The sequence below is a fragment of the Molothrus ater genome, chromosome 2 (assembly GCF_012460135.2).
Source record: "Molothrus ater isolate BHLD 08-10-18 breed brown headed cowbird chromosome 2, BPBGC_Mater_1.1, whole genome shotgun sequence".
Taxonomy (NCBI): Eukaryota; Metazoa; Chordata; class Aves; order Passeriformes; family Icteridae; genus Molothrus; species Molothrus ater.
Window position 1 is genome coordinate 75,710,030 of NC_050479.2, and position 288,358 is coordinate 75,998,387.

The 288,358-nt window shown below is 37.0% G+C and overlaps 4 protein-coding genes across 4 annotated transcripts; 3 read left to right on the forward strand and 1 right to left on the reverse strand.

Moving 5' to 3' along the window:
- Positions 1-50,742: 50,742 nt before the first annotated feature.
- DYNC2H1 (dynein cytoplasmic 2 heavy chain 1) lies at positions 50,743-194,251 on the reverse strand. Its single transcript, XM_036382349.2, is given in 90 exon segments — positions 50,743-51,321; positions 54,802-54,918; positions 61,243-61,324; positions 61,654-61,699; positions 61,702-61,762; positions 76,551-76,640; positions 79,467-79,676; positions 84,930-85,046; positions 101,753-101,857; positions 103,573-103,784; positions 105,252-105,327; positions 107,275-107,430; positions 108,978-109,088; positions 112,100-112,225; positions 114,105-114,265; positions 116,882-116,954; positions 118,312-118,443; positions 119,595-119,672; positions 121,112-121,162; positions 123,215-123,280; positions 125,277-125,366; positions 127,010-127,153; positions 127,909-128,043; positions 130,702-130,821; positions 131,586-131,749; positions 134,615-134,738; positions 135,869-135,967; positions 138,379-138,488; positions 139,024-139,165; positions 140,869-140,995; positions 142,370-142,456; positions 143,315-143,436; positions 144,056-144,179; positions 144,342-144,502; positions 145,657-145,770; positions 148,085-148,222; positions 149,110-149,264; positions 150,512-150,593; positions 151,308-151,450; positions 152,359-152,472; positions 153,461-153,569; positions 154,380-154,628; positions 155,763-155,887; positions 156,007-156,174; positions 157,409-157,511; positions 158,743-158,887; positions 159,395-159,546; positions 160,247-160,493; positions 161,129-161,388; positions 162,012-162,167; positions 163,060-163,189; positions 163,561-163,768; positions 164,093-164,357; positions 165,006-165,205; positions 166,022-166,137; positions 166,767-166,990; positions 167,124-167,306; positions 167,619-167,801; positions 168,271-168,473; positions 170,011-170,161; positions 170,609-170,728; positions 170,817-170,929; positions 171,116-171,233; positions 171,324-171,456; positions 172,183-172,565; positions 172,744-172,914; positions 173,460-173,574; positions 173,666-173,821; positions 174,644-174,849; positions 175,617-175,766; positions 177,255-177,382; positions 178,612-178,727; positions 179,960-180,087; positions 180,535-180,763; positions 180,853-180,992; positions 183,093-183,191; positions 183,302-183,454; positions 183,938-184,033; positions 184,610-184,805; positions 186,171-186,346; positions 187,432-187,556; positions 187,709-187,820; positions 188,002-188,115; positions 188,209-188,343; positions 188,577-188,809; positions 189,595-189,739; positions 190,289-190,407; positions 190,722-190,857; positions 191,385-191,555; positions 193,878-194,251. Coding segments are annotated over 90 exon segments (12,918 nt in total). The 5' UTR covers positions 194,079-194,251; the 3' UTR covers positions 50,743-51,162.
- An 823-nt stretch (positions 194,252-195,074) lies between these two features.
- On the forward strand, positions 195,075-210,336 carry DCUN1D5 (defective in cullin neddylation 1 domain containing 5). Its single transcript, XM_036381666.2, has 8 exons — positions 195,075-195,456; positions 198,047-198,129; positions 200,627-200,697; positions 201,100-201,191; positions 206,012-206,120; positions 206,215-206,319; positions 207,026-207,128; positions 207,898-210,336. The coding sequence occupies exons 1-8, from the start codon at positions 195,377-195,379 to the stop codon at positions 207,951-207,953; spliced, it is 699 nt and encodes a 232-aa protein (XP_036237559.1). The 5' UTR covers positions 195,075-195,376; the 3' UTR covers positions 207,954-210,336.
- A 39,319-nt stretch (positions 210,337-249,655) lies between these two features.
- LOC118686836 (collagenase 3-like) lies at positions 249,656-256,136 on the forward strand. The gene is made up of 10 exons (XM_036383258.2): positions 249,656-249,790; positions 249,891-250,132; positions 251,231-251,379; positions 251,479-251,604; positions 252,480-252,641; positions 253,243-253,360; positions 253,959-254,092; positions 254,441-254,600; positions 255,314-255,417; positions 255,961-256,136. The coding sequence occupies exons 1-10, from the start codon at positions 249,668-249,670 to the stop codon at positions 256,059-256,061; spliced, it is 1,419 nt and encodes a 472-aa protein (XP_036239151.1). The 5' UTR covers positions 249,656-249,667; the 3' UTR covers positions 256,062-256,136.
- A 24,980-nt stretch (positions 256,137-281,116) lies between these two features.
- On the forward strand, positions 281,117-287,344 carry LOC118686821 (stromelysin-1-like). The gene is given in 12 exon segments (XM_036383223.1): positions 281,117-281,221; positions 281,370-281,424; positions 281,427-281,613; positions 282,072-282,220; positions 282,315-282,446; positions 283,310-283,471; positions 283,870-284,089; positions 285,227-285,360; positions 285,921-286,080; positions 286,952-287,055; positions 287,245-287,292; positions 287,295-287,344. Coding segments are annotated over 12 exon segments (1,506 nt in total).
- The last annotated feature ends 1,014 nt before the right edge of the window (positions 287,345-288,358 follow it).

Genomic DNA, 288,358 nt, shown 5'->3' on the forward strand with positions numbered 1-288,358 from the left:
AATCGTTGAGGTAAATAATTCCTGACAATTGATCTTATGAATTATGAAAAGATCTGAAAATTGCCTAGTTTGGAGTTGGACAAAATATTCTTCCTTGTCTCGCCTGAGAAATTTAGCAGGAATGTAAGAGTCTGTTTTCCTACTCAGACTGACCTGCCTGCAACGATGCTTTTAGTCAAAGTGTTGTCCTGGAAAACAAATGTCTTTAGAAATATATATGGAATATTTTACCATGACAACTATTAATCACCCACAGGATGAACCACTATTACAGAGAAAATCCAGTCCTGTCCCAATTAAAGGTCATTTCAGAGTTAATAATTTATTCCAAATCTTCCACATAGTAGCAAGGCCAGAGAGAAATAGATTATGGACCCTTTGTGCATGCAGGAAACTCCTGTGAGAGACTCTGTTTATGTTTTATGCATATTTTTTATATCATTAGCTCTCTAATCAGTTTACAAACAAACACTCCTAACACAATTCATTCTCACAAAACAGATGTATTTACTAATACAGGATATTTCTATTTTGTTCCTACATCTGTAGTAATAGCTTTTAATTATGTAATTTCCTATATTTAAATCTTTTAAGCAGTGCCACTGTGCATACACTCAACTTGAATTGCAGACTCCTCTCAGAGTTTGAGCAGGAACATGAATATTGTGCCAGCTGTACACTGTGATAATTATAATGTGTATGACGTAGGAGTACTGCATAATATACTCTAAAGGTGTGTGTATCTGCGTGTGAGTGTGTGTGTTTGGAATCCCAACAGAACATAAAAGGATATGGAAAAGATTGGCCTAGTTATAGCTGACATTACTTCTACTTGCAAGAAGTGCTATAAAAAGGTGCTGCTTCTTAAATCAGAGCCAGGGCCATACAGAGAGGGCTACCCAGCCTGGCACCACCCCTGTGAAAGGCCAGTAAGTAGCCACAGCAGGCACATAAAAGCAGGACCAATACCAAGTTATCCTTCCTCTGGTGTGTCCTCCCACTTCAGTTTGGAGACTTTCAGAGTCTTCAAAGGAGGTTTCCTCTGTTCCTTTGTGCTTCAAGGCACTGAAGAGGGGAGCCTTCTTTCATTCCTGAGCATGTTTTCACTCAAAACCCAATCACTTGTTATTCTTTTTATTCCTTTTATGTTTTTATATATCTACAATAGTCATCTCTATTCCAAACTAAAAGCTACTTGTCAATTCTATCTCTTTTTATAGCCATGCTATTTTAAAGCCCTGATTATATTTGCCATCCTTCTCTGATTAGCTTACACTGGCATATGCAGAAGCAAATGATGCTTTTGATAGCCTTGTAGTTAACACACTGATAAGGTTGTCCATAACTGAGAAATCAACCCCACACACATATCACAGTTCCCATGTGGTTTGTAGGGCAGAGATTTACAGAGATTTGCATAAGAATGATAGGAAAAATGGTCCCTAACTTCTCCCTTGCTCAGTCAGTCCGTTCCAAGAGATCTATCCAAGACCCTTGGTCAGGTCCTTGACCCCTCCCCACCCAAAATGGCCAGCTATAGAAATTTTGTTTCTATTGGTCAGAATTGCCAAAAGTGTAAGACTTGAGAAAGAAATTTGTTAAACCAACATCAAGAGCAAAAGACAGTGGCAGGTTTGGCAACCCGTGTGCCATCCTGCCAGCCAGGGGCACTCTCAGTACGAAAGCAGAGGTCATTCCACTAATTCATTCCATTTCAAAGGCTTGGTGCTGTTTTCCTCCCTGTCAAAGTGTACATGATTTTGCTTGACCAGTCTATTCATGGTTTACATGATGTAAACAGTGAGCAAATCTTGAAATCCTCTCTTTGTGCTATTGCCTCCATCCATTGTCCCTTCCACGTGTTACATCTTTAGAAAAAGAGACATGCCGGGAAGGCACAGCAGCATCCAATTCCTGAGGGCACATAAAATGGCAACAGTGATTACTGGTTTAAATAAATACAGCAACAGTGGTGGCAATGCAATCTATTCCTACAGTGAATAAAATTTAACATCCATGTTCAGACACTTCCTGTTATCCATCAATTACTGGATCAGCGGGAAATAGCATACTCAGGAGGAGCCACCTGGGTAATTGCACGGCAGGTAGTTAAAGGAATAGGCAAGTCAGATGGTTAAAACTTAAAGGAGATAAAACAACTTCTGTTTGAAAATCACAGATTTTAGAGAGGATTATGTTATTAAAAATTTAAAAAAAAATTATTTCTGCTTCTCAGTCAGAATTTAGCATCATATAGCTGCATGAAAACAGGAAGCAGAAAGATGAGCTGGATCTTTTCTTTCACTTCCAGCATCAGACCCTTATCTACAGACCTTTTCTAGAAGCACAACTGTGAGTCACTGAGATCGAAGTGATGGCATTTGCCATTATTTCCCTTCTGCAGCTATCTCTGGCAATCCCTGGTATTAAGTCGGGGGCACACCCACTGCATGTCCCCAAACCTGTGAATCACACTGCAACATTAAGTGTTATCTTGGCACTTTTTGACATTTTTAAATCACTTTTACCATCTTAAATATTTGTTTAGATTCCTATTGTATGAAAAGAATAAATATATATTTCAACCACAGCCTGAGATTTATTCTTTGCTGGCCTTAGTACAATTCTATAGTGGATTTAGTGGCATCCTCTTTGCTGATGTGCTTAGATGCATAGAGTTCCCAGTGGGCATCAAACTAGGAAGCCTTTTATTGAACAAAATACAACATTTATTTATATGTTCTTCACATCCAATATAAAGACAAAACAAGGAGGAAAACTCTAAAACAAAGAAAGTACCAATATAAATGTGAGAAATTAAAACTTAGAAGTATAAATTTCCTTTTCAATACAATGATTGTTCTTGCAACTAGGAAAGGAAGATGTGATGGATTCTGGCTACTCAGGTTGCACAACCTAATACCTAGAGAAACTGTTATCATCTCTGGACATAAAATGTCCTGCTGTCTCCTAGGAAAATTTTAAGAGTGCCAAGAATGCGGTTATTTTCAAAGAAGTCAAAGAATGGCTACAAGATTCAATTTTCCAGAATGTGTTCTCTTCTGCCAAACCCCACATAACTGCACCTCCAACTTGATGAATTTAATTTTTACTTAATTTTTAGCAAGCTACAATTTCAAAGGGAATTCTGTACTTATTGTGTTTTGAACAATGCAAGAGGAGTCCTTCTAACCCTGGGGCAAAAAAATAATGAAGAGAAAAAGAAAGAGAATGGATTTGTACAACCAGAATTCAAACAGTAAACAACAAAAAGCCCTTCCTTGGTCCCCATCACATTCTCTGTCTTATGCCTGCTGTTCATTTAAAGAAAAGTTAGCTACAAAAGCTTATTACGAAATTTCTTATGGATATTTTTTAAATAGAAATTGTTAGGTACATAAATCTCTGTCAGACCTCCTTACATTATAGCAACAGAAATATTTATATTACTTATAATTTACATATATATTTTACCCACAATAGTAATTCCTAATGATTATTTGAATTTCAGGCTATTTTCCCTAGTACGATAATTTCTCACAAATTACTCATTTTGCTATTTCCTTTCCTGGTGGTTCCTTCTCTGTTTTCACTTAAGTTTTAAAAGTTGTGCAGTCCATCAGCTTCTGGCTGTGCACATCAGCAAAAACTTTAGTTCATTTTCCACAGTTACAGCCAGGTAATTGGCTTTTTCTATGCTTTTAGATCATATTTTCATATTAGCAATGTTAATATTTGCTCTAGCTGCGTTCTTCTTTCACGGTTACAAAATGAATGCTCAGAATTTCCTATTGTGTTGAAGGTTTGAGGAATCCATTAATCCCACTTAAAAGCCATGATACAAAGAGAAGGCACAGGGCACACTGTGGAGAAAGGGCCTTAAGGTTCTAGCAGGAACACTCTGTTAGGTACCTAACAGGTAGAGTATGGCTTCTCTTACCCCAATTCCTGTAGCCACATCAGGGTGCAAGGCACTGCCCTGAATTTTTTAAGCACAGAAAAATTTGCACTATTTTATGCTTTTAATTAACAAAAAGTTTAAAAAAAAAAAAGTGATCAGGCCTTGCTTGACCTTCTTGAACCTGATCACTTTGAAGCATACAGGGTTCACACAGGGTTGCTTGCCCTGGCCAGGAGCTCTCTTTCAATGCTCAGCAGACTCTCTCCATCTCATGTACCTGTTCCTTCAGGCACAGCCCATTCTGGACCACCATGGAGCCACCATGTCAAGGACAAGAAAACCATTTGCAGGACTCCTTTTCTTCTATTTTGATGTATTTCTCCCATGTAAATAAACTACAAAGTGAAGACAATTGTGTTACTCATTTTGACTACTTCCTTACTTCACTCAGATAGATTAGGACGAAAAATATCCCAGTAGGTAAAAATGCATCCCGGAGCAAAATTCTGGAAATTGAGCAAAGCCAATGTCAAAATCTCATCACATTCAATCTGACACATGGTTCTATGCTGGACTTTATATACGTGAAAAATGGAAATTTAATTATACCTTTTTACACTGCTGCAATCCACTATTTATCTCCTCTGAACTACTGACCTTCTTCTGTCATGCTGAAACATCAGCAAAGGTGCTGTTTGTTCGATTTAATTGCTCACGGGCAAGTAAGTCTGATGTGCTCTTCTTCATCTTGATGACGTGAGTGCTGTTAATTGAGAGTGATTTCTGCACAAGCCGTGCTACTGGGGGAGCTGGAAAAGTCAGGCCAGTATGTGTAGTTCTGGGGAGTGGTGAGAATCTTTAAGTGTTTAAGGAATCAATGCAAGTTGAAAAGCTGAAAGGTTCAGGATGTGAGCATACAGTGATCACGCTCCTGGAGGGAGGAAGGGAGATGTCCTTCCTGTCCAGCTAGAGATGTCCTTCCTGCCCTTCTCTAAAGACATGCCTTTTCTTCACAATACCCTTATTAAGGAGTGACAAGGTACTGTTGTTTTTCACAGATGAATGTTTGCATTCAGCAGCATGCTCCTGAATTTCTCCATTTTATCAGGTTGCAAGTAATTACCATGCGCCACATCACCTGGAGTGCCATTATGCAAATTTGCATATGTCTTGAATACGCTGCTTGGATAAATATTTATCATCCTTTAAAGCTTCTCTTGGAAAAGAATGTCATATCTTCTGTTCTCTCTTATCACTTCACATGTACCATGATTCAAAAAGAATTTATAGCTGAAGGGAAGGTCTGTGGAGGAAAGGTTTGGTGCCTGCAGAGAACTTTCTTTCAGAATTCTGGAAGAATAAGACAAAAGGAAAAATTGTAAGTAACTAGCATATAAAAAGAAACATATAGCTTGGTGGTCCACCTTGTTCAGAAGTAATTTTATTCTCTTCTGCCAGGTTCTATTCTGTACACTCTTCTCCTGAGCCTGAACCCCAAAGGATTCAGTAATCATTGATGGAATATTACAGAGAAAGGCTTTCTCTTGTCAAGGTTGCTGGCATGTTTGCTACCATCTCTCATTTGCTCTCTCATTGAATGTTCATAGAATAAAATATATAATAAAAATTATATAGGATTAATGAGCAAGAAAAATATGGTCTTAATCAGGTTTCCTTTGGAGGTATTAGGGAGTATCTGCCTAAGATATGAATGAGGACTAGCAATGACCCTTTTGCCCAAAAACTAAGCTGGTGCAATATTGCCTCATTAAAATTTTTGGAGCACCACTCTAATTCAGAGATTCAAGCAAGGCACACAGACAAGTGCAAATATGCACTTGGTTTTGATGGAAAGAAAATGAGCAAGGTGAGAAGGTTCTCTTTCATAAAACTTTGGGTTTAGGAAAGTGCCAAACCTCACCTAAGATCCAGGCATGGCTTGAAAGTACAGGCCTTTATAAACTCCTAGTCTTGACTTTTTCAGAATGAACAGGCTGAAGACGAGGTCACTCAGGAAGACAGAACTGACAGGAGACACAGATTAGGCCTGCTTGCTGTTCCCTCTCCATGCATGGTGCTTGTGGTGTCTGGGAAGGGTCAGAAAAGCTCTCCATACCACAGGGAGGAGCTGATACTTCTGGAACTGGAGTCCTGTAAATGTTTCTGTAGATTGGGCAGAGAAAGACCAGATGTTGTGGTGAATGCTTGTTGCATTCACCCCTCAGTCATCCAGCTAGATGTCATTTCACCCACCCAGAACAAACAAATTGTCTACTGTTCTTCTTGTGGGTGTTGGTGCTTCTCAAGAGGTCTCAGAAGGCAGAAGTACAGCACCATTGCATCAGCTGAGCACCCTAAATCCCCTCATCACTGGGGGACCCCACTCACCTGCTGGAGCTGAAATCCCTGTTCTATTTACCTGCATGAGCTGAGTATATGCCAGACATTTTTCCCCCCAGTTCTAGCTTGCTCTTTCTTAGAGAGCACTACAAAAGATACATGATGCCTTCCCAAAGACACAGCATAATAGCTCGTGATTAATGAAGGACCAGTAATCAAGAAACAGGCAAAGAAAATGGAGCTTTTTATTTTAAATTATAACAAGAAACAAGCTTGATTTTATGTAAGTCAGGCTGATCTGAAAAAAATGGATAGATAGATCAGGGAAGGGTATTTTGTATCATAAGAAGGAAACTTAAAATCTCTTGAGTGGGTAGCAATCCTGATTCTACCAACTGAAGAAAGAGATATGCAGATGTACACATTCAGATTACAATTTGAGATGCCTTGCAAGAAAAGGTGGTGATGGTAAAATCTTTGCTAAGTAGAAATTAGTAAAATAACGATTTGTTCATTTTCTTACCTGTTTTTCCTTAATTGTCTTCTTTGTCATGTGAAATTTACAACCCAAGTTCAACCAGAACATAGCAGTGCCTTGTTAATGGCTCACATAAATCAGGTAAATTAGCTATTTTTACCATTTGTCTTCCTGAAAGCTTTAAGACCAATTTGTGTTGCCTGTCCAATTGAAAGAAAAATATCTGTGCCTTTGTGTGTTGATAATGTGGGAGCTGCAGGAATTGCTGTATTAAACCAGCTGTTTCTTAACATATGATTTTCCTAAAACTGCCATGTTCACCTCCTTTAGAACTACCCCATCCTGCTTCTTCTTAGTACTGGGATATGTTCAGGGCTATACCCTCAGTACAAAAAGAACTTTAAAACAGTATCATTTTCTTAAGTCTCCATCTGCAATCTCTAGGGAAAATGCTACAAAAAACTCTCAAGCATTGTAAAGAATTGTTGTTTCCTATAATTTGGAGATACATAGTTCCAGAAACCTTAAGAAGACCCTGGTTTTCAGAGAGAAGATGTTGATCTTGATATAACATAGGACACTATCTTCCTTTGGTTTTAGTTCCTGAGTGATTTAACCATGGTCATGCAATATAAATCAACATTATCTTTCAGACTACTAACAGTTCATGATCAAAATAGGAATAGAACCTTGACTAGAGAGTGGCAAATAACTATTTTAATCACTGAGCAGCCTTTCATTCTACACTGGAATTAAACCACTCCACCTTAGTTAAATCAAAACCTGTTTTTTATTTTGTACTCCATGCCCTTCATGTACTTCAGCCAGCTAGAAAGCCTAGTTGATAAACCATACTCTGAGGGACAGAAGTTGCCTTGTTCAGCCCAGAAGTACCATATGTTGTATGGATCATCAGGGCATTGCACTTGCAGGGACAGCTTGAGTATTCCTGCATCCAACAAACCCCATCACGTAGATTTTCCCACTTACTGCTTCAAAGCAGGTAACATTTTTTTTTTTTCATTTAACACTTCTGATGTTATCCAAATAACATTGAAAAGACTCGAGCATCAAGGAGGAAGCTTTAACAATGCCATAAATACAGCCAGAAGAAACTTGCATTTTCCCCATAAAGACGATAGGTGTGTTTTGTGATAGGCTGAAGACCAAATGCTGTCCATAGGGCTGGTAGCCACTGTGAGAGAGTAAGACTTTGACCAGCTCAATAGCATTCCCTGCAGCCAAAGAGAAAGGACCCATGCTTTGGAGTTCCCCCGCAGCCTGCTCACCCTTTAGCAGAGACTCCTCACTACAAACTGCACGAATCACAGATGAACAGTGAGAATGGATAGCTAGGGTGGGTAACCTGTGAACTTCTGCAGAAGGTTTAAATACATCATATGGAGGAAAAAAGGCCTAGTCTCTGCAGGTCACCAAGGCTGATATTCATAGGACACTCTTTCTTTAGGAGCATGGAGGCAAGCTTCCCCCAAAGATGAGAGTTGAAATGCAAAGTCACTGTACTATCACACAGTGTGCCCCCAGCACAGACAAATTTGCTGTACATTTCTTGTTTTGGTATGCATTTATCATTTTAGCACTCTTGGAAGGTTGGCTGCTGTATCAGGTGCTATTTCTCTTGACAGACAGAAACACAGTTATGAAACACCACCCATCTCCATCTTAATGGATTAAGAGAATCCAACTCTCCAACTCTGGATTAAGAGAACTGGATCTGGGGGTAATACAAAGTCTGGAATTCTTTCACAAGTTGATTTTACTTCAAACAAATATTTTGTTCTGCTATTCCTTTGTTCTTCATGGTAGTCTGGATTTTCATTTCCAAATGACAGAATAAAGAAGATAATTAGCTTCATAGTATAAAACTTAGTTGCTAACATGTTGCACTTTTACATTTTGCAGCATGCCAGTGATCGTTTCAGTTGGAAACTGGATTACATAGCATGTACTTAATAACTAAATTTCCATGAATGTAAATTCCTTGTTTCATTCTACCTTCTACGTAATTTCTCAGAATAAATTAACTCTTGTTCACTCAGAAAAGGTGTTTGTAAAGTCCATAGAATGTTTATGTGAACATCTTGAACATATTCAAAGCTCCTCCTTCCCTCTCTCCTCCCCTCAACACACATGATTCAGGAGGAGAAAACAATGTTCCACCACAAAAGTTGTTGAAAGGCCATAAACTTTAAAGGGAAAGTGAGTATGGGCATGCAGTTTTGGGATAAAATGTTTCAGATTCAGCATCAAGTTGCAGTTTAGGACTGTCCAACTTTTTGCTAGATAAACCACAATTTTCAACTACTTCTCTCTGTACTCTGCAAAACACTTAATCTTCAAGCTCTCCCTAATATTCAGTGAAGAGTCATCACCTAAACATTGAAGACTAACACCCATGATTATTTCTATCCACTGACTGTCAGTGGCATCTAAGCATCTGCCAAGCCTTTGATCTGATGAAATGTCAGAACAAGGTAACTTTCTCAGCAATGAAGAGTAGCCATTTATCAACAATAAACATATTAAATATAAATACATGTAAAAATAATACAATTAATGTTTTCAGAAGACAAGATTCCTGTCAATCTCTGATTATCAAAATGTTCTCCAGCCTTACCCATGGGCAAAGCACTGGAGTAGGACCATGCGGTCAACATCTGCATCTTTGCATGAAACACGCTCTGAGGGGCTGCACACAGGCCCATGACCAGTCCTTGAGGCTCTCAGATGCAGAGGCATTTGGGGAGCACAAGCCTGCTGCATGGGATGCTGTGGAGCTGTTTTGAAAACAATGGAGGCAGTGCAGGCATTGGTTGCCAAGGGTTTCTGTTTGGTTTGCCAGCTATTCATGTGCTGATTGGAAGGTGCACGCCACTGCACACCGCCTCGTATCCTCTATATTCCCCCCTGGTGTTCCTCTATTCCGAGTTGCCCAAATCTGGTCATTGATTTTTCTAAGCTAGGCCACTCTTCCTCTACTTTTTTTGACCTGGGAAATCCTCCAAGCTGGCACAGGGTAGCAGGCTGACATTTCTCCTCAGTCTGAAAACTGAAAATGGACCATAGGAGACAGGTTAAAGCAAACAACAGGGCAGAGATTATGGGATTTTATCTCTGTTTGAGTGCTGTAAGTAAGTCAGGTTCCAGTTATCTTCAGTAAGGCAACAGAAATTTCCACAGAAGAGCAGTGGTAACTGGTTCTGGGGGCTCTTCTTAGTAAGGGCACTTAAGCCTTGAACCAGACAAGGCATGTCTGGTGTGCCACTACAGCAAAATATTTCTCATCCTACAGAACTGAGGAAGAATATTTAGTGCTGGGGTAGCTTAGAAAAATATGATTTCCATTGTGTAAGAAATGGCAGCCTTTTGAAATTAATTTCTGCACTGAATTAGATTGTTCATGAAGAATGCTAAAATCTATGAAAAGAAGAATGCTTCTGCTAAAAATGGGAAATGCCAACTAAAACTGTCAGCATTTTCAATACAAATGAAAGTATTCCATTTGCTGAAAGAAAATTAATTTTAACCTGACAAATGGATGCTATGTTCTTGTGACTTACTCAGTTATGAAATGTAGACTCCAATTTTCACCTTTCTGTTTTCATCATCAGATTTGTCAGCTAAATAATAAAAAGTAATATTTGGTCCAAGAAGTTATTTACTTCTGTTAAAAAAATCATATTTTCTGAAGGGAATTGTCCAGCATCAGTAGCTTTGAGAAGCATTGACTACAGCGTGTGGCAGATGTGGTGTGTACATGCACATCTCCACACAGATGCACCCTAATTTTTCCTGGAGATCCAAGTAAAATCTCAAATTCTTAGAAAAAAAGGCTTTAGCTTCCATTGTGTCAGGCTCCCAGCAGGGTCTTTCCACCTCACTGCAGCAGATTTACTGCTTGTGTTAAGCTTTGCTGCTCTGCAGTATGTATGCACTTGCAAAGTTAATTCTGACTACTGAGAGACTACTGGAGCCCCAATTTAAACATGGAAAATATATCTGGAATTGGAAATGCTTCTGAAAGCACAGTGAACTCCTGAAGTGTGCCTACTGTTTCTGTAAATTACATCTGCCTGGGAGATGCAATGCTATATGCTTTGGGATTTGTTTTATTTGGCTTCTTGTTTGTGTAAGGCTAAGAACATAAGCAAAATCAAATCTAAGTAACTGAAAAGTTCAACTGTGAAATAATAAGACAAGGACAAACATTTCTTTCTCTTTGTCTCCTGGTGGAGGGTTATTGCAATCCAAGTAAAAATTTTCCTAATTTCTTCACTGTTCTTTGCACAAAGCTAGCGAGCATAGCCTCCACAAGATCCAACCTCTCTCCTGCTCCTGAAAAAGAAAAGAAAAAAAAAAAAACAACAAAAAACCCAAAGGAAAAAAAAAAAGGAAAAAAAATAGAAAGAAAAATAGAAAGAATCCCTCTTTCCTCTACACCCAAAAGCTACAGGAAACACTTTGTGTTCAGATTTTCCCTTGGCTTTTTAAAAGATTTTGTCAATTTGCATTCCCTTCATGCCCCTCCATAGTTAACTTTCTCCTGTTTGCTCAAGCTACCCACTCACCATTAGAATGATGTGAATATTTTTGAAATGTCAGCCTTTACCCTGAGTCACTGTGCTGCTAAAGCATCTTGACTGTGGCATTGGATGGAGAACACAGACTGCTTTGATTAGGTTCCATTTTCAAAAATCTGATAGGGGCAACAGTTTTTTACACTATCTCATAATGCAAAAACAAAATGAAAGACTGAAATTAATAGTCTATGGAGAATTGCATCAGCTGCATGAGAGACAGGCTGGCACTGCAGAGAGCTATATTTAACCTTCGGGCCCTGGAAGCCTGAGAGCATGCTGACCACAGACATCAGGGCTAATGGTTATTTTCAGGCTGGTGTTTATCATCACTGCTCACAGTGTTTAGGTACAATAGTTTATAATACATCAAAGGCTTAAACTGAGTGAATGGATTAGTGAACTAGGAAGCAGGTGATAATAGCCTGCAGTTCTACGGCAAAACAGTAAAAATGTTGGGTGCATAGCTGCCTCTGTCCTGCAGCCAGACCAGCTGGGGTCTCAGGTTGTGACAGCTCCAAGATAGAGCTTGTTTCAAATGCACATCCCAGGGGTGACACAGGAACACACTGCTTTTTAAAATTGTGGTACTTGAGCAGAAAGTGATGGAGATTTGTCAGAGTCATGAGAAGGCAGAACACTGTAGAGGAGATCATATGGATTACTGTCAATACTGTCACAAGCACATAACATGCTGCTCCCCAGTGAACAGGCACCGTTTTGTCAGGCTGGAAGAAAGAAAAAAATAACAGCAACATCCCTGAAAAAAATAACAGCAACATCCTGCAGTTGGAGGAAAAAAAATTAAAGTATTATTAACAAAACTAACATAAGCTGTACTAAAAAAATAATTTCTTAGGTCACATCAGCAGGACAGAACATGCCAAAGGTTACAGATGAGGCTATCTCCCTGTACAAGATAGCTGTGGAAGCTCATAGATCCAAGAAGTATGTCCTTTGTCAATGCTGGGGACCTAAGAATGACTAGTAAAGACAATTCATTTCTGCTTTATACTGCTTAAATTTTCAGACCAAAGCCACTTTTTTAAGAAATATACTGATAGACATATGGATTAATTCAAGGTTCCTCACTCAAACTCCTCACATGATAAACAAGTTTTGTTGGTTTGAAAAATCTTTTCATGAGAAGAAAAACACAGTTTATAAATTCCTCCATAGTTGAAACCACACATTTGACAACTCATCTTGCAGGACCTTAAAATCACAGAATCACATAGGCTGGATAGTAAGCCTGGGAGTGATCTGCTCCAACCGTCCCGGGCAAACCGGTGCTAACTCTTATGCAGATCGGGTTGTCTGGGGTCTTGGGCAGCTGAGTTGTGGGTACCTCCAAGGATGGGGATTCACAACATCTCTGGGGAGTCTATGACAGTGCTTTATCACTATGAGTGTAAAGATTTTCTCTTCCCCTAATGCAACTCATATCCGTTTCCTGTGGTGTCTCGTAGAACCCCTCCAAGGACAGCCTGGTTTCTATGCAGAGAAAGCATAAGTGTCTCTGGTTGGTATTTAGACACTGAATAAGATTCCCCTGCATCTTCTCCAGGCTACAAAGATCCAGCCCTTTCACCTCACATGTTAGAAGCAACGGTCCCTTCACAGTTTTCATGGTCCCTCTCTGGACCTGCTCCAGAATGCCCATGTGTCTCTTGTACTGTGCAGCCTAGCACAGGACCTGGAATTCCAGATGTGTTTCACCAATATTAGGCAGAGGGGAAGAACCACCTGACTCAACCTCCTGCCCCATCTCTTGATGATACAGCACAGTACAAGGAATCTGCCAGGGCAGATTTCCACCCCCTGCTCTGTTTGTGGTTCTTCAGGTCTCTCTCTGCAGAGCTGTTTCCCAGCTGGTCATCCCCAGCTGGTCTTGTGCCTGGGGTTGTTCCTCCCTGGGGTCAGGACTTTGACATTTGCCCTTGCTGAGCTCATAACGTTCCTGTCAGTCCACTTCTCCAGCCTCTCCAGTTCCCTCTGAATGGCAGACCTGCCCTACAGCTCATCAACTGCTCCAGCCAGTCAGGCAAACCCTGTAAATGTGCTCAGTCTCAAAAAAATTCTCAGTCTGAAACTGGATCCTGAGAAAAATACTAAACTCAGGAAACAAACCAAACCAACCAACCAACTAACCAACTAATAAAACTCACCACACACCTCCCAGTATTGTGTATTACCGGTAAACAGATACCTGGAAGGAAAGTCTCTGAATGAAATCACTTACATCCAAAAATTACCCCAGGTGCATGATACTTCAAATCTGACACCTTCACCTGAAGATCTCTGAAACTTTCCATTGTTAACACTAGTAATGAGTGGGGATATGTGCTGAACCAGCACTAAAGTGCTGAGCATTGGCTTTGCCCATGTCATTTCCTGGTCTCCTAAGAATCAGTTCAGCGGGACAGGGAGCAGCACCTCTGTGTGGTGCAGGCTGCTGACACACCCCTGTGTCCCCACCTTTTCTGCCTCAGGAGGTCTGTGCTAAGATCCCATTGCAGACTGCAGACAGCTACTGAGCACTGTTTCTGTAAACCCAGGAAAGCTGTGCTCTGGGAGTACTAATTTATCTCTTGCATTCCTCCTTTCTTTTCCTAAGGTATAACTGATCAAATTCACTTTCCTTACAAATTACTATCAGCCACTCAGCAGAAAAAGTGGTAGCTCTTAGGTGACAATCAGTATATTTTTTCAAATGAATTGAACAATCATAGCAGAGAAATAAAGTAATTTTTACTAACAGTACATTTGCAGACAAAGTGGGGGGGTAGCCATTAGAAATACTGAAGAGCAAAAAGGTTAAAAATACCTGATTGTGCACTGCCAGAATATTTGTATAAAGGGGAAAAAATTAAAATTTTCCAGCATAACCATACTGCAATTGTGTTTCAATAAAACCAGGAAAGCCATGGATCATGGAGACAATGCCAGTTTAATCTATGACTATTAGAGACTGATTTCCATTGAGAGTAAATGCAGGAAAAAATGCTAATGTAATTACTTTCCTTTGGAAAAATGCAGTCAAAGTGAAATAGCGTAGCTTTATTTTCCACAGTATTCTTATGTACAACAGTTAATAATATTGGAAAGTGAAATACTTGGATGGTAGGAAAATGCCAATCTTATGATACAGGAGAGAAGCCCTGTGTAATGTAGTGACCTCGTTTCTACATACTGTACTCTGAAGGTAAGGTCTGACCACCTGCAAGACAAGATTTGCTTATTCCTTGCAATTTAAACATGTCCTGTGTAAGGTCTGTTATAGTCTGGAGCTCTTTATGTGTGCTCATTTCCTACAAAAGACACAGATTTATGGAAGAACAAATACTGTAAGAACCAACAGCCTTAAATCCATTATTTTAACAAACTATAAATGAATTGTCATCACTTTTGCATAGTTTAGAGGTCAGAAGAGAGATCTTATGAGTTAGTAAGATTTGCTGCATAGCACAGGAAACATTGAAACCATCAGGCCCATTTCAAACCTTCAGATATGTAGAAAATTCAAGCTCCCATGGAGCCCTCCACATGAACCAGGGATCCTAGTCATGGCTTCAGCAATAACTGAATAAAATGGTAACAAAGTGAAATCAATTTGATTTTGAAGTCCATAATTTTCTATGTTTATAGTTTTGAGTGAAAAAGATGAATGTACACGGGAATTGAATTAGTCTGTGAACAGACTAATACAAATCATTTACATTGAAAACATCTTTTCAGCAGAAAAATGTCAAAGCACAAGTACTTTATCCTGGCAAGATCGTCATGAAAACAAATAACATAACTCACCTGCAAGACTGCTGGGCTTGCAAGAAAATATGAACTGACTTTTCCAGCAGTTCATACAATCTGTTGTCATAGAAGGATGCTTCACTTTAAAAACTTAAGCATCTGCAGTCACATGCTCTTTTTTAAGACACGGAGAGAGCAATGTTACAGTGCACATCAAAGGCTCATTTGCATGCAGTGTCTCATTTTTTTACATCTGTTGAGGCCTCCAAAGTTTTGCTGACTGTATGCAAGAAAGATCCAGTCCTTGGAAAGTTTCTTACCAGGTCTGTGAAAAGAAATATTCTCAGGTACACACCCTTTGGAAATTAATGGAGAAGTGCACCATATGATCCACCTTAAAAGACAGATGAAGGTCTTAGTCAAATTTTCTAAGGGTTGATAGCAAGGAATTTTTGAGAAGAAAATCTTTTATTTAAAGTATTACACGACTGATTAAATGATGAAATACATGTTCTGTCTTCCTCATTAGTAAATGATTCTAAATCTCAATTTTTTTTTTAAAAAAACCCTGTTAATATAAAATTTCACTGGCAATTAACCTTCAACTGATGTCTCTGCATCAGTCAATCCCGTAAGACAGGGTGAATCAGAAAAGGTAAAACATTTTTTCTCTAACAGACTGTCACTTTAGTATTTCCTCCCAAATCATACTTCTAATGGGTTCTGTCTGGTGAAGTCTCCTTCGGGGTCAACGCTCACAGATAAATAATGCAACTCTCTGATTTGCATGTGCACAGCTCAGACCGTGATGAAGCAGATGCTCTGAAGGCTGGGCAAGTAGACGACTGCACCTGACAATGTGGGAAGCATCCAACCAAATAAAATTTGGGACCCTGCAAGTGGCGCCTGACTTTGACTAGGGAGTGTGTGAACTTTGGCTTGGGACAGCATAGGACAATACGTACAAAGATGGACTATTTCCCAAAAAAGGAGGTGGGTGGCACCAAGGGCTGGACGTGGAAAATTCACACAGAGAAGTCAAAGGCTGTGGCTCATATGGGTCAGCAGCTGGGCTAGAGGCAGAGCTGCCAGATTTTCCAGGGAGGAAAAAGCCAGTAAAGAGTACTGGAGTACCTGACCTAGGAAACACACACACAGCAGATATCCTCACTTGGACAATACCATATTTCTAGGAACAATATCCTCAGGAATGTAATCCTTGGAGAAAAGTAACTGAGCTCTGTTCCGTATTCATTTCCTTATTTAACTTGTATTTAACTTGTATTCTATACATTTCCTCTGACTGGTCTCCTCCCTGGAGAAAAAAGTTCACTTTCCTCACAAAGGCTTTTAAAACACACATGGTACCTTTATACAAAATAGAGGCTACAGACATGACTCTCCAAGGTGTTCTAAACCCTTGGTGGAACAGAGAGCTTTGACATTATGCATATTTTTTTGCATGATGTAATTCCTTCATTGTCCTATTTTTTTCCAAAATATAGGCCAATTCTGAAGGAAAAATGTCAACATCAGTCTTGAATTCTGGTTGCCTCTAAGATAATTAAGCATTTGAATATGACAAAGGCACTTTAAGAAAAAATGACAAACAAACCCCAAAAAAACAATAAGCCCAAACCAAAACAAATCAACAAAAAAAAGCAGAAAACCCAAATAACTCCCAAACCCCAACACGGATATACTCCACAAGTAGCAGAAACCAAATCAGAAAAGATCGTCCACGGATTCTAAGTTTCACAGGAAGCAGGAGGTACAGGAGTGTTGTCAGAGGGTAATCTACAGACTAAGATGATGGATACATTGGCCAAGATGCCCTGTGGTGGTCCATAGAGGATATGACCTTTCCACAGATGTGGGGAGGGTCTGGGAGCTGACCATTGGCACACCTGACTGCTCCACTGCTTTTCTTAAGAGTTCATTTTGGCTTAGCCGTATTCTGACACATCTCTGCTATATCTGATGACCAAAAGCCTGAGATGAGTGACCACTGGGAACACCCATGAAATGCATATTCATACCAGCATCTCTCTCTCAGACACTGCACATGTGCTCGGCTAATCCAGCACACAAAACAAATCCAACCACTAATCAGAAGTCTCTGGTTGTGGCTGTGCAAAATGAATTCTTGTCCTGATGGCTCCTGAGCAGCTTCTTTTTCCCATGTCATGGCAAAGATCACTAGGCAATCCTTGGGCTGAATAGTGGCTTTACACCTGCTGAGTCCATACATGCACTGTCCATTTGCTCAGTTTTGCATCATGCAGTTAAGGCTTTGAGCTCAAACACCTGGTGTTCACAGGATCACAGAATCATAAAATATGCTGAATTGGAAGGGACCCACAAGGACTATCATTTAGAAAAAGCTAAGGAAGGCTTCTCTGTTGCTTGATTGGTGCATAACTGATGTCCTTATGCACTGGGCTGTGTTAATGCTTGAGCTCCTCCAGGAAAAAGCCATGGAGCTCTCCTAACCCTGCCCTGGGGCACAGGAAAGCAGTGCAGATAGTCAAGGTTTATGAAGAGGTTCACAGCCACATTTAAATGTTGTGTCGCATCCCTCTGGCACTGTGAAAAGCATGTTGACATCTCTTCTACATGGACAGGGTGGTTTTCCACATGGAAAGTAGCAAAGCCTGGGACTATGCCTGAAACTCCCAGTATGAGGACACCTGCATGGGTTCTGAGGGGCCCACGAGATTCCCAGCCACCATGTGCCCCTCTAAAGCAATAACTAAGGGCATGTTGCATCCCTTCTAAGGCCCTTTGAGTCACAGAGAGTTTACCATTTAAAATGCCTTTGGATTTCATATTGAATTGTGAAACAATGAGAGGACTGACTCTGTGGGAACCTGCCATCTCTGTTACCCCTACAGTGTAACACATGGGTGAACCAACAGAGCAGGAAGGCAAGTGGAGAGCAGAGGCTTTTCGGAAGAGTCTTCAAACACCACTCTGAGCCAAGGCATCAGCACATTGTGCAGTCTCATCCATACTGCCAGGGGGAGCAATCTCTGGACCATCCAACTACCAAACCACCCACAGTTTTTACATACCTATTTCTTCCACTCCCAATTTTTTTTTTGTTAATACAACTGGCTGTGGTTAATCAGTAGAACAGGGTCATGAAGGAAAATAAGAAGCAGTCCAAACCAACAGCACAAAAGGAGACAATGGTTGCAACACTTAATTTTGCACTGAATGGGAAAATTGACTTTGAAATTCTGGAATAACTTTTTGAATATAAAAGTTTACAGGATTGCTGATGATCCATGTATGAGTGTTCCATGCATGGGCTGAAGACTTTCTGGTTTCTGTCTTGCTGCTCAGATCAGTTTTCGCATGAAATATTCTGACTCAAGCCCCAGCTCATAGCTAGCTAGATATAGATCTTCTAATATAAAACAGTAATTCCACTAGAATCCTAGTAGAGCATGGACATTAATAGATCCTCTACTTCTCCCTTTTCCTCAAATGAAGCTTTAACCTTAGGCTAAACAAATCTGAAAAATTACTTCTGGTGGAATTTAATTTCCCTGTTCACTAGCTTTACTTGTGTTAATTAAAAGAAAATTCTCAGTCATATCTTATTTGACTGGAAGAAAATATTTTACCATCAAACCTTTCTGAATAAAATATCATTTCTGCTTTGAATAATTTCCTCCTCCAAAATATCCAGGTAAATTATCTTGCTATGCACATTTAATGAGTCCATCTCATTAGTATGTAGGTATCAATCAGAAACCTAAAATCCATGATAAATTCAGTTTATTTCACCTCATCCTGAGTGCAACAATATTCATGTATCTTCCAAGGATGTATGGGAATATTGGGGGTTTTAAGTGTATTCTTTATTCTTTGGCTAATAAAGACAACTTTTGATTTCTAATTGTTGACCATAACAATCATGCCGTTGAACATCTTGGATCTTCCTCACGGTCAGGCAGAGAGTATCTTACAGGGAATTCAAACCTAGATTTATCACTTGGAAAAATCCCAACTTCATACGTTTTTTCCTGGCTGTCCTTTTAGTGAGACATTCTGTTTCACAGGAAATAACTGGCCATTTTGATACATTCTTCTTCTGTTATTTTCCAGAGAGGGCCAGTTAGACTAATCTTTTGTGCTAATAAATAGTTTTTACTAAAATCAGCAGTACATCAGAGAGTACATTTGCGTAATCACAATCTGCATCTCTCCTCAAACAGAACACAGTACCACAGTAGGAAAAACCAAAAATATCTGAACAGTTCATTCCAATTTTGCTAAATGACCATTCGATTTCCAGGTGTTACACAAGAATGTAGTATCAGACCCTGAAGCTATTTTCCACTGCAGGACTTGCTCAACACAATCGTAAGCACAACCAAACTTTCAGAGGCAGACTGGTTGCCTATTCAAAGGTAAGAGAGACTCTCCAGAGAGGTGGACTGAGCTTCAGCTGTAAGGTCAAAATTATCAGTGTTTTTTAGCTCATATTTCTACCATTACACTATTTCCACACAACTGGGCCCGTGGCATAAAAAAATTCATGGTGAGATCTCTACTGATATATGTCTCCTAAAGCTGGCAAAAATCAGCATGTTTCATAATCTATGTTCTTGTATGAACATGGTGTTTATAACACCTAGGTCATGGGTTTGACACCCACCCATACGGGTCATTCACTGAAGAGTTGGATTTGATGATCCTTGTGGGTCTCTTCCAACTCAGAATTCTGTGATTCTGTGATTCTCTATTTATGTCTTGCATCTTGCTGTAATAGCTGAGTTTCTACAATTGGTAACATGTCTTAACTACACTCATTGGAAACTGGTCATGTAACTTCTGGTGGGAAGTATCATGGTTTTATCCCTCTTTGCTTCCTGCAGAGGTACTACCTGGACATTCAGGGATACTCTAAATTCAGTCCTAAGATCTGTGTTTGAGATGTCAGTGCCCTGGGCAGAGGGGATGCCATCCCACATCATGCAATTTGCTGATGGTTGCTGTCAGATTCTGAGGATTTACGTATCCTGCCAAACAGCCATTCCTATAAACATACCATAGATGGTGAACTTTTAATATGTCAACATGATCTACTTGCAGAAAGGCTGCCTTTCTAGTTAAATGGCTGGTGTGCTTGTTAGAGTCATCTCTCTTACTGTGAATGCCTTTCTTCCCTCCAGGACAACACTGACAGAGAATTTGAACATTTATTACCCAATAAGTGAGTTATTATCATAAAATATCATGAAAAGTATTGATTGAAGAAAACAAAATCTTTCTTAACATATAATCAGGAGTTCAGGATAGAAAAAATAATTTAATACCTATTAACTGACAGAAGAGATAATGTACATTATATCAATTCTCCAGTAGATACTGATCACAAAGGTTATCTGATTGAGATTCTCTGGTGTGTATAATACAGCAGGACTGTAGTAGCCTCTGAGACAAGTACAACTGAATAATTCAAGTTGACATCTGTCTGGGTGCACTATCACAACTCGTTCCTTAAATTCCTAGATGCTGGTCTAAGATGTTTGTTCACATCCATGAGCAGTGAATGAACAATTCCCTCCCAAGACAGGTGTCCATTAGCAAAATGGCATGCCTCATTTGGCCTTAAGCATGGGTGACAGCTAATAAAAGCATATGAACATGTGTTATGTGTATATATGCCATAAAGCATAATCCTCTTTGCTCTATGCAGAAGTATTTCCCATCGCCCCAATTATTGTGAGTGCTAGGAAGTATTTCAGCATGGAAAATCATGTCCTTAACATCTGTGTCCAAGCTGGAAACAAGCAAATATTGTAGAGTACTTTTCACAAGCATCCATTTAGGGGTTATTCCGTTCCCGCTGTCTATCAGCAATAGGATCCCTAGAAAGACACTTCACTGGCACACACTCCCTTCCTGCCAGCTGTCACAGTGGCTGCTGCTGGGCCCTGACACTGAGTTAGGGCTGACAAGTGGCACAAAAGGCTGATGCCACTTCCTGGTGCAAAGTTGTAGTCCAGGAAGGGCAAATTGTTACTCCGGGCTACTTTCTGAAGCAAATCATGAATGGAGCATCTATCCTATAAACCAACAGGTAAGTTTCAGCATTTGTGTCCAACTTCTTCCCAATGCCTTAAAAAGAGATGCGAAAACACCTTCTACTATGCTCACTGATAGGAAAGATACATTTCATTTTAAATCTTTTACGTGACAGTATGTTTCACCAAGTAGATCATAAAAAATTAAATTACTGAAGAGGGGGAGAGGAGACATGCAAATGCTTCAAAGCTTACTGAGAACTTGTACAAATCTGATTGTGCATCAGACTTTTCACTTAGGTAAATGCATTCCATCTCCCAAAGAAGAGTTATTCTGACTAAGAAAGGCTTCAGCAGTGGACATTGATTTCAATTGCACCCCTGCAATACAATTAGCTGCAACCAAAGTGTCAAAGCTGATCTCCTCATCGTATTTGAAAGAAAGCTGTCTCAAAGCAGCAACTGAGAGCTCCTGCTAGATGAGTTTTCTACGACAAAACAAGAACTCTTGGTTGTCTAAAGAAATAGAGTGTTTTCTTCTAAGCTAGCCAAAATAACAAGCCTATGGGAGTGTCTGTCTTAGATACTTTGACAGCAAAGAATTACTATTACTGCAGGACATGAGCTCAGAAAGAAAAGGAAAACATAAGAAAATGTCATTCATATAATGAAGTTTGTTTCTGCATCTGAAAGCCCCAGGTAACAACCTCTGTCTCTCAACTTTTAGACCTTCTAACACTTACCTTCAAGCATTCTCCAAATATGTCCTCAAAATAACAAAAAATTCCCTTAAACCAGTCTCAAGTGCTCACAGCATTAACTTCCCAAAATCTCCCCAGAGATAAATGACTACAGAAAACGAACCCATTGGACATACCTATGCAGTATTCATTACAAGCAATATTCTTTCACAACTTCATTAGGCTCCTTATGTGCATGCAACACTCTCACACCTTACACTTTGTACACGTGGATCCTCATCACCTTCTGGACTTGTGCACAGCACGAAGCTAAATGGTAAATTCACTTACAAAGTCTGGCCAGATGAGGATTCAGATTCAGCAGCAGCTTCTGTGGCTGTTGGAGACACAAAGAGGCAGCTGATGACCAGCTCCTCCACTACTGCTTGACTGACATATAAAGGTCAGTGTTTCATGACATTGTGATCTTAAACATATTGTGGACCCTCTTCCTTGTGCTGGCTTAGCATCTTGGTGTGCTTCCTTTTTCTCTCACTCTCTATTGCCATTTTGGTTTCCTGATCCTTTGCTTACCTTCCAGTCATCTTTCCCCACTGCTGGGCAGATCACTGATTATCCTGATGTCCAGCTGACAGACTTGGATAATACAGGAAAAGGGGGATCTGAGAAATTATTTGCATTCACTTAGCAGGAAGTGGTAGAAGAAGAAGTGAGAAAAGACACTCAAATGAGTACTCACAGGTAGACCAGGATTAGCCATTAGCTTGGGAGCAGAGGCCACTCTGGGCATGGTTATAACAGGGAGGTCACTGAAGAAGGGGAAACACTGAGATCTCAGGAAGATCTCCTGTCTTGCAGCCAAAGCATGCACAGGAGGATGAGTGGTGGTGCTTGGAGCAGACCATGTGTGGCACGAGGAGCTATGACTCTGGTCCTCCAGCTCCTCACTGGCATGGAGGGCAGAGCCAAGCAGGGAGAGCCAGACAGGTGGAGAGTCTAGTACATAAAACCTACAGAGCAGACTCTCTCTTTACAAGACATCACACAGATATATGGATATATTTCCCTGAAACTGGACACCAACCAGGCCAGAAGTGTGTTTGGAACACAGAAAATGTAACTACTGGTTTTGTGATTTGGAAGGTTTCCAAAACAGTTCTCCTAGCTGGAGGCAGATGCTGCAGGCCACAGAGTTCAATAAAACAGTCCCAACCAAAGGTTTACAGCACTAAACTGCACACTTGAGGCCAGATTAGTAATAACAGATGGGCAAAATATAAAGCTGCTCAGGCTAATTGGATGTCCTGCTAATGGACACTTCCCATAATCTAGGGGATTTTTGAATGACATATGTTTATCTTCTCCCCCTTCTTTGGATACTATATCATTATACACAGTAATGAGACACCTGTCTTGGTGATTACTGGGCTGAAAACCCTTATGAGGATGTTCACCTGCTGTGTGCCAGCTTTTTCATTGGTAAAACGTAGACACTTCTCTCTGATCGCTTCTCTGGGCTCAACTTGAGACTGGCTGTCTGAAAATAACCATGACTGGAGCTATCAGCATTTGGGAGGCACTTCTGCCTTGGCTAAGAAAGTCACCTCGAGGTCACTTTTTAGCCACAGAGGAAAGGTAGAGTGGGAAAAGGATGAAAAGAAGTGGAAATAATTTCAGAAATGTCACAGACAGTCTGGATAGAAGCACAGCAGCAATGAGTGAGTTCACGAGACCTCAGTTACCGCCCTTTTTTGGAGGTGAGAAGCCAGCCTGGTGTTCTGCAGCCATTTGAGTGGCCCACCTCTGCTTGGGGCAGCAACAGCACTTGAGCCACATTCTCTCAAATCCACATGCAAACAGTAGAATTGTTCCTCCAAGAAGACTGGGGTCACTGAATCATTGTGGTGGAGATTTTTCTATTTCTTAGTGATGCACAACTCTTTGTGTTTTCAAGCGAGAGACCTCATGATGGACCTTTGCAAAAGTGATTGGCATTTCCAACACCTTAAAGGGAATTTCTTGCTGTCTGTGACACAAACACCATCCCACCAAACATCTAATTGTTTTTTATGGTTGTAAGTACAAGACAAATCCATTTGTGTCCCTGTCCCTTCCCTTCCACTTTTACATATATATTCATAGCCCCTGGTGGACACAAGATCCTGCCACCTGCCCTGAGATGTCTGTCAAAGCTGGAGCAGGGCAGGTCTGTATGAGTTCTCACCTCTGAACATCTGTGGAATTGCTGGTATGGAGCTCTAGAGAGGAGATGGGTCTGGCCACAAAGACTACACAAAGCTTAGCATTGGCTGAGTTATTGGAGACAGGCACTGAGTAATCGTGTTCCTACCTGTATAAACTGGAATCAAAAGTGAGTTATTCAGTCAGTGGAAATAAATGGATTTTTCCAGCTGGTGTGGCTGACGTGTACTGTGTATATCACATTTATATATCTTCCTTCCACCAACCAGCTCCCCTTTCAATAATCAAGCTCTATAGCTATAACAATTCTACTGACTGGAAAGAAATGTGTGTTCACAACATGCGCCAAGAGATAAATCTTGTTACAGCACCGGCAACACATTCCATGCATTACATGTGCCAAAGGAGTAGAATTTATTCAGGTCATTTATGCTCCACTGGAGTGGAAAAAGGGAAAAAAAATAGGCTTTGCTATAATGAATTGGACTCTTTGAGTCCTGCAAAGAATAATGCCCATGCATGGGCTGACAGGGATTGCCATCCATCAAGGCAGCAAGGGGGGGCCTTGCAGGACGTGTCTGTCCAGGACTCACAGCTCTGTGTGCACCTTTCCCTCCTCAGCTGTGTGTACTGAGAGCCCTCCTCCATGTGCTGCCCCTCACACAGCCACCACCATGCTGTCCCCACACTTCACAGGAGCACCTCCTGCTGCCCAACACACCCTATCCCATGGGAAAGCCCTTCCTGCAGCTCTCTGCTCCTTTTGGAGAGGCCACTCTGATGGAGTTTCATTTTGCACAAGTTATTGTTCTTCCTGCAAAAATGCCCAGAGGAAAGTGATGTGTCCCACTTGGCTGTGCAGCTGCAGAGCCACAAATTCCTCTGATCTAAATAGGGCAATGAGGAGAAAAAGGGCAGAGGAAGGAGAGCTCAGCAGGCCAGAGCTATGGCAGAGACCAGAGCAGGCTTCAAAGCCATCACAATTCTCTCAGACAAAGGAGGAGAAATTATTTATAAACTTCTGGGAGTTGCTGCCTCCTCCTTCTCTTCCTTTGTCTGTCCATAGAGCTGTGAGCTCTCAAAGCAGAAAACACCCCTTTCCCAGGATTAAGAAAAAAACCAGCACATTGTAGCTAGTGCTACAACTACAGGGTAACCCAATGTACATTTGCAGGCACCTGGTTGGTATCTCACAGTTACTGTGGGTAAACAGCCTATCTATCTGTCTATCTATCTATCTATCTATCTATCTATCTATCTATCTATCTATCTATCTATCTATCTATCTATCTATCTACTTGTCTATCTATCTGTCTGTCTATCTATCTATCTATCTATCTATCTATCTATCTATCTATCTATCTATCTATCTATCCATCCCTTTATGCCTTTATGCACCAGCATGTGTCCTTTCTTCATCACGCTTAAAATTCACTGGCACAGAGCAAGGGAAGTTAAAGGAGAAGAATAGAGCAGAGAGAAAAGGGCCAAAGTTCTGTATTTGAGTTTTAGCATGAAACAGATTAAATCCATCAGGATGTCACAGGCCATCTGTCCCTACAAAGAGAAAAGGGGCAACAAGTTCACCTTTACTGTAGTGGAAATAACATCAATGGTGCTTTAAAGCCTTACTAGCTTGCACTTTATCCAGAAAACACTGTGTGAAGTCAAAGCAGTCAAAGAATTATCTTGGAATGTAGAAATGCAGGTATGGACTTGTGTTCATGAAGAATTCAAATGGCTCTGTACTTTTTGAAAGCAAAAATTAAATTTATTTTTCTTGAGTAATATCAGTGCAGTAATACTGTGTGGATCTGAAAGGACATGATCTTTACTCTTTCACTGTGAAGGCATGTTTGACAGTGTACATATCTCCAGCTTTTGAGTAAAAAGCAGCAGACTACCAAGATGATGTATTTCAAAAGACTTCAAGCTACACAGGACGCCATCAATTATGTATTTGCTGTTCAATCTATTGACTCTGCATCTCCATTGTCACAGGGAGGAAGAAACAAGAACGATTACACTGGGATTAAAATGGTAATGAAAAGATCTAGGAAGGCAAAGTGCCTTTGAAAGAGTGAAGGAAATGTTTGCACAGCTCCTGAGTGTCTGGTAGCATCAAGCTTCTTGGTCTTTCTAGTTTGAGGCAGGTTTCCCATATTGTCATAACACAAGATGTCCTGGGGAGGATGGTTGAATACATCATGTTCCACTGGGCACAGAGAATTTTGAAATTCTTCAGCTGATGAAACAGACCAGATCTCAGCTGACCTGTTTTCCCATCATCCCACCACACCTTATTGGTCTGGCCAAGAGAAATGAACAGGAGATACAAGGTATACAGAAGTGAATGGGATGGGGGACTGCAGAAAATTTCCTTTTCTCTATCATTCTCTTGGAATGAGACACGTATCTAAAAACAACATACTTTGAGATGACATAGCACAATATCTGAGGCACAGGATGCCGAAGGATAGTAGGTGTCAGAGGATCAGAAAAGGAAGGGTGAATCATCACAGTAGCACAGGACCTGGAGTGGACTGTGGGGTCACTGACTCTAACTGGCAGCACTCTTTGCAGGCTACCTAACATAAACTCAATACTTGCACAAGCACAGTCCATCATGAAGTGCTGAAGGATGCTCCTGTTGGAAAGAAAATATATCCTAGTGTCCTCTTGCTCTTGCAGTCAGGAACACACTCATTATTCTGTCTGATCTTACTCACAGCCATGTAGGTATCTGTTTGTTCATACAAATCTTCTCTGCTCTTGTTTATCCTTCCCTACTACTGTCTCTAAGAAATATCAGTCCTATGGTTGTTTTGTGAAAAAAAACTTACTGTGACGTCATCTGTTACTACAAGTTCTATTTTATGGTATCTCATCCTTAACTCCATGTGTTCAGTCTCTCTCTCATTCAGAACTGGATTGTTTTTCTTTTTTTAATTTTATATGTTATTCATGTGTAATTGAGGGGGGCTATGTATGTTTAGGTTATGCTTTCCCTTTTTCTTAAATGGAAATGCTGTGTGTTTTTGCTTTCAGGGAAAATATTTGAAAGGAAAATGGTGTAAGAGGAAGAGGGATTAACACAATTGGATACACAGTTTCAGGGTGGGAAATGCAGTTATGTATTGCATATGGAGGTATACATTAAACTGCACCTTAGGTTCAAATATTAATAAAGTATATATATATATGCTTACATGTATATGCACTGCATAATCAACAGTTTTAGGGAGAAAATTAGGTAAACTGTTTAGAAACACAAAAGATTTGAAGTTATATAATTTCTTTCTAATGAGAGTTGGAATTCAGCCTCAACATGGCACCTGCAAAAGCACACAAAAGGCAAGCTGATTCACATTTTGTAGTTGCATGCTTATCCCTAAGACAGTAAATAATTCCCAAAACAATAAACGGTAAAAATAATTTGAGCAGATATTATGCATATTTTTGTATGTCCTGATATTTCTGCCTCGTTAAAATCAGAAGGAAAGGCAGAGCATGAGCCTGAAGCCAGGGTACAACAGTGGCTCCAGTATAGTTGGCAGAATCCAGCTGCACTGCTGGAGCAGATGGCCCAATATAAACAAAAAGAGTTCTCAGTGTCTTCACATAGATAGATCTGACTAAGCAGTCACTGATGTTTGGTTTTTTCACAACCTCCCTCCAAACCACGTTAAAATTATAAATATACTACTGGTGAAGTAACTGCTCTGTTCTCTATTCAGTCTCAGGCACAATGACTTTTATAGCAATCCTGATCTCCTTCCCACAGCACCTTGTTGAATACAAAGAGCCAAGCACATGCACAGGAAGAGATGCCTGAAGTTTTCCATGGATAACTTGTGTCCAGGCCTTTATCCCACCCAGTGGTTCAAGGTCCACCCTTAGCATGGGTGTCTCCACAGGCTGGGGTAACTAAGGAACATCAATGTCATAAAGCAGAGCCCTAAAAGGAGTGATATTCATGCTTTGAAATCCCTCTGTGGAAAAGTAGGTCTTCTTCAGGGAAATCTGATAATAGGATCAGCAGTGAAACACCACGGTTTCTCCTCTGTCGTATTCTCTGTGCATACATTACCTAGACAAATCATCCCAGAAACAGGAGACTAACACTGTTAATCAGTGTAGCATATTAAATATTCTTGATGCTTCAGGGGGAGTGGGGGAAGTCAAATGTAATTGTCCTGAGCAGAATATATTTCCATAACAATGAAATCTCAAAATCAGTCCCCTGTTCTTTTTAGCAAAGGAAAATTAGCATACCCCCAGATATTTTTGGTCAGTGGGGATACCATTACAACCTTCTGAATCTGTGAGAGCCATTTTGAGCTGTATTGTTTTATGATGACTCTGTCACTGCAATGTTACAAAATGGCACAGGTTTTAGTTCGACCAGTAGATGGGGATTAATCAAGCTGTTATTCTTGTTGTTGTATACCACCAGTGGAGGCTTTTAACTAACCAGCTGAGAGACTTATGAGTGTGGAAATTGGTTTTTTGCATATTCATTAAGAAGGAGAATTGTTCTGCCTTAGCAGAGCAATCTGTATGAGAGCAGAGGACCAAAACTTCCAGCAGAGTCAGGCAAACTGTCTGGTTACAACTGAGCCACATCTCTGCCAGTGGGAATGAGAATTTGAATGCCCTGAGAATCTGGACTAGTCTGTAAATAAGAGGGGATTTTCCCTGCAGACAAAATCCTTGCAGAGTTTAAAGGGACAGCAGGAAGCACTACATTTTCTCTTGAAGCCATATAAAAATTGGGTAAAAATAGAAAAATCTGCTGTATGCTCCCCTTAATGCGACGCGAGACTGTAACCTCTGCACCTGGAGAGAACAGATTTGGAAGAGGTACAAAACCTCCTATTGTGTTTATCGATCTCCAGGTGAAAACACTGGCACTGAGGGAAGAAACTTTGAGCTGCTGCTGGGAGTTTGTGACTAGCTTGAGGGGTAGAAGAAGCAGCACCTGGATCTCTAATGAGAGAGCCTGGTAGACACAAAGTCTGAGCACCTGAAACAATCACCTGAGATACTTACCTTCATAACTGGCCAAGGAACAGTCATCATCAAAGCACAGTTCAAACTACCATGAAGTACATCTGACAGGCCAGACTGATGTTGGGAACTGTGCCCCAAATCAGTTTGTGTCACTTCACTGCCCAGAGGTCCCAAACACTGCCTCCTAGCACTGGAATGGTTGCCTGTTTTGTAGGTATAAAATTGGTTAGGAAAATTGCCTCTTTATCCTTAAATCCAAAAATGACCCTTGAGATCCTCAGACAAGTGAAATTTTTGTGGTGTTTTTGCAGCCTCCTGCAATGCCATGTGCTACACATGCCTGTAAGACACCATGATCCTGGGTAAGATGTGCATAGAAACAGATATCCCAGACTCTGCTCAGTGTGTAGAAAACTGCTGAACTCAGAGATTATTGATGATGAAGACAAGTTTAGTGCATTTGGTGGGTTTATATTTTTCTAAGTCATGGCTCAGACTGGGCCTAGACAGTCTATTCTTCAATGTCAAATCCCTGAGGAGTATTATTTCCAGAAATGCTTAATGACTATTTAATAACAGCTGCATAAAATATCTCTGATCATATTTTAATATTCCCAGTGACAGAATTGTTCAGTGATGAATTATTTTATGATTATAAAAATATATCTCTCCTTTTTCAGGGAGCTGTCCTTAAAGCAAACCCTGGCCATGCAGCATGACTCTCTCATCCCAGCTGAAAGGGCAGTCCAGGTATGAACTACATGAATCAGAGGAAGAAAACGAGCAAGGGAAATGCTTTGCCTCTTCATAGGAAGTCACAGTAGTAAAACTTGTGACTGGCTTTTTAGAAAGGCTGAAAATCTTATCACTTAAGCATTTGCAAGTGGGCAGGTAAAGACAAGATAAGAGTAAGGAAATTCCTTGCTTGAAGGCACCAGCTGGTCAGCAGCAGGATGCAAGGCAAGAATTTATCTTCAGACGGCTGCCTGAAGAGCCCGGAGCAGATGCTAACACGTTACTGGAGCGCTTGGTCTTTCCCTGAAACAAAAGCTGCTGCCCAGAGGTTGGATGCAGCTGTGCAGGGGGTTTCCACACCCCAGCAGCATCCAGCCTCTGCCTTGTGAGTAGCTAAGGCAAAGCAGGCACAGCGAGTGCTACCAGAACCTGCCTGAGCTTGCAAAAGGCACTTGGGGCTCCCCTTGGTGTCTGCAGTGTTGCTGCTCTCCTCAGCTCAGTCTGTCTGCCTTTCCCTTGGCTTTTGGTTTTGGAGCCAAAGCACATTAGCATCTCGTGGCAGTGTCCTCCACCAGCCCCTGGGGTTAAGCCATAACCCTCAGTAAGGCATCCAGTTCACTCTGGGATCTGGGGGGCAGGATAGCTGAGGGTGGTCTGGAATGGTGACCCTAACATCTTGCTGGTATGCAACTGTAAGTCAATCATCCTTCTCCATAGGTACAGGATAAGCCAGGGCCCTACAATCCTACATGGCAGCAGGCTGCATAGCAGCCTTGAGTAGGGATGTCAAGGTTATTTCCCAGTGTTTAGAGAGTTCTTATAGCATCAGACACTAAACTTTGAAATCTTTAGAAACGTTAGCATGTTAAACTTTGAAGTCGTAGTTGGATAAGAGATTGTGCATATATAATTCTTCAGACATAAACTGTTGAGCAAACTGGGACGAGGATTGAAGCTAGGTTCCTCTCTGAAAAGGAGATTAGAACAGTTTAGTTAGGTAGGGGTTCCTTTCTGAGCCCGAAAACTCAACAGGAGGGTCTTCCTGATAGTTCTGACCCTGCATTCAGTTAATAACCAAGTTTATCTTGCCATCGAATCTTGTTAAACCACTACTGCATTAACCATTGAACATTTTTAACTCACTGGTTCAGATCAATACTAAGATATCAGAGCTTCCCTCTCACAAGTGAGGTGCTTGACTCATCTGTGACACAGCCATACCCAGGAGTTAACTTGCCTTGGGTGAGATATGCACTAGTTCCTCAGCAACCGAGCCTCTTGTTAATGTGGATGTGATGTGGTGTTGGTCAGGAACTTCCTACTGCAGAAGGTCTTGCTTTTCTTTACCCAGACATCACCTGGAGCCAGCTGGTGGCACCTCCCTGCTCCTCATCTCAGACAGGCCTGGGTATCACTGCCTGCTGTATACCCCATTTTGTACAGTGATTTTGAGGTTCACACTATTCACAGAGACATCTGTAATAACCCTCAGTAGTCTCTGATCCCAAACAGGACTGCAGGTCAAGCCTGCTAAGAGGTTTACAGCCTTCAGGTGGATGAAAAAAATACTTTTAAACAAGTGAAATATGTGTGTCTGTATGTGCATGAAATAAAATATGAAGAGAAAATTTACATGAGTTTACAGTGTTTACACTTTTACATAACCATTAAATGCCAGTTTCTGGTAAATGGATTATTGGCCCAGTTGACTTAAATTCTTGACTTCCATAATATATTGCTAGTTTAAACAGTTGCCACTCTTCTTAAGATGAGGTGGCTCTGAGCTGGGGAAGCAAAATATGTTCTTAAAGCACTTTGCATTCCTAAAGGGGATTGAAATAATCCTAGACCCTGTTACATTTCCATTTTTAACTGAATTAGTGACCCTGTTTAAATGTGCAGCCATTAGAATTTTCTTTGCAAATAGACATGGTTCCAGAAGGAATCTTTTTTTAATGTATTATCTTCATCAATATCTGAAAACCATTTTCTCTACATTACTTACATGTAATGCATTTAAATTCCATTTTGAATGGGCTTCACCAGTCTGAGACCTTTGAAGTACAGCTACCTCTGAGGAAAAACACCTTAATCTATTCAGTCCATTGCAGACTATCAATATGGAAGAAAATTCTGCTAAGTGCCCTGAAGATTTATGCCCACGCTTTCAAGAATTTTTACAGGCTATGTCTTTTTGTAATTGACATTTCCTAAAGCTGTCTGTAAAAGAGCATTCCATGGCAACCTAAAGGCATCAGTTTACCTGCTGCTATCTAAAGCAGCAGTGTCTCTTTAAAATTCCAGCATTTACAGCAAATCCAAGCTTGTGTACAAAAGCATTACTAAGTTAATTGTTTATGTATTGATGATTTCACTTTTACAAAAGGAAACTGGAGAACTCCCTGTAACTAAAGCATTCCTTTGAGTTGTGTGACTCTAGTCCAAGTTGTAGATCAGTTCCAGAGAATTTACTTTCTGTTGAGCAAGTTAGTGGCATGACTGATGCAATTCATGTAATTCAGACTTCTTGGTGTGTTGGAGGAAGTAACAGAGCATAGAATTCTCCCCCTTTCTGTATGTGGAGATGCTTGATCAGTCACCTGCACAGGAAAGTTATTGTTCTATAGATTTTCTTGTAATACCTTGGTCTATCATCCTGTTCTAATACCTGGCTGGCAGCTTACCCTTAACAAGCCTTACAAGGCAATACCAAAATGAGTCTGGCTGCTGCCTCATCCTTCCAACACTACTATGGACCACTGGGGCTCAACCTGGTCAGGCAGCTAAGCCCCAAGCAGACACTTTCTCAGTCTTTCTCTGTGGGATGCAGGAGATAATTGGATGGGCAACAGGGAGTGTGCTGGTTTGGGCTGGGGTAGAGGTTATTTTATATATAGTAGCTGGTACTGGGCTATGCTTTGGATTTGTGCTGGAAACAGTATTGATAACTGAGGGATGTTTTCATAGTGGCCAAACTGTCGAAACCCAGGAAATTACTCTGGCTGCTCTTGAGGACTTGAGCCCCTGCCCAGGGGGCTCAGAGACCTTGGCACAGAGTCCAAGACCCTTGTGCCTTTGAGTCAGCCCTTGGAAAAAACAATTACCAACTGTTTATGAAGAATTACAAGACACAAAGTTTTAAGTAGAATGATGGTGAATTTATCACAGGGTGAAAAGATAGATTTTTGGGGTTTTAAAATGGGAGTTCAGGGGGCAAGATGGAGGAATCTGGGTGTGTCCAGCCTTTCTCCTTCTTCTTGGCCTCCATCTTCTGCTGTGATGTTGGCACTTTTAGATTGGTTTAGAGTAGAAGCTCACTGTCTAACATAGGTGATAGGTATTGAAAGTAATTGTAAACATTGTACACCTAGTTCTTATTATAAAAAATAACACCGCCCTGGGGGCAGGTAGAATGCCTCTGACTGTCTTGCTGAGTGGACCTTGGCAGGACAGGAGAAAGAATTTTATAGATAAGATACAATAAACAACCTTGAGACCGAGAAATGAAGAGCCCTGACTCAAACACCTTCAAATGCCGGGCTGGGAAAAGAGACTTTCTAACACATCTCGGGGTCACTCTGACCAGCAAGAGATCCCGAGACCAAACAGGGCTTACACAGAGCCAAGGCCTTTTCTGCACGTGAGGAGGCTAGGGGTTTGGATTTGGGAGGGGACAGAGCTGGGACAGCTGACCCCAACTGACCCAAGGGACATTGCAGACCATATGGCATGATGCTCAGCATGGAAATCTGGGGGGAGGAGAAGCAAAGGGAGGCACATCTAGAGTGATGGAGTTTCTCTTCCCAAGTCACTGCTATGTGTACTGGAACCCTGGTTTCCTAGGGATGGCTGAACACCTGCCTGCTCATGGGAACTGGGGAACAAATTCCTTCTTTTGCCTTGCTTTTGTGCATGGCTTTTGTTTTAGCTATTAACTTGCCATTACCAGGACCTATGAGGTTTTTTAGTAAATTTACTGCCTTGGATCCATTTGCAAATTCTCAGTGGAATGATCATAAAATCATAGAATGGTTTGGGGCAGAAAGGACCATTCATCTAATCCAATCCCCTGGCATGGACAGGAACAATTTCCACTAGATTAGGTTGCTCTGGAGCCCATTCAATCTGGCCTTGGGCAATCTCAGTGATGTTGCACCTCTCTGGGCAACCTGTTTCAGTGCCTCACCACAAAAATTTTCACATTTCCAATCTAAATCTACCTTCTTGCAGGTAGGTGTTAAAGCTGTGGCCCCTTTTCCTGTTAGGCCCTGGTAAAAGACCTCCTTCCATATTTCTTATATTGAATGGCCACAATAAGGTCTATCCAGGGCCTTCTCTTCTCCAGGCTGAACAAACCGAGGTGCTGGCTTTGCACCCATGCCACAGAAAAATGGGGTGCAATGGTATCTTTGCAAAGAGAGACATTAACAGTGTCACACAGAGAAGCAAAATGAATGGGCTGGGAGTTTTCTCTTACAGAGGAAGGCAGGCACACTTGCTCCTGCCCAGAGCCTAGTCCCAAGATCCCTATATAGGGGTAGTCTTTTCTTCTGCCTCAGCCCTAGTTCTATGCTATAAAAGACTGCCCTACCTCCTATGTAGGCATACCATGGGATTTTTTCCCAGGCAGCAATGCCCCTTAATGCTTGGCTTCAAACCCAGATCAAAACATCTGCATGCAGCCAGTACATGCCCAGCATCAGCTACAGGAGGCACACAAACACATGGGGAGGTAATCACTCTACTGTTGCTTCCTTGAGGCACTGAGGAGTACATTGTGATTTCCTCTGGGATACCTCGTGAGGACAGAAAGAGCATTTTTGAGCAGTTATTGTGATCCAGCCCTCCTTTGGTCTGTTTGCATGGGAGACACATGGCTGGTTTGAAAGGAGTCTGAACAGAATTTATTTATTTATTCATGTGGTCTCTGAAAGGTTATCTCCTGCATCGAGCTGCTGAGGACTTGTCCTGTCATGTTGTCTGAATAAAAACACAGCTCCTAAACCTGCCTGACTTCAATAACCTTAGTGAAACCTTGTTGGCTTTGATGGAACAAGTGGACGTGACTTCAGATGCCAAGGATTCGCTTGTCATCTCCATGGTAGCTCCACTTTGGGATGCTTGCTGGGCCACAGAAATCTGTCACAGACTAATCTGCTTGGGATGTCAAGGAAGCCAGAGCTGAAGCCTTGATGTATGAATCTTCTCTGCTGATAACTCTCTGCAGAGCTTTGATGAATGCATAAAGAGTTGGCAGATGAGTGGGGTTTTTGATTAACTGTGCTAGTCTATGCACACTCAAGCTTCAGTGAGATTGTATATTGTCAGTCTGCTGTCTCCTGTGTGCTGAATTCTCATTTAAGCTTTTGTATTTAACAGAAAATTTTGATTTCTCTTTCACTATGGAGTTTAAAATGAAGTTCAAATCAGACACTATTTACAGCATTATAAAGACTGGGTAATAATTTCTGTCTCTGTAAGTAGCTTTGAGATGGGATTACCTTTAATGTTTATAACTTCTCGTATTCACATTTGCATTAATGCATTTTCCTTAACAAGATAAGAGTATTTCTCTACCAAGCAAATCCATCTGGAGTTGTGCTCATGAATATTTTTTCCCAGGTATCAATTCCTCAATTTCTGCAAAAAAAAAGAAGTTAACTTATGCTTTTTAAAGATGACATGGATCTAACTGAATCATTCAGACACCAATAAAGCCTTAAAAATTACTAGGAAGACCTAAATTTGTATTGCAACATGCATACTGAGCAAGGCAAACAAACATACAGAAAATTATGTATTTCAAACCTGTAAGAGAGGAGAAATAGTTCATCCTGCTTTTTTTGTAATAATGCTGCTTCCTGAAGCAGTGCCTAGACAGCCACCAAGATGGGGAACCACAATCATCATCATCATGGTAATGCAATTTCCATCCTGTTTCGCTTGTGGACTAAAAGCAAAGTGAGGCTGTAGGAACAGGAACAGACACACAATGTAAGGAGGATAGAAAGCTATTAGAAAACATCTAAAGAAGGGCTATGAAGATGGTGAAGGGTCTGGAGGGGAAGCCATACAAGGAGCAGCTGAAGTTACTTGATCTGCTCAGCCTGGAGGAGACTGAGGGGAAACCTCATTGCAGTCTACAGCTTCTTCATGAGGGGAAGAGGAGGGGCAGGCACTGATCTCATCTCTGTGGTGAGCAGTGGCAGTACCTGAGGGAATGGCCTGAAGCTGTGTCACGGGAGGTTTGGGTTACATAGCAGGAAAAGGTTCTCCACCCAGAGGGGAGACTGGGCAGAGGAACAGGCTCCCCAAGGAAGTGGTCATGGCACCAAGCCTGCCTGAGGCCAGGAAGCAGTGGGACAATGTTCTTAGGCACATGGTGTTATTCTTGTGGTTGTTTTGAGCAGGGCCAGGAGTTGGACTTTGATAACCCTTGTGAGTTCTTTCCAGCTCAGGGTATTCTAAGACTCTATAACTCTATGATAATACAAAAATAGTCAACAAGGTGCATATAGAGTAAACAAGGTGCAAAGACCCCAGGTGCTTTGATGTGTTTTTTGATTTCATGTTTTGGCTTGTAATTTTCTTATCCTAAATAATGAACATGTTCTTACAGCCCTTGCTTTTAATCAAGTTTCCATTCAGTCAATATGTCAGACTGTCTGCTGCAAATCATCCTGTCTGTTTTCCTGCACCTCAATACATTGGGATGAAACTTCTCATAGCCAATGTTAGATGTCATTTTTGCAGCACATCTATGTTGACTATAGGAGTTAATCCAGTTTTCAACAATGCAGGTGAGGCCATACCCTGCCTCTGACCCATGAATTTGTACCTCTTCATACTTGATCTCACCTTGTCACTACGATGTCAGTAAAGCATCATCAAATTCTTCATCTTCTGATGAAGAATTATATGGCTTCATCTGCTGTATTCTTTTGTACTGTCCCTTGCTACTATCCATTTTTTCCAAGAAAATCACTATGGGAATTAACCCAGACTATGCACTATTTAATAATTATTGTGTATTACAATTATTCAATAATTTTAATACAGTGCCTCACTGCTCTATCTCAAAACTTTTCTGTCAGGGTCAGCTATATATGTAGGAATATATCTCTTAATTATCCTCTAATTTATTACTTTAGTTCTTAGACAGAATACAAAATCTATTTTCTATTGTGAACATAAAAGTTCACAATAGAAAACTTTATTAAGGTTAGTTATCTCCATTGTATGAAACTCCTGAAAAGAAGAGAAAAGGGAGGAATAGCAGGCACTGGGTTTTCCTGCCATGTTTTGCATTCCTTAGTGCACAAGTTTCAGAGAAATCTCTCAGCCTCTTCTAACTCATTTTCATTATTATTGGCAATGGTAGAACTTACTGGCTCCACCCTTTCCTGCACCCTTTACTGTTTCTAAGCCATGCAGGACTCCAGTCAAAATTCACAGTCTGGATGTGCTATCAGAGCTTTGCTGCTTGCATGGCTCTGTAGCCTGATGTATTGACAATGTTTTAATGTTTTTATTGCCTCTGTATATCCTGTCAGCTGGTCTTCCAGCAGAGAAGCCCAAGAGGTCTTTAGGAAGAATTGGTCACAACTGATGAGTTTTGAAAACACAATTTTCACTGTCCTTTATAGGAATGGTGCCATTTACAACTATTTCTGGCAGAATGCCCCTCTGTGCCCAACAGAACCAGAAGAAACCAATGAAGTGTGGCTGAAGTGTTTCTTTTATTGCTTTGGGGACCTCACAAGATTTGAGTTACACACGAGGAATTAAAGGAAAAAAATTCCAAAGCCAGTTCATTTCATCTGTGTTTGGATAACATTACGAGGTCTGTCTCCTACTGCCAAAGCTTGGTATGCATGACCTGTTTGCTCTTAACAAGTCAACCCATCTCTACTGAAAGGTCTGTGAACCATTGAATAGTACAGAAAAGCCAGTGAAAAAAGGAAAAGGAGGAAAAATCCTGCATATTTTGAGTTACAAAGGCTCTACTTGTTCCCTTCTTTTGAACACAATGCAACATTTCCATACACCCATCTTCAGTGACTTTTAAGTTGTCTTTCAAAGTGATCGAGAGCACTTCAAACCCTCCTGTTTGTCACCCAGCAAGGAGTGCCCCTGTCCAAGCCACGAGCACCCAGCTTCTCCAGGAGAATGCTGTGGGAAATGGTGCCAAAGGCTTTACTAAAATCTGCCTAGATGAAATCCACGGCCTTTCTGTCATCCATTGAGGGTCACCTGGTCACATAAAGAGATCAGGTTGGTCAGGCAGGACCTGCCTTTCACAAACCTATGCTGGCTGGGCCTGATCCCCAGGTTGTCCTGCATGAGCTGAGTGGTGGCACTCAAGGTGATCTGTTCCATGGCCTTCCCAGCACTGAGGTTAGGCTTTCACGAGTTCTAGTTTCTTGGGCCATCTGATGGTACAGCCCATCTGCCTTGAGATGGTTCCTTCCACCTATTTTACAAACTAATTTCAACATAGGAAGAAAGGACTGCTATACTTTCATTAAAAAAAAAAAATGGGGCTGCAAAATAACGGTGAGTGAAGCCCAGTGTACCATGACAGCTGGTGCCAAAGCCAGATGCCCTGCCACCCCTCCTGCATGGTGTGGGGAGCTGGGGCATGGCTCTTGGGACCTACATCTACACCAGGATTTTAGGTCACACCTTGACAGATGAGGATGACTTGCCAGGCCAAGAGAAAGCCATATCTGGTCCCACTTTGGACCAGATAACTCGGTTGGAAACGCTGAAATGCTAATGAGAGAAATTTTGTGTAGAGAAAAATACCCTGGTATTATTCCCCAGTAAAAGCCTGTGTCAACACTTCAGCAAAAACCTGAGAGACCTGAGGTTTGCTGACTACCAAATCCTCATGAAATCCTTAAAACCACAAGACAGGATTTTTCATAAGGTTCATAACTCCAGAGGATTAATGAGCCTGAGGCACTTCCAAAGTCCTGTTCATAATTATCAAAATATCACATTCTGTATTCTGAATTCTGAAGGGAAATATTGGTGTCTGTGGTTTCAGATTGTTTTCTGTACTTTGTACTGTGGGCAATAGCTATTTTAGTAATCGAATTTGGAATTTCTTGGTAGTCTTCTTGCTTGTCTGAAAATACATATCTTTTATACTTCTGCTCCATCATCAGAACAAACCCCAAATATTGCAGCAATCCATAGGAACCAAATAGCATGAAAATCCAGGGCACATGCTCTAAGACAGTGACTGCAACTTATCCCCTATCATAGGTCTGAACTGCTCATGCTATTACAGTCTGGGAGAAGAATTTCCAGTGCCACATGTTTTGGAGTCATAAGCTGGCAGACAATATATACAGAAGGAATCTAAAATTGTAATCACATATTTTGGAGTAAAGGCTACAGTATGTACCTTGAAAGTGGCCAGACTCTGAAAACTAAATTTTATAATGGCAGGAATGGGTCCTTGTAGTTGACAAGAAATGCACTCATGTATCTTTGATTAAATCAAATCATTTCTTACAAAGCAAATTAATTGTCTTGACATATAATTTTAGTATCAACTGTTTGAAGACATTTTATTTTGTGATTGGATAATTAATCTCAGATGTATAATTTATTTGTTTTGGTATCCTTTGGTGGTTTTGGTATTTCATTTATACTCGTATTCTTTTAGATATGGAGGAATATGTTCAGGTTTCAAAACAGAAAATTCCTATGAATTGAGGGATAAAAACTTCTGTATTGCAGCAACCCTAGAGGGACAGTCTAAAGTTTTAAAATCCTTTTTACATTTCTTATTTAGGGCTGATTTCAACGTACTTTCCTTCTCAGAAGTCATGTTCTAGTGAATCATAATTTTCCAAAGGAAAAAGAAATCAGCACAAATTTCTTAACAGGCCCACAAAAAAACCCCAACCAATAAGTTCTGCTGTTCACCACAGCCATGGCCCCCACTGCACAGAATTGTTTAAGGTCAAATTAGCTCAGTGAGACATTTCATCAGCTGATGTGAACCAGCACAATTTCCCTGAAGAAAACAGAGATGTGTTGACTTGTGGCTGCTCAGAGTGTGCATGTAAATTTTCCAAGTTTTCCACAGCACTATTCATTTTGATGATTTGCGTTAATCACACTGCCCCAGATAGGTCTTCAAGGTGGTCATGATGGAATACAGTCAAAAAATAACTTTTCATACCACAGAACACTCATGTCTGACTCTAGACTGAATGTGGGGGTCAAACCCATGACTTTGGCATTATCAGCACCATGCTCCAAGCAATTGAGCTGATCATACGAGATCTACTATAAAACCTTGCTTGGATTAAATAACCCACAGAGTGGGTCCAACTCCTCACCCTCCCCTGTCTCCAGTAACATTCAGTAGCAGATGCTTTGAGCTGAGAGCAAAGATGATCCTTCAACAGATGCATCACTCCCTTCTTGGCTTTCCAAGAAAATCCCCACAAGGCTCTTCCTATACTTTGCAAATGTCCTCCATAACGTAAAACCAATTAATAATAGGCTAAGATAAAAGTGGTTTTGCAATTTTGAAAGAATAGTTCCTGCCTGTTCTTATTATCTCTTACTCCATTTCTGTTCTGTTAAAAGTTTGGAGCCTGGTAGCAGTGGGAAGGGATGTGTGCCTGCTCTGGGCAGATGAAACCTTTTGGGAACAGAGAGACCTTCCACCTGGGAAACAAGTAGACTTTTGCAGTTCGAGGGACCTTCTGGAAAGTAGGACAGAGGTAAAACAACCCAAGAAAACAGAGCATAGGAAGCCTGCTACATCAGAAACTGGTACTGTTGCAAAATAATCAAGAATTAATTTTTTTTTGAGTACTTTTTCAGAAAAATTAAAATTTCTCTGCGAAACACCTACGTCTGAAGTAGTTCCATCTGTAGGTGGGAAAGAAACATGATCTATTTATCAACAACTTTAAAAGGAAAAGAGAAATACAAATTTGTAAAGATTTATTCAAATTTAATGTTCCTTTAAATTAAAATGGCAAGAATAAGTAAGTATTTGCTTAATGGATCTTGGCTCAACTCCGTATTTTAATGAAAGGAGATGGGCAACCCTTCACATTATAATATTTGTCCAGTTCATGAAGAAGCACTGGGAGAGTGCTGTTCAACAGGATATGAAACCTGTGGGGAGCAATTTACTATAGTATATGGATATCAAATAAAATCAAAAATTTTATATGGTGTTACCTGAAACTTTGTGACCACCTGATCATTAAAAAAGAAGGAAAAAGATAGTTCAGAATTCAGAAAAACTTAGCAAAAGCAGTTGAATATGGCTAGATGGAAAACAACTTTTTTTTTCCTATCAGCAGTCTCTGAAAGGCTGTGATTGTTTTGTCCTGGAGGATGTTATTAAAAGCAGATATAATAAACATGTATAAAGTAAAGAATCTCAAAAGAAAAAGTAAGTCTCGGGCTCAAAATTTCAGACAACTTGAAGAAGGTCTACACATACATATATATGCATCACAGGAATATTCAGGGATATTCTGAGTAACGCATGTTTTCCTGGAAAGGGAATGAAATCTGTGCTTTGGAAAATGAAGAAAACCTTTAGTTTGTAGGAAAGAGAAGGAAATATACACAGCTTTACTTTACTGCTTTTGCGTATTGCTGGGTGCATTACCATTTTTTTTTCTTTTTCCCCAACTATTTGTAGTGGCAGCATACTGGATCAGTTGACATGTAGTCCTGATCTAAACCAGCAATTTTCACCTTCCATTCATGATGGCAGCACCCAGTTGGATGCTAAATTTGACTCATCTTTGCATTTTTCCACTGCACAAGTATTTTCTGGATTACAAGGCATACAATTCTTCATCAAGTTCATAGATTTTCAGTGTGGAGTACTCTTCAGGGTAACTGGCATGATGCCAGTCTGGCTCTTCTGACTGCAGTTGCTTCACATTCCTGTAGGGAAGCATTCCACTGATCCTTAAAGAGGCTGACCTGGAGCAGAGGCTAGACAGAGTTAAAGGAATAAAGCAGGTATTTATTAAAAGGCCTTCAAAAGATACACCTTGGGCAGTATAAGAGCCCAGCCATAGCTCTGCCCAAGATGGACTCAGGGATGCAAGATGGATGACCAGTCACGAGTTTTCACACTTTTATAAGTTTTGGTCCATTTCCATATTTGGGTTAATTGTCCAATTTCAGCTTCAGGTTAAGAAATCACATCCTCCCAGACTGCTCACCTCAATTCGCTGTTGTTTACACTTTTGGGGCCTGAAGGTGCAACTGGTGTCCTTGGTTCTTGGGCTGCAAAAGGATTGTTTTGTCTGACTAAACTGTGAAGAGAAGTCGCTAGCACTCTATATGAAGTTCAGAGTCACACACTAAGGCAGTGCAGAGTTTGAAAATATGAAAGCTAAAACTTAAGGCATCACCACAATTCCTCAACAAGCATGTGTGATCCATTATTTTGGATTCTTAAATAATTTTTAGGGGTTTTGCCCCTTAATTTTTAGCTTTCACTTTATTTAATTTTGTTCTGTTCAACTTTCTATTGCTTGGGAAATTGCCATGTTTCACTTGCTTTTTTGAAATCTGCATCAGCTTTCTGCTACCTCAGTTTAGGCTGGTTTCCAATTTCACCAGTCTGGACTTTTTCATTTCCATCCAGTGAAATACAATTAATTCAATAAGAGTAGAATGAAAAATATTTCAAACATCTAGCTTAAGTTGTTTAAAAATCAGATATTCAGGGACTAGTTAAATTGGCATCACAGACACAGGACAGGGTAATTTTGACTTGCTTGTGGCAACACAAATTTCACATCTCATCAGCTCACTCCTAGAAGCAGCTTTGTCCTAAGGAGTGATCAGCTTGAAACCCTTGGGTCTGCTTCCTATTACTTCAGGAGCTGACCACGAAGTGCAGTCAGGATACTTTCATTTGTATTAATTCCTGTGATTCTGCTGTTCCTGCTCCAGGCAATCCCTAGGAGCAGGCGTGATACAGTCTATTCTTTGATATCAACTGGATCATAACTGGCAAGATGTGATAAAAACTCTTCATTGTCTCCTAACACCTATTTCAGTGAAGTTTTTCCTCTTTTTATCTGCCTTAATGGCCAATCACATATCAGATGATGTAGAGGAAGGAAGGAAGGAAGGAAGGAAGGAAGGAAGGAAGGAAGGAAGGAAGGAAGGAAGGAAGGAAGGAAGGAAGGAAGGAAGGAAGGAAGGAAGGAAGGAAGGAAGGAAGGAAGGAAGGAAGGAAGGAAGGAAGGAAGGAAGGAAGGAAGGAAGGAAGGAAGGAAGGAAGGAAGGAAGGAAGGAAGGAAGGAAGGAAGGAAGGAAGGAAGGAAGGAAGGAAGGAAGGAAGGAAGGAAGGAAGGAAGGAAGGAAGGAAGGAAGGAAGGAAGGAAGGAAGGAAGGAAGGAAGGAAGGAAGGAAGGAAGGAAGGAAGGAAGGAAGGAAGGAAGGAAGGAAGGAAGGAAGGAAGGAAGGAAGGAAGGAAGGAAGGAAGGAAGGAAGGAAGGAAGGAAGGAAGGAAGGAAGGAAGGAAGGAAGGAAGGAAGGAAGGAAGGAAGGAAGGAAGGAAGGAAGGAAGGAAGGAAGGAAGGAAGGAAGGAAGGAAGGAAAAGTAAAAATTGGCTGATTACATCTTTGCTTCCTTTCAGGATGATCAATCATACAGCATCCAAGAGAGAGGCATAAAGGTCACACAGGTTAAGAGATAAGCTACCCTTGGTTACAGCATCTCTGAATTAGTAAAAGCAGTAAAAATAATGCAGTAAAAATCTTCTCCTTAAAGAAGTCTGAAGAGCAATGAAGCAAATGCAGCAAATATTCTTGCCTGGGATTCCTGCCTTGATAGAGGTCAAGTAGGAAATTGAGACCCTCAGCTGTTGTGAAGTGGCACAACACTACTCATCCTCTCCCTCCATTAGTCTCTCTCCCTCATTTTTTCTTGTTGTACAACTTAGTTCCTTTCCTCCAACTTTTCCCACATTGTGCAAATCCCTGTATACTGTATCAAATTATTTTTCTGACTCCATCAATAAATTCAAGCTTTTTTAAAGGCTAAAAAATAATTTCTTTAAAACATGACTTGCAAAAAAATCCATATTGAAGATGGATTGAAGATATTGACCTTCCTTATTTTTAAGATAGTTGAGTATCACAGGTTTTGGTTTACAGTTTCAGTAGGCTTTACACAGAAGAAATTCTTTATGGAAGACCGTTAAAAAAAGAGAACTACTCCTTCCCCTAGAACCACAACCCACTTAAAAGATAGGTTAGACACCTATATTGGCCAGTGAGGCAACATTGGCCTGGAGTTCCTTGAGTTTTTTAAGGACTCTTGGATAAGGACCTAATAACTTATTTCTTACAACTCTTTTCTAGTTTCTTCTGAAACTTTTTATATGACAGGTCAGTTTAAGATGATCCCTAAGGCTCATCCCTTATTTAAAAAACACAGACTGAGATGTCACTATGACATCATATGAGAACCACACTCAGGTTCTCTGAAATGAATTTTGATGCAAAGAATTTAGGTTTCTGTTGTGGTCTTCCCTGAATACTCTTTTTGCACCTAATCTAATAACCCAATACTCCCCTTGGCAGGCATCTTGCTTCTGAAGTGTTCAGAACATTTATTTTTGGTTTTATGCCTTGAGGTTCCTCTAAATTGTTTTTGGCTTGCTCTATTATGGTTTAACATTTCATTCATCCATTTATTCTGTGAACTGCTTCATTTTCCATTGACTAACCCCTGAACTTACTGATTGCTTATGAGGCAGCTGTAAAACTGAAGGACTTTGCAGGTCATTTCTATATGAAGCAGAAGGTAGAAAGAGCAGAAGGACATTATTTTCTTACTGTAATTTATACACTGTGTTTGAAATGATGAACATGTAACTAATCCACCAGACAGAGGCATGGTATATTTCAGGTTGGAGGAGACACCAGGAGATCCCCAACAGCAAGGTCAGCTCTGAGGACAGAACAAATTGCTCAGGGTGTTATCCAGTCCAATTTTCAATACTTCCAAGCGTGGTGACTGGACAACATCTCTGGGAAACCTGTGCCTGACTGTCCTCAGGGGGAGAATATTTTTCCTTGTATGCAGTTATGACATCTTGTCCTCTGTCCTCCTGCCATGAAACTTGATAACCTCCATGTAGGCAATGGCAAGCTGCCAAGAAGTCCCTCCCCATAAAAGCTGCCTCTTATCCAGGCTGAAGAAGGCCAGCTCCTTAAGCCTTTTCCCACAAGTGATGTGCTCCAGCCCCTTGGCCATCTTGGTGAGCTCTCTCAAGTTTTCCAGTGTCTTGTTTGGACCTGCTCCAATATGTCTGTGTCTCCACTGGGGAGGGAGCCCAGCACTGGGCTCAGAATGGCAGACCTGTGTTGCCAATACTGTGCAGGGAAGGATCACCTCCCTCAGCCTGCTGGCCACACTCTGCAGAGCAGGAGGCTGGTGGTCTTCCATGCTGCAAGGGCACCCTTCTCCTCATTCTTCCTTCTTCCTATGCAGGCACTGAAGATGTACAGAAATAGCTGCAAAATGGGTTAGAGTGGTCAGTCAGTGCCTTTTCCACTTGCACAAACCAGGCATCTTGAAGTAAGGAGAAATTCACTTGCTGAATCACTTATTTCTAAAAGGAACTACATCACAACTAACTAGAAGCTTTTTTTTTTAAGATGTAGCTGCTTATTCAGCACTGCTATAAGAAATATCCTTTGGAACGGACTGTTGATGCAATGTTGTATTGACTATAAATTGTCTTTACCTTCCAAACCCAACTCAGTCCCCTGTGCCAGGCTCTCACCAGGGTCTAGTCCACAGTACCATCTAGTGGGAAATGCTGATATGACCATGACCATCCCAAGAAATTGTCATTTCTTCCCGATCTCAGTAGGTAAAGTGTATGAAAATCCTCTGAGACATGGCAGCACTGCCATGTGGCATTGCATGAGGAGAACTCACCTTGCCAGGGGCTGAGATGAGTCAGACAGCTCTGACAATGAAATTGCCTATCTGAAACATTTCATAAGCATGATTACTAATTACTTTTTCCAAGGCTGATCTGTTAATAAGAATAATAATAAGATAATGATAAGATAGATAAGATAAGAAAAGATAATAAGAATAATAAGAATTAGTCCATATTTGCTGCTCTGAAAAATTAAGTGGATCTAACACTGGGGGAAAATGATGAAGAATTTATCTAAGATTTCTTCTAAAGAGAGCTGGGGCAGCTTGCTGTCTCCTGAGATGCAAAGGCAGTAGGAATTCTGACACTTCTGTAGAAACTGCTCCCAGTTAGAGTACACAGATCTGACACCCACCTAGGGCATCTGCTTACTGCAGTTCAGGCAGCTTCCCTTACAGGATCACCCAGCAGGAATGAACACCAGACAAGGTATTTACACTGTGCTCAAATGACATGTGCTCTCAGTTAATTTATGTGTTGGACAAGACACTGCAATGCAGATGGCTTTGATGAGGAAAAAGTAGAATTGCATCATATTCTCATACAGGGTGAATACCCAAATTCTTGCATTGAGTAGCCTATCATACCTACACACCCATTCTAGAACTAGCCTGTACAAAGATCTCTGGTTATTCTATCATGATCATTTATGTGCTATAATTAAGCCAAATTAATTCAACTTTAAAATAAAAAGAAATAACCACCTCAGTTTCCACAAAGATCATATCCTAAGACCTATTTGTGAGGCACACTGTAGCCCATACTAACAGTAATTGTTGTGAAGCTCTTCAAAGAACACCAATTTTGCTCCTTGATTTTCTAAAACAGGCCAGTGAAAAGTCTTTCTCTTTGCACCAAACACACAGAAAGTTAAAAAACCCTCTTCTGTTGTTTTCTAGGTCATGAGAACTAGGAGGAAATCTAGATTTTAAAGACTGGCAGTTCTTAAAACACACTCATTTGGTGAGCTCTGCTGTAAGGAGCTTCAGTATCTGAAATGAAACGCAGCTCCGGGAGATGGGGATGAGTTGTGAGCCTCACTGACTAGAAGCTGAGGTGAAGGAGGATGGCCTCTCAGGCACGTGGGTTTCCAGGGAAGCTTCTGAACTGTGAAGAGCTCCAGTGCACTGATGAAGATGCACATTTTCAGAGAACACAGCATAAGAACCCACAGAGGCTGAGCATGTTTCCTCAAGTGTGACCCACTCTTTATTGGTCTTCAGACTCTCCCACATGTAGTTTCTTATTCACACCTTTCATTTGCAAAGGATTAAAAATGTAAAAATTAAAGGGAATTAAAAATGTCTATGTAAATCTTCATATGGAAATTTCTAGTCCTGGTAAAGACTGCATATTTTTCTTATGGTAACCAATATTAAGTTGAATTTATGCAAACCCATTTCTGTTGTTGAAAGACAGTCTATCAGTTTAAGAGCTCATATAATTTATATTTGATGCTTTTGAGCATGGAGTTCAGATTATTCCCCCTTGAACTCTAACAGTGATATAGCTGCTTTGGGACAAATTACTGCTCTTCTGAGTATTGGTGTCTGAAAGCTGAAATAAAGAAACAGAGGGGAAAGACAATTTGCATCACCAGTTCTATTTATACTCAGCATAACTTGCATAACTTGCCTTCCACTGCAGCATTTGGACTTTAGTGAAATTCCAAAAATTTTCTGGGAAAAAAATTCTAAGTCAACTTAACTTAGCACTAAGACATGTGAGGTATTCTATCAACATCATAGGTCTTGTTTCTGAAAGGCTGTTTACCCCAAATAGCACAAAGTGAGTCTGACTCTTTAACAAACCTGTATTCTTGTTTGGGTACACAGCACACTTTGTGTCAGTAGACTTGCAGTGAATTTGCTAAATGCACCAAACAGCACGTCTTCCAATGGAGGACAGCACCAATATCTCATAGAAACTTGATTGCTATAAGGTGCAAAAGGAAGAAACCGCTCCTTTTCAAAGTTAAAATACATGTATTTGTAAAAAAATTGTTTGTATTTTAAAGACATTCAGATATTAGTGCATAATCTTCATTATTTTCAAAGGTTTTGTTATCTTTTAAGGTTTTTTCACTTTGCATTTTGTCACTTTGATTTCTGTTGATAACAATTTGCACTTCCTGAAGATTTGCTGATCTCAAGTCTTCAAAAGAGAGTGTTTACAGAGCAGTAATGTGTGTTTTCTAAGATCTCTTTATATATCTCTTTTTAGTCTTACAAGTTCCTATACCCTTGAAACTGAATAGCAGAAAAGACTCTTTCAAACCCTTTCCAGACCATTAAGGCATTTCTGATGTTTTTATTTCTTATGTTTACTGATTCATACTTCTCAATGGCTTATGCATGTGATACAGCTGCACTTTGGTGGTAATAAAAACTCTGCAGATCTGTTTTTACTGCCAAAAATACAATTTCTATGATCTAGAGTGGCAGTCTATCTATAGTATCTTTCATTTAAATTACAACATTGGGTAGAAAGACAGCATATTACACAATGCAAACAGACAATACGTATCAAGGAACACATGATAAGTAATTTCTTTTTCCTCTTTAGGTCATCTGTGAGCCATCTAAAACATTAGGTTTATAACTCCAGTTATGAGAAGGAAAGATTAGTAACCTTAAATCACTTAAACAAAAGAAGTATCAAACACATTGCTTAATACACTGTGAGTGTAATGTACAGCTCCCAAGGTTTGGGGGTATTTTTGTGATGATAATATTACATAATAAAAATCGACTAGATTTCAAGCTGAAAAATTAGATTGACATTTAAATCAGTTTTCTGTCCTGTGCTGAAAAAAATATAAAAACATCAAAGATACCTCAGAAGAGAGAGCCTTTCACATCTGTAACAAAGATCAGCCTCAATGGGCTCCCACAGGATGTCTATCCAAATAAAAATATAACTCAATGCTCCGGTTATAGCTAAACATTAAGAAGCTTTGGGTTTTTTTCATATCAGTCAGGGATGCCTTAGAAAGAGCAGAAGCAAACCAACAGTTCCAGTAATGAGAAGGGGCTCTAACTGAGAGGACAATCAAACAAAATGAGATTTAATCAAGCTGGCTAAAAGAAGGCTCTGACAGAAATGCATGAATGTGTGTCTGGCAACAAAACTCCTGATGCTGTTGGCTGAGAAATATTCCACAGTTCTAAATCCATGGCAGTAGTGGCTGATAGAAGAGGTTACAAACCTCCAGAGATAGGCCAGTTCTGAGGGATTAGGATACAGACAAGTCATCAGTAAGAAATTGAATCAGTTCCTGACCCTGAAATAGAAATACAGTGTGGTAGGTTGGGAGGAGTCTCTTTTATATCTGTTCTTTGTGATAGGATCAATATCTGTATATTAGTAGAATCAGTAAGACTAAATATATAGCAAGAAAAGACTTGAAGGAGAGACTTTAAATAATCATATTTCTCTTGGCAATATGGAAGGCATTTTGAAGCTTATAATGAGGAGAGAAGAAAAATTAAAAAAAAAACAAAAACAAGGAAATTCCTAGAATATTCTTCTAATGATTCCTTTCATGATTTCTATCACTCACCACTTTTATTTCCCATTACAGACTTTTATTTCCCATTACAAGTAAGATAGGTCATCAAAACCACCTACTATGTCTCTGGTCTTTACTTTCTGTGCAAGGTAGATTAAAAGAAGATGTATTATTTTCCAGACATCTTTGTCCAAACAGCTGAGCATCTGTATTTCTCTACCTGACACTAAAAAGAAGCTAGAATTCACAAGAGCCAGTATACTGATCCCTCAGTTTGAGACACATGAGAGCTGAAATTCAGTCTAGGTTATGAAAAAGTTGGATCCAAAAGGGAAAGTTGCAGCATGTTCTTTACATGTGCCTATGGGAATTAAAAGTATGCCCTCTGCAAAACTTTTCATCTTCAAGAAAGTCTAGTATGGCAGAATATTTTCTCTGGACAAGTCACCCTTAAAATCTTAACAGAGCTTGTACATAGATTTACACAAGTGCTTTCGTTCTGATAGAGACTTTGTCATTTTCCCCCCAATTCTTCTTCAGAAACTTTTTTTTTTTTCCAAATTTTCTACCCTTTTACTCTTTGGTGAATTAGAATGAAATATATAAAGGAAGATAAGGCAATTATCTGAAAAGTATTAAGTAAGTCTATTCTGCTTTTAGACAGGATTCAATTTTAAAAATGTATGTTCAATTGCATCGAATTATTTTAGGACATCTATTAGAAGAACAACTAAAATGGAAAACTTTCCAAATAGAGACGAAAGACCAAGTTTAAGGCATGAACAATAGAGGAGATAAAAATGCTTGCTTCCGGAAGTTGATCTGAAAACGGGACCAATCTTTTCTCTGCTTTCCTTCTCTCTCCCTCAAACCATCAATGAAAAATATCAGGAAAGTGAAATATAGTCTTAATTTCAATACTAATTCAAAATGATTATAAAATCTATCAGATATATCAGACTGAAAACATCTATTTTGTTTTCCAAGCAAACCAAGAAAGTGCTTTGCCTTTGACTTTTAAAAATATCTTCATAAGGTGTGTAATTCCAGTTAAAAATTAGACACTTTCAACTGTTATGTTGAGACATCACTAATGCTGCTTCCTGCTGGATTTTAGGATTTTGTCTAATTGCATTCCAATGCTATGACAGCATCCCAACCCGACACATCACAAAACAGTGAAATCAAACTTGGGTATCCTGCACTAAGAACAAGATCCCAGGTGTTTCTTATGTCACAGACCAAAAGCCCTATTAGATCCCTCTTTCATTTAACAACTGGATGGAAATCTCTTTTTTTTTTTTCAGTAACTTCTGGATAATAACCATGATGGTAATCTAACTTTGTAACTCCACATGAAGGTCATCAAAATCCTATTATTTACTAGATATGAAAAGAAATACAATTACAAGCAAAACATCATTAAAAGAGACTGAAACATTTATCCTGATTCTTATCTTCAAGTAAAGCATTAAATTTCAGTTACAAAAGGTAAGTTTTTAATTTTTATTTTATTAAATAACAGAGGCATATGAATAACAGTTTTAAAAGGATAATGAAAAAAAAAGATCAAGGAAAAAATGCTGACTTTGAATTTTTATTAAATATTTCTGAGCAAATCAGAAGAGATTTCAACAACTTTAAGAAAGAAATGCAGCATATTACAATCTAGAGAAATAATCTGAATTAGCAGTTTGCTGAATAGTGCCATGTCAATTTTTACAATATCCCACAAAGATACATTGAACTTCTATCAAGTACAATTATTTAAATACATCTTAAAAAAATAAACAGGAATTAATAAACCATTGCTTTAAAAATATAAAAACAATGAATCTAAATTTCTCTTTAAGTAAGTAAGAAATTAGATGTTTAAAAGTCTCTTAACTTCACAAGTTGATGCAGTTTCAGATTACTGATTTTTCAAAAATAAAGCAGCTCCACATTGAATCCACTGGTCTTGGTTTCCTCCACAAGGTACATCAATGTTTGTCACCACACGGTCTCTCTCCACACTAGAGTAGACTGGTAAAGATATGCATTCCTCTGGAGAATATGGACCATATGCATCCTGTCAACAAACAAGCTCTTAGTTATCACATAAAAAGACAACAAAGCATGAGAAAGCAATATTCTCCACTGGCATGGTATCTAAAGTTAAGGTACAGTTTGGACACTGCAGCCTTGGACAAGGAAGTCTTCATTCAGGGCACTAAGGTGAAGAATTGAATGAAGCAGAGACTTCAGAAAATTGCTCTCTCCATAACTCAAACACCAGGAAGGAAATAACAGGGGTGATCCTATGAACTACATATGAAAATCTTCCTTCAGCTAAAACCCTCCCAAAAATCACACGTCAAAAGTGTCTGCAAAGGAGGCTAAGGGAAATACAGATCAGTTTCCTGCAGGGAGAAGGCTGCTCAGGAGCCCCTGTGCTGTAGGGTGGGGAGCACTTCTCCTGGCAGGCTGGAGTGCTGTGCTGCCTGTGCCCTGGCAGACCCTACTGCCCCCTCCATCCCTGCAGCAAGCCCTGCCCTCCTCCTGTGGCACAGCCCCTGGTGCCATCTGAGATACCTGCAAGCATCATACTGCAGGAACTACAATCCAAAAATCCTTACCCCACCCATTCCAGGCTACTTTATTGAATTGCTCCTCTCTGTTGCCTACCACAAACTGCCTTGGATGGTTTCCTCCTAGGGCTTTGCATGGCACTGTCCATATGTGTGACCACAGAACTGAGCTCAAAGACTCCATCAAGACTTCCTACAACACTTAATTTCCACCCATGATGTATTTAGTTACTACAAATAGTTCAGGGTTTGATTCAACTGATATATATTAAGCATGTTTTCCGTCAAACTCAAAATGTCCCATCCTGTCAACAGGAAAATGTCAGATTTTCAAGAACCAAATAACAAAGAAGCACACTTGTCAGAAAAGAATTTTAAATAAAAATGAGTGTCATTTTAACTCAAATCACATCAAATGTGAGTTAGTGATGCTCCAATATTAGAAAATAACTAAAAAAAAGGAAAAAGGAAACATGCAAACAATAACTGCTTCAAGTACTCTGCCTTGCATGTGAAGTATAAAATCATTACTGAAGAATTTTGCTGTTCCTTTTGAAAATCAACTTCCCCTGTCTTTTGGACAACAGTGTTTCAATCCTTGCAGAAGATTTATGTGTGGTAATATTTGTACAGAATAATTTATAACCAGGAACTCAGCTGTTCTCAGAAGGACTGTACTTAGTCCAGACTGAGAGTAAAATGTTAATCAGAGAATTCAAATTTTGCCAAAGCTGGGAGCCTGAAGCTGGCCAGTTTGCTTTCAAAGACCTGTTTTTACACTTTTAGGAACAAAATATCTGTTCTTGTGCCTTTCTCAATCCCATTGATGTTTTAAGGAATCACATTATTGGAGGGTTAAAGCCATTCTGTGGAAGTCTTTTTGAGTCACAAATCCTTATGTCCTTAGCTTAAGTACAGTCCAAAAGTTCTCTTTGTTTGACTGCCTCACACACAGTTCCATCCCTTTTAGTGACACCCTTCACAGCATGGGATCTATCAGTGGATTAAAAATGGAAAGGACCTTCACAGTTTAATGTGAGAATAAGAGAATAAGCTTTTGAGAGTAAGCATGAATATGAGAATAACCATAGTGTTAATAGCTAAAAATGTTCTGTTTAGAGCACTGCAGGATTTTGAGGGGATTCTCTCAGAGAAATTCTCTAGGTTGAAGTTAAGTTTGGTTGAAAATTGCTTCAAAGCATTACATTATACATATACTTTCGCTCACTAGATTTCAAAAGACGCATTTATGGAGAAAAGAAAACAAGTTCAAAACCTAAGAATTCTAAGATAATATGTTCAATTTTATGCACTCTTCTCCTAAGGAGAGATAATTAAATTAAGGGAAATGAATGATACCCAATTCTGCTTTGGTTTCTGAGCACAGCATTTGATTATAGTCAATTTTTACAGTGATTGTAAAACAACTCAAGGGTAGACCAATTCAGAAAAACTCTCCTTAGAGACACTTTGCATTAAAAAAGTGGGCAGTTGACAAGTTATGGCCTGTGTTTTATAAGAACTAGGTTTTTTTTTCCCAACACAAAGATGCCAGTTGCTATTCATTTCAAACATAAGTACATTTGACAAAGTTTAATTCATTGAAGTATCTAATTTTTTAATTTTACAGATAAAGCTCTCTGCTGATTTCACATATAACTTTTGGACCCTACCTTTGGAGTTTAAAAAATAGTCTTATTCAGAAAAGTGCTAAAAAATCTGTTTTATTTCAAACACAGGATGAATGTCTTTCAGAACAATGGGAGGACTACTTAGAATTCTCATTTAAAATATGTTTCCATTTGGTGATACCATGGAAAACCACACATATTACCATCCTCCACCATCCACCACTGAGCCAATATATTAGAATGTCTGGCAATTCTGTATTTATCCTATGCACTACCTCTCAAGTAAATTAGGAATCTGTTTATTTAGGTGAAAAACCAAAACCTGTAAATACCAAAAAACTGAGAAATCCTTCACTGGTCAACTTTGTAAGAGCTTTTGTGATGTTTTCATTTTTTGTCCTTTTTTTAAAATTTTCAGTATTTTCTTTCTTAATCAAGCTGGGAGCAATGGTGCAGATGGTGGCTAGCATTTACTTCTGTGTTCATGGTCTAAATCTGTTGACCTTTATACTTCTAATGCTGTACTATAATACAATGCTATATTTCCCCTGCTGGAAATAACAATGAGAGAAAAACTAAGTTGGGATACAGCAGTGTGTTAGCAATGGAGCTCCTTGCGCATTATCTGTCACAATACACAAAGGTCATCACGGTCGTCTAGGCTGTCTCTAGAGTCACACCTGGACAGATTTATCCCAGATATCTTCTGATGGGATGGGCTTCCTAAATGTAAGTGAGATGAATTCCATAATAAGCAATTTTTTGTTAAAAGACACACCCTTGAATATATTCTATGTGACTTTTTGAGTTATTTATCAGCAATTGCTATGCCAATGGGAAGGCAGAAGCAGTAACAGTTTTTCCTGTTTGGATTACTTTCTTTCATCTTAAAATCTGCAAGCATTGGCATTTTTTTAAATTAGTTTAAGTAGGAGAAAGGCTTTCTTTGCTTACAGCCCACATCATATTCTCTCTTTTTTTATTGCCACTGCATTTTACTTTAATATTTAAAATGCAAAGAAAATATATTCTAGGAATGAACTCCCAAACACATGTATATATTTACTAATAAAGGTTTGAAAACATACTAATGTTCTTAAAAGACAAAGAAACTAAGGTATGACTGAAATAAAGCCCTTTAGTTCATCTAAGTAATATAACCTAAAGAATATAAACAAAATTACAATAAATTTCAGTTTTAAATAATGTAACTGCTTTTCCTAGTAAAGACTGTGATTTTTATTTTGAAATGAAAGGAAAACAGGTCAACAACATCATACTGAAAAGCTACTACACAGAAAAAATAAAATTATGGGTCTTGAAAGTTTAGGGCTTTTAATAATTTAGTACCTGTGGAATCCAGGCCATGTAACAAGGGAGAACAGATGATACACTGGGAGAATCATGCAGATTTTCTGAAAGTCGATTTCCATCGAAACGACAACCTTCCAGTTGTAAGCCACTGATCTGCCATGGAAATATAAAATATTCAAACATAAATAACAGAATTAAAATGTCAATAATGATTACACTGTGCTTTAATAAATAATGAACGTTTTTACTGTGACCAAATTTTTAAATGACAGGAAATTAATTACTGTTTTGTTCTTTGTGAGAATAGGAAACATGATTTAAAAGCAAGATCTGAAGTTCACACTTCACTGTGAACTTCCTCTGATTTGGATTCACATTCTTTGAAATGCCGGAGAAAAATACCTGTAAATGTCATTAATTATGAAACTGCAGTTGCCTGGCATTTGATTAATGGAATTATGATAGCAACAGCCAAGTTCACAACCATTACAATGTCGAGAAGGAGAGAAGAACAATCACTGCAATAAGCATGACTTCCTGCTTGGAAGTCTGAGCCCAGCTTTCAAAGAATGGATTGTGCAACTACACAGCTTCAGCAGAGGCAAACAAAATATATTGAAATAATATGAGAGAAAATTTTATTTAACAAACTCAGAACTTCTTAGACAAGCATTTTTTTGTTTGGCAAGAAATTAAATAAGAATCACAGATGCTTCTTAAGTAACTATGTAATGCTTTATTTGCAACATCTTTCAGGTGTCTTCTTTTAATTAAGTAATTTCAGCCTCTGAATTAAAGGTTCTATTTTTTCTTCTCTGGAATCTTCCATAAGTTGGTGACATCTATTCTAGATTCCTTAAAATAATTCCAATATTTGCTGATAGCTTTATTTTCCTCAGTACAAATACTACTAGTTTGCTACTACTGCTACTACTACTACTACTACTAATAATTTTGGCCTGCTGAAGTGACAACTTCCATTTTAACAGTAATAAAACTTAATTCAATAATAACTTTCATGCAGCTTTGCAAAAGGCTAACTATCCAGCTGCAGCAGATATGTAACAGAAGCTACAATCTGAAAATCATCTGCCTGTTACACTATCGTACTAAAGCCTGAATTAAATCTATCATACTGAGGTTGGCTTTCACCAAATGCATGGCTCATAAAGCAGTGCTGGAATTAGGAAATACAATGTTGCTGGAAATTGGAGGAGTGATAACATAAGGAAAATGGAGAAAAATGTCATTTTTTAATATATTTTCCCTTGCGAGAAATTTTGAAACATCTATCAGATTGCCTAAAGGAGTTAAAGTATGATGCTACAATGAAGATTAGTATCATAGATTAAATGGATAAAATTTCCTTAGGTAATTTTAGTATTCTAAAATTATGTATTTTACACCAAAAGATGGAATTAAACAGTAGTAACACAATGTGAGTTACAGTCATGATTGAAAAGCAATGCTTTCCTCCCCAGTGTTAGGGGTTTTTAATTAATAATATATTAAGTGTAAACTAGCTAAGATTACATTTTGCATATTTAATTTCTAATTATTCTTTTGATTGTAGACAGGCATAACACTCTTCAAGAATTTGCTTCTTTCAACTCGTATTTCTCTTTTATCTTCCCAGCTGAGCTGGAGACTCTTCCTTACAATGTGCAAGATGCAGATGTACAAATTCTAATATGAAAAAAAAAATATTATAAAACATGGCATTTAAAAAAGACACAGAGCAAAGCTGTGTTTCTCCTTGGACAGACGGTGACCAGAGAAGTGACAATGCTCTTTAGAGCAGTCTGTGCTTCACACAGACTAGGACTAACAGCAAAACCACCAAAGCTGTGGATAACCTGAACAAAAACAATCCCAGATGGAAAGTTCAGAGTAGACTTTTTGTCTAACTTTCACACAAATTTTAGAAAGTTTCATCTCCTATGTTATTCTTTCTGTCCTTCTTGCTTTCTGCAGGGAATATTTTTAGGGACTATAGTTTAACAAATAACCATGGCAAAGTTATTAGACAAAGATTGGTCTGATGAAGATGTTTTAAAGTTCGCTGCTAGGGTGTTCAAAGGTCTGGCCATCCTGAACATCTCTGAAAGAAATTTCTATAGAAGTGGGTTACCTATTCATAAAACTTTTTACTGCACTTTTCTTCTTTTGATATTTGCAGTCCCTTTGACATTACAGTTGTGGAAAATACCATTTGATCTCCTGGAAAACTTCTCGTGGAAACCAATGGTAGAAACTCCTTTGAAGATTTGGACCAAATTTTTATTTTCATTCAACATTAAAAGACATTAAGAAAAAAACCCCAACAATACTAGAACAATGTACTTTCCATAACATTTGACTGAGTAAACCAATAGTTTTTTGTTTCTATAATAAACATTATAGAGAAATTACAAGTACTATGAAAGACTTGAATTTCACAGCATCTGTAATATAATCATAGTATCTTTGAAACTCACCAGAGAGTAATGGCAGAAGTTGACCATAATTTTTAATTCTTACAAAGAATTTGGCAGTTCACAGATATCAGTACTAGTTTAGATTCAAAAAAGTTGTTTTTACACATTACAGACTATGTTTCTTTAAAATACCTTAGTAGAAAGTATTGCTGATACCATGGTCCAAAGCACATCTGTTTCCAAATTTCAAATTCTCTGCAACAGATCTTCCCTTACTAATTAATGCCATAATTTTCCATGACACGATCCAAACTGCAGCAGACTTGGGGAAGTCATATTTTCACTTCATTACCTCTACAGGTCTCCATCATTAATTTATTGATATTTTAGGATGGAGGTATACTGTAAAAAATGACCTCTCAGTATGCCTTATAATAATATATCTGTCAGTTGCTAAGAGTATAGTTTTGATATTAATACTCATATTGTGGATTTGAGACTCTCTGTAATTTTTTATTTTTTACTATGTATATTAAGTCCTACCCAAAGTCATATTACTTACTTCCCAGTAAGTTTCTTACCATGTTTCTTCCTTTCTTTCACTCTTTTCTAAAATACAGAAAATGGAATGCCAAAGGAATGACTACCTTCTGTCGTGCAACAGTGCAATCAGTGCACAAAGCAAACAGAAGAGATGTATTTGCATTATCAATATGTAATTTTAGTGCAATAGCCATACATTTTAAGTACCTTTTGTTAAAGCAACGTGGAGTGACATTAAAGAAGATGTAATTTCATACAGAATGATTGTAAGTGATACTGAGGAAGGTGTAATTTTATACAGATAGATTCTAAATCAAATATTCATCACATCCTACTAGAGGAGATCCACTCCACATCATACACTTAAACCATCACCTGAATTAACACTGATAATTTAGCATCTCATTTGATAATTCATATAAGACTAAGGTGTGTTCTTGCCCTGATTTTTTCTCTGCCTACTTTGCAGTTTCACTGACAGTTCTAGAACTGCACGTTTCTAACTTACAGATGATCATAGGGTAAATTATTTGTATTTTTAGGCATAGTAAGATTAACCATCTACAATTGCTGAAGCTTGATGCCATTTTTTAAAATCACAGCAAGACCAAGAAAGCATTTTCATCATACAGATTATAAGGAGATCTCCTTCTTTTTCCTTATCATAGAATAAATTCTAAGTCATCAAAACCTTTTAAAATAAAAAGTAAGAAAAAATCTTGAAGAACATGTCTTCAAAGCCTGACAGTTTTCCTAAGAAAGTTATATGAAGTATGTGTGACTATCAGGTTTAAATTCACCTGTATTCCTATTTGTACTTCCTTCAACAGAGACATTCTATTAGGTTTTTAAATATTTGTTGATTCAGAGACTTGAGCACAACTCTCCCAGACCCTGAAAGAGAGTCCCTCAACTCTGTGAGTACAAAATCAAGTCTCTCGGTGGAGTTAGTTACATAAAGTGAAATAATACCACTTGCATCAATTGAGACTGATAAACCTCAGAATAGCCTATACCATGGTCTGGTTCCTGCAGGGGAGTCTGGTAAGCTACAATTTCTTATTTAGGTGGGATAAAACAAGTCCCAGCTACCTCACCACAGTATGTGTTTAAGGACTTATTATTTTTGCTGATGGAATTCTCTTTCTTTGAGTTCCCACTCAGAATAGGTTCCCATTCAACAAGGTTAGCCTGAATTCTTGAAACTGCTGATACAACCTTTACTTTACCAGTATAAATCATAGCGCTCTGGTGAACCAACCCTAATGTACAGTCCAGAGGATCCTTATCAAACAAGATACATTTCAGAGAATTACTTTTCTGAATCAATAACAGTTTTATGCCCTAGTTATAATCCCTGTTGTATATAGCTTTACTAATGGGGAAGTTTCCTCTCAGTTCTCCATGAACATGAGGATGGACTCATGGTAGGGAAATGTAAATATTCAGCATTGCAAAGGGTTCCAAAGCCTTTCCATTCATCAAAGATTAAAAGGAGCAGTGAAAATACTAGTGATTTCTTGCTAATAGAGAATCAATGAGTATTCAGAGGAAAAGATAATATTTAAACCAAGTGAAGATACTTGACAGGATTCTTATATTCTGCTAAAAATAACCAATCACCTCACTGCTTGCTCTATTCTCAGGGCAGAGAATTTCTTCTTAAACAAAATTCTCTTTTGATTTTAAATCCCTCTTAGAACATGACACATTCTTATAAAGCAATAGATCATATACATTAACCTTTTGCCTACACACGATATAGACTGCCAACAGTGTACTTTAACCAGCATTGCCAAAAATTTACCACATAAATTCTCAGACAGTAAAACATTTTAAACTTCAGTCAGAGTTTAATATAAACTGGAGTACTGTAACAAAACTCTTTCCTCTCATTCTTTATTTGCCAAGCAGCTCTTTCAATCTGGCAACTGTAAAACACTTTGTATTTTTAGGCATAGTAAGTGATAGTGATATTTTTTAATATATGAATACACTGAGTTAATGTTATTTAGGAGTTGAGGTACTTGACATTGACTTCTCACATTCTTCAAAAATGTTAACATGGTTTTGAAGAACTTCAAGCTCCTACAGTCTGCAGCTGATAGCTAGCTTACTAGAATGACTGGTCTGAGATGTGAAACTCAGTTTTGACTTACTGTTATGGCATTAGAAGCCTTGGCTGAATCTGTAACCTCAGACCATGTGATTTGCAGGTATATTTGTCATATACCAGGTTTATACCAAGCCCTAAAATTTCCCTGGTTTATTTATCTCCAACTTCTACAGACCTGTCTTCTCATGCTTCTTATGAAATGAAGCAGGCAAGCATGAGACTTACTTAAATATCAAGATTGAAGAATTTGCAAAATTACATTCTCTAGCTCCAACAGGAACTAATTCAACAAAGTTCAAAAGACTGCACTGTATTTAGGGCAGATTCAATGATTACAGTTATCTTTACTGGCTTTACAATATATTAATCTTTTAGGAATATGAAATCTTACATATTCTGTATTAATAATTTTTGACAGTGTCAGAAGCCAGCTCAGAACCTTAATATCTCCCCCACCCTTGTTTCTGTCTGCATTACTAGACTAGAGAAGGTGCCTTTCCATTTGCTCTCTCTCTCCTCATGCAGCAATCTCTGCTGCATGGACCCCACAGCTGCTGTTGAGTTGTTGCACTGGGCACAAGTGTCTCTGTGGGGATGTGGTTTTAAGGGCTGTGCTCCATTCTGAACACAGAATGTGGAGCTGTGCAGCATTATTTTGGGATCAACATATCTGTAGGAAGACACAGCACAGAAAACAGCACAGAAAACCCTACAAAATTAAGTATAAAAGAGGTGCATAGAGACCTGTGCTGACCAAAGTGGCAGTTTTACCTGGAATTAAGAAGTTAGTTAGCTAGAAGTTAGAAGCTAGTTAAGAAGATAAATTAAACCATTTGAGGATTCATCTCTACTTTGCTGTCAAAGCAACCAGTGGTGACTTCATGGGTGCTGGCTGTAGGCTTAACTAACATTTAAAAATTCTTGGGTTTTTATCATATCAAAAACTAGTCATCTTATAGTTTACTTTAGTTTATTTCCTTAGTAGTCTGCTTCCAGTGATTAAAGAAATTCTGACACATGGCCTTAGACTTACAGATTTACATTTGTTTTTTGTCTGGCTACCAGCCACTTGTCTATCTGGAAAAGAGCAAAATTCTAACTCATAAAAATTGCAGCTTCAATTTTCATCTAAGAGGTGGTTGAAGAGAATGGAGCAATAAGCTTAATTTTAAAATGAGAACAGTGACCAGAGAGAAGACAAAAGATAACTGCTTTCTTTCTCTGTTTTCTGTGGAATTTTGCACTGTCATTTTAGTAGCTGTATACCATTGACCAACCTTTTTATCTCTGGTACACCAATTATTTATAGCTCAGTTTTCTAGGAAGTTTATGGGCAGATGACTTAGGCTATACTGACAAAACATCCTCATAAAATACTAGTACAACATCCTACTAAAATACCTTAACTTGGAGTTTGCCTTCCTGTATTCGCCCTTTCCATGAAGCTGTAAATTTGAGACTGTCCACTGAACACCTCATTACTCTGCAATGGAAACACACATACGGTAAATCTTACAGATGTGTAACAACAGGATATCAAACACAAAACCAAACTCAATGTATTTTCAATGTGTACCATATGATACTAAGTCTTACTTTGAGAAAAATACACCTCTAACTGAAAAAAAAATAAAATATAAGTATTTAAACAGGTAACAGCTACTTTACTTCAAGGCAAGAAATAAAAAAAGATGACTGATGACAGCAATTGACATAACTTTTTGGCTCTGTGTCCTCAAAATGAAATAACCATCCTCACACATAAGGAACAATGGCACATTAGCACAAATAGGCACATTATTTTTCCCTCACCTTGCAGTCTCCTGGCGTAAGGCATTGAGAAATGTGTCTGGATGAACAGCTCAGAAAGGTCAAGGGTGTCTGACAACAGTTTCTGTTTCTCTGCTTTTTCTACCCAATTCTAAAAGAGAGAATAAAATCAACAAAAAAAGAAAAAAAAAAAAAGAAAAGAAATCCTGAAATAACTGAAATTATTATTTGATTTTTCTACATTTTGAGTTACTGTGGGTATGTCAATTATTATGATTAATGAAAAGTGTGTAAACATACTGTAACTTCAAAGCTTAATAATAATTTCTATTATTTCACACTGGTAAAAAAGAAATGAATGCCCTCTTAAAATATAAAGAAAATGAGCAGTTTATATGTAACATGACTAACCCATTCTAAATAAACTCATGTTTCATTTTTTGTTCATTGCAGCTTACTTTGCACAGTGAAAAGTTATCGTTGTGTGATGAAAATTATAATTTCAACAATTTTATCATTGTTGAAACCCTATTTCACCTTTACTTACTGGAGTGTTTATGTTTTCCATCAAAATAGCTGCCATTCCTGTGTTTGCTTTAATAAGGTCAGGAAAATAACTGCATTCCTTTTAGGTACACTTTAAGATCATTTTTCCGTATAAATAGCACATTATATTGAAGAAACACTTGATTTTCAGTCTGCAGTAACAGTTTCTATAACTACTTGCCAACAGGTTTTTTAAATATTCCTTACTACTAGGTTGATGCTGCCATTTTTAGTATATTAGTTGGAGACATGAATTCACAGAACTGATTATAAGATAAAAACTAGACTCTATTATACGTGGCAATAAATGAATCTAATAAAGGTGGGGGGAATAACTGTCCTCAATTATCCTTACAGAGCACAAGCCTCAACCTCCTTCCACTCTTCTTACTGGCAGCTGTGAAGCTTGTTAGGAGCATCAAGCTTGGAATTTCTCACCAATGCAATGCCTTGTGTGCCAGCATGGGAAAAGAGACACACATCGCACCTCGCCATCTTTATAAACCATGCCATCTCTATGATCCTAAGGAAGGCAATCTTAGTTTGGTTCTCAAGACATTAACAATCTCAGACAAAGAATTTGCTCTCTTCAGACAAGATATTTAGGAACCTGACTAGTTATACAACAGTTCACACTCAAAATCCTCTTCAGTCACAGTCACAGTCCTTACAATGGCACTGTAGTATGAACCTGACGTCACTGTATAACCCACCCTACAAGTAAGCTCTTCACAGATATGTCTTCAAGGCCAGGTTGGATGGGGCTCTCAGCAACCTGGCCTAGCAGAAGGTGTTCCTGCCCATGGCAGAGGGTTGGAACCAGATGATATTTAAGGTACCTTCCAACCCAAAGCATTCTGTGATTCTGCAAATATTAAGATAGAAACTAATCAGACAATAAGATTCCACATGCTATCAGATGAAATATAATATCAAAACAGAACAGAGAAAGACAAGCCCCACTCCTTTCTAGATACCAGCTCCCAGGAAATTATAAAATTGCTGTAGTCACTGAATAAAAAATCTTGAAAGTTACACTCTCATCACACAATGTACCTGCCAAGCATCTCTATCATGTTTAAAAAGTACTTTATTGTATTGTTTGAACTGCTGACAGATGAGTAATTCCATAGAACCATTTTGGAAGTGACAAAATCATCGAAAATGCAAGTAGATAACACTCAGTAAGTTTTATTTTATTTTGGCAGTGTGTCACACATCTCCATAATGTTTCCACCATGTTAAAGCCTTTAATCAGTTTTGGTTTTTTTTTATCTGCCACATCACTGATTACGAGCCCTCAACCCAAATGATTATGAATCAGTTCAGAGATTTCTGCTTTCCATTTTCATTAGGTAAATGTACACAGTTAATGACCCTTATCTGCATGATTCTTTTAATGACTTTATATAACTTTATGAAACTTATGACTTCAATTTCTTTTATCATATAGCAGTAAATGTATTCTGATTAGGAGAGGTTTTGTAAATTGTTTTGTGTAATAAAAGTAGACATCACTTCAACTTGTAATTAATATAATCATTATATTGCTGTCATCAAATAAACTTTTAATGTAACTACTATAAGAAACACTGTCAGGAACACAGATGTTTATATTGCACCCAGTTAAAAGACCAGTATGGGTAATGTTAATTCTGAACTCATATAACTAGTAGTACTAGGATGTACACAATAACAAAAACTTTCATTAGATCACAAAAGCAAAATTTTAATGTCTTGTACTACTCTGTATAAAGCAGAATATGTAGGCTCAATTACATCCATTTAAATAAATAATTTTGGATGCAATCAAATGTATTTTACAACCCAATTGTAAAAAATATCCTTCTGTTTATTTCAGTCCTATAAGATCACATGACAGCCTATTAGGGAAATGCTACAGTCTCAGGAGACAACACCACTCGATTAACAGATCATTTGTCACTGGTAGTGCCACTGCCATAGGGCTGGAAGAGATCAGGTGTTGATGGGAAGGAAATTTAAGCTAAGCTGTGGAAAGACTGTAGTGATGTTTCTTGAAAGGGAGAAATCCCTCCCCCATCCCAAATATGATAGAAACATGTATTTGTCAAAGTGATGAAAAGTTGTTTGACTTCTTATTCATCTTGGATGGCCATGCAGCATTTCAGTCTGAAGGGCTTTCTTCCATCACCAACTCTTATATAACCAACAATATAGACTGTGGTCTACAGTCCGAATATCCTAACTCTGAAAATAAGTTTATTCCAAAATGTAAGAAAAAAACCATCCTCCACTCTTCTTTGCAACTGTTTATTTCAAAATTTCATTATTTCAATATTTTCTGAATATTTCTCATTTACAATTACACTATAAATTTAACTGTCTGTGATAGAATAATTTAGAAAATTATTATTATTAGACATATAATATCAAAACTTATCATCAATACCCAAAATGCTTGCAAAGCAATTCCTGGGAGGGTATTTAAAAACTTCCATTAATGTGGCGTTCTGTTTGCTATAATAAAAACATTTTCTCTTCATTTTTTTCCCCTTACAAAAACAAATCTATTAGCATGGTCTCAGGTAGTTCAAATAATATTTTTTCATGCATTTTAACATCCAATAAACATCTACTCCACCTTCAGAGAGAAGTCCTCCTTATCATCTATAATCCCAAAGCAAATTGAGAGCCTCATTGAACAGTGGAATGAATAAGGAGGCTGCCAGATTTTCACATTATTATTTATACAGCTTTAGGATCACAGAACTCCTTTAAAATGAAGGAAATACTCTTCCTTCACCAGTTTTAATTCATTCCAAATGTATATTCTTCTACTGCATTTTTCTATTGCTGTGGTCCCCAAAGAGAACTTATGCAGAAAAAGAAAATCATATAAATCACCACAGAAGTGATTTCATTTGTGTGCCTAGATGGAAAATTGCATTCAGTGTTACACGCATATTCATAGCTAGGAGCCATACAGTACAATTCTGGTTTTCTACAAGTTTTAGAAGTTTTCCACATTACTAGGGAAAAATATGCAGAACTTTGGCTAAGTCTGAGAGTAAATGATGGTGAGTAGCACTGCTAGGGGAGTAAGTACTCAGTTAACTGGAGTTTAGACTGAGCCAAGGTCAAACAAGCAGTTATGCTACAATCTCATTTTCCTCACAGTGCAGCAGCTGTTCTACAGGTGTGCTCCAAAGTGCAGGCATTCAGTGATAAACACCAGCAGGAATGACAGTATTACAGCTCAAAGAAATGAAACAGATGGATTTTTGCAGGCACTGAGCCCAGAGGGGGTAATGCCTAGGGTTTTGAGGAACAACAGGTATACAACAATTCACTCCCTTGTGGTAATTCTTTGTATGTGAAATCCTTGGGCCATTATTCTTGAGGGAGCTATCCTTTATGAAATGAATGTGTGAATATTGCAGTATTTCAGATATATGATAAGGTGTTGGCCCATACTTACAAATGATAAGTAACAGAGTAATTTAATTTGGAGTTTATGTTTGGTTTGATTTTTTTTCCTTTTTCTTTTCTCTTTTCCCTTTTGCCCTTTCCTTTCCTTTCCTTTCCTTTCCTTTCCTTTCCTTTCCTTTCCTTTCCTTTCCTTTCCTTTCCTTTCCTTTCCTTTCCTTTCCTTTCCTTTCCTTTCCTTTCCTTTCCTTTCCTTTCCTTTCCTTTCCTTTCCTTTCCTTTCCTTTCCTTAGACCAAAACCACTGGCTACTGCTTTAAACCAAATACTATTAAAGCTTTATTTCAGTTTTCCCCACCTCAGAGCCCCCCTGTTTGTTGAGGAAGTCCGAGCAATAACAGCACAGTGTTACAGCATGAATGTTCTAGGTCCCTTAGCATCAGCATGCTGGCTAACCACGTGCTAGAGGCAGATACACAGTAAGGTACAGCTGACAGAAAAATAAGCAGATGTGATCTCATTCTGGTTACTATATTAGTTCATCTTTTATCAAAACAGGAACTTAACTTCCCCTGAATTTCTGTTTCCAACATTTAATATGGATACCAGAAGGATGCATAGGAACTGCAACAACATTCCTACAAGTTCATGATTGACATATGCCAAAAATACCTACTTCCAGATATTTCCTGTATAACCACTAAACACAGAATCAATTAGGCAAGACTCCTATGTTTCATGCCTTCTAGTCTCTTCTTTCCCAAGTACATCAGTCACCAAGCACTAGATTATATTTGCAATTACACAGCAAGTGTATAACTGGGTAAGGAAGCCTAAGAACTGGAACTATTCCTTGGTGGAATCAACTCCCCATCTCCAAAAATAAGTTGCAGAGGACAGAAAACAGTGGCATACAATATTCATTTGTAGATAATAGACTGTCTACAATAACACCTGGACAAAGTCAGGACTACATCAGATATAAATCCTTTTCAGAGCTCTGGAGCAGGGATGCTGAAATCTATACTGTGATGGTGCTGATGTGACTGAACAGGGATACAGAATACTCAATATAATAGCCACTCATAATGATGGGATGCACTGTAGTAATTTGTTTTACAGTACCAGCTCAAAGGCTATATTACAATGAAGAGAGCCAACAGAGAACTGCTTATACTTTGCCATGGCTCGTTTTCCCTGGTAACACTCCACGAAATACAGATTTTCCATTAGCATCTCCCTCACACTCCTTGTTCCTCTACTGAAACAATGACCCCTTGAATAGCAGTCACCAGTCTCTCTCCATTTTTTTAATTCTTGTTTACCAGTCATTTATTTTTTGTTAACATCCTCTCTTAAGGCTGTCAAAATGCGGAGAAAATCTCTCACCCATGCCTGTGTCACAGAACTCTACTATATTAGTAACTATTGAGGCTTAACCTAACTCTCAGATAAGTAAAAATGTTAATCAAACAGACTAAAGCAATCTAACCAAAAATTGCTTAACTCTGTGGGGCCCATATCCCAAAATGCCTAGAAGGTACCACAATTAAAAGGCAAAGACGCAAATCTGGGTTTTTTACATGAGAAAAAGAGATTACTGAATGGAAACAGTGGCTGGTGCAACTCCATTTAAACAAAGGAAGTAAATGATGTCATGGATAGTCTGTGATGTGGCATCCTGGCACATCATGCTGGCTCACACTGCTTACACTCCATTAAACAGAACACTCCAACACTGCTCAGATTAGCAAATAGTTTGTTCAAAAAAGAACAACTTTGTGTAGATGCAGAATATAATTAAGTTGTTTGGTTTTTTTTAATTGATGCAGTAAGCTAGTATGGATTGTTGTTTGCTCCTACATTGTAAAGCTAAGGCAGTTAGCATAAATGTACCTCAAGTGCAGCATATAAGCTCTCTGAAGCTCATAAAACCTTTTGTTAAACCCAAAAGCAAATTTCGCTTGTTATGGCCAATTCCAAATGAACAGCTCATCATAAAGGCTGTAGGTCTCTTTCAGATGTCCTGTCACATGAGAAAGCTAAGAGAATGCTGAAGAGCATTAGCATGGCATAAAACTTCATTCACACCTGTTCTCAGGAAGCCAGAAAAACATACATTAGGGAGCAATTTAAGGAAAAAATATTGCACCATTTGTTACACACCACACTTTTTTTTGTTATATTTTAAAATTAAATTTTGTTTTCTTTTTATTTAGCTATAACGGATTTAGTTTTTAAATTACTTCCATTATAGAAATAATTTATTCATAAACTTAAACATTTTGGCATCCAATCCAATTGCAATTCAGAGTAGCTCCAAATTCAAAACCAATTTAGCTTGCTCAGGGCACAGTCTACTGTAGTTCTGTGTATCTCCAAAGATACCTCCACAAATCATATATTTCCACAAACATCTCTGGACAATATGGGTAATGTTTCTTAATTTAGAAGTTGAAAACTAGACAAGTGTTTCAGATGTGGCCTCAAAAGTGTAGAAGAATTAATAACTGCCTTTAACCCTTAGTAAGGTCATTAGGAATTTTGCATTTCTATGGTATCTTTGAATTCACACATTGATTTCAGTTTTATTATTCTAGTAATATCTTAATGTGTTCCTTATTTGATGGATTCTTCTGTTGATATATCTAAATCAGTGCTCTTTCTCAGTGTGACAAAATACATGAATACATGACAGAGTAAATCTTTTTCATAGCTTTGCAATCTGCATATCTGAAGAATGAACAGTATTTGGTTTAGTTCTAAATTATTTACTGCCTTTTGCCTGATATATAAGTAATTTCAATTGCTTAATTTATTGCATGGGATAATGAAATATTAGAAATAACACTGAAAATGTTAATTATAGAAAACGTATAAGAAAACACACTGTGTGTATAAGGAAAAGCACACACAATACTGTGAAATAGTATAAACCTGACAGGAATTTTGAAATTCGAGTTCAGATGTAGAGAACAGATTTCTCACTGGATCATAACTCTCTTAGTTCAGAGTGACTGTGTGGATTTACCACTACAAATATATCAATATGCTTTTGCATACTCTCCTTCATATGGGGGCACACATTCTAATTTATAGGACTCAGTTGAACACACTGGGAAACATTATAGAGCAGGAGGGCATTTATCCTTCTTGCCTTTAAGCATCACTTACACACCTTAAATAGGGATCTAAGCTTCCCATCACTCTTAACAACTCTTCTACTTTGATTCAAGGTTTGGTTTCTTTTTTCTTCAATTATATACCTTGCTGAACATTTAGAGACAAAGACTACACCAAAAAGAACTCTACTAAGCAAAAACCAAACAACAAAATGAACAAAACCCCAAATCTGAATGCCTTTCTGTTGACTTCAGTTTTAAAATTCAGTCATGTCTGTTTACAGAATTGCTGAGTGCACTTTCATCCTGCTCTGATTGCTTTATTTGACTGTGAATTCCCAAGAGTAAAACTACTGCACACTCAACAGATAAAGAAGGGTTTAGTCAAGAATTATTCTTATGACTCTTTTCCTTCACAAATGAAATTTGAATTGACAGCCTTGAAACTTAAAAGGCTCCAAAATTTTAAATATTTTTTATATATTAACAAATGGATACAATATGAAACTGTTGTAATTTCAAATTCAGTAATATGGCATCTCCTTCAAAGAGAGAAAGATAGGTCAAGATGAGGTTACATTTCTGCCTTCCCCCAAAGAAAAGATTTCTAATTAGGGATGATGCTTGCTTGTGAAATGGAAATCTGCTTCTAATAAAAAATGAGCTTATTTTTTAATACATATCTGCAAATGATATTTGAGAAATAGTTACAGCATGTTACCATTGATTTTGACCTATTCAAATCTCAAAACAGGAGATAAAATATTTTGCAAACTGCTACACCAACCCAGTTCCCAGCAAACCATCTAGAGGTTAAAAAAGAGCCACTATCACACTACCTTTTTGTTACAAAGCTAATTTATTTCTACATATTCCACATAATTTATTTCTATGGATGAACTTCTAACTATGAAATCAGAATTACAAATAAAACAATAACAATGGATTTTGAATAGATTACTTACTTTTAGTAGATACAATATTTCTGTCAGTGTAGTGGTGATCAGAACAGCAAGTTACTGTAACCAAGGACAAGTCCCACCTAACCAACCCAGTGGCCTTTTATATGGAGTGACTATAGCACTGAGCAAGGGAAGGGCTACATATTGGGATTTATGAGCCATCTATCTGGCTCATATCTGTAAAGCCTTTGAAATGGTCCCTCACAACATCCCTCTCTTTCAGCCAGAGAGAGATGGATTTGATAGGTAGACTGATAAGAAATTGGTTGGATGGTCACATCCAGAGGGTGTTGATCGATTACCAGAGTCTCAGTGAACATCAGTGACAAGAGGTGTGCCCCCAGGGGTCCATACTGGAACCAGTACTACTTAATATCTTCATTAATGACATAGATAAAGGGATCAGGTGTACCCTCATCAACTGAAGGACAGGATGCCACCCAGAGGGACCCAGCCAGGCTTGAGGAGTGGGGCCCTTGGAATCTCTTGAGGTTTAACAAGACCAGCTACAAGGTGCTGCACCTGGGTCATGGCACCCCCTGGTACCAGCACAGGCTGGGGATGAGCAGATGGAGTGCAGCCCTCCTGAGAAGGATGTGGGGGTGCTGGCTGGGTGAGAGGCTGGCCATGAGCTTTCTCTAATTCTAAGTTGTCTTAAAAAAGCAAAGCAGATTGATGGGATGAACCTACAAATTGGTGCATTAGCATGAGCTGCAGCCTTCTCATTTATTAATGGATGGAATTTAAAATTACCAGTTTTTGACAGAATAACATAAGGACTCATTTTCATATGTGAATGATAATAACATAGTTTTCTACCACTTGTACTAAAATTAACCTTTTTTGCTTGAGCTTTTGTCAGACAAGACTATCCATTTTACTCTGCTTTCTCTTTTGCAGACAGCTCTGTCCATGATAAAAGAGATACAGTGAAAAACAAATTATTAGAAACAGAGCAATCTAAACTTTTAATTTTGACAGATTAAATGCATAAAATTGATTAATATTTTATCATTGCATCTTTTCAGCTTTCTTCCTGTATTGTGAAAATGTATCTTGTAGCTTAAAGAGAAAAATCAATAAATGATCATTGCTTTTTTAGTTTAAATAAAGGATATCTACTACAGCTTTGCATCTTCTACAATATATAGCACAGCATTTTGTAATTTTCTAAGTATATAAATACTATCTTGCATTCATAGAAGAAATACAGAATACTAAATCTAGTTTTTTTAATTTAAACCTAGGTTAGGAAAGAAAGATAATTTTCTTTAAAATATTGTAATTTCATACATAATAATCTGTAGAGACAATGATCTGGGTTTGTCTTCTTTTATTCAACACTTACAAAAAGTCATTTTATGAGTAATTATCTCCTGCAATAAATATTTTATAATCAAAGAGCTGAATAATTGGTTAGCAGTATGATAAGGGGTACTGCTCAAACTTCTAGTTACAAGGTAGTATTTCATAATTTCAACAGAACAGCCATTCTCACAAAACATGCCTAGAATTTCAAGAGTTTAATGAGCAGCTGCTGAATTCTGTTGAAACAAATTACTTTTCTCAACAGTTAAGCCTGATGTTTATTAAAATGCCCATAACTTGTGGATGCCTCAGTTTAACAGAGCACCTAACACTCACTGGGAATAAGCTTCAACAGCTCACAATGAAACCAAAGGAAATGCAGGTAGTGATATTTTCCCTTTTCCAATGCTGCTTTTTAAAAACTGTTTTTCCAGTTTTTTGTGTAACTCTTTTTTTGTGCAAAAGGCATGCTTTTCCAAAACTTGAGATAAGTACAGCTCATTGGCAACCAAAATTATTTACCTTTGAAATAACATAGTCTGCAGATTTAAAACCTACTGTATTTTGGAGGAAAACAAACATTTCACTACAGAAAAAAGAGTTATATTTAACTTTGGGCATCACAATATATGAAAGATATTATGTTATTAGAGAGTGTCCCAAGGAGGGCTGCAAATATGGTGAAGGGCCTGGAGGGGAAATTGCATCAATGCGTGAACACAGCTTTCTGTAAGAGTACAAAAAATGCTTCAGCTTCTGCTTTAATTTCCTTGGATATTAGATCTTATTTCAATGGACAACTCCTATTACCCATCCATGTCAAAAACTTTTATCTCACATTCTGTTTGGTCCCTTGTTTGGATGGTGCATTTTTACAAAGCACTACTGCTCTATATCAGCCATTACTTAATCAATGCAATCTAAGTGAGACAGTGATTAGAAGGGACATGATAAAACAGCTGGTAAGAACTTCAAATTTGCCTATTAGAGACAAACAAAACATATTTTTAGTAGTACTTGCAAATTTCCAATTTTTACCAAGCAGTTATCAATTAGATATAAGGTCTTAAAAGACATATCCTGGCTGATAAATTTGGAACAAAGTAAAATCATTTTGCAACATGATGAGAACTGAGGAAGCCAGTTGAAGATCAGCTCCTTAGCAGATAATGTTTGGCTGCAGTTGTATTTTTGTTTTGATATTCATGACAGCTAAAGAGAAGCCAAGAAAAACAGCAGAAAAATGCTAATTCTTCAGAATAATGTGGAAATTTGAAGTAAAATAATGGAATGGATGGATTTAAAACACATTACTTTTATGAATTTTTTGCTTCAATATTAGAATACTGAATCTGGAGTATTCTGCACTGTACAGATACCTAGGTAACAGCTCTTCAAATAGAGAGTCATGAGAGGAACAATGACAAGGTGGGGAACCAGCCAAATGAATCCATCTGAATCAGCCTCTCCTAAAACAGCAAAATACAAACCATTAAGCTATTGTCCCTGCTGCAAACTCTGCTAAGGCTGTGTATTAGAAAACACTCTGAAAACTAAGTGTGATTACTTGGGCTGGGATAGGCCTTATTATGGAGTGCCCAAGTGGATGAATAGCAGGACTGAGCATGACTATTCTGGATTTGTACAAGATTTATTACGTGAGTTCTTTAACCTGGTGAAAATTGAGAGGATTTGATTCCCTTGGTTTTCTAAAAGCAGCCTTTCTGCCTGTTATCAGTGACTGAATATTTAATATCTCTGCCTCGATGCCTGGGGTGTGAAGGAGAAATCCTGGGGTTCCTATTCCCAGAAGGTTTTATAGTACATTCAGCAAGCCATTTCCAAGAGTTCAAACCTCATTTACCTTGGGCATCCAATCCACCTTTCTGGAGACCTAATTCTTGAAACAGAGGATTAGGGTTCCAAAACAGGAACAAAGTCATTCTTCCTTAAACAGTAGAAGACCATTAAAATAGTAAAAATCTTATACTAGGTGATCAAACTGGTATTGAAGTTAAATATTACTATGTTAGATTTTACTCAGGATGGAAAGGGACAAGAGAACAACATCTCAGAAAAACATAAGTCTCTTGAAAAAATATAAAATTTAACTTCTTTATATACTAGGAGTACTTTTTAGATGAATGCACAATTTCAACAAAACCTTTCATAAATTATGCAACTAAAAATTTTCAGTATTCATAAACATTTCCCTGATTAGAACTCTGAAACTGGTGCTTATGATTCTGAGGTCAGAATGTACACTGCAAGATACCTAGCAGCTTTCTAACTCAACAGTCATCCAAAGGAAGAACTGTTTTTGTAAATGACATAAAATCAGCTGAGTCCAAAAGAATGAAATATAAGGTCTTCTTGGAATAAGAAGAGTTTGGGATTCCTTTTTGAAAAGGAGAATTTAAGCTCTTTATTTAGTTCTAGTGGAAACAAAAATCAATTTCCAATTTGTTGACCTGAAATAATTTTTAAGGTTGCTATTCAGCTGACATTTGCCTGGGCTGCTGTTTTGCCTCTTGGTAGCTGCAGTTCTGAGTCTGCTCTCTCTCTTTCTCTCTTGCTGTATCCACAGCCATGAGAAGACACTTATCTAGAGACTGGGATGCATTTAATACCACTATAGGCTGATGTGCTTTATTGCTGAGCTATGATCATGAACCACAGGAGAGGGAAACCACAGAAAACATTTAGGGTGCCATCATGAGGAAACTAACAGTAAAAGGACCAAAAATTAAAACTTATACAATGACCACTGATGATTCATACACTTCATATCTTAATGTTGGTAGCAAATATATCACTATAGACAGACAAGTTGAAGCACAGTATTATAAAGTTCAATGACACCACTGCTAATTGAAGTATTCAGAACTCCATCTTAGAAGAATGTTCAATATATAACTTCTGCTTCAATTTAAAGCAAAAGCTACCATCCAAATATCAGAACTTTCACCTGGAAAGAAATCACCTATTTACATCAGGTCTGTCACCATAACACAGCAACACATGGCTCTACTGCATTTTGCATATACAAATTTCTTCACACTTTCATTAGGCAGGGGTTTTTTTGGGTTTGTTTTTTTTTTGGTTTTTTAATTTTGCTTTTTATTGAGTAAATTCAGACCTAAAAATTGCAACACCTGTTGTTTTTCTGCCTGTTGTTGTGTAATGCTCTCAGAACATCTTTACACTTCTATAAATTCTGCTATAAATATTTTACCATCTGGCCTATATTTTGTGTTCCTCCCCATCCCCATTAAATGCTTGCTGCAGTTGCTTTTATTGTTTCCTGCACTGGCAGCAAACCACTTGACAAGGCAGCCTTTAACTAATAGCCTAGGCAGAGACTTACTCCATCCTTAGTAAATGTAATCCTTTAGTACAACTTCGATCTTTCAATGTCTCCTTCTTCATCTTAAAAATGCCTAAATCAAACCTTTGTCAAACAGTAAAGTGTAAGTCAATATCTTACAGTCAATGAAACAGAGGGACATAAAAGTAACTAAAAAAAACTTAAAAAGTTGGTCATATAAAACTAATCCAAAATATGGCATTTGTTGAAATACAAATCAGAAGATAATTTTCAGAGTTATGAGATATCTTTATTGAAGCCCTTATTGAGTTTCTGAGTACTAAACCTAGAATTAACTACTGATTAATTACATTTATAAAATCAATAATGAAAAGATAATTAAAAAATGATCAAGACTAATCAGGAAGGTGTAATGGGCACAATCAGGATTTGGAATCACATTTAAGGAAAAAGATGATTCAACTGAAATGCCTAACTAGAAATAATCAACATTTTTATAATAATGTACAATATAGAAATACAGACACTGTATTTTGGATGTGATTTGACTAGAAGTTTGAGATGCAAAACAGCCTCATACTTCATTATTAAGAATTTCTCCAAACACAACTATATTACATATTTGACATTAAAGAAATAAAATGAGACAACCAGTAGCTATTATCACTAATAAAAATTTAACATCATTTACTGCTTATGGACACAATCAAGTATCTACTGCAAAGCTGTGGCTTAATAATCTTTCTCTCTCTTACAATAAATAACTGTTAAAAACTATAAATGAGTCCTTCACAGTAGCTTTCATAAAAATGACTAATCCAAATGTACCATTTTGTCAGTAGTTTGACAAATGAGAAAGGAAGATTACTATCATGGTAATGCAGCAAATATAATGCAACACATTAGTCAATAACTGACTGGAGTACTATGTGGAAATAAAAACTTCTGGAATATGCTTGGTTGAAAATCATCTGTTACTATTAACACTAATTTCATCCTGTTACCTCTGCATTATGACTTTGTATGGGAGGTGCACTCCACACAGAAGTTCAAACTCTAATCTCAGACTTCCACTAAAAATAAATCATATTTTTAAGGAAAATTGCATGCAGTTTGGTCACAACCAAATGAAAGTAGAAGTTGCAAACAGTAATGTACTCTTGAAGCTTACAAACACACTGAATCACCACAAATGATGGTTTTTTTAATACTAAAGGCTATAATAGTCAGAAAAAAGAGAGATGGGACTAACTTGAACTCCAGTTATATGACAAATTAACATCTGAACATGCATTATCACTTGTTGCTATACATATTTATATTTTTTTCTGTTTTGTACTTTAAACTTTTTTAGAAGGAAAGGATAAAGAAAAAATAAGTATTAGCCAAAAGAAACTGTTTGCATAACAAGAATCTTATTATTACTTCAGAGACATTTATTTGACAGTTTCTTTAGAAAAAGAAATGCCTAGAAGACACATGGCACTCAAATCTTTCTTCTGAATCTGACAGTCAACATAAATGTTGACAAAAAACTTGGTATCCCATTGGACAAGATGTGTTAATCAAGATCAAAACCAACAGCTTTCTACTTCTTGCCTGGAGGCAACAAAGATCTGTCCTTTCTAAAGTAGTCTTCCTCTCTTTCAGGTTCTCACAGTTTTCTCTCTATGTATCCAACACAGATAAGGAATCTGTTTCCTTAAATACTAATTAATTTAGATAAATTACTTTTATTTGTCTTTGTATTACCTTAAATACACCACTTCTGTCAATCAAAGTATATATAGATTTATCTGAACTAAAAATTAACCTCTTTACTGTCACAATGTGGATAGACACCTTCTCTTATGTCCCCTTTAAAACTTTGAGAATGCAGATCTTTTCATTAATTTCTTCCAAGACTAGACAGCTATGAATTTCTACATTACTTTTATCAGAAATGCTTCACTTATGTCTTGATGGGCACCTCCCTACCAGATTAAAGAGCGAGTCTTGACTTAAATGTAAAGTGTCACCTGGGTAAAAAAAGTCTTTTTCCCCTACAGCTCACCATAAAGGCTAATGACTAAGACGTAAACTTCTTGTGAAGTAACTAACACTATTATCACATTATTCCTTGATCTTTAGATTTTTATATACCTTTTCACACATCTGAAATCCTTTTGGACCTGTGTTTGTAAAGGTCTACTGTATTGGAATTTACATAATATACTGTGTCACTGAATACCAGCACACTGAGTAAAAAATGACTCTTTAAAATTACCTGTATAGCAAGTGCTCGAGCTACAAGACTTCTAAGATATTGCAAAGGATCTTCTGGACCTTCCCACTTGCTTTGCCATGTGACAGGACACTGAAATAAAAACATATACACTGAAAGTATCAAATCAACTGTGATTTCATTTTAAGTTAGCAACCTGAATAAAAATAAATAACCTGGAGATCAAATATATCTACAAAAAGAAAGGCAACACCAGCAATATAATGATCAAGAACATACAACCTCAAACAGAAAGTCGGTTTTCCTGCTAATTCTTTGTGTGACCCAGCCACAGTGTTAATGGAGAACTTGCAAGAACATCTGCTATTCAATAAGGAAACATCAGTTGGTTCCATAAATATTTCCAAAAAGCCTAAGAGCATTATGTCTTGGGAAGTCACAATGTCATCTTTCAACTGCAGGCAGTTTCCCACTCCTGCGCTGTAGCCTCCTCAGCCTTCAAAATGCAGTTGTGTGGCTCTTGATGAAGAGAATCTGGTACAATTCCTCTGCATGATTATTTTCTCATCATCTTACAGCTTTTGCAGAGCAACACCTGAGAAAAAAAGTTCTGCAAGACTTCCCCATATAAAATTTTCATTGACTTCAAAAAGAAAGGCTTAAAAGGGCCTCTGTTAAATTTCATCCTTATAAGGATAGAAACACTAATTTTACCTACTCCACAGGAATCTAAAGCACACTGAAAGTGACTGAAAGATTCTCCTACTTATAAGAAAGAGAATTAATGTAAATCAGTACCTGTGGAATATTGTACACTACTGAAGATGCTAAGCAGAATCAACAGTTTATACTGTTTAATATTTACAGCTGCATTTTCCAGGAAGTTCCCATTCTAATAGAATATGTATTGAACAGGTATTCAAAATCTGATCCCAGAAGTTTGCAAAAAAAGGTGTCTTCCAAAGTAAATACTCTGTATTTACCTTTTATAGATAAAAACCAAAACATAACTAGATTCAAGGACACTAATTAAAAATTAATTCAATAAACTAGAATACATAGAACACAATTAATAAAGGACAGTTAACTGCATGGGGTTTTTCCTAATTAGGATTTTTTAAAAATTATTTTTTATTTGAGACCTTGCATTTTCGCAGCCTCTTCTACTAGATATGCATTTACAAGCAGCTCATCAATCTATCACTTACAAGGCATTTGCCTAATGCTGTTAGTATATCAGTCTAAATTACTTTAAAGAAATTGCTTAGCTAATTGTTATTATGCAAGTGTATCTCAGATGTGCTTATGCTCTTTTTGGCTGGGGTGGAGTTAATTTTCTTCACAGTAGATAGTATGGGGCTAACATACCAATTTTACATAAATACAGCACATTGCTGAACCTTTACAAGTCATACATTTATTGAATTTTACATTCCTATTCATAATCCAGCAGTTTCTTTAGGTGCTATAATCTTAAAAGAGCTACAATCCTAGTGGGTTTAAAATATAGCTTCTGAAAAATAATCCTTTACTACATAAAACATGAAAACACTAAACAAGAAGAGTGTATAGAAAACACATGAAGAAAATCATTTTAGGATGACAAATTGAGTGAGGTTTAGCTGCAATGCCATGAATGTGGCATTAGCCTCTCTGGAAGGCTGCTGAAAAAACTGCTATATGGTCACAATCCAATGAAGTGATCCATGTCAAGGAAAGTGGGTAGGTAAGCAGATGAAATGACAGAAGCACTGGCCAACACATCGGGAAGCACTGAACTGATGCTTGTGAGAGGTTAAAATGCACAGAATTTTTAAGAAACTTTTTGAGGCACTGATAAGCTTCACAGCTCCTGCCAGTTCCAACAGAAGAGCGCAGCTAAAGCACACAAGCCATGCTCTCTTGCTCAGTAACAATAAATATAACTGTAAGAGCTAAAGAATGGCCATTACACATAGCCCTTCCATTCACTATGACTTGGACTTAGTGCCAGTTTCTACCACATAGTCAAAACATGTTTTAAAAGGCAATGAGATTGCTAACAAGAAAACTTAATTTAGTCTGACCGTACAGCAATTTTGCTAACAAATGCTGTCTTGTGAATCTGAAATGACAACAAATTTAATTATTGTTTTGATTAGAATTTGATTTATCAATAAATGCATAACAATCATCTTTTCAACAGTACTTGTTTGTCACATGAAGATAAACAGGATGTTAATAGGAATTATTGTTCATTGCAGAAGCAATCTCATTATCTATGCATTAGCATTGACAGAATTTATCAGCTGCTGGAGGCAAAACAAAACCAGAGTTTCATGTCACATCAATGTTTGACTACCTTTTAACTCAATTATCTAGATATTAATGATAGAGCATGTAAATTTGCTGTCACTAATTGTACCAGTTTATAAACATGCCCAGTGTGATGCCAAAAAAGATGGAGAAAGTACATATAATTCTGACTGATTTCTTCTATCTCAAGAATATAAGGTGAGATGATAGGTTGGTATGACAGGCACAGCTTTTCTGGTGAGGTATGGCAATACTCCATACTGAATAAATGCAAAGAGAACTATTATTACAAATTAAATTTTAAGAAAAAATAAAAACTAAGTAAGGGGACACATTTACATATTCTACTGGCTAATGTATTTGACTTATCTAGCATGACTTGGTATTTGAAATTGAAATAGTATTCCACAACTTCTAAATTTATTGGATTTGTCTTTTAGAGAAAGCTTGATAAGAAAGTAATACATTCAGAAGATTCTGCAAATACTTCTGAAAAATTTTACAGAAAATCGGGTTTTGTTTTAGAGTTTCTATGTTTAAAAGAACTCCATTTTAGAGTCGTTATCAATAAAAAAATTTAGCACATGAAAATGACTATTAGTTCAGTTTTCTTGGGCTTTTTCAATGCTTATTATAATGTATATTCATTACAAAATTACTTACCTTCTGGTTTAACAGAGCACTTGCTAGCCTTTGTACTTCAGAACTGAGCAGTGAGGTGCCTCTGATGACTTTACTTAAAGAAGCAAGTGACTGATGGATGCTCTGCACAAGGCGAATGGCATTGAACTGTTCCAGGGTAATGAATGATAAGATTGGAGATCCTTGTTGTTCTGCAGGAGGAGACACCTTCTGGTGGATCAGGTTAGAATTCTAAGAAAAAACGTGGGATATCCAGTTAATAAACTCAGGGAGACTATGGTGTTGTGCAACATATAATTTATTTAATTTGTGATACTTCATATGACCTTGTTAGCTTTGAATAGTAGCGATATCATCCCTTTTCTGACACTGAATTATAACTATAGTGATACTTTCAGTACTGTCTGTGACATGTTCAATAAAGGCAGCACTCTTCTGAAACAAGTCTGTCTACCCAGTTACTTCAAAAGTTCTTGAATTGCTGAAAAATCTTCACTTAGCTGAGTCATTGCTTTTAGTATTAGTGTAATGTGTTAATATAAAAAGCAGTAGCGTACTCAGCACAACAAGATTTTACTAGGTACTGTAAACTATGCTGCCAGATTTTACTAGGTACTGTAAACTTGCTTCCTGAGACTAGTTCAACATGGAATTGAATTAAATACTATAAATACAAGATAAACATCATTTTATGTGTAAATCTTGAGTAACTTAGACTCTGAGAAGTACTGCTGCTCTTACATTGCCTTTTTACTACTTACTTCCCTTCCATTAAAGCCACTGAAAACCCAAATTTATTCAATAATTTCAAGAGATGGTGCAATTTTTCAAACGTTAATTCATATGCAACTTATTACATAAATATATTTTTGCATGTGTTTGGAAACTACCAAACTGTAATGTGGCAAGATGCTGCAAAGAATTCCAGTTATAAAATTAAAAACCTTTTAGAAAATTCTATAAGGCACAAATGCAAAAAGTAAACCCTAGCCTATGGGAAAAAATGTTTTGCTATTTCAATTTCTAGTAATTTAGGAAAGATAAAATCAGATTTTATTTTCTCTAAAATATGTTTTTTAAAATAACAAGTTTTGATTATTTTTCAGGTTAAATAAATTTCTGAATTGTCACATGGCAACTTGCTTTTCAGAGGCCACAGGATATTTACCTCTATAATCTTCCCAGGCACTATGTATTTCTCAGAATATTTACATTTTTAATTTCAAGCTCATATTCCACTCAGCTACCAAGCTAAAATAAGAGAAAAGCTAAATGAATGAGCAATACTTTGGCTTATGACTTACCAACAAAAAAACTAAGGATAAAGTTTTCCACTGTTAAAAAGGTATACAAGAAAGTTACTGATCAAAGTGCCAAAGCATGTAGTATTTACAATTGTTGTGCTTTGCATTTTTTCTTTGCATGCATTCAAAAATCACAGTACCAGTTTCACATCAGTTTTTCTGAGATCATATTTTTGCTGAGGAAATGTTCATTGTAATACAAAACTAGCATAAACTAGCTGATAATTTCTTATTGACGTGTTTAATTGCACAAAATAAAGAAAACCCAAGACATTCCACCTTGGAGGCTTTGCTCAATCTTTGACACACTCATAATTCACAAAGGCTTGTTGAAAAAGAAGTCCTCTAAGTTCCTCAATGTTGTCCTTTACAATAAGAGTCTCCTATGAATTTCAGATTCATTTCATCACTCTTTCTAGTGTTTTCCCTTGAGAATTTGTTGAAACAACCCATCTGTCATTTCCATAGGAAAATTAAACATGAATACCAATATCATCTTATACATTTAATGTCCTATTACATTCTCTTAAAATCCATTATGTATATAACTCACATCAGCTTTTAAAATATGTGTATGCTCATGACCTGCTTGGGAATTCAGACGAAGAACTGCTGAAGTACTGGGTGTTTTTCCTAATCATAAAAACTGAAGGTAGATTCTAATCTTTAATATTAAATACTGTATTTTGCTACCAATATTAATCAGGTGTATTTTCAGATGTTGATAATTTTCCCTCTTTCAGTTCTGTATGTGTTGCTATCTTAGTATAAGACTTCATAAAGTCTCACCTAAACTGTCCCAGAGCTTTACTTTGTTACCTTCTTAAATGCAAGCTTTTGCAAACTCCAGTATGTTCTGAAAACTGCCTCCTCAGAAATGTAACAAATGCAATGAAAATAAACTCATATACCTTTACTAGTTCTGTATTTGATTCAAAATGCAATTTTGGTGGTGGTGGTGATGGGTTTTAGAAATCTCCATTGCCCTTTTGATGTACCTGGTTTGCCTCCTCCTTCGAGACTCTCTGCTTATTTTTTTAGATATTAGCCTCTCACTGTTTTTCACATGGTTTTCATCATTGAAAATAAAATAAAGAATGACCTTATATTTCTGTTTCACTGATTTTCCTTCATGGAAAAGACCCTGTTGTTTTTTTAAAGCTGAGATAGCTAATGAGGTATCAGGCACGTGGTGTGAATCTTGGGCACTGTTCTGCACAGTGCCAGGAATTGGACTTCAAACTAAGTGGCAGGTTCATGAGAGTTTAATTAATTTGGTAAGTGTCAAGCTGTTATTAAATCATGCTGCAAAACACTGTAAAAGCAGTTTTAGGACAGTATTCATTACAAGGATGTTTTCAATCACAAGAGTTAATATGTATGTTTTCAAATGAGGCTAATATAGGTGAAAAGGTCATAACATTCTGCATTAGTTCAGAATGGCTTTGCTTTTCTAATTTCAACACAGATGCACAATAATTTGAAGCACATTTTAAGTATCTATTTAATTTAAATAAAATTCAATTAAAAATTTCAGAGTCTGAATTCTGGCCAGACTAATAATCAGTGGATGAAGGAGAGGCAACTGCCATGATTCTGTTCTTATAGATAGATAATGAATAATAAACCTCCCAGTTCCACAGTTTCAGGATATCTGAATAATTGGCAGCAACAATTAACAGGGTTTTGCATCATGTATGATCTGAGAGAAAAAATGAAGCCCTGAAAATTACCAGAAATATTTCTGAAAAAGCAACAACATGTAAGTCCTTGCTACCCTATTAATATAGAAGAATCATATCCCATTCAGAAATGTCTGAACTGAAAAAAAACTAACATTTCCAAAGCATATCTGCCATTTTTGCTGTTTCGCCACAAAGAATGTTATAGGCTCTGAAAACTGAACAAAAATAACTCCTATTCACAGAACCACAAAACAGCTGAAGGTTGGAAGGAATCTCTGGAGATTGCCAGGTGTTCAAAGCTACAGCAGGTTGCCCAGACCTGTATCCAGTCTCCATCCAAGCGTATGACCCGTTGCAGCTTATCCACATAGACTCCAGTCAAGTGCCAGGGGAAGTGGGGAGCATATGAAGCTCCAAGGGGTCATAGTCTGAGGGCCAGACTAACCTCAGCAGACTTTCCACAACGTCCCACAGCTGAGCCCCTGGAAGGCAGCAAAACTTCCTAAACAACAGATGAGGTCAGAAAATGGGAGCATCCTTCTCCCAGCTGCAGGGAATTGCTCACTGCCTTTCCTTACCACTTCCTCACGACACTTCTGTGTGGATCAGGTTTAGTTGGCTTTGGAGTTTCATTAAGAGTGCAAAGAGAAAAATATGTCCACACTGTGAGATTATGATCAATCATTGAGATGTAAATTCTACAGGATATACCTATGTCAAATGGTAAACTTTGTTGAATTTCAGAATTTTCAGTACATAGATGTACAACAACTGTTTTCAAGGTATTTGTAAAATAATCCTTTTTTAATTAATCCTTGACTTACACACTCAACATGGGAATAAAAATGTTCAAAACAACTTAATCTTTGTCTACATATCAACAAATTTCTGGGAGTCTTTTTGCCTCTGGAAAAATTTTTTTTTACAGACTTCAGGAATACTTTTTTTTAAATTTTACTTCTTCATATATGGGAAACAGTATTAGTTTCATATTCTCTGCCCATTCATGCATAAATAAAATAATTTATGATTATTAACTTAAGCAGCAATTCAACTATCTTCTTCATTCCAATTACCACGTCTTTAAAAATTCTGCAAACAAAGATGATGCCTTCATTGAACTATCAATCTAGAATGAGAATGTAGTACTGCATGCAATGTCTGTAAAATATTAAAGATGTCCAGGTTTTTTCAAAGCTGGAAGCAATTACTGGTTTAACAGATAATGAAAACTAATTTTGATAAAAATATTATTATTCAAATTTTTTTTGAAACACCCAAGAAAATGTCCCCCACACAAAAAATAAAATCTATAAAAGGTTTTATCCTTTCATAAGATATAAAAGGATAAAAGCCATCCTATTCTAAAGGATATATTCAAAAGATTAATTTAATTATCTGCTATTGGCATAAAACCTTTAGAAAATCAAAGAAACTTCAAGATAATATGGAATCCTTGAATGTGTTGGGTTGAAAAGGACCCTAAAGATAATCTAGTTCCAGCCCTCCTGAACAGGCAGCGATACCTTCCATAGACCAGGCTTTTCATTTAACCTGGCTTTGAATATTTCAGGGATGGAGCATCCATTAGCTCTCTGGGAAACCTGTACCAGAGCCTTACCACCCTCTCAGGAAAGAATTTCCTAATATCTAACCTAGACCTACCCACTTAGCATGGATTAGATGAGAATTCAATGAGATGCTTCAAAATGTAATGGTATATTCTAATGTACCTCATGTCACTTCTATGTATGTGGTTATTTGAGTAAGGGAAAGGTTTTTCCCATTACAGTGTGGGTGTGTACCAGACATAGTTTTAGGCCACAACATCTTTGATCTATTACTTGATCATTGAGGAGACAAAATAATGGCCTAATGTTCAAGTGGGCACCTAGCATGAGGTGGGAGAGATCCTTCCCAAGCGTGCATAGTGTCTGCATTCACACACATCATATCTAAATGTATGCCTGGAATAAGAATTCAATGGGTGGAAACCAAGCTTTACAAAATAAGTTAAAAAACACCAACAAACTGAACTAAGCAAGACTAACAAAGGAACTTAAAGGGAGTGATACTGGATACTGCAGAGGGGATTTTCATGAACTTCAGTTTAAAGCTAACATCATATTTCAACACTATTAATACTTCATTGTATTTGAAATCATTAAACATTACCTTGTGAATATCAGATAAATGAAGAGACTAAATAAAAATCTAAAGTGCATTAGCATTTTTCTTGGAAACACACAAAGGATGCTAGTCTTATGTTTTGAGTCTAGTCTCACCTCCATATGGAGAAAAAAGGTGATTGTCTATTGTATCACATACAGACTTCACAGCTAATTATGCACCTAACCTTGTATTTTCTATCTCAAATGCATTTAATTTAGTTTTTCTCTTCTGATGTTTCAACACTTGAGATAATTTGTTAGACTATATTTTAATGTATTTACCAGAAAAAAAAAGTCATCTTTTCAAATTAGGTACAGTCCTACCTGATTAAGCTTCTTCCATAGGTTGAGAACAGGAGAAAGTTCTGTTGACCATATTTCTCTGTCAAATTTGCAGCCAGCAGTTACTGACCTACTCAGGATCCGAAGCTGTGAAATGACCTGAGTGATGAGAATACAAATGCATTCTTGAAGAAAGATAAACAAACTTCTTTTAGCACAAAAATGCCATACACTACATACAATAGTAAATACTCCTCAATTTATCTATGAACTATCCTTTCCTGCATACTTAATTACTGATCATGGTCTGATCAAAACAGAAACAATATCCATATTCAAGAACAAAACATACCTGAACTTCATTCATATTAAACGTAAAAAAAGCCCTACATATTTTCTTATCATAGTAATTGTCTTTGTCCAATTAAAATTTAAAAACTAATGAGGTGCATAATTAAGTAAAAAGCCTCTTTTCCACAAAATTTAGGGACAAAACTTGAACTCTGCCTTTAACTAGGTTCAAGCTCTGCCTTTAACTAGGCTCAAGCTCTGCCTTTAACTAGGCTCCATCTGTAACTAAAAATTTAAGGGGAAACAAACTCCCAAAGTATGTTACTAAATACATACAATAACTATCACACACCGAAACTTAAGACAATTATAATAAAATTCAATCTGATCTGACCGGGATCTCTTATTTACATATTCATGCCACCTCAACCTCTTTAAATGCTTAAGTATTAAAAAAACAAAGCATGAATTTAAAAAATAACTGCAAACCTTCCAGAAAGGAGGGGAGCTTCTAGTTCATTAGGTACAACTGCCTTTTAATGTTAGCAACCCTAGTAAGTTTACAAATCAACTGATAAAATACATACACACATTTGGAACAAAGACCACTGAAATTAAAATTCTTCAGTGATATCGCAGTCTGTCTCTTAAACTGTATATAAACCCCCTGGTATTTTTGAGACATTTTCATTAAATTTTAGTTATTTTTCACAGAGTATTTTTTGCAAGGCATGTTAGAGAACAACTTATTAATTCTCTCCTATTTCACTTGACAATAAAGAATTAAGCTTCATAGCAAAAATGTATTAATCATTCAGAAGGTCTGGACTATTTAATTGTAACACAGACGGAGGGAGAAAGTCAAGTTGTTTTTCTGCTGGGATTTGACTTATTTTCTAGTCTTGAAAGATGTGCAATGATGAAGTGCTTTCTTTTGTTTTTCATTTTCTTTCACTGAAGCAAACCTCTCCTTCCTATTTATCAGCCTTGATAGGGACTGTGAAGCACTACAAGATGATAGTACACCCAACCATCATTTTAACTTCTATAAACGAGCTCTGACCATGAGACTGTGGTTTAAAATCCTGAAAAAAGAATTTAAGGGCAGTAGTAGAATCACAATCCCAGAATGTAGGAGAGTAGATTTCAGCTTAGTCAGGGATCTTTTTAGCAGGAAGCAGCTGGCAACTGTTTTGGAGAGCAAAGAGGGGGCCAAGAGAGCTGGTCAATCCTCAAGAAAAAAATTCTCAAGGCACAAAACCAGTTCTTTCTGATGCAGAGGAAACAAGCATGATAAGCAAGTCAAAGAACAATCATGACAGAAGATCATCATGGATGTAAAGGAAGTTAGTGACCTCAAATCCTAGAATATGCTGAGTTGGAAGGCATCCACAGGGATAACTGAAGTCCAACTCTTGGCTCTGCACAGGACATCCCCAAGAGTCAAACCAGGTGTTTTCTGAATTCTGTCAGGCTGGGGCTGTGACCACTTCCACTGGGGAGCCTGTCCAGTGCCCAACCACCCCCTGATTGAAGAACCTTTTCCTGACAGACAACCTAAACCTCCCCTGACACAGCTTCAGGCCATTCCCTCAGGTCCTGTCACTGGTCACCAGAGAGCAGAGATCAGTGCCTGCCCCTCCTCTTCCCCTCGCAAGGAAGCTGAAAGCTGTAGTGAAGTCCCCCACAGAAAATGGCCACAAGGATATACTACCCAGCAGGGGTAGAAAGGCATTGCTCAGTTGTGTTGGGGTCAGGTAAGGAAAGCCAAACCTCATCTGGGTTTAAAAGCAGCAGTGTATGCAAAGGCCTAAGAGGGCTTCTGGCAGTATTCTGGTAGCTAAAATGAAAATACGAGCTACTGCTCTTTATAGCTTCAGTTACATAAAATAACATTTTACCCTCTCATACTCATAACTTAATTTTAAACTTTCATAATCCTTTGTGTGCCCCAGCTATTGTGTATATCAAAAAAGATTCTTGTTTAATTTAGCAAAAAATTAATTTCTCTGATGAATGTTTTGATCATAGTATCTTTATCATTCCAGCTATTCTTCCTCATTTTCACTCTGCACATATGCAAATGTTCTGACAAGCAATACAGATAATAAACACACATTTGTGCCTTCCAGATATCATTCTTTTAGCTATAGTTTTGTATCTTTTAATTTGTTTTTGGGTAGTTGCCTGCCATCATTTGCTAAGCAATAAAACATTTATATGAAATACACTTTAACTGGTAATTCAGTATGTAGTATTTCATATAAACTTGCATATAGTGCATACTATAAAGCTGAAAAATGTTTATATGATTGCTTTGTGAATATGGGGGATTGAAAACATTAACTCTGGTATTCATTTTCAAAGTGCCTTTAGAGGTACAAACATGTATCTCCATACAGCTGAAATGAGTTTGAGAAGTAGTGACTGCAAGATCAAGTAATTAAAGTATTTTTCTATCTCTACTATACAGTGTTAGCTGTCTGTTTCTAATTATCTAATTATAAAATTTGCCAATATAGTTTAAATAGGAAATACAGTACCTATTCTTTATTTGAATTATTTTTTTCCTTCAGTGTGCCTATATGTGTTTCTGCTTTGTGTATGTCATCAAAGTAGTTCAAAAATATTGGGTTATCATTATCAAAATTTAAACACTTAAATTAAAGGTACAGAACCATAAGAAACCAAGTCTTAACTCTCTGTGTTCTGGAGTACTGTAACATACAATGATCTTCATTGATCATTGTAACATTTGATCTTCATCAAATGTTCATGTAACATCTTTAACTCTTTACAGTTCATCCAATGTGTTAATACTGGGAAGGACCAGAATAAAACCATGAGTGGGATATATCATGCTATTAGAATTCTCAGGTGGATCACAGAAGTGTCCAAAGGATTGTGGTTTGTTTGCAATTGCTCCACTTAAGTATTTTCACCTCCAGGCAACAGAAATAAGTTTTGATTTGGAAGGGAAACTGGATTTAAAAGAAAAAGGACTATCAGGAATACATTTCAGGGGATTATATGAAAACTAAAACACAGGACAGGAATAAACACATAGACTAGATAAGTACCTAGAAGGAAGGAGACCTTGGTTCAGATGACAAAGGGAATATGATTAGGAATCTGTGTTTAAGAAGATGAAACAACTCTTGGGTTGAAAGAGGGCACTGTACAGTCACATTAGGCAAGCACAAACTCACCCTTACCTAAAGCTTACTTAAAACTTACTCCAATATTATCACCTTAGCCTCTTAGCCTCCCTAAATAATCAGTAGACAGATCTTAAGTGGGATAACTTCATTTGAAAGGTTCTCTTATTGAGCACATAGGAAAACTAAGTTCTTTACATAGGTACCTCAGACAGATGGGTCTATGCCATGGAAATTAGAATGAGGCTTTTAATTTAATTTCCTGGAAACCTAGCTACAAAACTTGAGAAGAATTTTCTCTCAATGTAATATATATACAATAGCATCAGGTCAGCCTATAATCAACTCTATATTAAGCTTGCCTTAAACATGATGTTTCTACGAGCACATAATGAGATCAGAAGTGACCAGCACAGATGCATTCATCCAGGTCTGTGGAATCCTATCCTTTGCACTCTAACCCAGGTATGTACTTATAGTATTAAGTGAACTGAAAATTCAATCACAGATGTATAATACAGGGTACTCAAAGTAAGAGTACTTTTACAACACCTAACCTTTGAATGTTCTCCTTTGTTATTGCAATGTATTCTTTTTACATATTATACACTAAAAGCTCTTACATGTTGTGCTAGTTCACACCAAATGCAAATCTGAATGTTCTGAATAATGAGAAGAGTGAAAAAAAATCTACCACTAGGCAGGAAAACAGTACCTTCATTAAAAATATGAGAGGGATAGGAAAAGAGAGATAATAAAAATATAAAAGCAATCACCAAAAATGGTCTATTAAAAGAGGGGCAAGGAGATTATTCAGAATCACAATTCTTGGTAGAATCTGTCTGTTTTAAGTAAGGCTAACTAATCACAATAGTATTTATATAAAAAAATTCAATAGAGCAATTTATTTGTGAACAATAACTCTAATACTGATGAACAGACTAGAGAAAATGCTACCAAGTATTTTCTCTATTCTTAGTAGAAAATTCATGCACTGTATGAGTTATCAGCAGAGAAAAATACAAATTGCATATATTAAGAAAGGTGGGGTTGTCAAACTAAGAATGTCAATATTTATTTACCAAGATATAAATTACTAGTGTATCTCAGCTTTTTAATCTATTACACATTTTTGGGTGCATCTACAGACATATGCTGCTATGATATTGACCAGCACATTAGAGTAGAAAACATGTGTATCTAGAGAAACTATGCAAGATAATGAACAAAATGGAAAGCTATAAAGATAATAAATGTTCCCACGCAACTTCCTATGAGACTACTAAAAAAGTCATGTTTTACCGGAAAATTAAAATTCATGGAAACAAATAAAAATGAGGAAATGTTCAGATTTTAACTTTTCCTTCTCTGAAACTTAGACAAGACATTTCTAGGAACAAAAATCTATTTCTGTTCTTTACTCATGCACAAGATGAAGAAAAAGTCTTGCTTTCAGTCATTCACACTACTGCAAAAAATGCTATTTCACAAATACAATAATAAATGCAGACTTACATCTAAGACTTGTATTAAGTTAAGAATCAAATCAAATTTTATACACATTATTAAGACTTGAAAAAGAGGAAAGTAATACAGTCAAAAATATCTTGTGAAATTCTGACAGTGAATTAAAAAAATCAGATCATTTCTGAACTCAGTATGATTACTGTTCTAAGAATTCAAAGCCGGAAAGATTTGCTAGTCAGATAACTGCTATTTTTTCAAGATTATGGAACATATAAAAAAGAGTTTTTATTTTTGTACCAAAATCACACAAAGTCCTCTCTGTAAATCTACAGATGTCAAAGCAGATACTCTACTGCCATCTACCAGTTTTAAAAGGATGTAGTATTAGCACAGAACCCATTTCTACACTCAATTTCTCCGAATGAAACAATATATCCCTGTACACAGCTGTTTAAGGAGATATTTCTGGTTTTATATGACTTTAGAGCTCAAAGTAAAATATGAAGCTATAGCTTAATTACTTTGGTAAATACTGTGAAAGTATTAATTAGTGTAGGGCAACTGTGTCTTTACTGTGTCACAAGAGGGAGCAGGTTTCTGTGTGACATCCCTTCTGCCAGAACTACGTGCTTCCATCCTGTTCTCACAGCTGGGCTGCTGTTCCCTCATTGCTGAGAACGCAGCCTAAGACTCAGCTGGCATTGAAACCTCTCTGACTTTCAGTCCCTGCCTGAAAGTGTCCCTTAGCCCCTCTGCAGGAACAGGATCCATGGATGCTGTTAGGATGAAGGTACTTAAATGGCACTTGTAAGCAAATCATTCCTACTGCATGTGGATCAGTAAGAGACAGTGTAGGTCTATGCATGCTCTTTTCTTGTTCCATCAGGGCCACCTCAAAGCTGCACTTTCACTCATTAAGGATCAGAAGTAGGGCTGGACTCTCTACAACAGATACCTGCCTTCTCAATCAAATACAAAGTAAACGTGGCAAAGACATTAACCACACCTCTATCTTCCTTTATACAGAAAAGGATCATGTATCATATACCTTTGACAACAGGAAGACCTTCTGTATAGCAGGGCTTCAGGGGAGGAAGGAAGAAAGTCAGCAGCATGCTGTAGATGGACAGCACAAGCCCAAGATGAACCTTCTCCTAAAGAATAACTAAGAGCTTTACTTCATAGAGGTCGACAGGATACACATTACCTGGAGACCATGAAGCTAAAAGGAGTGCCAGAAGAGGTGGCTGACCTTAACTAATCACACACCCTGACAAAATTTAAGGAGACTGGAAAATGGCAGCTTCTTTTTTGAAGAGAAAAAACTTCTCATATGCAGAGCACCACAAATATATTTTCATATACACAGCAACAGTCCTATGAGAATTAATAATGTTATTTGAAGCATTACATTGATTCACTAAATTGGTAAAGAGATGTTTTCTACCTCTTGTTGTTAGAGCACAGTACTGTGGCTTCCACTCCATTAATGGCACAGCACATTTCTTTCATGCATCACCACAGGTGTATTCAAAATACACCCCATATATCAAAATTCCTTTTAAGTACTCAGATCTCTCAGTTGCAGGGTAATAAATACAGGTTGACATTACTCATCAATTTCTACTAGAGGCTGTTAGTCATGTATTTGTGATGCGGGATGTAATAAATGTCAGCAATTAAATGCTCTGAACAATTGAAAGGTTATATAATTGCTAAATTATTTTAGGAAAATAAATTCATGTTCATCTGGAATCTATAGTAATAACATAAGATTTTCAATAATAATACAAACAGCTTTTCAATAATGAAAATACTTTTCAATAATTATACACATATTACTCTATGTGGCATAATTAGAATTATGGAGGAACAGTAAATATAAAATTCATGCTCTGAGTCCTGCTGAGCTGGATTATGAAAGAGAAAATTGTGTCTGTTGATAAACAATCAAGAAGCTACAGCTATCATTACAGCTGCACCTTGAAAAAAAATCACACCCCACAGCCCACCTATTCTATATACAGTAGAAGTTCTGCAGTCAGATGTATGACTGCAATATTGGGTGGACATACCCTAACTTTTTTTTAATCTTACTTGGGTAATGACAACTGTGGATTTTTGGTGTACAAACTCAAGCATGATCCTGCAATTTGAGAGTTGCCAGTGTCCTAATACACCCTCCCTTACATCTTCTGCATCTTGCTCTCAGAAACAAGGCAAAAAGCATCACTGGAACCATATATCTGATTAGTTTTAGTAAGACAGAGAGCAGTTTTAACCGAAGTAAAAGGATATGCAAGGAATAGCAGGAAGAGATACAGAATCAGCCAGTGACTTGCTGAAAATAAAAGCACATCAGAAACCAAGTAAAAAACAAAAAAAGAATTGTAAAAAGCTGTTTTATTGAAGTGAGTGAGATCATTGCAATTACATTTAATGAGGCAAAATTTGCTACATGTTTCCTGACCTTGCTTTGTACCTTGTCTACTTTACTAGATTGCTCTACACTGTTCTTCATTATTAGTTTAATATTAATTTTAGCTTGAGAAATATCCATCACATAATAAAAATAGTTATAAAAAAGGTAACATTTTCCTACAAAATTTCTCATTTTCAAGTACAGACAGAAGAGCAAGAGTATTTATTTAAATAAATACTGTGTTTAGTCACTACACTAAGGGTCAATTAGCTAGTCCTTTTGATTTCGGAGGGATTTCATTAAAGAAATTGTTGTTTCTCTTTAAGCAATCCCATCTATGATTCAGTATGAGATTTCTGTGCTAGTACTAATTCCTGTGGAGTATTCAATTCAGCAACATGTTTTTGCCTGATTTTTAAACTTGACATTGTTAGGATACCATAATTTCTAAGTCATGCTGATGTCATGCGTGAATATTAATTCCCTATGTCGATTTTCTGCTAGAACAATCTTTCAAGTTTTCAAATGATTCAGCTGCCATTCATGATGAGTATGAAATGTCATGGTATGAATCACAGAATGACAGAATGGTTGGGGTTGGAAGGGACCTCCTAGTCAAAGGCAGGACCTCCTGCCAAAGCAGGTTCACCCAGAGCAGGCCCCCCAGCATCACCTCCAGACAGGTTCTCAGTATCTCCAGAAGAGGAGATATTCAACCACATCTTCTCTGGCAGCCTCTTCCAGTTTTATGTCACCCTCATATTTAGGAAGTTCTTCCTCAGATGGAACATCCTGTAATTCAGTTTGTGCCCACTGCCCCCTGTCCTGTCACTGGGCACCACTGAAGACATTCTGGCCCCATCTTCTTGATACTCATCCTTAAGGTATCTGTAAACATTGATAAAATCCCTCAGTTGTCCCTTCTCCAGGTGAAACAGACCTAGCTCTCTCAGCCTTTCCTTGTAAGACAGATACTCCAGTCCCCCAGGCATCATAGTCCTCCCTGGAGCCCCCTCCAATAGCTCCTCATTGTTCTTGGACTGAGGAGCCCAGACCTGGACACAGCACTCCAGATTTGCCTCACCAGGGCAGAGCAGAGGGACAGGATCTCCTCCCCTGACCTCCTGGCACTGCTCTTCCTGATGCATCCCAGGATCCCACTGGCCTCCTGCACCACGAGGACACTGCTGGCTCATGGACAGCTTGTTGTCCACCAGGTCCTTCTCCACAGAGCTGCTCTCCAGCAGGTCACCCCCAATCTCTGCTGGTGCCTGGGGTTCTTCCTCCCCAGGTGCAGGACCCTGCATTTGCCTTTGCTAAACTTCATTAGCTTGCCCTCTGCCCAACTTCCCAGCCTGTCCAGGTTTCACTGAATGTCAGCACACCCCTCTGGGGTATCAGTCACTCCTCCCACATGAAAATAAGTATGAATACAGGCACAGATCATTCCTAGGCATTTTTAAATACTCTCTGTAGTATAATACTGTGCACTGGAGCTCGGCACAAAAACAAATTTATATTTATAGCAGTGATCTGCAAGATGAGATTTTTACTGAGATTAAGAAAAAACATACAAGCTTTATATCATACTATATCAAAGAACTGCATCAACAATTTTTTCATGGGAATTACATCTTATAAAATCTTAAATTAAGAGTTACCTTTTAGTCACAGAAGCCCTCTAAATACCATTATTTGCAACTCTGCATCTTTACATTTCAAAATATATGTGAAAAAGCTGTATTATTAATGATGACTTCACTGAAGGAAATTTCTGAAGTGCTGGTTAACAGCCCATATTGCAAACACAGTTAAAATTAATACTTATAATTATATATATGTTGAGGATAGCCATGAAGTAAACTGCAGAATTAAGATTTTGGACTTAAGGAAATAAGACACTAGCTTAATGGCCAAAAGGGAGAGGGAAAATATGATACAGTATAGTAAGCAGAGGGAAAATTTGAGGCAGTAGAGTGGACAGAATATTAATTTCAGTTGATTAAAAAGGAGAAATAAAAGACTATTTTTGAATGAGCTTCAGAACAAGTCATTGTGTAAAAAGGCCAAGATTTTTAGCAAAATGACTGAGTAAGCATGGAGTACCTCTGTGGATTGAAAGGTAAAAAATAAGGAACATATACGAAGAAAAATCAAGGACAGTGAAAGCCCTGCTTGGGCAATTCAAGATGAAATTAGAAAAGCCAAAGCCCAGCTGGAGATAAGACCAGAAGGAAACAATTAGAGGTGAAATGGGTTTCAACACATATGAAAAAGTTCAAAGAAAACATGGGGCATTGGCCGAATGTAAGAGAACGTAAGTGAGGCAGGGTACATAAAACCATATTTTCTAAGGCCTCTGTGCATGGTGTAGGAAGTAAATGAGCAGATAATATTGGGAAATAAACAGCCCATGCAAAGAACATGAACACACTCATACGCTAACAAGGACTTCAGTCCAGCTGTAGGCTGTTCACCAATGGTGCTCCTGATGCTCAGAAGTGTGGCCAATTCTGCTCAATATCTTTATCAATGATCTCAACAAGGAGATTGGGTGCACTCTTAGCACTGTGGCAGACAGTGGGCAAGTCTCACAAGGTAAGTCTCACAAGCACACTCTCTGCCATTAATGTGAATGATAGCCTTGACTGAGGATGCATAATGGTGGGAACCATTCACTTGCTTTAGCAGTTGAACGAAATAAAACTGGTAAGGAACAAATGAAATTTTGAAATGTGTTGGTCTTTCACTGCCCTGGAAAATAAAACAAGCAAAAAATATGTCTACTAATTAATAAAATCCCTCTTTTGTTTTTGAGACAAACACAATAACTTGCATACTTTAGGATGCTTGCAATTTCACTTCCTAATCCTGAACTTTTCAATTTGAAATTGAATACTTAGATATGATATGCAAGTGTAACAACTATATTTACATTCTTACAATACTCAATGTGGAAATGGCAAAAACAACTATTTTTAAAATCCTGTTCCAATAAAAATCTAATTTTTCAAGCAGTCCAGTTTTCAGAAGAAAAGAAACCCTCCTGTATTCTGAGTAAGCAACACTTCATAGTTATAGGTATTTTCTTTAATCTCTTAAATACTCTTTAAAATGTTAATTATATGAGTATTAGAAATGCTGCTGACATTATTACAAAGCTTGACTCAAAGGTCAATGGAAAGAAATAGGTAATTCCAAAAGGTGATTCACTCCTTTATTTTAGATGCCTATCTAAGACTGGCACAAATTATTCCCTGTAGCTGCTTGTCTTTCCTTAGTAACAAAAAATAAAATGGATGACTAGCTAAGAAGAGGTGGATGAGAGTCATGTGATTGAAGCTAGTTGAGAGGTATTACACTGGGGTTTCATTGTTTTAATTTCAATTGGCTTTGAATTTGGCTTATCATATTTTTCTATCGCAGTACCTAAATACTTAAAAGAAAAACAAACTCATAAGAAATTATTCCAATATCAGTCAGGGGAATTTGAAGATGCTTGAATCAATAAATACATCACAAGACTATTCCAGCAGGATTTAAACAAAATATGCTCTAAGAGCTGAACTAGAAATCTAACAAAACCTTTCTGTGTATTTCAAAGATAAACTCTAATTCCACGATATCTGTTTTTAAAATACCATTGACTTGTGGGAAATGTTAGAATAACATCTAAATAAAGTATTTGGTGTTAACACAGGAGGTATTTTAAGAAATATTAAAACACTAACTGAAGATAATATCAGTGAATGAAACATGATTTCACACATCTACATAATTCACTCCCTGGCAGGTATGAATTCGGTATCTTGGAGCTGGACTCTAATACACAGGGAGTCTAGATGACAATTAGATTAGGCACATAACTCTGAGAACAATAAAGCTTTGTTAGATGACTATCACCCTTAGAATATTTTTTCTATTATATTAGTTTCGCTGCCAATGTGTAGTGACTAGCCAAAAAAATATGTCTGTTCTTGTAAATAAAAGAAGTTTGTGAGTTCCAAGAAAGAAAGAAAATTTTAAAAATTAAATCTGAGAAAAATAAATTACCTTGTATCCTCTACCCTGTCACAGAAAATGATATATAAATTTGGATTCTATTTGAGACTATAAAATTAGTATGAAAAAAGTTCTTAAAGCAAGTAATTTTGTTGCAAAATCTGAACTACCTAAACTGCAGAGGAGTTTGGTCTGGTTGAAAAGCAAATAAAATTACAAAGGACAAAATACAGGACGAGAAATATTTCCAGCAAGTTCAGTTGAAGTGAACTTGGACCCAGTTAATATTTAGGTTATAAGTATTCAGACCTGAAAAAGTTTAATTCATATAAAATCTACAAATAAATAATTTTTGTATTATTTCTTTGAAAATTTGGTGAGAAGCTACAGTCTGTGGACTCTTCAGCAATGAGTCCCAAAGGATTATTTTACATCTCTGATGTCCTTACATATTTTGAAAGTGTATTGGGTTGACCTTGGCTGGCCACCAGGTGCCCACCATAACTGTTCTATCATTCCCCTTCCCAGCTGGACAGGGAAAAGAAAATGTAAGGAAAGGTTCATGGGTCGAGCCAAGGACAGGGAGAGATCACTCACCAGTCACCATCACGAGCAAATCAGACTTGAATTGTGGAAATTAATTTAATTTATTGCTAATCAAATCAGATTAGGATAATGAGAAAGTAATCTTCAAATGCCTTCTCACCATCCCTCATTTCTTCCTGGGCTCAACTTCACTCCTGAAATCTCTACCTCCTCCAATCCAAGTAGTGCAGAGCAACAGAGAATGAGGGCTATGGTCAGTTCATCACACATTGTCTCTGTCTCCTCACTGTCTTTCCCTGCTCCAGCACGGGGTTCCACTCACTTGAGATAGTACTCCATTAACTTTAAAGAGCAAGTTCAACTAGGCATGCACAATCAACCTCAGGAGGTAATAAAAAGCTACTGCAAATCCACAGATTTGTCTTCCACTTGTGCCGTCACTGGGATGGTGGACATGAAAGAATCAAGATGCTGTCCAAGTATAGAGAGATTGTAACTATCCTTTATCTTTGCATAATAATGTGAGAGAGTACTCATTCATTTACAAAAATATCAAAAACAATCTAATCTTCAACCTTACTGAGACTTAACCTGTCTCATATGATACTCTCTGTGAAGCACTGTAATGTGTAAAAGAACATAGAATTCCTGAGGCAACATATTATTAGAATTATTAAACATTGTATTGTATACAGAAACTAGTAATGAGCAAACCACGTGCTAGTCATTTTTATTAACATTGGCAGTCATATTTGAAGAATCTGCTGCAACTTGCCAGCTATTGATTGTCTTTTTTCTCAAAATAATTTACTGCATTATTGAAGAATGTTTAGATTACCCAGTTGATTGATCATATATAGCTACTACTTACAGGCTGCAGTCATTTGCATTTGGCAGGATTTGTTGGGATCACTCAGCACATGCTACACTCTCTAGAGTGCCTGCAGTGAATATGTCTGCTGTCTGCTGTGCTAAGAAAGGAGACAAAACAATGCCTCTGCATTTTCATTTCATCCTCCTAGGGTGGTTACTGGCAATAAGTCATATTAGTTGCAGGTATGGTAAATCCTGCACAGAACAGGATAGTTCTTATTGCTCTTCCAAGGTTTAAAAATACATATGCAGGTCTGTCTGTTTCAATCTGTCAAAATTCTATTTATCACATAGATTAAATTTTATTTTGAGGATGACACTTACATATAGTTCTATTACAATTACAATGAAGGATGAGATTTACTGATAAGGATTCATAAAAGCACAGAACTAAGAGTAAGTGATGAGTCCACTGGCACCAAAAGCCCACTTTGCAAGAAGGTCACTGGAGAGATAGCTAAATTGCACACTCTTCTCATTGCACAGGAAGCCTAAAGCAAAGCTCCACATATTTTGATTGGTCTAATCATTGGTTATAACTTAGACTGGGAGCTGGACCACCTGAATATGGGCCAATATGCAGGCAAAATACAGGGTTCCTCAGATCAGGAGGAAGGAGCATGACTGTAACTAAGTGGTGATGACTGTTGCTGAGTATGAGGAAACTGAGCTGCAGTACAGAAACTCTCTACTGGTGTACAACAGGTAGGATGAGGTACACTGACTCCTGCAGCTGCACTGGCAGTGAAGATTTTTTCTGTTTTAATGCACTGTTCTGCAAAGAGAACATAGCAAGAGATGAGAGAATATTCATGACCATATTCATCATAAGAGATGTGTCAAAGGCTTATTCTAATATCAGGTGAGGCAGAAACAGAGACACAGTGAACTCTGGAAATCCAGGCTCTAAAACTCCACCTATCTTCATCTACTTAGAGCAACTAAGCACATCATTCAGAAAAAAACATTAAGTCATGTTTCTAAAAAGATCATGTCTTTTTAAGTAAAATTTGTTTACCTGTATGCATTCAATATTAATTCTTTCTGAATTACACTACAGAATACTGCAAGACATAATTTCTAATAAATCAATTAGTAATTGCCAGAGTAAAAAAAATACTAGCGATATTCATCTTTTAAACAAGAAAAGTTCTCTGCTGATAAGAAGCTGTGAATATAGTAACACAACAACACTTGCAAAATTTCTGAAAAAAAGACCCTTTCTTTTTATTGATGTTTTGGCTTTGCACAAACACTGGTAATGCATAGGTTACAGAAGAGATATCTGCATGACTCCAAAACGCTGCACTGTGCTGCAGCCTATTTCTACTAAAGTGTGTTGCTGCAGCAACACAAGCTATCACTTCTAGGCATGAAAAATTAATACTATTCATAGAAAGTCTAGAGAATCAGTGAAGTAGTGGACATGGTACTACATTTCACCTTTCTAATGCTAGAGACATGGCAGCTGAGCTGGTATCAACTGATTTCTGACTCTCCTTGTTCATTACCTTTAGCTTGGTAATGGATTTCTGAGAAACACTCCTGCTAGAAAACAACTACTGAATTTCCAGTTGCGAACCATGGGATCACCTAGGGATCTAAAACATCTGCCAAACTGTCACAAATGAAAAGGGAATAGAATTCACAGTGAGGAATACACACAGCTTAAGGAAAATTTAGCATTTCTGTTAGTTAAATTGCCTAAGACGTAAAGAAATACTGCAAAATGCTATCGGAAGGATGGGAAAATATCTCATATGACAAAAAAAAATAATCTCACAGAACTGCAACTAGAGCAGTCTCACATTTTCAAGATTATAACCCATAGTTTATAGCTTATAATCAATGCTATGGCAGAGCAGTTCAGCAGAATGTGAGTTTACATATAAATGCATTCATTATCTATTTCCCTTCACACAGTAACTCTGAGTCTATTCTGATTTTCAAATATTAGCATTTTTAACAACTGCAGATTTTAACAAGTTATGCAAGCCCAGCTGAAATCATAAAAATAATCAGCAGTCTACAGTGAATCTGAGAGAAACAAAAGCATCTAAATGGATGTTTATGTAAATGATTTTAAGACAAAATCAAAGAGAGATACGTTTAATCTTGGAGCATGCATTAGCTTTGTATTAGACAAGTTATTCAGTTCATCCTATTACCTTATGCACCTTCATCCTACTGATTTGTCTTTACATGTCTTTATGTTTGCATGTTCTAAAGAAACCACAAATAGTTTGACAATATAGCTATGGATTTAAGTGAGAAGAAATATGTAAACAAATTTACCAGTACTGTATTTGATTAGCAACAAATGCAATACTCCAAGGCTTTTCCTTTTTTTTTCAGTAGATCAGAGCTCTTACCAGTAGGAAATTTCTGCTTGAAGCCCTTTTTAAGTGACTGTGAGCAAACAATTACATACTTTTTTTAAAAACTGCAAATCTTAGTCTTGAATTCATAGGAAATTCCAGTTATAGGGAACTTTCAACTGATTTTGCCAAGAACGGTTGGACCAGATGAACACTGAAGCTTCTTTGTTGTAGTGCGTTTTTATATTTTGTAATATTTTGAAATAGTTTTGTTTTGTATTCCTATATTTTTCCCAAATGGTTTATCTCAGACTGTACTCCCCTCCCTTTACGTGTGTTATCCCTCTCCCAGGATGAGATCATCCCTAAACCCCCACCCTGGCTCTCTGTCAGTCACTCAGCATCCCATCCCCCCCATCCAGAAGTTTTGGTCCAAGTTGTCGAGTGATTAGCCAGAGGCCAGGGGTCAGCCCCCCAGGCCTAGTCCCATACGCTGCCCTATATGTCTATCCCCCAGTTCCCATCCCTCAGAGATACCTATTGGTTGGTAAAATGTTATCTACTTTTGGTTTCCTCCTCCCTTGGAATGTGACCTTCGGACATCTCCCGGGGCTCTCGGCAGGAGACCCCTGAGGCGCAGGAGCTCCTTTGGGATCCTAATAAAACCTTGGATTAACCCCCGCTAAGAGTCGGCCCTTTCTCTTCTACCGATGTCTCTGGTGTCTCTTGTGCTGCAAAGGCGCCCAGCCCAGGTGCCCTCAGCACCCTCGGGGCACACACAGAGAGTGTCTCCCTGCTGTCAGCCCAGGTGCCCTCAGCACCCTCGGGGCACACACAGAGAGTGTCTCCCTGCTGCCAGCCCAGGTGCCCTCAGCACCCTCGGGGCACACACAGAGAGTGTCTCCCTGCCAGCCCAGGTGCCCTCAGCACCCTCGGGGCACACACACAGACAGTGTCTCCCCCCAGCCCAGGTGCCCTCAGCACCCTCGGGGCACACACAGACAGTGTCTCCCCGCTGTCGGCCGTGTCGGGGCTGCCCTCCCCGGTGTCTGCCGACTCGGGACTGGCCCAGGGCTCCTGAGAGGCTCGCAGAGGGACCGAGACACTTCTTCCAACCTATGATTCTATAATTTTATTTTTTCCCCTCTATGATTTGTCTGTACTTAAGACATCACACCAGGGCTGGGCAGAAAATTACACAGAGCCTTGATATATAGACCACCTCACTTCACAGTTCTTATTTAAGAGTCTCAAATCCATCAACTTTCACATTATCTGACAAAACTAATTTACCAGTCAAATAAACTATGTTAATGAGTATTTAAAAGATTTGTACTGTTTAACTGCACCTATACAGCAAGTGTATGCTCTCATCCAGATTTCACTTAAAAATCATATTTCTAATTGGAATGGAATTTTTTGACTCATTGGAAGAACTCTGGAACTTCTGGAAAAATTCTTCAGAATTTCTATTTCAGCAAAAGCATAAAATCTTACCCATATTCCATGTGCAAAACTATCGTACCATTCTTCAATGTGAACTGAATTATATTATTGGAAACTTTCTCAATAATTATCTGTTTATTTAAGTTCTAAATGAATACTCTTGTAACTAAAGATTATATGTTATTATATAAAATATTCTACAGATAAAAATCAAAATAATTAAAAATACACCAATTTACTGACTTTCTTATGGAAATGGCATTTATGAACAGGTGGTTGAGTTCTTCATCTTATAATGGCTGCAGAAAAGATTCAGAGGTCAATGAAAAATGCTAACTTTACCTGGGAACTGATGATACGCTGTGATGAACGAGCAATATTAGCTGGAAGGCCAAAAAAGTCAGGTTTATCATCTTCTGGGAGGCTTTCAATAATATGACGATAATCCTGCATAAGAAGAAAAGAATAGACAGAATAGAGGGAACTTTTTATTCCACTCATGAAAATTAACAGCATATGCTGAAAAGAATTTCATTAAATACAAAGCACAACACAAATAATAAATTAAGTACATAAGACATGACGTATTATGATAATCTTATAGATTTCTTCATTTTATTTATCAGAACCAATCTTCTTTTATATAACATTTCCACTCTAAAAGACAAAAAAGCAATTCTGATTACAGTGATGCTATAAAATGAAAACAGAAATACACCAAGACTGTCCCTGAAAAGTAGGTACAATATTTCTGTTGAAAACTTAAAGGCAAGATTAATGACAATATAGAAAAAAATACTTCAGCATTTGGGGTTCTAATAAGAGTATAATACATATTTATAAAATTAAGAGCACTGACTTCTATTTAAATCTACAAAAATATTCACTCAAAGAAAGTGAAATACTTTAGATAAAAATAAGTTTGCATAATCATTGGAGATGCAGAATAGCATCAATAGTGGTTACAATGTAAGTCACTAGTGATGCTCTGCTGCACAAAACAAGATAGAGGCCTTGCAGACTAAGGTAGATTAATGGTGTTGGACATCTCTTTTATTGTGATTTAAAGTCAAAAATGTTTAAAATGTGAAAGTCTGGCTACACCCTGTTGCTTATGTGCCACGTGCATTTTGTCTTTGCTTGCAGGAGCACGTGCTGGATATGCACAATGCACTTTAACATGGAATCTCACTTCAGAGATAACAAGAGTAGCAGAACTCTACACCAGACACTGAGGAAATACTACTTGAAGACACAGAACCATAAATTCCTACATACATAATCATATAAGATATCGAGAGATATTAAATGCTGTGCAGGCTAGAAAAAAAGATTCGTCTTCTTGACCATATTATATCCAAGAACAGAGACCAGCCTGGTCTGTTTGTCCCTTCTGTTTTTATGATATTAACTCAGCAATCTATAGAAAATAAAAAATAATGGTCATAATAAAGTAGTAAAAAAAACCTAAACCAAACCTGAGCAGTCAGAATCCAGGTAAAGAATGCCAAATCACAGCAATTTACTTTAACTGAGATAATACTATTTATATTTGTTCATATTAGAGGTCTAGTCTGGAGTCCTCCATTAGAATGCAAGTGAATCCTAATCACAGTAACAAAAATAATTCTATTGTGAAAGGACAGGGGGACATCAGTTGTTTAGACTGTTGAATTCCTTCTCTTTTACACTAGAGAAATACTGAAGGAGAATCAGAATCCATATTTATCACCAAATAAAATGTCATATACCCTCCATGGCCTCTCAACAGATTTCAGAACGTTGATGCATTTTGGAAGCAAGAAGGTATTATTCAGATTTTCCTGTTTCATCCAGAAGTTGTAGGAATATTTAGCAGTCTTTAAAAAATACTTTTATGTTAATATACTAATTATATAAAAACATAATTATATCTTTGTCATAAATTAACCCAATTTCTTTTACACAACTCTTCATAGCTAGGCTGCTCTGCACCACAGTCCAATCAGATACCATAAAAAAGAGGAGTAAACTGACAGAGTTAATGCTCCACACAAAAGAGATACTTTTCTGAAGAAACAGATGTATCCTTGGGATTGTAACTCGGGTTTTCTTTGTGGAAATAGTTCAAGAATAATTATTGAAAAAGAATAATTTTTAGGTGATAGAAGATGTGTACCTACCAAAATGCTGCAGGAGTTCGGTAAAGAGATGGAACATGGGAAAGTACTCATCTTCTTGCCTCTGGTATTTAAACTTCCAATGATTCGTGAATTGAAAAGCTGCTCCAAGTAGGACCGAAGAACTCTCATATCAAAGTAATTATCTACACGACCTCCATAAATTGCATTTTCAAACAAGCCATGAACAAATTCCCACTGAAAATCTTTGGAACCTACGAATTAATTAATTAGTATTAGTTTTGTATCATTGAATAGCATTGCACTGTAAGCATTTCTTCTTGTCACTGCAGTTCTTCAGGGTAATAACTGATGAACACATCAAATAATTAATTTTTTTTAATCGTTCTTCTATATGACCAAATAGTAAAAGCTGCAGGAACTTGAAAGAGTTTGTAAATATTTGACATAGAAAAAATGAATACTTAGTGTGTTGCAAATGAAATATTAGAAATTTTGCTTTAGACTTGAAGTGCTTTTTGAACTAACTGGTTATATGCATTTCAGAAATTATGCTATTAAAATTTTAATTTTGTGTTTCTTTGTCGTAAATAAAATTTTATACACTGTTTTCTACCACAGTACCATCTGATCTCATAAAATAAACCAAATGATTAAACCAAAAGCAGATCATGCTCCAAATAGGTAAGATTACTGGAAATGTCATCGTTCAAACACAAAGAGGTCCAAGATAGATACTCTGCAAATCATTATGAATCACAACATAGCAATAAATTAAAGCATGTTAATAATAATTTCCTGGTCAGGTTGACGTTGCATTAGATTACTCTGATCCAGACATATCCCATAAGTTCAAAGAAGTTATTTTTCCTCCATTCTATCATTGTTGCACAAAATAACTACATGGCACAATGATCTACTTGTATCCTACAGCTTTCATGTGCAGGTGAAAGCTTCATCAGAAAGGTACTCCCTAAAGTCCTTGAAAGGGGGAAGTGGCAATTACTGTAAGTGGGGTTTATTGGTGGTAACTGTTGTTTCCTAATGCTTCAATCATTCCCTCATAAGAAAACATATTTTCACAGTCATAATTAATGATTATCATTGACAGTTAATGATTCAATCTCTTTACCTCTCTGTGTGGTTCAAGTCTGCACAACTAAAGTCTGATTTTAGAAGTACTAACCATCCACAAATCCCATCTAAGTCAACAATCACAAATTATCTCTACATATCAGTTCCTAACTTTACTTTGAAATTGTACAAAATGCAAGGAGTTTAAAAAAATGCCTTTACCACATTAACTAATATTAGAAATTCCTACATTGGTTAACAGAACAATGAAGTGGGATCTATCTGATACTGAGTTTCAATATGAAGAAGTCTTTCATATTCAATTCACAGTCAATTCATTTACTAAATATTTAGGTGAACTCACACTGAGAAGGAATGGACATGCAAGATTTCATCTTACAGGCAGCCCTGTATTTCCTATTTCTTCCTCTGGACTCAAGAAGCCGAGCAGCATACTCCCTGGGCACCAAGAATTATTGGTTTGCCCAATCACCCAAAAAATGGATTTATGATTCACTCTGTTTTACTAGTTTTGCTCACTGATGATGAGCTGTACAGCATCTCCACTTTTATATGAGTGTTATAGAAAGATAAAGCTCCTCATGCAACATCCCTACTAATGGGACTTTCCTTAAGAAGTGACTTACCTTCAAAGAGTCCATCAATAATGTCAAAACCAGCACGGAGATCAGACAAAGAAAATTCATAAAACTTGGTCCAACCCTATCATAAAAAGAAACCCAAAGAATTTAATTAGTGATCATTTAATCAAGGATGATAATGAAGTAAAATACCAGTGTCATGTGGTCACTGAATGCTGTATAATACTTAAAGGAAAAAAAAAGAAACAACCTGTGTCCTCTAAAGTGCATTTTTTGAAAAATACAATAGCAGTAGTATAAAAAAATTCAGTTGTAACAGTGCATTTAATTTTATATACTTACAAAAACCAGAATCCATTGAGTATGGAAAATATAAACTTAAGGTTATTTTATTTCCTGTCAATATTTACTTCAACTAAAACTTGCAGACATCTGAGACTAGATCATGCACTGAATTACAATTTTTTATTTCTGAGGGCCTTTTTGTATTTCAACATACAGACAGGATTTTCATTAATAGAACTGATTCTTCAAATACAGTCTTTAAAATACTCCCATCACCTTACTCTTTAATTCATGTCACTTATTGTCTGACAAAAAAAATTATTAATTCCTGCTACTATTACCATAAAAATGCTGACCACAATATATATTTCAATCATTTGCAGTTTGTACCTCCTTTTTGTTCTTGGGGCATTTGTTTTTATGTAGCAGGAATGCATACTGTGTATGTAATTCTCACAAAAAGCTTTCAGTGTAAATGGATAAGTGTAAATAAATACTGACATATGAGAAATCATTTAGGAAATCCAAATTTCAATGGTATATCCTGTTGCTCTATCTTTTTACAGTGTATTTTGCAGATGGATGATAGCATAGCAACACTGCACATGATTCATGATGAGAAATGCAAATGTGTCAGCAACATGCACATGGTCCAGTGAGATGAATACAGCCTGAGGTCAAGACTGCAGCTGCTCCCCAGGCCACAAAAAACTATCCACCAGCCACCCTGAAGGTCATATTCTGGAAAGATGCTCATAACAGTACTGTGTTGGGGTTTTAAGACAGATCTGTACATGAACCCAAAACAACTCAAATTCATTAAAAAATGCAAGAGCTTCTACCTGAGATTAGCTACTGTACATCAATGTTAATACAAAATAATTCTGAAATAAAAACCCATCACTGTATACACATTTGTGCAGCTGAATTAAAGAGAGCACCAATCCTGTCTTGTGTTACTTAAAAAACTGGTGCTAAATGAACATGATTTTGAACAAGAACAAAGGAGCATTCATTCAGTTTACCACTTTAATTATTTTCACCTACTGTACTTCTTGAACATCATACTCAAAAGCCTTTTTGGTTGCAATAGGCAACCAACCTCAAAAAAATCACAAAGTCAAAACCAGCAAAAAACTCTCAAACTTTCCAGACTATGCCAAATCAAATCCTTCAGATGACAAAGTAATTTCATATCTAGTCTATACAGAATAAAACAAACAAGACATAAAGTAGTTTGCTGTTTGGTGTTTATTTTGGTCTTTTAATTTAAGCATCTTGCAGCCAGAAAAAATGTTCACTTAATCAAAAATTTAGCTAAGGCAAAATGCATCTCTGAAAATCGTTATAATACTTGCAAGAAATGAATCATCTCCCTTGTTCTTCCTTCTCCTTGAAGGAGTTTGTATGAAGATATTGTAGACAATGTCATCTCCTCCTTCCCTCTAGTGTCTCTTTTCATTCAACTGTGTTTCCATAATATTTTTGCCTGTCCCAAGCAAACAGGATTCACAGAATCTTTTCCACACTTCTGTAGCAGTATCACTTAGTTCATGAATCACAAAATAACCCCATGGAGGCAGAAGCAATTTTCAGAGGGACAGGAACTGAGGTTATCAGGATCTTATTTTGCAATGAATTCAGAGACAATAAAGGCAGCAGAAATATACAAGTTCATCTCATTTCTGAATATGACCCAACATATATGTGATGAAAAATACTTCTAAGTATAAAAGCTAATAAATAGGGAAAATTTTTTACAATATAGCAAATAAATTACTACCTGAGGGATATAATTTCTCCTTTCTTGGCATACAGCATGAAACCATGCTAAACAGAAGAGAGAATGTGCTCTAGACAAATTTCCCTTTTTGTTGATTTGTTCTGGTGTCCAAGATTCATAAGTTCGCAAGAGATTTTTTTTGAGGCCTGGAGGTGCCTGCATTGGAAGGAAAAACACTGTTCAAGACAGAAAACCTGGTATTTTTATATGCTATTTTCTTAGATTATAACCTGGAATTTGTAACTTAATGAAATGACAAACAGTACTTAATAGAATAAAATGTAACAAGGAAAATGTTTGTAATAAATGGCCTAAATCCAAAATGATTCTATAGTGAAAATAGCCATACTGAAGGAAATGGTAACCAGGACCAACTTATAGGACTGCACTACACTAAAATAACTTAGTGGTAGGTAATGTTCACAAGCACTAGAAATAACTGCATTTAAGGTGTAGGCAGTAGCCAAAATCAAAGTGCTTAAAAGTAAAAACCACTGAATACTCAGCCATTCTCAAATTATTTACAAGTCTGAAGACAAACATGAATTTCAGAGATATTGAAACTACAATTTTGTATTTCTAAAAATATTTGGTTTTTGTTGTTCTTTCTTTTTTTTTGAAAAATGGCTTTTAGTGTTTCCATAAATTACCATTGTTGCTTCTGACAAATAATTGCAAAATATTGTAGTAAATTGACTTTTTTTAATATCTGTATCTTCATTGGTAACATTCTACATACATTAGAACATACTACAACCATACAATAATTAAATACCTTTTGCAAAGTCATTGCCTATCATGTAGGTAACAAAATATTAACTGCAATTGGAAAGGGAAAAAATTATTTAAAATATTGCATATGTGCAAAGTTCCAATTATTGCAAAGATAGTGAAATGACTAACACAGTATTGCATCATTGAAGACCTCAATATAAGCAAGAAGGTACTGCAAAAACTTTAAAATACCTGCAGTCAATGTAAAAGTGTAACTATTTCAGATTCAATAAAGTCAGCAACATTGGACTCTTAAAGGTTAAGGTTTCCTGGATTAGCTGCAGGCAAAATCTCCAGACTCCATTATCAATGGAAGACTTAAAAGCACTCCTACTAATGATTTCCATTTTGGACATCACTACTTAAGTGCATTCATGATTAGACTACTTTCCAATCAGTTGGAGGAACACAGTCCCAGTTATTCCTTAAACTGAGCCATTTCAAATGCAAAGCTCTCAATTTTGAGAAAAGGCTTTTAACTGTATGTTGGGCTGTATGGAAGGAGAGCCAGTTTTTGTTGAAAGAGTCCAGTGAATATAAAGCTCTAAGGCCAAGAAGGAAAATAAGGAAGAGAAACTGGGATTCTGTGATCTTCAGATGAGGCTATTCATCAAGGAGAAATTCCTTGTTTTCTATCCCTGTAACAACACTTGAGTAGATTTTTAAGAAAAAGTGATTAAACACACAAAATAATCAGGAGCACAAAACAGAACAACTAGTTTTCCGATGTAAACTTGTTTTCAGCTCATACTTTCATTTGAAAAAGCATCTAGGAAAAAATAATCTTTCAAGGTAAACTCGTATTTTTTGTATTACATGTAATTGAAATATAAGGTAAAACCATTTATACTATCTAAACATATAGCTTGTTATACATCAAGGTGCATTCAATGTAAGAATCTAATAAAAGCTTTCCAGACAGATCTTACTTCGTAAGTTATTTTCAGACTTGATTGAAGCAAAATCGGAGTAAACTTTGGATGAACTTCTGTAGTAAGCCAAAGACGAAAGTTTGGTTGAGGATGTAATGTATTCAGTTCCTATTAAAGAGATGTTATATATTGAAATAGTCATTGAGGTGATTGGGGTTTTTTTATACATAGAACAGTATTTACAAAATTATAATATCCTGGATTAGAAAGTTAGGTTTATTTAAAAAATCGACAGTTGCTTATACACATAAGGTTATAGTTCAAGATGTATTGCCTCCACACATTCCATATCATTGCTGTGCTCAAATCTGAAGTTCATTCTAGCTGTGTCAAAATATTTGCACCTTTCTCTTAGATACTAAATTCAGGACATAAAAATATAGAGCAGTTCTTTACTTCTTTTAAGTACAATAACACCAGAAGGCTACATCAAAAATGATGAAGGCTTGCAATGTGGGCTGCATATCAACAACAAATCTAAATGACTTTCAACACCAGTATAGCTATATTAATTTCTTTTTCTTCAAGTATTTGTTGCATGAATCCTTCATGTATCATGATTCACAGAAAACTGAAGATTGGAAAATTGAGTTCTAAGAGAAATACTGTCAAAAGTTATTTCAAATATAAAGGCTTCACAAAAATATATAATTATTGAATATATGGAAACACGCTGCTGGTGCTTTATGCTCAGTTGAAACCCACACATTTGTCATTAAAGACACCAAAGTTGCCTGACTAGTGGTTTCAGAACAAAGTCAAGAATTTTGTGTATGTGTCTTGGAAGAAATTTAGCTCAGAAACTTCTTGAAAGACTTTCCCACAAGCCATTCATTCTGATAATCTCTAGGCCGTAATTATTATCATTTTGTTTTCAGTGCTTTTAGAAAAGAAAATAATCTGAAAAACTGTTACTTGTTCAGCTATTTAAGTAAAATGACAACTGTAAGCAGTACATAGTATAATGGAATTGTGAAGCTTGGAAGGAACCACCAGAGACTTCCTAGTCCAACTCTGTGCTCAGAGCAGAGCCAGATACAAGTTGCCCAGACCTGTAGCCAGTCAGGTTTTCAGAATCTCCAAGGATGGAGACTCGGTAGCTTCTCTAGGCAACTTGTTCCAGTGTTTGACCACCCTCACACTAAAATAAGTTTTATCATATATTTAAATAGTATTTCCTGTATTTTAGTTTATGCCCATGGCCTCTTGTCTTGTTATGGGATACCACTGAAAAGTGTCTGACTCAGTCTCCTTTATTCTTTCCCATCAGCCAATACACAAAATTCTGATTCCCTTGGAGGCTTCTCTTTCCCAGGCTGAACAGACCCAGTTCTCTCAGTTTCTCTTTGTATGATACATGCTCCTGTTCCTTCATCACCTTTGCAGCCTTTTACTGAACTGGTTCCAGTATGTCCATGTCTGTCTGCACTGGCTAGCCCAGTAGTGGACACAGAACTCCAGGTGTGTTTCACCAGTGCTGAGGGGAAGGACGACCTCCCTCCACCTGCAGACAACATTATCTAAAACAGCCCAGGATGCCAGTGATCTTTGCTGCAAAGTCATTTTGCTGGCTCATGGTCCCCTTCTTACCCACCAGGACTCCCAGACCTTTTCTACCAAGCTTTTTTTCAGCCAGTTTGTCCTCACACACTGTTTGGGTGGCTGGAGTTACTTTTTCTCATGGGAAGCACTTGCCATTTCCCTTTGCTGACCTTCACAATGTTCCTGTCAGCCTACTTCTCCAGTCTATCAAGGTCCTTTTGAATGAAAGTACACTCATCTGTTACATCAATCATTTCCCTCAGGTTTTTTATCATCTCTGCTAGCTGAGGATGCACTTTGTTCCATTATTCACCTCATTAATTAGGATGTTAAACAATGTTGGTCACAGTATCAATGCCTAGAGCACAATGCTGATGACTGGCTTCAACTGCATTTTTAAATGCTGAAAGTAACACTTTGAGTAACATAATTAGGCCAGTTTTCAATCTACCTCACTGTGGTACACTTGGGTCCACATTCAAAGACTGTGAGAACTGAATTTCTGTACCTGGATGGAACTGACTTATGAATATGCAGCAGTCTCTTGAGAGGATGTTCAAATGTAAGAATTACATAGCCTCACACTTGCAAATGGTATGCAAAACAGGCAAGGGGATGTGCAGAGTCAAACATCAGCAGATCTTAGTATATATTAAGCTCAGCAAGAAATTTAACACATTCAGTATTACGTTCATGTGGAAAGAGTAAGACCCTCCTGACATGTATATCCATATTTTAATACTTACAAGAACTGAAATTCTGTATTCAGCAAGGAGCTTACAAACATTTCATTATCGTTGACTGTCTTGTTCAGACTACATGACAAACACATCAGTGCTATCTTGCTTTGCCTTTCCATTTTTTCAGAATGGATTATAGGAATGCTGAAGGTACATGCCACATGTTTACTGTGAGACAAATGACAGACTCCAAGCTCATGCCCATGGACAATGCTTTACAAAAATCATTGAAAACTGGAAAATTAAGACTGTAGTAACTGTTGAAGGAATTCCATTATTTTCTTCTGAATTTGTTTTGAGGATTTCATGGTGATGTTCATGAAAAGTATATCGTGTAAAATCAATTTTAATTAGCAAGTTAGTGATTTTATATGCCAAAAGTGCATGTTTCTATAAAAAATGAGACATTTTAATTTCAAATTAGCAAAAACCTCCTAGTGACTCAGCCTGAGACTGCACTTCATAAAAAAAAAAAAAACTACTTAAAAGAAAGTCCTAGAACGAAGGGGGGGAAAATTAAATTCAAGCATACATAGATTCATAGTTCATGAAAAAACATGGATAGTACCCCATAAAATACCAGAAGTCCTAACTGGAGCATTTGGTCACTCACTGTGGTAGAAATACTGTACATTGTACAAAAATTAAAGCACTCACACAAAAAAGGGAGCTGCTTAGATCTGAAGCAGTTCACCTTATTCACAACTGAGAAAACCACAAAAGTACATTTTTAAACTGCAATTTTAAACATCACCATAGAAATGCCTGAAATGCTTCTAAAAGGTTGCATACTAATTTTGTCTGGTTTCCCGTATCATCTTCTCTATTCACCCTCACCTTCTCCAATACAGGAAGCCAAGATGTAACGAGATGCAGGTTCTTCAAACACAGCCATTCTCCATTCTGAGCACATTCTCTTAAAGTTTGAATAGCCAGGTCAGCTTGGCCCTGGCCCATGGCAATCTGAAATGACAGACACAGTTGTATCAAGAATCGCTCATACCTCATTCAACAGTTAAATACAAAATCGTGTTTTCAAGTTAGGAATACATACGTTAAAAAAGAGAGTACTAAAGACAACCAGAATTTTCTCTAATGTGATAGGTTACTAAAGTAGGGAAAAGATTAAGGAAAACAAGTATTTCTTTGCACCTTATCTAACCAATTTCTGTACAAACAACATTACCTAGTCTTTTAATGGAAAAAACCATACATCACTTGGTGACAGTGATTATATTCTCTGGGAAGTCAAAAAGTAATTTAAATAAAAATGACTAAGGTGCATTACTGCAGAACTGCAAATATAAGAGAGAAATGAGAACTAAGTTTCTTTTAACTAGAAGTTAGGAGTATTTCCTATGAAGAGAAATACTCAGTTTTGCTGAGATGTATGAATAGTTTAACATATACTCCATTCTTCACTTTTTATAGTACCATATTAGTTTTACCTTACAATCTATTTGGGAGATAAAGATAACAAAAAACCCTGAACCAAACAAGTTGAAAATAAAGAGGTTTCAGCCAATGTGAAAGGTCTTGTCTTGGTATTATGATTCTCTGACTAAGTAGAACTGTCCATAATATCTTAAAATAATTGAAAATAGCCAAAAGAAGACAGCTGAAAGTCACTAACAATATAGTAGCAGACGGTACAAATTTAGCACTCTTTTCCTTATCCCATGTGAGAAATTTATCAGCAGAGAAGAAAATTCTATCTTTTATGTTCTATTCAAATTACATGAGAAAGTGTAGGAAAAAAACCAAAAAATATTCTCATTAGTGTTACAACTTTCAAGTGATTTAACTTTGAGTCCTGATCCTTAACTGAATACCATGCTACGCTGCATTTTGAAAGTCCAACATATAAAGGATATTTAGAGATAAACAGGAAAATCCATGTGGCAGAGTAAGAAATATGCATTCTGCGATGTTCACAGCTAGATAAGATAGCAGCAGGATCTAAATATTTACAGTTTGATGGGAAAAATATATTATACCCGTTTATGTTCCAGGAAAGGAACAATTTCAAGGACTATTTAAAAGCAACATTAAACTCGACATTTTCCATTTCTATGCCAACCAGTTATCAGCTAGATAAAACTTCCCTCCCCTTAATATGTCAAATGACAGAAGGAAATAATATTTTTGAGAAAGTTAAAAAGCATATAGGTACTGTGTATTGGGAATATTAGGAAACCACTTGATTCATATAATAATTTTAATTGGAATGGATCCTGGAAGGTATCTAGTCCAATCTCCTGCTCAAAGTAGGGCCAGGTATGAAAGATTAAATCAGGAGCTAAGGGCTTTGTCCAGTGGATTCCTGCAAACCTTCAACGATGTAAAATATCTCAAAATATTTTACAGAATTTCATGAAATACCTAAGTATTCACAAACACTGAAGACCCAATTTGTGTTTTGTATCGAAGGAAGAAATGTGCAAATCCTATAAGCAGAGGAGATTATGAAGTCTAGTTTTTAGTGGGTTTTGTTTTTTTCAGTTACTCCACACCAAAAAAGATAATGCTGCAGCACGTATAACAATTCTCAGCCTCTTTTGTTCTTTTCCATCCATCTTCTCATTTTTCCCTTCTCCACACTGGAGCAATGTCTCTTATTTGGATTCTGCTTTTGAGAGCATGACTAATGTGTGTCTCTTCTCCAGCCCATTTTGCCAGTGGAATGAGAAGTTAGTGTCAAGACAGGTGGGAACAACAAAACACCACAGACACCAAACTATGATTTTACTTACTAACTTTCTTGGAAAACAAAGTAAAACAGATATTACTACAAAGTTTTACACATTGTGGGCTTTAATCACCACACTTATCTAAGACTGACCTGATGGTAGCACTCAGTATTTCTTTCAACACTGGCAAGTTCCTGTAATTCTTGAGAAGGATCAGCACCAGGAGAAATTATTATCAGGATGGGTTCAATTTCCAGTGTCTCTTTATACAGACGTTTCATATTCAGAGGTGATGGAGATAATTCTTTTATTCCTATAATTAGAATTAGAATTATTATGGAAATAAAGTGACTATACATGATGGAGTGCTTCATTATCCACTCAAGAGTTCATCTGGCTGTCAAGAGTTCTGTTCAAGAGGCACCATAAAACCAGTTTTAAAATGAAGAAAATATCCTTACAACATGCAGGTAGGTATAAGGCACCCCATATTGAGAAGAAAAATATTTCTGGATTTCCAGCTTGACAAATTGCAGTATTCATTTAGAGTGTAGTCTTGAGGAAAACATACAAAGAGAGAGAAGTGGAGTGAGAAGCTATGCTATTTGCTAGAAGTCACTGCAGTGTATATGTCCACATGCAGAACTTCTCTCTTTACTGCTTTGAGAGCCTTAACTATTCGGCTTACAAGGTTCTTGGTACTATGATTACTTACAGTATTATTTGTTTTAATATACAACTTAAATGTCTAGAATGCTGACCTAGTAAAGGCAAGGTATTTATACATGAGGCCAAAGATATATGTATAACTGTATCATAAATTAAATAGTGTTAACCATATATTTTCATGCATCTTTAGACCAGCATTTAACCAATGTAGCATTGGGTGCAACAGGAAATCAGAACATACAGTAAACCAGAAGAGTCCAAATCAGTGACATCTATGCCACAACTGCTAAAAGATGCAATACACACTTCCTTGAGGATGCAGTCTGTTTTCAGACTTGAGCTATTGTATGTTGCACACAGAATAATGCCATATAATTTGTACCATAGAATCATGGAACAATCTGTATTGGGACCTCAAAGATCATTTGGTTCCAATCCCCCACCATGGACAGGGGCACTTTCCACTAGACTGAGATGCTCCCAGCCCTGTCTAGCCTGGCCTTGAATGCTTACAGGGATGGGGTATCCACAACTTCTCTGGGAAATCTGTTCCAGTGCCTCCCTAGAAAGAATTTCATTCTAATATCTAATCTAAATCTACTCTCTTTCAGTTTGAAGTTGTTCCCTCTTGTTCTGTTACTACATACTTTCTTTTGAGCCCCTTTAAGTACTGGAAGGCTGTTACCATGGTGCATTTCTGTATAGCATGTAAAATAAAGAAATAAGCATGCGTCAGGTGTTACAAAATACATTCGTAGAAAATTCTTGTGAACATTATCTTTAAAAGAAATTATTTGACTCTCTCTTCATGCATAAATTTCAAAATATAGGTAAAAGGTGAAAAAAGAAATAAAAGGTCTGGATAAAACAGAATTGAAAGGCTTTCTTTTAGGATATACAGCTCCTTTGGAATTCATTTTGTCTCACAGGAAAGCTGCCAAATGAGATTGGAAATTTAATGGCTTCCTTTAGAACTATGTGAAACAGTTTGTTTAAGTTGTTTCAGGGCAAGGACACTCAAAAAGACATGGCAGAAAAAAACTATGAAAAAATATTCATACAAGCATGACATTTTTTATTGGTTAGAAAGTGCTAGTCAGGATTTTGCCAATCTTACTGATACGCATGAAAAATCTGTGGCTGATTTGTGGATAATTTACTGGTTTTGAAAACCCAGATGGAGTCAATGGTATTTTGCCTTCCTTGGTGAGGCTGTAGCTTCACTCATCAAAAACATTCCCTTGTGTGGCATTCCTCCAAGGAACTGGCCCCAACACAAGTAATTTATGTAATACATTAAGATTTGGAAGACAGTTGGCAAGCAAATAAATTTACTCTGCATTCAGTTCTCTGCAGGTTTTTGAGCCACACACACTGTAGATCACTCTTGTCATTTGAGTCCAGCAGGCAGGGACATTGTCAGCATGGGCCATGCCACCATGACCCACTATCTCTATCTACTAATAATGTTTGACAGATAAGCTATGCCTTAACGCTGAAAATCCCAGTTTGGCTGACAGATATGGAGTCAATTTTGAGCAACAAATGATGTTCACAGACAGCATAAGGGAGTAAGATAAAGTGACTTTTAAAACTTACAGTGCTTACCCTGATGAGACACTCAAAACTGCTAAAAACTGAAGGAAGTTTTTTGTGTGCTGTACTGCAATATTAAGATTATTTGGCATACAGGTTTCAAACATTGGATATAACAGATATGAGAGAGGAAATTGACTGACTAGAATAAATAGACAACAGTAGCATTGAACCACTCTAAATCATGTGTATTTTTAAACAGACAGTAAAGTATTACAGACCAAGAGCTCTACAAATATAACTGATATTAATGAAATAATATTTTAAGACTCAATTTATAAAATCACAAACCTAATGGTCTTTAAATGGTAAATTACATAAAATAACATTTATGGAAAATCTAAGTCTTAAGGAGAGTGCTGCAGTGTTAAAACTTAGAGAAAACCAGTTATGTTCCTTTCTTGATTACTCCAGTGTTCAAGAATTAAAAGAATTTGGCAGATCTTTTTATTGTATTTTCAATCACTGTGCAGAATAAACCAAACCATGTTAAAAGCACTTATAAGAATATTTTACAAGAACAAAATCAGCAAACCATTTACAGTATATTTTCATACACTAAAACTTAGGGATTCCATAAGAACTATAATATAAGAGAGGAACATAGGACAAAAAAACCTATTTAATTGTTGTGCAGAAATACCCTGGTAAAAATTTAACTTACCTAGGGCTTTACATGCAAAAAGAGCCATGGCACTCTGTAGTCTGTCTGGTCTGACAGCCTGGACCACAAGTACCTTAAAATAAAATATATTCAGAGGAGATGAGTTATATATAGTGATAATTTAAAATGCAGCACTCTTATAAGAAGGATGAATTCTTTGAATTTATCTTCAGAACAAAGTTATTTTCTCTGAATATCTAGAGCTATCTGATCATTCCTTTCCAAGATAATCGACTGTAATTGTCCTTTTCTAAGTAGTTTGTTCTATCAATAGAATCAGAAGATAGATCTATACCCAATATCCACTTGTAAGCTACAAACTTTTCTACAATATTTTAGAAGAAAAGTAGCTATGTGGGTAGCTAGAATGACAGAAAGCACAGTTAGCTTTATACTAGCATCTAAATTCTGTGCACATATATAGGCAGCAATGTCCTACTTGGAATAGAAATATTTCTAGTTTCAGTTCAAACTAATTTATGAGTGGCATATCAATCTAACAATGTAGTTTCAATATATTTCATAAACAGAAAATTCTTAATACTTTCTGTACAAGAAACAAGATGCACTGATCATTCCAGATTTACTTTCCTATAAATGCAGACATTTTCTGACAACACACTGCACACATAAGAAGTGGTCTTCAGCATTTCATTGAATGAAATATGACTCAGAAAAATTCCTTTCCAAAAGGGTTTGTTCCTAAATTGCATCCATGCTATTTCAGAAATTTCCCTCCTCCACAAAAAACTCCAAATAGACAGTAGCTAAGAGCCAATCAACATGAAACTATATTGTCGAATACCCCATCATTCTCTGGATGTTTTCATATAAAGTAACTTCAAAAGAAAATCACAGCATAATTTGAAAGTAAGTAACAACATCTTTTTTCCACAAACACAAGTGTTTATATTTTTCTCTTTCAGTGGAAAACAACCTTCAGGTTGAGGAAGGAACTTGCCTTTCTCATATTCTTGGTGTGTTCTTTAGCACCAGCTTTTCAGAAGTCATTTTTCATTTCTTCTATTCTATAGAAGCAGAGGCTGCTACTGCATTTTGTGTCAGATGTGTGAGCTTGCACATTCAGTGAAGTAAGATGCTCAACAAGCTGACACATACAGTAGTAACAAAGCAACCATGAAAGAATTTTAATACCTATTCATAAAATTAATTCTGTGAATATTTCTAAATAACTTGTTACCTTAGAGGGTGTACTCAGTTGTAGCTAATATATCAACACTAAAAAGACTCAGATAACAGAGAAATAATATGCACTATAGTAAAAAAATATAGAATTCTTAGATTAAAAAAACCAAGTTAAACTGCTGGACAATGTAGATATTGTCACTGCTTATAATTCGATCAGGCCTGGATGTAAAATATACTTTCACTGGTGAAGTCATAATTAATATTATGAATGGAAAGATTACCTGCTGAAACAAGGAAATTCTTTGTACAACAGGAGACGGAAAGTCTTGCTCACATACAGAGCTCTGAGAAAAAGTGCGCCACAGACTTTCATCTTCAAAGCGAAGTGTCTGATAGAGACCTGGGAGAGAAAGCTATAAAACAAATATTGTAGATTTAACTGTAAAGAAGAATAGCCACTTGGGCATTGTATATTTTAATTTATTTCCAAATATCACTATGACCACTACTGTATGAATCACAAAATTCAATTTTATCCTTGGAGTTAGGGAAGAGTACATTTTAAAATTAACCACTTGTTTACCTATTCCCTGGAAAGACTAAATCTATATTTGCACTCTAACTTTAGTTTTAAACCTTAAGGTTCTTTAATTTTAAACTCTGGGCTTTACCTTTCCTCTAATGATATCAGCTATCTGGTATCAGTAATGGCTTGCTATCAGTGCATGCTACTGATTCACCCAGTTACTCAATTTCTGTTTGTTTGTTTAAACCTCTAACTATTATGCTTGCCACACCATTATTGTGATTATTCCTGATTTCTGATTAAAGAGAAATTAAATAGTGAACTCTGCTTTTAGCAAAAAGCGTCCTTGCCAAAGAGCAGTCAAGGGGTTTTTCCTTGCTGCTGAGCTACATGCAGGAGGAGAAGAGGCTAAGACAGAATTTCAGGACTAATATTTTCCTTTAGTACTCTTCAGGAGCACAGGACTTCAACATTGACCAATGCAAGAAAGAGTTTTTGTTTTAGTTCAGTCTGAGCAGTCACAAACTCTGTAACACCTATAAAGATGTACAGAGAAATCTGATGAGGAGTATATTAATTTTTGAAGCAACAGTTTATGGCTTTTAATACAATGTGAAGTGATTTGTGAAAGTCATTACACTACTGAAATCTACAACTAAATATTGTTTGCAATTTTCTTCTATCATCCTTCTATCATCCTATCTATAAAAATTGTAGAACTTGGATAGATTTGCAGTACTTTCTAATCTCAGTAAGATGACAAGTTCACTCACATGCATTGAAATTCATTACAGACAGGGTAGAAATGTTCATGAAAAAGGCTCAGAAAAATGAGATTAAAATAAAAACAAAAAAACTCTTTGGTCTTTTTTAGGCAACTATATATTAAGCCATGGTTTCTGGAAGATAGAATAAACAGCTTAAAACAACGAAATATTTTGTTCTGACAAATAGATATCTGAGTATTCAAGCCCAAATTGCTATCTGCCAAAACCAAAGTTCTTTAAATTGAAATTCAAGAGACCACATGATGTGTACCTTCAAAGATGCTACTGCCCAGACTCGGTCCTGTTCTATCCAAGAGGGAACCTGGTCACGAGCGCTTCTTTGTGAATCCTTATGGAAGCAAGTTATATCACACATGTAAGCTACACAATCTTTTATCAAACACTATATTCAGTAATAATATTGTGAAACCCATGTTTTTTATTAAAAACATTCACAACAGCAATCTTTCTGCCAACTTTTGCTAAGTTCATAAATGGCATAACAAAATATTTACTACCAAAATATTTAAATACGAGACATAATGTTCAGCTACTTGAGCTTGAAAATACTTTACCCATTTAGAGTATCCTTATAATATTCTCAATGCTAAGTAATTTTTTACTAATAACAAGTGACACAAATGACTGGCTATCTGCATAGGCACTCTGAGAAACTGGCTTCAAAAAACAACTCCATTGCACATATTCGCAATCATGAAGATGGCTCTTCACACAAAGAGCCAAACACCACTTCTGAACATCTCTGCACTGGTAATTTGGCAACAGCTTTATTTTTCTGCTCTTTAGATGTTTGGCTTGGAGGAAGTTCTAAGGATGAACAACACTGCTTAAGCTCCAGTGGAATTTCTGTATTCCCTATATTATTGTTATCAAAAGATCTTACAGTACACATTAACCAGTCTGAGGAGTCTCTGCATGGAAATGCATTTGGATCTCTCAAGGAGTGAGCAACTTCAAGAGTAATCCTAAATGCTCAGCAGAGAAAAACAGAAGCTTTCTTGTGAAAGGGTATCTCAGCCATGAGTTACAAAGTCTGAGAAACAAAACTAGGAAATTTGGAAGCAATTGTAGGAATAAATTTGACATGGGTCTGCAGTATACATTCCATTTGGGCTGAAGAGCACACAAGCGCAATCTTTCCAAAACCTATGGATTGTGCCTTAGATAGGGTAGAGGTAAGACTGGTATTAAATTCCATAATACAATCAGATCTCACATTCCTTGAAAATGGCCTACAGCAAGAAATACTTGACAATCACTCAGTTCACAGACATTTAATTGAATTACAGTGACTCCAGACAGATGAAGGGGGACTTCTGCAGTAACACTGAAATGCAAAGCCTGTAGTTGAGCCATCTAATGGCTAGAGAAACTGGATTTCAAGGATCATTTTAGCAACCAGCTGCCTGAGAAAATGTACTTAAAAGTACAACTCTGACTCTGGGAGAAGGAGGGATTCAGAAATACTGATTTTAGTTACAAAAGAGGGCTGAAATCCTCCTCAAACATGCAATTTCAAATTGCCATCCTGGTCACAGAAAAAATAAAAGAAAATACACAACAAAGGCAAAAAGATATTCAAATTAAAAAAACTACTCGCCATGTTCAAAAATTCTTTAATAAATTTATATTACTATGTGAACAGTTACGTTTTTCTTTAATGTATGAATACAATTAATTAAACAACATAGTAAGAATAAAACTTTAACTTTTCAGGATTAAAGTAAGTGTTCCTTATTTCAAAATATGAAAATAAATATAGCTTACTGATTTTCTGATGGTGTCTCCAATGATCACACCTGTAAAAGTCTCCCATTCCTGGGTGGAATAAATGAACAACTCAGATAAGTCACAAGACACCTTTAGGAACTAAGATTAATATGTAGTAGCATGTAGACAGAGTAGGAAGATAAACAAATTAAATGCTAGATTCTGAAAGAGTTCCAAGACATTTTTTTAATGTCTTGCTAGGAGATGCTACCAGAATGTAATTCCTCTTGCAGAATTCAAGTTAAGTGGCTGCAGTGCTTTATAAGAAAAAAAAAAACAAAGGGGAAATTCTACACTTTCTCAGCACCCACAGTTCCTACCCAGACTGCCCAACTACAGACTATCAGGAAGCAGCAAATGTGGCTGGCAAGGACACACATCCTGCCTGGTGGGGCATCAGCAGCCCACACAGAACAGGTAACTATAGAAACCATGACTGAATTTATGTATCATTAAAACTTTTAGACTTTGTATATGTATCCAGGCAGAGAATTTAAAATCATTTAGCCAAGTATTTAAAAGCACTAGAAATTACATAATCCTGTATTTGGAGGTGGCAAGAAACAGACTAAAAATTCTTCATAAGTACTGAAATTTTGCATAAATAATATCTATATTCTATGATGAAGATTTTTTCATTAAAGAGAATAGTAACAACAGAAATATAAAAGTACATTGACTAAGAGTAATACTGCTGATACATATCCCAGCGTAATATTTTGCCTCCATCAGTCTCACTGAGTCTTGAAACAGCTCCCTCTTTCAGTTACAAACTGATGCTCATCTCCCAGTTACAAAGAAAATGCTTGTGCACACAAAAATGCACAGAGCATTTTTTGGTTTGTGCAATACTGTTATGAAGAAAAGAAGTAGTACAATATACAGGGAATATAAAACTACCTCAGAAAAATCTATACATATTGATTCAGAAAGAGAATGCCCCTACTGAGAACCAAGGCATTCTACAGTATATTGTTGAAGTTGTACTATAAATTCCATATTACTATGCAAAAAAATATTTAAGTGCAGAAGGTTGAATTCTTTTGAGACAGGGAGTTAGAATACTAAATTCTCTAGCAGCGTATTAAACAATTCCTAGCCTCATCACATTAAAAGCTTTAGAAGAAATAATTTTAAAATAATAACCACTTCAGCTTCATTTTCTTCACTAAATATTTTGTACAAGCACACTTCTCTTAACAACTTAATGAAAATAACTTTTACCTTTCAGAGAAATAAAAAAATTATTGGTATTATTTGCCTGTTTTCTCTCTTGAGTATTCAGCTACTATAGAAATATGCATTATATGTAACCTAGATTAAGCTGTCTAAGAGCTGTAATAGCTGATGGAACTGCATGCTAAACAATAGAAACCAACACTGTACTTTACAAACACGTAAGAAGCCAGGATTTAATTTAGTCAGAAAACTATTTGCAGGTTGCTGCCTTCATGACTTTAGAAACTCAAGAAAGATAAAGCAACGTATTTTCAGAAGCTCAAATAAAATAATAAATATCAAATAATGAAGATATTGGATAATGAAGAGCAGCCAGGATATACTTCTGCTAACAAGATGAGTTATCTTTATGAGGCCACATCATTGCTTTGTCAATCCATATGTCTACAATGAAACTATTTCTTCATTGGAGGGTTCCAAACAACTTGATTTGAACCTTGTACCTTAAGCTCACATATTCATATAATCAAGTTCCATTACTTCCTTCAAATGTATTATCTGATTTTTACCTTTACCTCTATAATGGACTCTATTGAACTGACATCTACTATCATTTGATGTCTCTTCTGGTCTCCAGCTTCTAGTACAAAAAGCCATAGTTTTGTCTCTCCATTCCATGGAGGCACTTTAGATAATTAAATGTGTCTTGACTCAGGATAATCAGCTGTGTTTAAGCAATTGTATTAAGTCAATTATGCATACTGTTTCACTGTAGGCAGACTTTATAGGATTAATCTGACTACACTACAGACAACTACAACTAAGTCCTACACTTACTGACAAAAAACTTTTTATCTACTTATTTACTCTTCATATTAAGTTTGAGTAAAATACTTGGGGATTTTCTTCTTTAACACTTACATTCTCTTGAAAAAGCTCAGGGTGCATTCCTCGTACAAAATGTAGAGCAAACATTAGCTGATCAGCCTGAAATAAAAGCAGCAAAATGTATTTATATGCTCAGGAAAAGTCCTATTTCTGGTTCTTTTTCATAAGTAACATTTCTTTTAAAAAACACCTCCAATTCCATAGTAATGACTTAGTGACATATATCCTAATACAAAATTTCTACATCCCTTTGCAAATTAGAGACAAAAACTAACTCAAAGTGGGCTGTGGACTGGAGGGTAAAGAGGTCCCAACTAGGAATTAGAATCAAGTTTTGCAAGGCACTGAAGTTCTCATTTTATTGATAAATATGAACATCATACAACACTGAGAACAAACCACACCATTTAACTTTTTCATCTTCTCAGACAAGGTCTGCAAGCAAATCCATATCATAACTGCCTATAAGAATGCTCCCTGGATGATCTAGTATCCAAAAATTTGAACAAGAATTGTTTAGAAGAACACTAAGCAGCCTAGACCAAACCAGCTTTGAAACAAATTTAAGCAAATTAAACAAATTTGAACATTTGATCATTTAAACAAATTAAAGAGGAAAGATGGGCCAGTTCAAGTGCTCAGGTAAATTTCTTGGCACCACTTCATTCAGCAGCATTCATGAAGCCTATGTACACATAAATAATAACCACAGACAGACAAAATCCTTCTTTTTGATTCCAACATGCTTCAAAGGGTATCAACTCATATCAACTATACTCTTTATGAAGACATTAGTAAAGCCTCAAGGTCACAGCAGTCTTTTAAAATTTTCATGGACAAAATGAAGAATTAGCAGTGAATTGTAGATGGTGTGAAGAGTTTATTTCTTCTCCCCATTATTAGAACACAGTAGTAAACTGGAGGGACCATTAGTTTGAAGCTGCACAGTTTCAGTAAACACATTTTCAGTATTTTCTAAACTCCAGTCTGATTACACTTAAAATCTTTCCTACTAGAAATCTCTTCTCCGCCTCGCACTTGAACTCTCTACTCTTCTTACATATAAAAATTGCTGCCTTCCATATTCACAAGATATAATGACTTAGTGGTAGGCTTCACATAGTTATGACTTCAAAGACAAACATTAATTATTATGAGACTATTTAATGAGATTCCACTTGGACTTTGCTAAACAAAACCCCTTAGAAAGAACTGCTACCCCTATATCCTCAATACAACATTGCTAGAATGGGGGACAGAGGTAGGAGGTGGTATAAAATTTTCAAGATCTCTCCATTCTCACAGATCAAACCACAGACTTGCGTGATTTGTACTGCTCAAACTACATATGCAGATCTACTATGCTTTCTTCAGCCTGGTACTGTGAGACAAACACCTCCTGTTATGACAGTTTCATGTGTAAGTAAAAATTAAAACTAAAAATGAAAGGCTTAGTTTCCCTAGGTTTTCAGTAAGAAAGTAAGAAGTGAAAAGACACCTGACTGAAAGTAAGAAGAAATACACTAAGAACATTTTTTTGAAGAAGAACAAGGAACAGACAGAAACAAAAAAGGTAGCAGGGAGGTAGCAGGATCTTTGGAAAAGGCCATGAAAATAAAAAGGTGAATATCACAATGTAGGACTTTTAGAAACATAGAATCATCTAGGTTGGAAGAGAACTTTAGGATAAACAAGTCCAAACATCAACCTAACAAACCCACTTCTGTTTTCTTAAAAAAAAAAAAAAAAAACAAAATACAAAAACTCCCAAATAATCACACAAAACCTTATATTTAGGAATGCAAGAAATAAGAGCAAACACAAAATGAGTGCTCAGAAAACTGTGATGCCCATGACTGACTCTGAAGCCAGAATGAGGCAGAGAGGTAGAGCTCTGTGGAGAAATGTGCATCAGCAATATTAATTTGGTCATACACTGACTTCAATTCTTCATTTAGCATGTTAATTATTGATAGTGTAATGTTTTGCATCTATTACACAATACTGCTTATTTGAAGTAGATCAAGTGTCAGCTGCTGAAAGAAAACTTTCAAACCCAGTGCACTGTATAAAAGCTAGAAAAATACTAACTTACCTTAAACAAACAACGACAAACGTATTCATACACTGTGTGCTTCAATGTGCCAATAAGCAGCTTGATTCTTTCCTCAGTATTACCTGAATCCTAAAAAAGAAATTTCAGATTTCAAAAGTTCCCATGGAAGTAAAAAAGTTTCCACATACTTTGCAAATTTCAGCAAAACGACACAAACAATCTGGACTCTACGTGACACAAGTTCTAAAAACATATTAAATTCATCTACAGCTATCAATGATTAAATGGGAAATTCATGTTGAAGTATTAAGAAATTAATATTTTGGCATTGAATATTTTGACTATGAACATGATCCAACTTTGTGTATAAGAAGAAATACATTGAGAATGAGAGTACATTTCCTTCTCCTAACATTGATATCATTGAAATCTCATCACTGTCACTTGATAAAAAATTGCTTATTAATTGAATTACTATATTTAACACTACTAAACAAGTATGTTGATCTTAAGTGTAGTTAATAAACTTCTGGTCAAATTTGGCCCAACTGAAAGGAACAATGTAGAAAACAGTACGTGTACAGTGCCCTTCAAAGCTCACAGATTGAAAAAATAATTCTAACAGGGAAAAGTTTGAAAGATAGGACGAAAGAAGAAAGGGACTGGGGGGTAGGGAGTGTGTTACAGGTAGTATGACTTCTTTTCGACCATGCTGGAATTTGAAGAGATGAGTTTAAGAAGGGCAATTGTGCAACTGATTTGCCTAATACCTTTCCCACGTCTAACAGATTTCGTGGCATGAAAAACTGGATAGAGGAGAAGGAACAAAGAAAGCAAGGAACAAAGAAAGCAAATAACAAAGGCAAAGCAGAAGTTGAGCTTTAAATAGGTAACATTACAGGCAGGAAAAAAAATTATGGAGGAGTGTGAGAGCAAGAACAAGAAGTTAAAACATCATGTTGTGGAAAAGAAGTAATAGGAACTTCAAAGAGGGCCAGTTCACATAGTCAGAACTGTGTTCCTAGTAATGACTGGAGCTGAAGGAGAGTTGTAATCACAGATGCCAGAACAAAGGGGAATCCAAAGGAAACATGATGAAAGGTTAGTTTGTTTTTACTTTCTAAGTAAAAACAAAGAGAAATATGAAGAAGTTTGGAGATGCTTAATAAAAAGAAATTGCACTATTACTCAGTGTAGGTATTTTGATCTAAGGAGTGAGCTGACAAGGGATAAATCCATTCTTTGCTTCAATAAGAATATACTGGCCTGAGAATACAGAAGAATAAAAAATACATTTTAAACAGGACAGGCTGCAGGCATGCTTACAGACTGTAAAAAAGTAGATATAAAGGTATGACCTTCCTTCAGGTAAATGAATCAGGTAGAAATAGAGGATTTTCTTATTCTACCCCTTGTTGATAAAATTAGCTTTATTAGCATTTCAGATCATTAATTTATTTAAATAAAGCCCTCAGTAAACTTAAAATCAGCCTTTGTTTTCCTAATTCACCATAGACAAAGAACAAGCCTGAAATCACAGAGTCACTTTGCTTTCAGATGGTAGAGAAATTCTGTGATTTATATACAATATAATTTAGAAGTCCACGTGCCTGTATTCTGAATATCTAAAGCACAACAGGTCAGCATCATTACTTATTATACACTTCATCATCAGTTATTCTAAGCTTTTTTAAAAAAATGTCCAGAGTGACTAATAAATTCTAAGTATCAGTCCTCTGCAGCATTAGCAGCTTCAGAAGAAGAGCAAATACCTGCTCGCTCTGCAGAGCCCTTTGGAAAAGCCGCAGGAATGCCGCCAAACTAAAGCGGTACATATTATTAATTTTGGACAAGTCAGAGATAATGAAGTACATCTTGCTAGCACTCTCAGCCAAAGGAAGATAGGCATCCCTCTCCTGTGGAGGAAAGCAACATACACATGAAAAATCCAGGTGCATTACTGCCACCTACTGATTATTGCATAAATATTTACTCAGCCCACCGAGAAAACATTCCTATGACTCTCACGGATTTAGAAAACAGAATCCTTTCCAAGCCTTCAAACTGAGGGATCAGCACTCCAGACTTCAACACTGTATTCAAATTTCCAAATTGGAAGAAAAAAATGTTTATCAAAAAATCCTTTAAATTATAAAGAACACATTGGAGATTAATCCCTAGGGCACTAAGGTCTTTTCCCACCACAGGATACATCCCAAAATTCAATGGGATATTTTAAACTAAACAAATAGAACACAGAAGAAAACTGCAATCTGTCACAAAAACAGGATGTCAGATGAATAGCATCAGCAATGATCTAAAGTTTTCCAATAGCAAAGGGCATATTAAGCAAAAACATCCACATGAACTATAATGTTTGCAATAGTGGACGGCAAAAATAAAGTCAAAACCCATTACTTGCCAAAATTCCTTCAATTCAAACTGGCAGATTTTAAACTGTGTAAGTACTCAGCATATACAAAACAAAGCCTTTTAATTACTGAAAATACTGCATGTACTTGCATATCCCAAATATCATTCACCCAAAAAGAACTAATTTAATATGTTCCTCATCCTATAACCCCATGGATATATGTATCTTCTCTAGATAAAAGATCAATATTTTTAGCAGGAGAAAAACAGTACTTTAAAGATTAAAATATTCTTCTACCTTATCAAGGAAACTCTGAAGTCTGGAAGATTCAGCCAGTGATTCTTGGATGAGTGCACTGCTTGCTTTAGTTTGATTCAAAGATTCAATCAGATCCTTATTTTCTAGTATATTGCCTTGTGATGTGGCAAGTGTCTGGAAAAAAGAAAGTCATCTATGTTACATTTAAAAAATCCTCTAAAGTAACCATTTTGGAAGCGATCTTTCTGATCTGTATGTATTTTTGAATCATTGAATGCATCTCAAGAGCTCTCGAAAAATGATGGTTACTCCAAAAACTGAGACATTTTTTAAAGAAGTATGGAAAATACAGCTCAAGAACATATTCCAAAAATCCAGACTGCCATATTCTGAAACGTATCAGCAGGCTTTTGAGAATGATTTCTATGACTAGAGTCTTAGGCACTAACATTCCCATGGTAAATACAGATTAGGGTATTTCTTTCTTAACTTCTTATTTAACCTGAAGTTGGCTATTTGTAAAAACTTCCTGTACTCACTCATTCATGAATTCATTTTCCTTCAAAAGCATTCCAGTTCTCATAGAATTCTCATCTCCAACTGAGATGAATATCCACATTACAACAATTTAAGTTTCATAATCAAGGATCACTTTAAAATCCTTGGGATTGCCCCACATTTTTCCTGAGTTCTCCTCATTAAATTAAATGATTAAGAAGTGGGAAAAGCTTGAATAGTTCACTTATATCTAAGGTTTTTTACTAACCTCCAGTAAATACACATCAAGATATTTATTTTGAAAACTGGTTGTTGTCAGTCAAATCAGTTCTGAGCAACCACCTGTAAGACATCATTCTAGAATATTTGGAAGCACAGATTCACCAGTTAGAGTAGTAGAATGCACTTACTTCTCTACCTGAAACAAGTTTAGGAAAAGATCACCTGTTTTTTCAGATAGTCCAGTTCATCCATGAGGAATCATACTGTGAGCTATGAGACAGCACCCATGTCATTCCTCTGAGCTTTTAGAAGGAAATCAGTAAAGTACTTCACAGAGAATGGAAATGTTGCCTTAAGATTAACTTAAATTTAGGTAGACCTCATCCAACATTGACTTCTTTGATAACGAAGTCCACCTGCCAGTCTCCACTGAGCCTTAGGTTTCTTTCTTCAGGGTCAAAGAGTATCCTGATTTCAGGATAATTTGCTAACAAGAATTCCAAAATTCAAATCAACCTTGCTACTACTACTCAGACGCTTTTTGTTGCAGATATCTTAGGCATCAATTTCTTTAAGTTTTGTACTCGGTAATTCAGATCAGATAAATGAATAAGATTTTTGGGTTCCAAGATCCCATAAAAAGTATGTTACAAAGTGAAATTTGCTTTCTTGTATCTCTGAACCCTCAGCTTCTGGTAGACAATAAGGTGTTAAAATGGTCAAATCTGGATATGGAATTTTATTGGAGAGCAAGTTTCCCTCTTCCTGTAAAAGAAATCTGCCCCATCAGAGTTTTAAGAAAGGGCTGACCTTAGTATTTGAGAATTAGTAGGGAGTTCAATAGGGACAGTGAATTTGTGGAAATTCAAATCACACAAAATAATTATGTACAAAATTCTAAAACGGAGCTATTAATCATAGAATTATGATTGGATGGGACCATCTAGTTCCAACTCCCCTACCATGGGCAGGCATGACCCTCACTACATAAGGTTGCTCAAAGCTTCATCTAAACTGGCCTTGAGAGGAGGCATCTCCAAGTTCTCTGGGGAACCTGTTCCTAGAGGTTCCCAGAGGAACTGATGCCTTACCACCCTCTCAGCAGAGAATTTCCTTGTAATATCTAAACTAAACCTACCCTCTTTAAAAGCCATTCCTCCCTTGGAGTGTCACTGCACATCCTTGTAAATAAGCCCCTCTCCAGCTTTCTTGTGGGCCAGTCTAATCTGCAAAACTATTATTTTATGCTAATCCATTGCACTCAATGCTGCAAAATTCTGTGACTTAGCTACAGACTGAGGGGTTTAGGGCACCAGGTCAATCTCCCTGCATCTCTGACCTTTCAGAAAGACAGGATTCTAGGATCCATTCTTACAAGCATGAAGTACAATTTCTGTGAAATCCATGGCTAGAAATAATCAAAAAAAAAACCAGTCCTTCCTTGAAGCTACCTTTTTTTTATAGAGGTGAACATCTGTTTCTGAGCATAATTACTTTCAATAAAATAAAAAGATGAACAGAAAATTGAGAACTTTAATTTTAAATGCTAGACAGGGAATGTTGACTGTCAAGTATATAACAACTCGTTGCTAATAGGAAACAATTGTAGAGGTTTAAAATTTTAAATGTCTCTCTCAGCAATCTTTCCATTTTGTAGAGGGATTTTTTTCATTATTTTCACAACACAGGATCATTTCTCAACTTGAGAAAGAATCATTTGATACGATTCACAGGCTTAAAAGTGTGGCTTTTTTAAAAACTCATAATTTCAAAATGAAGTAGTATAATTTTTAATAAAGTTTTCTCTTCTTGGTGTGTTAAAATTACTGAAATTTCTAATCAACTTAAATCAGCCTAAATCTATCTCACCAAATTAATAAATTTATCTATGAAACTGCTAAATGTATTGAGTACTATAGTTTCATAATAGACATACCTTCTTATCTACTCTATTCTTCCAACAGATCCAGGCGAATAATGCCTTTTTTTTTTCTAATCAAAAATCCTGACAGCTCATTATTCCAACACTTCCAGCATCTCCATTCAAACACACAATAATGTGATTATCATCTTATTGGACTAACAGATATTAAAGAGGTAAATTTGTTTTACCTCCAAAAGAGAATCCTCAAGTTTAGCTAACTGTATCTTCTTATCTTCTTCCTGTTGTAACAGCTTTGTCTTCTGCTCTTCCAAATCAGGCTTTTCATGCTGAATTGTTAAAGCCAAAAGCTAAAAACAAAGAGATAAAACAAAAAGAAAGTTTTTTGGTTTGTTTTTTTTTTGCATTTCCACTTCAAGAGGGGTCAGTTTTCATGGATACATTGCATGATGCCAATTCCATACCTCCAGAGGAAGGAGGAAATCCATATGGTTATCTATGCTTCACATTTTGAATTACAGCTTGCTTATCAACATCTTATCTGCATCTCATTCTAAGCCCCTTGTTAGTGTAGAAAAACTTGTTTCATACCAAATAAGGAGGGGATTTTCTTCCCTTAATTAATCTCTTTCTTTTTTCTGCTTTCTTCCATTTGTATGTTACATTTTGATTCCTAGACTTTATAGATAAAACCTCAACAGCTACTAGCATTTTAAAGGAAATAAAATACACAGTATTTTGGTTTCACTACACTTTTTTCTGTACACAAATGTACTTTGTGTACAGTACTTTGATGATACCAGCATTATTCTCTAAGTAGGACACTGGAGAGCTGTAACAGAAATGTTTCCATGGTACCATAAATGCATCTTGAACAGAAAGCGAAGGCTTAGCAATTAATCTGTTGCAACTGAAGTCAATGAGAACATTTTCATTTTCTCTACTGGACTCACTCCTTGTTTCCAAAGTACATAAAAATTTTACTATTTTACTTGTGAGCTTGAAAATACCTCCATAATCATTAATGCAAACTGCACCGTAGGGCTCATTCCAGGTGCTGGATACAGCTATGCATGTTCACTATACATACACTGGTTTTATTCTAAATGCCTACCTGCCCTCTTAAACCACTTGCTGTTGTGATAAAGTTTACTTCTGTAACAATAGAAGAAGCATCAGGTGGAATGAAGGGATTTGGGTTCCTTGTTGATAGAAAAAGACGGAACTCTTCATTATAATCTATCATTTTTTCACCTATTTGTACGGCATAACGGGGTCCTGTAAACAACAAGCAGATATTATACTCATTCTGATTGGAACATTCTATAATTATCTGAAAACAATGGTATTTGTGTAATACTTTATGATCAGTGGATCTAAATATATTTTACAATATGTATTTATAAATTGATTGGAAAAAATACAAATTCAAAAAATTTAAAGAACACATCCTAACCTGCATTGTTAAGAGACAGAAAATTAATAACATAGCAATAATATAGAAAATTACCTAGTAAGAATATTTAATACACCTGAGTAGTTTAATTATCCTTACCCGGAACACAAGGCATCAAGGACAAAAATGCATTTGAAGAAAAAGTAATACTAACAAATTTTTGAAACCTTCAGACCATGAATAGGAGACAAAACACCACAGAAGATGACCCTGAGAATCCCACTTATGTGTAAGAATTTTGTCATAATTTAAACATATTCCTTTACCTTTAAATATTGCTCTGTACTCTATACTAGCCATAATTATATAATTATATATTGGCTAATTAAGATGGTTCAATATTTCCTCATCCAAACCCATTACATTTAATATCTGGTTCTGTTATATTTATTTGTAGAACGTTGATGTTGCTGTATAATCATAATTCTATTAAGATACTATTTTCTACAATAACTGTTAGAGAGCAAGTCAGTGAAACTAAAAATGATGGAATATCTAGACAGCAGAATGAAAGAAAAATATTCAATCAGAAATATCCTATATTGTATTATTATAAATATTTAATATTTAATTTAATCATATTTAATTTAATCACATTAGGAAAGAAACAAGTGATTTAATAAATAACTGATGTCATGGTCTCAGTCTGTTTATACTCCTCATACTTCTCAATATGTCTGTTACAGAATAAAACTACATGTACAGTCCCCTCCACCCCTCTTCCATAACAGGTTTCCATTCCAGCAGGGTTAGAAAAGAATAGACTCAGAAAATTACATGATTAGATTAAGATTTTGCCTCCTGATACTGAAAGACAAGCAAGAACAGAATTATAAGTTGAAAAGTGAAAATTTCCATTCCAGAAAACTTTCCAAGATGGCAAACTTAGGTGCTTCTCTATTTTTAGCACTGGATGCAGATCAGAAATATAAATCTCTTGCTAAAACACTGGTAGAGATGAAAATCACACACCAATTTTCCTTCTATGCCAAAGATCAGAGTAAATTTTAAGACTATGTTATAAAAACGTCAAACATAAAATGGAAGCTGTACGAAGACGAATTTACTGCAGGATATAGATTCACATTTTTTCTTAACATTTCATTCCAAGTAATGGAGAGATGTACAGTCATCACAAGCAAAATAATGTAGACAGGTCCCTACACCCATATTTTGACAAAAAGAAGGAGTGTATGCTTGCTTATAAAGGGATGGAAAAGATTCAAACAGTGACCCATTCTTCCTTTTCCAACAACAGCTCTTCAGTTTGGACCTGCACAGACCTGGCATTAACATAGCTCATTAAAAAGCAAAAGAGGACATCTGAGTGTTATGAGCAATTTTCCTGAACAAACTATTATATTTGAATTTAATCTGCTTTCTCCACAGTTCTGCAGCCACAGTCATCTTTCATAGCGTATCTCATTAGCTCTCCAAAATTCAGCAGAAGTTAGAGGGGCAAAAAAAATTGTTACAGTGTTCTACCTAACCCTCCATAGATCCCTCAAATCACTACTTTGGTTCCATTCTTTTAATGAGAATAAACAAGCAGGTGCATCTGTAATGGAAGATTGATTTAAAATAACACTTTCTTTTCCCTAAACAGACCTTTCTTATATTGGTGATAAATGCATATATGAATCCTATGGTATTTGCATTTATTTTTAACATGTACTTACATTTGAAGAATTACTGCTAGCTCACACATCATTAGATCTCAGTAGTAGATGAAATGACAGCAAAAAAATAGTCTTGAGCTATTTTTAGTACCCAAAGTTCATACAGTAAATTACATGGCACATGCTGAGGAATGACCACTTGAGGCAGAAATACAATTACAAAGGATAATACAAATCTATTTTAGTTCCTGTTAGAAAGTACTTAAAACACATATTGCTGTTTTAATTCACTAAGTTCTCTTGATATAATTTCAAAATATGTAACATAATTCAACAAAATTTATGCTGAGATACTTGCATAATTACAATTTATTTTTGCCAAACTCTCATCATAATTTTTCATATTAAAAAAAATTATTTAAAGCACCTAAGTCCAAAGTAGTCATACAAGCAGTTAGGTAGAACACATTATCTGTCCAAAACAGATATTATATTGCAAAACCTAAACATTGTGATTTTGCACTTTTCTTGCATTGGTTAAGGAACTCCTTTCACGGAATTCCACCATTTTGCTGATCTCTATGACCCTTCCCATTCCAACAGCACATCAGAAGACCTGTGTTGTCTTCTTTAGGTTCAGAGAAATCCAAGAGAAGCAGGAACATCAACATTCTAAACCTTTGATTTCTAACTGCACTAACAGTTGTGTAACTTCTGGTTTATTTAAGGCCTAAGTTTCCAATTAAAACTATGTATTTGAAATCATCACTGGAAATCAACTTAAAATTTAAATTTTTAGGAGTCTATAAAAACATATTTTTATAACTTCAATTTAATACTTTTAATTTACTTTTAAATAACTTTCAATTTAGTGCTTTCCTGTATTTTTTCACTTACTAAATAAAAACACATCTCCAACTTCACGCACTGAAGGGTTAGTAGCAGGTTAATAATACAAAGGAAAAAAACTACACAGTATTAATGTCTTCAGAAAAATCAAGTTTTATATAAATAGATCTAAACTACAAAAGTTTTGAGCAAGCATATGCAAAGATCTTGGTGATTTACCTTGAGCAGTAAGATCTTTCCTAAGCAATGGGTAAAGCACAGGTTCCACTCCATCCATTTCCTGTATAATAAGTGTCTTCCCAAATCTCACTGCCAGCTCAAGAGCAGTTAGGAAGTTGCTGTCCTGGATAAATAGAAACACATTCCTTTGATTCACGCTTTTTTAAAAAATGCAAAGACTTCAGAATGAGTAGGAAGGCATTACACCAAATAATCCAAATCTAAAAATCAGTAGTATAGATGAAAAATCCTTTAGAGGCATATGGTATTTGAGGGTTTAGCCACAAATGTTTAGTTTAAACCAACTTGATCTACTGATCAAGAAAACCTATTTAACATGCCTTGATCTTCCAGTGCTGCAACAGAAGAGAGCAGGTTTACTGTCATGTTTGCCAGGTGCACCTGGAAGTCCTGGCCATGTCTCTTATCTCAGATATTAATATGTAGCTATGTCTCAAAACTGAATCAAGCACAGGATTCACATTATTAAGAGGTCTAAAGGCAGTCTTTTGTACACAGGTGTTTAAACATGCATGTGGTGCTTATGATCCCATTAGTCAATAGAGATCCTGGACAATTTAGGCAACAGAGGCTGAAAGGTAATCAGGACAATCAGCTAGCAGGACAAACTATCAATTACCCAAAGATATGTTATCTACTGCCATCAGAGAGTATCTACAAGGGTTCCACAGAGCCAGTAGGGATCTGTGGAAGACTTATATGCTGTTGAAGCAATATTTTGAGGCCAGGTGGGGTTCAATAAGGGACTTCTCAATAGCACCAGATGCCTGCCTGCGTGTGTGCAACTGAGCTGCACCTCACTACTCAGGGAAACAGTTACAGGTACACAATGAATTTCAGGTACCCTAATCTGCAACTGAAATCAAATTTACTCTTTCCAATGTAGATAATACATCACAACAATCACAGGGAATTAAGTGTATATATATTCCTGAAATCCAGTGAACTGCAACCAAGTATCCAAAGGACCTCTCTACTTGAAAATCCTTTCTATCTTCCTCTCATCAGGGAATATGACATTCTCAGAGAGTAGGACAAGGAGGCAAACTTGTAGAAATAGTACCAGATGTTGACCCTCCAATTTTAAATAACCTAGAACTCTGTGGGGAATTGTATGCTTCACACAATATAAACTGATTTTTGTTGATTTCTATCACAAACTTTTAAACACTACTTTGTAAAATCTGGAATAGAGAAAGCTCAAACAGAAAAGACCAAGAGTAAATACTGCACCTGTTGGTTGATAACTTCCAAACGTGATTCCTTCAAATGTGTCTTCAGCCATTCAGTAGCCCGGAAAGAAGGGTCTATCAAAAATGGGCACACTTTACTCTAGGGAAAAAAATACAAATATATTTATTAAAATTTATTTCAAGAATAAAATTGATTTTTCTTTTATTTCCCCAAACTAATGGAATATGTATTTTCAAATATTTTTTAATTAACAAACTGTTTAGAGAAACAATAACAGACTAGAAAATTTATGTCTTTCATTTTATCTCTTCTTTAAAAAAACAAGGAGACCACCCAAATCCAAAATTCTCAGATCTTTGTCCTGCTGAAGTTAGGCAGTTCTTCACCTTCTCTTAAAAACAGGAGTCTCTATTCAATGAGTATAATCTATAGCTTTTATTATTCACAGCTGCTTTTAAACTTAGAAGAATTATTAATTTTCCTTTTTCTTCCTCTGGTGGGAAAAGGTACAATACTTCTGGGTTTGGACCTCAATGCAGTTTAGAAATAATCAGGAATACAAGTATTTTGCAGGCACAAAGCTACACTCAACTCAGTCCAGTACATCCATGTCTCTCTTGTGCTGTGGATCACACAACTGGACCCAGGTGTGGCCTCACCAGTGCTGAGTGAAGGGGAGGGATCACCTCCCTCACCTGCTGCCAATACTTTGTCTAAAGCTGTCCAGGATACCATTGGCCTTCTCCTTGGCAAGGGCCCATAACTGTCTCATGGGCTACCTGGTGTCTACCAGGACCACCAGGTCCTTTTCTGCAAATCAGCTTTGCAACTGGTTGGTCCTCAAAACATGTTGGTACATGGGGTTGTTACTGTCCAGGTGCATGACTGCATAATTCCCCTTCCTGAACTTCATGAGGTTCCTGTCAGCTCATTTCTCCAGTCTATCAAGGACCCTCTGGGTCTCAGTCTTACCCTCTTGTGTATCAAAGACTCAGTCATAGAATGGCTTGGGTTGGAAAGTCCCTCAAATATCACCTAGTTCCAACACCCCTGCCAAGGGCAGCAATGCTACTCACTAGATAAGGTTGCCCATGGTTCCAATGCAACCTGACTTTGAGCACTTCCAGCGATGGAGCATCCACAGCTTCTCTGGACAACCTGTGCCACTGCCTCACTACACTCTTAAGTGAAGAAATTTTTTCTTAACATCGAATCTAAATCTCTCCTCATTTAGTTTATAACCATTCCTCCTTCTCCTCCTATTATCTGCACTTGAAAAGACTTGTTCTCCCTCTCTCCTCTAAGTCCTCTTTAAGTACTGAAAGGCTGCAGTGAGGTGTCCCCAGAGCCTTCTCTTCTCCAGGCTGTAAAACCCCAGCTCTCTCAGCCTGTCCTTGTAGCAGACATGCTCCAGCCATCAGGCCATCTTGGTGCATCAGCTATGTCTCCCAGTTTTGTGTCAGCAAACTTGCTGAAGGTTCAAACATGTATTTTCAACAATTCTGTGGTCCAGTCTGATAGAAAAGCATTTCCAACTTTGAATACTGGAACTCAATCTAAAACAAGCCCCAAACTAAGTAGTTACACAGATCTCAAACTGAAAGACAGGGGAACATGATGAGTATTCAAGCACAAATGGCTGAGAACTGTACTGTAGATCACACCGGCAAAATATCATGTCAAATTTCATCTTTATGAGGATGTACACAAGGAAAATTATTTTACTTGATTGAGTGTTTCAAAAACCTCTTTACACATGGTGAGATTTTTAAGAGCTCAATCTATTCAACTAATGAAAAAGATCAAAATAAGGTTTTATTGTAGCATATAAGTAGCTTTAATGGTACAAGACAGTGTTTTTTGAAAAGCTTTTTAATCAAATTGAAAAAAGAATACACAGATCTTCTAAAAGGATGATAAAGCAAGATAAATTCAAACTGGAGAAAAATTGGTAACTAATTTGAATTATAAATCATCTAAGCAAATCACCTGTAGTAAATGCAGATTCTCCTCATGCCATTAAATATTTACTTGTTAGTAGGTCTAATAAAGGACTAGAATATTACATACCTAAACATGTATTATGTATTATATATATCTATATATATGATAAAACTGGATATTTTCCTTTCCTCAAGTATTATTAGACAGATATATATATATATATATATAGGTCTCAAAAGGTATCTGCACATAGCCTCTTCCTTTTTCTGAGAAAAAAAAGCAATAGAAATTATATGCCAAAGTGAACATATATAGGACATAATCTTCCACTGGTTGTATTCGTGTTAATGACTATTTACACTTTAAACCTGAATAGACTGATATAGAATAAAATAGTGGCAGCAAAACTGAAAACATCTATTTTCTTTAACATATTTTTTCCTTTTGCTACAAAATATCCATTGTTACATAAGCACTTATTTCTGTACGCGTGTGTGCTCTGTGATGCCAAAAAAAACCCACAAATTAAACAGTTCACGTTGCCACGTTACCAAAATTTGTAAAAATTTAAATCCTTCCAAGACAAGACAAAAAAGCAAATTTACCTGCAAGATGACAAGAGCATTTTCTATTGAAAGGTCATCTGAAGGCAAACCTTCACTTTTCCAAACTAACTCCTCACTTTCTGTACAGAGGAACCGTCGTAAATCAAACTCTGAAAAATTAAAGTGTAAGTTTCTGTCATCATTTACAGTCTACATAGTTTAAAAGCATTTACCAGTCTACATAGAACAGAGACTTTGTCTATTAATTGAGTGCAAGTCTGTAGACTCGCCTTTAATCTATTATTTTATTGCTTTTATTTAACTTATTATAAGTAGCAGATGTCATAGAAATATTTTATAGTTCTGCTAACACACAGATAAAAACGATTACTGAAAAAGCAGAAGCATTCAGAATGCACTGGCAAATTTACAACAGTTAATGTGAACACATTCATTTTTGTAAACTTTTCTTTTTAAGAAAGGACTATAAAGATACAATTATTTATAAATATTTATAATCTTAATAATTTCATAGAATGATTCTAAGAAATTGTCTGTCAGTATCTAGAAATATTTCTGGAGTAAGAAAAGTCTCTTCTCATTTGGGAGTACAAAGACAATTGAGACAATTCACTCATTTCTCACTTCCTCAATCAAGCTTAATTACTTGTATGCAGACACTGACAAACACACACACAAAATTACTTTCAAGGCCGGCTGATTTGGTCCATTCATCCAAGCTGTTTTTCCTCTGATCCTCCGGAGCAGCAGAAAGATATGTAATAAATGCAGCTGCTAACTGAGCTCTTTTAGGCAGCGTTGCCAGGTCATCTGTTATCTCTGACACCTTCAAAAAAAGTACAGAAAGTATAGTTGTTTTGCAAACAAGAACTGCATTAATACAGCTCAGTTACTAAATTAATTAATACGTCATCAGTTACTAAAATGTCAGAATTAAGTTTGCCTGCCATTGGTAATACAGTTGAGAGAGTTTCTCTTCTTGCATTTCAGGTATCTATACCTAGCTAAGACACATGGAAGTATGGGAAAAAATTCCTTTCAGCTCTGGATTAGAGCATGCACAGGTATTTCTGAGAATGTAGCTGATAAAAATCCACTAATTTGATGAACAGTTCAACTTATAAGCCAATGATAAATAGTATTATAGTAAGAAAGATAAGAAATATGTGATACTAGTCACAGGCTGTAAGTATAACTTACAATATGTATACAAATAATAAATACTATGTGCAACTTTTATACTTACTGTTACTGCACACTTAGATGATAAAAATAAATTTATCATATATCTTCAAATAATTTATCTGCACTAAATCAACTCTGTTTTGAAATGTTCCAGTATTTTGAAGAAAAAAAAACAGTGTATCAACATCATATGTGACTGCCATAATTGGTTTCAAAGTCCTGTCACTTTCACTTTAATCAAATTGACATTAAAAATAATGCTGATACACAAAATAAAGGCAACTTTTTATTGGTTCTTCCTCACTTTAAAGGGAGAAAAATACTGCTCTTCATTATGGGATGAGTTCCTAATTAATCTATTTGCCAGTTTAGTCTACAGCATACCATTAACAGGTAGTCTGACTTTTCTAACGTACCAAGATGAAAAACTGTGAGGAATCACTTTTAGAAGCATTCAAACGCCAGGGTTCAAATATACCCAATCCTTACTATAGCAAGTAGCTATATAAAGCTACTTTCAGAGGAAAATCTTCCCCATTTTTCCAGTATGGTGGTCAACCTACAAGAAGGATTCATCTAACTTTAACTTTGGCTCTCCAAAATGCAGGCATTTAGTCTAATTGCTGAGGCTTTTTTCGGTATCAGTGGAGACACAGAATTATGTATCTCTGCATGAAGATTTCTTCTGAATTATTATCTTCTGACCCATGAAAGTTACTTAAGGGCTTTCTGGAGGTGACAGCTATTTTCAGCTTATATGTATCTTCAGATTTTCCTTTTTTTTTCGGACTGTAGAAGGGTCTGTGTCTCCAAGACCTGTCAGTTTCTCTCAAATATACCATTTGAGCAAGTAAGACATGCTTACCCTTCCCTACTTCAGCAGCAGAAAAGTTTCAAGCATTAGAGTGAAGACTTCAAAAGCAAAACAACATTTTTGGTATACCTATATGCACATTTGCAACACAAATGCCATGAAGGTGATACATTTTAAGACTATAATTGTATAAAATCTGTCCTTTTGGCTCCATCTCACGTTGGAGAGTCCAACTGCTGACATGTTTAGCCATCATAACAATTACATTCTTGGGATTGAAAACCAGCACAGAATTTTGTATGTTTTCTTTGAAATACTGGGGGATTTTTACACATGTGGTAGCACAGTTATAAGTATGATGAAGCAAAAAGAAGTTTCAGAAAAAATTAAAGCTTTTTTTCTATCGAGAAATCAAAAAATGTGCACTGGGAGACATGCAGAAATGGCAGTAACTCACATTTTCCAAGCAGTGTAAAACTGTATTTTCAACCTATCAGCTATAAGATGTACTTTTGAAAATTTTCACTAACCTGAGTGCTCCATCTTTTGTGCTCCCTATCAAGTTGATTTATCAGCACTTCTGCAGCTTTCAACGTTTTCTGAGCTTTACTTAGTTCTGCTTCAAGTTTTGTTGCTTCTGTTGTTCTATTCTGGAACCTGTAAAACAAATACTCTTTGTAATTGCCATCATGAACTACTAAACTTACCAACAGTTATTTTCAAAGAACTTTAACTGATTGAATTTGTCATGAACTCCTGGCTTATTGTCATCAAAGAACACAACTGCAGTAGTTCTTTTTTTTATACCTTCTGCTTCTAATTGGTAGGTGGGCTTGTTGGACTTTTAGCTAACAAAATCTAGATGGATGCACAGGTGAGATTTAAAAATGGATTTGAAATACAGACTATAATGTCTGAAAATCATTCCTTCTTCTACTTAAACAGCCTGGCAATTTTAGTGATTATGTAAGCTTTGTTCTGCATGTAGTCAGGACAACAGCAGGCTGAATGCCATACCACACATTTGTAACTATTTGGTAAATTTTATCTATCAAATGTTTAAAAAATAATACTAATAATTCACATGGATGACTCCAGTTTAATTCACAGTAGCCTATTTTGTAATCTAATATGAAGTAAGAACATGCCCAAAAAACAGGCATGGTTTAGGTATTATTTCACACTGTTCAGTATCTATTTCGTTTGATTAATATATAAAATAATGAATACATTTAATTCACCTATTCAAAATAATATATTTATATATTACTTTATAAATATATAATATATAATGATAATATATAATATTTAACTCTAATATATAGTATTATTAATCTAACAAATCACTGTATAGTTGATTTACAATAATTCAATAATTTAGTTTTTTTCTTTGCAGACCATAAAACATCACTTTTAGTAATATGTACATATGTCAGATTCCAAAGTATCTCCTATACTAAGTACATAATAAAAACATCAAACTGAAAAACTTGGATTAAACAGAATCTGGAGAAAGTATAAATGTTTACCAGATCTATTTTTATGCCTCTGTGAGTCATGTACTTGATGAGAGGATAAGAAAAAAGGAGACAGCTAACTAGCTAACTGTCAGAAAAGTAGGCCATCCTAAAAGAAATACTGCCTCTCTTCAAGCTGTGATCAGTAGAAGTTTTGTATAGGAATGTTTCCAAAGTCCTAAGGAGTCACTGAATTCCTCTGGGATTCAGAAGGTGATAAACACACTTTGACACCCTTTGACATCTACAATGCCTCCAATAAAGGCTACCAACACAGTCAGAAGTGAGAAGCAGGTACTTTTAAGGAGCATTTATTTCATCTCATCAAGGAGATGAATTGTGATCTAACAATATTTATCTCCACTGAGAGTACAGATCGCCAAAGCATCACTAATTCTGATGTAAATATTTTGCAGGACAGGAAGTTAGATTTCCTTAGATAAAATTCATTATTTATACTGTAAAATCATCCATGGTTTTTATTTATATCTTGAAATAAACACATCCAACTTACTTGTCTTTCAGTTCCAATACTTTCTGACCAACAGAGTTCAGAAGATCCTCTAACTTCTGTTTTCTGTCTTCAGTTTTCTTGAGATTACTAGAAAAATGTAATATTTATTTTAAGACTATGGAACCAAGGGAAAAAAAGAGTAAATATAACAGGAAAGTAATTTGCATAAAGATAGTTCAAAGATGTTCTCATTGTGTTTTATATTGAAATATATATTTTCACATGTAAAAGCTTCTCATCACATAGTTTTTAAAATGGAAACCAAACGCCCCATTCCTAAAAATCAGAACAAATTCTTCTCATACAGAATTTTAAGACCTGGAAAAACAATCAGTACAGATTCCTCAGGTTATGGATGGTAAGAGGACTATGTCTTACCTTTCTAATCCTAAGGAGAAACTGATAACACTCAGTACATGACTGAAAAGAGGAACTGTATACCTCATAAAATAGCATGGGTTTCACTAAGAGAATACATTTTAAGCATACCTGTGATGCTCATTTCTCCTTGACAGTATTCAGCTGAGACAGGTAACTCATGATTGTACAAAAAGACATCCAAGGCGTATATTCCAGGAAAAAGAATCTATTGCACAGTTACTTCTTCTGTCTCAGGATGTATGTTTTATTGCCTCTGGATGAGGTTATCTTTTATCTTTTGTTTTTAATAAACCTCAATTCACACAGAATCACAGAATGGTTAGGGTCAGAAATTACCTCTGGAGATCATCTAGTCCAACCCCCTGCTAAAGCAGGATCATGTCTAGGCACAATTTTAATATCAGAGGAGGAGACTCCACAACCTCTCTGGCACCTTGTTCCAGCACTCTGTCACCCTCAAGTAAAGAAGCCTTTCCTCATACTCAAATTCCTCTTTGGCAGCTTCAGTTTCACCCACCACCATTCGAATTAAAACCACTGATTTTGTAATAGGGTCTAACTTACGCTTCCAAGCCAGCCTTTTCTTTTTCCAAAGGCTGAATTCGTTCTAAGACATGGGAATACTGGATGTTGGCATTCACCCAAGCTGCTAATGGAGCAGCTGCAGCACTGGCTCGTTTAGCATTCTGAAAAATTCAGTACAAGTAAAGTTGTTATAACAAAGTCCTTGAAGTATAATATAAAAGAGATAAATACAGGATAAGTAATAGCAACAGATTTTCTAGTTACCAACTTAAATATGCTAATAAGCCAAATCTTTAAATGAACTAATCTTTTAAATTGTTGCTAAGATTACATTGAAGGCCATCAATTCATGTAAAAAACCACAGTGGGTATTTTTACAACTATGAAGCTAAACTGAAATTAACAACTTTTAAATCAATGAATGATTTATTAGACTCTTACTGGTACAAGGATGCCAAAGGAGCCAGTTAGAATTCCTTGGTCTGAGTTTTACTTTATAGCAGTAAGAAAATCTTTGAGTACTCAATTCTATAATGACTTCTTACCCCACTCCATCACACTCACCAACCAAATTTTCACTTTAGGAGGCAGTATGGAACAGAGTAATCTCTGCTACACCTTCATCTGTTTATACTGACAAATTCTGCAAGCAGAATTCATCACTTTTTCTCTAACTGAAGTTCATCCTAAAAATTTTGCTGGCAGACCAGGCAATTATGTATTTTCTTTTGGTCTTTTTTTGGTCTTGTTTTCATTTTATGTAATGCAATCAGGAATTACCTTTGGATCAAAAGATGCTCTGTTTTTAGAAAGAAGCTCTTCAACACTTGCTCGTATTTCTTTTGGAATGTTACGGGCATCAAATGATCCTATGTCCTCCCTTACACTTCTTTTGGCCAAGAAACTGTGAAAATAATTAAATAAATAAGTAAAGAAGAAACAAATGTTAAAAAGGTTATTTCCATATGAAGCTGAGGAATTCTGAGCACAAGATTCCTGAATACAACAGAGAGTAGTTCATATTGTAAATAAATGTTTTATTTTAAAGGTTAAATAAAATTCTCACCTCTTCATGCTCACCCATGATGTATCAAAAATCCCCATGAGGCGCAGAACTCCCTCTAGAATGTCTCTGATTATGTCAGGGGGCATCCGTAGTGACCGGATTTCTAACAAAGCCTCTGGCTTTATATTTCCAACAGCCAATTTAGCTTCACTAACCAATGGCTTAAAACATGAATGAAAACACAGCAAAAAGAAAGATAAGGATATGAGAAACCTGAACATTTCCCATTCCAGTTTTCACACAATTTCTTGTTCTTTTTAGATACATTATTACCTAAGAAACTAACATTGATGCAGATTCATGTTTACAAGTTACTAAAAAATTGCCATGTATTTACTAAGTGATAATAAGTACACTTCCATATAAAACAGTATAATATAATCTTGACATTGTGATACAGGTGTCTTTTAATAATGATGCTAACTACTATTTATAGGCATGACAGGGGATCTCTTTGTAAACATCCATAGAGGTACAGGCCACAAGAGCTTTCTATTTCCAGTAGCTAAACAAATCTTCACCCTTATCAACAAAGCAAAAAAATGGTGAGGAAACAAAGTTAAAAATTTTCATTAAAGACTGTGCACACCTTGCACATCCTTCATATTTATCAAAGACCACAGGATGGGTCTAATCCTGTAGTTCTATGTCTCTTTCAATACGAGGATATAATTCCTTGGTGCCTATGATATTTAAAAGGAAAAAAATTAAGTTCTTGCACTCTTCTCTTAGTCTTTAGTATAAATTTTAAATGCATAGTATAAAAACACAGACTAATAAGCAATGAGTGAACACACATACCTCCCAAAAAAACTGATGCTTAACAGCTGTAAAATCTCTTGACCGAGCAATTTGCGGTAGCATCATTAGGATATACACTTTTCAGGATTTAGTAATAACTGTAAATTATCTCCCACTAAACTATGTCCGTTCAGCTGACCATACAAAGCCCTATATCACCAGCTTGATCAAAGCAATGTAGTTGGTTTATATTAAATATGAGTAATTGAAAAATATTATATAAAATCAGAATGCATCTGGAGAGCATGGCAGCATAGAAACAGCAGGTGAAGGAAAGATTTGGCTTGCCTCTCTTTCTGTAATTACTATCTAACAGAACACAAATGCCAGAATGACAATCTCTATTTGCCACATGGTATAATGTTTTCTAATGCCTAAAAGTTTTAGTATCAAAATAATTTAGAGTAAAATTTAAGAATTGCAGGGATAAATTCTGCAAAACTATTTTGCACAGCGGGACATAAGTAAGATAAAATCAGACTGCAAAATATTACTCTTCCTTATCAGCTCTTACCTGAACCTCCTTCAGTTCATCTTCAATTTTTCTTTTTCTTTGTTCTATTTCTGCAGCCTCTTCTGCTATTCGGTGTTTTATTTTTTCCATTTCCGCTTTTTGCTCACTAGCACTCTGTAAAAAAAAAATCCTTTAGCTTGTGGATTTACACCGACTTTATTCCTTTAGGTCTCTTATTTCTTTTAGTCGTCATTATAATAATTTGCACAATACCAATTACAATAGAATAGCTGAGTGTATTTGACATTAGGCAGGCTGGCTAAGTAAATAAACTATACGGAATAAGCATAATATGCTTTTACAGTGTGTCCTTCCCTTTCTTTACCACAGACCAGATCTGTACCTCTATCTGTGAGGCTCATTATGACTTTTTTCCCCTTCCTTCTGATTTTCCACTCCTATGTCAGCCTTCCTCTAAAAGCATAAGGCTGACAGCCTCTGTAACATTCTTACTACATTTGAAAGTACTACTTTCCTTTCACTGTCTTCATCCTGATCCCATTTCATTTTCAATTTCTTTCACAACACCATTAAAACACTCTTTTTCTATCATGTTCATAAAAGCACCAGTATTGGAACTACAGATTATTAGCTAGAATTCCTAATCCTGGTAGGGATTCTTTACTTGCAATTTTGTACCAATCTGTCTGTAAGGATAACTGTCTTATGTCATACACTTATATTGTAAATTGTTTAGGTTTACACTTCTTTTTCGGATTTGTACTGTACCTACCGGTGTCTACAGGCAGACAGTAGCTATTAGCCATCTCCAGGAATCCTAAACACTTCAGTACAACAATTAATATCTAGTACATAAAACCACAGTAGAAAGGACCTTAAAAGTCTTTTATTCATTGAGGATAAAAGTATAACATACTCTGATCTAGGCTCAGATCACTTAAAAGATAAAGACAGCGAACCCCCGAGTTTGTTTTTCCAGTATATAACACATTAGCATCACCAGCAATTGTCAAGCTGAGTTGAAGCTGTAGCAGAAGGTAACAGATGCATAAAAGCAGAGAAAATCTTAAAATAATAATAATCCTTTGAGCACTTAACCCAAGCTACAGATCAGCATATTATTGAAGATTACATTCAAATCCATAAAACATTAGCTACATAAAACTAGATTAGACATTTCATGCAAATGAACATGTACTGAATGATTGCTCTGAATAAGAAAACCTTAACATTCAGTTGTAGGTCAAAAGCTTTTCTCTGAAAGGAGATTAAAAGAGTCTGTATGTATTAGAGCTCTCTCTGTTATATAAGCTAGATCATTTGAAGTGACATTAAAATGTTAGAGGGCACCTATACTTTATGCTAATCTAAATAATATGACTTCCACTGTAATTTTTCTGATGTCAGTGGGGCCATCGTGTTTCATTGCTTTGGGCCTATCCTTTGATTTTCTCCTACAGTGTAGTATGTGCTATCCACATACCTGTAACTCTACAGGACAACAGCAGATTTAAAACTGAAATCATCAATACACCAAGCCAATCATTATTATTCAAATCCATGTACCATAGACAGATAGAGCCCAAAAATATTAAAAACTGCCTACAGGAAGAGACTTACAAAGAATGGATGTAATGCACCTTTAAAGCACTGTGAAACAAATGGTTTGAAAGACTAGGCATTTATTCTACTGCATATGGAGAATGACTTTGACATCAAACTTCAGACTGACCAGATTAAACAGTAACAAAAAAAAAAAACCCAAAAAACAAAAACAACAGTGTAGTGACATTAGACTCATTACAGTTTATCCTACATTTATAATTCCAGGAAGTATCTATGTAGAGACCTATTGTCTATACAATTATTTTACTTGACTGAGAAAACACTACTAAAGAAAATTACAGGATTTTGAAAAAAAAAGTCTGCCTCTGAGATGAAGAATAAAAATTCAAAGAGTGATGAATATAGAGATATTATCTAACCTTCTGTGAGGTTAACTTCTGAGAACCAGGCCTCATGAAATACATATTTTCTAACAGTTCACAAATTTCATTCCTGGTATTTGTTACTTAAAATAGTCCTAATACAAAATACTTGTAAGTATTTTGTTGAAATTTCCTATCTGGGATAACCATAAAACCCATCAGTTGGATTTACAAAGTTCTAGGAAAACTTTCAGACAGACTAAACTACAACAGTAAACACTACTCAGGTACAAAACTTACACTGATCTCTTCCTACTCAGTCAGTTCTAACCTGATTTAAATTACATAATCCTCTGTCCTGTTGCAACCTTTATTCAAGCCTCTGGGCTCACACCTTCCTTTAGGTAAACTCTTGTAAATGCATCAGGTTTTGTAACAGTTGAAAAGAACAGAAAACATAGGCAGTTACAGAGACCAAAGATAGAAAAACAGCTTTTTTTCTTTTTTCCCCCCCAGTTTTGATGTGATTGTATACCCACCTGCATAGATACTGTAATTTCTTGAAGAGCAGCATCAGCTTCATCCTGCTTCGTTTTGAGCAAAATGCTTTGTTCTCCAGCTTTCGTGTTCAGTTGATCTACCAGGGCTTTAGCCTCATTCAGCTTTGAAACACCTGCCTACAAAGGTTTATAAGAAGCAAATATTTAGGAACAAATTTGAAGTGAATTTAAATGAACATTTGCTATAAATAATATGGACAAACAAAGAATAATGTAGACTAATCTTTTTTTTTTTAATTATTTTTCACATTTTCTTGATATTATTTAACCTAAAAATTAGATCAGGTAGTTCTAGCTGTGTTGCTCTAAGATCTATTACTACAGCCAGAAGATAAAAAAAATCTCAAAACAATAAAGTTTTAATGAAACAACAACTAGCATATAATATTTTTCCCAGTAATTCAATAGCATTTCAGTTAACTGATATTAACTCAATGTAACTATATCTCCCCTAAAAGCAAATCAATAAAAGTTAAACAGAATGAAATAAAATAGATTATCTGATTTCTACATATTTCAACACTAAAAAAACATATATATAAAATAAAGTTTCAATTATGCTCAAAATTAACTATTTTCTTTATTCACACTTTTTACATTGTTTCCTTAATACTATTTATATAATACCAATATTTCAAGATATATTTGAAAAAAAAATTATCTGGAAGATATTTTAATTGAGGATAAACATCACTAATTTTCCAGTAAATTATTACCTTTACTTAGCAGAGCATTTAACAAGAAACATGCCCAGTCTGATACATTCTCAAGGAAAAGTATTAACAAAAACAAGAAAACCACTTTTCACTCTTTCAGGCACTTGAACAGAAAAGGGCATTAAGATTGATACTATTTCTCTCCTGAAACCAGATCATGAGCATTTGCCAATAGAGGACACACACATCACATTACCAGGCTAGCAGCTACAGCTCATTAATACAAGAGACATTTCCTAATGCAAGAATATATTGAAAAGTCATATGTTAAGGGTTTTAAACACATACCTGCAAGTGGTTCTGCCTTTTTATTAGCTCTCTTCTTTTACTGCTGTAGATGGTACTGTACACACGAAGGAATGTCATATACCTGCTGGGTGTTGCTCCATACATTTTACATGATTCGTGGATTGCCAAAAATGACTTCAGAAAATCAGAATGACCTGTACAACATCATTTTTTATACAGATAAAATTATACTGAATTTTATCTCACATTAAAATAACTAAGAAAAAGCAAGAGAATATGCTTGCTTTTTGAGATATGAATTAAGAGTATTCAAAACACCACAAAGACTATACTTTTTTATAGTACTCTCATGGAAACAACATGTAAATACATTTGAAATGCCTATTTCTCAGAAGGAAATACATTGAAATTGTTTGATGTCTGGAAAAGCCAGCAAAATTAATTGCAGACTACTGAAGACTAATCATATAAGAAACTACTTCCACAAAAATTGAATTTTAAAGTACTTGGGACTGTTTTAGAAATAAAGCCCATGTGTTTTTGTCTTCTCTCTTATCTCTGATGACAGGCAAACTAAAAGGTTTTTTCTGCCATTCAGTTTATTGAACACTTTCTCAAAAAAAGCTCAAAGATACTGTAAAATAAACCACATTACCCTACAAAAGAAAAAATTCCTAAAGCATATCTATATATAAATTAATGCCTGTAATAAGTACTGCAGCCTAGATTAATTACGATGATCTAGGATAAAGATGGATAGTAATGAGAACACCAAATACTATTTTAGCCCATTATTCTGATTGGTCTATTAAAAAGCAACGTAAACCAAGAAACTCCAAGTGATCCACTTACCATCTTATATTCTGTTAGTTCCATGACCTCTAAGTACTACTTTTATAGAAAGTGGCTAAAAGTAGTATTCTGCAAGTGAGTGCTGGCACGGGTCTCTTAGATTATGTTTGAGACACTCTTTTTAACATGACTATATTTGAAGCCTTATGATAAAAACTAATTATTCTGAAAAAGGGGCATTACTTCCAACAAAGTAGTTTTTGAAATTAATACAGTAAAATGAAAATCTACAAAAAGAATAATGAAATATCTAAACTGAAAAACTCTCAAAACATCAAATTTTCAGGTTGCGAAATAATATCCACATAGAAGGAAGACACTGACCAAAACAAGATACAGCTAAATTAGTGTATAAAACTGAATATATATATACACAGTGACTGCTTGTGACAGAAGAGACTGCATTGGATCAGCCAGGATGTATGTTCCAGACTAATGCTCCCTTGTGCAAAATGCCTGCCATGTGAATAATACCAAAGTCTATGAATATGCTGGTAAACACATACTCAAAGTATCTATGTTATTATCTATGCCCAACATGGGATCAAGTGCTTAATAACAATAACTAGTAGGTCTACCTAAATATTACCTGAATGTTTTTTCTTAACTTCTTTATGTGTTTTTCCAGTCTTTTCTTGTTCATCTGAATCACACAGAAGCATTTCAGGTATCTAAAAAAACCACCATTTTTTGCATGAAAATTACGAACAATGACATTTTGAGTTAAAATTTTAAAAAGACCAACACACAAACCTTCAATTTAGTTTCTCTTTTGAAAAGATTGAAAATGATACACTTAAAATAAGGAATCCACAGAATACTTTTAGCATTAGAAGATAAATTCTGCCTTTCCATGTCACTGATAACTTCCTATTCTCTCAAGTAGAAGATATTTATCCCAGAGGCACTGCCACCACTGCTGTTGGGCTCAGCCTTGGCCAGTAGCACATCCTTCTTGGAGCCAGCTGGCACTAACTCCACCTGAAATGGGGGAAGCTTCTGGCAGCCTCTCACAGAAGTCACCCCTGCAGGCCAACCTGACACCAAAACCTCAGCACACAAACAAAATACAACTGGTTTTAACATTTTGCTTGTAGTCTGTATTTTGTTCTTAAATGCTGTGTTTGATCAGAGTCATAGTAGTCAGCATGTTGTTCAAGTCAGCCCACAGAGAGAACAAAACATAATGTTACTGGTAAAACAACAATGCTAATAATGCTTCACTGTTCTGTGGAATTTTCCATCTTTGTATAAGTGTACAAAGGGATTAAATAAGTACAGTGATAATTATTCCTTCACAACCTTAAATATCTTGACCTTATTCACCAGAGCTCAGTTATATTTAGAGATACTAATTTAAGTAAGTCACAATTAATGCAACTTACCTTTTTCATGCTGTCTTCTGACCAGGTTTCCATCCATAAAACCTGACATTTCTTATACAGTGCTGGATTACTTTCACAGTTTATTGTGAAATTTAAATTGGTAGAATCCATGATCAAGACAATGTGCAGATTTTGTTGGATCCCTAAAAATGCAACAATTTTTAGTAAATAATCTGACTACATGATGGTAGATTTATTGCAAATACAACATAATTTGCCTTTTTTTAAATACTTATCACAAGGCAATTCAACAATTTCTGAAAAAAAAGAGCCTATCACACCAATTCAAGCCTATCACAAGGCAATTCAACAATTTCTGAAAAAAAAGAGCCAAATCACACTAGAAAAGGAATGTTTGTAAGTAGAAATTTATGAAGTACCATGAATTCTCATTCTCTATAATATAGTGCATTTTTTAATTCTGAAGAGCTGGCAGCATTTAAGTAGAAAGCACTAGTTCTCATTCTAATTCATGTAGACCAATAGAACCAATCAGAAGTAGTTCCATGGCTAGTTGCTATAACTGTATTCTTTCTGTCATAGTCTTGATTTATTTCTAAACTATTTAATCTTCTCATTGGGCCAAGGAAGAAACACAAATAATTAAGAAAACTATCTGTAAATTTTGCTTATAATTAGTCAGAATCCAAAGTGATTTCTTGGTGTAATTGATCAATAGAAGAAATCTGTTACTAGATAAATGTAAAAGCTATACAAACCAGAAAATAATGGGAAAAAAGCTTTCTTCCTTCTAATTACTTTCAACAACAGATTTCATAACATTTGTAGAACATTCATCAACACAAATTTTCAGACAGAAAAATAAATTTTCAGCTGAGGGTTCTGTACCCTCAAATATCACAAATACTATTCCTGCCTGCTATTTGATTGCTAGCTAAAAGTAAAAACTGCACACAATAAAAAACCTATGTTAGAAATTATTTGTCCATTGTTATTATACCATTTGTCATTATACCATATATGTCCATTTGTCCAGTGTTATTATACCACTTTTTAAACTTCATATTTAATTATAACTATGTTGACATACGGTATGTGAAGTAGTTGAAAATAGGTCCTGTAAATCCATCTTGCGAAGCTTGATCCTTCAAAGGAGATAGCAATGGCTCTAATTCTTCTATTTTATACAGCCCCGGAACTTCTCCTATTTCAAGAATGAATTTGATTAAGATAAAATACACTAGAATTCTTTAAATTGCTTTGAAGGTCTCCCTTGAATCCTCTGTATAGAGAATTCAAATTTCATAGTTTTCACCTCTATACTTTCTTGAGTATTATCCCACTTTCTTAATAATTCTTTTCATGATATCATGAAAACAAAAAAAACAAATTACAGTGATTCTATTTAACAGTCTACTTTGTTTATATTGCTGAAATGTGGTTGAAAAAGGCTCTTTCAAATCTACCCAAAGACAGTGACCCTTTTCTGCATACAAAGCAAATCAAACCAAACTGTCATACACCAGGACACAGGAACATGAAAGTGAGTAGCTGTCTAGATTCTCAGACAAAGTTTTAACACTGGATAATCAAGATCTGATACTGTAAGTAGATCTGGGGTAGCACATAAGAGAGAGGAAAATCTGGTGCTCTTATTAATCAGCTCTTAAACTACTGCAGTTCCAAAAAAATCATTTAGCAACTTTGACTCAGTCCTTCAATGATCCTGTCTCTCATCCAGGAACAAAGCTGGACAAAAATAAAGTCATTTTTGTTATTTGTTACTGCTGTTTATCATCTCACTTCAGAAAAGTGAGCTTTGCTGGTGACTATTTAATTAAAGAACTCAGTCTGTACAATCTAGTAAAGCATTGGAAACTCTCAATTTTGAGTTTTATTATAAAAGGGAAGCAGAAGAGTAGAATGCATTTTCATTCTGCTGTTACACTGTTATCAAAAACTCCTTTGAAATTAATTAGAGGAACTAAAACAGTGTACTATAGGGTAAATTAAAGGACAACTAAGTGGACCTTGAGTCAGGTTCTTACATACAAGTACTCTAATTAAAACAGCATAGAACGCTAACTAAACCCTGATAGAGACATAAAATTAGAAAACATCATCTAATTCTGCCTCGTTGAGCTAAGTGGCATGGTAAAAGTAGTACCATACACTCTTTGGACTTGACTCACCTGAGGACAGTAAACTGTTGATCATCTCCAGGAAAGTGGAATGAACAAACTGATAGTCTTCCAGCAGCAATACCACCTGCTGGGCTTCAATGCCTGCAAGCTCCATCACCTACAATCAGGGAACACATTTAAATAGCAGTGTATTGTCCAGAAGAGAATGATAATCATACAATATCCTGAGTTAGAAGGGACTGGCACGGATCACAATCTTTCCTTCACTAGATATTACATACGTATTTTCTCCACACCATCTACACTACTACATATTTACAGAAGATTTCCAGGTTAAAATCAGTTAAAAGAGATATCAAATACAAAGAACATTCTACCTAGATATACAGCTTAGTAATAAAAAAATAATTAAAACAGACTCTTCCATAGAGTATATTTATGTATATGACTCAAGGATAGAATTTGATTACTCTTTTGTGTAGGCAAATATCTAGAATTTTCTTTAGCATAGCTGAAGGTAATGAGAATCTGCTGATTCAAGGTTTGCAACTGGTTTTAAATTATATGTACACTTTCATCAATCACTAAAATTTTATTTGATTGAACTACTCTTAACTGGTAGATCATAGTAGACACAGAAAATAAAAGTATATAACAACATGGAAATATATACATGAAAAAGCCTTTTGCATAAGTATTCACAAAAAATTTCATATTTATAAGTTCTACAACAATCAAAAAGAGCTCTGGTATTCCAAAAAGTGGATTTTCAATTAGTTACTCTAAAGAACAGTGCACACATTTAGAATTTCTAAAAAATTACTTGTTTCATTTAGACTATCATTTTTCTTCTCTTAACATATCTCTTTTCCACAACCTTTGGTGTCCTTCAAAATTCCCACATTCTTTATTTTTTCTTTAACATACACCTACAGCATTACAAAATAGACCAAACTGAGTGACTTACATATTTAAGATCAGTTTTGAACTGCTTCAGCTGATAACCTCTGGAAATTTTGGGAGTAATCAGAACAGCTCCATGCATATGACTGACTAAAGAGGTAACTGTCCGACGACCTACACCACTCCGTCCTGCCAAAAGAAGTGATCCTCCCGGAAAACTCAGCACTCTGTCCACTTTGGACATATAACTGAGGACTTCAGGGAACAGTAAAATATCCACCTCTTTTTTGTCCCGTCCATAATGAATTATACCCTATTTAAAAAAAAGAGGAAAAAAAAATCTAATCACTACTAATAAATATAAGCAGTGAGATATGCAAACATCCAACATTTTAACGTTTAGAAAAGAAAGCCTTAAAAGCTTTAGAGATCACACTGAGCTACATTCAGAAAAAAAATATTTTTGTCACTGAATTTAGAAACCTCACATACCCTTTATGAGTTACCCTTTATGTAAATATATCAAAAATTAACATATCACACTATGCCCAGCACCAGAACACCTTTGAAATCTTTGATATATTGTAATAGGAATCTACCACTGAACTAATTAAAATTGAATAATGGACGAGAACAAAGTCTGAGCTGTGTTTCTGACTACAGATTAATTAATAACTCAGGAGAGTGTTTTAGGCACCTAATTGCTGCATAATTGCTTATTATGGAAGTTCCTAGTGAAAGACACACAGCAGCAGATCCTATGATTAAATTATGACCTTGTTATACTCATTAAAACCTCATCTTTAAAGCCCAATGTATCCTGCAGTCAGGGAAATCAACAAACTCCCTGCTTACTGAGGCTGTTGAATTTCCTAATTTCCCATATAGTGTATTGGTCACAAGTTGGTACTTAAGGAGAGGTGGTAGATTACCATCTGAAGTCCATCAAACACTATGACTAAGGGTGACAATTTTAAAAACTCTCATTCTAAAAATCAGATAGCCTGGAGGAGTTAAAATGTTTGCATTTCCTCATCAAGCTCACTTTTTGTACTTTAACTGCTTAAAAGCATGCCAAATCTCCAGCAGTTCTTCAAACAAAAATTATGCTACCATATTGCACATTCAAAAAGAAATCATTTAGTAAAACACTTAGGGACTCAAACAATATACAAATATATATGGACATAAATGTTTCTCAAAATGTTGGTTTATCAAACTGTTGTAAATCAGCAAGAAAGGCAACTGATGTCCTTTCATCAACCTAACCTTGCTACATACTTCCTACTGCCTGCCACATAACATCACAAGTCTTCCCTTCACCAAATGCAAAAAGCGATTCTTTGAACAGGAGGCAGCCCCCACCATAAACCTGGTTGCTTGCATGTTACTCTTAGCCAAAACTCTCTAGAATCATTGCTGTGTATATTCTTTAATCATGCCTCACTTTTTGAATAACATCTTTCAGGTCTGTTGAGTTTAGTCTGCCAAGTGGCCTCCCATGTGGTGGTAGTGCCTGGCCTGGTGTGATGAATGCCTCTTGACAAGCTCCCCACGTTGCATAAAAGGTATCTGTGAAAAAAAAGGAAACTTTTGAAACTTCAGGTGTTCAACTCATATGCTATCTAACTTGACTAGGCATTTCCTAAACAAATATTTCAGGTTTGTGTGGTATGCTTCAAATGGCTTACCTGCCATATTGTCCAGAACATCTGAGCCCCAATCACCTTGAAACACATTGATCAAAATGTTATCAAATACTTGAAGTTCTTTCGTGCCAACAATTCTGTCACGGAACAAGCGGCGTGCTTCATAAGCAAGAACTTCCAACACAAAGTCTGCAGTTTGTATTAATGAACCTACAAAATTTAATGAGAGAATTAATTTTATATATTTATAATAGATTTGCAAATTTCTACTTTAAAATATGAAATTGAAAATGAGCAAGAGAAATTACATACCAGTAGGAGAGCATCGGTAAGGAAGAAATAGGAGAAAAAGTAAACATTATGAAGTGCTTTTTAATAATTCCTTTATGGATCATTACAAGATAAAATGAAATATATTCTATTAAAGCAAGTTCTTTCTATTAAAACAAGTGTCAGCTTTTAAGAAAAATGAACAAGGTGTTGCACACAAAGTCAAAATTAAAAGTCAGTTTTACAGGCAATGAAACCAAGAAAATCCAGAAGACATTTTTAAATGGGAAGAGAAAGACTGATAACAAATACTAAAATAATAATAAATACCCAAAACAGTCTGTATTAGAAAATGCCAATAGAGACTCCAAATCTTAAATACTCCTCACAAAAGAAAAAAGGAAGGTGAGTAATAACAAGGCCTTGCTGTTCATCACTGGAAAAGCACATGCACATGTCAATGTTAGATACAACTAAGAAGTCCTTAAATCAGCTGAGATTACCCATTCATTGATTGTCAGTACAGCTTTTCTGAAATCATTCAAGCTGCATTTACCATCTCATGATCCCAGAAAATAAGTGGAAAGGAAGTACAGCATTCTTATCACTAATCCTCTTTAAGCAGCCCTCTATGCAACCTTCTAATGAATGTAAGAGCTAAAACATAATGAGTAATTGCTTGTGATGTAGTAATAATACCAATTTCAGAGACAAAAACAAGTTTAGAAAGCAGCCTTTGAAGTATGTGTATAAACCAGGTTTATACAACCAGGTACAGCAGGACAAGCATGAGAGGCAAGGCTCTGGGAATACAGAAGACAACAAATATGCTCACAAAAACCTCAACACAAAACACAAAAAAACACAGAACAAAACAGTGAAGAGTAGGGGGCACAGTTCAAATTCCCATAGTAAGCATGCAGTCCCAAACCACTAACTTCCCATAAACCATAAAAAGCTCCCACACGTATTTTAAAACATCGTTGGATTTTTTTTTAACCTGTTTACTCTTATGTTATGGAATGAACTGTCAGGACTTTTTTCCCCTCCATTCAGTTACAGACAGTTCACAGTTGAAAAAGATCAATGTGGAGCCAACAGTAAGACTGACATCAATGATAATCTAGCCCATTTTAGAACTACTTTATTAAAAAAAACCAAATAAGTGACTTACCACCTTCTAAATCGTATCTGAATAAACCAAGAACCCACTGAGTAAGAATACATGGTGTAAAAAGGTAATGACTGTGATCATCAACTGTGAATTTTGCTCGTACCTAAAAATGGGAGTTAAGGAAAGGAAAAAAAAATGATATTGTAAAATTTAAAGTACTTTTCTAAGGTACCAGATAGATTAGTTTTCTAGTTGGTGAACATTCAGATATTCTATGAATGTACTCCTTGTTTAAATCTTGTTTTCTGACCACAAAAGATTTTTGTCAGAACATTTTTTCTGTACCATTTTGTGATGGAAACAACTGCACATCTCACCTAGGACTGTTAGTGCAGTATTATCAGACCAAATACATAATTTTTTTAAACAATACCAAATATGAAACACAAAGGCAATACTGAAATGTAATAAAAACCTACTTAAATTATTAACATTTTCACACTAAAACCTACCTAAATTAGTAATACTTTCTCACTACAAAATACTTCATACTTACTCTTCTCCCACAGAGCATATTCGAATTTACAACTACATCTTTAATTCAAGGAATAACTGCTTTCATCAGTCATTTGAGCACAGTGTAATGAGACTTCAACTCATAGTTCTTGGAACACATCAATGTCAAATGTAACTCCTGCTAAGAGGTGCATGCCAGTCAGTGACTAAGCCCACATCATAGTCAAAAGGATCAAGTCTATATCATGCTTCTGCCTGGATGGGGACATTCATACATTCTACAGCAAGCACCACACAGTACCTTCCCCAGTAAGGCTATGCACTGATTAAGAAAAGCAAGTAGTTAAGCATTTTGCTAGACAGAAGTTCTTAAATTTCAAGTGGGAGGCTAAAATGAACACGTGTCCAGTTGTAAACACCGGCTTTTAACAGTGTACCATTGTAATAGGTAGTCCTCGATGTTTTTAAAGGATGCCACCCTCATATCTCCTTCTGTGTTCATAACAGCATCCAAAACAACTAGTCACAGAATCATCTGTTGCACTGTCTCCTCATCCATTAAGTAGTAAAACACTACTATCCACATTTCATAAATCAGGAACTGAAAGTATAGAAGTGTTAAGATAAGAGTGCCAAAATCCTAAAACAAATCTGTGGGAAAGCAAGAGCATTTACTGCTTACTCTGCTTGCTTCCAATACCTAGGGTTTTCTGAAAATAACAAGTTCCAAAATTGATATCAACTTTATTAAAAAGATATAAACTTAGATTTTAATACTGATAAACCTTTTTACTCTCTTGTTAATTCAAAAGCTTAATACTTGTAATAAAATATCTGAACTCTCCATCTCCTTGAAGAAAGAAAAAAGGTTTCCATACCTGTTGATAGATCTGAACCATAGATCCTGCTAGCTGATGTATTTTTGGTAAAGAACCCCAAACAGGGTGATTCTTTAGGTTTTTCTGTAGTACAGGTTCCAAGTAGGCACTATAAATAGTTTGTAATTGTTCTCTTTCTGGATAGCTAGAAAGGGAAAAAACCTAGTCATTATGGACTTTTTCTGTTTAACTAAAACTGAGTTATACTTATATACACAATTACTGAGAAATTTCATTGAATAGCATTTCCATCCAGCAGCTAAGAAAAATCATCATTTTATTGCATTAAGCCACTCTATGAAATTTTCTGTTGATATGGTCAAAGTTAAATAAATAAACTTCAATTTCTCTAACTTTATAACCAAATACCACCTTAACATAAAGCTGCAGAAAGAAGTTTACTGCAAGCAAAATTATCCAACAGGAAACATATTTCAAACACTTCACTACCACAGGCACCTGCAGATTCCTCTTAGCTGGACTCTGGTGCTAGGAGGCACCAAATAAGCACCAAATCCGACAATCACAAACTGTGAGAAAAGATCAAAGACTGGAACAGCTACATCTTTGCAAAGACTAAATTGACAAGAGGTCCTTATAAAGAGAGGCTGAATCTGAGCTCTGAGTGTTAGACTAATTTACATGTACTTACTCAATTGCACAGAGACGTACAATAGAGGTAAATCTGGAGGTAAGTTTATGTCTTCCTAATGTTCCTCCAGCTGACATGGAAGCCACAATTTGGATGTTTTCTAAACCAACCCATTCCAGATTTTCATCATAAAATCCTTGATATGTAAGAACCTTCAATAATTAAATAAATACTTCATTAAAGGAAAGTCAACAAAGTATCATACAAAATAAAATATAATAAAAAAGTGAGAAATGTACCGTTATTTCTGCTTTCTTAACTGCCTGAGGAATCTTACTCCTTATAATTTTGTCATCTGCACATTTGCAGGACTCCATTGTCCCAGTCATTAATGAAGATGTTAAACAGATCACAGCTTCCAAATAGACTCTGTACCACTGACAATCACTCTTTGGGTCTGGCTCTTCAGCCAGCTTTCAATCCACCTCACTATATGCTTATGCAGCCTGTATCAACAGCTTTTCTTGTGAGAATCTTTGGGAAGACAGCATCAATGGTCTTAGTGAAGTCCATATATATATTCACTCTCTTCCCCTCATCAAGCCATGACTTGTCCCTGGTGAATCCATGCTGACTGCTTCTGGCAATCTTTTTGTCATTCGTATGTCTACTGCACTGTAACTCATTGAGATGAGTGCTGTCTTTATTTGTTTATAAGTATCAGCCAAATAAAAATGGTATCTTATTGCTGGCTGACACCTACATATTCTATTAAAGCACAAACAAAACCAATGCCAATACAGGATGCAGGATTTTAACACTGAAATTAATCAACATAGGTATTTACTACATATGCTAAATTATATCCAGTATACTTGAGGCTCTTTATAAATAATAGACATAAGTGTTCACCTGCTGCAAAAAAGCCACAAGAGTGCTTGTTCCCCATTTATCAGGTTTGGGTAGATTGATGTCTTTTAAGTACAAAACAAGCCTTTCACAGTCCTTTGGTCTGTACACTCGCCCAGTGTTTGTGCTGATTACAATGCAAGTTTGACTTAATTTCTGTAGAAGATGTTGAGAAGTAGTCTGTGCACTGCAGTGAACAGTGGCAATCTGAGTGGAGCGGAGCTGAGAAAATGCATAGTGAAGCAGCATCCTAGAAAACCAAACACGTACATACATATAGGCATAAATAAATTAAAATGCTGTGTACCAAAAGATATTTTACAGTTTCTGAATTAACATGCATATACTAAATCCTATATTAATGGAATAGGTGGAACATGAGGTTTGCTGAATTCAGTATTCTTGCCTTTAAAACTGTAACATTTTCCATTCACAAAACTCAATGGAAGTGTAGTGCATACAGCTACAAAAAACAATTTAGTACCTTGGTTTAGTGACCCAAACCATCCAAATAAGGAATCTAATAAAGGCAACAGGATGTGCTAAATTGAGTTGCCTGCACAGGGCATCTAGTGCCTCTTGAAATGAGACTGGATCTCATGTGCCTCTAAGCTGTTGCTCCATGTCAGTTGGTTTTCCAAAGATCCTGTTTCATATCTAAAAGCTACATTCACATATCTTGGATGCACAGTGACATGTCCTACATGAAATGTCCCTATAGGGCTTCATAATTTACTTACTTGCCACTACATAAGGTTTTTTTTCATTAATGACCTAAACTAGTCATATTCTATCAGAAACTCATATGATAAAAGCATTATAAAAAACTTACAGATTCTGTCAAACTAGAAGTATATTTTGCTTAAAGTAGAAACTATTTTTTACCCCTTTCCGCATCCTTCAGGACCCACAAGAAGAAATGGCTGTTTATTATTAATATCTAGCCACGGTCTAAAGTAATCTAAACCTCTCTGCATGTCAGGGGTTTGGATGACAGGAAGTGTTTGGAGATTGCTGAAGTCATCAGCTGTTAGATTTTCAGGTTTTTTCAGCTGATACAGCATTAGCTCTCCAGTGTCAGTGTCATAATATGTGTCCAGGGGCTTCCTCGGATCAGGAGGAGACTCTTGTGCCCAACTGAAGATCTTTAAAAAAAATAAAAACAAAGCTTCAGTTAAATCCATATTCCTAACAACAAAATCTACCATTTCAAGCTAGTCTAAAGAATGTTCAAAGAATACTTATGTAAAATCAAACACATAATTCTTTGATTTGATAGTTCGAGGCTGCCTTTGAAAATTAATTCATATCATACATATGCTTTATGATTAAGTCCTTAACTAAACAATAATATATTACTCCTCCACTTTTCATAATATAAAGAAATTAAAATAAATTGTATTTAGAAAAGCTTTAATTTTTTTTTTTATATTAGGCATGCTAATAAGAAGAATACTTAAGAATACCTCCCTGATGAGGAGGAGGTAAAGTCCTGTTTCTATTTCAAGTATTCTCAACAGAAAAAAAACCCCAAAAAAATAAATCTAAATTACATATACCATACATATAGACAAACACAGTCTGCTGCAGTGCGTCCTGGAACTAAGCAGTATGGACAAAGGCATTTCACTCTCTCTTGGTGCAGGACCAAAGGATCGCTATCTGGGATGGATGCAATGATCCAGTGACACATAAAACATTCCTTCACTTCTCAGCTATTTCTCTACAGATTACACAAATCAAAATCAAATTAGAGCACAGAGACTACCTCTTTTGCAAATTCTTGTCGTGACTTCATGTTGAGATTGCCACCAAGACCACGTAACAAGTTAATAATAAACTGTCCACGATCAGTACTTCCATGAAGATGAGACAGTCCATTCATCACAGTTCCAACTAAACTTGTTTCCACTACAAAGTCATTCTGTAAATTGAAATTTATAGTAGATTTAAATATATTCCTCAATATAAATGTGGTGTATTGCTAGCATGCTTTTGTTACTCATTGCTTTTTGACATTTACACAAATGAGGTAAGATCTCAACACTGCTATTCTAGAAAATTCACTTGCCATTAAGTTATTTCTAAGCAATGATATGGCGGTTTTAATTCCAGACTATGAGTTAATGTAATTTAGGATAAGCAATCAGAACTTTCCTCACAGATTTTGAGAATTTATAAGGAATAAACACAACTGTACACTGGAGATCTTTCTTTTGAACAGATTATTTATGGATTTTGCTCTTTGGCACCAAAGGGAATTTGCAGCCTCAGGAAGAATGCCATGGCTTTTACTTTGTTACTTTAAAAGTTAAAAAAATGCCACGCATAAAAGATTTAGGAGGAAAAATAATTAGAAGAACACAACAGGACCATGTATGTTCCTCAGCAGAAGATAATGCACATCTCTTAAACACTAGCACACTGGCCACTTTAGAAAGTCTCCTAAAAAAATATTTTCAGCACATAAGCTACTTGATCAAGGCAAATTCAACTCCTCCAGAGGAGGAGTATGGGGAGCAGCATTAATGTGGTCACAGCACCAAGCCTGCCAAAGTACAAGAAGGGTTTGAACAATGCTTGCAGGTGCATGGTTTGATTCTTGGGGTGGTCCCATGCAGGGCCAGGAATTGGACTTCTGTGATCCCTGTGGGTCCCTTCCAACTCAGGATACTCTAAAATTCTATCTAAAAAGTGCTGAGATTTTTTTTAATTACAGTTCAAAAATTAATCTGAAAGATCTGTTTAGTGCTAAACTAGAAAAATGAATCCTACTTAACAGAAGCTGAAATTTGATTAAGTATTTATTTACTAACCTTCTTTACAACCCAGTTTAAAGCCTTTTCAAAATAGGCTCCAATCCAATTTTCAAGGTTGCATCTGTATTCTTCAGGCTGACTTCTGATCCAAGACTTTATTAGAGCATTAAGATCTGTATCTTCATCACTAAGTCAAAACAAAAAAAAAATTCAGATAAATACAAGACACCAATGTCTTTAGATAGATTGTTTTAAAGGAACAACAAAATTCCAGAAAAAGTCTAGTAAAATACTTTGACAATTTCTAACCAATATTTAAAGAATATTGGGCTTTCCAGTAAAGAATTCACAGTGTCCTTTAGAAAAAATCTGAGATATTTCAGTCAAAAGTTTATAACAAACACCACGGAAGGGATATGCAACCTAAAGAAACTTCCTCAGTGATTGACTTCCTAAATGTAAGCAACTAATCAGCTGCTCTCTTCACTTGAGAATACCTTTCAAGAAAAGTAAGTATATATTTGCTCACTTTAAAAGTATGCATGTCTTCTGGCTTACCTGAGAAAGATCATTCCCATTCGGGATATTGTAGCAGGAGACGCACAGCTAAGGTCATGAGTTTCGAATATAAAGTTGACATTTGAACCAAACTGAATTCTTTCTCCACTGGGCATAGTCAACAATTTGTTGTCATCCAAAACAGAATTCAAAGATTCAATCCATTCTGGATCAATATCACCATCACAAATTATCCATGAAGTAACATCTATTTCCAGACAGAAAAATAAAATATCAAACCCAAGTTCAAAAATATCACCCCTTGCTATCTTAATGTCATTTATTATTCTTTCTTCATTATGACTTACATTTCTATGAAGACACTCCTCACATGCTTTGCCTACTTCTGCCTATTTTTGCTTTCTTATAACAAAATTTGTAAAGAATGTACCGAGGCATTTGGCTACAGTGTTACCAGAAGTTTTTCTTGCCTTATGCTATCCACAAACAATACCACAATATGAAGAAGTACTTGAAAAGGAACCATTTCTGTAATTTCAGTGTAACATCTGCCAGTCCCTCTCAGACATACCTCGGGGCTCTCGCACCACTTGCCGAGCACTGTTTGTAAGCACTCCATCAGACCATTCCCTGGTATCCATGTCAATGCGGCCCAGCAGCTGATGGCGAGGCATGGCTTTGGGATTCATTGTGTACTGCTTCACCACTCGGCCAGTTTTACCAAGGGCTGTCTTTAACATCCGCCAGAGTGTTGATTTACCTCCACCACTGGGACCTACGATAACTACACCCATTCTCTGACGCAGTTGTTCATATAACTCCAAAGCCTTCTTGATCTAGACAATGAAAGAGATAACAGCTATGTGAAAATGTAAAGCTAAATGAAATATGCTCATTTACAGTATTTCTGAGATTTACTTTGCATGCGGACACTTTCAATAATTTTGACTTTTTAAATAGATAATAGCAGATATATTTAGAATTATGATACTAAGGTTTATGAAGAAATTTTTTTTACATGTTAGAAGCATTTCACTAAATTACTAACACAAAAGTAATAGCTATCTTCCAGCATATTTTTAATGAGAATTTAACCAATCTTCAGTCACAAAACTTCATCCAGTTCTACAATAAATAAAAACAAGGCAGAGAACTGCTTGTGAAAATCAAATATTCACCTATTTCATTCTTTCAGTGTCCAAAATATTTATTGGCATTTGTATCTGGCTTGAATGAAACTGTGTGTCACATGTTCACATCTTAATTTTCCTTGCACTATTTTTCTTTGAATTACATAACTGATCTACAGCGCTTCGAACACACGTGTAATTTTTTGTATACATGTAATTGGAATCTAACAACCAGTTATTCTCACTTTTTTATAAAAGGTTTTTCAAAAAAAACCAGAAATTTGTTAAATGAATGTAATATGAATCACTTCTAATTCAGAATAATACTGTTTTGTTGCTGTAGTTGATGTTTACCTGTGTGCTTATAATTTCCAAGTTTGCCTCCTCAAAGACTTGTTGTAAAGCTGCAGTTAACTCAGCATATTCCACATCTTTAGAATCAGTGCCAGGAAATACATCTTTAACCAGCTCATCAAAACGAGTGCAGTCTGCAAATGTAAGCTTTGATGTGGTGTTCAGTCGCAAAGCTTGAACCACTATGTGACTTTCATTAACTGGAAAGAAAAACAAAGAAAACAGATCAGTTTAAGCTGTGTCAACACTGCTCATACATTGAAAGCAGAATTGGAGCATAGATTTCAGAATTCCAGTTCATATACCATTCTACTTGCAAGTTAGGTATTGTAAGTACAATATATGCCCAGAAATGCATTCTATACAGATATGAGGTGGTTATGATGCAGGCCAGATGCAAACCATTTTTTATGTGAAAATCTGTAAACTTTCAAATATGTGCTGGTTAAGCAAATAGAAAGCAGTAGCTGTCTCCTAAAGATGTGAAACACTCATCCATTCCACACTCTTTAATTCCCTCTCATTTAATATCTAAACAACAATAACTTAAAAAATCTTTAAAAAATGCAGTAACACAATCTAGTCCAATATATTTCTATCATTCCTACCTATCCTTATATTTGTCTGTCTACCAATCTGAATCTAGTGCCATGTGACAATTTTGCAAAACTCAGAGTCAAAATGGTCTGATAACTAATGAATAGTGACAGCATCAGAAGATCAACTTTCCTGTCCTGAGCCAAGTGAAAACAAGATTTTGAGAATCATTTAAAATTATTCCCAAATGGAGCCCTGTAATCTGTGTTCTTCTCATCACATAAAAGCTAAATCTAGAATACGACAAATCTTTTGTGATCTCCAGGTGAAGGTGGGCTTTCATAGATATTTTTTTCTTTCCTAAATTACATAGAGATACAAGCCATGGCTTTTTAAAACTCCAGTGAACAAGAAAGCTGGAGTGAATTATAATTGTATAAGATTCTAAAGAATCAAAAGTTAGGTATGGTCAGTCTTACCTTCTTGCTTTGCATCACTTTTCTTCAGCTGATGAAGAAGACTGCCACAGCCTCTCAAAACAGTCTTCAGTGCTCGTAAACCCCAATCATAGTGCTGCTGTGGTGTCAGAAGCTCCCTGAATTTAAAAACAACAATATTGCAATAAGCTCTAGGTGACAACAGCTGAAATTTTGGGTTGGTGAATGAACACACTTATAATACAGGATTGATCAAAAAAGAAACTGTCACATATTTGTACTGCCATCTGAAATGCATCTCAGAAATACAGCAATGACACTCTGGAATTTTAAGAGGGGTTATATTCAACACATATTCATTATTGGCCCTAACAGCATTCACTCTAACTACTGATCTTTGTACTCTCTAATGCACATAGTTTTAACCAAACAGGCACTTGTATTTCAGTTTTGAGAGTTCAATACAACACAATGCTTGTCAGCATTCATATCCTCACATTTATATTTAGTGAGATACTAGGGAAGCAGCAATTTGCTCCCTTGAGATTGTAACTGAATTCAAGATATTTTCACATCTCAACTTCCCAATATATTGCAGTATTTTAACTTTATAAGTTAAAATACTGATGACCACAGCATCCCAAAAAACTCACTTCCTTTTCAAACCAGGACAAGTATCTGTACAGAGATTTGCATGGTAAACCACTTAGATTTAAGAGCTACAAGGGAAGAAAGTTAGAAAGGTAACTTTACTAAGGAGGGGAGAGGTGGGGGGGTGAAAGCTTACCTTGCTAGATTAAAAATAGCCACTAATTTTCTACCCAGTATTTTAGCATCCTTAAAGCCTTCTGAATACAATATAACTTCTGCAATGAGTTCATTGTCTGGATGAGTCATAGCAACTGGCCTGAAAAGTTGCTTGAGGTTATCAGGCAGCTTTTGTCTTCCTCCATAACCTTTTCCAGCAGGATTCAGAGTGATAAAAATTCCAGAATTTGGATCCATTTCAACCTAGCATTAGAAGTGCATTGTAATGATATATTGTCAGGTGAAACAGCACTGAGAAATGCTGGGTGGACTATGTTTAGTTACAGTAGTTTTTAAATGTGGCCGATGTGAACAAGGTAATTAAGTTTTGCTGTACCTTTTTGCCAAGCATCTCACATACAGGACTGTGTTTCTTCAATGCATGTTGAATAGTCTGAACCTGCATGGATACTGCAGACAATACAGCTTCCTCAAGCCTATTGAATTCATCAAAACATCCCCAGGCACCACACTTCACTAAGCCCACAAATATGCGTCCCATTGACTTCACATCAATGCCCTTGAAATTGAAAAGAATGTTGTCAAAATTCAAATAACAAGAACATATAAAAGAATGTCTTCCCATACACTAAAAAGCCAGTCCTTGAAAATATCCACAAATTTCTATTGACAACTGACAAATTATCAGAATAATTTTAATAATAATTTCAATACTACTACAACGACAACTACTACTACTACTACTACACTAATAATAATAACAATAATAATCATTTATATTATAATTTTAATATTATTTATAGATATAATGTTGCTTTATGAAGTATGGGTGTAGATATCCATTTCCTAAATTAAACAAAACCATATTCACCTCATCACAATTAAAGACTAATACTTGTCTTCCAAGAATCCCACCCAAGGCTTTTACTGATTCTGTCTTCCCAGTTCCAGCTGGACCATAGGGATTTCCTCCAAGGCCCATCTTCATGGCCTGAGTAAGAGTTAGGTAACACTTATCTGTCAAAGGTGTATAAACAAGTTTTGGGGAAATCCCCTGCAGAAACAAAACAAGTTATATTTATTGGTAGACAGAAAATACTGGCAATTTAATTATTTAATTTTATTCATAAGTAATTAATTTGATAATATAAAGCAACAGCCAAAATTTCTGTCTCATTAAGAATATGAATTTGTTTACAAAGCTGTCCTGGTTTTATATCAAACGCCAATGTATTGTTCCATTTTTTTCCCAACTGCAGATGAAAATGCACTCGGATACATAAAAGCAAGCATATTGAAAAACATGTAGATGATAATTTGATACAATTTCTCCCATTTATTTATCCCATCAGCATTAGAAATGAACATTATTACCCTATCTTTTAATATTATCTGTGAAATAGCATGTTAAGGACATAATAAAGTTTAGAAAAATTACAACAGTTAGGAGAAAATCCGCAGCGTGTATGAAATGAGGAAATGTTTGACTCATATATAAAAGCCACTATGTAAAAATACCACACCTGATATTCATAAGTGTATTGGAGTTCAGCATCTACCATCTGAACATAACATTTTTGGTCATTCATATAAAATCTCAGCTGCTTCTTCCAAGTCCAGTCTTCAACACTGTGAACCTCAGCTTGATTCAGCTGTTTCACCACATCAATGTTATGAATGATATCAAGAATCAGAGCTTTAAGCTTGAGCTCAAGGATTCCAGATTCTACAAATAACCACACCAAAAGAAAAAAATCACTCTTGTATAGCAAAGAAGGCACATGTTACCCATTCACAAGTTCATTGTGCTGCTTTCTATTATCAGCAGATTTTATTTAGATATTGTTTGAATTATATAAAGGTATTTTTTTATTTTCTAATTCAAGCAGCATAAAATAAGATCCTGATGGACAATGTAAATCATGTAACTTTAGTCATTTTGATATGAATTTGTCTGCCTCTACATGGCAGGGGACGGGGTGGGGCAGGGGAAGGTGGGGTTTGAGACAGAGGAAGAGCGGGAGAGGAAAAAGGAGAGGGAGAGGCTTTTCTGCAAAGCAATTTATGCCAAGAATGTTAATTATAGCCATGTCCACTTCAGCAATCAGGGTGGCTCAACCTGCTGAGTGAACTGTTGAGCATCTGAAAACCATACTACACACAGTCTGGAGATTTTACTCAGAATAATTATGGCGACGTGGAGTGAAAGTTCATTAACAGATTGAGTAAATTAAGTATACTCTTAGAGCATATTGTTTCATTTAGTTTCATTGAAAGAAATCAATGTTTGTGTGTTTCTATACCATTCCATGATAGGAATTAAATCAAAGTAATGAGAATAATCACAACTCACTTCAAAATCCCACCTATTTTCCAAACTAAAACATAAATGTAATGTATTATACAGGAGATGAAATGAATGCTCCTATGTAACTGAGAAATTTCTCAAACAGCTATAGAAAGAGCACAGAAAGGGAGCTCAGATAAAGAAACACAGTCACATACTTCTGGAAGTAGGTGATATGAATCCTGATTCTAATTAATGTATCAGATGTTTACAGTTCACAAATTGTTAGCTAGAATCTAATGCAGTAAGCAGCTATACAAATGTGGTTGAAGATTATCAACTACATATCGAGTCTTTTTATACCTAAGATAAAAGCTGTCTCACCTAACCTGCAGTGTAGACTTTTTTATCTGAAGAAGTCACTCAAAGCCCCACCTCTCATCAAAAAAAAGAAAAAAAGCACTCAGAGGCATAATTATTCTAACCTATTCGACTATGTAACATTTAGAACAATCATGTCTTTAGAATAACTATCTTATTTTGCCTCAAAGGTACTCAAAATTATTAGCGCAGAGGCAGATGTGGACGTCTAATATAGAAAAAGAGAATCACCTACACAGTTGTACAGAATATACTGGCTTGACAAAATGTACGTCAGCTGTTGTTTACCTACTTCCTGTGAAACAGTAGATACATAAGCTAAAAGACAGAAACTCACTAAAAAAATTCAGAAAAGAGGTCTCCATATATATAAATTCTCCAAGATAGTTTCTAAGATATATATATAAAAATCCTTTGGTTTGCCTTGAAATACTAATGACTCTAATCTTGGCTGTAATAGGTGACTTTATGTAACTCAGCTTTGTGAACTCAAACTGAGACACATTTATAGAATTTCCTGTTTAAATAAAGAATGTAAAATACTACACAACTGCAGTCATAATAAAGACTTATATACTAATTATCATTTTTATACCTGTACTCCCAGTATCTTCTATGTCACTACCAATGCTAGTATAATGGTCCAGTTTAGCGATGAGTTCTAATTCTAGTTGTTGCAGATTGTGGTTTTTGATAGCACTTTCAACATCTTCAGTGAACAGAATTTGTTCTGCCAAGGAAAGAATCTTTGGAAGAGAAGGTTCAAATTATATTTTATAAATACTGAACACATATAAAAATGAACCAGTTTTTCAATCAATTTGCAATTGCTTATTATGTCTGATATTTAAAATATTTTATTGTATAATTTTTAAACAAAGCTCTACATTTGTTATGACCTAAGAACAAATAAAGCCATCCAAAAACCTAGAAAAATTTTGCCTAAACTTACAATGTAATCTAATACAGCACGTCTTTTTCATTAAGTGGTATGTCAAAATGCCATGCAAAAGACTTGAATATTTCAAATGTCTGCAAAGGAATGTAATAAGAGTACATATTTTAAGAACTTCTCTACATGATCATTGAGTAAAATGAATTTGATTGGGATTTTTTTCTTCCAAATCTAAAAAAAAAATATCTTATTTGGTAATTCTAAGACCACACAGTGGCACTGCTGGATTAACTACTACCTGGGAAGGAAAGAGGGATGGATCGATTGAACCTTGTGATTTTTTTCCAGCTTGAACACAGTCAATTAACATTTTTTTCAGGGTCTCCTTCATCTCCAAAGCCAAACTGTTTAGCCACACCTGACAAAGAGACAAAAACCCTCAAAATTATATTAGAAATTATTATCTCAATGATGTTTGAACAAGACTAGGATGCGATTTTTCCTACCTCCACATCATTTGATAGAAGAACTTTATTTCTAAGTGGCACAGTTTCTCCTTCTACAGACTTCATGGCAATTATGTATTTAAATTCTTCATCAAAGCTCACACTATTAATGCCTATTAATCAGAAAACATCAATAAAGTTATAATTCTCAAAGTCAAATATTAATTACTAAGTGTCTAGTCATTGAAAGAGAGGAACTGCAACATATTATTTGGCTTCAAAGACGCTTATCTCTACAATAAGTAAATAAGTAAGTTTCATAAATAAGTAAATTTCACAAATAAAGATTGAAGCATTACCAGCAAAAAGTTTCTTAAGATGAGACTGGATAACCAGAGGATTCGTGGACTGTCCTAAAATTTCTAATAAGTCATCATCTCCAACAAAATAGAATCTTGGAAATGCTGAGCGCTTTTCCTATATAAAAACAGAATAAATCAATTTTGTTGATTTAAACCCAAGCTTAGTGACTTTGTTTACAAAAAAATGTATTAATATTCACTGTACCTCTAAAAACTCATTCAGAGATTTCTGACACCTCTGAAGCTGGTCAAGTATGGTAGTTAAGGTATTTTTTATTCCTGCCCGGGCATTCAGTGCTGTTATCCTATTGTCACTCTTAATATCTGACATAATGGATCTTGACAGAAAAAAAAATCATAAATTAATCATAATTTTAATTTAAATATGACATATATAAAGTCAAGTAAATAAAAATTAACACACAAACAGGTAATATAAACAACTGATATATAACTTTTACGTTTCGGTACTAATGATGAAACGTTTCAGAATTTACCTCAATGTCTCTCCAATGTAATTTAACAACAACAGTTTCTTGCTAAAATTTCTCTACCCAGAACCAAGAAAATTAAGTTCTTGACTTTTATTTCCATTTAAGTCATTTCAACTCAAGCCAAGAAAGATAATGGTACATATTTTTCCATATTTCTAAAACCTACTCCCTTTTTATCTTTTTACTTGTTTGGAACAAATAAACCGTCTCTTTCCTCCCAAACTGTGTGACTTTCTTAGTGAACAAAGTGATAGTCTTCAACATGATTCTTGCAAAAACAACTCCATCCCCTCTACTTCTGCTGCTAAAACTAACCTTGTGTTTGCCTGCCTTACTCACAATGTTTGATGCTTCACATCCTTCCTTTCTTCACATGTGCCCCATTAAATGAAAACATTACCACCTTTATTCAGATGCATGCTGCCATCACACATATATCTTCTGAATTCCTGCCACTGACCTTCTTGTCCATACATATGCCAATTGTTCCACATATTTTCACCACGAAGAATGTTGCAGACTACATGTCAAAGATACTACAAAAGGTAAGTTGCATTCCATAACACTAACCTAAAGTTTTCATCAACTCTGTTAAAACGAGCTTGTTCTTTGGGTAGAGCTCCACGACCAAATATTGGTTCCAAATAGACCCATTTCCTTTGAATTTGGTTTAAATTCTGCAGGTACTCATCCAAGTCAGCTAGCTTTTTTTCCCAGATGGACACTTTATCTTCAAAACCTTTGTAATATGGAGAGTCCTTAAGAGACTGTAGAAGACAGCGATGATCTCCAACCTGATTGACTGTGTCCTTCCAGTCTTTAATAAGCCTGATGGTCCTGCCTTGGCTATCTTCATAGTCTGTCAACATAAAGACAGCTCCAACTCCCCAGAGTTCAAGCTCACGTAATGCTTCTCTGATTGTGATTTCACCTTGAGCTCGACAATTCAAATCCTATTTAAAAGCAAGAACAGATCTCATATGAAACAGAGCTTGCAATAAACTCTCCATTCAAAAATGTAACACAAATTCTGATTCTACAGTATTTAAAATATATGCATATGGAACAACATATACCACATAAAGTAAGCCATAAAAAAACTATAGATCCTGTATTTAAAATTATTTATACCTTAAGCTCCATTGCTTTTTCAATAATGGCATCTGTCACTTTTAATAGATCTCCAAATAGCAAACCCTCAAGTGTAGTGCCTCGGGGAAGACCCAGAAGGCGAAAAAGATCCAGCCAATGGTCTGGAGAAAGATGTTCTCCTCTTACATATTTTAGGAGTGGAACGATCATCTGTAGAAAAAACACACAGGTAAATCCATCTAGTCGTTATGAAAATTGCATCTCTTTGATTATGGAGTGATGTGCTACTCAAACAAAAATAAAATTTAAATTCTCAAACTGAGGTACAATTTTTCCAGTTCCTGAATTTAAAGTTTGGGAGTATGATCTGAAGACAACTCACTGTAAATCTGTGTCTATGTAAGCTGTAATGACAATTCTGTTTATTGTAGAGAACTAAAGGTTCCCAAAATTAAGTGAAATGTTCAAAACACTATCAGAAGACATTTTGTTAAATATTAACATGGTTTTATTGTAGAGAAATGAAAAATGAGGTATAGAATGGAGCACATTACCCAGTAACACCAAAACGGTTTTTGTTTCACAAGTCTTTTTGAAATCCATAGATACACAGAATTATTTGGGTTGAAAATGACTTTAGAGATCACCTGGTTCCACCCCCCCTGCTGTGGGCAGGAACACCTTCCACTAGACCAGGTTGCTCAAAACACCACCCAACCTGGTCTTGAACATTTCCAGGGTAATTAGCATCTTACTTTATATTTGTCCACTTCTTTTTGTAACTTTACTGTCATTACAGTATGTTCTTCCATCTTCCTCAGTCTGTCATGCCAGTTAAACAAAAATTCTTCAAATAGGTATATCTTACTTCTGCATGAAAATCAGACATGAAAAGGTCATAACAACACAGTACTACAACCACACCTGTATGCCCATTAAAAATAAAGGAACAAAATGTTACCTGAAAGTAATCCAGTCTTCTTTGGCTTTTTCCTGAAAACCTTGATAAAACTCTTCATACAGTGCCCAGACGTCTGCACAACTCTGAATATCTTGACTTACAGCTTCTGACAATGATAAGTCAGGCTCCTCCAACTTAAAATGATGGCATTCTTCACTGCATAAAAATATCATTGCATTATGCATTACATTATTCCACTGTACTTTTATGAGTTAAGAAATGGTACTATACAGAAATCATCATCATTTTTTAAGAAAAGTCATTGGCTTTACTGAAGAATATTGCTGCCAACTGCATTTTCCTTATAATCTCCTTCTTGAATAGAAACAATAAAGAAATATGAGTGAGAACTCTTTTAAACAATAACCTTCTCCCATATTCACAATTATTTTCCATGAACTTACTTTTTTTTATTTATGAGAAAGGTGAATTAATTTGTGCCCTCAAAATCAAAGCTGGAAAGAAAATAATTTTGAATTGATATATTCTTCCTGGTGGTAAAAAAATATGCTAATTTTATTTGCCATCATTTACATGCCAAGGTAAGAAGTTAAATAGAAAACCTTATCCTCAAGATCTGCAATAATGAGCACAGACACCTACTGGGAGAGGTGAGCTCCTCTTCACTTAAGTTACAAGAGGTTCTTTTTGGACCAATATCCCAAATCTTCTCTTAGCGAGAATTTCAAAAGAAATTAAAGAATTAAGCCTTTGGGGTACAAACTTCCTTTTGCAAGACTTTAAGAGACTTCTCAATTTATTTATGCAAAAAACATCTAGAAAAACTTAGCATAAGAAATTCATGTTATGCAAAACCAACAAAAAGGACATGAAAAGCTAATGAAAAACATGTAATACAGATTAAATTACTTACAATATCCGTTGTGATAAAAATTAATGAACATTTTCTGAGATACTATTGCTGTAAAAGATCAATACATTAATGAATAAGATATACAGGGAAATAAACATACATACATGAGTTTTTCTTTCATGGTTTTAAGTTCATCAAATTCTTTTTTTTTTTCCCTTATCATCTGAGCACTTTTCTCGAGTACATCCTGACCACCTGTTTCAATTACATCATCACTTGGCTTTAGCTGATCCCAACGAGCTTTAAATTTTTCCAGATCTTGAAGATATATATTGATACGTGAAAGCACATTTCCTTTCATCACTTCCATCTGCAAAACAATAGGCAAAATTACATTCCTTATTGGTTTGTATCTACAGCTATGATCAAAATCAAAGCATCAACTTCAAAACTTTATAATGACTACCTGATCAAAAATCAAACCCAAAAAACCTTCTTGTATAATACCTGAAGAAATAGTTCAACTTTATTCTCTTCACTTTGTTTTTCTTTTAAAGGGGGCGCTACTTTTTTTATTATGCTAGTACTTGAGACCTATTTATTGAGCCTATGCTACTTAGGCTTGCCTCTTATAGCATATAGAAAAAATGCTATATGTATGGCAAATTGGTATCTTCAGTAGAACTTCAAATGAGTTTGCCTATGGACTGGAATTACAGGACTGTGCATAGGTTAACAAAGTTAAATGAAAAGAACATAAAAAGCTTCAATACTAAAATCATGATATAGAAATGAAAATGCTCTCTTTAAAATGTTATCCTCTTTTCCTCTGTTAACCGTTGCATTTATTAAGCCATTTCTGTCACCAGGAAGTTGTTTCGAGACAGAACTACTACAATACAAATTTATTTTAGCATCACTTCAACGAAAGTTTCCCCTAGTTACTGCTTCAGATTTAACAGCTACTTCTTAAGAGTCTAAGTATTCTTCCTTAGACAGCTCTCCCTCAACTCAGTAATGCCCATGTTATTTTTGAATTGACAATATTTATGGATTTAATATTAAAAAAGTATTGTTCCAGACATATTCAAAATAATTTCAACATTTTCAAGTAAAACTCTAAGCTTTCATTGCTACCTGCTCGGCAATCATAAGCTGGTGGCTTTCCATCATTAATTCAAATTTATCCCATGTAGCTCTTAGGTTACTGATACTGTCCAAACCTGCAGCAGCCACAGTTCGCAAAAGTTTGTTTTTATCTTCAGCCTCTTGAAACAGGAGAAAAATCTAAAATTGGAAAGATCAAAAATAAGTGTGCATGTAAAAATTCAGCAAATCCTGTTTACCTAAAGCAAATACATATGAATCACCAATTCTGTATGCACAGATAATAAGTTTATATACAGCTGCTTTTTGAATATTGCTTATAGAATAATACTAAAATATTTGAAAAAAATAATATCTGAGGTATTTAGAGAAATTCTAAACCTTGATCCTTACATGAGATATACAGAAGTGAATGTTAACTATGAAAGAGATAAGTGCCACCTTATATATTGCAGAGATCAACTCAGTTAAATTGAAAAAGAGCAGCAGAGCAACAGAATGCAATAAATCTGTGTGTATGTTTGCTGGCTTTGGCTGGGATGCAGTTAATTTTTCTCTTAGTACACGTTCTGGACTGCTCAAAGTGCTTATAAAAGAATTGGAAAAGGAGACCAGTCTGGGAGATGATAAAGTTTACCAATGATACTATGTTATTTCAGGCATTAAAATACTTCACCTGAGAAGAACTACAGAATGAATGCATAAGAAATAACAACCGATGATACCGGTGACAAGCAAAATTCAAGTAGATAACCACAAAGTGACATAAATGTGAAAAAATTAATTTCACATGAACAAGTTGAGTCCTAAGATAAAAACTGCACTTGACAGCTATCTTAGGGTTATGAGAGCTAGTTTTACCAAAATGTGAGCTTAATCTAAGGAGTAGGAAGCAAAACAAATATTATGAGTCACAGAGACCAAAAAGATAATAAGAGGTAATATTACAATTTCATCATGTAAATCCATAGTTTATTCAGATCTTAAAAACTTAATAAAATCTGTTGGTCACACAGAAAAATGAAATAGAAAGAAAAGACTTATCAAAAGGCAACAAGGATAATCAAAGTTATGAGTGGGCTTATGCATAAGAAAAGATGAGATTAACTAACACTCTTCAATCTACAACAGAGATTGCTGATACCAGACACAGCAAAGTAGAATACAGACATGTGCCATGAAAAGGAAGAATAGGAACTGTTTGGTCCATATCTCTTCCAATATAAGACATAAATGGTATGAAGTTAACAGATGCCAGTTGGAAAAAAAAATAAAAAGAAGGGTTCTACATGTAATGGGTAATTGATCTACAGTTTACCAGAGTATATTTTGGATGTCAAACATATGTTTGCTCTCAAGAGAAGACAAGGTAAGGTTGTAGAAAAGAAATTCACTGAGCGTTACTATATGCTCAGGAACCACATAAAACTCAACAAGGTTCAGGTTGAAGGTTAGAAGTAAAAAGTATCAAAAAAGCTACCCTGATTTTATGTTTTCCCTTAAATGAATCACTCCACTGCTGGACACAAATTACTGTGCTATATGGACTACTGCCCTATGTGACCTGAGCGTGATCTTTATTAGTTATTTTTAAATTTAAGATTCCATACTAGAAAGTAATTACAGTTTTATAGCTGTTGCTCTGGAAAGAATAAAATAGTCTCTTACCCCCTCTTTTCGTTCATGTAGGCTTAAATATTTTAAATTGTCTTCTGCTATTTCCTCTACAGTCTGGGGCCTAATCACTAGTGTTTCCATCGCATCAGTGAGAAATGTAGAAACATCACAGAGGTGAGCTACACAAAGATGGAAAACAAAGTTATTGTGGAGAGAATCTAGTTTTAAATATCCAAGTCAGACAAATGCACAAGGATACAGCATTAGTCATAAGTCTGCAATGTATTTGCTTAAAAATTGCAGACTCCAATCTTGTCTACTACCGGAACAAAAACTGCACATTTATGTTTACAAGTAGCATTTCAAATGTAATTCACTGAGTTCAGTGTATGATTTAGACCATAAGTATCAGAGCTCCTTCTGAACATTAAACATAAATACATGAGGCATTTATTGATATACTTTCAAAGGCTGTAAAGGTCTTTTTTTTTAGGTTAACACATATAAATTGGTTTTGGGTTCTTGGGAGTTTTTTTCTGTTTATTTTGGTTTGAGTCTTTTAAAGAGGCTAACTAACTAAAGCCACCGTGCTTTACATATCGAAAAGACTCACAAAAAAATGCCTGCATAAGCTATAATGTTGTATTTACCCACCAAGGTAAATCTCTTTTGATACTGAGAAAGGAACTATACAGCTCCAGGAAGTCTTCTGGGAAAGATTCACCTTTCAAGCTATGAAATAATTCACTTTCTTGCACAATACCTGTTATATGTTAACTGTGACAACCATTAGATTTAAAGCACAAAGCACTGTTATTCCTCATCATCTATGCTTTATTCCACTTTGTCCTGCTGTTCCACATATAGGTCAACACAGGGAAATGTTTTGTATTCTCCAACACAGTTTTAACAGTTTTGAGAAGCAACTCTATGGAGTAAATCCAGATTATTTTAGACTCTTCATGAAGTATTTCAATTTGTAAAAGAAAAATCTAATAGCATTTTTATTACATTTTATTACACCTTCTCAAACACCTAGGAAATTTTTCTCCCTTAAATATTAAATAAATTTTCTTCTCTGAAGCAATAAATTTTTTCTTCAGATCAAAGAAACAAGCAAAACAATGTTCATATGTATTCTTTTACATCTGTAACAGAGGTGGCCCAAAAAAGAAAACAGGAAAGATACACAATGGACAACAAAGGCTCCTAGGCTACGTCTGTAGTGAAAAAGTAATATCGAGGAATACACAGCTGTAACAGATTATTTTCTCTGCATTGTGATTTCTGCACTTCACTGTGCCTGAAAGTAAAATATTTCTATAAAAAAGTATATACATTAACACAAATGTGCCCAAGTACAACAGAAACAAACAAAACTAAAATACTGTTCATTGATATTATTTACCTTGAATAGATTTTCTCAAAGAAAGAACTAGAATGTCATACAACTTCTGGATGAAATCATCAATCACAGTTTTCACAGGGTTGCAATTCACAGTTAAACAATCTATTCTGATCGTGCTTCAAAAAAAAGAGATTAAAAGACAGCAAATATTCAGTAGCATACCTACATGTTAGTATCTCTAGATCTATGCACATCTATAGTTTAGCCTAACTTCATAGTTTAATGAGAAATTTCCCTTATAATTCTACAAGTGAAAGTCATAGCTTCTTGGGAAATTAAGCCATAGTATTGAAATTTTTACAACAATTATGCCTATACACTTTCAGTTTTATGGGGACTGAGGTCCAATGCTCTGTTTCTCCAAATAGTTAGAAAATGGCTTGATTTTATATAACCAGTGCCATAAAATTCTGAAAGGCTATTAACATACTCAAAAGAAAAATACTTTCATTATTTGTATATTCATGTCTTTAATTCTCTGATTTCCATCACAGTTTACTAACTCAGCCTTCAACAGCAATTAGAACTGAAAAAAAGCCATAGCAACGCATTTCAAGGCCCCATATCTAATATATCAGTAACCATAAGTAGATACCTAAAGAACACTAAAAAAAGATCTACCTCACTGGATATCTTCCTGACTATCCTCCCTCAACACTAATATCTTCACCTCATGGATTTCTTAGCAACATGCTGCTTCTGGAAATAAGGCACATCAGCCAGCTTTTCTTCAATTCACCTCAGTTTGTCCATGAACTCATGAATATCTTTACTATTCAGAGCATCACTAGCCAGCAAGTTCCACTTCTCCAGCATGAAATGTCACATTTTTCTCATTGCTCTAAACATGATTCTTACCAGTTTTACTTTAGAACTCTAACCATACAGTACAATAGGTTCATGTGAATATAGATAGGAATAAAAGCCTACCCTACCATATTTCAAACTATAAATTATAAGAGGTAATCAAATGTTTCATTACAGGAATTACTTCATGACAAACATTTGCTATGTCTGTTCCTAACTCCAATATATATTTCACATGTACAGGACTTAGCTAAAAGATTTGTTAAAATATTATGGTTTGGAATATTTCAGAAGTAGCCCTGAATTCTGAGGAAGTTTTCCATTATATCAAGAGGAAGTAATTAGCTTTCAGAGATGGTGACACAAATAAAAGAGAGTATCTAAAAATGAAAATGAAAAATCAAAATCTAAACATTTAAAAACTACATCCACAGTTTAAAAACATTTGAAACTCTATCTATATCTTCATCTCTATTTTACTATTACCTTTAAAATATCTGATAAAATACATTACTCAAACAAAAGAAGAGTTACACTGTACCTTGGAAGACGTTCTGCTTCTTTCCCTCTCACTTTTAATGCCTTGAAATTTTTTTCCCAGTGCTGTTTGCTAGAAAGGTGTGTCTTCACCAAAAGTTCCATATCTACTTGGCCAATTACGACCCATTCCTTTCCAACATTATTTTTTATTCCATGGAAAAGAAATATTTCCCAGATTAAAAAACTGTTTCTCAATAATATTAAAATACTCTAATAATGTTTTCAAGTTACATTCTCTTTAACCTTTGTGCTTCTTCAATTACCTGTACATTTTCTTAGTGCAAAAATCAGGAGGTAAAAAACAGTTCACACATTTAAGGATATTCAAAACAAAGACTGAAAAATCAGCTATTATACAGAGTATTCAAAAGGAACTATAGATATACTTCAAGTCAGACATATGCTTAAGTTGTTGGCTTAATATGGATGAACTTGCTAAGCTTTTGCTTATATGCCTTGAAGAAATGGACAGTGATTCACAAATATCATTGCTCAACTACTTCTAGAATGTCCAAAGCATAAAATGATACAAATCTAAGTGAAAAAGAGTATGAGTAGGTCCACTATTGAAAATACCTTGAATTGATTAGAAACATCTGTCAGCCTTCTGAACAAATCCTCTGCTTTACTGAAAGCGGTCAGAAATCCATTTGCATGTCTTTCAGTCATAACAGTGAATATAGACTCATCTTCTGCCTCACTTACTCCCCTAAACTGATTTGGAATAGAGATGAATCTCTTCATTTCTCTGTAATATCTAGCTCGCACTTCTTCAAAAGGAGGTCTGAATTGTAAGCGACCCTGCCTAAAAAGTGAAACAAATAACAGAAAAACTAGTATCTTAATGTAATCTGCGCCCGAATATTTTCTTTCAAGGAAAAAAAAAATTCTTACTTGAATGTCAGATCAATAATTATCTCTGGTAAATTCTCATTGAGTGCTTCTAAGCCCATTTGATACTGATGCTCCAGAGCTTTGTAAAGTTGATGATTCCAGTGCTGTCTCCAAGCTTTCATATCACTCGATTTGAAACCCTAAAATATAACAATGTTTATTTTTTTTTATTTTATTCCTCAAACCATAATTATAAGATGAAACTTATATGGTATAAAATCCAAAGACCAGGATCTTATTAACATTCAGTAATCACACAGCTGGCGCAGAGTGGGTCATGGCACCAAGCTGGTCAGAGTTTAAGGACCATGTGGACAACATACTTAAGTCACAATGTTTAGTTTTAGATAGTCCTGTGAGGAGCAGGGAGTTGGTCCTTGTGGGCCCCTTCTAACTCAAGATATGAGTTTTTGATTTTGTGACCAGTTATTGCATTTATTGCATTTATTTCAAATTAATATAGGATTAAAAAAAAATCCAAATCAAACAGTCTCTGTGGTAAATCAACATAAGAGATTCACTGATATTCATCACCCATTGGTTTAACCAGAATGTTCTTCAGGGTTACTCTAAAATGCAGAGGACTCTGTTGGAAATAATATAAAGAGCTGGCTGAACAGGAGACTTAAACCTGTATCACATCTTCTATTTTCTTATTATATGTAAGCTACCTTTTAAATATTATTTATAAAGATTCTTGTGTGTTTCCACAGAACAATGTTAACTAATAAATTAATGTAAAATTTTACCTCAAAGAACTCAGTTTTTCATCAAAATCTGCTACACTGCACTGTAAGAACATGGAAAGTCTTATCATACAGTCAAGTTCTGTTAATCATAGACTATTCTGAGCTGGAAGGGAGCCACAAGGATCATCAAATCCAGCTCTTAAGTGAATTGTCCATACAGGGATCAAACCCATTACCCTTGGCATTATTAGCACGCTGACCAGTTGAGCTAAATAGTCATTTGCAAGTTATGGAAGGATCTGCAGAAGGACAACAGAAGCTAGGAAAAAAGCTACAAACTCCTTCCAGCTTAAAAGGTTCTTTTGTTCAATTGGAGACTTTTTGGCGGGGCTTTGGAGGCAGTCCAGGGTTGCTGCAGGAAGCTATACAGTTAAGGTCTGTCCTACAATTCAAAGTTACCCATAGGAGCTCTTCAACATAAAGATTCTAAAGATTAAGAAAACCTGAAGTTGTCTTAAGTAAACCTTAAGACAATTATAACAGGGTTTTTAAAGAAATATGTAACATATTGATGACAACAGCAGTAAGACTACACCATCTTATAGGTTAAGTTTTATCACTTCTACTCAAAGATTTTTGAAGAGTGACTGAAAACAGTTTAGGTAATTTTCCATCTAAAAACATTTTGTAATATCAGAATAATTTTCAAACAGATCCTAAAGGAAATCATAAAATATACTGAGTTAATTATAAGAATCTGCAAATTAAACGTGAAAAGAAACCAAGCCAGATTATTTTTATATTATCTTGACAGAATAAAAACAAAATTAGAAGTAAAATACGATAAAGACACTGCATTTATTTGACTAGCAAATACCAATGAAAGTAATCTGCATTCGCAGATTATGAAGGATAAGAACAACATATCCATCTAAGAATATAGTCCTTTGATTGCTGAAGGTTATAGGAAAAACTGAACTGGCTTGAATAATAACTCAAAATAGCTTACTTAGATAATATTATATTTTAATCAAAATTTTTATCATTTTAATGGCACTAAGGGTCTTTTCCAACCTTAACAATTCAATGAGTCTACTCTAAAAGTTGGCAGCTGATAAGTGAACAAACAAAAATATGTTTTTCTCATTATTTCAGGCAGAAATGCATTTTAATTCCAAATTTTATAAATTTATTTTATTCTGTGTGTGAATCATTCATTATCTGTATCAATATCTTCATTTTACCTTGCATAAATGGCTCAGACACAACTGATCTACATTATCCAAGGTTTTCCCATTTCCTCATCTAACATCTGTCATTGACCAAAAGTTCTTCTCCCATTGCTAGTATGACATAAAAAAATTATCTCCATCCTCCTCATCAGTGATTTTATCTCACGTCTGGCATTAACTAGGACACAGATGTTTTCCTAAGACAACTAGTAACTCCTTAATCAGAATTAATTCAATCATGCTATGTTTGAGTCTTAAATCTTGATTACTGTTGAAAAGTCAAATGTTCACAGTTTGCAGTAGGAAAATCAAACCCTGCCTGTGACTCGAGGCTGGCAAAACCGGTTCTGAGTTCCTGAAGTCCATCTTTCCAACGCTGCTGCTGCCGCAGTAGATCAATATTCATAAGTGATATGACCTGTTAAAAGAATTTTAAGGGATAATAAACATACTCATCATCATGTAAATTAAAGAAAGGTTAAGATATGGTATGACAGACATGACTTCAATTTCTTCTGGAAAATGTACCTTTTGAATGAAATTTGTGTGCCACTTTCTTAGTTTTCTATTTTCAGTGGAAATCCGTTCAGCAGCACCTTGGAGTTTCTGGATATAAGCCTCCAGTTCTCTGGGATTATCCCATGTTATTTGAGCTTTTCCTCCAGGACCTGATTTTGGATGCTTTAAAAACACACAACCTTTGTAACATTTAATGACAATCTACCAACCAACATCCAGAAGTGATAATATAACAAAAATGGTTTTATTCCTAGCAAAACAAATGGAGGATCTCCCTTTCCCTAGCTGCAGTAGAGACAAAATAAGACATGTAGGGGCATAGCATTATAGCTACATCAGTGCACTGGAGAGGGATTAACGACAGACTCCTAACAGAGTTTGAAATAGATCTCAACTGATGTTGAGACTGCGGCTCCACGAACAAAAGCAGACATCTAAAGATGAGAGGACACCTTAAATGCCTCTCTTGGTCTCTGTTCTGCCCAGATCAAAACCAAAAATGTGACAATAATTGCTAATCAACTTCACCTGTTTATCAAGAAATATTTTTTTTTAATAACAATGCAATAAATGTAAAAAAAGCAGCACAGAATATGCACAGATACCACTGAAATTAAAAAGACAAAGATAGGGGAATTCTTTCACCTTAATTATCTGTTCAAATGCTAGAGCAGATTGCAACATCATTGGCTTTTGACTCCAAATCATTTGTTGATCAATAGAATTATAGAAATGTGCCACCTGTAAAAGAGAGCTTAAATTTAAAAGAAAACATAAAAAGTCTCATGTCACCTTTGCCCTAGCTGTAGGAGTATCCCAGATATCAATGACACGTCATGTGAAATTGAACTGAAATATAAGCCAAACAAAAACATACGTGACATTCAGTGCAATCAAAAAAATAGGCCACCCCCCCAGAAACCCCAAGCATACTTCCATTAAAATACTTGCTCATATATTTTCAGTTGAAAACTAGCAATGGTGAGGAAAAGTTGTTACATTTTATGAGAATTCCCTTTAGCCATAATTATAAAAAACTGAAAACCGGGTAATCAACTAATTACTTGTCATATTTTTGTATATTCATACAGTAACTTCATATGGCTTTAATATTATATTTCAAAAGAAGACACATTCTGAAATTTCAAAGGATTTTTGTTTTCTTTTATGGGCTTTTCTAAATTTTTCAAGAAAGAAGTCACTTTCATACAGACAAGTACAGTGAAAAGCTTAACCACACAGACAGAAAAGACAGCACTGTAGAGAAGTTCAAGCAGGGAAGTCAGAACAGGAAGTTATTATGGCATAATCTTATACCTGCTTGAGGATGACTGCCTGCTTGCAGAACTTTTGTGCAGTGTTCGCAAGATGCTGTATTTTAGCTGGTATAGCAAACCCAAGTGCTGAAAGCTGACGTACTTCTCTCAGCAGAGTCACCAAACGATCTGAGTAAAGTATGTTTAATGTTCCAGAAATGGGATCCAACTCCATCACAGGGCTATTAGCTTGGATACTGAACCAAAATCAAACATATTACTGAATATAATCAGTAATGATATTTATCCTTTCTTAGGTGCATTTTACTACAATATAACAAACTATTCGAAACAGCTTCATGTCATTCTATTTTGTTTTTCTATGCATATTAACATTTTCATTTACTCAGAAATTATTCCAGTAACCTTTTCCTTTAATTCAAAGCCAATGAAGACAAGACAGATCATTTTTGCTTACAAAGTTTTTCAAGTTTGTGACAATAGTTAACATGTAACTCACAGCTAGACAGTATTCTAGATTACACTGTATCCATCACAGTCTGTCAAGCAGGAGCCTTACCAGCCCCACTCTCCAGCACTGCAAAGAGGCAAGAAAATAATGAAAGAACCAATCCTAAGAACCAGAACTTGCATCAATGGAGAATGTTGGTATATTCAGCCAGATGCTCATAAGAACATCAGCCTATCTTCAGACTTTATTCTATTTTTTTTTCTACTATTGCAATGCTTCTACCACCATCCTTTCATATATACTTCAGCTTACTCATTTTTTTATTTTTTTCTTTTCTCATCTCTTTTCTAGTTCCCATATCCATTGCATTCCCCTTTGTAGGGAGCTACTTCTTTTCTTGTTCTTTTAACTAACCATTTCACATATTTTAAAATCTCACAATAACAAAATTTTATAGTACTAATAATATAGATGGCTGTTATATATTTGAGTATTTTCATTAAAATACAAGCTTTTGCTTAAGTATAAACTCCTGTATCCCCTGTAACTGTGGACAAATTCTTTTCAGAGGAATTTTGCAACACTCAGAGTCGAAGACAGAAGATATGTGGCCAATCAACTAAAATTGTTAAAATATATTTTAGTACCCCATACAGTAATTTTATTATTTTGGGGAAAAAAATTCATGAGGTTTAAATTGATCTGCTTACCCTTCTTTCATCTGCCTTATGGAGACTGTAGAATTTCTTGTGCATAACAATTAATTTGTTACTCTACATGTGTTATCTGTATATCACAGCTATATTCTCATCTAGTCTCTATGCATTATCACTGTAAAGATTACAATGGGTAACAAGTAAAAACAACAAGCAAACCAAACAGTCTTTCATTCCAGGTGCTAACAAAAACCTCAAGATTAGCTAGTGACCTGCAATATTGGCTATTAATTAATAATATTGTCCTATATACTTCACCTTACCAAGCAAGACTGCCAGGATGATGAAAGCAAAATAAATTGCTCTATTTTGTCTCTCCATTCATTCTCAATCCTGTATTTTTTTTTTTATTTCCCTTGTCAAGTTCTAATGAATTATACCACACTACAGATTTCATTATTTAATAGATGTTATTTAAACAAGAGTGTATTTACCAAAGTCCTGACTTGGGATTTGATAATTCTGACTGGATATTCCTAGACCAATCATCAAATTGCTCTTGCTCATATACTTTCAACTGTTCCAGAAAAGAATTTGCACTTTGATGAAAAGTTTGAAATCCAGGTAAGTCAGACAGAAGAGCCTCTGCCAGCTTGATAGAATCATCCACCTTAAATACAATAACAAAGAAAAGAAGGTTAGCTTCCCAGTATTCAATCAGAAAAGAAAAATCACAATAAAAATCAGTATTACAAAACATCCAAGTGGGATTCAAAAGCTGATTAGGAAAAAAAAAGTGAATTCTAAACTGTGTCCCAATGTCTGAATTCTCTTTACAGTAAATTGGGTTTGAATAAGCTGTTCACTGACAACACTGACAATGGCATCCACTCCTCTTAAGATACCCCAGGATATCCCACTTGGTCTTTAATTAAGTCTCTGTAAAGGTACAGATCTCCCATGAGTCTTCTGTTGTATCCATAAGGTCCATGACAATACTCAAAGGTATTTGAAATGGAATTTCACATCTACAAGTGGACAAATTAAAATCCTAGTCAATACAATCAGTGGATATTTGAGAGCAATTAAAAAATTCAGCACAGCCTAAAGCAGACATAAAACTGACATACATCAGCTGAATCAGGCTAATAGGTATTCTGGGATAAATATCTTCTATTCTTATTCAAATCTAGAGTTATTGTAGAGGGCACTTATGTTCACAGAAAACATTTTGGCTCTCACTGGTCAGTGTTGTCCAAAAATGTTTAAAGTTTCCTACTGAAGTGTAAATACAAACTTTAAAAAACAAGATAAATTAAAACAGAATTGTTGGACATTTACTGCAAATTCCCTGGCAGGCACAAGCTCAACTACTCTTTGATTTCAAGAAGACACTACAAAGGTTAGTAATAACAAGTGAGGATCAGGATTTCACAATCTGGGTATCTGTGAATCCTAAATACAATTTTAAAATGCAAACTGGAGGGTAAAATTTAACAAAAACACCTACTGTATGAATTTTAGTCTTTCTTTTTGTTTTTTTTTAAGAGGCAGTTCAGTTTACTACAAAAGGACTACATTCTGGGTCTGCTAATAAAATTCAACTTAGCAAGCAGCACCACTGATAAGGAACCTTGATTATATAACTCTTGGGAAGCCCACAATTTTACTGTGTGAAATTCCCCACAGAAATGTCAAATACCATGTTCTACATGCTATGAAAAAATGTGTGCAAACAGTAACAGAATCTGTTACCTTCAGCTCCAGCTGCTGTACCCACACAATATTATTGACAACTTCAGAAAGGTTCTTGCCTGACAGCGGTCCAGAAACATCACCAGGAACACCATGGCATCGAGTTCCAAAGTCTGTCTCATAGTCTAACACATGCAAAAGATTCATTAGAACAGAAATCTAACAGAGCAACTTGAGATTATTACTGCAGTTATAAAAATATACTAGGAAAACTGGCATAATTCTTGAAGTAAATAAAGATCCCTGCATGCACAAAAAAACTAAGGCAATTAAATACCTTTGACATAATCTTGAAGTGCTGCCAGCAATGTTTCCCTCTCAAAAAGCAACTCTTTGCTTATATTTGGATGCTTTATCAGTTCCTTATGCTTCTGAAATATTTGAAGAAGCTGGAATATAAAGATTTTTTAAAGTTATCACTTTCTTAGGAAAAAAATTAAACATAGGCTGATACCACTCAGTAGTGCTGTCTTTGGCTCTAAGTACTTACTCCTATCCCCTAAACTGACTACTTAGGAATTAAATAACTTGATCTTCAGGAAAGTTTTCAGAATACAGAATTACCCATACCTGCTGTGGACTGTCCTGAATTTCTGAAATAAATTTCTTCAATTTGCTTGCTATTTTTTGTTCCACTGGCGCAATAATTCTTTCATACTGAGAGACTGCTGCTCTCCACAATGGCTAGAGATAATGAGTTCATGTGTTAGTTTAGGGCTATATACATTGTAGAAAGACACAGAAAGAATGTAAATAAATTAAAAATAAGCATTATACCTCTGTGTAAGGATTATAGTGTACAGGATTTAGGCCAGCAAAGGGCTCAAACACATGGGAAAGATGTAAAGAATTCTTTTCTCCAGCTGGCAAAAAGAACATAAGTTTTTCATGAAGTGTTCTAACAGTTAGCACCTATGAGGGAAAGAAAGTATTTGATATAACAAATGTATTTTTACATAAAATTTTTACAAGTACACATGTCTCTCCTTTTTACAAGAAATTTTTGAAAGAGAGACAAACAGATTATAGAATACTAACTGACTCTGAAAAGACTATGGAAGTATTTTAATTCTCTTTTTTAACTTGGAACAATGCTGTTTAATTCTGTGTCTAATGAAACTAATGCGTATAATTCAAACCTCTACCTCATCAAGACGTTGGCCAAGTTTGGCTATCAGTTCAGGGAAATATTTCTCATTTTTCCATGGATGTAGAGTGTAATGTTGCCACAGTTGTCCGGTCAGGTAGTCACAAGCTGACACCCACTGTTCACAAATCAAGATGCCAGCCTGTATATTTTCTTTAACACTGTGGAAAGTATCCTCCCACAAATTCAAAGTTGCTAATTTTCTCTGAACAAATCTACCTAGTGAGCCACCTAGAAGACAAAAAAATACAAAAAACCAAGATGTTTGTTTAAAATAATTACTTTAAAGCTACACCACATTCCAATCACATTAAAACAATAGTGTAGTGTCTTGATTTCAAACCATACAAATGCAGCAATAACTGATTATTTTGTTTCTGATTCAATAAATCTCTTGAATATCTCCAAGGTAAACAGAAGTTGGTCCAACATGTGAAGCTGATGGATTTGGATTCCGGATTCCACACACAAGCACCTGTCTTTATCAGCAGCAATGGCTGTATCTGGCTGCTCCCCACAACTCTTCCTCTCACACACACACACATCTGGCAGGAGCACACAAACTCACTGTCCTATGCCTGTCCCAAAACATGGGGCTGCTGTCAAGAGAATGAGAGAAAAACCTGTCTGCACATCCTGCTCTCATCTTCACACAGACTGAACCAACCTTTAATGGGAGTTAATGTAAATAAGTTTTCTCCTCTGAAAGAAAGACAGGGAATCAAACAGAAGCATGACAAATCCAGCCCACAGGCTGAAAGATATCCAACTCCATCTTCTAACTATCTATTACAACTATCTTCTAACTAACTATTCCCAAGCATATGTAAAGGCATCAGAACTGGCTGAATTACCACATACTAGAAGGCAAATATTCATGGATCATAATTACAAGAAGCAAGCACCTTCATGCCGTGGGCTGTTATTGGTGCCTTTACAAGGAAGAAGGTCTCTGCTCAAGGAATCACTTTACTTTTCTCAACTGTTCATTTAATAAAGACTGCATAAAGGTTTACCTATCACATCCAAGAGATTATGCATGCGAGACTGTGGATAAGGATCATGCTCTGTTTGTCTCCACACACTATCAACAGTGTCCTTGGTAGCCTCCACCAAATCCACAACTTCAAATAATGAGAGGGTATCCAAGTTGTAATAATCCTAGAAAAAATATCCTTAATATGTTTACTTTGCAAATAGCATTGTCAAAACATTTACACTTTCCTGAAGCTGGCAAGTGCTGTATTTCCTGAGGTTTACTGCATAACAGATATGTCACAATCCTCTTGAAAAACCAAGCATTTGTGTAAGTTTATTCGTGCGAAGTATTCATTGCTATCTGAAGCACTATTCAAGAAAGTGCTTTGAGGGTGCCTGAAGTGTTGCATAACAGCATTAATGGCGTCCTTTTCATCTCATGAGTCAATCCCCAGCTCACAAACTGTAGCATACAGTTGTATTTCCACAGCAGCTCCTAGTATTCAATGACCAAATCCACTCCCAAGTAAATGTCAGCATTCCCACCCACCACTGTCACGACAAGCTACGTGAATATCATTTAAAGTAAAACTTTGCCTAAGAAAAAATAACTCAATAGTTATATATTCATATATTTGGAAAGAGTGTACATATACTGACATAGATTTCATAGGAAGAGTGGTTCTTACTAAGTCTAGAAATATTTCCCTGATCACAGAAAATAAAACATACTTTTGCAATGTCCTCAAATAGGTCTCTAAAATATGACGCTCTCTCTTTACTACATCCTTTATGTTCACGATGAGCAAATTCTCTCCAGAACTGAAATTCATCTGTTGGTGTAAGTATAGCTGCAAATAAAATAGAAAATATTTATATATTAAATTAATTAATGCTTATAAAATACATTCAGTCAGAACATACTTTCTAAAGCAAATTTATACATACGGTTATATAAATATCCTTTAACTTCTGATCCTGATTAGATGCAGTATAAAAGTCAACTCTGCTCTTCTGGCATGACCAAGTAATTCCAGTCTACTAACAACAACCAGTTATATTTTACACTGTGAAATCACTGGGAAACCTAAACTTTCAACTTGTAAATAAATTATTTACTCTGAATTCAAAACTTAACTATAAAAGACATAATTGCAAAACAAACCTTGCACATCATCTTCACTGAATTTTGTTCCTGTGTAACTGGGATCTGATCTTCTGAGAGCAGTACTCAAGCCAGCTTCAAGCTCACTTAGAAGTTTCTGGAGCTTAGGATCAAATGTTTTACTCCATTTCTCATCCTGTAATGAAAAGTTTGAAAATTATGACTCACACGATAGAGCAATTAGTATTTTCTTCCCATTAATCATTAAAAAAATACAAAATTCAGATTAAGTACCAACCATATGGTGGGATAATGTAGCATTTTTTTTCCCTGAAGTCAAGGAAGAGCACCTCATTCTTTTGATTTAACAATTCAGAATAATACTATAAAAAAATTTTTATTACAAAATCAAAAGTCAGTTGCCAGGTTCATAAAGGCACCCTGAAAGCATGTGAGCCATTTTTCCACATTAACAACCAATGGCCAGTGTATTCCACATTTCCAGTCAGGCATATGTATAACCAGAACCTTCCTCTCATCCTTACTGATAGGAGCTTAAGTACTTTCTTTAACTTAGCAACTATAGCTATCAACCATTGCTTAATCTCCTCAAACATTTTGGTTTCATGACATAAAATATTTAGCTCAGAATTAGGTAACATCCTATTGAATTCAAATGTCTCAATATAAACCTACAGAACATTAAAGTAGTATATTGCTCACCTTTAGTAATACTGGTGCAAAAACTTGTCGTACAGCTTGATAAAGGGTGTTGATTGGTGAATCTAGCATAGATGACACAAGAATATTACTGTGAAGATTATCTTCAGTAATTACATCAGGTCTCAGCTTAAAGAACACCAACACATTATTCTTTGAATCAGTAGCTTCAATCTGTAATAATCAAGAAAACAGGATTTGTTAGAAAGCTGTTACTAACTGCTAAACTGCATACACTATTTACACAAACAATTTGCATCAAGAAAAAATTTAAAATAGCCATATATCTCCCTCTGGGCTCTGATAAAATTCTGGTAGTATTTGATTTGCACAGAAAATTATAATTTTTATGATACTCATTTCTGAGTCCATAGGAACCTGACTTCCAAAATCAAATATATAAAGCTTCTACAGCATATAATGTCTGTAAATATCATCAGTTCTTACTACATTTTGAAAACTCCATTTACCACTTTCTCTGGACAAAACAGAAACTCTGCCTTGTGCCTAGAGAAACTAAGCATTAGGCCTATTTTAAATTGTATTTTTATGCTACAAACCTTTGGGAATATTCTTCTATAGATTCTAAATATTCTGTATGGTTCTCCTGACTTTGTAAATACATTATTCATAGATTTCTCAAGAACAGAGACAGGCATGCTCCTTCATCACTGAAATCATAAATTGCAGCATGATGAACGTTCCATCCACAGCCCAATTTATGGGTAAAGTTCCAAAAATTGCCATAAAGTAATTACTGAAATTATTTGTGGCTGAAGAGAATTCATAGAAAACTTATTAAACACTTGATAAATTTATAGCAAAAAGAGACACTAAGTGAAATCTCAGATCCTGTACCATTGCAAACATTTGTGTACTGTATTTCTGTTAAGAGAAACAAAGGTTAGTAAGAACAGCTTTCAGTTTTACTGGACAGTATCTGTTTTACTTTCTTATCAAGTGTTTAGCCTAACTCCCACAGACATAGCTTCATTGAGACAACAAGTACAGAGTATAACACTAATATCCCTCTGATCTTCCACAGCTGCTGAAAGCTGCTTTGTATTTTAGACAGTGGCTCAGCAGCACCCCCAAAAACTGGTACACATATATGTTCATTCTTGCCTGAATACAGCAGGCACTAGACTTCAGAGGATTAACCAAGGAGTTATGCAAGTTATGGGTCCACACTCCACATGTTGATGACTCCTTACATGCTTCTTCCATGTGTGAAGCCAGTGACATAAGAGACACGAAGCCCCTGGTCTCACTGCAGAATAACAGGTCCCATTGTCAAGACCCACACCTTGCCTGTACACTCTGAGCGGCTGCACCACACCATGCCCTCCCTACATGGTGACACTGAGTGCACATCACACCCCGTGGTAGCAACCCCAAGAGTCACTTGCTGATCACAAGACTCAAGGCAGGACATTTCACGCAATGAACCTCAGATTTGTTTACAGCTAGACCCATCAAATTGAAAAATACATGCTTTGGACAAACACCCACCTTGGATTTGTCAAATATCAGCCAATTTGTCAAATATCAGCCAACCACACGTTGGGTCCCATTCCCTGCACAGACATTGCCTAGCAATCCTTTGGGGCACGTGCATGCAGCCATGCCCAGGAAGAAATCATACATCCAACTCCATGCCCAGGCCATTCACATAGAGACAATAGACAACACACTAAAACTGCAACAACATGGGCACAATCCACTAACAAATGTACCATCAGCTGATCATATGGACTTCATGCACTCTGGGGACAGTGTTCTAGAGTTCATTTTCTTACCGTACTGTATTTTGGGTTTAGTATGAGAATAATGCTAATATCACACTGATACAGCGGTTGTTGCTGAGCAGTAATTACTCAAATTCAAGGACTTTTCAGTTTCCCATGCTCTGCCAGCGAGGAGGGCACAAGAAGCAGGGAGGCAGCATGGCTGGGGCAGCTGACCCGAACTGGCCAGAGGGATATTCCGTAGCACAGAGCATCCTGCCCAGTGCATGAACTGGGGAGAGCTGGTCGGGAGGCACCGATCGCTGCTGGGGGACGGGCTGGGCAGCAGTCGGGGGGGGTGAATAACTGCACTGGGCATCTCTTGTCTCTCTTGGGTTTTATTCTCCTCTCTCGCCCCTTTTCATTACAGATATTAACATTATTACTAGCGTGTAAGTAGTTAGCTATTATTATATTTTATTTCGTTTCAGTTATTAAACTGCTCGTATCTCAACCCACGGCGTTCTTTTCTTTCCGATTCTTCTCCCCACGGCGAGGTGGGGGGACAGTGAGTGGTACTTATCTGCCAGCTGGGGTTAAACCACGGCAGCCGCCAGTAGCTTGCAGCAGACACAGAGACCTGCACAGATATTCGCAGGAGGGAGATGCTTCCCAAATCTGACACCAGTTTTTACGGCCACCAAGCCTGGGCTGACTGCGGGCTCTGCCTCCCCGTTCGCACGCCGGGACGCGGCGGACACCACGGTACCTTGTTGGAGGCGCTGAGCTGCGCGCCCGAGTGCTGCACCACGAGCAGGAACTCATTGCCGTCGTCGAGGAAGCGGCTCAGCTCCGGACGGGAATGCAGCCCCGCGGCCAGGGCAGTGGCACCGCCTGCCGGCTCCAGCCCGAAGTAGTTGGCAGCCGTGGCTGAAATAAAGCGCTTCCTCCTGTCTCCCTCCCCGGCCATGGTGGCGGCACGCACCTCGCCAGGCAGGATTAAGGCGAGGGCGGATGCCGAGCACCACGGGAGCACATACAGGCGCTGGCGGGAGAAGACCCAAAAGGCTCACGGCGGGAAGGACGGCGGCTCGCTCCGGGGCACAGGGCTCCGGAGAGGCCCGGAGCCGTCCCGGCGTCGTCGGGATCCGTCCCTATGGTGACCAGAGATGGCGGCCCTGGTGCGCAGGCGGCCTAGCTGCGGGTGGCGCCGGGCAAGGAGGCGGCGCTCGACGCGCTCAGAAATCAGCGGAACGGGGCGGGACAGGGCTGAGCTAGCGGGAGGGGCGGAAAAGGTGGCGCGCTGCTCCTCGGCACGGCAGCAGCGCCCGGCAGTCACGCTGGGCTCGGCCGGCCCGATTCGCTGCCAGGCTTCCCGTTCAGCGAAGCAGCTCTCCTACCATCCGCTGCATCACGGTGTCACGGCCGCCGCAGTACCTGGGGTGTTTCTCTCGCCCCGGAGCCCGTAGTGCCCGATACAGCAAGGCGGATAAGAACTGCGGTCCCGGTACCGGCCCCGGGGAGCGCTGGGAGAATGCGCAGACCGCCCACCAGGAGCACAGGCTTGTGGCTGCCCGTGGTTTCGCGGGCCAGTGCAGATCCGCGCCCCGCTCAGAGATCCCAGCCGCTTCTCTAGAGTGTCTCTAAAAGGACGGAGCGCCTCCCGTCCCACCCAGCAGCTGCCCCTGAACTCCGCCACCGCTCGCGACTCTCGGCAGCTGGCTGTCCCAGCCCCGAACCCGCCTCCAGCGCTGACAGGACACCCAGCTCCCCCCCAGCTGTGGGCTGTGACTGCGCGGGTCTGAAAGGCCTGGAAGGGGTGGCGCTCCCCCGTTTATTTCGCTGCAAACGCAGAGCCGTGACCAGGACGCGCGCGGCCCCCGCTCCGGCCGGGAAACGCAGGCGGCAGCCCCGCCCTCCAGGGGGCGGGTCCCGGCGCGGCCCCGCCCCGGCGGCGCTACCACTTCCTGCCCGGCGCCGTCTGTGTCCGGGTCGTTCTCGCCGTTCTCTCCGCAGCCGATACCGCCCGCGCTCGCTCCCGCCCCCGGCACGACACCCGCTTCTGCGAACGGAGCGGCGGCGGCGTCTGCCCGCGGCGAGCGGGGGGCGGCAGCGCCCGGTGGGGCTGGGGAGGACCAGCAGGAACGGGGTCTCCTCTCGTTTCCTCACCGCCGGTCTCAGGAGGCGGCGGCGGCCAGGGGAAGCGAGCCCGGGGGGGCCTCGGCTGCGGGCCCCGGCAGCGGGGCGGCCCCGCCCCGAGGCAGGACGATGCCGGTGAAGAAGAAGAGGAAGTCCTCGGGGGCGGCAGCGGCGGACGACACCGGCCTCAAGAAATGTAAACTCGGCAGGTACCGTCTCGCGGGGCGGCGGCCGGTGCCGGCGGGCACGTCCCGGGCCGCTCCTCCGCGGGCCCCGGGCTGCGGCGGCCGTGGGGCTCCCCGGGGCGGCGGGCGGGCCGTGTGGGGCCCGGCAGGGCCGCGGTCGTGCCGGGGGGCACGTCTGGTGCAGGTGCGGCGCTCGCTCGGCGTGCGGCCGCAGCGGCGGCGTGCGGCGTGGTCACGCCTCGGCGAGAAGTGCCACGGAACGGCTCCCGTTCCCGGCTGGCTTTGCCTTTGGCTCTACCTCAAGGGCCAGTTCTGCCATTTGTCCCCATATTCGTTCTATCTCCCTGGGGTAGGCGGCTCTCCTCACTTTAAGGTTGCCAGTCCTCAGAGGATCTGTGCTAAATTGTCGTTTCCTCTTTTTTTTTTTTTTTTTTATTTTCCCCTTTTTTTCTTCTTTTTAAGTTTTTGCTTTTTCGCAGTGAATTGGAAGGATTAGTCAGCACACTGGAAAACGAGCAGGAAAGGTTTCCCTAATAAATACAGGAGTCAGAAGCATCGTGTTCATTAACTACTGTAAAAAGACCGCTTCATGCCGAGATACCCAAAAGTTGGTGTTAGAATGATAAACCATTAATGCGTAGCAGCGGGAGCTTACAGTGTGGCTTTCCCGAAGTAACTGCCTGCTTCATCCCTTACACCTTGTTAAGTATGCGAGTAGAGCAGTAGTTACGACTAACGTCCTGAGGACATGAGGATACAAAGGACTTGCGAAATCCACACTACGGGAATGGCTATTGCAAAAAATTGTGGTGTATGGCCTTTCTCGTTGACTGGCCAAACTTGAGCTTAGAAGTACCCAGGCTCTTATTTTATTATGACTGTTCATGTTGGGTAACCATTCCAGAGCTCACTTTTTGTAGTCATTGATGACCTTTTAGTTTCAATCTGTTATTCCTTGCCTATAAATCTCTTCTTGTGCCAGCATTATCCTCTGTACCACTCTACTCCCTCATAGTTCTGCCTCAAAGTATATTTAGAGGGAACGCTTCTATTTTCTCATACTTTACTTTGTATCCTTCTAAAAACTAAGTTATTCTGGTTTGTAATACCAAATTTCAGTTTCCTTACTCATCTTAGCACTTGTTTGCATGTGTTCACTTTCAGTTTGTCTTTCTAGAAGACTGTCAACGGAAATGTAGGATCTTAATTTCTTTTACTTAGTGTTTTTTAGCTTAGGAAAAGAAAAAAAACCACAGATTCTACAGGGAGCTGGTTGTTGGGCAGAAACTATGATGTCAGTGAGAGTTCATGCTAGGTGATCAGAAAGTGCTAGATACACAAGCATTTTTGGCATTATGTTCTTACACAACAAGTTATTGGTAATATTCTTTAGTAAAATCAGTGATTACAAATAGATCTACGTTAATCTGGATAAAGCCAATAAGCAATAGCACACCATATGACTCTGCCTCTTTCTGGTGACTTGTGTTCCCAATGCCAGTTGGATGGATGGATGGATGAATGTTTGTAGGACTCCTTTAATTCTAGCTTTCAGCACAGAATGCTTCTTCTTAAGAGTGTTGTGTTCTTTTCCAGTGAAGCTAAAAATGATACATGGGAGTTAAAGTTGTTCATCTCGCTCAGAATTGAGCTATTCCTCTCCTGCTTGACATTTTAATTTTAAAATTGCAGTGTGGGAGCTGCATAATTTTAAAGCCTCTCATATGATTAGTTCTCACCTCATTGTTAGAAATAACCTTAGCTTGTTTTAAAAGTCTGTAATTTGTGTTTGAAAGGAGGATGCATTGAAAAGGTGCTGCAACTCCTTACTGACTGAAGGTGCCTTTGTGTAGTCGGTGTTTTTACTGGAAGAAATTCTGTGCATTCTTTTAATGGATGATGAATTAGAGAATTCACTTCCTAGGCAAACTGGGTTGTGTGTTACATAATGAAAACAATGATGGGGGGAAGCTCTGTGTGCTGAGCAGCTTCAGTCTTGCCACAGATTGCACACTGCTATTCTGGTATACGTACCAAATAGCTATAGAATTTGTAGATGCTTAATTACATGTATAATGTAAACCAATTGACCGGGTATTTTTCTCAGATTTGGATGGTTAACTATAAATAGCCTGACTTTTAAATATGTCAAACTCTGCAGCTTCTGTTGACCTTAATGGGATCTGTGCATGTTCAGCACTCTTCAAAATCAAGCTGCTTATTAGAGACCTAACATTAAATGCCTGTATGTATAAATAAAAATAGATAATGAGGCATTTGAATTACTGAGGGGTGATATTTTGGCCATCTGTGTGGCGTTTTTTTGTTTAATATCTACAAGATAAAAGTACTTCTGTATTTCAGGAAAAGTAATAGTTGTAATAAATCGAGCTATGAGATGATTGTAATCTAAAGGTAATTTTATGTACCAACAGCAGTTGAGGATGACACAGTTGCCTTTTATGAAATTCAGCATGACTCTAGATGTATACTGACCTCATTAAACAATTTAAGTAGATTTATAATAAATGTTGTGTAATTTAATTGTTCCTGGTTTTCACATGTGTCATTAAAATAACACTGTTCATCCCTGTGTTTCTATTTGCTACTGCAGATCACAAGCATCTGGTAAAGTAATAAGTGGAGAGGAACATTTTTCAAGCAAAAAGTGCCTGGCTTGGTTTTATGAATATGCAGGTAATATGCAATGCATTCATGTTTTAAACTATATGATTTTTTTTTAAATAAAGCAATACATAAAATGCTACTTGCATTTTGCTTTTTGTATGCTGATGTAGACATAAAAATATGTCCGTATTTGCTTCCTTATAACATGCACTTGAATTAGGAAAGCTTTTATTATTACATTCTTGGTATTTGTTCTTTTTGACTTATTTTTGTTTAAGCTTTATAACTTTAAAATGAAGCAACAATTATTGAGCAGTACAATGTTGAGCCAGGATATACTGAGTGATTCACTTTTTGCTTTGAAATTGTCAAGTACAAGTCAGGACATTGAGAGATAATTCAGATTGATGCTTATGTGTCTAACTATATCTTCTTTGTGATCATATTGGAAGGGTAATGATATAGGTCATGATTTAAGCTCCTTGGATTTCTGTTTTACAAAACAAAATAGTAGAGGTTTATACTGGTTTTCCATCTGAGAATTTTTTATATATTTTTATATTCTAAATATCAATGTTTCATTCCAGAAGTATTTGAAGTAGTCTCTTTCAACCAGCTCACAATTGCCATCAAATAGATGCTTTAAGTGAATATGCAGTGTATATTGCTGCTATTTATTTACCAATTCTATGGTTTCTGAACTCAGGATTTCTGAATCATTATTAATTTCTTGTCTGGTCACTACTTAAAGTCCATCATAGCTGGTTGGTGATTAAAACTCAATAATTGTCAGATCTTAGTATGGAGAGAGCTGCTGATTTATCTGCCAGCAATTGGTTTGAGTATATTTATCAAGACTGATATTTTCCTTGCAGTCTTCACACCAATGAACTACTCTTGTTTATAGTAATCTGCTCTATACTTTAGGTTTGATGCATACTCCTCTGGAGTGGAGTCTTTTCTAGGGAAATAATAATTCAAAGTTAATTTTCTTGTGATAAATTTGTTTGCACATTCTTCAGAATTAATGTCTGTAAATTTTGGCTTTGTTATTGAGTCAAGAATTGAATGTAGGAGGTTATACTTTTAATTAACCAGCAATTAAAAAATGCCACATTTCCAGCATGAGCTAGAATTCCAGTTAAATTATATACAATAGAAGATAAAATGGTTCCATTAAAAGATAAAACTATACACATACTTATAAGTGTATGAGTTTTATGTATGATTTCTGGACCAGAAACACTCATTCAAGCTTTTACTTGTCATTACCAGTGAACCCTTGTATGTGTTTCTCTTCATAACTTGCTGGGGTTTTTTTAAGAGTTTTCTATCTAACACTGTTTGGCCTTGCTTACCTAGACAAAGTGTCCTTTACAATATTTTTCAGGAGGTAGGGATTCACGATGTTAAGTGTCAGTTGGATTTTATTTTTCTGCAGAAGTAGCCATTCTCAATAGGTTTTATTGACGATGTTCTTATCTCACAGTGAGTAGTTATTCAAAGCACATTATCCAAACTCTTAAAGAGGCTTCTGCTTGCACTGACAGCAGATAAAGTGGAGACAGATTCATCAAGGACTCTGCCTATTATAAGTAGCAAAATTTGCCAAAAAAGTTGTGAAGTGGTATGTTGTTTTGGAAACTAAAACCTTTGCCTTTTACATTAGTTCATACTCATTAAATGCTAATGTAGTGATCCAGGACACATTAAAATACTGTGTTGACAGGCCTTTTAATAATATTTGGCTGCCCGGTAGGAGTCATTTTTGGAGGCTTAGTCAAAATAACTGAAGCCAGAGAGATTAGAGGAACAAATGCCCTAGAGTGCGTGTCCGTATGCACTCTTTAAAGGCACTATTTTGCTGCATTTTAGAGACTTCGCTGTTAAAATGGAGAAATGACAGCATAACACTAACTGTTGTGGTCCTAATCAATTTGTTTTCATTGCAGTCCTGAACCTTTTTTTTGCTTTGTATATGGCTAACATGCTCAGCATTTCTTCAATTTATTGTTTTCACTTTGTTTGTTTTACTCAGCATTGTAAAACTCATCTTACATTATTTGTAGATTCACCCTCTGTGTTAGTGTAAACCCATAATGTTAGCACCATCGAAAGAATAATATCTGAAATAGTAGCTCAGACAGAATTAGATTTTTTTTTTGTTGGCAATAAAATAATTTTTTAAGAACATTATTCATAAAGTAACTTCAGCAGAGAGTAGCAGTACCCAAATTGTGCTAAAACAATTGACTGCCGCAGTTACTGGAGTTGAGCTGGTCAATAGGAAGCTCAATGGAGTCTTTTGAGAACTCAGATACAAAACTAAGATGCTTCATCTGCTATCATAGGGAGACAGTGCACAGCACAAGCATTCTGGTGTAGCAGATATATGTCTACACAATTGCACTTGATAGAATAGGTCTTGCTTTAAAGCTTCTTAATAGTGTAATTCAATGTTTTTAGAAATACTTTGGGTGCAATGTAGCCTAATTATTGTTCATAACTCTTATGAGCAGTGAATGTTGCTTGGATTTTTCACTCTGGTGTGGTTTTTGCTTTGAAGGTCCTGATGAAGTTGTAGGCCCTGAAGGAATGGAAAAATTCTGTGAAGACATCGGTGTTGAACCTGAAAATGTAAGTTTCTTTCATAGTGCTAATAACACCTAAGGGGATATTTGATAAGGTTAAATTCTGTGTATAACTCTTAACTCCACTAAGCAGAGAGTTTTTCATCTTCCTGCTTGTAGGAGCTGATCTAAGATATTTCAGCTGAATACATCAGTTTTACATGGCTGGCGTGTGAGGTTTTTTGGGTGGGTTTATTTTAGTAATACTTAATTTTCAAAAATTGAATTTGAGGGAAAAATTGCATGTAGCTGAACTTTTTAATGGTAACAAATATGAAGACCAAGCACGTATCACAATTGCTAGAATGTTGGAATGCTTTAGAGTTTTGTTTTTGGACATTAGTAAATCAGCCTTTTCTTATGTACTGACTCCTTTTCCTCCCCTTATTTTTATTTTTGTTTCCCCTAGATTATTATGTTAGTTTTAGCCTGGAAACTAGAGGCTGAAAGCATGGGATTTTTTACCAAGGAAGAATGGTTAAAAGGAATGACCTCATTACAGTAAGAGTGTTTTTACATATCTAATAGAATGTTCTAATTTTATAATTGTACCTATAGCTTAACTATTCTTGTTCTGTTTCATGTATGTTGGAAATAAGACACAAAAAAGCTGGCTTTTAGTTCTTGTTTTGGTCCACAACTGCAAAATTAATCTGAGTTAACTCAAAGGATTAAATTATTGTCTAAACCTTGTTAAGTCAGGTTTTGATGTCTTCCTTTTCTTGAAACATATGTTAAAATATCATTCCAGTTAGCAGATATAAATAAGTAGATCTGGAGATGCACATAAGCATATCTTAGCACTGATATTATGGAAAGATTTTACTGATTTCTGAGCTTTATAGATGAGGACTGCATGGATAGTAATTTTGGCTATTGGTGTTATTTATTAGATGCACATCAGAAGCCGTGCTTAATGCTTAGGTTAAATAACACCTTTTCAATTTATAAATTAACTTCTTGCTCTTTCTGTTTGCATTTGGATTTTTGATTAGTTAATGCTCTGCCTTAAGAGATTATTTCTTACATTAAAGTAATCAGTTTTTTGCGAGGCTTGAGTCAGTTGTTACTTTTGTTCGTTCTTTGTGTAACTACTTATGGTGCCCTAGTGTTTTAAGGATGTCTTGTCTAATACACTGCATTTAATATTACAAATAGGGAACTACTCTTGCAGCTAGAGCAGAGTTCCCTGTCACTTGTGGATTGGTTTGGGAAATTGTATCGAGCATATACCCTCTGGTTACTTAAAACTCTGGAGAAAGTGACTCTGGACTGACTCTCAACTCTTACTTGATTTGGGATCAGGCTTCTGACAGTTGCCTTGATTATTTTGTGACTATCACCAGAAATTAAATTAGGAGTGGAAATTATTAAATTGCCTGAAATTAAGGGTGACAGGTTAAATTCTGGGTGCATGATTTTTCAGATACAGTGAATGGGTATTGGTTACTTATCTGAAGTATTTAATTCTTACACCCAAATAGAAGCTTTCAAGAGTTAGCCAGTCTCATAGAATGCAAGCACGGACATGTACGAAATCAGGCACCTGTTCAGGGCCCATGTTTTAGACTTTGTTTCTAATAATTTGCTGACTGGAAGTCTTCTGGTTCTTTTCAGAACAGAGCTGGTCATGCTGTAGTCTAAATGTGTTTAATACTGAAAATAGGGTACTGCTGTGTGTTTTCATAGAAACAGACTTCTGGTGAGAGCACTTGCATAAGCCTAAAGCAGTTGATGTGTATGTTTGCTCCCCCTGTTGCTCTCTAAAAAGCTGGCTGAGCAGCTGGGTGAAGCAGAGATGCTCACATAGCACAGCTCAAGATCCGTTGGCTAAAAAATACGTGCAGGTTTTGGCTGGGAGTGAGCAAGCAACTCTGTGATGTTTAGCTGCCATCTGAGGTTAAACCATGATGAAAGAAAATATAAAGCTGTAGACTTGTGCTGTTGTTGCTTACTAGGAAGGGAGGATTATATTATGGGATTCCATCTGGAATGGGGTTATCTATTTTCTCTTGAAAAGTCTGACAAGATTTTGAAGGAAAAGGGTTTTACACTTCAAACAGTAAAATATTGCATGCTTACACAGCTTATTTCTTTTCTTTGTAATTTTTGCATGAAGAAATGAGATTGAAATGTATTAAAACCCTAGAGTGTATTCCACATAGACTTCGGTATAGAATATTTATTTCAAAATACGTGAAATGTTACACAAGATAATTGCATGAACAGTGCTGGGTGGGATTCAGCTCAATAGTAAGATACCTAAATGTTTGGTTTATGTGCAAGAGCTGGATTTCTTAAACTCTTACTGCAATCTTTGGAGATCCAGTCAGTGTAATGGAGCCTAGGGAAATATCCAGTTTGCCCTAACACCTAATGACTGGTCACCTCAATTGCTCCTAGAGGTTGCTTGGCTAGTCCTGTATGAATGGCAACACCTGAAGCTTAGGACATCCCTAATTGACAGATGGCAGCATTTGGGTGCCTGAATCTTGAAGTGGCATTCTCTCTGCATATTGTTTTGTAATACACTGGTGAGGTTTGCTGTTTATGAGAAAAATAAATGTGTGGTGAGGTAGATACTGTCAAAATTAAGGTGAATTCAACTTAAATATCATCTTATGAGACCTAAGCAACTTAGGCTGGGAGGTTTCCAGTATGTTATGTAGGTGGGGTGTGGGGTGAATTCTGCCCCGTATGTGTGTGTGTGCATATACATGTATATGTATGTATATATGCAAGCTCTCTTCATGGCAGAGAGAATCAAGTACCTCTGCTAGGCCGATTATTTCATCCTTCTTAGGATGAAATGTATGTAATAACCTTAAATGCTTTTGGTTTAATGTTTGTAAACATCTACTGATTTTTCTTTTTAGTAAAAGACAAGTATATGTGAATAGCTATGAAATATAAAACATTGGACTATCTGAGTAGGAGTTAATGAATCATCAGTTCGTCCATGTTAGCTATGCCTCAGATCTCTCTATCTCAACAGAAATTAAAATACATTCAGTTTGTGGTTCTAATTTGAGTTTTGTTAAAAATGTGACATAGGGATGAGAAGAGAATGTAGTAAGCTAATGTCTAATTTTGTTGATCTTGAGGTAACTATTCAGTGCTATCTTTCAGTAAAGACAGTTTGAGAAATTGCATCTTTTTCTAGTATCTGTACAGGAGTTTAATGTAAATTCACTTGTGCTAATTAATTAGAAGGTTTTTCTGGCTATTAGGAAGATTATTCCAAGTATGGGTGACCTCAGTCATCTGTTTTATGGTGCAGCCACACAGGCAGCTGTGCCTCTGTAAAAGAGGAGTTTGACAACTCCTTGCCTATTTTTGGTAAGAAAGTCAGTGGCTAGGTACAGAAATAAACAGCTAAACCAAAACATGTCTGTGTGTCAGGATCCAGAGGTTGGTGCTGGTCTGAGCATGATCCATCTGGCTTTTTGGTTATAAACGCACTGATAATAAATTGCTTAGGAGTCATGATACTTAATTATTGCTCATTTTCATACCAACTTTTTCAAAAGAATAAATTGTGTATTAAAATACACATAGCCAATAGTATTGTAGACAATAGCTGGCATTTTACTTTGCACTTAGATTTATGATTATTTGAACAATTTTAACCAAGTTTGCAAGAAATTTAAACATACTGAAATTGGAGTTTACCCATAATATGGTAAATAATCTATCAAATTATATTTAACAATGTGCGATAAACCCACTATAAATATTTTATATGTCACTAGTACACTTAAAACTTGAGCATTTAAGTAGATTAAATAGGTAGATTTGTCCTCAGATGTGTCGAACATTCTGGTAGAAATATGAAGCTTTGAACAGTAGAAGAGATATGAATAAAAAACACAATGCCTTTCTAGCATAGCATAATGCCATTTTAAGGATTAAATAGTAAAATGCAGACCAATTCAATGGCTGAAGACAAAAAAAGTAATTTTATTTTTTGTTACATTTACTAAATCTCATTTAACAAGAGTTCTTTTCAATTCGTTATATGGTTTATCACAGAATATACTAGTTGTCATCTGAATATGTAGCCTAATTAGCTAATAGTTTTATTTATTTAACACCAGTGTTGGCTAGGACTCAGTGCTGCTTTAGGTAGATGCTGCTAGGGACAAGAAATAATAAAAGGTTGCATCAGTCGGAATTGCTACATTTCTCTTGTCACAGTCTGAGAGACAGACTGACAGACAGCTGTGCACACACAGGCTGGCAGATCTGAGGAACAGGAAGTATCAGCTGTGGGCAAAGTACAGCATCAAAGCCCAGCATCTCAGCAGCCCTTGCTGGGGGCCTGTGTGACAAGTCCATGTGGAGCTGTTAGAGGTGCAAATGTATTCTCTGAGAGGCAGGCTGCTAAAAGGGGGACACATGACCAGAGGAAGTATTTATGTACAGCTGCATTTCTGAAAGTATGCTCCTTCATGAAGGATACAAGGCAAGGCTGATTTTTTAATTTATTCTTTTTTATTCATGGCAGCTTTTTTATAAGAATAGAAGGTCCTGTTATAACTGTTCTATTGAGTGAGTATTTGCTGGAGGATTAGCAAAGTTAAATTGCATTCTCCTTTGGCATTGTTGGTGAATCTGACCCATTTTCTATTTCCTTGCTGAGTAAAGTACAAGGAGATCTTTCTGCCAAAGGGTTATTTTTGCCAAAGCTTTATCCTGTTGACTAGTGGACCTGTATGTTCTCATACAGCCTTTGATTTTTCAGTTGAATAGTTACTGACTATTAATCAGGTGATTAATGTTTTGTCAGAGCTTGCAATTATCAGTCATAAAACATGAGCAGACTAGTATGTTTTGCAGAGTGCCTGCTCAATCCTGCCATTTGTAAACACACACTTGAAAACTACATGTTTAGGGTTTACATTTTCCCATTATTTACAGCTGGATTTTACCCCTTAATGCCCACTGAATTATGTTGTCTTCAAACATTCATAGTGATTGGTAGATAAGATACTGCTGGGTATGAATATAGATTACAGAGTTTGTAATTAAAAGACTATTATTTGAAATGTGAAGCATGCATTTCATATTATGTTGCTGATATATTTAAAACAAAAAATTTGCTTACAGAAGCCAGCATTCATCATTTCAGTAAGCTGCAAATATTGAGCATGTTCAAGATTCTTCAAGTCAGTTTCACAGTATTACTCCTGTATATCTAATGATTGCGTTTTGGCGATTTCAGGTTTTTGTGTTTGCTGGCATTTTTTTTTTGTTGTTGCCTGATGTTGTGTTTTGAACTCCTAATGTTCTGGTTTTGGTTTTTTGTTGTTTTTTTTAAGGTGTGACTGTACAGAAAAATTACAGAGTAAATTTGACTTCTTACGGTCACAGTTGAATGACATTTCATCCTTTAAGAATATCTACAGATACGCCTTTGATTTTGCAAGGGTAAGATTGCTGAAATGTTAGGAAAGTTCTTACTTTTATTTATTCAACAAGCTTGTACTTGATTGGTTTCTGTGCTTTCTTTATTCAACCTTAGGAAAAAGACCAGCGAAGTCTTGATATTGATACTGCAAAGTCCATGTTAGCTCTTCTGCTCGGAAGAACTTGGCCACTGTTTTCAGTATTTTATCAATACCTGGAGGTACATGTTTCCTTGACTTTGTGACTGTTGGCATAGTAGTTGAACTGTTCTGTGAGAATATTGTGGTTTTTTAACTCAAAAATGTATCCATATTGCTCCCTTTACCTTGCTCAATGTGCTTATGAAACAGTGATGTTCTTGTATGCATCACAATCCTTATCTTCTCTCTATGCCCCAGCCCCTTTTCTTATCAAAGACAGCAAAAATTCCATCTTGGTTTTACTGTAAATCTAAATTTGAAAGTAAGTAGTAGAACCCCACTAGTCTATTCAGCTGCATCTGCACTGCGTTTCAAGTTTGCTTTTTATGTTCTTATGATCAGAATGTATTGTATCCTGGAGAAAAGAAGATTTTTAATTTTTTTTTAATAGTTCATTCTGAAAATACATCTGAGCTAGACATGCCCCACTTTAGGGCAAGGCAAAAATTTATCAGTTTTTGAGGCTTAGAGGGATGACTTAACTGATTTCCAGGTTTTGGGGAATATGATTCTGTTCTGATCTTCCAAGAAATCATTTCATAGTGTTTCATAACTACAAAATATGTTCATGTGTAGTATTATTAAAAATGGAAAATCAAGTACGTCATAGGCATTGTTACCTATTAAATAGTTTGTTAGGAACTCATTGAAGATAAAAAGATAAATGCGATGCAGGAGTACCAAATGCCACTTGACATTTTAATATTTTGCAATTGCTTTTCCTAGCAATCGAAGTATAGAGTTATGAACAAGGATCAGTGGTACAATGTACTAGAGTTCAGCAGAACTGTCCATGCAGATCTTAGCAACTATGATGAAGATGGTGCATGTAAGTATTCTTAATGTTTTGCTTATTCAAATATTGGCAGAGAATTTTAAAATTGCATAGAACAAATTTCTATTAGAGAAACAATACTGTAAGGTATTTTTTTTCTAACAATGAATACAAAAACAGCCCTGATAACCATCCATCTTCAAGCTGCAGTTATTAATTTTTCCTACTTGTTTATCAGGGGTATAGTATGTAAATAGTATGATGATTTACTTGAGCCAGCTTGTATTCAGTGACAATCTAGTGAAGGTGCTTGCTGCATGCAACTGTAGACTTGCAAGTGGAATTATGAACAGCAAACTCTCATTTTGTAGTAATATATAATAAACCATATATAATAAACCATAGCTTAACAATTTTTGCCTACCTGCTGGTACTTGGGGCTGAACTTTCCACCTGGCTGGTAGTCAGTCATGCCATGACTGAATTGCCTAAGTCCCATTTTGGTCCATGTTGTAGTTATTCACAATTTTGAAAACTTTGGAAAGAAGGAATTAGTTGTGCTATTTGCAAGATTCGTAAGATTATTTTTATACCTTCCATTCAGTTCACTCCACCTGTCAGATATCGGGAACAATTTTTTCCATAAAATGGGAGTTTTTTTCACTTTTTGTCATACTTGGATTGGAATGATTGTACTAATCTGAGTATTTTACCATGGGATTACCATGGATGTTTCCTAGAACAGTAGTTTTAAACCCTCATACTGAAAATTAAGGTGTTTGAAAGACATTGCAAATTATAACTCCAAGTTTTGTGTTTGCAGGGCCTGTACTTCTGGATGAATTTGTCGAATGGCAGAAAGTTCGTCAAGCGTCATAGCAAGAATTCAAAAGAAAATGCAAAAGTTTTTTTTTTGATGCCCGCCTGTACACAAAGTAATGAGAAAAACAAAGGATTGCATTTTCATTCATAAGAAAGACTTTACAGTAATTTTTTTTCCTTTTTTAAGGAGACTTTTTCTTGTTACATGTGATATGGGCATTGAACCACACCTCTTCTGAGACTGAAAGTTGGAGTTCTTGTTTTGAGTCTTATGTTTATAGCATTTCTTTCAGAACAATAAAGATTCAGATTTGTGACAAAGGCCTAAAAGTGAAGGATGTCCCTTGAATGTGAGTGTGGTGTCTGTTTTTAAAACCAAATCTATAAGATAACTTTCTCAGAAGTGCCCTTTGCTATGAATTTTTGAAGACCTTAAAATGCTTAATTGGCGCTGTTGCTTGCTGTTGGTGTGATTGTCTGTGTGGCAGATGTTAGAAAGAATGACTGATTTTGGAAGCCCTGGGTGGGAGTGTGCTAATTTATGTAGTAAGTATTGGTCATGGGTTGTGCCACAGTTTTCAGCTCCTCGTGGAGAGAAAGGCCTTAAACACCTGCTATTGTTTTTTATTTCTTGTTATTTCCCAGCCAGTGGCATGGCATTTAATGGCAGGCCCTTTCAAAGTAGAAAGGTGTAGAAGAAATGGCTCTGTGTGCAGAATGGCTGAAAACTAGTTGCCTGTACTTCAGATGCTGAACACAGATACTCTTTGTTACAGCAAGGCAGCTTCAGATTTTTACTGCTATTTAGGCTTTTTGGATTGCTTTGTACAAGTGCAATTTATATTTTAAAAGGGAAAACTGGGAAGACTTGGTTTCAGGCTTTTCTTCTTGCATGTTTCAGACTGGAGGCACTCATAACATGACTTTTTTTCCTCTCTGGATGGTTTTCATAATAAAAATCAAGAAGCAACTATTTATTCACCTACATTTCACCAAGTAACAGGCTGTATGTAACAGGATATTAAATATCATCCTGTTACTCTGTGTTCTGAGTCCCAAAACTACTGTGATTGCCCTTTTAGGCATTCAGTATTCATTACAACTTTTAAATACAGTAGAAATTTCTCACTCTACCTCCATGCCCAGGAGACTCAATGCCACCCTTGAGAAGGGAAGGGATTTTAATCAGTACATGTGAAAAACCAAACCAGAATGAGAGAATGAAGCATTTGCAACTTCTGCTTTATTATATCAATGTATTATACAGACTGTGATAATACTGGAAGACTCAGTCAGTGATCAAGGCCTGTGTGCCAAATATTTTAACAAGTAAAATAAGAATAGACAATGTAAGCTAGGCATGACTTGAAGATCTTTGCCTCAGGGAAATTACTTCTGTTTTGCACATCCTTTAGTCAGACTAAGAAGCATGACTTTTCCTGTCCTTAAGGAAAGCTGTATTTCCACGATGATTTTTTTTTTTTAAGAAGGCGGGTGGAAGTAAAAGGAAAGGTATGAAGAGAAATAAGGGGTACCAACCAAGTGTGTGCCTGTGCTCTTTTTCTACTACTGAGGATCACACTTGCAGCTTCTCTAGAAGTATGCTTGCTGTGGGCTGCAGGACACAGTGCAGTGCTGGGCTGCGGGCTGTTCTGCGAGTCACCTTGAACTGTAGAAGCTTGGTTTCACCCAAGTAAGAAAAGCACTGGAGGAAAAGATACTTGGAAGATTTCTGCTTGTACAATGGCTAGTGTCTGTGTGCATGTAAACAGATGCACTACAGCTGCTCTAAATATTTTTTTCCCTATTTTACAAAAAGTACCTAATTTTAGACCTCGTGTAAGCTGCAGCATTTCCCTTCAATATGTTACAAGTTATCCATTTGCATTGCTGATAATTCTGATGTCACTCTTAACAGAGTGCCTTTTATTTAGGAATTGCCCTACTCCACAGGAAGCTTCTGCCAGAATGAGATTAATTTCAACAGTCCTAAGACCTGCTGGTACAATAAGGTCCTAAGATGCACAGATAAACATGCACCATGTTACTGATGTCAAGGGATGTACTGCTGTACACTAAATCTCTTCAGGGATGCTGATTCTGAAATGACTTTCAAGTTCATTGCAATGACTCCTTGCATACTGTGTTTAGTCCCCACTAGGGTGTTCTCTTTCCAAAAGTTTTGAAATACTGGTCAGAAGAATCTTTTATAGCTTGACTTAAAAAAAAAAAATCTTGCTTTTAGGTAACTGCAAGCTGTTGTGAGTTCAATTTAAACCATTTGGTCCTAGAGGATGATAGTAGAGTGTAAAAGTAGGAGTGATGCACCTACCAATCTGAGTCAAGTATTTGCCATTGAGGTGTAAGACACTATATGATGTATCATTTGTATCTGTTAAGGTTTTATCAGTATTCCTATAATAAATCCATGTTTCAGGGATTTACAATGTGGTTGTGTGAGTGATTGAAATTCATCAGTTACTGTAAAACTTTGGGGATTAATGTATTTAAACTAGTTCAAAGCATTTTTCAAGTTTGAATAAAATAGAATTTTAAGCCTTTTTTTTTGCTTAAAACAGCAGTCAGGTGTATTGTTTCAGTGTGAATTAATGGCTTGTACAGTTTCATTGTGAACCAATCATGTTTATTAGCTGTGTTTTATTACATCACGTTACAGCTTATTGTGGATAAATGCCAATAGCTGTTAACTTGGTTTTTTGTTTTTTTACTTTTGTGCATGCCCACAAGCCAAAACTTGACTTCTGCTTCCTTTAGTCTTTGAACTTTAATTTTTGTTTTGTTCAGTTGTATTTCAGTCTGTGGAATTTTTTTTAAGTGTTATGCCTTATCTTTCAGTGTTCTAAGATGAAAGTTTCACAGGTGAAATATGCTGCCCCAGCATGACAAATTGAAGGTGAAATGTCTTCCAAAATTAAATCATAGTGGTGTCTATATTAATGCTATAAATTTCACATTAATCTCACTTTCACCTCTTGACATTAGTTTTTCCTAGCACAATTAAATCAGTTCTAGTTTTCTTGGGCAACTAACAGTTTTCAGTTTAAAGTCTGAAAACACCCACCTCTTCATGGGAAAAGCCATACTGGTAGATCACAATGTAGTATTTTTCCTGTGTAAAAATGTGATCTTGAATTGATCAGTTGTGTCTACCTATGTCTTTTAACTATATATGTAGTTTTGATCCAATTTTTCTTTACTGTTTAAATTAGCTTCTTAAGTTCTTTACTAATGGCTATAATTTCACTTTTCTATGTAACAGACTTTGAATTTGACTCTTGAGATTACGACAGACATCAGCTTGGTATCTGTTTTGGGTAGCCTGGATGAGGGCCCTGTGGTCTCTGTGGCTTTTGTTCAGTTTTTTTTTTTTTATCTGTCAAAAGCTTTGTGCTGAGACATTGATAGTGACTGCACAGAAATTGCAAAAGTGACCATAAGTTCAATGTTTCTGATATTTTCATATTTTGAGCTAGTAAACATTCCTTCAAAGCAAAATGTAGAAACTTGTACAGGTTTAGCTTTATGAAGTGTGATGAATAAAATGGTACGTATTAGGACAGAAAACTTATTTTGTCATGCTGTCTCTTAGTTTTTCCTTATGTGTTTTTGTGTATGTGTATTTGTTCATAAAATCACTGAGGTAACTTAATTCCAGCAAGATGGATCAGTCTCATTGTTAAGTCAACCTTATTGAAGAGTTTCTTTGCTTCTGTGTTTAGATGTAGGAAATAGAATTTTATCACAACTGTGAGTAACAGCAAACACTGTTCTTGATTATATCATCCTGTGTTTTTAGGTGCTGATAGACCATCATGATCTTGGACATTGACTCTCATTAATTATTTATTGAATGAACACAGTGCCAACAACCTGTTGCAGTGCATGTGAATGAAGAGGGAATGAGCTTTCCTGTCTTCTCCAGCTGCATCCCTTTGCTCTCCCCCAGTGTCTCTTAGGTCATGTGCGTGTTTTTAGGAAGGGACTTGGTGTTTCCTAATATACTCTTCCATAAGGTTTTTCAGAGCCCATTACAAAAAGGATCAAAGACAACATCCTGTCATATGTTTGAGTTAATAGCACTGCTCTCTCTCAGACCTAAGGCAATGCCTGTTTGTTGCCTCCGTGGTTCTGATTTATATTGGTTTTGACAATGAAATTCCTGATGCCTTTCTGAGCCAGTAGAAGTTTAGTGGTATATGGACAGCAGGCATCTCATATCTACAAGTGATGGCAAGAGTTTTGTTATTTCTTTACCCATCTGTATTATCATTCTTCCTGTATTTTTTCCTGTATCTGTGAGAAAGGGCACTGAATTAATAGGTAGGTACATTAAAGGCTGAATATGCACTGCAAGGTTATGTAGCCTGTGTTACCTTAATTTTAATGTCAAGCCACTGCCAGGTGCGTCACCAAAATGAAATTGGTGTATCACGTCATCTGGATTCCAAACTCTAATCTTGTTCCTGTTTTTGTCCTGTTTAATAAGAGTATAACATTGTACATATTTGGATCTCCTTGGCTTTTTCCCCTGAATAGTTACCATAACAATGACAGAAGATGTAAGTTACTGAATTTGTTTTATAGGCCTTAGACTAGACCGATGTTTGTCTTGATGAGCCAAATACTATTTCTTTAATCCAAGTTGTTTCCAGTGTCTTTCTGTTAAATGACTTACTACTTTATAAGTTATGAAAATGTAATGGTTGTGTCCTGTTTCTCTAGAAACTGTACAAGTTGATCAAGTTGCTTTCAACGCATAAAGTTCTTAAGCTTCTTGAATTAAATTTCTTGCCTAATTATAACAATTTAAAAAAGAATCTCTCTATGCTTCAGGGATTTATCCATGAGGGTATTTTTATCAGTTCAGTCGTGAATTAGTCCTGATTATAAAATAAAGGTATTTTTGGTTGATTTCAATTCTAGCTAATGTGCAACTTAATTTTTTCCTTAGTGTTTACAGAATTACTTTGTTTTCTTTAGTCTTCATTTTGTGGTAGTAAATTAAAGGGCTAGAACACAGACTGCTAGCTATTTTTTTTCTGGGTGTAGCACTGAGGTGAGTTTTTTAATTCTTTTAAATATTAGGATATTTCAGAAAGGTTTGTTGTGCCTATTATAATAATTAAATTATAAAGTGAAATAGTAGATGTGGTATCTAGCCTCCTAACTATCAAAGGCTTAATGTGAAATTATTTTAGCATTCAAAATCAATTAACGATAAATCAGTTTTTCTAATGAAAAAAGGAGTATCCTATGATGTAATGTCTCTCAATGATTAAAACTTACAAAGAAATATGATTTAACAGCTGGATATTTCATCCTCATAAACTGCTCAACATATGTCAATTAGAAGACAGACAAAATGTTAGTCTGGACACATTGGAAAAAAAATCACTATTAATCCATGACATGTAATGGCTTTAATTTTTTTCAGATTACAACAGTAGGAAGAGGAACATTTATTATATGAAAAATAGGTTCTCTGCATACCTGACACTTGCACTGGAGTGATGCTTTGTGTAGTAGTTACAGGTGTTGGTTCTGCCTACAAAGCAAAGGAAATGGTTTATTCCCTCATGCATGTTAGGTGGTTTTTGCATCGGGACTGAGAGTAATGCAAAGAAAAGGCCACTGCTGGAGCTCCGAGGACTGGGCATGGGTCATGACATGGTGCTTCTGCCAAGATGGGAAATGGAAATATTGATGGCACATAGGGGAAGGAATAGGAAATACATTTCCAAATAAAAAAAAAAAATCCAAATAAAATGCAGTCATATACTGCCATTTTCCCCTGTATTTCTGTGATTCTTGGTGTGACCAGGGGTATGCTCTATCCGTGTTTCAGACTTGTAGCCTCTATACATGCACATGCGTTTTTATATATAAAAATAAATATATAATTGTTACCCATCTAGTGTTTAATGTGGTGGAAACTGCTCAGAAGATTTTGAAGCTGTAAGGAGAATTAGGACATTCTGTTCTGCTGAGCTTTCCTAAATCATATGTACTTCTCTGGGGCTGTGGAAGTGGCTGGTCACCTTTCCGTCCTATGCAAATCTATCCTGATGATGTTTTTTCTACCTTGGAGTGGTTCTGTCCTAGGAGGGAGCCTGTTTTAAAGTTCTGATAGTGAAACACTGTTTCCTTCCTGAATCTTCAGTAAACTGATTCCAGACCCAGTGACTGACTTTTTATGGTTTGGGGTTGGCTTTTTGGGTTTTTTTCCCTTGGTATGGCGATTACTGGCTTAGAGAAGGAATATTCTAATGTGGAAAAATGTCTTTATAGAGTTGTTCATGGGAATACACTGTCACTTGAGTGAACCACTGTGATATTTATGTACCAAGGCCCATCCCTTGCCAATGTTTCTGACTTTCTTTTATTTCTAATTTGTTCATGGGGCTGTGATTTTAGGTCGTGGATTAAATCACGCAAGGATATTGCTGTGGCTGTGCTGTACAACTGAGTCTGTGCTGTACTGAAGTTCATTAAAATGTGTACTTCTAAAATGCGTATCTTATGGCTTTAATAATGTAGTGTGTTACAGTTTGTGGGGCTTCTTCACATAATTTTGCAACATAGTGAGTATGCTGCTTGGCTCAATGGAAAATGGTTTCTGAAGTCATGGGTAAGCACCTGAAATGTTAGGAGCTGTTGAAGCAGGAATAAGCTTCCAAACAGAGTTTAATTTGCTGTTTTATTTTTTGATGCTCATTTTATTTTCCTAAAGGGTCACTGTTCATCAGGGAACATGTTCATAGTCCTTGTTTAATACCAGAGTATTATTTTTCTATCAGTTTGAGAGTTTGCTGGACAGCTAGTGCACTAGCATGTAAGACTTCAATTTCTTTGTACTGGGTACTGTGTTGTTAGTAAAACTTTCATTCTAGCCAAATTATACTATTGTCCTGCTAACACTGTGCTTCTGCTTTGCATAGTGCTTGTCTTTTAACTAGACTACTTCTGCAATTGAAATAGTAAATATTTTTTCCATTTAAGTACATCATCTATAGTTGCTCAGTATTCATTAAAAACATCATTAAACCAAGAACTTGTGTGGTTCTTGTTCTCTTGGTGGTAACAAATGCTGGAGAGAAAAATCACCTCATTCCCATGTCTTGCTTAGTTTATATGTTCACTGAATGCTTTTGCCTTTTTTTAACTCAAAGATTTGATGTGTATTAGCATAGTTAAATTCACCAATGATTATTCCAATCAAGCTGTACAATTATTTTGGTAAAGTAAATAATGGAAGTAAATAACAGAGACTCAGTTCTCTGAACATTTTAAGATTTCATCTTTACAGAAATTGGATTCCTAATGATTGAACAGACATTTATTTCATGCCCTTCTATCTTAGATTTGAATAGGTATTTTTAAATGAATTTTCTGCTGTCCTTGAAACAGTGCTGTCATCAGTGCACAGTAATTGCCAAGCTTTTGCTGCTGAGCAGTTCCAGGTGGAAGACAGAGGAAGTGCTGACTTTTAGATTGCAGGCCACTTTTAAAAGTGCAGGCCATCCATCCATTGGATTCAGTGTCCATCACTTGGATTACAGTTTGAAACAGGTGAGGTTGGCGGTATCTCTTTCTGTTACATGGCAGTGAGAAATAAAGATGACTACATTGTCATCTTTATTTGACTACAACGTGGCATTATGCCACGTCTTCACAGAGTTAGAAATGGGGTGCAGTAAGGCGCAGGGGTACAGAAGGAAGTTTCAGGCAGTTTGGGATAGTTAGTTAGCTTTTGGCAGGTATACTGCTTTATGCAAAGTTAACTGGTCTGGATTTTCAGGTTTTGGATGGTTTTTTATGCAGATATTTAACATGCTTCACAAAGGGCCTGCTTTTAAGATTTGAATATCCAAAAATGTCACTTCTCTGTTGCAACAATGTAAGTCCCTATAGTGTTCTAGTGGCTGATAGGAAGAGGAAACCATTTAATGTCTGGATGTTTCCCACTAACAGAGTCCAGAGGAGACAAGATCAGCGAACTCTTGTTGAAACTTCTATGAGATTCTGAACTAGAAATTCAAGGACTTTGATTCAGTTGTATGGCTAGAATTGGTGCTGCACGTGTACCTACCATTCAGTAGCCCTCCTCACCATTCAATGTTATTTTATCCAAGCATGGAGGGCTAGGAATTTTTGTTTATTGCCGTATCTTTCCAACAACCAGAGGAGAGTTTTACATCCTGCATGTTTGCAAGTATGTCTTGCCCCCAAATGGTGCTGACCTTTGTTACTTAATGTTCTTTATTGGTACAAACATTGTCAGTGTTTGATGTTTAGGACCAGACTCTAGTGAATTAGCAGTAAGCTAAACAAGTAAATTTACAATTTTATACAAACACCACACAAGTTTGTAGACAAAGTAGAAATGACACCCACAACCAAGAAATCTCTCCCTCCCTACCCTGCTTCCTTTCTCTGTAATGTGTATCTTTCCTGTAAACGAATGGAAAAATCCTGACAAAAATTTTCAGAACAGTTAAATGGCAGCAAACTAGGTTTAGAGGTAAGAGTTTTGGTTTAGTTATCATCTTACTGAATAAGTTGATTGGAAAATAATGGAAGTTAAGCTTCATAAAGTGCAGTGAATTAAAGTTAAAATATCTCAGTGTGTAGTTTCAATGAGTTTTGTTAACATCTTAAGTCATGCTTGTATAGTTATTATTGTGGTTTTCTTCCTCGTTCCAATAAAAGACAATAGAGAATCTATGGTCATTCAAGGAAATATTTAAATTTGACTGTTACTATTGACTGTCAAAGTTAAATGTTTCTGTTTTGTTGAAATTACATCTTCCATCTAATTTATCTTAGTCTTTCTCTGCTTAAAGAATCCAATGGGAAAAAAGTAGTACAAAGCAAGCAGAAAGTAGTGGTTTCTCACTTAGGTAACGTGAATAAACTTAACTGAAAATCTGCTAGATATAGTCAAGCAAAGTTCTCTGATGGAAAAAGGCTGAGAGCAGAGGGAATAGGAATAATTTTTTATTTGGAAGAATATTGAAAACATTGGTTTCTAGCTAAAGCAGTTTTAAAAAGATTCCACCAAATAATTTGAACTCAGACTCTGTGTTATAAACATGTTACAGTATTTCAGGCTTTCAGCAGTGACACTGATTTTGAACAGTTATTTCAAAATTATTTTTTAAAAGATGAAATTAATTAGGTTTAATAGAACTGTTTTGCCTTATCAAATGGGCCTTTTTTATGTTTGCCATCAGTGAAACCCACTGTTGTAACCAGTATAGAAATAAACATCTCCTTACTATCTATTTTTGGCTTCAAGGAAAATGGGTTGTATTTTAGAATACTGAAATACAACAGTTTTCAGTTAACACAGAGAGAGGACTTGGAGCTTTTAACAGTATGGCTGAGCAAGCTGACTTTAGGTAAATATAACTAGAAAAGAATCAGTGGGCATTCAACTGTTGATTAAAGGATGCATTTAACAAACATCTTCATATGCTGCAGTGCAACAACACAGTTTGCTTTTCTAAAAGGCTATTTGTTTTTTAAATTGAGACTGATTTCATTAACAACGAAATCCACACCTAAATTTTGCTCCACAGAATCTCTTGATGGTACCAGAGCCCATCAGTCTTCAGGGCTGTCTCCTTGCAAAATACATGCTAGAAAATGAGCGAAGAATAGCGAGTCCTGCTACGTACTCCAAGAAGCCAATATCAGAGACTTCTCAGTAGGACTACAACTTTAAAATACTGTTTTCAAAAGAGGCCTGGAAAGACTGTCTTTAGGCTATCACAGTGATATACCTATGATTACAGATAAAGGAATACACTTGGGGCAATATTATTCAAGTCTGCTTGTAAATGTGTTAATGCAATACATGCACAAAGCATAACCAACCATGACCACGTAGAATCCTTAAAAAAAAGGGAAGAAATACTGTTTCATTATATTTATAGCTTTTACAATCATGTGATTTTAATGCCTCTTTCTAGCCCTTTAAATGTATATGCTGAAGTCATTATTGTGTCACATAGAACTTCAGGTAGTAGATGGACATGGGTTTGCAGAGTGCTCTGGTAATGCAAAAGCAATATAGTTTCCCCATGTCCCTGAATTGGATCCTGAAACTCTCTGTCCACCTGGAAATGAAGCTTCTTGTTTCTTCCAATAGTAATTGGTGAGCAGGGTGTGTTGGGGAGGTCCTGAGAACACAATTTCCTCAACAGACACTTCTGTCTGGAGCAAGGTTTAGAGCCAGCATCCAGATCCTGCTAAGGCTTCAGGCAGACCTTGGGCACCTATGCAACTTCTAACCACAGAGGTGACTATAGATCTAATGGCCCCAGGTTCTTTCTACTGCTACCACAGGTGTCCAAGTACCTGCTGATGGGGGTCCCCAGAACTGCTGCATTTGATGTGTCAGAGTCAGTAGATGCCTGAGTCATAATGACAATTAGGGGGTTGGCAGCTATTTTGTTTCTGTGTAAAACAGATGAGGCATCCCAGAATATACCTAATTGTTTGAGCCACTCAGGAACAGCAGTCACAAACAGAGAAAACAGTCTTACTTTTGTCCAGTAGCCTACTAAGCTTTTGTGGCTTTCAGGAAAACTCAGGGTAAATGTTATAAACTTGAATATTCCTTTTTAGTACGGCTTAGATTTCTGATAAGTGCACTCTGTACCAAAGGGAGTTTAGGCACACTCTAAGTTTGCTCTCCAAATTCTCTTAATATCACTTTTTGCTCTGACTCATTGGTCCAGTTGAACAGAAGAAATAAGGTTTCTAACTGAACATATTCAGCATAATCTGTCAGCTGTTGGAACAGTGAATCAGAGGCACTGGGTGGGTTCATCAGACCATTGGAGGCTAGAGCAGATGGGTCACAAGCCAGTTCTCATGGGAGATGGCATCACTAGCTGTCCTGCGACCAAAACAAAGCAGGGGACACTGTATCAGCTGAAAGATCCTCAGAAGAATCTCTGCTCAGAATCTCTCAGAAAGAGATCTTTCCTCTTTCTCAGAAGAAAGACCTTCCAAAACTACTTTACTTTACTATAGTTGCAAGTCAAAACGCATAGAATTTCCTCAGAGATCTGATCTGATCCAGTCCATCTCAGTTTAATGGTTTTTGTTAAACATATGCCCAAGGCCTTCAGAAATTCAGAAGGTGTAATAAAAATGGAATTAACAGATTTAAGGCACTGTCACAGATATGAGAATAAACTGGGAGGCTGGGCCACCAGGGAGAAAGACATTGTGGTTTTAACAGCAGTAAAAGCAGCGTGCTCAAACACATTTCTGTTCATCAGTTTGTTTTGTCTCTTGTAATTTTGTTCTATTTGAAGAGACATACAGACCTGGACAAACTTCAGAATTTGTATCTTTTTTTTTTTCTCTATTGTTTGTAGAAAACTGAAAGAAGAAATGAAAGCAGGCATAATTACTTCATGTGAAGAATCACATCTACACAGCCCACTTCTGCTATTCAGATTAACCTATTCAGGTTGAGTTTCTTAACACTGCTGCACAATGAATGTTGCTTAAGTGTGATTTTTACTTGCTATCCATGTAGGACAAAGTGATAAATGTTCCTATGGCTTGATCTGATATCTACAAAAAGAAGATATCAAATAAAATTCTAACTTTACTTTGTAAATAATTTGAAAAATCTAAGGACCGATTTCATTTCTGAACCTTCTCAATGAATAGAAACTTCAAATAACTTCTCCTGTAAAATATCAGTAGTTCCTTTATCCCATGCAGATTTTTCTTCCTCAAGTAACATTATCAGGAAGCTCCTTATTTTCCTGTTCATGAGGTGACATTTTTTATTAAAGGGGCCATACCAAACACAGGTAGATCAGCATTTCTGCATAGATTGGACCAGCATTATTGTTCCAGCTATAGGATAGAGGCAGTGAACATGTTAGTTCTTGAGGTCTTGGACGTCATCTGAAAGAATTTTTTCCCCCTCTTTCTGTATCGTTTTGTTCCTGTGGAAGTCATATTCATAACCTCATCTGAAGTGGTCTTGATGGCAGGAATTTCATAAAAGTTATCAGTTATTTGTTATATTTTAAGTAAGCAATGATGCAGTCCCTTTTAAAATTCATACTTCATATGGAGATGCTTGCTTGCAAATATTTCATGTTTTTCCCAGCCTTGACATGTCACTGATGTAACTCATCAGTCTTTGCTTTTACTAAGTATTTTGTAATGCGAAGTGTTGTTTATAATGCATCAGCCCTGTGATAGGTAAGCCCAAAAAACTCAGAAGGCTGTGGTTCCTTGGGAAATTTTGGATGAAGACTTCTACAGCAAATGCTGTAAAATGTATATAATTCAATGATGTGCTCTATTGATTTTCTAATCTGTATTCTTTATTACCTTATATGCACATCTTCTGTAAGAATAACACTTTTCTATTATTTGTTTTGTAAACTGACCAGTGACTTCTGACTGATTCAGAAGTCACTGGATAATATCATGTAGCCCAAGAAATTTAGAAGTAAACCACATTAGTCCCACCCTGTCTTAGCACATCTATGAATGCAGCAGTACTGTGGGCCTGACCTGCTTAAGTGTTGTACAATTTTATTAAGTGCTCTTGGAGTAGCTGCCAATTTTTTCACTTCAGGAGTGGGTGATGTCTGTATACAACTTGCTTGCAATAGTGTTATTTTAAGAAAGCCCAGTTACACGTGTCAATTTGCCATTAGTACCACACTGTGATTTGTTATTCAGCATTAACCTGTCATGGATTATCAATCAGGGGTTTCTTGTTGTTTTAAGAATTACTATAGTTGCAAGTCTAAACAAATACAGAAATAGTTTATATCCATTTGGTAGTTTTATTCCAAAGCACAATGTTGATTCATATCCCATACCATCAAAATTTTGGCCTAACCAATTCTGCTCTCTTCCACCAAGTGTATGTGCCTCTTTCCTGTCCCAGCTTTTGTCTGCTATTCCGTCCCTCTTTTAATCAAGACAACTGAGAGCCAGGTAAATTCATCTGTCCGTGGTACGTGCCCATTTTCTGTGTTAAAACTTTCAATGAATCACAGTCATGGAATATGCTGAGCTGGAAGGGACCCATCAGGATTATCAAGTCCAATTCCTGGCCTTGAGCAGTATTCCCAAGAACCACACTGTGTGCCTGAGAGTGTTGTCCAAAGTGAAAAACTCTTTCATTGGTCCCAGAGAATCCAGATGGCAGTGAAGAGTTACTGAACATGGACAACTCCAGTATTTTGTTTAACCATAAAAACAGCCATAAGTTGTCAATACAGCTGGTAAACACTGAAGCTTTAAGGGCTTTTGCTGAATTTTTTCTGCTGTAAAACAATGAACTTCATCCATTTCTTCTTTTATTCATGGTTTCTTCATTTGTGCATGTGATTTGCTTCTGTGAGTGGGAGAGATACATTTCAGGACAGGGACAACCAAAATTAACTGACCTGTTTTTAACCTCTGGGTGACACTGCTGTGGATCTTTGCCTTGCAATTCCAGCTTTGGAGGAAGGCTGTTTTTAGCTGGCTCCCCCTGGGCAGGATCAGGTGCTGCGCGCCCGAGCAGCGCTGCGGGCGCTCCAAGCCAGGCGCGTTTTACTGAGAGCCGCACGATGCCGGCGCAGCGCCGCCAGGTGGGGCCGTGTCCCCAGCCATGCCGGGGCCTGCTGCCATCGGCATTCCAGCTGCCATCGGCATTCCAGCTGCCATCGGCATTCCAGCTGCCATCGGTATGCGGCACGGCGACACGGGCCAGCGGAGCGGAGCCGGCCTTTGCGCCATGCTCCGTGCGGGGCAGGCGCCGCTGCGCGCTGAGAGGGGAAACTGCGCTGTCTCCTTTTGGCGCACGGAACTCATCGGCTGCTGAAAGCACTCCATGTGATAAGGCTCCTCAAATAGGCTCTGCGCTTTCTTCGAGCTGCGTGAGGATAAGGTGAATTTTGAATTGTTTTCGCTCTTTCAACTGTAGTGCGTTGACTGAAAGCCTAAAGAAAGTCTCATGTGACACGGAGTATTTAGTGCGGCAGGGCACAGGAGTGGGGATTCTCAAGGCACTGTGATACCTAACTCCTTAAACATTAACAGATGTGTTCCTAACATTCGAGAAACAAACAAACAAAAATAACAATAACAACAACAAAAACTCCAAACACAAATCCTAAAAATCTCAACAACATCAGCAACAATACAAGCTGAAAACAAGGTTTAGAACAAAAGCCAATATCCCTTTTAACCTATAGCTGAGTGGTGTCCACATAATTTTGTTCTGTCTTACACTGTCTTATCGGGACACAAAGAGTAGCATCTTGTCCCACAGAATCCCACAGAAGTAGGATTTTGTTAATAACTATACTTGGAAATGCTGAAAATAAAAAAAAAAAAAAAAAAAAACCAAAAAAAACCCAACCCAACATATTTCTTATTTTTCAACTTTTTTTTTTAATGTGGAATATTGATATGCACTAGACTTTTATTAAAAATAATTCTCCCACTCATCGATGTAAATGTCTAATGTTAAGTTCCTAGGATTCTAGGGGAACTCTGCCCCAGCTGCTACAATAAAATAAGAATATTTTAAACCACCTGGAAACTTGAACACTTCACATACTCCCTGTATACCTATATATAGTAGGCTAAATGTGCCACTGCCACTATAGGGACTGAAATAAACCATTAACCCAGTTGGACCGGCCAGTTAAACCACTCTTCTGTTCCTGTCCATAAAGTCACATTTCCCTGTTGACTTTCATCCTGCACTTTTTCATATGGCATGTCTGTTGCAAGAATATAATCAAAATATAGTCAACAATCATCTGGCTACTTTAAAATTCTAATGCTTCTGCAAGCTCCCTAGCAGTGTAGAGATTTTATTGTTTTAGAAAACATTCCATAATACACTGACTTGTGAACTGATTCAAGTGGTCAAGCCATGCTCAGTAGACAATTTCAAAGGAAATGGAATACAGCTCTTTTCCCTGCTGATTCAACTGCTGAGCTATGCATCTTGTGATGAACATGCAAGTGATTCCTAATGGAAATGAGAAACAGATAGGAAAACTGCATAGGAAGAAAAGAAAACTGCATAGGATAGAAACAGATAGGAAAACTTTCTGTGATTCAGGGAAGTTTCCAAACAACAAGCAGAGCTAGTGACTTATATCTGGATGGCAGGGTGAGGTGGAGCTCAGCATTAGGGTGCAGACAAGCAAATGTGGTGTTTCAGCCCCAGGAAGCCACTGAGGTGTTTAACACACAGCCCTGGTGCCACCTGGGCTGTCTCACAGCCCAGCATCCTAAGGAGATGCACAAGACTGGCACACAGGACCTGGGGAAAAGGCACAGGACTTTTTTAATCTCAGTTGTGATGCCTCAGGGTCTGCTGTCTCTGTACATGGACAGTGAGCTCACACCTGGCTGTCCTGAGCAGGGTTCAGGAATCTGGGAACAGGCCCTCCTGATAATAAATCCTGAAGTTGTCTTTCTTGAGCATAAGTCCCTTTTCCTAGCTTTTGTATGTAAACACCTTATATGTATGTATATGTTTATAAAGTGTCTGGATAGCATACATAGAGAGTATAATAGAACAAATAGATTTAGTTCACTAAGGATTTTAGCTTGGGAATACCTTTATATACATATAGCTTCTGTATAGGCTCAAAGCCTAAGAAAAACAAAATGCATTTACAAGAGTTAAGGTGATTGAAAACCTTAGTGTAGAGAATAAATACTCCAGAAATAAACTTGAAGTACAAGAATAACTATAATGAAGCATTCTAGATTATTATTAACAGCCACCAATTGGAATTGAATTATTTTAAGCCATATTAGCCAAAATATTGCAAATGTAGGATTTGTTTGAATGAGAAACAGTCTCCCCCAGGGAGTCATAAAAGCAACTTCACAACATTCAAAAGTAGACTAAATAAATTGTAACTAAAAACTTCACAACAAGAAATCCTAATGACCTGGTAATAAAAAGCACCAGAAATTTAATAATGTGGTTTTGAAGTCTGATTTCTATGATTACAATTCTTTCTATGATTACAATATATTCTGTCCTCATAGGTAGCTAGCTACTAAGTCAGACAACTGTCATACCTCCTTACTGATTTGTGTTCCTACCACTATAACATTTATTTTATTAAGAACAAATGTCTAAAAGAATCTATTTTTGTATTGTATTAGCCATATTTTCTCTCTTATTGTCATAACAATATCACAATATTGTCTGGGACACTTATTCTTCTAAAAATAGAGAACTAAGTCATATATAAAGACTCTGGGAAGTTAAAAGTAATTGTACAAGGGCTCTCTAAAACTAGCAGGATATTCATGCAGTGTGGTGGGCAAAATGTAGAGCTTTCTCCTACTAAAGCATTAGCAGTTACGATATTAATTTTTCCTAAGATGTACAAAATATTAATACTTTCAAAGGCTTTTAAAGCTATTGTAATTCAATATAGACATTCCAGCTACAGACACCAATCTTTCCTGGAAGTTTCTGTTCAGTATTTCACTTAACTTGGTAACTCAATTGATGGGCATGACTGGTCTTGAAAACATGCCAATGTTTTCCTTGCAACTGGGTGTTAAATGCATAGAGAACCACATTTTTAAGTGCCTCCATGTTTTTAAAAATCTAGGTACCTTGAAAAGGTGGCTCCTTATCCTGTATGAGAAAAAAATGTCAGTACGAAATTGGTCTGTGTCCATGAAGTCTTATAATTCCAAAAAAGAAAAGAGCTTAGCTCATAAGTCACTACTCCATTGTTCTTATCATCTCTGTATCTTGGGGCATGGAATATACAACCACAAGTACAACTTTTGGTTGAAGCTGGATAATCAGCTTATTTTCACACCATTGAGAAGAGTAAAGGTATTTGGACATGTTTATAATGATTGGCATAGTCATAATTGACAGCAGCATTACACAGTTGAAAATTTAATCTCAAACGAAAAATAAATATGGTATTTTTTCCAGAGCAAACCCTACAAAGCTCAGGCTTCCTAAAAATTACTTGGCACAAGAACTCTAATTTGGGCACAGTAGGTAATAATCCTACATTGGCAAGGAGAATGATCAAATGACTCATCACACTATTCTTTCCCATCTCTTATTTTTACGATTTATGTTAAGATTCAAGCAGAGAGTTACCTCTTATTTGGCAGAGAAGCACACTGGCTCAACTGCAGAGTATCAGCTCCGTGTTCCTGCATCTCCAGGTACCCTTTATGCAGAGAAGACATTAGCACAAGCAAAGTGAAGGAAAGCCACCTGCTCATTATTGGTGGGCAGCAGGGCTGGGCACTGATTTGCAGCCAGGGAGTTTCTGTCTAGCCTGGTCAGCCATGAGCTCTCCTAACCTGTAACTGCCAGAGTTCATCTTTTCTTTTTGCATTTAGAGCCAGGAGCAATCTGGAGCACAAACCAAAGCAATGAGCAGATAAAATTAGTTCTATATTGTGAAGGGACTGAAGTCATATTTCCTGTTACATTTATGCATTAAGTAATGGGCACTAGTCAATGCTGCTTTGATTGCTTTGTATCTTCCACCTCAATGCAAAGGCGTGTTACAGCCCCCCTGCTGTTTGGCAGCCCATTACAGACTCTTTATAGCTGTGCTTAATGACTGGTATGGTTGTCTGTCTCTAATTGGAAGAATCCTTTTCTTCTGAATACCAGAGAGTAGCAAAGTCACAGCTGTTTGGGTATAAACAGTCAGAAATCAAGATTTACTGCTCATTTTACTACTCATTCCTTTTTTTTTTTTTTTTTTTTTTTTTTTGTGAGATGTATCATCATTTTTCTTATTACCTGAATGTAATATATAAAGTATCTACTTTGGTTGCCATTTTACTAGTCTGTATTATACCCTGTCTCCTCATTCATCATTTCTTTGTTCTTTTTGGGACTACAAATGATATTGATGATAACACAGTACACCAAGTCCTGTGAGGGACAGACAGGATTAGATTGAGTTCGTGAAGCTCACAGATGGATCCTTCTCTCTTGCATGACTGTATAGCTGTGATCACACTCAAATTTGTCCTAGAAACACATTCAAAATAGTTTTTTTCAAATGTGTCAAGAATTATCAACCTTACCCCTAACAAGCTAATTCCAGGAACAGATGAGTAAACAAAAAGTATTTTCTTTCATCTAGAAGTATTTATGGCCGAAGAAGTGGATCCTTCTGGGCTCCCATTGATGGTTTCCAAAGCAGAAAGATTTAATCAACAACACAAACATGGGGAAGCTCCAAAGGCATCAATAAACACATAATATAGTAATTTTTTGCTGTTATTCTTAGATCAAAACTTAGCAAATGTTCGTTTTTTAATACAACTCCTGAACCTTCTTCACAAGTATATGATGAGAATGAGTTCCAGGGAAAGGGCAGAACAAGGCCAGATAAGCTAAAGTTAAGGTGAAACCTATTTGCAATACCCACTGCTAAGCAATTAAGTTTTCAGCATGGCTCTCATTAATTGAATAGTTTTATAGATTGATAACTGAGGAGAAGACATTCCCTCTTGTACTTTTTCTCTTTGTATTAATTACATTGAATTCTAGTGCATTAAAGATGAATTAAGGATTGACCATAGGACTCACATTATATCAAATATGCAGTATTCGTCACAAAACACATCAGAAGGATAAAAGACAAAGCTATAACTCAAAACTGTATGCCTTAGCAATCCTTCCTTTCAGCAGCATGGCTGTCAGCTTCATTATCTCACAATTCTGAATCAGCATCTATGTATTGAAATGAAATCCTGAAATCTGAAATTCTAAGACCAAAGATTTACTATTTTGAATACTGGCATATTCTTTACTCAAAACCACGGACAAAATCAGATTTTTAGTGTTACTATTTTGATTGGTAGAAATATTTGGATTTTCTCTGCCACCTGGGCAAAGATATTTATCCATAAATGAAGTATTAATACTTCTTGACAGCATATTAGCCATACTGTAGGATCTACATAATTAAAAAAGAAAACCAAGCACCAGCAAATCCCATAGTACACTGAGAGACTGCTGAAATAATTGTTAAATGAACTGACTTGCAAGTACTACTCAGCATACCAGAAAACAGAAGCCAGTTGCTGTTTTTAGAAATACAAAGGTCCTGGATCCAAAAGGGCTTAATTTCACTGTGACTGGGAGTTTCTGAGAGGAGCCATTTCACGTAGTCATTAGTTTATTCTGGCAAAACAAGTAACCACATATTTCTGAGTGAAGTGAGAGCTTATGGTCTTAGAGATAGTGTACAGCAATCTAGGCTGGTAAAGATGTAAGAAGTCCAAAAAATCAAAGCCCATCTGTACATTATTTCATAAGAAATCCTTCAAAATTATTTTGTGAATATTCATAAGTTGCAAAATAAGGGAATTTTTAGCATCTGTAATTGATAGAAGGACAGGAAGCAGCAGCTGCTCACAAGTTAAACTGAAGTCCTAGTAAAAGGATGCAGAAAAGCTTTCTCCTTTGCCTATGACTCAAACTTTGCCTTCAGATGTCTGGTCCAGCAGCTTGTGGTCATTCTTCCAGTATTGCCACCAACTCAGGTCACCAAACAGGCCTGCTTTCAGTTCAACAGCTCTATACTCTGAATCTAGATCATTCTGTCTCATCAGAATGCACGTATTTTATGAACCTGACTGGGAATGACTGGTAGCATACAGTCTGAAGGTAAAATTGCATACAGTCACAGGTAAAACTGGAACTTGTTTGATGATTGCTTTTTCGTTAGTTATGTAATGCCATTTATTGATATAGCTGGTGAAGAGTCTAGAGAACAAGTGCTATGAGGACCAGCTGAGGAAGCCATGGTTTAGTTGACAAGGTGTTGTTCAGTGAAAATTTGGACTTGATGGTCTTGGAGGTCTTTTCCAACCTTAATGATTCTGTAATTTCCCAGAGATAATATACTGCCCTGTTAATGTTTTAGGTTCTATCACAGAAAAAGAAAGGCAGCATGTTCCAGGAGTAGCTGGAACAACATTGCTGCTGCTATAGCCTGCTCATCCATGCATAATTATGTGGAAGCTTAGACACAAAGGTGCTCATGATTTTGCCTAATCCTGCAGCACCTCAAGTATTTACTATACATTGCCCCTGAACCTTCAACGTCAAAGAAACACATCCAAAAAAATAAGTAAAAAACCAAAACAAAATAAGCAAATAAAAAGCCACAAACAAACAAAACCCCAAAACAAAATGAGCAAATAAACAAACAAATGGCCAAAAAAGAGAAAGTTAGAAAAAGAGGGTCAAGTTCCTTGACAAAGAGCCACCTAGGACATGTATAAACACATGTAGTAACACATGCTGTCATAATCCCCATTCTTCCATCCATCTTTTGGTGCAAATGCTGAATAAAAATACATGGAATTCCTGGTCTCACTGGCAGCCCCTTATACTCCCACATGGTGATGTTCATACATTGATGATTCCCTTTTAGACATGGCTCCTTCACCTGCTAAGGACAGAATGAACTTTCCTTTGTCTTTCTTTTATTTCTAATTAAATTGTATGATCTACACTTGTTGCTTTATGTGACCCCCAACAATATTTAATGTCTTAGTCTTCACCCTAATCTTTTTCATTTTATGCCCACATGCTACTGCTGCTGCTCTGTACTCACACTTAATAGTGTTTCTGCTTTTATTCAATTCCTTCTTATTCTCAGCTATCTTCAAGTATAATGGTACCTCTTTTAACCATTGTCTTACTTCAGAAGAGTTTGCCTTTGCACAATTTATATTGTTTTTCTTGCTTCTTTTAGAGGCTACTCTGTCCTACACTCTTAGATTATTTCCTTAGACTTGGACTATTTTCTCAAAAGATTGCATCTACCACTGATGCAATCTGCACTGATTTTCTTGTGGTCTCCTTTTCTGAAACCAATTATTCTTATTCCCTCCTTCTTTCTTTCCAAAACCAAATTTATAGTCTATACAGCAGAGAAAAGAAAGTTGTGACAAACAATATCGAGCAGCTACAGTTGCTATGTAATGAACTAGGGTTGATAAGATCTGAGAGTAATTTTAAGCTTTATTTTGATTTAAAACATTTGTTTCATATTCTTTTTCACCTATGCATAAGTGGATGAAGCATTATATCACTATTAATTTCTCTTGACAGTTATAATTATGTTTCTTTTCACTTCCAAAGATCTCTAAAACATTTAAAGTTGTACAGAAGAACCTTGTAAAACTTATTAGGAAGAAACCATGAGAGTTCTATAAAAAGAATACATTTGAGATGTAGGGAAATAATTATTTACTTAAATTTGTATTAAAAACACCACAGAGGGATAATTTCTACCTTATTTGATAAACAAATTATGATTTATATTAAATAACTGAATGTCTTTAACAGAATGGTAATGCTATGTAGCACTAAATAGCAGAATAAATGCATGAAAGGGATGAAATTTAAACACTATTGGAATTTACTGAAACTTAGTAGTCTTAGCAGAACTTAATGGAATTTAGCAGTCAGGTTCATTATCTGAGTGATAAACATTAAAAGAAAGGAAGGAAATACTCTAGTCAAGAAATCCAGAAGTAAACTCTGTCCTCATAAAGGTTTTCGCAAGACTTTTAAAGATCAGAGGCAACTTCAGTTATGAAAATCTCAACTAAACAACGAAGAAGAAACTACAAGGGTTGCAACTTGCATGTCATGAAAAGCTGAAGGGTTAGAATGTGCTTTGTAGATTAAGGAATATAAAGGTACTGGATATAGAATATAAAGGGGCTGGATCCTTTGGCTTTAATACAATGGATGAAGAATTTTGATTAACTTGAAATCAGTCTCTTTTGAACAGTCAGAGGATTATTCCTAGCACTCCAGAGCTCAGCTCTGAAGTGAAGAAGATTGTGTTCCTGCTCCCATCATCTGCAGGAGGTCTGCTGCCACCCTGCAAGCTCTGCTGCTGGGCACCCTGGCAGGATTGAACCCACAGCACATTTGTTTGTATTTGTGCAAACCTGATTTCTCCACAGCAGTATTGTGGAACTTAAACAGGAGAGCAAATGACACAAATCTGAAGAACTATTTAAAAGCATACTCAGTTTCCTCCTGCCCCTTAATGCTTTGTGTGTTGGCATGTTTTACCTCTTTTCCATGAAATTGATTTCTTTGTAATTAGTTCAGGTTACTGTCAGCAGCTGCTGTCAGACCTGCTGTTTACAGTGACTAGGATTCTCGAACTGGGCAAAGTTTATTTGGAGGAGGAAGGTGAATTTTTCATTTAAACCTTAGTGTACAACAACAAAAGCAGACCAAAAAGTGTTCTGTTCTGTGGCACTCTGTGGTCCTTACTGGCAGCAGCAAAACCAGTGTTAGTGTTGTGCTCCTTGTGGTGGACTCTTCCCACGCTAACCCAAACCTCCCCACCAAGGTAACCCAGAGCCTCAAACTTCTTCTCTCTTCTCCATCCTGACAAGAGGGAGACTTGCTGTCTGTGCCTCTGAATTCCTGATGTAAACAGCAATTTTTGTGGTTACCATTCTTGGCAAAAGTCATGCTTCTAGGAAAAAAAACCCTTTTGTTTGGAAAACAGGAAAAAGCAGTGAGGGCCACTCAGAAGTCTGTATTACAGCACCCATACTAAATGGACTAGAAACCAATGCTGTTACTCAAAAATCTGCTGAGTTACACAATTCTTAGGACTCAGATTTACAGGACCTGATGTTGGCACTCTGCTCCACACCCCTCTGCCAGCTCAGCATGCAAACTGAGTTTTTAACTACCCTATACAGATTTATCTTGCAGCAAGATAGTGGAACAAGATTTTGAGATGTCAGTTAGAAGTGGAAAAGGGAAGAGCATGGGAGGGGATTCTAGTAGATTATTCTTTGGAGAGGTACAACACTGCCTCAGGGCTGCCAAGTAGTTGCAACAGGATCCACAGCTCTGCTATACATCATGTTTTCTGGGCATCATAGGCATGCCCAGAAAGCATGACTCCATTCCATGCCTGTTACATATTGGTTGTGCAGCCTCATATATCAGACTGTTCCCAAAGGGCACAGAAAATGCAGGGGAGCCACACTGCTTCATTAAACAGCCAGGAATGGTGTGTCTGGGGCACACAGCACAGATGTGCCCACACCACCACAGTGTTTCACCAGCCCCACACCTCACAGTCCAGCATCTTCACCCTCACATAGTGATGTTTAAGCCTTTGCTAAGGTTTGATCCACATTCTACAGGGCTTAACTGTAGCTGTGCTTTTGGGGCTGTGAGGCCACTTCAAGGCAATTTTTATGACTAATTTTAAGTTAATTTTCTGGTAAGATTCATAATCAGAAATCCAGTTGGAAGTCCAGATACTGCTAATGGGAAACAAACCATACTCAGAAGTCATAAACAGGAGTAGACATCACAGCAAAAATATGATACTCAGAGGAAGTTGGAGAAACCCTCATAAGAGGTTGGAGAACCCTCAGAGGAGATTAGAGAAAGCAAACCATGCTCAACAGTAGATTAAAACTAAGAAAAATAACATTCTAGAAATAAAAGAGAACATACAACGACTCCATGGGAAATTAATTTTCCTTGTTTAGTTTATTTGTCATAGTTCCTTGCAAGAAAAATTGGTGTTCTTGGGTTTATGTTTTTATTATGCATGTCCTTCCTTGCTCTCGGAATCATAGAATATTCTGAGTTGGAGGGGACCCATGAGGACCTTCAAGTCTAACTCTTAAGTGAATGGCCCAGCCAGGGATCAAACCCACAAGCTTGGTGTACCTGTATTTGCTGATTTCCTTCTAGTACAATATCTTAATAATAAAATGAGAGTGAGTTTCTTTTCTGCTCTCCTTGTTGAACTACCCCTCAGGATCATCCTGCCCCATGACCATGCTGGAGATGGGATCACAGGGATCTGCTGCATGCTCTGGCACTGTTCCCCTCATTCCAGGTTTCTCTCTCCCCATCTCAGGCTTTCCAGGAATGGAGCTGTGTTTCATTCCTCTGGGTATGACAAGGAGAGCACCAAGGCCTTCCATAAAGAAAGCCTTCCAGACTCTGCTGTGGGACTCTGGGGGATTTAAAAATGCTTTTTGTCTTGTGGGGAAAGTACCTTGGAGGGAAGTGTGTGCATATCTTAGTGCATTTGGATGAATGATAGGCATATATTCCTCTCACTTTTGAGAAAACTGAGAAACGGGGCTGGGGAGAGGCCACCATAGGCTGGTACCCTCAGCAGGAAGAGAGGACAGAAAAGGGGAAATCAAGATAAAAGTATCAAGAAATTATTCTTGGAAATTAACCCAGAGCTCCCCTAGGTAGGAAGTATGTTTGTGCACTGCAATGTTGCAAGAAGTAGGTCACAGACTTCCACACAGGCTGTCTGGAAGCCATTGGAGCCATTCCCATAGCTGTGGTTTGGCTCAGGCTGCAGGCTCCCTGTGACATGCCCAGCAAAAGCAGCACCTTCTGGAAGCTTCTGCCAGCTGGACTCAAAGGGCTGAGCTGCTCCAAACCTCTTCTTCTGGGGCTGAGCTTAATACAAGTGGCCGTAACTTTAGCCTTATTTTCTGCTAAGATGACATAGCTGCCCAGTTGTCTTCCTACTGGAATTATTTTTATTTAACTACTGAATTATTTCAAGGCAAACATTTTATTTACAGCTGACATGGTAATACTTCTGTAATTTCCCCTTCCTGAGGGCAGCGTGGGGGAATGGCAGGGATGTTCAGTGATGATAGTTTGTCAATCATTTCAATTCACCCTGCATAGTTTTGACAATACCAGTGTAGCAATTCAGGGGAAAAACTAGAGCTGGAATAAAGGAAGGATTTAACAAAGTGCCTGATAACATTCCCTTCCTTCTTAGGTCCGATGAAAACAAGATAAAGTTTGCTCATTCCTTACTTCCCAAAATGAGTACTGAATTAATGGGAAAGCCACAAATAGCTTCTCTTTCCTGTCACAGTCCATAACTGCACATAACAGAATCATCCACAGGCAGGAGGAAACCAGCAGTGGTGCTGTTCTGCAGCAGCTGCTGGAATGACATTGGGAGGTAACTTGCCCTAAAAATCTTAAAATCTCTTTCTTTTAGACCGTGCTCTCACTGTCTTTTCTTTTGTTGCAGAAAAAAATAAATCCTCAGTATATGATGGGGAAGATGCTATCCCGATAGGACTTCAAAGAAATTACTACAAATAAATTTGTGAAATTAGAAAAAATACAAGGTTGATGGAATAATTGTCTTTTATTTTAGCAGACAAAAAACGAGTTTGTAAATCATCTGTTCTTTTTCTAATATATTTCTCCAAAATATAGATATGGAAGATATCTAGCTAGTTCTTAATCTCACTTCAAATACTGTAATTATAAATGGGAGACTAAAGATAAAAAGACAATGTTAGCCAGGAAAAATTATATATATCTTGTGATTCTTTGTTGGTTCCATACAGCACAGAGATGTAATATTACAGAAATATAGGATTTATAAGTGCAAAAAATATTTTTACTGAAGTCCAACAGGCAAAGTACTGATCTGAAGAGAAATTATTTAATAATCAATAATGTTTCTCTTGTGCAGCTGTTGAGACTAATGCTCTGTGGAATTTTGTCACTCTGAAAAATCTCCCTCCTCTTTCAGACTATCACCTTTTTTCACTTCCAAGTTTTCATATAATACACATTGAAGGCATCCAAGATCTTTTCCTGTAACTCACATGGGCAGGGCACCAGATTTGAGGCCAGGTATCTTAAATTCTTTGTAGGCTTCTGTTCATGACTGATGTAGAACACTGTAAGTATCAGTAGTAGTATGTGCAAGTTTTATCTAGAACAATTAAATGTCCTCCACACCCACCATGAATCAAGCCCAGAAACTCAGAATATGGCCTATATTTTTAAATTATCTAATAATTGAATAGAGAATTAAAATATTTGAAATCTCTATTATTCCTAGTAGTATTATTTCTAAAGCACTGACAATGTTATTAATATTTAATGCATTTTTTCCTAGTCCACTGCATTTTAGCAAGCAGATGTTTGAGACATCATTCGTTTGATTTGGTAAAACGTCCATGAGGATCTGTCCTGTAACATTTGCAGCCTAAGACAAGAATTTCAGACTTACCTAAAATGTCCAATTTTATTAGCCAAAACAGCTATGGGATAATTAACCTGTACTTGTGTCCCAGATACCACAGGCTGAGCACAGCATTCCACCTCAGTAGTTTTATATTCCCTTGGGCCACAAAAGCTCATCCTTGATGTCAGTATCTACATAGCTCAAATCCCTTTATTTATAAGCAATGTTTTTCAATGGACATGCAATTTCATGCACTTGCATTTTAACTATGGGCCCTACATGCTGAACTTGAATCCACATTTCTGAAGTTTTCAAGCTCCTTCATGAGTTACAGACCCAGAGGGAGAGAGAGAGAGAGAGAACATGGTGCATTTACAACCCCTGATCACTCATGCTCCAGTAAGTACATCTCTGGTTTTATGATGTAGGAGCTGCCAAGTAGTGTTTAACAGCTGCTCTGCTGCTATAAACGCGACTGCTATACTTCCTTTCTTTATCATTAATTTCTGATGACTAGTGCTGCATGTAAGATGCAGGGTTTTTCACGTCCGATGTTTTTAAGTATCTTGGTTTGTAATAGGCAATAAACATTTCTTCACTGGAATGCAAAAAGTCATTCCAAGTGAGGACAAAACAAAACAACTTCAAGGTACATTGGAAATCAGGATTTGCTGCTTTATTAATTTTCTGTTCTTATTCTATTTATATCTAGCTGTCTTGAGTTCAGTACCAAGATGTGAATCATGTGCTATGTTTACTGCACCTTTTATTTCAAATTCATTTCCTGATATAATATAGACCATCAGCTCCAGCACACCTAGGATTGCAGATATTAAGCCAAATTTTGGGCCATAGTTTCTTTCTACACTCACTTTGTTCTCTCTTTAATTTTAATAATTTCACACTAATAAGCTTAATATTTCTTCTTGATAGAGGTTTCAGACAGTTTCAGACACTGTCACTTGCTATCATTAGATTTATATTTATTTAGGAAGGGGTTTCTACCAAGAAATGGTTAATTATGAAGTTACCTCCAGATACCTAATGAAGCAAAATTTCTTGAGCCATATCCTTCTCAAAAAGTCGAATTTTTAACATGCTCATCTGCAGTGAATTACAGCTTACAACTGGTTTGTACAAAATTTCATATAAAAAGGGCTAGTCCTTCAAGAGAAATGAAGAGGGGAAACCAGGAATATGAGAAGAAAATGTTTAAACCCAGAAATCAGTTTTTCTTCTGTGTCTTCTTTTTGTGGGAAATAAATACATAGACTAGCAAGACATGATTAACTTGATTAACTCTGCTTGAGGCTGGGACTATAGTTGGGACAACACGAAGAATCTTTCACAGGAGGAAGAGGAAGTAATTCCATCAAAATTCCATCAAATCTTTCTCCCTTGGTGCCATGATAATAATCCAAATAAATCACCCAAATTAATTAATTTTGTAATTTCCAAAGTAATTAATTTTGGAATCTTTGCCCCTTTATGAACAGTGTACATAATTACCTTCTTTTTTCCTCTGTTTAATCTGAATGCCTTGTGTCCTCAATGCCTAAATCATAAGGTGTTGTCTAGTTTAGAAATACAGTCTTACTTATTGCACCTCTGTATAGTTTTCAGACCCCAGGCCTGTCTAAGATCCAAGTTTATGTCAAATGAGATAATCTTGAGAACTTTCATTCTTCATTAGGGAATTTCATATGTTTATAAATATGGGGTGGAAGACAGATGAATACATTTTAGGAAAGTCCCCTCAAGTAACCATTTAATTAGATGTCACAGTATAAAGACTGTAATCACTGTTATAATCATAACTGTTGTGTTATTGGCTTTTATTCAGAGGAATGCATGACTGACCTCTCTTTCCAATACTGCTGTCAAAATTTCATTAACTCAGGTTGAGTAGGAGTAAATAATTACAGTGAATGTCATTCATTCTCCTCTGTGCCATGCCCATTCTAATAGTATGTGTATCACTTCTACTATCTCAGGTTTGGGGTTTAGCCTTGAGCTGTTCAAGGCTCAACATTTTACCACTGGAAGTCTGCTCCTTGCTGATCAAGACAGGGGTCATTGCATCGGAATTTAACCACTTACTCTGTAAAGATGACTGACAGTAATGTTATCCCATGTGATGGTTTGTTTTGGTTTGGTTTCAGTCTGAGTCAGACAATACTCAAACATCTAACAAAAAGTCCCTGGTATTTAGCAGCTCCTCGGAGAAATCAACATCTCTGTAGCTTCATTCCTATCAGCAAAGAATGCCCTTATTAAAGTATTTTGCAGCTTCTGTTATCAATAATGTCTTGGCTGAATCACCAAAATCTATTAAGAGAAACAGAACATGATTACTCTGAACAGAATGTTCCCACATAAAAGGCATTTGGGGCAAACTGAACAGGATTTTCCCCATGACACATTTTCAGCGTCTGCACAGACAAGTCAAATCATAGGGAGAGAGATCCAGACTTTTCAGAAAATAGTTCTGAATAAATATCTAAATAACTGAGTATCTAAATATCTGCATAAGTATCATGTTGCTCTTACTGTCTGCATAGTACTGTGTTTTCTAACACATTTTTCATGTGTTAGAAAACACAATTTTTAACCATAAAAGTTTTGGATTTATCAGAGCCCTGGAACTATGGAACTACTCTGATAAAGTGAGAAAGTTAGTTACTTTTTACCACGTACATCCAATATAGGTTGTCTGAAAATACAGTGTGAATAAATTAACTATATCTTTCAGATGTTTTGACACCAGTTTTTGACTCTTTGCAAAAAATTTATAAGTTCAGAGCAGTGTCTGTCTACAACCGTAGACTTCAAAAAAAGAATACTAAAAATATATCATGTCAAATGGATCATTCAGCTGAAGTATTTGCAAAAATGAAAACACACCATTGTGCTTGGATAGAGTTTAAATCTGTATTGCTTTAAAGAGAAAGAATTAATATTTAGAAGAGGTTAATTTCAGTCTTCTTTAACTTGCAAATCATTTAGCAATTGAGCTTCTTGTTGTTATTCTTCTAGTTATCTTTTAATAGTAATTGTGGAAATTCCACTAGTGACTCACAGAACAGACCTCTGCTTTCAAGTGCCTGTGAAAAACACCTTACACTTCATTCCTTAGGTAAACAAGATGAAGGAGTTCCCTGCCTCAACTGTCTGCCCATTTTTTAATAATCTAAAAATACTGACTGAGTTTCAGGCTTAGACTTGAGTCATAGTTTAAGCAACTCATAGACCCATTAATCAAGTCTTATCAAATCACAGAAGAACAGTTTCAATTGTCTTAAGTTAAAGTGGGCACAATGACACCAGCATGTTGGCTTTGGCAACCTACCGACTCTTTTATGTCCCCAGTCATTTTCTAACACTCATATGCACGGTGCTCACCCCCTACATGTACATTTCAGACTGAAAGAATCAAGAGCAGCCCATTTTGAACACTTCACCCTCTCACAAAGCGTTTGTAGATACCATTTTCAGGAATTTTTTAGCCAGTCGCTTTGACTTTTTTTTCCAAAGGAATGTGCTAAACATATGAATCAATAGAGAGCCTGGCATAGAATTTAAAGGGAAAAAGCTACCAAAGGCATATGTATATTTTGGATTGTCAAGTTGATATTTATTTGGAGCTGGAATAGCAACACGCTGTGATTACATGGAGATTGGATTGTGAGACCAATAGCAGTGGATACACTTTTATTGTATTTATTTGTTGAAGAATTAATTTGCAAACTTCATTTGAGCATCATGCACAAGAATTTGCACTATGACTGCCATTAGTGACTTTGCTGATGTTATTGGTCTATAAATTCATATTTATTGTGGATTTCACTAATAGCTTTAGGATCCTCTATTATATACCTACCAGGGAATTTTCGTTGACCTGATTTGAGGACCAAAGTGAGATGCTTAACAAACTGTCAGAAATGAATGGAACTGACAGATAACTTTGAAGCTAGGGACCAATATTTCTGTACACCCTGCATAAAAATGCTTAGTTGAGTAATAGATATATATGAGGATTAATCATCTAATGCTTGTGAAACATTCAGAAGCTAGAAGACTAGTTTTTAGAAATTTATTGTTGACTCACTACTATAAAATTGGAGAAAGTTTAGAGCTTAAAAACAGTTTAGACAAATATTTTTTTCACAACAAAATACAATTTCAGTGGACTTGATAATATTCACAAATCTGAACAGAGTGGAAGAAACATGATCCGGCCTAGACAAAGCCAGCAAGCCGAAAGCAATGTGCTGAATGTAGTTTCTCAGCAGCTCAGATATAAAATACTCAGATTCCTTCTGAAATGTTTTCCAATCATCTCTTGGATCAGTAACAACCATCGTCCAAAGAAATGCAGAAATATAGGTTAATTTAGCTTGGAAGGATCCTTGAGAGGTCATACAGGCTACTACTGCCTCAAATTTAATTAGATCATGTTTCTTGCGGATTTGACTATATGAATTTCGAACACCTCCAAGGACAAAGAACTAAAACTCAGCCCTTTCAAATATTTTACATCTCTCATGACAAAGAAAATTTTCCTAACACCCAAGTGGAATTTTCAATGTTCAATTTTGTTTTCATTGCCTTTTGTCCTTTCTCTGTGCATATCCAGGGAAACTCTGCTGCCATCTTCCCTGCATTTTCTTGTCAGGTACCTGAAGATATCAGTAAGGTTTCCCCTTCACCTTCTGATCTCCAGCATGAACAAACCCAACGTTCTCAGCCTTTCCTCTTTCCCCTGTGCTCCAGCCCCTGACCATTTTGATAAGGTCTTCTGTGCACTAAAGAATCCAGATCTGGACGCATTACTCCAGACATGGTCTCTCATGTGCCAAGCAGAGTGTGTGAGAAGATCACTTCCCTGGATCTTATGGCTGTAGTTACTACCCAAGAGTTTTTAACTGGGCTTGCTTAAGCCTTAGTTCTCATTAAGGAAACATGAAATATGGGTGGTTTTTTCCTTCTGACAAGAAAGATAAACACAAAATACTTCACATTAAATCATTGGGGCTTTCAATTTTTTTTATTCTGACTGAACAAAACCATCAGTTATTCACACAGTTTTAGAAAAAACCCACACATTTGTCTGGTGTACAGCACATCATATATCCTATAATTTATCTTACAGTTTGTTTAGCCGCATGGGGTTTTTTGGTCATGTCAGCTTTGAATGGGAAATTGATCTTTTCTTCCTGTTATTTATTCTTTTCCTGTAAATGATAATGAAGCAATGCAGCCAAAAAGGCACCATAAGGTAAAACAATCCTTATGCTGTGATTAAGTCAGAAGACAGTGTGCACTTCTACAGAAGTTGTTTTGCCACCAAAAATCTGTAACCATGTCAAACTTGTTTCTGTTGTTAGCTCACATTCTTTCTGCCTTCTGGATTTGGAATTTAAACAGCCCATTGTATGAAAGAAAGAGTGAACTGTACAAGACTAAATCTTCACTCAGAAATCAATGGCTCAGTATGCAGTGGCAGGCAAAAGTTAACAAAGTACTGGAAGTTATCAGGATAAGTGCTGAGAGAGAGAGTGATGGGAAGATTTTCCTACTATATCAAAACTCCCAATGTCCAGTTTTGGAGAACTTAGTGCAATTTTGTTCTCCAAATCTCAGAAAGGAAATAATGACAGTGAAGAAAGTACCCAGAAGGCAATTTCAATCATTAAATTGAAGGATCCACTACCAAATGAGGAGTTTAGACAAGATGAGATCAAAAACTTCATAAAATTAAGATGTGCAAAATTATGAAAATACATCAGAAGCTGAATGTAAAGTGGCTATAGATCAAACTGTACAGTACTAGAGGCATGGGTCATTGAATCAGGCTTGCAGGAGTCTGATTAAAGATGGAGAAAATAGACCATCTCTTGTAGAAAAGTAAGTGAATATCTGGAATTTGTTCTTACAGAAGGTTGTCAAGACATCCAGCATCAGTCAAAAACTTATCAAACTCATGTTCTCCCTAGATATTGTCTTTAATTATCATTGCTAAGAGATAAAATACTGAGGTAGATGAGTCATTTGTATGTTAATTCAAGAAACTGAAGTAATTGAGCAAAACTTAACGAAAGTAATTCTATTTAATGGTACAATCAAAGTTTTATGCTGTGAGAATTAGGTGCTCTGTGAAACAGGATTAAAAACCAAATTGATCCCTTCTTACAGAAAGGCAGGAGAAATTTAGCCTTTACTGCATGGTTAAGAGCATTCACCTGGGATATGGGTGAACCTCAAGTTCCTACTTTGTTAGGTGCACGGATGTAAAATTTCGTCTCTTAGTTAAACTCCCTAATGACCAAAAGTAGATCTGTTACGTTGTAACATCCTCTTCCATCTGAAGATTTTCAGTATCTGGAAATCAACTGGATTCCTATTGCATAGAAACAATACTTTTTCTTTTTGTTCAGGTGCAAGTCAGGAGTTGTTACATGTGATGTTTCCTAAACATAAATGAAAAAAACTGAATTCATAGTTATTTGAATAGTTTCAAGTAGTTATTTATAGAGAAGCAACCTTCAGAGAAAATCTTAATATTTCATAATATTTTGTTACATTTTTAGATAAAACTGAAAAGTATTTCTTCAATGCTCCTCTTTCCTCATCCAAGAATAAAGAAAAACAAGAATACATAAACCTTATTTTTAACCATTCTAATAATCTCATTATGTTTCATTGCCAGAGTTTTCTATGTCAACTTTGAACATGTTTTATAAATTATTTTGCATTGAAAGGACATAAAGCATTAGCTCAACTTAATGCATAAGTTTTGTGAAACGTTCAGTGAACATTTGTCATGGTTCACTTTCAGGCAGGAATTTCCATTTTATATGCTAAGGAAACCAAGGCATATACGGCACCAGATTTTTTACTAACTTGAAAGATTCTGACACCACTATGCACAGAGATCTCCTAATTTGTTTATGTAATAAATTCCACTTCACATCTGGCTAGAGAAAAGTGGAATAAACAGACAAAGACGCTGAAGGTTCAGGAACATGTGGCTGGAAATTTTACCAAGACCTTGGTCTGACTGTCTCATGGCCTTGTCAATATCATAAAAATGAAGGCTGAAGATGCTCAAACCATTTTAAAACAGTCAGGGATAGAATCTATTCTTATTTAAGCCCTATGTAATTTAATGAGCTTTTTAATTGTTATGAATCTGCAAGTATGAACCATCATAGAGTAATTCTCCAAAATGAGGTGAATATTGTTTACATTTTGTGTGGTCCTCCTAGCTAAGGCATGCTGAGGAAATGGAGGTGGTTTGTGACAGCCAGCACAGCTTCACACAGGCCAAGTTCTGCCTGACCAGCCCAGTGTGGAGAGACTGCAGCAGTGGACAAGGGAAAGGCTACAGGTGTCATTTGTCTGGGCTTCTGTAAAGTCTTTGACACAGACCCCCCACAATGGGCTGCTCTCTAAACTGGAGAGAGATTGATTTGATGGTGCACTGTTCAGTGGATTCCATTCTTTGCCAGAGAGGTGCTCCATCCTTCTGATCATTTTTGGTTTGGGCAGCTGGGTCTAGGTAATCTTATCTGAACCATGATCTTCAGGCATCTTCTGCAACATGAAAGCTGTTGAACTTAGTTTTTCAGCATGAGTATGAACAAGCATTTCTAGCATCACAGCTTTTGCAAGTCTTCTTCTCTGAACCAAATCCTTTAACCCCCACTAAACCAGTTTGAATTACTAGCAGTTAGTTTTTATTACTGCAGTTAATCAGATCACACTGCCTGATGAGGAAAGGGGAAAAAGTAAGTGAAAGAAGCCACTTCTTGCTATCTGCTGGTACAGAAAAGAAAATGCTGAATGCCAAATCTAGGGGACACATAGAATGAAATTTTTCAGCTGACATAAGAACGGAGATACTGTGATGAAAAATGCATTTCTAACAGCTTATCAGGAGCACTGCAGTAATTCCTTTCTTTTGTTGTCATTCCATCCCACAGCTACCATGTGAAAAAGAGGAATGAAAGCTGTTGTCTTTTTCTGAAAGTGAGTACAGAAGGACATTTAAATAGCATAGGCCAGGGTGAAAAGGGTAGAATGTCAGAATGGCAAAGAAATTAAGAAATTTGGGGAAATGGCTAAAAACACTCTGCTCATATCATTCATATAGAGCAGTGTTAGTGTGCAAGATAGCGTTAAGGCATTAGATAGGCTAAATAAGATGTTCAAAATATTGCAAATACTTATCTTGAGAACTTAGTCTGAATCACATTTATTTGCATTTGCAAACTGTATTGGCTGCTTAATTTTTCTAGATCACTTTCTGAGCAGTATTTCACAGTAACTGAAAATTCACTGATATCATGAAAATATTGACTGATAAATTTGAACATGAGAAGTCTCTGAAGATTTCAAATGACAGCCAACATATGGAGCCCCAGATTACTGGGTTTATTACTAATTCTCACTCAAAAATCTGTAATGTATGGAACTTGATATGCCTGAAGTGTCATATAAGCATATTCACTAAAATGTTTTCAAAATATATATCTTTGATGTTTGGTTACTGGTATTAAGGAAACTTCACCATAGGTACTGGGAGCTGCTGTAGGTCCTCCTGAAGCTGTCTCTGCTCCAGGCAGAGTCCAGCTGTCCAACCTCTCCTCACAGAGCAAGTGCTCCAGCCCCATCATCTTGGTGGCCTACCCTGAATTTGATCCAAATGGGGAAGTGAGATTTTTGATTAAACGTAAAACCCCTTTTAATTATATTTCTTTCTAATGGAAAAAAATTTGACCTTTATTGCTGTGCCACATCACTTTATAGTTAAAAACATGCACTTTGCTAGGTAGCACTCAGAGTTTTCTTAAACCCACCTTTAGTAATCTCTCACCAGTTATCCAAACCTTAATTTTCAGCTTACCACTTGCTTGCTGTACTTTCTAGAAAGTTGTCTGCATCAGTCTTCTAGTTTATGCCCCCCTTACCCTCAAGAGCTTTTGCAATGGGGTTGAGAAACTGCTTTGTAAACAGCCCAGCTGTATAAACATGAATGTGGCTGGCAAGCAAAACCCATGGCTTTAAACATTACACTTCATTTCCTAAATGTTTTTAAAATGTATGGCTTTAGTCATAAAACTCCTTACAAATCAAAAATTTACAGTAAACTTTCTTTCCATGCATTTCATGAAGGACAAGTACCTGTCCAAAAGATTTGTGTTGTTTCTCTTTCAGATAATGTCAATGCAAGTTTTTAAATTCATTTGACACCATTCTGAATTATTTGTGTGCATATATGAGAAGCTCTGATCTTGAAAAGAAATTTGTTGCACTCAGGTGGAAATTCCAATAGATATTGGCTTGGAAATATAAAAGGAATCAGGAATACAGTTCAGTTAGGGGGTACCTTTAATGATTGATGCCTCTGGAAAGAGTCAGGTAATACCTCATTCAGTACATATGAACATATCTCATGAACAATGGACACAACTCTCGTATTTTTCACTGGTGCTGAAGAGAGGATTTCTCTCCACCCTCAAAATCCAAACCAAACCTGCCCTGTTCCTCTGTTGCATTTCTTCTTACAATACCTAAAAACACAAAGGCCTTCATGGGGTTAGGTACTACAGCCAGCACTGGTTTGACATGTCTAGATCCAGTGGAGACAGCTATGGTTTGTTATTACTTAAGAGGTGTTGAAGATACAGTGCTATTGAGAAGTGACCAACAGAAATTCAAATCAGAAATTATGAGTCTCATTATTGATAGTAAATGTATTAACATATATCAGAGAAAAGGGTTTGTGGAGGCAGGAAAAAGACTTGTGTGTTTCTGTTAGGCTCCTAGCCCAAATTTTCAGAAATAGTATGTACTCATAACCTAAATGTTTCAGAGCACATTACATTAATTTTCATTTCACATCCTGAAGGATCCACTTGTCCCCCCTGAAGGTGTAGAATCCACAAATTCAAAGTTCAAACAACACTTAGATATTTAACATGCAAAATTTCTGTTTCCCTGGGTAATTTATTCAAATTCTTAAGTCCCCAAAATTTTAGAAAGAAATGTTGAATCACTTTATAGATAAATCATCAAATGCATTTTTCCTCCTAATGCAGACTTTTTTAACAGCTACAATTAACTAAAATTAACATTTTTTCTATGAACAATGGCTATCCATTCATAGTGAAGGTCTTATGTTTTAAGCTAAAGCTGCTACAGCAAAGTGCTTAAACAGTAAATTGACAGGACAGAGAACATTTTTTATCATGATGGAAGAACTAAAAAAATGCTTTAAGGACATAATATATGTGTTTTGGGGCTGATACAAGAAATAAAATGCATCAAAATATACTAAGACCTACTTAGGGGTGTCAGAGATCCACAGTGCCACCAAGATAGTCTTTAAATGTGTTTTTAAGATTGTGTGCAATCTTAAATATCAAATTTAAAAACAGGTGTAAGATGATGATGTATTTTAAAAAATAGAAAATTAAGTTTTTAGCTTGAATCTATTTTCCTGCTGTTTCATTTTCCCTTAGTTTTACTGTTGACCAGCTCCTTCCCCTGAGCAGCAAAATTATGTTGGCTAGACACAAACTCATGAACACATAGTTTGCCTAGAGTTTTCTAGCAATAGAGATGAGTAGATATTTTGTACTTGATCTGGGCATTCACTTTGTTTGGACAAAGAAGATTTGGATTCATGTACCTCTTTGAAGCATTTTCTCTCTTTTGGTTTGGCTGTGGGCATGAGGCAGGAGTCCCTGTTTCTCCCAGGTCAGGTGCAGCTGTGAGCAGGAGCCCTGTCCTGGAAGGAATGCATTACCCACCTGCCCACCAGCTGCAGAGCTGCCACCTTGCACAGCCACAAAACAAATCCTGCAGTGTGATAGCTCTTGGCTTCTTCAGGTGCCCAGCAGAAAATGGGGTAGAAGTTTAACTCCAGAAGAGGTCACCTGAAGTGAAGTATCCCTGTGTGAACCAGCTGGGACTCTGCTAGAGTCAGCAGAGCCCAGTTGTGAGGGACTCAGGACAGGAGCCTAAAGAAAGGCATCTAATTCCAGCTGAGATGCAGGGGGAGACCCAAGGCACCTGCATGGGACAGTCAGATATGGCACAGAACAGATGAGAGCTCTCTGTCCTTCTGGCAGCGTTAGAAATCTGTCTGTGGGCAGCTGAAACAAATCCCAAAGTGCCTACCTCAGTGTAATAAGCTAAACTGCTGTCTAGGGATTAGAGAGTGCTTTGACTTCATTGATTATATGAGACTTCAGACACAGCACCCAGGAGGGTGCTCAAATTTAGTTCTGCAGACAAAAAGCCAGTCCATCTCTGGTGCCCTTCACCTCTGCTCCATGGATTCTACAGGGTCTCATTCAAGCAAGAGTCACTGCCTCTTGGGATCACGTTTATCTTCTTGCTTCTGGCTTTGGACAATACTGAACGTCTCTGACCACCCCAGTTATATCTTTTTGCCAGCAAATGGCACAGGGATGCTGCTGTTTAATATAAAAAGAAGTCAGGTTGCTGTAGCAACCCCTGTCATCCCAGATCAGTTGTCTTGGCCTCCCCTTCTTGTCACAGGTCCCAGAGATGGAGTCCTTCAGAGGCAGAGCCAGAGTATTTCCATGTACTCTGAGACTCCATTTACCCATCTGCACAATGGGCCTCAGAATAACATCCTTTTTCCCAGAGGAAGCTCATCTAAATGTGATGGCACAGCCCCAGGCACTGGGAATGTTTAACTTGAAATACAACTGCCTTGAGGTAAGAAACATTAACAAATGGGACCATTGACTTTTACTTATTTTTCTTAAGTGAAGTGTCTGCTGTTTCAGGGTCAGTGATCATTCACCACATTCACTATATGCTGTTATTTTGGGCACCAAACACAGACTGTAAATCAAAACAGGACACCTTTCAATTATTTGTGTTAGCAAAAGGTATGTTGAAATCACATGGTTGGCTCAATTCTTGTTTTCAAATAAATAGTACCAAAATGCTGCTTTAAGGCACTTCATTTCTTCTCGACACATCTTCCATCCCCCATTTTCCATTTTTCCTTGGGAGGGAAAGACCATCATGATTATTCCAGTCTCTGCTGTGCCTGTGTAAATTACCATCAGTCCAGCTAACTTTACCCACACCCACAAGATGACAGAACTGCAGAAATTTTGCAGTGCTTGTCAAAATCTTACTATTCAGCAGTTTTGTGGGTTTCAGAGCTTTTAAAATAAAACTTTCCAGGCTTGCTTAGTTGCACTGGGGTCAGCACAAGGTCTATGAACCACTGCTGACTGTTTTTACCTTTGTTTACACCTCTCATAGTTTTAAATTAATTTTCTGACTCAGACAGTGGCATCACCTAATCCATAGATTTTACATCTTGCAATGCCCAACATGGGCTGGCTTTGATGTTCTTGTTTGTAAGTGCCAACTTTTAAGGCTTCATTTGTGCGAGGCTTTAAAGAGTCACTATATATAAATGTAAGACCTTCAGAGGTCTCTACTTAGTTCCCAGCTCAGTCAAGACTTTACCTACCCTTAAAAATACCATCATACACTGCATCTGCGACACTATTTCAGAAAAAGGGGGAATAAAGCTCATTTTCTTTGGCCTTTTAGTTGCTTGTTTGCATGGCCTTTCACCATTTTTTTTTCACTCCGTCTATGGAAGACATAAATCCATGCCTCGGTTTAGGCTTCTGGCCACTGATGTAGCATAAATAGCAATAAAATGTGTAAGAAAACATTGAATTCTATATTTTTACATTGCCAGGACTCCCAAAGTATTTAACAGAATGTTCTGAAAACATGATTCAGCCATAATACACCCTCACATGGCTCATTGCACACAGTCTTTCAGAAACCAGGTTCAGGTTTAGCATGTTGATTTACTCCCTGTGACAAAACAGCTACAGACTCCCTGTTTTGTTTTTAAACTCTTTGTATGTTTTCCTACTCACACGCAGAATCTGCTCACTACAGTGGACTATCTTCACTTGTTCATTTCATTTCATTGTCCTACTGTGACAAAGATCCAGCTCTACTCATCTTTTCTTACACAAAGAGAAGTTGTTTTCAGAAAAGCTGCCTGTTCTAGTTTTTGCTGTAATTACTTTGCCCAGTTTTTAAAATATTCCTTGGTATTGCCTCAGGACAGCTCTCTGGAGGCACAAAAAGCAAAGTTTTTGAAAGAGATTTCACAGTGAACTTCAATGGACTTCAGAACATTTGTGAAAAAAAAAATCACAGAAAGTGGAAAATTGTTCTTCCCTGCCTAATATAACATTCTCTTCATGCAAGACAATTACAATTACAATTACAATTACAAATGCTTTGTTGACTTCAGCTTAAGCATTTTGAAAAACTGGGCTCCACATCACCTTGGAGCCCTTTTTGTATAGGCTAACACTGTTCTTTAATTTTACTCTTGAGCCGAGCTAAATATTTTTTTTCAGTTCTACATTTATATCATTCAAATATTGTCTCTGAATATTTAGTTTCACCTTTAATTGGCAGTAAGCTGACCTATGTTTATTAAGGTAAATCTGAAACCACTGAGGAATAATTTGGGATCACCTTCTCCTCAAATGTAATGGACTGATTACATTTTTGCGGTAACAGTTGGTTGAGAAACCTCTCCTGTTCCAGAAGCAAAGACTCCAATGTCTGAGCTGAGAAAGAGTAGTTCTATAGGTACTTGACACAGAATAAATACTTTTAACCACACCTCGTAAGGGGCAGTGATACACAGATGGCAGCATAAAATTGTGCTTTTTTATGTATAAGGAACCTAGTTTCGGAGAATTTGGAATTCACTGGAATGTTACCTGTGGAGTTTTAAGCTATTTATTTCAATCATAGACTTCTGAGCTGTGTCTGGTAGTGCTGTGAACAGCAATAATATTCACAGCTCTATGGTCTCCAGGAAAGCATTCCTTACAGCCAGAAAGCACATGTCCAGGCAGCACCTCCACACAAAGCAAGCTCCTAAGCTCCACACAAAGCAAGCAAAACACACTGTAAACACTGCTTATCTGCTAATTGGGTACCTCAACATTAATAAAAGCAGTGCTGCAACTATCAATATAGAAATGTTGGAGGGAAGGAAATGGGATACAGACATAGTCTGGCAGTCTGCACCAGTAAGGAGTGCAGTGCAGTGAGAGCATCGGCAGTGTGGATGCAGTGCTTGTACTGAAGCACTTTGGGGGAGAACATTTCTCAGGAAGCTAATTAACAGTCTCTGTCCATTGCTAATAAAAGTCTCAGTGCTGCTGACTGACGATGTAAAGGAGAGTATACAAACTACTTTAACAGATGTTGTCTGTTCCTAAGTGGTGTGACCATATTTAGCAGTGGCTGAGATGGGCAGAGAGGCAGAAACAGCCTACATAACAAATTCTTCTCAGCTTTATTTGCTTTTGCTGTTTGCCATCATAAAACACATGGCTATCATTGTTTGAGTAATAGAGCTTTTACACACTCAGCTTCACGGATTTTTGTGCTTTTCCTGTTTTGTCAACAAGGGAACATCCACATCAGGGTAGTGTATTCCAGGATGCCTATCCCAGTGTCTAACAGAAAGCTGCCTGAGGTTTTCCATACAGGCAAAAGAAATCATCCATGAAAGAGCAAGGCAAATTCAGCAGAAACCACATCTCCCCTTGGACCTGTGTTTGTCAGCAGGTGATATGATACAAGTTATAGCAAGAGCTGAGATTGTGGTGATCCTGGAGAGATAGAAATAATCCTTATGTTTGAGGTATAGTAATGATCATCTCTGTCATAATGCCAGTTATCCTACTATCCACCTCATAAGAAAAAATATCACATTTTTAAGTTATTCTAGACACACAGATCCATTGTCTATCTGTAGCTGGTAGATTGCCTCTCTCAAAGTATTAGCTCTCTCATTGATCTATGGTTGTCATCTTCTCATAAAGTAAATTAAATTCAGGTTTTTGGAAGATAAATTTTATTAATTAGTCACTCTACATGACCTGCTTTATTACTAACAAAAAATGCTTTTAAATGTTCTTAACTATTCCTGATATTTAGCATTTCTGTTTTTGAGTATGTTAGAAGTGAAGTATCCTGTAATATAGATAGAAATTCTCTGTAAGGATCTCTGAAGTAAATTTTTTTTATGCTATGGAGTTATAGTTCTTTACAGAAACAAAGAAACAATCTCATATTTTATATTCTATAATGTTATTTCACTAAAAATTGCTGTTGAACTAGTGTAACTACTGAAAAGTTGCATTATTTACTTTAAAAATAATGACCCTTGTTACCTATTTTTATTGTTTATCAAATGGTAAAAAAGCACAATTTTTATAGAAAAGGAAAGTAAGTTATTGCAGCATTGTTGCCAGCTATTGCCAGTGGAAGTTACTGCAAAATAATCAACAAGTGTGGTTTGCTTATGCCCATTTCTTCCCACAGCCCATGTCAATATTCAGAGACCTCATGTTTATACAAAGATACAGTTTCAGAGCCCTCAGCTGGAGAACGGATGCCTAAACCACAGTGTTGGGGAGGAGAAACAAACAGCCATCTAAGCATGTTTACTTCCAGCAACAAGGAAGTTCTAACTTGTCCCTGAGTGGTGACTCACTGGGTTGGGACTATAAAAGTAAAGGTAGCTGCTCTCTAAAACATCAGGGCTTCAGACTTCAGAAGTCCAACATGATGCAATCAGGACTTGCAGCTGTTTTCTTTTTCTTGTTGGGTTTGTCATTTTGCCTGACAGTCCCTATTCCCCTTGATGACAGCCATGAATTCACAGAAAAGGACCTTCAGTTTGCAGAGGTATGGTATAAAATAATGCATTTGCATGTTCCATTAACAGTAAGCTGTGAAGTTACAACTGTTTGGAAATCATGCTTATTACTCCTTTTCCCCTTCTTAGCGCTATCTCAGGACTCACTATGACCTCCATCCAAACCCTGCTGGCATAATGAGGAAGAGTGGAAACACAGTGGCAGCCAAACTTCGGGAAATGCAAGCTTTTTTTGGCTTGGAGGTGACAGGCAAGCTAGATGAAGAGACATATGAGCTGATGCAGAAACCAAGATGTGGTGTCCCAGATGTGGGGGAATATAACTTTTTCCCCAGAAAACTCAAATGGTCAAAAATGAATTTGACATACAGGTAAATGCCTGGTATTTTGAGTATTATTACTGTTATTACTTTCTTTCCAGGTGCATTGTCCAATGGGTTGCTCAGTACATGAGGTTGATGTGAGAAGGGTGCATTTGAGTGTGACTAAATTAATGTTGCAGTTTAAAACCCTTACAGTCTCACTCCTGGAAAGGTGCTCCCTGCCTACCTTGCAGCCCAAGGAAGTAAATGTTATTTTTTTTCTATTGCACTTTGTCATGAAAAAGGAAACCTGGTGTGTTGTAAGCCAGCAATTCCTGATCTGGCCTCCATACAGACACTCAAGACACATCCATGGTGCCAAATGAAAGAGACCAGGGGCTCAGATCATGCATTTCTCTGGGTCACTCCTTAGCTCTGTTTGGACCTGGTGTAGAGTTTGCTTCTGTCTTGTCCTGGACAGAGAGGTGTAGATGCAAACCAGTCTGTGTAGTGTGGCTGTGAGAGCCAGACCATTTCACATCCCAGATGTGGATCTCTGTCTTTGTTCAGACAAATCCCTGTATCATGACCTCAGAAAAGTTGACCTTGGGAGGTGAAGGGCTTACAGTTCACAGGGTAGATCCTTCTCCTTTAATTCTGCAAGGTCATATATCTGGGGCTTTCAACAGCTACAGACTGAGTTTGTTTAGCAGGTTCCAAATTTGAAATCACTAAAATCTCTTATTTCCATAACTAGTAATAAATGTTACTTTAATGGACAATTATAGCCTTAAAAAATCACTTTGGATAATGTTTTGCTGCTCCAGGATGTGAGGATCTTGAGATATTTTATATGTTATAAAAATTTTGAAGTTACTGATATTATTTCGCTTAAAACTGAATATATCTGACAGTTTCTAAATCTTCTGGTGCATAGAAAACCAATTACTGAAAGCTGTTAGATAATTTCAGATATCTCTGAATTATTTTAGTGCTTATATAAATGTTTATTTTTTTCATACTGTATGCAGCTACTAAGCTCCTTGTTATGTGATAAGATCATATGACAAAAGCAAAAACTTTTAATGAGGTGTACAGTCAGATAAAAGTACACTGCATATTTCTTCAATTCACACAATTAACTGGAGATATTAATCTGTTTGACAGAATTATGAATTACACTTCAGATCTGAGACGTAATGAAGTAGAAAGAGCTTTCAAGAAAGCATTTAAAGTTTGGTCTGATGTGACGCCTCTGAATTTCACCAGAATACGAAGTGGTACAGCTGATATCATGATCTCCTTCGGCACTAAAGGTAACACAGAACCAATAGTTTTCATTTTAGAAGTTAACTGTGTTCTTATATACATAAGATGGAGTAATTAATTTAACTGGTTTGAATTTTGTTTTCTAGAACATGGTGACTTCTACCCTTTTGATGGGCCCTCTGGATTACTGGCACATGCTTTTCCCCCTGGCCCAGACTATGGGGGAGATGCTCATTTCGATGATGATGAAGTTTGGTCAGATGATTCTAAAGGTAACAGAAGTTCCTGACATTGTTTGAAATGGTGATAGATGGAAAATTTATCCCTGTTTGATATCTGTAGATGATTTGTTTTGTCTGTTGATTGTTTGTTCATCATTATCTTCACTGTTCACACTGAGTTTAACCTCCAGTCATAAATGGAGGTTTAACATGTGCTTAGCATAAATTTTAAGATATAACATTCCTAAGTGAAGTGATTAAAAAAAATTACACAAATAAGATTCTGTCATTTTGGCATTTCACTAAGGGCAGCTAATTCTGATCATAGACTGATGGGCATTGCCTTACTGAAGCCTAGAGCAAACATACCTCAGCTGCATGTTGTCTGCTTGCACTTTATTTGAAAATTCATCACATTGCCTATTCAGGACAGAGTTTAATAGCTGGATTAGGTCACCCTCCTGGCATTAAGGATAATTTCTGCAATATTGGACTCTCTACTGCAGATTAACTGACAAAAAAAAGTTCTTGATTTGAGTAGGACCAAGACTTTACCCTAGAGCTTTCCTGTGATGCTAAAAAATTTCAAGGGATCTAAATCTCCCTGCACAGTAACACAGTCATGTAAGAATTAGGCTGAACACCAGCTATGAGACACTAGATTTCTTAGGCCCTTATTAATGTAAAAGCCTTCACAGTTCAAAAATGACAAGCAATTGTATCTAGTGGAAGGTGTCCTTCCTCAAGGCAAGGGGTTTGGAGCTTGGTGGTCTTTAAGGTCCCAAACCCGTTCCATGATTTTTTGAATTATGCAGAATTTTTCCATGTATTCAGTTGTCTCATTCATTGTCCCAAGTGTTAAAGCACAGTGTCAATTATGGTGATGCAAGGAGATACACATTTACTTTTGCTGTGGTTTGTTATAGGCTATAACTTGTTTCTTGTTGCTGCCCATGAATTTGGTCATTCACTGGGACTGGAACACTCTAGAGACCCTGGAGCTTTGATGTTCCCAATCTACACATACACTGGAAAAACTGGTTTTGTGCTTCCTGATGACGATGTGCAAGGGATCCAAGAGCTCTATGGTAAGTCTGTATAACATATAATATTTATCTCCTGTATCATTTTAGCCTGCTGCAGATTCACTGCACAGTTACTGGGAGCTGCAGATGTTCAATAACAGCAGTCCTGACTAATTTAGAATGGAGAATTAAGAATGATTCACTGGAACAGGAGATACTTTGATTTAGTATTTGAGAGGGGAAAAAAATTAACTAATGCTGGAGAGCACAGTTGGTCACTGACCTGTCTCCTTTAGTGGTAGGTGATAGGGACCAGAGTTCTTCTACTTTTTGACCTGCCTGAAAAGAGAAGGGAAAACAGAGTCTAAAGGTAGAAACAGAACTATTCATGTTTCATTATGAAAAGCATAAAGTGTTTGGGGACCTCCAAAACTTGGGATAAAGAAAGGAAGTTTATTAACACCATTGCAGCACACTTGAACTGCAAAGTTCATTAATGCATTTGGCTAGAGGAAAGAGAGAACAAATTTTTCTGTAAAAATTTTTTACCCGTTATGGTTCTATTCATCATGATCTTGGGAGATCTTCCATGTTCTGTTCAATATGATGATCAACAGGCAGAAAATTAACATTGTCAAGCTTACATCATATGATATCATTGCAGGTGCTGGAGACAAAGATCCCAACCCAAAACATCCCAAAACCCCAGAGAAATGTGATGTAGAATTATCTCTTGATGCAATAACAGAACTTCGTGGGGAAATGCTGGTCTTCAAAGATAGGTAAAGACACTCCCATGTCAAGGATGGTGGGTACTGGATAAAGTCTGTGCAAGCAAAAACACCATTTCATTTTTTACTGAAGATTTGGGTAAATGTACATTTAAAAGAGCACAAATCAATATAGATGTCTCTTAAGAAACTGCATCATATATCTTTTTAGGCAGGATTCATAATGCAACTACAGACTTGACTGCCCAGCAACATGATGTGAAGATAATATGGCTGAAGTGCGTGACACTTTTGTGCACATCATGGGATTTTCTTCAACACACATAAATCTGCTAACTTTTATTTGGGTGAAGATGTACTGCATTCAGGAACTTCAAATGGGACAGCAGTGATTCTCTTATTCTAAATTAAGAAGCTTAAAATTTGTTTTTGTTTGAGGTGATCATTGTGTGAGTGGCAGAAATAGTCTGCAGCTGATGACTGTCAGGAAAGGAAAGGAAAGGTCTAAGAGGGGCTCAGTCTATTCAGTATTCTATGATATGATAACCATCATTTCACCAGCAATTTATTTTAACTATAGGACATCAAAGATACTGCTATTCTACAGTATGACAAGAAACATAAAATATATCTTCCTTTTCTGAACTAGGTTTTTCTGGCGACTACACCCTCAGATGGTTGAGGCAGAACTGGTGTTGCTTAAGTCCTTTTGGCCAGAGCTTCCGAATAAAATAGATGCAGCTTATGAAAATCCCATCAAAGATCTTGTGTTCATGTTTAAAGGTGAGTTTTTGATTTTGTTGTTAGTAGAAGAATACACATAATTAATCAAGCTCAACAGGTGGTGCAGATGTAATCAATAGAAGAATAAAACATCCTACCTTCCTTGCTTGAAAAACAAATTATTTCACCTCTATATGCATATCTATAAAAATTTTCAGTGAATTAGGAGATGTAGAATTTAATTAGGATGCTCAGAATTTAGACTACAAATAGTCTAATACCTACTGAGTACATGACCTAACAATCTGTTTGTTGTATGAAAATAGGGATCATGGTTTCCTCATTTTATTCTTCTCTCAAAGATGAGACCTTGCAAAAGACTCACTCATACTTTGTTCATATTTTCAGGAAAGAAAGTCTGGGCTTTGAATGGTTATGACATAGTTGAAGACTTCCCTAAAAAGATCTATGAAATGGGATTCCCAAAAGAAATGAAAAGAATAGATGCAGCTGTCCACATTAAAGACACCGGCAAGACTCTCTTTTTTACTGGAAATAAGTACTGGAGGTAAGCTGGAGACAGGTCAGTTTTGGTGTCCCTAGTCATAACCTGTCCAGATGTATGGAAAGACCAGGAGTTTGGCTCAAACCAGGCATTTGGCCAATCCGGTCTGCGGTTTTCATCGATGCTACAGCTGTGTACAACATGTTGTAAATAGGGGCACATATTTTAAAAGCTGAATGAGTGTAAGGAAATGAGAGCAAAGTGCTCTAATCTGGGAGAATTTCCAATGAGGTCATGCCTGCTAGACAAATTTCCCATCTTGCCTCCTTGAGTTGCTTGTGTGGAATGGTATCAGTGCTGTGAACAAGAAATCTGTCCCACCCTAGGGTGTCTCTTTTTTACTGTCCATGAGTGGGGTTCACAACCAGGTCTCATGCAGAATTAAGACATTACCATCCCTTCCCACTATCACTGGGCCAAGCAGCCTTAGGATAGGTTCATAGTACCAATACATCCAGGTACAATAATCTCCATATAACACATACTTTAAAGATCAGTTCTGAAAATTTAGCTCTATTTGCTTTGTATTTATTCCACTTCTGGTGGAGGTGTGCCCTGTTTATCACCCTGCATTTTATCATTGCACTAGACAGAAAGCACCCAAAGACTGCTGGCTTGCTTTGGGTGTGAGTAACTTCCAAACATATGAAGGGCACAGGCCAAACTCCCAGGCTGTTGAAATCCCCTTGACTTTTTTTCTTTTGTTTTCAATATAGTTATGATGAAGAGGCAGAGGTTATGGATGCCGGCTACCCCAGGCTGATAGAGGAAGAATTCGCAGGAATTGGTGATAAAGTGGATGCAGTCTATGAAAGAAATGGTACATAATCTGATAATGAAACTTTATTGCAATTAATTGCCCTTGAAACTTGAGATTAATGCCTTGTAGAAAATTTTGCATTTGTAATTTTAATTTCTTCACATCAATACTTCTGTTCTTGACTGAATCAGTTTTCCAATCTAAATTATGCTCTGGCCAAAAAAAGAGCTTCTTGCTTAGGGAACCTAAAGTGGCATGTTTAATATAAAAGTATTGTAATGTAATAAATGGAGCCCATTCCTATCCAGCTTTTCAGAGTGTGTTTCTGAATCTGTGTCTTAAAAACTAAAATGTCCTGCATCTTCCTGATCAAGTGATGTAAGAATTTGACACAAGATTAAATATCAATCATTTTAAAACTCTGATCCAGCTCTAGCAAATGGAATGAGGATATTTTAAAAATTTAGCTCAGCATTTTACATATGAAAATGCTGCATTTGAGTGATTAAAAATGAAAACAAGATAATCACTATTTTAAGGATAATTTTGATATGTCACCACATTTTCTTAGTGTTAATTCTTTCTAACTTTCTTTTTCCTTAGGTTACCTCTACTTCTTCAATGGACCATTGCAGTTTGAATATAGCATCTGGAGTCAAAGAATTGTCCGTGTCCTGCATACTAACTCCCTGTTTTGGTGCTAATTACAGCTGAGTGCCATATCACAGGCTGCAGAGCAGCTTGTAGCACATGGCAATATTAATAAAGTGGGCATTTAGGTTTACCGAAGGACAGCAAGGTTCTATGAACAAGTACGAGGCTACCTACCACCAAATGTACCTGTATATATGGACTTACACAGCTGCATGTCAGTCTGGAATTGATTTAACTTAATAGGAAAGGAGAGAAGAAATTGTTAGCATTTCAAGGTGCATTACACCATTTAAAGTTTGTCTAGTTTTGGAGTGATGCTGGATACATCACTCACTTTTATAAACACTACTAATTCCCAGTATTCTGAGCACATCTAGCACCTTTCAAGGATCTCCTAGCATGTCCCAAGAAATAGACTTGGTAAACCCAGGAGTTTTGTATCTTTGAACCAATTCTTCTTCCCTTTTTGGAGTTCCTTTTAGCATACTGGGAATTCAGATGTGTAGTGAATGAGTGAGGGCTGTATGGTAACTCCCTGAGCAAGTAATACCAAGCAGCAATGATGAAGTTTGGGAATTCAAAAGTATTTGACTGTATTGAATGGGAATGTCTCCCTGGAAGCAGATGCCCATGTCATCTTTAGAATAAGGAGAAGGTACAGAAGCAGTGAGATGTCATTCCAAAGCAGACAGGAAAACAGGAAAAGGGAAAAGTACTCCCTGGAGAAATTGTAAACTTGTATGATACTGGGGAAACCAGAAGGAAGCAGCTACAAGACAATCACACAAGTTGAAGCTGTGCATGATGCTACGTCTGGTATCACAGCCCAGATGTTTTCAGCTGGTGTTGACTGAAGTGACATTTATAGAGGTTATGCCTGTGCCAGAAGAGAACCTGAACATCCAAAGCAGAATATTGAAAATAATATATTTTTTCATGTTGGCTACTCTTTTAATATCTATATTAATTGTCTCAGTATATTGTAATATTTTGTTTTGTTCTGTTTTGTTTTAATCAATGCAAATTATGTGGCACTGTGATTATGTTGATCTTAAAAAAATAATATTAAATAAACTGGAAGAATAAACTGATGTTGTGAAACTACTTAATTTTTATTACACTCCTTCTCACAGAAGCAATACAGAACTATTGGGCAAAAGAAATCAAGATCCCTAACCTGTGCATTTTATTCATTAAGATTTTCATCTCTGTTTAAAAATAAAATATATTTTTGTCCCTTCAAGAAAAATAATTTTATGGAAAAGAGGAAAGACAGAAGAGGGAAAACCAGAAAGACCCCTCAAATCTGCAAAACAAGAACTAAGTTGGAATTAGATCTTACCATTACAGAAAGAATGAGAAACTAATAAGAAATACTGGGAAAAACAGTTTCATCTTAGTTTGAATGTTAAATATTAGCAATTAATTAAAACTTCATTGTCCTGTTAGGGATTTTCCTCTCAAAAACAACCCCTAAGTCAATCAATCAGCCAGGCCTGCCAAGCAAAGCTCACCAACAATTAAGATATTTAAACAGACATAAATGACCAGGCTTACCTAGTGGTGGGCTAGGTGTGGTAATTCTGTAGCTCACACGACATAGATGGTTGGTTGTGATAGCCTAACAGATTGAGAGCTCTCTTCTGAATATAAAATTGTGAATTAGTGAATTCCAGACCTTGTTATGCTTAAAAGAAATGCATGGAAATAGAACTGGAAAAAATCTTTACAAAATGAAAAACTTAAAGTGGACTAAAATAAAGTTCTGTTTTAGGATAAAATATTGAGAGAACTGCTGGGGGAAAAGTCAGTACAATTCTCTAAGCATAACAAACATAATTTGATTCAATTACATATAAAAAGTTTTGACAGAGTGTGCCTGAAAAAAAATAATGTTTGATATTGGGCTGAAGTTTCACTTAATTACTTTGGCAGTGAAATAAGGCTCTGGACATAGTCCTCATTTTTCTCAGTAAAAAGACTCAGTGAAAAATTGTATCACAATAATAATGAATCTTCCATGAGGACTAGCTGTTGAGTCTGAGTCTTCTGAGTTTCAAAGGCCTGACATGAGCTGATCTGGGTAAGGGAATGCAAATGTGAACAGGGAAGCAAGGAGAAGCAATGAATGTCTTTCACATCTATGTGAATTTCTGTTAACATTGAACACTTGACAGGGGAAAAAGGTACTGCATAGGTAGCTGGACCTTCAAAAGCCTTCAGCATGATCATATCCAGCTGCTCTCCAGCCCAAACAGACAGATTCCTGTTAGCTGCTCGGCTGACTGGAAGCAGCCTTTGGCACAAATCCAAGCACAGCTCCAGCTTTTGTGTCCACATCCCCACACAGAGAGATGGGAGTTTTTCTGTGGTTAGCTCTACCTCAGCTGAGACAAGTACCAGGCTGCCAGTTCCTGGCATTGGTGAAAAAAAATATAGAAACAATGTCTTGTGCTGTGGAAGTGGAAGGCTGAGATCAGAGCCAGAGGGACCCTGTTGCTGCTGTCAGCCAGAAAGGAAACTCTCCAGAGTACCTTGTGCCCTGGGACCAACCACATGAGAATAGCATTGCACAGGTGACTGGTGAGAATCAGATGGGATGTCACCCAAGACCATCAAGAATTGAGAAGAAATAATTCTTTTTCCAGAGGCAGAGACTGAGCTGACTGGTTTCCCTGAGATGTGAGTGGAGAAAGGACCACAAGGAGGCTGAAGCAGCTGTCTCCCAGGATGTAATACAAGCAGAACTGATAACTTCCCACCAGGTTGCCAGTGGAACTACATAAATTTTTTATGTGGAACTACATAAATCCACCTAATAGTAAGGAATGGACAGAATAGTCCTACCTAATAGTAGGGAATTTTGTCGGGGAGGTTTAGGTTGGATATTGGGAAAAGATTCTTCACCCAGAGGGTGGCTGGGGACTGGACCAGGCTCCCCAAGAAAGTGGTCACAGCATTAGCCTGACAGAGCTCAAGGAGCATTTGAACAATGCTCTCAGGCACAGGGTGTGACTCTTGGGGTATCCTGTGTAGGGCCAGGAGTTGGACACAATCCTTGTGGGTCCCTTCCTACTCAGCATATTATGTGATTTTGTGATTCTGTGATTCTACGATTGATTCTGTGATTCTGTGACTAGTACATGAACAGTTATGGATTAATGTGTCTTTTATATCCATCTTGATCTCTGTTAGGAATGGTCATTTGAAGGAGAAGAAAGGATATGGCAAGAAAAGGAATCTATCACATTCTCCTCAGGGAGTTTTCTGTGTTGGTTACATGATCCTGAGCAAGGAGGATTTAGAGGATGCAAATATATATTGCAGGTGAGAAAAAAAAGTGAGCAAACATCATCTAAACTTTCCAAAGGGAGAAATTAGGCAACACTCTAAAAATTTCCATGAAGTACATGAGATCTACTAGTAGCTGATAAACCTGAGAAGGAATTCAAAGTTACAAGAATGGTTTTGGGTTTTTTTCCCTTTAGCATAATCTTCAGAAACCTACTCTGAAGACACTAGATGGCAGTGACAGCTTTGCTTCTTAGAGATTCTGCACAGAGTTAAAAATTGTAATTGTGGGTGAGGAAGCCACAGATAACTATAGTGAATTCTTATATTATGTGAAGAAGTAAAAAAACCTGACACTAATAAATAGAACTTAATTATTATTCTATTGAAATGCAGATCTCTGAGTAAAAAGTTATTATATAATAATGTTCAGGAAGCTTCTAGATATATTCACTATCAGGGATACTAATTCTTTAGTCTTTTCCAGAATTCAATGCAAAGCACTTTGAACAGTACACTCTTGTCCTATGCACAATGCAGCCCCTTACTCTAACCCCATCCACTGGAAAATTTCATATACACATACATAGATATGTTCTACCTGCCTGGGAACATGGCAACCCTTCATGGATTCTTACTGAGTCTGGAGAGGAAAACTTATTGTTTCAGTATTTTCTCACACTAACTTAAACAAGGATCTAGACCTCAGCCTTCAGCCTAGGTCAAAGAACTGCACATTCACTTTTGTTGTGGTAAGTGTGTGTTCACCTGTTCTGTTGGAGATGTTTTCTGTTCACACATATACAATTAAACAGTACTTTGTGGAAATACTGATGGCCCACTAACCAGAAAGCTTATTTGAGATGTAGGATCAAGGCCTTCTGTCAATTATGTTTATGGTTTTTTGCACAAAGTGGGGTGACTTTTGCACACACTGTGAATCCATATCAGTTTTGGGGTTTGATGCTTCTGCTGCTTCTGATGAAAAACTTTCCCAAGGTAAACCTCAGTATTTCTCCCTAAGATGATGCAGAGGGTACAGAGTCCCTCCAGCTTGTGATCCTCCTCTTTCCTGTTTAACACAGGGGATGTGGTTGGTACATCCATTTTAGTCACAACTTTTCAATTACATACTGTCATTTGAATTTCCAGCCAGTGCTGTTCAGGACTACCTCTGGCTTTCACTTCACCTGTTTCCCATGTGCTGTGCTACAGAGTGTGCTCTGCCCCTGCCCCTTTAACTCACAGAAAATGGATCAAAGAATATCGTCCTCTAAGGAAACTCTCACCAGGCAGCAGAGAAGCAGCTTTCAGTTTCCTATTTAAATGTCACATAACAAATTTCCTACTGCCACAGTAACACAGGATGGTGCATTTCTGTGTGTATTGGAGTCAGCCATCCATGTTGTGTCTTGACTTTTTGCAGGACAACACCGGGGTCCTACCACTGGGCAGGAGGAGCCTGATGGAGCAGTGTCCTCAGAACAGTCACAGCCATACTGTGTAGTCTCTGCTGGACTTTACATGCTCTTACATGATCCTGTTCTGCTCTTCTTAGAAGAGGAAGATGGGTCATGTCCAGGGTCAAGTGTTGCTTTCTTAGCCCAAACGACATTATTACAACACTCCGTAATCTCATCATTACAGGGATTACCACCTTGGAAGAAAGTAAGAGAAATTTCATTTCTGCATTTTTGTTGTCCGAATAAATTGTTCACAGGAACAACACAATGATGTAGCCCTCCTCAGAGTCTGTCATCCTAAGAAGAACCTGTGAAAGTCAGTTGGGAATCAGCCATGTCTGAAGGGTCTGGAGTTCACAGTGTCCTTCCCACTGTCTGTTTATCTAGTGAATGTGCTTTTCAGACTCAGCTTGGACCATTCTAGGATTCTGTGGTTCTAGTTAAATTACTGGTTCCAGGTTGTCTTCAGGTAATCAGGAGAATTTAACCTACAAATCTTACTCCTGCCCCAAATTATGTGCTATTTTGCAACATCACATTGGTGATATAATGGCAAATAAACCATGCATGATGGGGCCAAAAGGCATCAGTGGTGCCAAGAAGACAGGGTGAGACAAATGCCAGAAAAAAATTTGTCATGAAAGCTGCAAGGACCCATGGGATAAAACATCATGTTTGAGGTATCCCAAGGGAAACTGCAGTTCAGGTAAGCCAGGGCCATTGGAGTGGTCTGTGCAGTGCCACAGAGTATAGTTTCAACAAGGGGCAGCCAGGATATGGCCAGGTAGCTGGAACAATTGAGCTTGGTAAAATACTTGCTCTCCTCCTAGCTACATATTCTGATCTGTTGGTCTCAGCTGATTAGAATAGACCCTGCAGGCAAAAACCATAAAGGAAAGCCATTTCCATTATTCTGGCAGAGCATAAACACAAGGTTGGTTTATGCCTCAGAGTAGCCCATACCAGAGATTTAGCTGATGGCTGGGCTATCCAGCTGTACTTCCCAGGAATCACTCAAGGACTCCTCCTTGTGGAAAGTTTGGGTCTGTAACACTAATAATTTAGCACCCCTTTTTTTTTTTAAATGCTTTGGGAAGATTTTTATCGTTCCAATATGGATATTGTGCACTAAAACACAGGGAAAGAAGCTCCCATAGGGTCACTGGCTCACCAGTGATCTTGCATATGAGAACATATTTCCAACTGAGGTCAATTTCAAATTAAGAGAAACAAAAATTAAATCGACACACTCAAAAGTACCACAGAAATGTCCTGTCTAAAATTCTGTTAAAAATCATGGGGCAGGAAATTAAATACACCCAGGTCTATCTACAGAGGTAGAAACAGTGGATGACATTGCAACAGAGAGATAGAGATCACTAACAGGAGAATGAGGATGCTGTAGGAAATATAAAGCAAGTAACAGCATCAGCTTATCTTCAAATACTGTATTTGTAAAACTAGTATTAGGAGCTGAAGTGTGGATATTAAGAAAGAAATCATCAATAAGAGCCTGTTAGGATCTGAACCACGATTCAAACAAATAAGAAACCTTAACATAGACTTCACTTTGTTTTAGTTCAGGGAATAATTGCCCATATAACAGCTGATTTGAAAACTGCTTGGGAAAATTGCTTTCATATAAGCAGTCTCAAAGTTAATAATAATTTCAGAGAAGAGACTACAAACACATGTTTTGGAGCAGCATCTGAATCTGGTACCATTCAAGCATTTTAAAAAAAGGGGCAGCAAAAGCCCTTGGGCAGTTTTCCGCTGAGTGCCAAGGAGGACACACTCAGCTCAGAACTTTGCATTCGGGAATTTTCTGTGCTATGTTCATGAGACTTAGAGTATGAGTTACACTCTCTGAAACTGAGTCACTTGATGCACAAAATAAATATCGGATGTGGGCTCCTTCTCCCTCTATGAGGCTACACAAGCATCAACTCCAGAAGGAAAATGCTTGTTGAAATTTCAGGCTTAAATAATCCAGTGCTGTGCATGCAGCCTTAAATAAACACCGGAAATTTTAATTGTTATGATTCCACTTGCTCTATTCATAGCTCTCTGCATTAGAATTTTCATGGCATCCCAAGGAATGACTTGCATTATGTTGACATGTGTTTGAATTGTGACATTTCTCTTTTAGTCTAATCATTAGAGTCACAGAATGTCAGCAATACCCAGCTGTCCAAATCAGGCCATCTCAGATGGTCCTTTTCTTTTCTATCCATAATGGAAATGAGGAGTAAACAAGATTTTGTCCTGTGATATTTCAAGTGCTGCTGAATTTTTCATTGTTTTTCTTTAGTTCTTTCTTGCATAGATACAGGCATTCTTAATTTCCACATTCTCAACTGAATCTCAGATTTAAAATAGTATAGTAAACTCAACAGGTTTTTGTGCTCAATATGAAAGGTGACTCCCCTATGATCTATTTTTAAACTATTGTCCTTGTTCGCTGAATGTGTTCTTATATCAATAAACAGTAAATAAGAGGATCTACTTTCTGCTTATGTATCTTTAGCAGAGCTCTTATTTGTTTTAACTTTAAAACTGATGTTACAATTTCCTGCCCTTTGATGTGAGCAATATTTTTTATTTCTCCTGACAGTTTTGGCAGACATTTTTCTTGCTATCTGATTTGTAAGACTGTGTGACCAGAGCTAGACACAATATTCAGGTCAGACGGAATCAGGTCATTATGTTTCTAGAATTATCATTAATCTCTTCCTCTACACTTTATAGACTTATTTTTGTAGACATGTATTGGTTTTAGTTGTTATAAAAGGTTTACTTTAATCTCAGTTAACAGAGATTTCATCTAATAAAGATATTTCATCTAATTTCATCTAAGACAAGCCACAGGAACACAAATTTAAGAAATTCCCCCAGAATTACAGGAAAATAAGCAGGAGTCAAGGACATCTTCAGTATTGCTTCAGTGATTAGCTATCTGCAATCCAGCATCTTCTCTGTATTAACTGAAAATCAGAGATTTACAAGTTCAACATGCATCAACACCAACTGCCAGAACTGAATCACAGAGAAGCCCAGCCATCCTGTTATAGAAAAACCACTCAGGAATAAAGTAATAAATACTAGTGTGAGACAAAGTCACACCAGTAAAACTAGTGCAAAATTAGGAATTATTTTCCTCCATCTGATGCATCTTACTAAAGGGTACTACCCGCTCAGATTACAGTGCCAATTTTATGATGCCAGATTTTGGAAAATGAGTTTATAAACAGCCAGAAGGCAAGAAATGCAGCCTGAAAGTGCACTTCTGGGAAGCAAAGGATCCGGGAAAATAACCTACTTTATAACAGGGTAGAGATTTAATGAATGTATGGAATGCAACCCTTGGGGTACAGGATAGGAACAAATTGTGGCAACAGGAAAAGTGGTAAGGTTACTGCTACCAGTAAACTCCACCAGTGCTTTTATCCTTACAAGGGAGGCTACATGAAAACAAAACTCAAAGGAGCAAGAAATGTCAAGTCAACCTTTACAAATATGTGAGGCCCACAGCTTTGATCCAATGCTGAAATGCATGGGCGTATTAAATCACCGGTCATCGCAGATTTGGCTACAAGATTATGGGGCTGTAATTCCAACACCACCAGCCCCCAACACACCTTAGAGCAACCACAGCTGTGTAGGTGGCACAGATGTGTTTAGGCTCAGGGTGGGTAGACTAAATTTTGATGAGATGATATAATCAAAACAAGTCTCACTATTATTTCTAGCATTGCAATTTGTTACTGAAAATAGTGCGCATGTAAAATATCTATTTCTTAAAATATCCCAATGACATAATTAGCCTCACTTCCTCTGTGTTAGATGACTAGACAACACACTGTGTGTCTGCACAGCCAAGACAGAAGTTGCAAGGCTATATGATAGGGTGATTACTGTATCATCAGTGACTTGCCATGAGGATGACCAAAGGGACTCTTGCATCGGAAATGTTAGGGCTGAAGCAGAAGGTAGAGTTTAGGGGCAACGCACCTTGAGGTAAACTGCTTTCTGTTTGGGCACAGACATGCTCCTTCTGGTGGACCAGGGAACAGCAGTCTTTGAAACTCCAGTTTGGGATGAGTCAATTCCTCCTCCAAAGAGTGTATGCTCCAGGGAGATGTAACGCACAGTGAGCTGGCAGGTATAACCGCAGTAGCCCATGAGCAGAGCTCCAGCCTGCAGGAGCCAGAGCCAATCCGTGGTATATTTCTTTTCCCCAAATTTGGATGGCATGCTTTTGGTTGGAGAAGGCAAAATCAGAGACAAGGACCACCAAGAAGAGGGCCTTCAGAGAGCAGGGAAGGGAAGGCAAGAGATGGGCAGGAGAGAGAGGGATGGGTGACTGTCTCAGAGTGCCCTGCACTGTGGGGCAGCTCAGTGCTATAATGGATCCCACTCATGGGAAATGCTGAGCTGCTCAGTTTCCTTCCTATGGCAATGTTATAATTTGTGCTTCATTTGATTCCTAGAGGAAACTGAAACTCAGAGCCAGGAATTGTTCCCAGACCACTTTGCCTAGATGTAGGGAAGATGCTTAAGTGCCCTGGCTTTCTTAAAAGTTTCATTGAATGGCATGACATTTTATCTTCAAATTTTCATACTTACAGTGCTTTGTTACTGAGATTTTAGATTATGGTCTGTACTGGACATTTTGCTAAGAAAGCAGCAGACTGCTAGGCAGATGTGGGGAAATAAAAGCTTTCCAAGCCTGCCTGTTTATTCTCTTTCAGAGTCTTTCAGGCTGAAATCTTCCTGTTTGAAGTTTTAGAGAATGAAGGATGAGTTATTTTTGTATAAACAGTAGATATTTTCCATTAGCTAGCTGGTTTATCAGATCCTGCGCTCTCAAAAGGAGAGATTTACTGGGACTTGGTGTTCAGTTCTAAATAATGTATCTTTCTGCAAAAATTTCTGCTGCTACTCAACACAAGTTATGCCAAGGAAAGCAGTGTAACCCCATGTGTGAGATTAACTAAGAAAGGTTGGATGTTGCGTTGTCTTCATTCCTTCCTGTTACAATGAAAGGAGAGCAAAGAGCAAATACACCAGTTGGTGGTAGTGATCATGCCAGAGATGTGCCTTCAGAGGTAGAGTCATTGTGGTCATTCCCACAGCTTATAACACACCAAAAAAAAAATTTTACACTTCTGGGGTATCTGAGACTATTTCAAAGTCACTTAAGTAGCTACAACACATTCAAATTCAAAGTTTTTCTGTGCAGGTCTGAGAAAGTGGATCTGCTCCACATGCTCAGCAGTATTTTTGTTATTTTTCATACTGGAGATCATCACAAGCAACCATTGGGTTTTAGTCTTGGGAATATCCCAGATTTATTGTGTGGGTGTAGTACTTGTCTAGCATGATCCCACTGACTAGTCTGCTTCCTCACTTTGAATCATTAGATATTTCCATCAAGCAGATTGCACAGATTTAATTTTGCTTCAGCTCTCAGGTGCCACAAACCCTTTCTCATTTGTTGTGTCAGACATTCTTGCTTCAGCTGGCATGGAGTAAATAGCAAAGACCTGGAGGGCCTTTCTGCACCCAGCAAAAGAACAAATGTGCCAGGCTGTGTTATGTCATGCAGCAGGAAATAATGCCTGCTAGGACTTGAATGGAGATTAATATAGTTTGGATTAGTGTTGAAAGAATAGCTTTAGTGCCTTCCCTGATACGTGATTTCTGTAGCAGTATCTGCGTTTGGATGTCATGGAAGCAAGCAGGATTTCCATCGTGATTGGATCCCCTGGGCTCAGTTGTCACATAAATGGCACACCTCATTCCTCCCATTTTGCCCACCCTAAAATACCTTAACATTTTTCATGTTGTTTAATTTTAAAGGCTTCAAAGGACTTCAAGTATCATCCAGCAGAAAACATCTGCAGGTAAGGAGGTGTAATACAAGGGTCCTGAGACTTCATCAAACACTTCTCAGTCACACTCTTGTCCCCAAACCACCTGGCAGTGAACAGGTGATGACACATGATGGCAGATGATGGAATGTAAGGGAGTCACTTCTTTGAAAAAATGATTGCAAAACAGTTAATCAGTGAAGGAAGGTACAGGACAACCTTCAGGGAAGTAAGAGAAAGTAAAAACCCAGAAAAGAACATGCATAAAGACTTTTATCAGCAGATTTGATTAAATGCTTCCATAGTATTCCAGGAAAAGATGCAAATCAGCTAGGTGTGTAAGAGAAAGAAGGAAACAATCAGAACTGAAGGATAAATTGTAAAACTCCTTTTTTCATACTTAGCTATGAGATAAACACAACAAAAGCAGAACAGTGGAGTTATTACTTCTTTATTAATAGTGGATACTTCTTCTGTCCATGCAATCTCTTCTGAGTTAAAGTAAATTATTTGCATTCATTGGACAAGGGTAGGCTTAAAGTCAGATAACTGAGACATCATGCACATTGTTTCAATTTGAGCTTAAGGTGAGGTACCTTTCAAGTAGAACTGATTGATTGTGAAAGAAAAATAAATTCTTCTTTTGGAAAGATATAAATTACTTTGCTTAAAGAATGAGTTTGGTTTTAGTAAGTATTTAATGATATGAAGGCAAAACCCAATAGCTTGGCAATTAGTTTCCAGAACTCTGGCAGCCTTTGTGACATGACCATTTTCCTGGGCAACCTGTTCCAGTGACTGACAGCTGTCTCAGTGAAAAACCTTTTCCTGGTGTCCAATCTGATTTTGCCCTGATGCAGCTTCATTCCATTGCCTCGTGTCCCGTGGCTGGTCATACTGGCACTGTGAGCTATGTAAATTAAACAATTTTCACCTTTATCACAGAGACAAACAAAACTTGAAACAAAGCAAAAAGATTTTCTGGCTAAATGCATAAAGAAAGTAGAAAGATTTGGCTGCTGTTGAAGGTAGATTAATGCTCTAAATAAGGACAACACACTTCATTCATATTCATAAGCTAAACCTGACTTACATTACCTAAGGAACTCTTGTTGTTTTGCAATCTTGTTCTCAAATCCTGGGGCATCCCTGAGGTTGTACAAATCGCTTAATCACCTCCACTGTTCAACAATGGCTCACTTCTTCAGGTATCTCCTTTTGTGCAGATTGAGGACTGAGCCATTGCAGAGGTAAAGGGCTGAAGCCATCATGACCTATTGAATATGATGCTAAGAGGGATCTTTCTCATATCTGGGCTGGTCACATATTCCCAGCAAGCACATGCCAGGCTTTGGGAGGCCAGATGTGCTCCTGTGATGCTGTGTTGGGGTGTTGTTGGGGTCCCCTTCTCTTTGCATGGACACCAGCTTCTTACCACATAGACTTTTACCAGAGTAACAGCCTCTAAATGAAATACTAAGCCAAAAGCAAAATTGTCCTCTGCTTCCCATTTAGTCAATGAAGAAAGGTAGACAGAAAGTGATGCACGTCACTAATATCTCAGCTTCTGCCTGAAGGCATCTGTTTTTCTTCATTGACTGCAGTGAGGAAAATGGTGACTCTGCTCCTAGCCTAGAAAAATCTATGAAACCACTAAGTTTATGAAAGATTTGTCTTAGATTTAGCCAGGTTTCTGACTTTACATATAACACCCCTGCTTTTTAATTTTTTTTAATCAAATTACTAGCATTCTGATATGTCTATGAGTTGACATATGTCTATGTCAAACTTTTTGTCTTTGAGGCATCCAGTTTCTTTTCACCTTTAGACCCTCAGAAAATTCAAGTACCTGGACATTTTACTCCAGCTCACTTCTGATCAATTCATTGATTTTGTCCAATGAAATTCTAGTCACTATGACTTAGTCAGTAAATGACATTTCACACTTTGTACTCACTTAGCAAAATTGAACCAAAATAGAAATACTTCACAATGGGATCACTGTTAATCACCATGTTGACTATAATGGTCTGCTCGGACCTTGCAGCTGGTTTTTGTTAGGAAGATGGTGTGAAATATAAATGTAAACCCATTCTATCCCCTTTGGTCTTATGCTTTTGTTAAAGCAAAGCAACAGAATCTTTGTATAAAGCTCTTTTAATGTATTTTAAGTGTGTACTTTAGGGTGAGATGAATCACATTCTCTATAGGCTAATCTTTCAAAAGGAAAGATCCAGCACTAAGGGAAATCAATTTCATTCCTGTAGATGACTTTCATGGCTTCTATTTCTCTGAAATGATTCCAATATGATCAGAATCTACACAGAGATCTCAGTCAGATACTCAACTTCACAAAATTTTGATCCAGATAAATTTCTTTTCTTTTGAAGTGGCTCATTTGTTTTTATTCCATCACATCACAATGCTTAAGGCTAACTGATCGTCCCTTTCTTGTTTCTCACATCAGCCCACAATGTGCACACATGAATAATTATGTTCCACTGGCACTTTTGTTCTGTCATATTATTGTTAACTTTGGCCTTGGATTCTTGTTCTGAGTTACTATCTACTATATTTTGAAGCCTCCAACATTTTAATGTCTGTCTCTGTTTAGAGTCAAAAATTAAAGATGAGTTGAGTTAAAAAAATCCAGAGTTAAAATTCAGGACTATTATGCAAGAGAAAAAATAAATTAATAAGGATTGGGCGGAATATATAAAATAAATAACATAAAATAGCAAAAAGGAAGAGAAGTGATATCTTTGCTTGCAAACAATTGTTTTGAATAAGTGAATCTTCATTGTACAAATATTTTCCAACTACACTAGAAGTCATAAAAAACAGATGATGCAGAAGGATTCAGGAAGCCTCTGTGGTCAATAATGCTTTTGGACAAATAATGGAGAACTGTGGGAAAAGACAGATATAAGCCAAATTTTAGCTGTTATTGATAACAGGGAAATGGAGGCAAGGCAAATCTCTGTTGAGGGATTGCTGGATTCCACCTCTTTCAGTTTTATCTTTTCTCACAGAGCTTTTGTTATTACAAAGAAAATAAACAGCCCAGGCTGATCAACATTGTGCAAGTGACAAACCCAGATTAATCCTCCAGTTAAGCATTCTAAAGTGCAACCTCAGTAGACTCCAGCTGAGCTTGTAGGTCCATTTCCCCTGTTCTGGCAAGAGAGAAGATGAGGGCAGGGGCCTCTCTGCCAAGTGCAGTGAGAGCCCGTAAGGGGTGGCAGCTGCTCCTCAGGCAGGCTCTGCTCCTGGGATGGGGACTGAGGAAGCTGGGCTCTGGCACAGCACTGGGAAAAGGAAGGAAGGAGCCTTTTCCTGAATTCAGCTAGTTACCAGCTTTGGCAGCTACTGTGGCTTGTGGGGCAAATTTGGCCTGTTTATGGTCCAAAGAGACCCCAGGGCTACTCAGCTGGCAGGGACAGGGGGGCAGGTGACTGACTGTAGGGTTCAGGGCTCAGCCCACCCCCAGTGCCAGGTGCCACACTGGAGGCAGAGCCTTTGGGCACAGCCAGGCAGCCTGGCTGACAGCTCTACTCAAAGGGGTCACTCTGGAGCAGGGAGGGCACAAAAGCTAAGCCACAGGAGGGCACAAGGCACACTGTACTTTCCAGGACCAGTGGGTGACACTCCTTGTTGACCTGGGTAGGTGTCCCCAGGAGGCTTCCAGTGGGTGCAGAGCATTTCCTACATGACACACATGTGGTGCTGCCTCTCCTGAACTGATACCAATGACACTACTTATGAAATTACCTGTGCCCCAGACTCAAGGAGACACACATAGTGAATATTTTCTTTCAAGGAAATTCCCTGAACTATTTGCCTTAGCTACTTCTTGGGAAGGATCAGTGCCCAGGCCTTCCCAAAATCTGTGTGATTTTCAGAATATTCCCCTGTCCCACTGGTGTTTCCTCATTCCCACAGACCTGTGTCTCCTGGGCATTTGCTCAGTCCCCACTAGATCTGTTCTGCAGGGTGTGGAAGTGGGTACGTGACTGCTTCAGCAAAATGCAAATTCTTCACAATGGTTTTCACTCCAGAACAGAGCCTCAAGCAGATACTTCTAATTGACTCACTGTGCTAAATAATTTGTAAACACCTGAGTCATGCATCATTTTAATGCTCTTACAAAAGAATCAGCTTCAAGAAAATTGATATGGATTACTGAGACAAAATGATATTTTAACAATACATTTAGGTTAAATGCTCCTTTCCTGAAATGCCTGCTGGGAGGCACTGAGATATATTGGTGCATTCTATTTAATTCCACAACTAAAGTATGCTACCAATGACAGCACTAAAGATTTTTTTCCTAAAAAACTCCTCAGAAAAATTAACTAGATATTTTTCTTTTACTGCCTTGAGGACAAGATGCTATAGGACGATGAAAATCCTTTTGCACTTTCCACATTAGTCTTTGTGTAATAGCAAACAGGATTTTTTTTTTCCTTTTTTCATTATCCTTCTTGTACCAACACTTTAATTTATAATTGGTCAGATATATATAGGAATCTGTAAATTGCTTGTGAGCAGAACACACTCTTGTCTGTGTTTCTAATTCCCTGTGCTAATGAGTTGGTAGTTAACATGACAGCCAGCTGGTTTTGGCACTATCTGTTTTACTAAAAGAAAAATAAAGATTTGCTTGTACAGCTGCATGAAAATGTGGAACATCTCTCGTGGAAGGACTTATGTCACTGTTATAAAAGCCTTTTTGTGGTCAGTGGACAAACAGAGGAAACTCTCTAAGTGCTGTTTCACTCTGTCTTCAAGGAGTTATTTCAGGCAGTTTCAGTGAGTTCTGTTTCCCAGATACCTCTTAAGAGTAATGGGAGCTGCACTACCAACAGAGTCAATCCCTGTCTTTGCACAGATAAAAGTGCAACTGAGCCTCAAGCTTATTGTGTGGGGATTAGTACTAACAAAGGATGTGACTGCAGAGAAATACTGCAGTACTCTAAAGCAGTTTGACTGCAGGTACAAAGACGTCCCTTCAGGTTCTTCCTCCTTCAGGCTCTGCTAGTTCAGTGAAAGAATATCCCTTCCTTTTCCTGTAAATTATCTCCCCTCCAAGGTCAACTGTGCCTCCAGAAATCTTACTAGTTTTTGTCTAGGGTAGACAGGACAAACAAGGTGTATAAGCAGCTGCTGAAGTTGTCCATCTCTCCTTCTCTCCATCTGCCTTTAGGCACAAAGACAGGTTCTGTTTAAACCCTTATTAGCTGTGACAGATGAAATCACAAGTGCTGCTTTGAGTGCTGGTCTTCAGCTGCTCTGATGGTGTGATTATTGCAGTTTGGGGGTTACGAGGTAGTTTTCAACAAAGATTGCTACTTTCATTTTCTTTGCAGTAGTACAGTGTTTCAATCTTTCATGTGCACCTGAGAGTGATTATTCATCTGTAGTACAATACTTTTGTAGTAAGGATGTTGTCCTGACCCAAGCGCAGGAAAAACAGACTGTGAGAGAGAAACATCAGAGCTCTGAACTTTATTCTTTCACCATAATTGCCTCTCTTTATGGTTGTGTTGCTCTGTATATGAGGTAGGTTCACAAGTAAAGAGCATGGATAGAAATGTACATCAGCTATGGCACCAGTGTAAGGTTAGGAACTACATATTTCTGTTTCGGAGCACTTAGGTGAACATTACCACTCTTTTATATGATGTGTTTCAAGGAAATTTTTTTTCCTGTTAAATTCAACATATATGTTACAAGCAATATATATTTGACTGGACCTTAATTTAATGGTATTAAACAGTAGTAATGCTACTATTAATAGTAGTAGTAATACTATTAATAACATTAATAATAGTAGCCTTAATTTAATAGTATTTAAAAATGTATAAAACCGGAAATCAAAATTTTCCAAGTTCAGGAGGAAAATTATATGTGATATTTTCAGCACTCTTGATACTCAACACCTTCTGAATTTAATGTGGTTTAAATTTTTTTTTAAATAACCCTTTCCCTTTATTTGTCAGCTTTTAGCAGGAAATGGTTTCTGAATATGTGAAGTAATAAGTGGTGTAGAAGTTTGGAAGAGCTAAAACATAATGTGGGAAATTTTGGGTGGTTTGACTATTATATATTTTTAAGGGAAAGGGAAATTTTGTTGTTGGAACAAAGAAAAATAAGGAGTTGCCAAGCATATTATGTTTGAGAAATAACGAAAAATTCTCTATTAACAATTTAAGAGTCTTGTATGATTACTTTTAACACATATTCAGGATTAACTGATATTCCATATTATGGAATTTCCCAAATGGGCAGCAATTTATTTCACTTTCTTTTCCAACTATGATTTTTATTCTAAATGAGCCATGTTTGAGCCCTTATTGCAACAGGAGAATTTTTTCACTCTTCCATCACTGAAATCTCTATTAGCACCAAAGGAAACTCACACCAGATTCTTTCTCACTTTACATAAAATGAACAATGTTTCATGTCAATCATACTTTTCTTAATTTTATCCTACAATGACAAGTGAGTATATTCTCAAATAATCATAAAAGGAGACAAGAAGTCCTTTCTTTGCAATACTTGGGAACAAACTATACACAATATTTCTTTTCAGAAGCAATAAACCATGGAAATAATTGCTAGATGTTGTATTAGAAGTTGGTTTCAGATGTATTGGGATGAACTGTTTTTTAAAAAAATATGTTTTCTTCACCTTTATATTTTCCTAGAATATAAAGGAAGATACCCCTGTCACTTGAAGAATGTTGACAGGTCAAAAGAATGAGGGTTTTCAGATTAAAAAGAAACCAAGGTTTAAAATGTTCCTGCTTTCCTTTCACTGGATGTCTTCAACTAACCTCAATAATACCTGGACAACAAAAACAATTATTCCCTTTATTCTTTTTCCATGTACTGTGAAAAGAATGATAATATCCCTGTCTATTTTGTCGCCTTTTTAATTGCTCCACAAATATTATTTGTGTTCTCAAGTAGAATAAGGAGAGACTATATGACACAGATATTAGAGAAATGAACTAATGATCCATTTTACACAGCATCCCAGTTCTGACAAAATAAAATTTGAATACTGCAAAGACAAATTCCCTATAGTGTAGGTGCTTTGAGAATTATTGTGTTTGAAAGGATAATCCTGTGTCACCTGGGACAATTCCAACTCTATATTTTGCAGTACAAGTCCAAAGATCAGTAACCACTTCAAGAACAAAAATTATGAAAAAATAAATTTGTAAAGTATATTCAAAAACCCATAGCCTATTCCCCATGTCCTTTTGACATTTGTACTACGAATTAAACTGAATCTCCTAACAATTTTTTGATGTTGCAGGTATCTATTTGCTAAATTCCATAGAAAAAAGAAACTCTTACTAAATAGTAAAATGTTCATGCCAGTAAAAATAATTTTTTGCAGGTTTGAAAGAGAAGCAGATGACTTTAGAATCAAATGCAATATGAGATTATTTTTTTATAGTTTAGCTACAGGTGTATTATGCAATGTCTATAGGGAAAGATGGTTGCCATATGTGGGGCTGAGGAAACTTACTAAGATACAGGTAAGGCTAACCAAAATTTCCCAGGGAAAATAAATAATATAGTTATCACTGGAAAAAAAAGAGAAAGACAAGTTTTGACCTGTGGACAGTGGGTAGTGACTGGGAGGGAGCTAATGATGTGCCCTAATTGTGTGTATGTTGATGCTGAGGGTTTTGGTATTGAGCACAGTCCTGTGATTTGGTGTCCAACACATCTGTCAAAGACATTGTGTAATCTTCCCTTAGTTTACCCCAGCTAGCTACTGAGAGTACACGGTACCCTGGATGAAGTGCCTTCCTCTGCAAGAAGTTCACCTATGAGCTGGAAGTCATACTGGGCTTATGATGAAGTGTTTACAGAAAAGGGCAGAGGAGATGCACTGACAAGCCCTGCATGTCCTGTAAATGCATGATTTAGGGAAAAATCATTCTGAATTACACAGCTGCCTATTACTTCATTCCTCAAACTCCATGACAACCCACAGCACTTCCTTCTATTCACACACACCTGAAGAACTTCTCTTAAATCTGGGAACAGTTTAGCATGTCTTTAGCATGTGAAGTAATATCCCAGGGCATTTTGGAGAAAAAAGGCTGTGATCAAGTCTTACAAAACTGTAGTGAAGCAACATCCTGATGAGCCTGTCTTGTGTTTTTTTTTAATTAGCTGGAGGCCACTGGATAATAATTTCCAATTAAGTCATGTGAGTCCAATTCCTTGAGAACATTGTGAGCATGAAAAAATAATTCAATTTATTATCTGAAACTTAATCCCTGTCCATCTTCATGACTGCACATGCAAGCTTGGCCCATGCGCCATCCTCAGCAGAAACAGCTGGAGAAACTGCTACCCAGAAGCCTCTTCCTCTGCTCTACAGCAGAGCACATCCCTCCCTGACACACTTCACTCAGATCACTTGAATTTAATTAGCAATTAAAGTTGTAAAGGTTTTACAGGCTCAGCTTATCTTGGGTGAGGTATCATTTGAATACCTCAGCTAGATATTCAGCAATCCCTGTGCCGGCACATAGTGGTGAGCTGGAGAAAGACACTGCTGGAAAGTGTCTTACTAACATATTAGTTAGTAATTTCATATCTGTGCTTTGTCCTGACTCTGCATTCTTGAAATCACAAGCGGTTCTTTGTTAACTACAGGAATCATAGGTTCAAGGTAATTTTTTCCATATAAATTAAATGGATTGTGAATTTAATACTTGCAATATTTATTAAATGCATCTCTTTTTTAGTCAAGAAACATTTTGAAATTATTTTCCAAGGCAATTTAATGTATTAACTGTGGTATTTGATTACTTGAACTGGTATTCAAAATAAGAATATTCTTCGGTATGCAGAAGTAAAAGAGATGTAGAAAGTAAATTACTTACTTTTAGCTTAGCATTTCCACAAATGCACAATAACAGCAACTTCACTAGTCAGCATCTTTAAAGAAGTGGTTTGAGATGATAACTAGACTTTTTTTTACAAGAGTTTAAACTAAATAAATATTTTTTATCTTTTAGTCGTACAATTTGTATACAATTCTTTTGGCTTCTTATATTTAGCAATTGCCCTCTGCTCTGTGGCTTCTTGTCCTAGAACATCACTAAAACATTTCATTGTCAATTTTATTACAAAGCTGATAAATTACACCCTGGTCTTCTATGCTAGCATCCAAAGATTTCCCTATTCATCGCATTGTTCAAAGATCTCCTTCTGCTAAGTGAAATGTTTGTCAGGTTTTCTCTGAGCAGACATGGCTCTAAGGTGGGTATCACCATTTTATTCATCAAAATAAAGAAAGGATTGATTGTACAAATGATGTTGGTGTCCAGATAAAGAAGATAAGTAATGGAGGTAAAGTTTATATTTGGTACTGGCATCTATTTAAGGATCAATGTGGACTTCTACATAAAATGACTGCCAGTAGTTGATTACATAATTTTCAAATTATTCTCAAACCACGACAGACCATGACATATGAGAGTAGGATGGCAGACTGTTTCCTAGAGTGCTTCCTCACTCACTCCCCTTCCTCAGGTCTCATTTTGGACAGAGAACCCAGGCTTCTCATGGCGGTGTCTTTTGTTTCATGTATCAGTAGTGAGCTGGCTAAATATCTAAGGGCTGCCAAGTCAAATTGTAAAATCTTTCAGCTTTTTCCAATCCACATCAAAAGAAATTCCAGAAAAGTTAGGAGATTCTTTACATGGCAAAGTCCCCTATCTCTTCCTAATATTTGGTTCAAAGCATTGCAGTGAAGTTCATATAACTTTAGAATATAATATATTAAAAATATGGCTAATGGACTTAGCAAAGTCAACTGTTTAAGCAGTTTTAAAGAGATGGGATGACCAACCACACATCAGAAATCATCTTCTGTGGACTTTCTTCTGCTCTACACAACCAAAAAACTACAGTAAATCTTCTTGAGTCTAAAAACCCATCACCTTAATTAACAACCAGAGACCTGGCAGCTTATTCATATCCTTTGCAAGAGAATAAGAATCGCACAGGTCCTTGACCATAAAAGACTGTGCTTGGGAGGAGAAAGAGGTGCAACATTTTACTGGCCATTCCCTTCAGAAGGAAAGGCAGGATCCTGCCACATTTCAGTTACCTCAATGGTTTGGTGTGACAGCCTGACTGTCATAGAGGCCAGAATGGTAAAGAGGAAACAGTGAATTAATTGTGTATCACAACCACAGTGCTTCCTGTCATGCCTATTGCTCAGGCCATGTCCAAATTCAGAGTATGACCCCAGTACATTGCCACATATGAAATAAGGATGCTATTATTTCCAACTTGCATATTCCAGTTTAGCTCCTGCAAACCTCAGAGTTCTTGGGCATTGGATTCTGTCACACATCTTATTCACCGATGGATAATATAACACCAATGCAATCACTCAGTGACCTTGCCCTCTAAGCTACCAAGTCAGACACTGCTGAGAGGAAATGACATGCAGCTTAAGAAACTTGTTTATATACAAAATACAAATACGGAAGTGATTTCACCTATGTTATTGCTGATAATACTCAGGGATACAGACATCAAAAATCTCTAAATTCCTGTGTAATTAATATTGAGTCTATCTCTACATGCCATCTTTCAGTTTGCAATGGAACTTGGACAAAATGCTTAGATGAAGTAGAAAAGTGACAGATATTATTACTATTAGAAGCTGTATATTAGAAAAGCAGGATGAAGACATTCCACTGATAAATGGAAATATATGGATATACGGGAAAAATCATAGAATTCAAGTCAATACCTTTTTCAGGCTCAGTTTCAATACTCTCAAAATACTGTCTTGCAGAAAGAGATTGAAAGTTTCATTTTCAGTAAATATTCTCTGGTATTTCTGAGTCTTTTAATAGCAGACCTTCCTTTTTCCACATCACAAATTTTCTGCTTGCCTACTTCCCCCAACCACTTACATGCTATGATCCAGCTGTTATTTATTAAAGACTGGCTCATAATGTAAAGGGCTTAAGTCTTTTTCTGTTCAGTTATTGTTCCTCAAGTCCCAGAATCTCTTTGTATGAATTTATTTCCCAATTCTGTTCAAGTGAAAGAAACCAGCAGCTTCTTCCATGTCCAGGCATGTCCAAGACCTTTATAACACATCCTGCTTGTTTAGCACAAGTAGGGAGAGTTTAAAATCAGCATGAGTGAAGGGGAGGTGGAAAAGAAGACATCTACAGATCCTTCTAGAAAGTTTAGGAGGTGAAATTATAGTGTGTGTGTGTGTCTGTGTATAAGTTCAAGCTTCTCTTCACTTACTTTGCTGTTGTTTCTAGAGTTAATGACAATTGTTTACACAACTGTGTTAAGTATCCTTCTACTTCTTTCCATTAGTCAAACATGCCAAGCAGAACTGGAATGACATTTCTGGATGAAATCTCAATAGCAAAAAAAAAAAAAAAAGAAATGGCAAAATTCCCAGGTAGAAGTTAGACAAATCCTCTAAGAACCCTGGCACTTGGACTAGACCCCACAGGATAATACAAATTGCACTGCCAGAGGACAAACAGTTCTGCGGTGGAAGAATATTAGCCTTGATGTTGGCAGGCTTTCGGTGAAATGCTCTGTTCTGCTGCAGGGGTCTTCCTGGGAAAGCACCCACTCTTGTCCCTGAGTGCGTGGTTAACTGCTGGCGATATGGGACAAATGAGTCTGAGTGCTGATGAGCTGAGGGAAGAAATGAGCAGTATTCCTGGACCTATTCTGGCTGCTTCACCTGCTGCATAAGCTGGCAAGTCACCCCTGACATCTACATGGTCTCCAGCCCAGCAGAAGGACAACAGTGACTTCATGGAACAGGGGCGATCAGCTTCCCAGAACTGGGATGGGAATAGCAGCATCTCTTTACCTATGGAACCAAGGCATGAAACAGGCATCTGACCTGCTTCGTGCCTTGTCAAGGATTAAGTGATTCTGGGCACCCCTGAAGCAGAACTCATCAAATAGTTGACCTGTAAGTAAGGCAAGAGTGCCATGTGAGGTATCAGCTCAGCTCACTCCATTGAAATTCGAGCTGCGTCTTTGCCAGTAAAACTACTTTGAAGTAAAACTTCACTGTGTCCCCTGGCAATGTAATTTTCAAACACTTTAAACTTCTGATTAAAGCCACAACACAGCTCCTGTTTTTATCCTGCAATACTTAAACCCAGGACTGAATACTCACATTAGTCTGAACACTAAGACTGCTATCTTGGGGTTCAGCATAAGAAGGCAAGTCATCTCTTGGATCCATGTGTAAATATCACACTTGCTCACACATCTCAGAGCCATGCAGACTTCTCAGCAGTGAATTTGCATCACTTGTGCTGCCAAACCCAAGGCAAGATACAGCTCTTCCTCCCAACACTCACCAGCTACTCCATAAATGTCAGCTTGAGCATGCAGGCAACAGGATCTGGAAGGGGAAACAAACTGCTGGAGATGGAACATGTCTATTGGCAGCCATGCAAAAGTCACAGAGAAAGAAAATCTTCCTAAACATCCAAAAAGGCTCACTGAAATGTTTGCCAACTGGGTGTGCTGCATCTTGTGCTCTGACTGATTCTCCCCTGGACACAGCAAACAGGGTGTTTACAAAACATTCAGCTGAAAGCAGAGGATAAGTGCCATATGCAAGCTGCTGCTGCCAGGCACAGAGATACAAACGCAGTATTTAAAATGTCCCTGCTATGTGTCTGGAGTTCTATGTGGAAATGCAAACATCATACCCTACAAATGCAGCTTGGGATGCTCTTCCATGACCAGCAAAGAGAAACCCTCTCTCTCCTAGCTTCTCAGCCTTCCTGGCTGCCTTCCTGCACCACTATTCCCATCCATGATATCCCACCTCTCCTTCATGAAGGCTCGTCTCACCCCTTAGGGTGCCAGTGCATTTGCTAACCTCAGCATCAAACTATTTTTAGTGGGATTTGGGTTATTTTTCTGGGCTGTTTCCTGTAGCTTCAGCCCTCTGAATTGGTTTATTGAGGACATAGTTGATATCAGATGGGCACAGGAAAACAGCAAGAGCGCAGGCCAGGCTGGGAGGAGCAGGAGCACCCCGTTGCAGCAGCAGTGGGCTATTGGCACAGCCACCCTCATCCTACTGCAGCCTTAGACATAAACATCTGTACCACTTCACTCAGTGGTTCAGGGACCTAGGCTCTGACCCAGGTCACACAAAATGTGACCTGACACCAGCCAGGCTCTTCAACTCCAGTTTCCTTTGGAAGGAGGCCATGCCTTTCCCCAGGCCACTTAGCAGACTGCAAAGCTCAGCTGCTGTGGTGCTAGGATTGTTTTTATGAAGTCTCCAATATGTTTTTTCTCACTGGAGAACTGGTTCCTTTTTTCTTATTTTTCTCATGTTCAAAGAGAAGTGGACTATTTTTAGCTCATGTTTCTCCTTTTGAACTTGCATGTGGGTATTAAGTCAACACAGGAGAATTCTGTTTCCAAAGATGGATGTCTCAGAAATGACAGTCAATAGTCACTGAGTGACAGTCACCAAGTGACTGTGGTTCTGAAATCCCTCCATAAGATGCAGTGCACCAGGTTCAGAAAAGGTAATAGGAACTGAAAGTAGGACTTTTGGCAAAATGGGAAGCTTGGAATGTATGGCACAAATCCTCATCACCTTCCATCTGATGTTAGAGAAGTTTATTAAAAGGTTCTGCTGAAGACTCTTTATCCCAAAGCTGCCTGTAGTTCTGTAGGGCAATTTCTACCATTTCTTCTTTAGTTGTGAAACCACCCTCACTAATAGGACATGCAAACCAGGATATATAATATGGGGTAGTCTACTGAGACTTTGTGTGTGAAGGAGAAAGGGGATGAGGCCATAGATCCACGATTACATGGGCCAGGTAGCAGCACAAATAATGGTTCTGTAACAATGCTGAGATGTCAAGCTCAAGAAAAGAAAAATTAGTTTTTTGTATAATTGGCTATGTCACAGAAATTATCAGGTACAAGATGGGCTAAAGGAAGGGTTTTTTCCCTGGCATGCTGAGGTCCTGAATGCAAGGACTTCAAGAAATCTGAAGGCAGTTTCTGGAGGTCCCTTCTCAAGCACTGTGAGGAATTACAGATTATTGACCCCCACAAAGAGCCAGGTCACTTCAGCATCTCTGAAAAATGGGGTAGTTTTTGTCCAGCCCAATTTAGGAATGAAGAAAAAAACAACATACTGTCCGATAATATGATTGCGAAATCAGGGGGTTTTGGGCAAGGTAAACTGTCATGTGTTTGCTTGCTTCTTAACCCAAATTTGTTTTCTGCGTTTCTGTGGAAAATCAGAGGATGTTATAGGCTGAGTCATGCCATTATTGACTTTAGCAAGCACAGCACTGATATAAATAGTGAAACACTGGTGCGTCTTAGACAGAGGAAAAAGAGATTGAGAGGTCTTCTAGCAAGGGTTGGTAGGACAGGGAGACAAAAATGAAGACCAAGATCCTTCTTTTCCTTGAGTTATTATATTTTATATGCTCCTCTGCTTTTCCAGTGGCTCCAGAAAAGGAAAAAGAAGATATGCAATTTGCCAAGGTAAGGACTATGGACAGAACTAATGAAATGATTTATTGAGAAAATGAACATAGCGATGGGTTAGCAATGTAGAGTATTTTATTACCAGATCTCTGAACTTGAAAAGAAAGTTTTATATTCTAAACTGTTGCTTTTTCTTCCCCATCAGAAATATCTTGAAAACTTCTATGATTTTAAAGAAGAGAAACACTCTCTGTTTAAAGCAAAGACCTCAACCACATGGCTGACAAAATACGAGAGATGCAGTCATTCTTTGGGCTAGAGGTGACTGGGGAGCTGAATCAGAAGACGCTGGACATGATGAAGCAGCCTAGATGTGGAATCCCAGACGTCCGTTCATACAGCGCCTTCCCACGCAGCCCCACGTGGGCGAAAGAAGATGTGACCTATCGGTAACATACATTAGAGCACATTTTTCTCCACACCACTGGGAAGCTTTGTGAAGGCTAGGCAGAAGTAATGTAAACAGGTTCTTTACTATTTATTTCTGTATTTCTCCATAAAAAAGCTCCATTCAGGATGAAAGGGATAGGAATGTGAGAACTATTCAGGCTACCAAATAGTGATGAGAATACCTAAATAGGGGTTTACAGTAGTTAGCTAATAGCCTACTGAATTATATACTCAGTGGATAAAAGAAATACAGCTGAGTATAAATGTTAGGGTTTCTGAAAGGTATAAAAGAAAACTGTGAAATCTTTATCTGTTATGTAAGCAAATATTTTGGAAATAAACCACTTGAGACACATAAATAATTTTAACAACAGATTAAAATATTTGACCTTGATACCATGTGTCCCAGTCACATGTGATCTGGTTGCTTTTAATTCCTTTTGTCTTTAATTTACAGGATTCTGAACTACACTCCAGACATGCTGGAATCTGATGTAGACGAAGCAATTGCAAGAGCCTTCCAGCTCTGGAGCAGCGTCACCCCTCTGAGGTTCACCAGAGTCTATGGAGGTCAAGCAGATATAATGATTTCCTTTGCAGCTGGATGTAAGGAAACTCTGTTGTCAGGGAATCATAGTACTTGTCACTTTTTCTTAGCAAGATAATGAAAAGCATCCCTTTTTTTCCCCCTTATTTTTAGTTCATGGTGACTTCTATTCCTTTGATGGTCCAGGAGGAACTCTGGCTCATGCCTACGCCCCTGGCAGTGGGATAGGAGGAGATGCCCATTTTGATGAAGATGAAAACTGGACCAAATTTACAACCTATGGTGGTAGGCAAACTTAACTATTGTGTTGACTGTTATTTTATTAGAAAATGTTGTCTTGAAGATGCTGTAAAGTCACATATCCCATGGCAGTAGTTCCAGTATTTACTGAGATGTAAAATGTCAGTGGAATTTAGTAAAACAGTTCGGCATATTTTGATCTGGGATGCAGTCACAACAGTCCCTTGAAGTTAATGCAGACTGCAGTTACAGCTCCAGTGAAGGAAATTAAGTTAGCATGGAATAGCAAGGTTGGGTAATCGTGACTTCAAAATACAGGGAATTTTCACCCTCAGATAATGACCTTAAAAGTAACAACATAACCTCTCACATTTGTTTGCTTGTTTCGGTTTGGTTTTTTTTTCTGATTTAAAGTCATGATCATCCTTAACTTCTAGAAAGGAAAAAACATCTTGAATTTATTGGTGAATAAAAATAAATATAGCAGGGAATTATTCTGGTTTCCAGCAATGTCCAGGGATTATGTTACACGTTACTGGTTTTGTGAGGTAGTTACCAGGCAAATTCCATGTCATTTACTATTCCCAAAATCTGATCAGGTGGCTAAAACCTTCTCACTTGCTTTTCAATTGTTATTAATAGTAAAGAAACCTTGATTCTTTGTTGGAAAATTTCTGCAATATGGGCAAAAACTGTTCCCAGAGTGGTTTTCCAGTGAGAAATCAATGCCTATGATTCAAAACTCATTTCTTCTCCAGGAGGCCAGGGAGCACTTACTTGGGCATAGTTAGATTTTGCCATTTTTAATAAGACTGTGAATTATATACCTCACATGAGAGAATAGTGCCTGTATCCTGCTGTCAAGCAAAAAATTTTTTGTGTTTGTTCTTCGTGTGGATCTTTTGTAGGATACAACTTATTTCTTGTTGCTGCTCATGAGCTGGGCCATTCACTAGGTCTCAGTCATTCCAACGTTTTTGGTGCTTTGATGTATCCTGTATATATGGCCACAGATACAAGGAACTACCAACTTCATCAGGATGACATTGATGGCATTCAAGCCCTCTATGGTAAGCAAGAAGCATCATTTTCTGGTGAATGATGGATAACAATTTATAATTAATTTTACCCAGCAGATAAAGGTACCGAACTTCTGACTACAAGAAAAATACTGGTATTCTTTTTGGGCAAATCTCTTGGGGTTTTTGTGGCTAACAGTCTACACTGCAAAATGGAATCTGTAGAGCATATTCATTCCAGTTAGTCAAAAGGTCCAAGAGCGTTTCCCCAGTGATACCAGAGGAACAGCCCACGTCTGTAGCATGAAACTCTCTTATCTTCCACAGAAGGGTGGTTATGTGTGTGCACAGCTGCATATACACTTGGCTTCACACAGTACAGCCTGAAATGCTGTGACATGAACTGCTCTGATCCACCTTCCAATTCCACACTTACTTATTTTCCAAAGGACCCCCCAAGGAATCTCCTGCACTTCCGACAGAAGCTTTTCCCCCTCAAGAACCAACTGAATTGGTACCTGCAGAAGCACCAACTCCAATGTCTCCCAGGGAAGAACCAACAGAAATGACACCCTCAAAGCCACCCCAAAGACCAGATGACTGTGACCCTCATCTGACTTTTGATGCTGTCACGACTCTCCGTGGTGAAACGCTGTTCTTCAAAGATGGGTAAGTGCTTTTATTTCCAGCAACATATTTTTGTGAGACTCACAAAGGCAAAGCAAAAAGTTCAGTTCAAGGAATTTATCCTCCCTTGGTTTTAAAGGAAAATGTTTTTTTCTGTAAGTGTTAAGGCAACTTTGAAAAATTTTACTAGCCCACCTGTGCTGGGTGAGTAACATGGTTTACTAACAAGTGAGTACAATGCTTTAATCCATCATACGTCACTGTCCATGTCTATTAAAATTGTGCGAGGGTGAATAATTCCAGTCAGTCCTCAGCCTGCAGCTGCTTTACATGCAGCACTGTCCTCATCACACCATCCTGTGTGTGGGCCAGGGAGCTGTGGAAAACATCACTGGTGATTTTTGGTGTCACACTGACCTAGGACTCTGCACAAGACCAGTGTTGTCTACAGAGACTCCCTGCTGTTACAGGGTGGCCTTGTTTTGGGCATGCTCTGGCACTCACTGTAGAGAGTTGCTGGCTGGGCACATCCTGGTGAGAGCAAACAGCAGGGTCAGGGCTTCACCCCCTTCTTGGCTTCGTAGTTGTGTTTTGATTGAACAAGCTTCCTTTGATGATGTGGGTCTGATTTTCCTTCTAAAACGTATGACGAATTGTAGCTTAATAGTTTTCAACGAGGAGGGGGAAAGAGCAATTCTTCCTTAAACTGGGTTTTAACATGTTTCTCAAGAATTTTTATTTAACATTTGCAACCAAATTGAAATGAGCTGTGCCTACCTACATAGGTCATGATGAAGAGAAAGCTGCAATTGTCAGCGCTGCCACAGATATCCTAAGGTGTCCTGGACAAACCATTGTGGTGCAAATGCAGAAGTCCACAGGGCCACCAGCTGTAGGTGACCCTGGTTGGGCTGGGGGTTGGACAAGATGAGCTTCAGAGGTCCCTTCCAACCTCAACTATTCTTTGACCTCAGAGCACCCTGTAGCAAAGGGCACAGGTCTGTGAGGGAGCAGGGCAGAGTGAAGGACTGCATCCCAAAAGGGATGGTACCTCTGCCTCATAGGGAACACTGGTTCCAGCAACCAGTACATTACCATTGGATTTCAAGTACATTTATAGGCCCTTGATCTCCTAACAAAGTACAGACAATGAAGTACTGCTGGTTTTGTTTCTAACAGCTTTGTCTGGCGCAAAAGTCCATATTTCTCAGAAATTGAGCATGACACCATCTTCTCCTTCTGGCCATCACTGATAGCTGGCTTTGATGCTGCATATGAGGTTGACAAGAAGGATCGAGTGCTATTTTTTAAAGGTACTTCTCTTACATTTTCATCATTTTTAAATGCATACATGAAGTTATAACAAGACTAATACTGTTATTTAATCATAATGGGAGGTATATTATGCTAATATTCATATTAACTCTAATACTAGTGCTGATAGAGAACACTGATAGAGGGTATTCTTAATATTTAAATCCATTTAAATTTTGCAAATTATGTTACTGCCAGTAACTAATGCTGCTTCACAACAATTCTACATAGACTTCCTTTGGTCAGTGAGAGCAAAGATCACAGCTGATACAAAATTGATTGCTACATTACATTATCTAAATACATTTTTAAAGATGACAAACATACCTAAAATATATTGACTTTTAATTATTGTGTATATAATAATTTTAATGACTATAAAAAATAGGAAATCCAGCAGCTGTGAGATATTCAAACTTCTGTGCACCCTAAGTGGGCAGTGTTCTCAGCTGGACATCTGTGCTGTTTTTGGCATTTCCTACACAGAAAGCTCTGGGGCTTGGCAAAAAGGAGATCAGACTCCTCAAGAATCCTTATCACTTTTTCTGTTTTCCTGTAGATGGCCAGTACTGGGCTGTCAGTGGCTACAGAATAGAGCCAGGGTTCCCCAAGCCCATCCAGAACCTGGGCTTCCCCAGCAGCGTCGGGAAAATCGATGCAGCCGTTCACGACCAAAGTACCAAGAGAACTTATTTCTTTGTTGGCAACAGGTACTGGAGGTAAGGTTCTTCTCTCTTCAATACAAGAGATAATCAAAACAGCTTTTTTAATCAAGTGATGTGAGTATTTCTACAGGATGTTCATGTCCTCTTTTTGTCAGCCTTCTCAGCCACTAAAAGCTGAAACACAATTGCTCAGGTCTTTTCATAAAACAAAGTCTGTTACACCTGTGTGTTCACTTACTCTTATCAGGCTGTAATTAAGGGACAAATGAGTTTTGTTTATTCATTAAGAAGCAGTGTGAACTAGTACAAAAATAGAATGTATTATAATTAGTATAAAAATATCAATTGAGTGGACTTTGTCATCATGTCAGGTATTCATTTAATAATTACTAAGAAGCAGAAGTGCTCTGTGAAATTTATAAATGACAAATCAAGAAAGTTACAGAAGGAGATGAAAATTTTTGCTTCCTAAGAAACAGTTCAGCTAATCTTAGTAATAATTAGTCTGTAATCTTAGCAGTAATCTTAGCCTTATAATTAGTCTGTAATTCTATCTTGAAAGAGTGTTATTACACCTGAAATTTGCATTTCTTTTATGGGGTGACTTCATAGATTGTGTGCTGTAAAATTAAAATAATTATGTCTGATTAATTATTTAAGATTATTACTCAGTATAAGCCCCATTCAGCCTTATTGTCAGTCTCAGGGAATGAAAGTAAATGTTTTAATCTGATATTCTGAAAACAGACTTACCTAGGGTACTAAAGATGCAAATATTCACACAGCCATACAGCTCTATGAGGTCACAGATTGCAGGTGCTGGATTTTCAGCTGAGAGTAGGCATATTTTGTAAAAAATCCATCTGGTTTCAACTTTGAATGTCACATGCTTATTTTCTTATTTCCACGCAATTTCTTTTTTTAGTTTCAATGAAAATAACCAATCAATGGAAAGAGGCTATCCAAGAAAAATAGCTGCTGACTTTCAAGGGATCGGCCATCCAATTGATGCTGCCCTTCAGAAAAATGGTAAATAAATTAAAATTTAATTAAAAAACTTCAAATATCACCTGCCAAAGGCAAAAAAAAATGTTTCAATACATTTATTAAATTTTTGGTATGATTTTTTTAAGTCACTCAAGGAAATAGTAAGCATGTAACAATAGGTATACAAAAATGAAATATTAATTTTTCCATATTTTTTCCTTCTAATTCTAGAATATTTCTACTTTTTCCATGGATCGAACCAGTATGAGGTTGACATCAAGAGAAGAAACTCATCCGTATAATGAAAAGCAACAGCTGGTTTAATTGCTAGGAATGTTAAGTGTTGGTACAGGAGTATATTTGTACCAGAAAGAATTTTTCATGTTTCTTGATTTTAAACAGTGTTATTCACCTGTTCCTGTGCATCTGAGTCTGAAATGATGGCCTTTGGCAATTCTAATTTAAAACCTTTAAAATGTAAAACCTAATGTACAGTTTTAATTTATTTTCATTCTCCAACTATTTATTAATCAAGTTGTTTTTGAGAAATAAAGTATTTTGCTTGAGTTCAGCAGTTCTTGTGCTCTGATTCAGTCCACTGGAGACAAGGCACCTGCTACAGCCACACACAAGCTGAATGGCACCAGGATCCATCAGCATTTTCAGCAGGGCTCAGTGCCTGTAGGGGGAAAGTTAAAGAGAAGTGGAGGGGCAGTTCTGGCAGGCAATTAGAAATTGCCCAGGTGACAAAGGAGGGAAACAAGGTGCTCAGGAACAATGTGGGGAAGGCATAAAAGGTAAGAGGAGATCCTACACAAGAGTGTTTGAAGGGAGAGACTGGAGTCTGTGGCATGCCATGACCCCTGCACAGGGACAGAGGCTGGGGTTGGGACAGGTGGATGGGAACATGGCAGTGGCTGAGAGCACCAGTGCACCAGTGCCACTGAGGGTGGTTTTAATGGACAGTCATTGGTACAGCAGGACATGAGCAACCAGAGAGAAGGGTAAGTGTCCACCTTGGGGACAGAAGTAGCATGCAGGCAGGGTGGGAAGTGATGGAGATATGATCATAGGGTCACAGGGAGTCAATGGATTAGCCCTCCTGAGCTGTAATCATGTGCCATGGAAATGGAGTCAGGGCTGGCAGTCCACCTCATAATACTTGACAACAAACCAGAAATAAGAACTATTTTCCTGCTAGAGCACACAAGCCAAAATAATAAGAAAAAAATCTAAGGATTTTTATGTAACTACCACAGATGAATCCTCCAGAGGATGAGATGTGAGACACACCTGCTTCCTCCTTGTTTGGGTCCTTCTCACAGGGCAATAGCTCAGTGATTTT

What these genes read in the sequence shown, in the direction of transcription:
- DCUN1D5 (XM_036381666.2), top strand. Translation starts at nt 195,377, where the DNA reads ATGCCGGTGAAGAAGAAGAGGAAGTCCTCGGGGGCGGCAGCGGCGGAC. An exon ending in AAGAAATGTAAACTCGGCAG is followed by an intron (nt 195,457 to 198,046) that starts GTACCGTCTCGC and finishes TTGCTACTGCAG; the next exon opens with ATCACAAGCATCTGGTAAAG. An exon ending in AAAGGAATGACCTCATTACA is followed by an intron (nt 201,192 to 206,011) that starts GTAAGAGTGTTT and finishes GTTTTTTTTAAG; the next exon opens with GTGTGACTGTACAGAAAAAT.
- LOC118686836 (XM_036383258.2), top strand. Translation starts at nt 249,668, where the DNA reads ATGATGCAATCAGGACTTGCAGCTGTTTTCTTTTTCTTGTTGGGTTTG. An exon ending in TCTTGTGTTCATGTTTAAAG is followed by an intron (nt 254,093 to 254,440) that starts GTGAGTTTTTGA and finishes TCATATTTTCAG; the next exon opens with GAAAGAAAGTCTGGGCTTTG. An exon ending in ACTGGAAATAAGTACTGGAG is followed by an intron (nt 254,601 to 255,313) that starts GTAAGCTGGAGA and finishes TTTTCAATATAG; the next exon opens with TTATGATGAAGAGGCAGAGG.